Below are 264557 nucleotides of genomic sequence, written 5' to 3' on the forward strand. Positions count from 1 at the left end.
ACTCGTTCAGGGGCAGCGTGATTCCAAAACGTGACAGCTTTGCCGAGAAAGTCCGGGTGTATCCACTAGTACTTGTCGCCAACCCTCTTTCCTCGTTAACTCGTGGAGTGCTGATCAATACGAGGCATTGCGAGGACGAAAGCCTGCAAGCTCACCTCCATCCGTCAAAGCATACTTTCAGTTTATCGAAGGCAGCGTGGACATCATAGTAGAGATTCATGCCGTTGGAAGAATCGTCTGCGAGCCTTTCCATTCTTCCAATAATATTTACCGACATTCTTGAGTAGTGACGAATGATATCCCACGTTATAGCTGAAGCATGTGTCTGCGTAATCCAACTTGAGTAGTCATGCTGACCCGGCAAAGAAATCCGTATCCAGGACGACCCGTTTCAGGATGTACGCAGTATGCAAGGTTGTCAAACCTCGATGGGCATCATGTATAACACTCTGTATAACATGCCACTGGCAACATGCCTGACAGCTGTTATAGGCGCTGTCTCGCCGATTGACCCATTAGAAATTCAAATCACTCCACTTTTGTTTTTACCAATGAAAACAGTTTCAAACCCACTGTCGCGTCGTCGAAAAATGGCAGTTGTATCACTGATCAAGATGTCGTCAAAAGTCGGCCTGGCTTGGCTGGGGATTGGGTCTGATCATCTGATGATTGATAAGATCCAGCTGTGACTACAAAGGGGGATATCGTGTTGGTATACACAACAGATTTTGGCTTCGAAATTTCGGCTTACATGACCATAGCAGAAACACGAACAAAGTCCTGGCGAGGCCGGTTTGCGGGTAGATCTGCAGATATGCATGTGGAAATAGCGCAGGCGATATCGCGCTCGGAGCTTTCGCCACCCATTTCGGGGGTGTTCCTTAGCATCGTGTCTAGAACCCTTGACATGTCCATATCTTGCACGCTTTGTGGAGTTCTGATTCACTTCTTTCCTCGTTGCTGGTTGCTCTATCTTGTCGAGCCCGCATAAGTTGCAGTGAATATCTGAGCGTTTTGCATGGCTTCAAGTCGTGAAGTCACCTGTGTTTCATGAATGAGCCATTTGACATGATGTGAGGTAGCAAGCGAGTGCTCCGAAAAGTACTGTAAGGCGAGTATTAAATCGCAGGCTTTGTTGCCAGTTATAGTGGCTCTTGGGTGGCTCCGAACAAGTTGGCTCATTGTATTCAACAGTGTGGGGAAAAGAAGTACTTATGTAAATAAAAGCTTGATTGAATTTGGGACCCAAGTTACGTTCATAGTTTACTGCATAACAAGGCTCAAGCGCTCATGTCTTGCCACCGTTGTTCACAGTCCACCAGCACACCCGCCAACTTTCTTCTACGGTGCAGGAGCTGCAACAAATACTGGCATCATAGTAAGTGATCAGTTGCCTGTAAAGACGGAGCATCTAATAAGAAACACACCCATCATTTTGTTTGTCACTAGGATGTCACCCCCCTCCCCTCGAAAGCGATGAACTCCTTAAGCTCATCCGCTCCCAAAACGCAGGTGACCGCGAGAATGGCCTCGATAGCTGGAAATGCAAACGTTGTAAGAAGAATCAAGCGGCTCAAATCATTGGCAAAACTGCAGTTCAATCGCTGAAACCGAGACCGGACGACAACCAACAGCCACAGCCCTCCTTTCAGGCGCAAACATCGCTGGGACTTTCACTTCTAAAGGACAAGGGGAAAACAGACCCGAAGATTGTTACTCGCGTCGGTGGGCCAGCGGGACCTAGCATCGAGGCAACCACCCATATACTCCATACTGCCGAACGGACACAACACAACGACCGCGGTAGCCAGCACCAACAACAGGGTAATCATCCAGGTAGTCAGATGAGAAGTTTAGGTGCTGAAAAACTACGCTCCGTAATTTTGCGCCCTGATCGCCCATGTTTTCCAGATAAACTTCCGACAACTACAGTTAAAAGGCTCCAAGTGAAACGTGTGCTTCAAGTGGAGCACCTTGATGGTCCTAAAGCGGATTGTGACTATCCCAATAAGACGGAGCTCTGTCCAGATCAGCCTGCTGTGCCTCTCAAGTACGCCCGTGCTCCAGATGGAAAGAAGGTCGTCTCGTCCGGACATCCACCAAGATTGGAGCAGCTTGAAGATGTCAAATACGTAAATCCTTCACGCATAAAAAAACGTACAGCAAAAAAAGAAGATACGCCTCCCTCTCGTTCTGTTACTTTGTTCTCCGAAAGGGTTTATTCTCCATTTACTTCACTTCCTGTTCAAGACGAGGAACATATTCATTATGATTCGGTGGTGAAGAGTCCTCGGGGCAATGGACAAGAAGTCGGTATTCATACAGATGCTCCTCCAAGACTCCCCGTTGGACATGGCGACATCCAAATGAAGGATGTCAGTGATGATATCTACGAACCTCCTGTCCCACAGTTTAGTGGTTCCACTCTCGTTTCATCCAGTTCGAGAACGTCTAGCGAGCAGCAAGGAGGCGGTTCTGTGACGCAAGAAGGTCACCAGACCATCCAACAACAAGGAGTTGTTCAATTGCGTCATCAACTCGAAGGCCAGAGCAGCCTTAAGGTCGGACTTAAGTTTAGAGTGCAAACAGTTCTTTCCTGACGTGATTCAACAGCAAATACCGAAGGCAGAGGCAGAACCTTTGCTAGGCCCGGATTGGTTGAAAGCTCGATACTCGGTTGCCAATGATTCATGGCGCTCTTTTTGCGATCCACATCGCCAAATGTATGGTGTCAGCAGACGCAAGAAACTTACAACTAAATTTCTTGGTGATCCGGTACAATCGTTGGCGACAACAAATAGAGAACCACTCTGGTTTTTTTCCTGTCATGATTGGATTCAGCAGACACAAGCCCATTCATGTTTGGAAACCAGATAATTGACACATCTTCAGTACTAGTAACATGAGTAACTTAAAACAATTTCATATACGTTGTTCTTGTCTACAGTTATACTAATGATCCATAATAATTCACTTGGCTACCGCTGTAATGTCCCGCTGCTGCAAGATATTGTTTACTTCTTCCCATAGCTTGCGATAATACCGACCTTTAGGTAATGTGTCTAAAGGATACTGCCACGCACTGATTCTCCTCAGTCGGGGAAAGATATCAGACAGGGCACATGCGACATCTTGTGGATTGGCCAACCTCGAATCTCCCAAGCTAAGGCAAGTCACTGCCAAATTACGTGTCAGAGCTGCCTGCCGTGAGGACAGGGACGTTATGGGACAGGGTGAGAGGGCATTTAAGACTATCGCAATTTGATAGAGCCTCGGACACAGAGCGCACAACGATTGGAGACCGCGGACAGTGATCGATAATTTAGGTTCAGAAGCGGACGGATGCCAGCCACGCCTATCATTGAGACAAAAGACCTCAAGTTCTGGCCAGGAGCTTGCCATCACCGTAAGATCCGAGTCACTCAGAGAAAATGACAGGCACACGCCCAGATCAAAAACTCGTAGTTTGGTGAAAGCGAAAAGTGGCTTGAATACATCCACCGTGATGATCTTTGAGTTGGGAAGAAGCTGGGAGACTGCGAGTATAGCATTTGAAAGGCTGTCGCGCACTTCAATAGAACGCATCGTGCTGCATTCCTTGTCGCATTGACTGGAATAAAGTGTGCTAAAACACTCTGTTAAGGAAGTAGAAGTCGGTGCTTCAGAGATGTCGAAGATAACTGACTGCAGAGGCCTGCATCCAGGTTCTACAAAGGATGTGATAATTGGGATACTATATGCACGAAGATGTAGATCGCGCAGATTGCAGAACCACGAGCTAGCAGCACAATCCCTTGCTGTCCTGGAACTACGAGGCGCTAAGCTTCCGTGGTCGCTTGATACCCACGAAGGGATGCCCAAGCTTAAAGTCGTGAGTGACTTGAGTTGAGATAGGCGCAGAAGATCTGTTTCGCTGATGGTCGATGACTTGCATTCTAAGGCAGTGAGACGAGGTAGCTGACAAATGGTCTGAACGGCAGAGGGACCCTCGTCTTCCGATAAAGATATGACAGAATGCTTGCTTATTGATATGCTGTGAAGGTTGGGGCAGAGTTCGGGCAGTAAGGTTAGGAAGGGAAAGTCGGGAGGTTTGTGGAAAAAGAAATCCAGCTCGAGGGACTCTAGGGTAGGACTCAGGAATAGTCGGATATATACATAACGTGATTGATCAGTGTCAGTCCACGATAGTCGACGGAGGTTGGGGAACAACGAGGTCGTGATGCGCATCATGCTTAATAATCGCAGTCGTTCTGTAAGGGCGACTTGGGAATGGGTATCTGAAAATGCAAGAGGGGGACATGATAATTTACGGACACGAGACGCAGCTCCTTGGAAGGACGCGCATGGTACTGATGTCCGTGTGTCCTTGAAGGACTGAGTCAGTTATCACGGTGTCTATGATTCAATTGTTCACGCACATTGGATATCACTGGTTTCATATATTGGAGCAAGGGCCTTACGTCCGGCAAGTCTGACCATAAAAAGTCCAATGCCAGAGGTGATAGGAAATGACATGTCCGAGCGAGAGCGTTGAGCTGGCTGCATGATGTGTCTGCTTCTTGCACCGCAGCAAGTATGTTCAGCAAGATTTCGTTAACTAGTAATGCATGATGCATGGTAGATATGGGAGGGAAGGTGCGAGTATGGCTCCTGAGGCGCCGAGCGAGAGCGATAAATATGATAGATGAGAGATCAACCCCGATTAATTGCCTTACGCAAAGATAGGCACTTGTTTGTGGAGGCGATAATTTGTTACCGAGGGTGAAACAAAAAGCTTTTGTACTGAAAGGATTCTATGATTCATGCCATGAGACTGTTCGGCATGGGAAGTCGTGAGAAGTAGAAGGCTGGGGATGATGCTTCATTGGCGGAGCTACCGTGGAACTATTGTCTTGCCGTGCAAGACGTGCAGGGACATAAGCCGTGTGGCAAAGCTTGGAATTCAATGTTGCCGAAACCCGGTGCTATCATCCACTACATTTCCCTCATCCGAGGGACATCCGTGAATGACTCCTTATTAATTATTTCATACAGCCTAAGGCAGAAGATATCGTATGAGTGTTCTCAAATGAATGCGACGAAACCCTGACCTGAAACGGCTGACTTTTAAACACAAGTCTAGAAATGATCATAGCGCTGGCTGCCATCCTTTTGTGTTCTCCATTAATGTGAACCAAATATATCGCACCGCGAGAGTAGGAGATCGCGTTATCGCATACTAGTAGACATGGGGATATTTGTGTGACAGCGTTGAGATCCTAGCTGCAAGTGGGCCAATGCTCTCTGCAGAAGAAAGTTCCCAGAAAACTCTGTTGGTACGTGTTCGAGTCGGAACTTGGAGATTGTGACTCGAGTGAAGTATGAGGTCGGGAACTGGGCCTGATAGCATTCGACTAGATGAAAATGACTCGCTACTAGGTTTACCGCCGTAAGAAGTGCAGTGCAGCGCCCTGCCATAGGTGCGGATCATGAGCTATCTCCCCCTGATTCGGGAAGCGCATCAACGGCACAAGTACTAAATGGCAAATGGCGGTGATCCGAAAAGATTTTTTGAAGAATTTCTAGACCTGCATCTGAAGTCTAGGATGCAGCCGAGCAGAGTTTACATACAGCTGCATGATTTTGCCTTGGAAACAGAGACCGAGATCCCAAGCTGCGGCCATTGACTCAGATATGTACCGCCCTGCTGCGAAAGGTTGGCTATACCGCACAAAATGCTGTTGGGACCGAGCGGTGCGTGGCAATCAAGGCGGCTTGTGCTACCGAACTAGGACAGCATCAAAATTCTGATCCTATGAAAATATACGTGATTTAGATGGTGAATTGACAGTTGCTCACATACCAAACAGCACGGACCGTCAAATCTGAGTTTGAGGCTATTGCGGAGGCATCAAGTCACTTACAAGTTGAGCAAAGCCGAAATGAAGCGAAAACCAGCGCGGCACGGAGGCAATAATATTATGTTGATTTTCGAGTTGTTTCGGGTCCCATAACGTCAAGTAAGGTTAACATGTAATACTTATACACTAGCGGGGAATCCTTAAAGCAATGCACCAATCTAGATCCTAGTACGTCAAGAGCCTCATGAACAAAGGTTGATAACGGACTCGCCAGATAATTTGGAGGTACAGTTTATTTTTTTTTGAGCGTGCGGGGCTGTCAAGTAAGGTTCCGCGGAGAGTGAAACACGAGCAGCCGAATGACTTGCCGACACTCTGCCGTGAACTGCATCGACAACATTAGTGCCGACGGAGCAGCAAGAGCAACAGACCTCGATATCGACTCAGTTTGCCGACACTACCCCAGTTGGTTAGTCATGCCAGTGACTGGCCGAATTTACAGTCCGCTCGGTAGACGCACTACACATGTAAGAGTATGCGTTGAGAATTAGATAATAGGGCACGGAACAGGCCCATCAAATTCAATGTCCGACGTCGGCAGTGGCGGCAGTGATATCCGGTCACGCAGCAAACTAACGAATTTGCTTGGAATATGATAGTAGTATATGCATAGAATGTGCGCAGTCAAGTAGCTCAAGTGGTACAAAATTGAGTGCTGTAGACGAAAATCATGAAATGGTGGACACTCACGAATAAGTAGACCGATAGTAAACTAACTACCACTCAACTCTAATAGTTCATTTCTCATCGCTTATCATCAAATAAACCGAAGAAATAAACTGGGTTCCAAGTGCTAGCATTGAAGGTACTGTACTGACCTGTGACCCCTCACCGCGCCACGCGACCCCTCCACTTCTCCTTTGCCTTCATGACATGACGATCGTCGACGAGAATGATCTTATTCGCTTGCTCAACAGTATCCAGGAACTTTCTGACGAGATTACGCAGAGCCGCTCTGTATCATTTTCCCTCCATGCCTCAGCTGGTGCTATAAAGGTTTTGCCTCCTTTTAGTAAAGTCACAAACCCCCGATTGATATAGAACCTTAGACTCAAGCGGCACATGCACAGACAGGGTTCGTCCTTCGTAGGTGGGAGCATGAATGTTGAGCGGTATCTGTAGATTGGACTGACCATGCCGCAGGTTCAACCTCGACAAGGTTCAAGGTTTGTCCTACTCATTGCTGATATATTTTACTGGACTAATGGACACAGACGTGTACGATGGAGAACTAGAACGCATGAACGCCTCTCTTGCAGCTGAGAATCAGACGCTGCAACACGACAACAAACAACTTGGTGCGCTTATTCGAGAGTACGAGCAGACACTTGAAAGCGTAATGAGTGCATTCCGCACAAGAGCTGTACGTGTATATATTCACGTCATGGCAGTTCTTTGATAACCGACAAAATATGACCTCTTTCTTCCCTTGCCTCGATCCGCCGCCCTATGTACATGTGTTACCCGCGGTAATTAATCTGCAGCGTGACGTCCAAGATCACGAACTCGCTCTCATTCGCGAGTACGAATCCAAGCTTATTGCCAGGGAATCGGAAGACCTTCTCCGTGCACTGTCGACTAGCACTGCTCAATCCGCGGCCCTCGGGCGGATATCAAAGACGCTTCGCCATTTCATGCGCGTACTGAATGGCGAGGATGCCGAAGTTGCTGATACTCCTTCGCCTGAGGCAAAGCAAGGCGATACGGAGGAATTTGATTTCGAAGAAAAGAAGGATTGGTCTCTTGAGAGGGATTGTGAACTCGCACGGTTGGAACGAGAGAATTCTGTATTGCGGAGAATGTTGAGGATGGAGGTATATGAAGTCGAGGCTGATGCCAAATGGAATGTTACAGATTATGCAGTAGACAACTCACGCCTGCTCGGATCACGTCCTGGATCAAGCAAGCATCCTCCTCAGCCTCTGCAACCACCGAAGAAAACACTAGGTGGTCCGCCAGGCACAGTGGGACCGTACGGAACGTACAAGAAGGGCAAATCAGGCTGAACAGAGCGTGAGGCCTTTCTCTCATTAACTGGATATCTGTTGACTATCGCTTCTTCAGTCTATCCACTTTCTTCGTTTTATTATTTGTGGACTCTTATACATTCATACTGTGATGCAATGGCAGGATACTCTCAATTCTTCGATATGTCTTCACGCAAGAGCTATATCGAGCCGGATGACACGAACAATTCATCGTACGAGCAATGGGGTATTTGAAATTTTGTGTGCAGCTCAAACTTAGCCCGAACCTTACTAAATCTCACTCGGTGATATTCGTCAGAACTGGTTTCTCGCTATCATATTTCTGCTATGCAGCTCCAAAACAGAAGGGAGATCGAATCGGTTATGCCGTGATTACCAATAGGCTGGTCGTAATCGACTGAGTGCCATTAAATTTATGTGAGCGTAGAAGGCCAAATATAAAATACATCCATTCATTTGGTAAGACTCATGAGGCACGACCATGCTGACCAGTCTACATCCTTGAGGAGATTTTTATTGTGTCATTGATGTGTATCTGACTTGCAAGAGGAGAGCTTTGTTTTGATGATCAAGTGTCCAAGTGCCTCAATTTCCAAGTAGTTCTATTCAAGTGTATCTGCACTTAAGTTGACACTCAGGAGTATTAATACTACTTGGCTATTGTAGAAGGCTAGTGATGCATACTTGTCATTTATCCTCTCATGAACATTTATGACTTCAGTAGTAGTACTGTATGGTTTTGACACTAGCTTCAAGCCCATCTGCGCATGACCATGTCATGCTTAGCTTCATAGCTTCAAACCTTAGTGTGACCTGTGACCATGCCTAAATAGGTTTGTTACACTGGCTGTGATTGACAGTGGCAACTTATGCCGACTGGCACTGGTAGGGCAACTCTGGCGACCAGCATGGACTTCTATGCTCCTACATGTTGCTTCAGCTTAGTCGACATCATTTTGAGCTGCACATCTCATGAAGCATAGACAGATTGCAAACAAGATGTACAATGACTTCTGGACCCATTAGAGTAATATATATGTTTTTTTTTCCATTTTTACTACATGTCACAAATTAGCTTCACCTCCCAAAAATTTGCATGACGGTCACACCAAATAGGTTCTAGAGTTCTAAGGTGAGCAGACAAGTCAGGAGGGAGCTATGAGGACAAAAATATCTATGGCATGTTAGCTTTTGTAAATGATAGCTAGCCCTATGTACTCACATCTCAGTCTCTTGAAAACGGACTGAGATGTTATGATGAATCGTGAGCTCTTTTATATCTGGGTAGAATAGGAATGAAAAATGTAACATTATATTGAAAACATACGAGCTGACGTCAAGTGTCGCTTGTTCTGCTTGTTTCGGATGCGCTCACACTATCCTCCTTCCTCATCGTCTCATTCTCAGGTCCTTCGGACTCATCACATCGTTTTGCGTCCAATATAGGTTCGATTCAACAGAGCCTGTGACACGTGATGAACCTAGTGTCGAAACTATACAGTACACTCCTGCAATTGGATGACTTGCCATGGGCTTGAAAAATGTAGGATAGAATATCATATTTTGCATTAGGAAGGCAGCTGCAATGCCGCACTTCATATGTGCTTGATTTGCAATTCAACATTATTTTCTACCCTCTAATAAACCTTAATCTGAAAGGGGGGGTACTCCCCCTCCCTCTTGCAGGTTTTTCAGATTATAATAAACATGTTCTTAAAATTCCAGGCCACTAATGCCTGTGATATCAGCTGATATACTGTTGCTACTACTACCTAGTACTGTGCAGCTGCTCTGGTGTCCAAAAGAAATGATGAAATGAGATATGTGTGAGTTCATGGTTGATGTAAGCATCCTTGACTTGAGATACCGCAACCACAGTCATCTCCAACACATCCGATAACTGTTGTCTGGCAAGAAATCATAAGAGGTCTACTTCTGGCTCAATTGGGCAGCAGCTCGGAGTGATGAAGGTAAAGATGACTTGGCTGTTGACTTTTAATGTGGTCTTGCCTTGCTATCTCCACACCAACAACAACCATTGATACAAGCATTTGCAAGTCTTGATCCTCCTCTTGCTCTACCATTTGCTTATTGTTCATTGTTGCAAACTGTGGAGTTTCAGCATCCATAATAGCAAGTAAAGTGGATTTATTATATATTAATCAATGTGAAGTGACTACGGTTTAGAAAGCTGCATAGATTATCATAATATCAGTGATTTCCAATCATTTACAAACTACGGTATAATCTATTCTGCATTATTTTGCCCATGGAAAGTCATCCATTGCATCAGTAAATTTACACATTGCTTGAACTTCCTTTTTTGCAACTTGCCACCAGGTATTTCCCAAAAAGGAGTGGAAAAGTCACTCATCAGAATGGTGACACCAATTGCCATCAACTTGCCACAAGACAATTTGAGTTTAAAAAGCAGATACCTTCTCTTGACTTCAACTTTTTCCAAGCTTTTTGTTGGCTTTTTCTTTTGGCAATTATTTGTAAAATAGCCTGCATTGCAAGTAGTGCAAGTTGGGGCTACTTATTTTACACTTGTTTCAACAAAAAAGACAAGATATTGCATTCATGTGACAAGTAGATAATTACATGGTAGGACTACTAAGTACTAGTGGGGAAAAGACTACAACTACTTGTGGCAGCAGCAACTAGATGCAGAAACAAACTTAAAGAATGAGGAGCCAGCAGCAGCAAATTTTGAAGAGGGTGAAAGGTCATGTAGTGTCCGGTTCAGTCAGGTTCAGGCAGTTAGGATGAACTTTGGACCAAACTCCTATGAATGCATTCACAAAGGTTTAGTTTGAGCTCAGAACAGGTTTGGACCATTGAACACTAAATTTTCATTTGCAAACACATACTATAAGGTCACATTAATGCGGGCCAATGACTACTCTTCATGCACAATATGGTTGTCAATGGAGCAGAGCACTCGGCTTGAGCTGTCAGTGTCTTCTTAGATAGATGATCTATCAATAAACACCTATACAACCAAATATCTCCACTGTCAGCAATTCAGACAAATACCAATGACTAATAACGTGGTCATTCATAGGTGGCTTAAATATTCATAACTCTGGTTGATATAATGACTAGAGTGGGGCTGAACTTCATTGACAGGAACCTTGTTTACAATTCATGTACAGTATCAAATACAGGTTTTGTTCTGGTGAGGCTTTTGTACAGAATTACATAGTTATATACGGAGGTGTGAGATTGTGATCATTTAGTACTTCAGTTATGAATTTTGAATACATTGGTAGTATAGTTACAACAAGATTGGATAGTGAGTATGCTGTTAGTGGTAGTTCAATATGATTAGTAAAGTATAAACATCGATGATCAAAGTGAATATGTACTGCAATTCTTAAGGTGAAGATCCAGAGTCTCTGATTGGTTTTTTCCCTTTATATTGATGTTCTGTCCAAGGGCCAGTGTTAAGGCAGTGACATTTGAAAGGACTGCTTGGCATGGCCGATGGCAGTGATAGTACAATTAGTTCTTGTATTTCAGCATTAAAGACATCACACTTTGATTTGGTTATATGATGATGGAAAAAAGCCATATGGACTTCTACCAGTGCACCTTTGAGTTTGGATTCATATTGGAGTAGTGAAATAAGCTTGTGATTCTCATCATATGCTGGTAACGGCTACACATCATGAGTGGATATAAGGTCTTCTAAAGGACCTTTACACCAATCTGCCATGGGCCAAGTTGTGATGTTGAATTCAGAGCCAAGATCTGCAGTTATGAATGCAAATTGTTGAATTAGTAGGTTAACAAATGGAGGGTATTTATAACATACTGGTTGATTCATTGTCAGTCAGAGTCTTAGTAGGATCATCATTGTCTATTGTTTTTGTCTATCTTATCATATATTGAGTTATCAGGTAAGAAGATTGATGAGTAATTGAAAGTCCTCAGGTTGATGGATCTCTGCCCAAGAGAGTCATAGATTATGCTGAATGTCTCATAGTCTTTCTTGCTGGGAACTAGTTTTTAAAATGCATAGATATTGTCGAGAATGGCAGGGAAATCTTCTGACGAGAATTTGAATTTGTCACTGCAATCTGCTATGAATTGACAGTTCAATTTGACATCTGCGAAGCGGTGTAACAAGACAACAATTGCTGAACACTACACAAAGTAAGTAACTAGCAATATAAATTGTTGTGGTCTGCACAGCCTAGTCTGCTATACTTGCAAGACAAGTGTGTTCGATCCGAGGGGTTCGCTGTAAGGTATTAGAATAATCAGTTATATGAAAGGGAAACAAAGTCCGAAGGTATAATTACCAGTCCGAAGGTAAAAACATTGAGTCTGATGTTTGGGTTATGTCGGGTTAGTGTCAGGAATATAACAAATGTCAGGGATAGTGAATGTCAGGTTACTGTGAGATGTTTCGAAGTGTTTTGGATAAAGAAAGGATGATATTTGCGGAATTCAGCGAAGAACTACAAATATCTAATGACCTCCTCCTACTTAGAGGTAGAAAGGTAAAATAAGTAAGTAGGAGGTATGTAAAATATATAGTGTCTATGTAGAATTTCAGAGTGCTATAGGCGAAAGTAGTAGCGGAATATTTCGGGTCCGATGTCCTATGTAATAAGACATGTGGTACTGCGGACATGTAATAACGCGGTCTACAGTGTTAGTGATGTGAAAACAGATAACTGCGCACCTAGTGGGGATAGATACGACAGGACAGGACATAGGGAGGATAAGTGCATGGGAAAATATCAGGTCCGATGCGCGGAAAATGTCGGGTCCGTCAGACTACATCGGGTTAGCATTGGGTTAGCGGATAAACATTGGATTGAGCAGGTAAGTGTCAGATAACATTGGGAAGTGATTCGTGTGTTTGACATGCATTGGGAATTAGCTGAATATGTGCTCAGCACGAGGCTGAGTGCTACAGTGGCCATGAAAGATGTTTGCAGGATCAAAGTTGGCATCTGGTGTGAAGTAGAAATCATTGCGACTGATCTGGAATACACCACAGATGATGAATTCTTGGTCATCATCTTGACTCTTGGCAATGAAGATGTTGCCATTCCGTCCACCTGCAAAACATTCTGCACGATGCACAAGTTTTGGCATTGCAGCATAGAACCCTCCAGGAGAATTCTGCAGCTTGTCCAGTACTACAGATGCTGCATGTACTGAGGTTGAGACATAGGTACTAGTACTAGCTGATGAGTTGGAGGACTTAGCAGTTGTGTTTGGAGCCATGTGGAATGGTTTATGAGGATTGCAAGGTGACTGTTACGGTTCTTAGGCTTACCTTCACCTCTTCACCACTTCACATCTTCACATAGTCACTTATCACTCTTTCACTTATTCACAGAATATCACAGAATATTCTACCTAATTCCCATGCCACATTATCGTACAACTCTTACTATGATTATTCCCATTGGACGATTACCATTCAGACTCCTATTACATATTGGAGCTCCGCTTCAACACATGCTTATATACCTAGTAGTTACCATGTATGTTTCTCTAACTTGACCTTAGCAATCTACCTTGTAAACCTACAGCTAGTAGTAAAGGGGGTTCATTGTTAAAGCGTAACAGTGACGAGACCTGTAGCTTGACCAGTGGATGTTTATAGGGCAAGTAGATAATTATGATCCATGTCACAATACAAGTAGTTATGATGGAAGCATCAAAATAGTCTAAGCAAGATGTGTCATTGTCATATCCCATATTCCGGACCTACATCCGACAATATTCCCATGCCTCATCCGGATCTTCAGATGCCCTATCCATGTCTCCAGTCCTCTACCCATCCAGATCCCTGCACATCCGCACATCCACATCCAGATCCCTTTACCTCCATACATCAGACCTCCATACCTCCGCAGCTAGCCTGCATCATTCATCCTTTGTCCTATTGCCCTAATGTCATATCCCGCATTCTGGACCAACATCCGACGATGTTCCCACGCCTCATCTGGACCTCCTGTCCATGTCTCCAGACCCAATCCTCTATCCGTCCGGATCCCTGTACTCCTGCATCTGATATCCGGACACCAGATCTGATATCCACATCTCCGGATCTCCGGATCTGACCTATGCTTCATATCCGAACCCAAACCTTAAATCAGCGCTCATCCCCTTATGGTAATCACCTGTCTCCGGACTTCCGAACATCCGGATCCGACCTGCGTCTATCTTCCGTGCCTTTTCCCTTTGTACGTTCCTTCTCAAGTTAGACTATACTCATTTTCCATACCTCATTTCATTTCCGACTTTATTTTCCTATGTTCTCATCTCCGTCTTCATTTACTATTTTCTACATGCTCTGTCCACAGCCTCACATAGCTTTGGACTGCACTGACTGATTCTCCGTTAAGTCCTTAGTAGTATATAAACCCTGTAGAATCTTTGTACTTCCTTAGTCTGAATATTACACATATTAGTCCTCGCACTAGTCTTCACACTAAGTCCTCGTAACAGTTCTATTCCTCCGACTTAGTAATTATCCATCTCAGGCCTAGGGAGGAATTCCCTAGGCCGGAGCTCTGCTCCTCTGCTCCTCCACTCCTCCGATCCACCATTCCTCCGATCCTCCAAGTTTCCGGAAGTTCTTCCGGAACTTTCCCGCGGTCCTCCGGACCTATTCTGCTTCGGACTTTGTCCTTGCAGCCTTTCCTCTGTTTCCTTCTACTCAGGACTTGTCCTGAGTAGCCATTACACATATCCCCGTCAGGACGAAACTCCATCGTAATTTCCGGAAGTTCCTCCGGAACTTTCCTGCACTCATCCGGAAGTTTCTCGCACTCGTCCGGAAAGTCCTTCCAAAGTTTCCCACGCTTCTCCGGAAGTCCTTCGGACTTCCTTGGACTTTCTCCGGACGTCATTCCGAAGTTAAGGGCACATACTCGGGTAAGGGGCGCAGTGCACGAGCTGAAGCCAAGCCCCTTGGAATCAGTCCTACCCTTTGTGCATGGTCTTAACAGTCATCAACAAAGTTTGAAGCATGCAAGGTTTGGAGATTAGAATGGTGGTGAAATTTTGATGATGTGAATGGTCGCTGTTGGATATTGATTTGGTGATGTTACAAGTTTGCAGGGCATGTATAATGGTCATAAGATCAGATTTAAATTCAGGATGATGGGATTATAAAACCAACTTCTTTAATGAGGATCAAATCTGTGAATACATCAGCAACTAAGTTAAAACAGGTTTAGTTTGTATGACCTTTGAAGGTGGCAATAGAGTATTGGTTCTCTAATGACAGTGGTTGCCGTGTATTAGAGTTACTATGATTTTGTAAGTGTACAGTAAATGGAACTCAAGTTCAACTTGGATTGGATTACTGCTGGAGGCTGGACCTGTATCTTCCCATGTCAGCAATTGCAGTTCATCCATGAGCTGGTGTATAACAGTGTATTCTGGATAGGTCCAGGGAGATTCCAGGGTATGGGCACAACACACAGTAACAATCTTTCCAGGGTCCCCACAGATCTCATAGACATAGGGAATACCCATTTCCATTTTAACCATGCCAGGAATTGACTTTAGCATAGCCTTGCCATTGACAAATTGGGGCTGGGATATGTTAGGCAGTGTGGTGATTTTACAGTCTTGATCCTGGAGGTGCGGTGCATTGCAAGGATAGTAGTTGGCAGCATACCGATACTGGCGACGAGAACCGATCATCAGGAAGTGGGTTTAGCATGTAAGGAGGGGCTTGTGGATAACACCACAAGTCAGATTGTTTTGTGGCCTCAGGAGGTAGGGCAGTGTTGTTGGTAGGTTTGTATTGGGATGATAACAGTAACTCCAGAGGCCACTTTAATGCAATGTTGGAATCACAGGGTGGGTCAAGGGACAATGAGTTGCAGGAGATGCCATACATCAGTGTTAGTAGTTCATCGTCAGACAGAATGTGCAAGTCAGAGAATTTGATTATTTCTGCACATGGGGGAAGTGAGATTAGTACTTGATTCTTGAAAGGTAGGAAACAACACGCACCCTCAACTTCAGCAACTCTTTCACCTTCGGCTCCTCGAGTTTGGTCAGACATTGCTAGATATCTCCTGAAAGATGATTGCTCAGCACTCAGGAGTTGTTATGCACTCAAATAGATCTGTTATGCGGAGCCCTAAGAGGGGCGTCGTCCGCTAACATTCGTGACGTAACCGGAAGGGTCCGGTATAGCAAGTGAGACTGGCGACGTCGAGTCGGCAGATATCACAGACGCACGTGTCACGTGACTTCTAAGACAGCTGTCTGTGAAGTCACTGAAGTCAAAGGGAAGACAGTCTTGTCCTAACAATGACCGTTGATCGAGGTAGACTTAGATGCAACAAGCACCTAAGAAAGTCGTACTAGAGACAAGAGCTGAGAGGCTCTTGAAGGAAGTAGTTTCGAGGGAAGATTGAGTAGATTCAAGTTAGGGAATCTAATACAAGATGACCAACTACTTATACTAAGTGGAAAGAGTTGAGGGCTGGGTTACCGTACTGTAGGTAAGGGTAAAGGGGAAACAGAAAGGGTATAGGTATGTTGGCAACACAGCCTGATTAGTGATGAGAGGTCAAATGCAGAATGAGACTGATGAACGTTGGACCGGGCCAACGGTAGAGTTACAATGCACAGCAGGTGCGAGTCAAGGGAGATGAGAAGGGAAAGCCACATTGGTGGCACGAGTCTGGACGAGTCATGGTGCCAAGGCACGTGCGCACATTGGTGCGTTATCAGAGATAAGGTGGATGATGGGGTGGAGACGAGGGATGGGAACGGTCCCGAGGATCCGGTCAACGGATATCCGGTAGAGGAGGACGAGCCAGTAGATGGTGAGGGTGAGGATGAAGGGAAAATGATAGGGGGGCCACGTGACCAATGTTACTTGTAACAGGAGTCATACAGGAATAATAACAGAAAATCTAAACACACAGTTTTGAAATGTCCAGTTACTACCTATTTCTTCAGGAGAGATATTATGAGGTTCAGAATTTCAAGTTGCAGCTGGGATCAGATTAATTGGTTCAGCGCCAAGAAATTATGTGCAGAGTTTCACTGATGACATAAGCTCAGCCAGCAAGATCATATTGTCATCCAGGATACATCACTAAGCATCCTAAACAAGAATTTATCAGGCTCACTACCAGTTGGTATCTCATCTTTCCTGCACCATCGCCCCTCTACGTCCAGCCAAGGAATGAGCTGCAGGAGCTGAACCAGTCCACGGATGAGAACACAGGTGACCAAGCCAATTAATGCATTGTGAACCATCCATAAGTTCTTAGAATGAGGATGTCGTATTTGTGTACCAGGAGTTCAGAAGAGACATCAGTGCAGGCATAATGAACAAGCTGACACAGGCAACAGGTCAATGTTCACCTCAAAGGAGGGTGATTAAGTCTGAAGTACTGAGTGACAGGGATGCGAGCCTGAAATTGGATTGAGTCCTGGTGGAGTCGTGGTGGCAAGGTGCACACACATCCCCACTAGCCTGGAATGAATAGTCATCATGTCTGTTCCCTGTCCACAAACTTGGCGTAATATTTGTGAATGCTGAGAATCAGTTGCAGTCTACATTCTTCCCCACAAACCTCATGACAGTGTGAAGGCCACACAAGGGCTCCCTACCTAGTGATGAGAGTATTTTACCCTGATGAATAGCCGAAAGGTGAGACTTGATGTATGGCGATGAGATGTGTAAGTCTGATGGGTCCCTCAACTACTAAAAAGCTCTCTGAGATTGATCCTGATGAATAACAAGTTCTACAACAAATGTTACTGACACTTTGTTGCAGCACCCTTATTGGCATGACTGATGAGTCTGGCAAAGCTGTCACTGGCTTCTCAAATCTTGAGGAGGAGCAGGTTGACAGAGTGAAGGCGAGTATCGCTTAGCCAGCATTGGTCTTTTAAATGATCGCCTGTACCTTGCAGCATGAGTAGATGTATGAGAATATTAGTTGAAATTTTTGCAGGTATGACCTACAGCTGTATTAAATGTAGGCTACAGACATCTTCTAGCCCTTTGTTGGTGTGAAACCATCTAGGGAATGTTTTGTGGTTGATGTGTTGTAGGGACTGATTCCTGGCTAGGCTTGTAGAGACTGTTTTTACCTTTGTGTTATGTTTGCACTTTTGTAGCTTACATAATAAAGTAACCTTTTCACCAGTATCCAATATGAGTCTGAATCTTCAGCAGTTTTTATGACATTTCCTCTTCTCTGAGCCTTGAGCCTGGTCCAGAAACTCTTTAGGGTCGAATAGCAGCTAGGTTCTGCAAGACCCAACACATTGTTCTGAATTACCATCAGAATTGTTGTACTCACAGTGTGTATGGGGGAGTTGCTGGCAGCATTTGGAGTTTGGTGAGTTTTATTTGGAGTTGGTGATTGAGCGACATGTGTTAGAGAGTCCAGGGTAGGGATCAGCAGGAGTGTCATTGAAGCAAGTCGCCTGTCTAGCAATGACTGCGATCACTCTGTTGCTGGACACACGGACAACTCTGGATACCTCTGGATATGTGACTCACACCATGGAGTCCCACAAATTTGAAGAGTCTGAGTTACACCTCAAAGGCCCATCTCACCTTGATGCCGTGTTCACTTCTATGATAGGGATTCTTCCATCAGACAATCACTGTAAAGAGTTGATTCTGTGTGGGCACTACAAATTGTATTACCTTAGAACTAAATGTGCGAGTGTAATGCTCGTTCCAAAGAGACTGCCTATAGAACTACCTCTCAATATATAATGCAAGGGATGTCTTGTTAAGATCAAAGGATGAGAGAAGGAAAGATACCTAAGGTGTGTCCTGTGTCTCCGAAGGTGTGTCCAAAGTGTCCAAAGATGGTCCGACATTTAGAAAATGAAGGTCTGAGGTTGTGCAAAGCGTCCAAAGAGCTTCCAGTAAACAGCAAAGGTTCTGAGAGAGAGATAGAGTGGATGTGTCGAAGTATGTTGTAGTATAAGACTTGCAGAAGTACCGAAGTACAACTAGACAAAGTCTACTGGAAGAACTAAGAGATAGCAAAGTGCAAAATGGCAGCGGTCAGGCCAAACAATCATTCCGAATGAACAATAAGATTGATTGCGCGAAGTACGACTATCCGAAGTGACTCTACAAACTATGACTTGTAGCAAGGAAAGTGAAGTGAAGTGAAGTGTGAGTAGTTGAGTCAGATTATATCCTACAGCGTGAAAGTCCGGAATTGTGTAGGCGAAACCAGTAGCGAGATAAGCTATCCAAAATGTAATACAACTCATGGCGAGCTGCTACAGAGATATGCATGTAATAGTGCACGAGGTGCGCAGCTATACATATTAATCAGGCATTTCAATGTATGTGCCCCTAAGATATAATCAATAACAGATAAAACCAAGTGAAAATGCACCAGCAAAGTCAAGTGGATACAGAAAGGACATGGTACGGAGGATTGGACATGTATACAGGTCTCAGAAGGGGACAGATGATCTTCGGACGACTCGGATGAGTGCATGGAACTCTTGGAAGGTAAAAGGGAGTGTCAAGGAGTATAATGTGAGACGCATATGGGTTTGGCAGTATACTCGACCAACGCCAGTCTGAGTGCTACATTGCCCTGACGATGTAACGGGGCGTGCCGGTGGGATGTTCCAGTGGACTCAATCAGGCAGGAGCAGTAGCAGGGTGCTGGAGTTAGGAGCAGGGCGAGAGGTGGCAGAGGCCCGGCGGTGTCTGGGGTCACAGCAGTAGTCATTCGGCTTAGCGCATGTAGCAGACATCATCATCTCCTCCACACAGACACGACAGCAGGGTTTTCCCTCCTTCTCTCAAGTGCAGTGCTGGCCGATCCAATGAACACATGGAGGATATACCAACATCGCTTTTCCCCCCTCCCCCCTCCAATAAAGACCCCATTGGTAAAATTTGCGTGAGGGAGAAGATATACGACATCTTGCAAATCTTATTCTACAGCTGAGGGCTTACTGGTCAAGGAACCATTGGTTACCTGGTCAAGTTGGAAGATGAAGAGTTCATTGTCAAGGATCATTGGGTACAGGGACAGGAGACAGATGATATCCTCAATGAGGTGGAAATGTTGAAGTAGATGCAGGGTGTTGCTGGAGTCCCTTGGCTCATAGATTATTGGGTTGTTGAGTGAGGCGATAACACTCAAGACCAGACCAGCCACCTTCGCTTCACGGATTTCCAGAGCACATCTAAGTCACATCGCACCCATGTGCGCCTTGTCTTAACACCATGTGCCCACCTATTGCACGAATTCAGATCTAAGAGGGAATTGGTGACAGCGCTACACGATATTGTTTCCAGTACATATGCTTTTATCACCCAAAGCTAATCACTGATCATCCCACCCCCTACCTCAGTTATATGTGCAGCATCAAAGCGCAATGTCGTCCATCATGATTGTAGCCTCCACAACGCAATGATTGAAGATATCGAGGGCACTGTAGCACTCAGGCTCGCGCTGAGCATGTATTCAGCTAATTCCCAATGCATGTCAAACACTCAAATCACCTCCCAATGTTATTCAACACTTACCCACTCAATCCGATGTTTATCCGCTAATCCGACGTAGTCCGACGCTAATCCGACGGACCCGACATTTCCTGCGCATCGGACCCGATATTTTCCCGCGCACTTGTCCTCCCTATGTCCTGTCCTGTCGTATCTATCCCCACTAGGTGCGCAGTTATCTGTTTTCACATCGCTAACACAGTAGACCGCATTATTACATGTCCGCAGTACCACATGTCTTATTACATAGGACATCAGACCCGAAAATTACCGCTACTACTTTCGCCTATAGCACTCTGAAATTCTACATAGACACTATATATTTCGCATGCTTCCTACTTACTTATTTACCTTTCTACCTCCGAGTAGGAGGAGGTCATTAGATATTTGTAGTTCTTGGTTGAATTCCGCAAATATCATCCTTTCTTTATACGAAACACTCCGAAAATACTGACAGCAACCTGCCATTCACTATCCCTAACATTCATTACATTCCCGATGCTAATCTGATGTAACCTGACATAACCCGAAAACATCGGATCCGACATTTTTACCTTCGGACTCTGTTTCCCGCGCTTCGGACTATCTTCTTTTTAGTATCACTGATTATTCTAATACCTTACAGCGAACCCCTCGGGTCGAACGCACTTGTCTTGCAAGTATAGCAGACTAGGCTGTGTCAGACCACAACTTTTATATTGCTGATTACTTACTTTGTGTAGTGTTCAGCAATTGTTGTCTCGTTACAGCGCCATTCGAGGGTGCCTAATTGACTGGGAATTCACAATCCACACCACCAGCACTCCTCCCTCTGACAATAAAAGAATACTCACCAGGGGTGGTACAGGCACAATACCCTTCATGTTGCACAAGCTGCTCAGTCAATTGGCAGAGGCTGAGATTGCCAGTTGGCCACCACTTCGAATCACTCTCATAAGAGAGCATCTGGTACTGCTCCCAGAGCACTCCCTACTATAGAACAAGACTATTCAGACGACCTTGAGTCAGTGCTATGGGTATTTCTTTGGGTCCTCCTCAACTACTCAGGCCCTCTTGGGATAGAGTGGGGCGAAAAGGGGTTGATGACGGATGGATGGATTCACCCGGACATCACAACATGTATCAGGGCCAAATATGTTCTTTACCACTCGGGAAAGGTGACTGTCCTCAAGCAAATACCCCTACTTCAAAGACCTTACGACTCTCGCTGAAACTTGGTTGGAAATCATGCGACACAATGACAAGAAGCCAGTAAGTTGTGATGCAGTGCTGGAACTCCTGAAGTCTTTTCTGTTGGAGTATAAATCAGATGAATTTTCTCCAGAACGACACATCTCATCGCAGGCACTAGGCTTCCTCTTGGGCAAGATATTGAGATGAAGCGCAAGAGAATTGTGGTCCCTGAATCTGAGGGAACTTATCTTTCAATGAAACGCACGAAGGCTACCTAGACCAATATCTTGTATTATCTATTCAAGCATGATTTTTACTAGTGTGTACTAGTCGAACTTGTACTTGTATGCCAGTGATAGCATATATCAATGTTGCCAGTGTAATGAGACAACAATTGGTGGACACTACATGAAGTAAGTATTTGTGGTCTTGCGCGGCCTAGTCTGCTATACTTGTAAACAAGTGTGTTCTACCCAAGGGGTTAGCTATCTGGTGTTAGTCTGTAAGTAGTGAAATAATAAGTCATCAAAAGTCCGAGTGCGGGAAACAAAGTCTGAAGGTATAATCACGAGTCCGACGCCAAAGTATCGGGTCCAATGTTTTTGGGTTAGCGGACTAGCGGGTTTCAGGTGCGGGTTCAGCGGATTATGGGGAATAATGATAGCAAATGTCGGGAAAGCGAGCGGTATGCGGAGATATTGATAATGACGGGTATTTCAGATAGAAAGAGCAGTAATATTTGCAATGTCAACTAAGAACTATGAAATATCGGGTTTGACCACAAAGCGTCAGGGAACGGCTCCCCACTACTTGGATGATGTATAATGCTCAAGGTCAGTCCAATATATATGGAAGTACGTGGAAATGCGGAACCCATAGGTGAAAGTAGCTGCAGAATATTTTGGGTCCGAAGTACATGTAAATAGGCATGAGGTGCTACGGACTATGGGAAAACATGTAATAGTGCTTGCTGCAACGTGAGTAATGTGCGAAATAATCAACTATGCACCAAGTGGGGCTAGCAAGACAGGACAGGACATGGATAGGACAAGTGCACGGGAAAATATCAGGTCCGCTGCGGCCGAAATGTCGGGTCCGCTAGTCAAAGTGTCGGGTCCGCTGTCAAAGTGTCAGATTGAGTGGGAAGTGATTATCATGCAACAGGCATTTGACATGAATCGTGAATCAGCGGAATACGAGCATAGTGTGAGCTCAAGTGCTACACCAGTGGTAACTCGTAATTGTAAGTCTTGGTCTGTACTTCTTTCTCATCACAATGCTCACTGATATTCATCAACTGCCCTGATGAGTTCTTTTTGCGACTGTTCCATCTTTTCTTTGGCGAATGACAGAATTTTCACAACACTGGATGGGATTGGATCATGGTGCTATGATCATATTACATGTGCACCTTGAGGTGCATTGCTCAATTTGTCTGTCTTGCGCTGATTCTTATTTTAAAGGCAAAATACAGGATCAGATAGCACGACAACCTAATGGCAGCTGCTGCAATATTACATCAGATGCTTCAAAGTCCATCACAGGAGTATAAAGAATGGATCGAAGAAATAACGATGAGTCCAGGCGATTAATTCATGTTTCCTGTCTTACCTCGTCCTTCTACAGTCTTGCCTCATCCTTCTACAATCATGCCCAGCCCCAAGAAGTCTAGAGGCAAGAGAAAGGGTCAAGATTTTGATAATGGACCTCCAGCTGGACGAGTCAAGAACACACAGACTCCACGCACTGGCAGTGTAGAAGCTACTAACAGTCGTCCCACTCTTCCAGATGAACTCAGTGGTCCTCGATGCTCTGGTCGTCCAAATGCGGGGACAGGTGGACGAAACGCACAGCTAGAAAAACTTGAAACAGTTTTTGAAAGCTTGTCTCGCAAACGGTCCTTGAAAGGCTCTACATCCTTCAACCCTGATATTCCGAGGAACCCACAGGCTCCTGAACCTCGCAAGGCCTGCAAATCTAAAAAGGTATGTGTCACAATAAGGCGTTGATTGAGACTTATGTTTTTGGTTCTTAGAATATTGCTCCTCCTCCATATCCCACAGCTGAAATGAATTCCATGGATGTATGTGGGATAAGGTTTATCATCCTTGAGATTCATCTACGTTAATACTTTGATACAGGTATCTGAGTCACAACGTGATGTGTTGCAGCCTCCGTCAATCATGACACCTGGTACCAAACTAAATTTGCAGCCTCTGGATAACCCGTATGCAACTGCCATGGGTCAGATATCACACAGAAATGATGCAATCCCACATACTACTAGCTGAATCAATCCCCATGTAGTGGCACTCCCCCGCAGCACAGCACCATTACCTGTCATGAGTGCACAGTTGGAGCCAGGGTTTTCGAATGCATCACAGCGTACCTATCAGTCTGCTGCACTCACAACATTTCCAGAGCATTCCATCGATCCAGCACTACGGACTCAGGCGTCATCAATTGGTGCAAGTGTGCCGAGGTTTTCAAACAACCCCCAGTATGTCAATTAGACTCGGAGGACAGTGGGAGTGATGAGAGTTCAGCATGCGATGACACTGAAGAGGAGGATGAAGGTGTTGATAGAGATGCTGACATCGGTAACTGGGGAGCAGTTCATGGACACCACATGACTCATCCAGGTGACCTCTGTGTTCTACTCACAAACTTTCCTTGTTGGTTCTAACTCTATCTCCAGGAAACACCTCAACCACCTCCAAACCCACGTCCTTTGACGCCTGAGTTTGAGTTTGAGTACTCACAGGACGAAGACAAAAGCAATGCAGCTGCTGCTCTAGCCTCAGCACAGCCAAAGTGGAATGTTCAATATTCGCACAACTGCGAAGGAGTATGAACCGATCTACAAAGAAATGATGGAGATGATCCAGATCATTTTGATGGATGAATACCACGGCCCAAAGTTGATCAAACAGCTTGAAGAGTGGGCTGCATATGGCTGGTGAGTGATTTTCTTTCAAATCTTATCACACTAATTGTATAATACTGTTGAGAATAACAAGCTGAACATAGCGGAACTTCGGAGTGTCTGAGATTGTTGGAGAGTAAAGGATATATAATGATTCAGGAGATATCCGAAAAATATATTCTCTTCTATTTGACGTCTATCTATCAGTCTCCGAATCTAAACTATAACGCCAACCATAAGTCTTATAGCCTGTATCACAAAAAATACAGGTCACAAAGCTTCAAGGTTGATGGCCAGTGGCCATCAGTAAAACACCATGTTGCTTAAATTAACTTATTTAGAACTTACTCCACTTGGTTTGGCGCCCAAGTATGTCAAGATGTCCAAGGTCTCAATTTGACTTGGAGGGCGACTTGAATGTCTTAACATCAAGTCGACAAAGACACTCAGAGCTGAAAAGCATTTTCAAGACAATTTTTAAACTTAAGTATTACAAGAAAAATGAGTGTACTAAGATGCCAGCACAAAAGCATGGTGATCTATAAACCAATTTACGTAGAATCCTCGATAGACATCCAGAGAATCATAGAATTGAAGACCGTGTGGTACGAACTGCGTACCAAATATTGGGAGTAAGTGAGCACTACGAATGATACTGTCAATATGGATGATTGACAGATCATGAGAGCCATCTTTGTTGAAAGATGGTGCCACCATCCACATTCCTGTGAGCTCATCTCGTTCCTCGGTGATGTGATAGAACCAGTGAATGAGGGCACATGGATATGTGCGACCGTTAGTGAAAGTGAAAGAAAAAAAGCAGAATATTCGAACAACATCCATGCTTAACATTCCATCATGCCTATCATCTGTGTTGACAAAGGCGCAGTCAAAGTGGACTGGTCCATTGCACCATGAAGGTACAGCACAGATGTGCTGACGGCGCATGCCAGTGATTCCACTTGGATCACTGGGTGCAACAAAAGTTGCAGCGGCCGAGTGGAAAATCTTGATTGGTCCCATGTAGGATGGACAGTCGCAAAGTGGAACGTCGGCAGAGGAATGATGGTCATCTGCATGTATTTGGTCGTACAAGAAGAGGCGAATGAGGGTTGGGAACAATGAGATGTCAAGTTCGTCTGCAAGATCAGCAACGGTGCGGGCACGTTTTCATTCTGAATGTTGTGTTAAGAAAGGTCACCAAAAGGTTGAATACGCACGAAAAGTCCGTGCTAACTGCACATCAGCAATGACATCCATGTCATCCACGATGCCCTGATCCTCAACATCATCAAAGTCATCGCTCTCAATAGCAAAGGGGTTATTCCCTGCACGTGCTCGGCTCTGTTGGACCTCTGGATCTCCATTATCATTGCCAATATATGAGGGATTCTCAACTGGAAATTCAATGAGTAAAATTCAATTAAAATCATACAGACCACGTACAAAATGAATTGTAGTAGCTGAAGGTGCAAGACCCTTTGAGCATGCCGCGCATCGTAAAGTCAACTCTTGCTGCTGCAACTTTGTCCAGGCGCTGATTGGCAAGGAGCATCTGGCTGAGTGCATTGTACTTGCTTGAACGTCGCCATGGTTGCTTTACCGCCTTGATATGTTTTGATTCCATGATCGACGAGCAGAGGCCATTTGGAGCACCAAACATTTGGATGAGAAGCTCGTAGTGGACAAGAGAGTGTTGTTGGGGTAGGGAAATGTCAAAACGGACACCGGTAGTCTGGAAAATGGTACGGTAAGTATGAAAACGCCTAAGGGCATCTTTCAGCTCTGTGAGAGTGTCGTCCGTAACCACATCTGTGCGCACGATGTAGCAGAACTCTAGCAAGGCTCGAAATGCCCAAACCATATCGTCTGGTACATGGCCTTCAATTGCCGGTAGATAGACCTAGATAAACAGTTGTGTAAATTTAACAAACACAAGATAATTAAAGCACAAAAACATACCTTCATCAGTGCCTTGGAGTCATCGCCCGTCCATTGTGAGAATCCACGCCCTTGCAGAAAGTGTCGTAGGCCAGGGAAGGGCGGTGCAGCAGCAATTCTAGTGTATTGTCAGTCATCATGATAGACAGTGGCAGATTGAAAGTACCTTCGGTCAATATCATCTAAAATTGCCTTGGCACGTGTTTTTCCATGCATGAGTTCGAGGTATTGACCCACCCATTCAACAAGGTGATCCTTGAACATTCCTTTGATGAGCTGGTGCAGTATGTCGGGGGCGAGCAACTCATGAATGTCAGCACGAGGAAAGTCATTGGTGAAGGGCTATGGAGTGCGACAGTTAGTGTGATCACAACCATGCACAAATGATGTGGGGGAAACATACCACTAACTCACCAATAATACCATACTCATCCCAAAGTATACCAAAATCAACAGAATCCACAAGCGCATTGGTGTGTTCATGTGACCGAGAAACACCTCCTTCATCAAGATTTGAGGGAAATGCAAGGCATCTGCAAATGTAAATGAGACTCGGCATAAAATGAATGCGGACATGAATAGGCAGTGTCCTGAGGATCTCTGGTAGCCACTTACCTTCCACACCAATCTTTGACCATGCACGCCAATACCACCTGCTCTTTGTAGTCTGCAATGTAGGGTCCGAGTCCATATATAATGTGCCGGTAGTGTCCATCACCACATCGTGTGACTTCTGGAGTCGTCATTCCAGGTTTGAGATTGGCAAAGATCTTCGACAACGAGGAGTGAGACAACTGCTTCTTGAACTTGCGGTATTTTATGTCATCTGAATTCTTTTTTTCCGCTGCATACAACAGTGTAAACATCAAAGTAGATCGGGAGAGAAACTGGTACATACTCTTAGGGATTGCCAAGAATCCAACCAGAGCCAATGCATTGCGATGCGCCTGCTGAATATTATTGTGGATGTTTCCAATCAAAAGATACAAAGGATAGTAGTCATTTTGACCGGTAGCGACGGACACTGTTGTCTTGTCGCTGCCTATGATGATGGGAATGAAAGCTGCACCATGTGTTTGTGGGTCCTGTGCAATTTCGTCCTGTACATGACATCAACATAAGAATGTAGTACTACCAGACACAAAATATGTACTGCTTGCTGCCAGGCCCAGTCTCCTGACATGAAGTCCTTATAGTGGTGTTGCTCATCCTTCTCCTGAAATTCATGGTAGGGTGTATAATCTATTCCACCTTTGAAATCCAGATTCGCGAGCATGTTCTTGGCGACAGTATGAGGGTCCCGGAACCAAACCTCGTATGACTGTTCCATCCAGAGCGGACACTCTCCAGTGGGTTTATTGCTGTTGTACTTCAGGGAGAAGTTTTCCCATGCAACATCGCCTAGCAGTGTTGCGTCGATAGTATTGTATAAGTCCCTGTAGTCAGCAAATGATGGATTGTCATGATGAACAGCGAGAGTGATTCCCCACAAGTAGAGAATCTTGTTGATATCACCAGCGGACATCTGGTTTTCAGTGTATATAAAATCCGCACACTCAAACTCTAGTCGGTTGCGATACGGAGTCCAGTCGTCAGGACTTTTTGCCATGTATGGTGGAGGAGGAGTACCAGGATTGAGAAAGTTGCCATTCTCATCACAAATACAACCTGTGGGTATAGGTTTTCATCAGATACAAGCTGGTACTGCATCATGACTATCGACTTACCAGTCAGCATCTCATGATAATCCCGAATGAGTCCATGCTTTAACTCCCAGAGCTCATTGTTGGTGCGTCTTGGAGCTTCTTCGTCTTTGATTTCTTCAACAGAAGCACATTGCGTGCATTGCAAACCAGGATGGGTAAATGAGTGGCTATGGGCTGAGCTTTGATGACGCTTCAGCCCAGAGGCATTTTTCAACCAGTGTTCACAGCCTGGGTAGGAACATTGAATGCATCGGGCACTAAATGCCCATCATTTGAGTTGCACATGTGGGATCTCGTCCGGCATGATGGATGGGAAGAATCCTGGAAAACCAACTGAAAAGCCCGAACCATTAGCAAACACACTAGGTAGAATGTAATGTAATACATACAAAACAGGGTGTGCGACACGTAACTTAAAGTTTCAAAGGCCATCGCGACCACCCTGCCTTACACCAAACTAAATTTTCTCCTCCGCAAGCCCAACCTTTCAAACAATGATGCACCCAAACACTCGTCCTAAAAATGCAAACCAGCATCCTGGTGAGATTCTCCTCCAAAACAAAAGGAAAAGACGCACTGCTCGTCAAATCCAGGAAGACAACAAGCAAGTTGAGCATGAACGGCAGGAGAAGGAAGCTGCCACTCAGTGCACCACCAAGAAGATTGCCTCTATTGAAGACAAGAAGGCATTGAAGGACTTGAAGATCCTCATGCATGCACCAAAGCCTCAGCCTCGGGCACGTCCTGTTTTGAAGTCAAAGGTGAGCGAGCCAAACATCAAGTATGATGACGGGATTGTGGAAGGTGCGGCTGAGATGGAGGATGTTGAAATGAAGAATATAGCTGCAGATGATAATGATGGCAATGAGGACTTTCATCTAAGGTAAGTTTCCAGGGGACTCACCATGCACACTCGGGCTGACCATGTTGTATCCAGTGAGGAGGAGAATGCGGAGGTGCAGCCGAGGAACAAGCATTTACAAAAGACAGCATATCGTGAGGCTGTCCAAGCTGAGCGAAGTGTTAATAATACGGGCATCAAACATGATGGCATGAGCCATCAGAATGATGTTGTATCAGATGCTGATTGCACAAAGGCACATGGTGACCAGAAAGGCAAGAAAGGATTCATGTAAGTGATTCTAATTGTTCCCATCTACTACCATGTTGTTACTCACCGAAACAACACTTTTTCATCTCGATCACCTCAATTGATTCAGTGCGGTGTCTTACTAGGATGTGATTGGCAATAAAATCACCAGTTCTCACTATCCTCTACGGTCAACGGTTCAGACAAATACCAATGGTTGATAATGTGGTCGTTTGTGGGAGGAGGCGTAAATAGCAGGGTCGTTCTAAACAAACTTCTATTGACTTTAGGTGTGTTGAGACAGTGACCGTTAACTGGCTTGATACAGTGCTTAGGTACTATGAAAGAGTTGTTAGTCCGTTAACTGGCGCGATGCAGTGCTTAGGACGCTAAAGATGAAGATCGTAAGTGGTGTAGTCGAATCGATAACTGGCTTGATGCAGTACTACGATGCTATTAGAAGATGAGTGCAAAAGTATGCAATATGAAGATGCAGATATGGTTCACAATGGTATACAATGAATCAGAGTAATATCTTGCAAACACTCCCTATTCTCAAAAATTAGAGGAGATCAAACTAAGCCTCTAACACAATCGAATCAACCGAAATACGTGGCTTCGAAACTAACTTCTCTGCTGCTCAGGCACTCACGATGAGTATGACGCAGAATCAGAACAGAGTACACCCTCTTGATGTAGTCTTAAAGCAGCCAAGCTCTTAATATTGTTGAATAAAGTGCTAGTCTTATTTGTTGTCCTCCTAATCGTTAAAAAATACGTAAATTCTCCCCACAGAAAAGGTATCCTGTGCCGTAAAGAGAATGTGACGAAACTACAACTAGATGACTGATAACCGTGTACCAGCTAGTGTAATTCAAGGATTGGCTCAAGGTAGGCCTCAGAAAATCAGTATGTTGTGGGAAAAGATGACAAAAGAATGGAGGGAATAAACTTAATATTCACTCAGATGTTCACACAAATATAGGGTGAGAAATTCAGGAAGATACTCAAATCCTCCTCCCTCTCTCTTAAAGGGGGATTGTCTGTCCTTTCAAAGGAAGTTTGATTTCAAAAAGGGAGATTGTCATTATTCAGAGGGGAAATAGAGCCCCTTATATACTATTCTAAATGTGGCTGTGTACCTATCTAAATAAGGAAATATGACTCATAGCGACTCAGACAAGAAAATGACTCATAATGACTCAAACTGAGTCATCATAGAGATGTCCCATGATAACTTGTTTACTTCTTGAATATTCTCATCTATCAACTTTCTCCATTCAAATTCCTGACTAATTCATCTCATCTTACTAATCCATTTCATCTGACTAAGCCATTAGTCACCCATGAACTGTTAATATGTTGAAATGTTGAATTGAATATGTTTCAGAACATACAAAAGAAATGTGAAGAATGTGTGAGAAAATTATGATGTTGTGAGAAAAAGATGCTGAGTAATGTGTTATGGTATGTTTGGAACTTATCTTTGAATAGGATAAGTATTAATTGAATTATTATGTAGTGTTATGGGTTTGTTATGTCTGAAAACTGCTCAAATCAAGTCATAATGTATTATAGAAAATTCTTAATAACTTTGTAGGGTACGGTAGAGAATGTCAATGCTCTAAAGTAACCATGACCATGCACAAAACAAGTTTGGTGCGTGTCAGCGGATGTCTGCGCAGCCAAGGACGACTATGCAGGGATGGGGGAAACAAAGGACTGGGCTGAGAAACTTGCAACAAGCAAGTTGCTCCGGCCTCAACTTGAAAGCCTTCGAACCGCATCACACAGACAGGTGTTTTCGATTACCACCTCAACTGCCGTCTCAAAGATCTCAAAAGTGACTAGCGCCGATGCTGATCCCACTCACAGCCCACACCCCACAAACAATGTCCAAGGCAATCTTGAAGAACCTACCACAGCGTTTTTGGATGAGGACAATTCACTCGAGCGTCAGGCTGCCTTCAAGGCTACTAAAAAGCCTGGTGCCAGGCACACATCTTCTACGGTATTTCTTTTATCTTTTGCGCACTCATGTCACACTCACTCCCCACTCAGGATGTATTGGAGGTTAGTGATAGTAGTTCATTATCGCCGCCTCCATCATGACCAAAAAAATGCCCACCAATAATGGCAAGGACCGAGTCCTTATCCTCCCCCCCTCCTTGTGCCCCCCCTTCTACACAACCATCCAGAGCCACCACCAGGTTCATCCCAACTGAGTTCGTCAGTGACCTGTCAACACACATTGAGTTTGGCGAGAGCGAGGACACACCACCACCTCCTGCCCCTGTGTCAGCAAAAGGCACCAAACGCCTGACAACTTCAGTAAATCGGTACTTATTTTGTGATATCTGTCTGATTTTCTCTCCACTAAACATAGACCGGCATTGTCATATCCTGCATTCCGGACCAACATCCGACGACATTCCCACGCCTCATCCGGACCTCCGGACCTCCTGTCCATGTCTCCAGACCCAATCCTCTATCCGTCCGGATCCCTGTACTCCTGCATCTGATATCCGGATGCCAGATCTGATATCCACATCTCCGGATCTCTGGATCCGACCTATCTGTCATGTCCAAACCCAAACCTTAAATCAGCGCCCATCCCCTTATGGTAATCACCTGTCTCCGGACTTCCGAACATCTGGATCCCACCCACATCTATCTTCCTTGCCTTTTCCCTTTGTATGTTCCTTCTCAAGTTAGTGTCATATCCCGCGTTCCGGACCCGGACCTATCACACATTCATCTCCGGACATCCGGATCCGACCTGTGTCTATCTTCTGTGCCTTATCCCTTTGTATGTTCCTTCTTGAGTTAGACTTCCTCATTTTCCGTACCTCGTTTCATTTCCGGCTTTATTTTCCTATGTCTTCATCTCCGTCTTCATTTACTATTTTCCGATAGACTAGTGTTTGACTTTTCTACATCCTCCATCCACAGCCTCGCATAGCTTCGGACTGCGCTGACTGACTCTCTGTTAAGTCCTCTGTAGTATATAAACTCTGTAGAATCTTTGTACTTCCTCAGTCTGAATATTACACATATTAGTCCTCGCACTAGTCTTCACACTAAGTCCTCATAACAGTTCTATTCCTCCGACTTAGTAATCATCCATCTCAGGCCTAGGGAGGAATTCCCTAGGCCGGAGCTCCGCTCCTCCGCTCCTCCACTTCTCCAATCCACCATTCCTCTGATCCTCCAAGTTTCCAGAACTTTCCCACGGTCCTCCGGACCTATTCTGCTTCGGACTTTGTCCTTGCAGCCTTTCCTCTGTTTCCTTCTACTCAGGACTTGTCCTGAGTAGCCATTACACATATCCCCGTCAGGACGAAACTCCATCGTAATTTCCGGAAGTTCCTCCGGAACTTTCCCGCACTCATCCGGAAGTTTCTCGCACTCGTCCGGAAAGTCCTTCCGAAGTTTCCCACACTTCTCCAGAAGTCCTTTGGACTTCACTGGACTTTCTCCGGACTTCATTCTGAAGTTAAGGGCACATACTCGGGTAAGGGGCGCAGCGCACGAGCTGAAGCCAAGCCCCTTGGAATCAGTCCTACCCTTTGTGCATGATTTTAACAGGCATCAGCATCAATAGCCAAGCACCCTCTTCAAAACGAGCGAAGACTGAGCCGCAGACTAAGAACACCACATCACGCCGTGATGGCAGTGGCACCAATCACCGGTACCAGAATGACGATCTTCCCGAGGGATGCCAGGATGGTAACACCTGGCGTCAGGTGTTCATACCAACTGTCACACACTGGGCCGGTGGAGAAGCTGAGCCTTGGGGTCCTGAAGACGACGATTTAAGGGACACCATGCAAGAGATGTGGAACCATATATATTGGGGCAAGATTCAGCACGAGATCTCCAGATCTGGTGCCGTTATGAAAGTGGTAAGTCCATAGTTTTTGTTTCATTCAGAAGTTCACTGACATTTGTACTAGGCCAAACAACGCCTCATGGAATGGCGCGGAGGGTTCGGTATTGCAGCCTGCTCCATCCTTACCGCATTTTTCGCACAGGATGCCGATTTTTCAGATACTGCAGCTCGCGAGGACTTTTCAAGGGCCATGCTGAAACATAACCGGTTTATTTTCAGGGATAATTCAGGACTCATTTCCAAGGTAAGTACCCATAATTATTACTACGAAACCATCTCAATTGTCTGTTCAAAGGACTGGACCGGCATGTGGAGATCTCCCTTCATACTTCAGACATTCGCATCGCACCTCAATTTCACTTTTGGCTGTGTTGAAGTCCCTGACCTCGACACCGAGAGCATTAGTGCATGGGCTGCATTTGCCCTCACTGTTACTGCTGTAAGTGATTCAATTTCTGCTGTGTTTTTTCTAAAAATATTCTTTTCAGGTTTATTGTACTCTCCAGCTAATCGTCGATGGGAACATCACTTTCGAAGTCATTCAAGAATCTCGTGGCAAACGCAAAGGCATGAAGACCGATGGCAGTGATATCTGGACGCCCGTCATCACAAAGGGCGAGCAGTTTGCTTTCAGCAAACCTATCTGGGGGCATATGACCGTCAAGCTCATGGGGCCCATTGTAGCACTTTCCAACAATGTCTTCACAAGCATTGTTGCGGAGGCACAACAGTACGCCAAGCATGCAAAAAGTGTTGGGAACTCGGGGACTACCACCAGTGATGCGCCTGATGAGGATGATGTATTTGCTGACCTCTTTGCATTCTGTTGAAGGCGAGTAGTGTTCACCCCCACATGTAACTCATTGTTAATTGGCAAAGGGTTTTGTCTGTCTTGCAGGGGCTCATTCAGTGGTTATTTTTTTTGTTGCCGGTTATATACATATCTCAATGCACTCGCCCTCCTCAGAAGAAAATGATGTGCACGGGTGCGGTCCTGTTACGCTCGTGTTCTGCACTTTACCTGCCCAGGCTCATGCTCCCTGTCATATTTGCGCCTCCTCGGAAGAAAATGATGCGCATGGGTGTGGTCCTGTTGCACTCATGTTCTGTGTTTTACTTGCCCGGGCCCAGGCCCATGATGCTCCCTGTCGTATTTGTGCCCATTCCCCATCCATATCAGCCAATTAATCAATTAATCATTCCTATTTGTTGTTGATTTTTTACCATCTGCACAATTTGCATCTTGTTGGCCTTGCAAACTTAGAGCTTATTTGTTCTTACTGCGCAAAATTCAAGTTCTATTAAGTCATGTGTGAGTCTAAGATGCGAAGCTTATATTAAGATGAACGTCTTTGAGAAAGACCAACTTATTCTGACTTGGACACCAATTCAAGCCCATTAAGTTAATTTAAGCAATGTGGTGTTTTACTGATGTGTGGCTTGCAAGCAAGGCATGATCACTTGAAGGTAGTGCTCGACTAGTAGTGTTTGTTCTACATCATTTTTCATGTTGCTTGGTGCCGGATTCTGTACTAGTATTAGCTATATCGTGTTTGTCAGCGCAATATAATCACATTTATCGGTTATTTGTTTGTATTGTTAGCGCTCTATATTATTGGGAAGCACTGGGAAAAGTAATATACAGAGTCCCAAAAGTGCCTTCTGTGAGGCTCTGTCAGATACTGTACATAGCTGTCCAAAGGGGATCAGGTTGTAGGCCTGGCATTCTGTGTCACAGGCCCTGTACAGCTCTGTACAGAGCGTGTCAGTTTACTGATGTGAGATATTTACAGCATACTATGGAAAAATCTGTTCCACCAATCATGTGGCTCCATCACCAACACCATAAGCATCAAACTTCTTTTTGACAAGTGAAAATTATAGGTCTCTTGCTGATGCTTGTCACACCTGGTCAGTGGTGGGTGTTGTAATCTGTTCCATTGTGATGATAAGCTGACAAGGTGGCTGTGACAAGACTGTCACCAATGTGCATTTGGTGGGTTCTATCCAACTTTGTCCAGGTATTTAAAGCTTTCTCATTTGGAGTACAATTATGACAGATTTTATACAGACTTTACTTTAGATAATGCTTTGTCAATCTTTATCTTTTTCATGTCAGTTCCCTGATGATTCTTTGAGTCCTCATGTGCTACTTCTCCATTTTTTACCTAGCACTGCTTATGGATCATAGTTCTTGCTCAGAATTCCGTCTCTTATTCAAAGTTCACCTAGTAGCAGAATAATGCCTTGGGCATCCTTAAACATTTTTATGGTTGCTGAAGGCTCGTGATGATGAGTAATCACATTTTGAACCGCCGGAGTTTGAAATTAAAAGTTGAAGGAGAGTGGTAATTAGTCATCGACCAAACTTTCACCGTCGCCCTCAACATCGACGACCATGAGTTCGTTCATTCGTCCTCCTCCGGGCTTACCACCCCCACCACCAGGCATGCCTCCACCGCCAGGATTTCTACAGGCGTCCACTTCAAAGATGCCTCCCGAAGTTCTTGCACAAAAGTCGCAGAAATGGGTGTCTATGCAGAAGAAGCGCTACGGCGAAAAGCGCAAAGGAGGGTACGTCGATATGGGAAAACAGGTGCGTTCAGTTGGTATGTAATTTTACACGTATTAAACAATGATTGCCCAGGATTTGCCTCCGGAGCACGTCCGTAAAATTATCAAGGACCACGGTGATATGAGCAACCGCAAGTTTCGCAATGATAAACGTGTCCACCTTGGCGCCTTGAAATACGTCCCTCACGCTGTAATGAAGCTGCTCGAAAATATTCCATACCCCTGGGAGCAGGTTCGCGAGGTGCCCGTCCTTTATCATATCACTGGCGCAATCACTTTCGTCAATGAGATCCCCCGCATTATCGAACCTGTTTATCATGCTCAATGGAGTTCCATGTGGCTAGCGATGCGTCGAGAGAAGCGTGACCGCAGACATTTCAAGCGTATGCGTTTTCCACCTTTTGATGACGAAGAGCCACCGTTGGATTACGGTGATAACGTACTGGATGTTGAGCCTCTTGAAGCCATTCAACTGGAGCTCGATTCAGAGGAAGATTCTGCTATCATTGATTGGTTTTACGACCCAAAGCCGCTGGTGGACACATCTGCAGTCAACGGCCCCTCATATCGCTATTGGCAACTTTCACTACCCGTCATGGCGAACTTATATCGTCTTGGGAGAACCCTATTATCAGACCAACCTGATAACAACGCAAGCTATCTTTTCGACAAGAAATCCTTTTTCACTGCAAAAGCTCTGAACTTGGCAATTCCTGGAGGGCCGAAGTTTGAGCCATTGTACCGTGACATGGATGCTTTCGACGAAGATTGGAACGAATTCAATGATGTCAATAAAGTCATCATTCGTCAACAAATCCGTACCGAGTACAAGGTTGCCTTCCCGCATCTCTATAACTCTCTCCCGCGCTCTGTTCACCTCTCTCCATATCATGCACCCAAGAATGTCTACATTCGCACTGATGATCCTGACCTACCCGCCTTCTATTTCGACCCGCTCATCAATCCCATCTCCCTGCGCGGCGCTCATCCCAAGAACGCACCGCTTGTCTCTCACGAAGACTCTATATTCGGTCCGAATGGCGCCGACGACGACGATTTTGAGTTGCCAGATGAAGTGCAACCATTCCTTGAGGACAGGCCCCTCGAGAACGACCTCACTGCTGATGGTATTGCTCTGTGGTGGGCGCCTGAGCCTTATAATCGACGCTCTGGCCGCATGCGTCGTGCGCAGGACATACCTCTGGTGAAGAACTGGTATCTGGAGCATTGTCCTCCTAACCAGCCAGTCAAAGTTCGCGTATCGTACCAGAAATTGCTCAAGTGTTTCGTCCTCAACGAACTCAAGAGTCGACCTGAGAAGGCAATGACTAAAAAGAATCTCTTCCGGCAGTTGAAGGCGACGAAGTTCTTTCAGACGACAAAACTTGACTGGGTGGAAGCCGGTTTGCAAGTGTGCAGACAAGGATATAACATGCTTAATCTCCTCATCCACAGAAAGGTAAGCCTTCTTAGAGACCGCCGGGGTACATTGAAGCTAATTTCCATCATCAGAACTTGAACTACTTACATCTCGACTATAACATGAACTTGAAGCCAGTGAAGACGCTTACTACGAAGGAGCGCAAAAAGTCTCGCTTCGGAAACGCCTTCCACTTATGTCGCGAGATTCTGCGCCTTACAAAGCTTGTTGTTGATGCTCATGTTCAGTTCCGCCTTGGCAATGTCGATGCTTTCCAGCTTGCAGATGCACTGCAGTATATCTTTGCGCACATTGGGGCATTGACTGGTATGTACCGGTACAAGTACAAGGTTCGCATAATCTCGGTCATAGGGGAAATTTATTTTGTTGATTTTATTCATTCAGCTCATGAGACAAGTTCGCATGACAAAAGATCTCAAGCACTTGATCTACTACCGCTTTAATACTGGCCCTGTCGGCAAGGGTCCTGGAAATGGCTTCTGGGCTCCTGGCTGGCGTGTCTGGCTCTTCTTCATGCGAGGCATTGTACCGTTACTCGAGCGCTGGCTTGGTAACCTCCTCGCGCGTCAGTTCGAGGGACGCAACAGCAAGGGCATTGCGAAGACTGTGACAAAGCAACGTGTCGAGTCTCACTATGACCTTGAGTTACGTGCGGCTGTCATGCATGACATTCTCGACATGATGCCTGAGTCTATTAAGCAAAACAAGTCGAAAACGATTTTGCAGCATCTCTCGGAGGCGTGGCGTTGCTGGAAAGCGAACATTCCATGGAAAGTCCCTGGAATGCCCACTGCGATTGAGAACATTATCCTGCGGTATATCAAGAGCAAAGCTGATTGGTGGTGCTCGGTTGCACACTATAATCGGGAGCGTATCCGTCGAGGTGCTACGGTTGATAAGGCCGTAGTGAAGAAAAATCTGGGTCGGCTGACACGCCTGTACTTGAAAGCAGAGCAGGAAAGGCAGCATGGGTACTTGAAGGATGGGCCGTACATCAGTGCGGAGGAGGCCGTTGCAATTTACACAGCGACTGTTCACTGGCTTGAAAGCCGTAAATTTGCTCCTATACCATTCCCGTAAGCAAGCGAGGCATGGTTTGCACGTTTTGAACTTACCGTTTTCTCTAGCCCTCTGTCGTACAAGCACGATACGAAATTACTTGTACTTGCACTTGAAAAACTGAAGGAGGCTTACTCAGTCAAGGGTCGTCTTAACCAGTCGCAGCGTGAGGAGCTTGCCCTCATTGAACAGGCGTATGACAATCCGCACGAATGTCTGTCGCGCATCAAGCGACTGCTTCTTACCCAGCGCGCGTTCAAGGAGGCTGGTATTGAGTTCTTTGACACGTACGACAAACTCATTCCGTGCTACGACATCGAGCCCGTTGAGAAGATCACCGACGCCGTAGGTTTCAGCATCTACTCCGTTATATAACATGCTGACGTTGATACCTTACAGTATCTCGATCAATTCCTCTTCTTCGAGGCAGATAAAAGAGGGTTGTTCCCTGCCTGGATCAAACCTGCCGACACGGAGCCACCGCCGTTGCTTGTGTACAAGTGGTGCCAAGGCATTAACAACTTGACAGACATCTGGGAGACGAGCGAGGGCGAGTGCAACGTGATGATGGAGACCGTCTTCTCCAAGGTGTATGAGAAGATCGACCTGACCCTGCTGAACCGTCTCCTCCGTCTCATTCTTGATCACAACTTGGCAGACTACATCACCGCGAAGAACAACACAGTGCTGACCTACAAGGACATGGCACATACGAATGCATTCGGTCTCATCCGTGGTCTTCAGTTCTCTGCCTTCGTCTTCCAGTACTACGGTCTCGTCCTGGATCTCCTCATTCTTGGTTTGCAGCGAGCTAGCGAGATGGCGGGTCCTCCACAGATGCCTAACAACTTTTTGCAGTATCGCGACTCGGCAACAGAGACTCGTCACCCCATCCGCTTATACTCCCGTTATGTTGATCGCTTACACATTCTCTTCCGCTTTAGCGCGGATGAGGCAAGGGACTTGATACAACGCTATCTTAGCGCCAACCCTGACCCGACCAACAACAACGTCATCGGGTATAACAACAAGCGCTGCTGGCCTCGAGATTGTCGTATGCGTCTCATCAAACATGACGTTAACCTCGGAAGAGCAGTTTTCTGGAACGTTAAGAACAGCCTGCCGCGCTCACTCACCACCATCGAGTGGGAGGACACCTTTGTCAGCGTTTACTCGAAGGATAACCCACAGTTGTTGTTCTCGATGTGCGGGTTCGAGGTCCGTATCTTGCCCAAGATTAGGACGATGGGTGGCGAGCAGTTCTCGTTGAAGGACGCTGTGTGGAATCTCACCAACGAGCAAACCAAAGAGAGAACTGCGCAGGCGTTCCTCCGTGTCTCCGATGACGGTGTCCAGCAATTCAATAACCGTATTCGTCAGGTCCTTATGAGCTCCGGTTCCACCACTTTCTCGAAGATCGTCAACAAGTGGAACACTGCGTTGATCGGTTTGATGACCTACTACCGTGAGGCTGTCATCCACACAAACGAGCTTTTGGACTCTCTTGTCAAGGCAGAGAACAAGATTCAAACTCGTGTCAAGATCGGCTTAAACAGTAAGATGCCATCCCGTTTCCCCCCTGTTGTCTTCTACACACCGAAGGAGCTTGGTGGTCTTGGAATGCTTTCGATGGGTCACGTTCTTATCCCGCAGAGTGACTTGCGATGGTCCAAGCAAACTGACGTTGGAGGTTCGTTCACTCTCTTCTTTGATAATAATCTTCTGGCTTACAATTTGTTTGATCAGTGACGCATTTCCGTGCTGGTATGACCCACGAGGAGGACCAGTTGATTCCGAACTTGTACAGATATCTTCAGCCATGGGAGGCAGAATTCTTGGATTCGGCTCGTGTTTGGTCCGAATACTCCATGAAGCGGAAGGAGGCCAATGCCCAGAATCGGCGCCTCACCCTCGAAGATCTTGAAGATAGCTGGGACCGCGGTATTCCTCGTATCAACACCCTCTTCCAAAAGGATCGCCATACATTGGCATATGACCGAGGTTGGCGTGTGCGTACAGATTGGAAGCAGTACCAACTGCTGAAACAGCGAGTCCTCCACCTGCCTTGATTTATTGTTGACTAATGAAATGGCTATTTTAGCAACCCCTTCTGGTGGACATCTCAGCGCCATGACGGAAAGCTCTGGCAATTGAACAACTACCGTGTTGATGTCATTGCTGCACTAGGCGGTGTTGAGGGTATCTTGGAGCACACGCTCTTCAAAGGAACTTATTTCCCTACCTGGGAGGGTCTCTTCTGGGAGAAAGCGTCTGGATTCGAAGAGTCTATGCGATACAAGAAACTTACCAACGCCCAGAGGTCAGGTCTTAACCAGATCCCTAACCGTCGATTCACGCTTTGGTGGAGTCCGACCATCAACCGCGCCAACGTCTATGTCGGTTTCCAGGTCCAGCTTGATCTGACGGGTATTTTCATGCACGGCAAGATTCCCACCCTCAAGATCTCGCTGATTCAGATCTTCCGTGCGCACTTGTGGCAGAAGATTCACGAAAGTGTAGTCATGGACTTGTGTCAGGTCTTTGATCAGGAGCTAGAGCCTCTCCAGATCGAGACAGTACAGAAGGAGACTATTCACCCTCGTAAGAGTTACAAGATGAATTCGTCTTGCGCCGATATCTTGCTGTTCTCAGCCTACAAATGGAATATCTCTCGGCCTTCACTGGTCACAGATGTTGGTCACTTTCAATACCCCATTGGACTTTGATCTGATCTATCGGTTTCTTTAGAACAAGGACGTTTTGGATGGCACGACCAGCAACAAGTATTGGATTGACGTTCAGCTTCGGTGGGGTGACTTCGACACACATGATATCGAGCGGTATACTCGTGCCAAGTTCTTGGACTACGTGTCCGACTCCATGAGTATCTACCCCTCGCCAACTGGTGTTATGATCGGCATGGATCTGGCCTATAACCTGTGGTCTGCGTACGGCAACTGGTTCCCCGGTATGAAGCCTCTGATTCAGCAAGCCATGGCCAAGATCATGAAGGCCAATCCGGCATGCCACGTCTTGCGCGAGCGTATTCGCAAGGGTCTCCAGTTGTACTCTTCTGAGCCCACGGAGCCTTATCTCAACAGCCAGAACTATTCGGAACTATTTTCGAACCAGATCATTTGGTTCGTCGACGACACTAATGTGTATCGTGTCACTATCCACAAGACGTTCGAAGGTAACTTGACGACCAAACCGATTAACGGCGCCATCTTTATCTTCAACCCACGTTCTGGACAGTTGTTCCTGAAGATCATCCACACCAGTGTCTGGGCTGGCCAAAAGCGTCTCGGTCAACTCGCAAAGTGGAAGACTGCCGAAGAAGTGGCTGCATTGGTTCGTTCACTGCCTGTTGAAGAACAGCCGAAGCAGGTCATCGTCACTCGCAAGGGCATGTTGGACCCTCTCGAGGTTCACTTACTTGATTTCCCGAACATCGTTATCAAGGGAAGTGAGTTACAACTGCCCTTCCAGGCTTGCATGAAGATGGAGAAGTTCGGTGACTTGATCCTAGTAAGTGGGTCCACGCGTATTTACATCTTCATTACTGATACTATTTCTCACAGCGTGCTACACAACCTCAAATGGTGCTGTTCAGCTTGTACGACGACTGGCTCAAGTCGGTGTCCAGCTACACTGCCTTCTCTCGTCTTATCCTCCTTCTTCGTGGCTTGCACGTCAACAACGAGAAGGCGAAGATTATTTTGCACCCGGACAAGTCGACCATTACAGAGCCTCACTTCGTCTGGCCCACTCTTACAGATGATGAATGGATTAAGGTTGAGGTCGCAATGAAGGATCTTATACTGGCAGTAAGTAATATCGCACACTTTTTGAACTTTAACTCATCGAGTCCAAGGATTTCGGCAAGCGGAACAGCGTCAACATCGCGTCCTTGACTGCGAGTGAAATTCGTGACATCATTCTTGGTCAAGAGATTGCCGCTCCCTCCGTACAGCGCCAGCAGATGGCTGAGCTTGAGAAGAGTAATGAGGCGCAGGGTCAAGTCACCGCTGTGCAAACTCAGACCACCAACGTTCACGGTGATACGATTCAGACCGTTACGACAACCAACTACGAACAGCAGGTGTTTAGCAGCAAATCTGATTGGCGTGTCCGTGCCATCTCTGCTACGCATCTTCCTCTCCGTCTCCAACATATCTATGTCTCCAATGATGATGTCAAGGACGACGCTGCGTCGTACACCTATGTGTTGCCGAAGAACATCCTGCGGGCATTCATCACTGCGGCAGATCTTCGCACTCAAGTTGCGGCCTTCCTGTACGGTGTATCGCCTCCAGACAACAAGCAGGTCAAGGAGATCAAGGCAGTCGTATGGGTACCTCAACGTGGAAGCAACAATAGCGTTGAGCTGCCCAACCAGTTGCCGAAGGACGACTTCCTCCTCAAAGATCTCGAACCTCTTGGGTGGGTCAAGACGCAAGCGCTCGAGCTCAGCCATCTTTCTCCCACAGATGTCACCACCCAAGCCAAGTTAATGGCTGACCACCCAGAGTGGAGCTCCTCGTCAATTTGTATCGCTGCTTCCTTCACTCCTGGTTCAGTCTCGTTATCTGCCCATCAGTTGACGGTGCCTGGCTTCGAGTGGGGCCGCAAGAACGTGGATAATTCTGCCAACCCGCCTGGCTTCAACCCTAACATGTCAGAACGGGTGCAGCTCCTGTTGTCTGACCGTATTCTCGGCATGACACTCGTGCCCGAAGGCAAAGTCTGGAACTACGGCATTGGTCTTACCCAATTGTGGTCGGCCAACTTGTCATATGCTGTGACACTGGACACGCCATTGTTGTTCTGGGCAGAGGATCACCGCCCCGCGGCATTCTTGACCTTTGCAAACCTGGAGCACGGCGATGATAGTGCTGATGTTGAAAACAGTTTTGCTTGATTTATTACGGCTCTTCGTTTCACTTCCTGTTTTCATGTAGCTGCATACGAAAATCTCACTTGTACGAAATAGTTTATCCACACGATATTATGTTGTTTTCTTCGCGCTCATCCCTGTCATCGACTGTTTTTACCCCTAAGGTTGTCAAGATTGAGGTGATTGAAGCTCGCCCTCGAGCGATGATGGGTGTCGGCATAAGCACATGTGTACTGATGAGCAGGAAGAGATGGTCTTGAGACTAGTAGTTGACCCAGTTCAAGGCTACCGGTCAGCAGCTGTACAAATAACAGCGCAGCGCAGCACAGCGCCTCAAAGAAATGCTGGCAGAAATGTAATTTATGTCTACATATACATTGTACATTGAATTTGTAGATTGTTTGTATGGACTAGGTTAACGATATGCACCACCTGTATGAAAGAAAGAAAAAATGCAAAAAAGACATGAACTTGACGACTGCAAGAAAAGGTTTGGATAGCAAGTTCAGCACGTAAAGTTCAAAGCTCATGACTGAGGATTATCCTCCCCACCCTATACTCCGTCCGTGGCCCACTCGCTCCTAAGACGCATTCACTCGAATATCCGAAAAATCAGGAAGCTCATTCTCCACACACCCATCCACCTCCTTCTCCCTCTCATCTCCACCATCAGCAACATACTGCATAAGTTGCCTACTCCCCCGTCTCGGAGGTGGCGACAGCGCCTTTATCTCTGGAGCACTTGGGAGGCGTTGTGATGGACGGAGCGAATTACGTGGTGAAACCGTCGGAAGCAAGATGTGTGTGCTTTGCGATAAGAAACATGGATCGTTCTGCATCGTTGTTATGGGGGTACCTGGGAGGGGAGGCGTTGGGGGTCGGGAATAGGTGGTGCTGCTGGTGCTGGCCCTGCTGGTAGGGCTCCTGCTCCTGCTCCTGCTCCTACTCCTACTCCCCCGACCGGGCACAGGTGTAATAATTACGGGATGCGCAATTTGGTGCGGTGTGAGATCGGGATCAATATCGTGCGACGCGATGACAGGGGGCGGAGACGACGGAGTACTGAGAATCCGCAGACGCTGCTTGATAGACATACTCCGTACAGAAGCGGCGCTATCAGGACGAGGAGGAATTGATGTCGATATTGATGATTCTACGCTGTTGCGGTATGCAGGTTCATCTGGACGCGGTGGAAGGACACCCGAAGGTGGTGGACGAGGTACCGTCAGGCTTAGCCTCAACGCGCGCTGAGCTACAGACGTTCTGAACAGCGTTTTATGGGACTGTGGCTGGGATTGGGGCTGTTGTTGTTGCTCAGGCGCAGGAGGAGGCGCAAAGCTCGGAGCAGGACGCGGAGGAGGCATCGAGCGGCGTTTACTCCCCACACCAATACTTCCACCACTACCACCAAGACCTATACCAATCCCTGAACCAAGAGACCCAACCGTACTCGTCCGCTGCACAGACCCAGACCTCACACTTACACTACTCACAGTACTCGACCCACTCGTCCTCTTCCAAAATGCGGTACTAGGATTGTCAGAACCTGCACTAATAGGACTCACACCTTGCTCAGACTCGTGTGGAGTTTGTGGCGTCAGGGGTAGCGGGCCACTGGGGGGCGTTAACCGCTTCGGGAGGGTGCGAGACCACCGACGAGAAGGCGCGAGGGATGAAGCTGACGAGCCCGATCTTTCGATAGTGGAAGTTGTTGTGGAAGTTGTTTGCACGGATAGACGTGCTGGGTTGAGCATGGGGGTGATGGAATGTGGGGTGAATGAGGTACCTGAGCTGTCCTCGGTCACGGTGGAGGTCTGCACGCTAGGCGTAGTGCTTGTGTCCATTTGCTGGCATGGCGCGTCTGCGAGTGGCTGCACGGATGTCTGCTTCTTGCACCGCGGGGGCGGGTGGAGAGAATGCGAATGCGAATGCGAGTGTGAGTGTGAATGCGAGTGAAAAGGCGTGTGCGACAGAGGTGCAGTCGTAGACGACGGAGGAGCCCACCGTTCATCTTCTTTGACGATCTTTAGATCACAAGCGGGGATACCGTTGATGCTCGTGCAACACATGCTCGAGCAGCACATGCTCGAGGTCCCGCCTACACCATTAGACAAAGTCCCGTTGTGGATGCTCCCGTTTGGCTGGTGCACAAAGAATTCGTCGGGCCCTGACGATGCCATGCTAGGTACAGGCGACTCCCGGCGTATCGGTGAGCTGCTCCTCTTGGTGCTCATGCCCACGCCGGTGATACCCATTAAACTGCTCCCCACCGTCCCAAAGCTCTCTTCTGCATACTCGCTTTCGCGCTCATGTCCGTGTCCATTGAGAGACAAGGACGGCGAACGAGAGCGAGGCGTGAACATGCCTTTGATGGTTTTGGTAGTAGACGTCGAGGATTTGGAAGTAGACGTCGAGGATTTGGAAGAGTGCGTTTGGGAGAGCAGGGCTGGGGAGATGTTGCCTGAGCGCTTGGTTTGGAGGCGGATGGATGGCGTTGGGGAAGAGGAACCGGAGTTTGGGCCGGAGCGAGAGCCAGATCTATGAGCGTTAGGACTGTGGCTTTGGGATTTCTTAGTGGATCTGATGCTTGATGAGCGCGTGAAGGGATCGGTGGGTACAGGTGGGTTGGGTGTCGAGGACCTTGTGTGCGGTTGGGAACGCATGACCTCAAGCGATAAGGAGCCTCTAATTGGGGATGTAGGCTGTGATAGTGGGAGGGAACCTGCCAAGACGGGTGGAGAAGATGATGATGTACGGGGTGACGAAGCTGCGGGTGACATAGGATATGTGGCAGAAGATAATGATGCTTGGAGTCGCATGGAGAGCATGACATCCATATCCCCGCGGGGTTCATGCCCACTGAGGTGGGGTGATGCAGTGAGACCTGCGCGCATGGATCTGGAGAGGGGTATTAAAACCAGGACCCAGCGACGCGACACAACTCACCTTTGGCCCAAGACAATTGCCTTTATGGCACCAATCCACTTCTGTCTCTCACTCGGATCTTGCATCTCGAAATGCCAAATAATTTCGCCTTGCTCAATAGCAACGACTGAGCCATTTGACTTGCCTCCACTGCCTCTCGCTCCGCTCCTGCTTTCGCGTTTGCTGAGGGTGCCAGTCCGAGTGGAGTTCATACCAGGCCCGGATTGCTCTGTGACGTAGATGGCAGTGTCTTGGGTTATAGGTAAGCGCTGAAGCTCCGAGGATGACGGGATATTTGATTTGAAAAGATGGAGGTGTGTGACTGTCTGCGACGCGGCCGAGGTCGCAGTCGTGAGGACTATAGATCTTGTCTTCCATTGCTTTGCGAGGGCATAGACTAGGAGGGAGGATGAGGGACAGAATTTTGGGAATGTACCTGTGAGTGTGATTCGTGAACTGAGGGAGGCAAGGTTTGTGGGGAAAGGCGGGAGATGGGGTAAGAGTGTTGGAGTTGGTGAGGGTATGGGTGATGGAGGTACAAGAGGAGGTTCAGATATAGGTGAATCGATGGTTGCTGATGGGGGCACTTGGTCCTCCTCTCGGGTATCCTCTGGGTGTTCGCTGGTAGGATAGTCGACGAGACCGATACTCTGAGCAGCAGCATCTCTGAGTCTCTCTCGCTCCTCTTCCTCTTGGACATAGGAATATGGGCGGGATATTTCCATAACGCCTGGCATGACGATTGGATGAGTATATTGAGAAACATGACTAGAGTGACCAGGTTTTTTGCGAACGAGAGATAATAAGAGGGAAGTGCGCTGTTTTTTTGGAGATATGGGCTTTGGTATTGGCTTTGGTTGTTGAGGTGCAGGATACAAGTAAGGATATCTTGTAGATGATTCATTAGATGAAATACTAGTTGACCCATTGACAGTGAAATTGGGTAACAGCGCTGCAGCTGAGTCTTGGTCTAAAAAATGTAAGTTCAGGCTTGCGAGTCAGGTCGACGTAACATACCATAAGGAAATTCGACATGATCAACATATGATTCCTTTTCCTTCCCTTTTGGTTCTCGAGCTAGACTCGAACGCCTAGTATCCCCGAAACTGCGTGGTGACTCAGTGAAGAAATGAATTGGCATCGTGGCCCGCGATTCGAGCGTCGTCTGAGCGGAAAGCGACTGAGAAGGACGATGGCGACGACGTCGAGCGACAAGGAGTGACGGGCAAGTTTAACGTGGCAGTCAAATTCGAGTCAGGGCGGTGATTGACACAGGTCAGAAATCACACTTCCATCGCAATGTCAACACAAATCACAAACCTTGCTCCACGGATTCATCCATTCTATTGACGATGGCGACGGCGACGAGGACGACGACAAGGGTGGTGAGCTCATGAGTTCAACGATAAAATGCACTTGACATAAAATTGTATGCTACTTATGACATATCCTGTCATGTTTCACGTGCATATAAAACACCACCACGGCTGTCAGCAAATAATACGGCTTACACCCCGGCCATCTAGCAAAGTCGGAAGGAAACGGAACTCCTCTGAATCATGATCATCAACTTGGCGGTGCCGAAGCACCCATCTTGCACACCGCAATGCACAAAAGCCTACCCACTCTTAGCGCAACTCTAGTCTTCACTTGACTACATCCAGTTTAGTTCAGGTCGTAAGACCAGTACTAGTGCCAGTATCATGCCAATCAATCGTGTTGGTAGGCTCACCCAATGACAAGTGTCTGGACTCCAATTCTAACGCTTCAAATTGCACTGCATGCCCATTCGTACGTTATTAGTTCTTATCATCATTACGCCCTACTGATACACCTAGAATAGTCCGCTTCTACCACACCAGTTACTAAAGATATCACCTTATGATCATCTTCTGGCACGAGGACTACTGCCTTCAAGTCAACTTCTATGATGATCGGCTACATTGTAGCACAGCTTGTCGAGACTTTGTTAATATTTACACCATTTAACGTTAGCTGTCATGTGAGAGCCGTCCTGTCGCACCTGAGGCCTGAGGCCTGAGCGGTCAGCCGCCATACCTCCAAATCACCAGATTCTTGCCACCGAAAATCGTTATACAGATATCACCGTATCCAAGTCCAGCATGTATTACATCGTCGGCCTCGCTAGTATTCTTCCATCATCCGCCCAAACTGTGGAAGGACTCGCCGTATTTACCACCTTCCGACAATTCCAATATTCTTTATCTCGCACGCGTACAATTGCCACAGTCGCCAACGTGGAAGCAGGTCCCGTCCGTATCACCCCAACTTCTTTCATTGGCAAGATTATAACCCCAATACACGCTCTCTCCATCCTCCTCCCACCCGTGACATATATCCTATGCGTCGCCTTCAACCGCTTCGCGCAGCCTGCGTGGATGCAGTGCATGAGCCTTCCTGATACCTATTTCAAACACGAAAATGAAGTAGGGCTGAGAGTCGCAGCATGCGCAGCGACCTTTATGGTCATCAGGTTCAGCGCACGCGTACTTACGCACCTTGGCAGTCAGTGGCACCCGATTGGGGTACGTACTGTCTTCTTTCACACGTGAACAAGACATAAACTCGCTGGTTCTCGCCAGAGACGCGAGCAGTCCAGAATCGTGCAAACAGGCCCATACGCGGTAGTGCGTCATCCGCTGTACACGTGAGTCTCTTGCGTCATCTACATGGGTGAGATGGGATTGAGTTCTGACGTCCCCCTTATGACAGGAGCGCGCTCATCCAGGGATTACTTTTTACGCTGATGACCTGGTCTTATGCGCCGCTTGTAGGAATAGGTATCACTACTGGCGCGTCTGCTGTCAAGCTGCTTATCGAGGTGGGTATCTCGTCCGAGTCTTTATGTTACTATATACAGTTTGCTTTCAGGAAGATCTTATTATGCAAGACCCTGCTGTTGCTGAGGAATACCGTGCGTATATGCACAGAGTGCCTGCGCGACTTGTTCCGTTCCTTTGGTGATATGTCGTTAGAATCCGAGGAAACAAAATTATTGTGGTATGCTTGCGGTCTTGTACAAGTTATCGTGTGTCATCGTTTGACGTATTGATCTAGATATGCGCGTGATGATTCAAACTACTTGGAGTGGCACTAGGTCTTAGCATGTCAACGTTGTTCAACACTCGACTTCATACTCGTAAATCTACAGATGACTCGGATGATCCATCTCGTCGTAGTCGCTACTGGCAGTAGTAAGATCAGGAACTCCTAGAAAAGGATGCGCAAGCCAATCCAAAGCCTTTCGCGTACTAGTAGTAGAGCTTTTCAAGGCATCCATAGCTCAAAGATTATCGCAGATGGTATGAATTTTGATGATGTGTCATCTAAAAACCCTTATCATCCACAGTATTTTTGTTGTTGTGTTTTAGGAATTGAGAGTGATTTATAAAAGCTGGAGAATGGTTCAGTACTTGAGTGGTCACCGGGGATGTTCGAGTAACTTGGGGAGGCCGGTGACCGGTGGCCCCTCGGCCATTCGTGCGCTGAGTGGTCTGTCGCGAGCGTGTTGACTCCAGGGGCATCACCTCGTCGGGCCAACTTGAATGCACACCCGGCAGAGTGCAGCCAAGACATTCGAGGACTTTGGTGAAAGAGAAAACAACGAGCCACAGCTTCAACAGGTAAGTTTACTGGTTAAGGTGTCATGGATGAGTCTGGAGTAACGATCACAATTGATAGGAAATTTATTTTTTGCTGATCAATATAAAACGAACCTCGAATACTTTGTCCCAGTGAGAATCGACAAGAAAGTAGATATATCGAGATCGAAAAAAATAAGTCCTATAAGAATTATGAATGACTTTCGATCGATGTCTTGAGAAAGATAGAGATCGAGAGGAGCTTTTGGTTTATTGATAAGTTTTCGTTGATAATACTTGAGTTCATCCGGCGCAGTTACAGTAAACTGTTCCCTGCTCCGGACCCGTGGTTGTCGTGTTGTAGTCGGCGAGGGATATAGCCACGGGCTAACTTAAAACACATGGTAATGCTTGTATCGAAGCCGGGGTCGCAGCGGCATGGCGGGCGGATGGGAAGACGGGCGTGGTTCAAACGTGGGAAACTCGTTGTGATCTAGACGCCTAAATCCCTTTTCGGCTCGGAAATGACCGAGACAGGGTCCTCGACTCCTCGGTGTCTCAACGTGCCAAAGGCCACGAGATTCAACTCAACTATCATTACCATCCAGAATAAAATGTTCAATGACGCAGTACACCCTATCGAATGGTCTGTTAATCATCATCACAGAAGCCGGCACAAACACAACAGCCTGCAGAACTCAACTTTGACTGTCAGCGATGAATAGGCCTTAAACTTCAAGCTTCAAGTTGGTGTCCTGGCTTGCGATGGACAAGGAAGGGGCTGACAGCGGGGTATAGTCAGAAATTGCCAATGTGGGGGCAGTGACAGTGACGAAAGAGACTTAGCCTATCAGAGTTATGACTCTCATCTTGACGGTCCCCTTACGAGTGAGTGGCCCTACTACTTAGACCCATTGTCGAAACTCGTTTTTTGTTCTTTCGCTGTAAGGTTTCTACATTTTTGCACTGCCAGGATGGGACACAGCAATTCTACTGCCACGTCAGGCTTTTCTATTGTCCCGGCGGACTACTCTTTGCTCTCATGCTCGGAACCGATTGCAGCCGAAGCTATGTCAGGCGAGCCCCTGTGTCGCAGGAGTTACATACATAATTTGAATCCATAAATGAGTGGCATCCCTAAGGTGCTTCACCTCAACCATGAAGCATGCCATCGATACTCAGACGATCTCGTCGGCGTGAATTAATACTCACGAAGTCATTCAAGAACGCGATTCAGGAAAAGGTTCATCCTCTTCAGTAAGTTTTCCTTCACCATCACTGATATCTCCCTGACTATGTCCCAGGCGCTCTCCAGAGTCAATATACTGCAGTTCATCCGTCGTCGATCGCACCAATTTTCCTTCCTCGCCATCACCTTCAAAATCCCCAGACTTCGCTCGCCCTTCTCTAACATTATCTCTATACCGTAGTCCGATCTCCAACCTCCAACATCATCCCATTCACACCCTCCCTCCAGAGCTTCTCATTCGCGTATTTGAGCTGGGCTCGTTTGATGATGCCTTATTTCTTATCACGATTTCGCATGTCTGCCACCCATGGAGGATGCTTGCGATACACACGCATACCCTCTGGCGGCGCCTGTCGTTTGATTCTCATGGATTACGTCTGTGGAAGGAACGCATAGCCCGCGCCCGTGGGTGTTCCCTCGACATTACAATCACACCTCCGCAGCACCGTTTTCCCGATATAGACGCGTTAGCCCTGCAACTGCATCTTATTGTCCCACACATATCCAGAGCCCGCTCCTTTGAGCTGCGGTTCTCAAGTTACTCGCCGTTCCTATGGAACACTGCCCTCGGCCCTATATGCCATCAAGAGCAACGGGACAATGATAGCATGGGCGCACATACTTGTGCTCCGTTTGTGCACGCGCTGCGACTGGAGAAACTTACTCTCTGTTTTCCAGAGAATGATGACTCAAAGGAGTTTGGTCTTTTCGCAGGCGTTGCGCCTCGGTTGCATCACGTCACGCTTGATGGCATTCGCCTGACCTGGCTGCCAGGGCTTTATGGACGCCTCACACATCTCGACTATACTCATCACGGATTCACAACTGGATCAATCGCCGTAGGTGAAGTTTTAGGGATGATTCGAATTTCATGCGCACTGCGCGAGCTTCGCATATGCTTTAGGAGAAGAATGCTGGATGGAGAAGTTCTGTGCCTATCTCACGACGGTGTTCCTGCAGGACAGATTCACCTTCTGCAGCTCGAGCGGCTTGTTCTTGCTGTCGACAAATCGGATATCAACATACCTCCCGAACTTACATCACTCTTGTCCCGCCTTTCTGTACCCAACCTTCGCGAACTACATCTGGTTGACCTTCGCTGTCAACCCGCTAATAGACGCTGGTGGAAGTCAGCGCCATTTCCCGGACTCAGAGCCGCCCTGAGCCTTTTTGAAGTCACAATACCATCCAGCATCAAGGTTCTGGCGATGGCGGGTCGCTGGGCAGATCACTCCTCCATTCTTTCCCTCGCGAAACGTTTCAGAGAACTTCGCAATTTGGAAGTGGATGGTGTTGAAAAGGACCTTGTTCACATGTATTGCCTTAGTGGAGATTTGCCACTGCATGATGGAGCGTGGATATGATGAGCAATATACTTCCCCCCCCCCCTTCTCTGCCCCGTTCTTTTGCACCAGTGGATGGGATTTTCACTTTCCTTACAGGATCTACACGTGAGTCAAGTTTAGGGAACTAAATAACTATTTGCGGACTCCCGCCACCTGTCTTCCTGATGGGGATTTTCCGCACACTCTTGACCAATACACGCCTTTTGTCTTATCAGGATTACCTACATACTGAAACTGGAGACTGCCGTGGACCAACCGCAGGCCCGTTCATTTCGCCATTCTTTCAAGAAATCCCCGTGTCCATCGCTGCTGAAACTATGTTCGGCCAACCCGGCCTGTTCATTCTGTCTCTCCAACATGGTCCGAATGCATATCACCCTAATGTGGATTTCATCGGTAAGAAATGGGTGATCTACTACTACAGTGAACGATGGAAAAGGGATTGCTTTTCCTCATGACGAAGACGCGAGAATGTTGGTAGTCACAGTGGTTGCTGAAGTCGAGCTTGCTCAACTCGATGGTATCGAGACCCGGAACCCTGTTTGGGGTTGCACTGCATAACTGGTATCCTGGCTGGTCAGTTGTACGTGACTGCGCAGTCTGCGTCGATATGAATCTGAAATTGTTAAAGGAGATTTCACCAGCCTGAGGTAGCTCAGGGATTGGACCGCAGTCTGTGTATATCGGAATGAAGACGGAACGACTGTCTTCGTTAGGGCACCCGAGTTGAAGATTAGTCAGCGGATGGCTCTTGCCATAGTGGGGCCCCGGGATCGGGGCCGTCAAGACAAATTCAACTCCAATGAACCTAGTGGCATCGTGGCATGACTTCCTTGTAACTAATCTTTTTTATTCCGTTCCAGTATAGCTTTGACTAATTGTTTATTCAACTTGGGCCTCATGGTCACTCAAGCGGTTAATTATCTCACCATGTGCTGGCCTTGCATGATTCGACGTAACGTGCAGGTCTCGCTACGACAAATCATTAATGCATTTGTGACCACTTACAGCCGCACACGTACAATAACACACGTCTATTTTACATCACCGGGTGCAACCTTAGTATATAGTCCACGTACCCGTTACATTTCGATTCACTCATCCTTCTCGATCAGACTCAGGTGAGACTCTTACATCTGTTCCGTACTCGATCAAACTTACCAGCCCTCGTTGTTCTCTCGCAGGTACTTACTACGGTACTAGAATCCTCTCTCTCAAACTGAGTATCTTGTTAATCTCTTGCAGCCTCATTTCATTGCTTGTATCACCATGTTCTCTCCTGATAGTTATACGTTGAAGAAGCTCTACGATCTCACTGGCCTGATCGCACTAGTGACCGGTGGTGGTACAGGCATCGGCCTTAATATTGCACGTGGCCTCGCTGCTAATGGGGCCAAGGTGTATATCACCGGCCGAAGGAAGAATGTTCTTGATGGAGTAGTTGCGGAGTGGAATACAACCAAGAGTGACGACATGGGACTTATGATCGCGTGAGGTCTATTCCTTATTCTCGTTTCGTACGGGCTGATCAAGCACGACGTAGACAAGAGATGGATGTCACGAATAAGGACAGCATTAAAGCTGGTGTGACGAGAATATCCCAAACAGAGAGAAGGCTACACATTCTCGTGAACAAGTATGACATCTACTCTCCCTATTTTATCGTGACTTATGGTCGAACAAAGTGCTGGCCAATGTGGTCCTGTCTCTGATGAACTAAATCAGCCATCGACTACTGCTCAAAAGGAGGCCGGACCACTTAGTGAATACCTCTTCAACAATGAATCGTTCGAGGAGTGGGGCTCCCTTTTCGCCATTAACACATCTTCGATCTACTTTGTGACTATTGCGTTTTTGGATTTGCTCGACAAGGGCTCTAAGGATACCGGTAAAGAAGGGTTCTCTTCAAGCGTCATCAATATCACCAGTATCAGCGGGCTCATAAAGGTCGCACAGAGACATGTGAGTAAAGCCACGGTCGCGTTCGTTTATCAACACTGACTTTGATTGACAAGTTCTGCTACAACAGCTCAAAAGCTGCTGCATCTCACCTGACCAGGATGCTTTCGACAGAATTTGCCCTGAAAGGAATCAATGTTCGAGTGAACGCCATCGCGCCAGGCGTGTATGAAAGCGAGATGACATATGACAATATTACAGGGCAAGCTGCAACTGATTCGGTTGGTATGCCGGTGGTGCCGGTACCAGCAAAGAGGCCGGGGACGTGAGTGAAGCTTGATCCGCGGACTAGCGCCTTTACTGACAGGAAAAATGAACAGCGGAGCTGAAATGGCAGGCACTGCCGTGTATCTTGCATCGCCTGCTGCGGCATATATGAATGGGCAGGAATTGGTTATTGATGGTGGATACTTGGCTGTGAATCCTTCAAGGGTGTAGTATGCTGTTGGTCGGCGTTGCCTCATGAGTTGTTTTTTTTGGTTATCTTGTAGCAGATGAACAGGCATAGATGTAGCATATTTAGCATTCTCCAAGGTTTTGGTCGTCTACATTTTGAAAATTTGTGCATGCGCACCAAAATTAACTGGTTGGGGTTTCCCCCTTGGCCAGACCATAAAGAAGGAATACGTTCGTTCCTTCTTGATTTCGAATTGCAGTGATAAGTGACACACTCAACAGCCAACTACAGGCTTATCTGTGGAGTAAAGGGTCGTGTGAACAAGTATTGCACCGCTGTATCAATCCTGAACAAATCAAATGCAGTTATCCGATCTTGAAGGATCCCGGGCCCGTATTCGATGAAGTCCCATCATCATTGAAGCACGCGGGTCCCAGTCACCTGAATTGGTAGCACAAAGCAGTGTCAGATCTTGGCTCATCATTGCGGTAGACTGAGTCTAACCGTCGATCGTGAACGTAGAAGCAGGAGCAGGTGATTAATTGACCACACCCGGATTCCGGAAGGATGACTGATCCTGGTAACAAGCATTAAAAATACTTGCACTAGCATTGATCATTGTGATCACGGTAGTGCACTTGTCCCTGGCATTACCACCAGGACCTCTGCGTGCACCGGCGTTGGAGGCAAGTTGATAGTAAACGTCAGTGAACTGAAGTGACGTTGGTCGCCGGTCGGGGACCGTCCCGTGACGGTCATGGCCAGGCGCCATTATGATTACGTCAACAATTACATATGAGCGTCTGTTCATGTCTTCCTTTTCAACACGGTTGACAACTGACATTGACTTTGAATTGCTGAACACAGTGAGCGCTACGGTTGCAGCTGGTGATAATACCCAAGTTTTCAATACTAATCATCTCCGTATAGGCGTATCGTTTCTTGAGCTATTCGGAATTTCGCGTCAGCTCCGCAATTGCCAATCGCCGTGTCATCGTGATTGAGGAGTCGCACTGTGTAAAAAGCCATTCATCGTGAACTGCATATTGCGACTTTGCAATGTCATCTTTAAACTCGGTCAACGCTAGAATCAGCACCAGCCATACACAAGACGCAAAAGAGAACTCTGCCAATTCGTCTGGACATGATGATGAGACCAGGAACGTTGACTCGCGGTCTTCGATAGACCATGGCATGAGCCGCGTTGAATCACCAGCCCCAATCTCACCTCCCGGATCTCCACTCAGGACACCGAGGACTACCCTCCCTGACACACCATCAAGCCGTACAGGACCACCACGCTCCTTATCATTCACCTTCTCCCACCGCTCTTCATCTATGTCGCGTCAAATTATTGGCAATAGTCAGCAAGAATACAGTGATATCTTTGAAAATGATTTAGAACGTGGCAAAACCTCGTTTCAAATTAATTCAAGTTCGTCAAGTTTTCGCGGTGCGCTTGAGATTAGCCCTTCTCTGGGAAAAGCGACTACAGATAAGAAGGGAAAAGCAAGAGAAAGCAGAGTTTTGGATCAATCCCATGATTCACCATTAGATGATAGGTCGAATTCGATGTTCCCAGAACATTCTAACACAATAATTGAAGAGGAAGAAGAGAAGACAGAGAGGAAACCCATGTCTCGCCATAAAACAATAGGACCTGTTCGCAAGCCCACAGATCCTCCCCCTCTGGATCTCCAGCGTTCTCAATCTCACCCTCCCCAAATAGATCACAAGAAGCCAGGAACATCCGCAAAATGGAACAAATTACGTAGTCTCCTACCTTCTGTCATTCGTGCTGGGCAACCTGGCATTCCTGCACTACACTCCGTGGTCACCTCACACGAGGTGAATATCACGGATGAACTCATTACGGGCGGTTTGTCCACATTGATGCTGCGTTTGTGGTTTGAACACGACGAGAAGGGGCATCGGCGCATCCCTATCCTCCTCCATCGTCTGCGCATACGGATTAGTGACAGTCTACATCCCATGCAAGCGCATAAAGCTGTGTTTCGTATCGAGTGTGAATATGCCAACGGCGCAGTGCGTTGGGTGGTCTACAGGCAGCTTCGTGATTTCCTTTCCATGCATGCCCATTACACCGTATCCAATGCGTTCAAAAGTCGAAAGGATGTATTGCCAGAGTTTCCTCGAACTAGTAAGAGTTGTGCATTTGTCGATGTTTGGAGATACTCAGCTGTTGTACAGGTCTTCCTTACTTTAAATTTTTGAAGAAGGAATCCAGCGGGCGTCACGTCAGACAAACTGATTTTGCTCGTTTGCAACGAGAAGCGCTAGAGGACTACTTGCTTAAGCTTATACGCGCTGTTGTTCGTCTGTTCTCCTATGCCGTAATTACCCTTCACAAACACCGTTCTAGATGTTTCACCCAACTGCAAACCGACTTGCATGCTTCCTTGAGATAAGCGCATCATTCATCACTCTTGCTCAGTTTGGTGGCGCACAACTTAAAGCTGGATTCCTGCGCATTGACACAGAAGGTAATGGCCCCGGGTTTGGGCGAAAATCAGCACGGTGGCGAGAGCGGAAGGTGTCTCGGTGGTGTGCCGTTCGTGAGAGTTATATCGTGGCTGTGGAGGACCCAGGAGAGGCAAGCTGAGCGCCATTTCACTGACAATCCTGCTACTAATAAACATGGCTTAGATTGCAATTTGGGACGTCTTCCTCTTCGATTCGGAATTCAAGATCATTCGGCCCACGCGATACTATCGTAAGGGTCTGCACCTCTTGCACGCAGAACCCGAGGACCGTGAATTTCTTGTTGGCCTCAACAAGACACAGCAGGAGCCGCACCCACAGACTCAGATAGAGTACCCACAGGCCGAGGCCGAATGTCTCTCTGCGATAGATAGTATCAAAAGTCGCCTTTCGCGGGTCCTTCGAATTGCCAATAGGTCATCGCCAAATATTACAGCCACTACGGATGGTGAGGTGCCGATCAATCGGGATAATACCACGGGAACGGGGCACACGAGGACAGAGTCAGTCAGTTCTGGCAGCTCCGCAGTATCATCTCGTCCTGCGACACCGATGTTAGATCCGTCTACGCATGTGAATCCTCTGACCAGCAGTGGTCCCGCCGAGGGTAGGGAGACAGAAGGGGAGATAAATGAACAAGATAAGAGGAAGAAGAAAAAACGGTCGGATGATGTCTCAAAGCATACGTTTTATGTCCAGAATTCGCAAATGCGGTTGAAGTTATGGGCAAGAAATGAGGTTGGTTCCTCATGTCGAGTGACTATATATTACTGACGAAGGGTGCCCTGTACCTAGCGTCAAATGTTGCAATGGATTACTGCCCTAGAAAAAGCCGCTGCTGCCACCCCATTCATCGCAAAAAATCGCTTTGACAGCTTTGCTCCAGTGCGATTGAACGTCGCTGCTCAGTGGCTTGTTGATGGGGTTCGTGTCTCCTTTTCTCCATATCATCTGACATTGATCACAAGGAGTAGCGCGACTATATGTGGAATTTGTCCCGGGCTATCCTCATGGCACAATCGACCATCTATATTCACGACTGGTGGCTATCCCCTGGTACGTCCATGGCTCATCATGGTAGTCACTTATTTATGTAGTACAGAGCTGCAACTGAGGCGTCCTAATAAACCCAAGTATCGCTTGGATCATCTGCTTGAAAGAAAGGCCAAAGAAGGCGTCAAGATCCACATAATTCTATAGTAAGAACTTTTCGAATGTCGGTATCTAGTGTTATTGATCTGGTTCTAGCCAGGAAGTTTCGAATCGCACTACCCCCACGGATAGCAAGTAAGAACTGACAAGCGCATCATAAATTTGGTGGACTCACCGTATCATAAAGTTATGCGAAGCAACGCCTCATGTCGCTACACCCAAACATTATGGTTCAACGTTCACCTTCACACTTCCAAACTGGTACATTCTACTGGGCACACGTAAGGGTCCTTACGCAAGAACGCGGTTACCAATGACATATCCTTAATAGCACGAGAAGCTTTGCGTTATTGATGAGACTATAGCATTCATGGGAGGAATTGACCTATGTTTCGGAAGGTGTGCAGTTAATTCAGACGTCGACCAGTTTTCATCACTGAAGACCTTCAAAGATGGGATACGCCACAGCACGTCATCGTCGATGACTCGGAGCTATCGGCAGACAAGACCGAAATCTGGCCAGGTACGTTTTAGCTATACGGTAAACTTAGGAATTGGCTGACCATGCATCACAGGCAAAGACTACAGTAACCCGCGGGTTCTTGATTTTCATGCGCTAAATAAACCCTTTGAGGACATGTATGACAGGACGAAGGTGACCCGGATGGCTTGGTACGGTGGTTTGTGCTTCAGGAAATATTGATATTCACAACTCCTCCCGAAGGCATGATGTAGGTTTGCAAGTCGTAGGCCAGCCTGCTCGTGATCTCGCTCGACACTTTGTTGAAAGGTTTGTCTTCAAATTCATTCGCGCGAAGCATATCATTTAACTACCGAGCTACAGATGGAATTATTTGCTTCGGCTGAAGGTGTGTTTGTTGCCTGATAGATCTTTTGGCTTCGCTTAAATTTTATCAGAACCATTCCCGAACCATGCCTTTCCTGCTACCTCCGCCCGAGTTCAAACCTGAAGAGCTCGCTGCAATGGGCCTGACAGGCACATGCGAGATGCAAATATGCAGATCAGCCGGCCCTTGGTCGCTCGGTACTTCCAATCGAATTGAGCATTCAATTCAAAATGCATACCTAAAAGGTCGGCCATTATGGCTTACGCAGGAAATGTTACTGACATAGTCTTTTAGCCATCGAGATGTCGGAACACTTCGTGTACATTGAGAATCAATTCTTCATAACCTCGTGAGTACTCGCTGCTCTGCTACCACCGCTTGCTGATTTGTCTCGCAGGACCGTCGTGAATGATGTCAAGGTTGAGAACCGGATTGGCGATGCGTTGGTCGATCGGATCATCCGCGCACATCGTGAGGGCACTCCGTGGAAATGTTGCATCGTCATTCCCCTCCTCCCTGGCTTCCCCTTTTCCATTGATCACAGCGACGCTAGCGCAGTTAGTCGGGAAACACATTTTCCGAAATATTACTGAATAAATGTATCAGATTCGAATCATTGTCGAGTGTCAGAACCGCACTATCTGCCGTGGGCCCAATTCGATATTTACTCGACTTCGCAAAGAGGGTATAGAGGTGCGTGGTTGATTTTACGATTGGAACCGCTGTGCTTATCCTTTATCGTTAGCCTGAAGATTATATCTCTGTTTTTTCACTGAGAAACTGGGCTAAACTGCGGAACGGTGTATTGACTACTGAGATAGTAAGTGCCTATGCTGCTGTGCTTTCGAACCCCCTGACCAACCACGCTATAGTTATATATTCATGGCAAGGTATAAATACCAATTCAATCCTTGAAACTGAATACTCAGACCCACCGATCTCATTAGGTTTGTATTGTGGATGACCGTCTGGCAATTATTGGCAGTGCAAACATCAATGAGCGTTCTCAACGTGGCGATCGAGATTCCGAAATTGCTGCAGTCATCCGAGACACTGACCTAATTGACGGGTACGACTTTCTTGGTCTCGTCTGCTAATATTCTGATAGTTGTGGTGCATCAGCACGATGGCAGGAAAACCCTTCAAGGTCGGGCGATTTGCACACACCTTGCGAATGCGGTTGATGCGAGAGCATGTTGGTGTGGATGTTGACGCCATGATTGATTATGAGCCTACGCCCCAAGAAGAAATCGAGCCTGATCATGAACAAGAATGGGACCTAGAATTGGGGCAAGAGCGTGGTGATCGCAATGTTACTCAAGCCAAGCACATGACCCCCATGTCTAATATGCTCCACACTGCAGGCGAAGATATCAAACAAAGTTCGTGTTCACCACAGTCTCGAAGACTTGAAAGACTAAAATTCAATTAAGCTGACAACGAAGCTGCTTGGAATGCTTTGCACCACCTTAAGAAACCTATTGGGAAGGTGGAACTTTACAAACCAAACAATCCGGAGCAAGATGCATCTCTGGAGGAGCGTATGACGTACATTTGTGAAGGCAAGAAGGGACTAGGACTCCCTAGCGTAATAGTCCCAACTGTAGAAGAGGCAGTTGTTCAAGACCGCCTGCCTCCAGGTTCACAGGCTGAGCATCCTCCCTTGAAAGACAAGCTCGAACATCAACTGGGCGGAAACTCTGACCCCGTCGAGAAGCGCACAACTAATGGGAAAGCAAACGGTGCTCCGGCGCTTGCGTTAAAGAATCTACAGACCGGTGACGAACCACTCCATCTGGAGTCGGGCGCCAACGACCCGGACGCGCTTGAGAAGACTTCTCTGGGAACCAAGACCCTGCCCAGGAAGCATCTCACTAGCAAAGTCGGCAATAAAGCGTGGGCTGTATCGAGCCCAGCTCCCCATGTAGATCCAGAGGGTTTTGAAGACCCAATATCTGATGCATTTTGGAAGAATGTTTGGATTGCTTGCGCTACGTATAACGTATGTTATCTTTGCCTGGGAGTGGTGGATAGACTGATTCTTTTTCGCAGACCGATATTTATCGCAAAGTTTTCCATGCTATCCCCGACGACCACATTACGACGTGGAAGCATTACAAAGAATTTGTTATTCACCACGAACGCTTCTCTAAGCTGGTTTGTGGATCTTTTCTTTGTCATACCCCTCCTAAATACTTTTATCACATAGGCAACGAGTAGCCATCCGTCCTACCCAGCATCACGAGTACCCTCAGAGACAACGCACGAAGACGGACCATATCAAAAGGAAGGTTTGGCGGATGCCGCTCAGGAGAGTCGCGAAACCTTTTGCACCAACGATGGAAGCGACGGCGCCCCCTCCAGGGGATCCCAGCTCCTTGAGAAGGACACTCGTAGCCGAAAACCTGTGAATGGGATAGAGCCTTTTACCAAGCAGGAACGAGATGAAATGGAAGAGCTGTTGAAAAGTGTCCGTGGACACCTCGGTGAGTGCCATCCATCACCCCCATCCTCAACTTCTTCTCATATCCTCGAAGTTGTGTATCCCAACCGATTCTTGGAAGGAGAGGACATGGCAGGGAACTTTATGTTCAATGCAGACAGGTGTGTTGCATCACATACATATATTTCATGTTGTTCACAGTTGCTAGGATGCTACCTCTCCCGATCTATAACTGAACTTTCTCCGCACCATCAGTTTCACGGACCCATTTCGCATAAAGGATCGACAATGTATACGTATCACGCGCACTCCTAACATTTGCTTTCGAGGTTTTGCCATTTATTCTTTTCTTTTAAGCTGTTTCCATGTCGAAGACCATCTTGTCTGGGAGTTTTCCCGCTATGTGATCTAGTCTATTGGCAGCATTAATATACGCACCTTCAAGGTACGGGCTGGAGAGGGCCCGGTAATCAGTATGCGCCTGATGCGGGCGGAATTCATCCAATTTCTCCTTGTTCTCGAACAAAAAAATGGCCCCTAAAGCATGTCGGACAGCAAGTCACAAGCTTTTGTGAGATAGCGCACCCATGTCATAGCCGTGGTCGAGGGGGTGGAGGACCTTCTCTCCGGTGATAACGCTCTGAAGCGCGGATATTCTTGATGGAAGCTCTTTGATAAGTTCCTTCACATACTCTCTTTGCTCGGGGGTTGCCTCCGACTTGAACTTGTACAGGACTTTGCTGCGTTAATTCCAAGCAAGGCGAGGGGGTCTGATGGAAAGTTACCTATATTGTAGATGGTCATGATGGACTCAGATAGAACCGGGAAGTGAATGGTCGCTCAAAACCACGGAGGTGTGCCAGGATCACTTTGCAGTGTCAGCATTCTCTATTTAAGTGAGACAGGTGTATGGTGTATGACATGGACTGTGTGCATGTGACGATATGGCTTGTCAGGGTGCAATGACAGAAATACCTGTCTACATAAAAATCATAGTCGGAAGCCGAAGTTGAGGATTATCAATTTCCTCATCACGATAAGCGCAATAGATTTAGCCATCTACACGAGTACTTGGTACAGCACGATATCAAGCTAAGTAGTTTCCCCTCTAAGCTGTCTCGATATCAAAGATGAGTTTGTCTGCGCCCTGTTCAGATACAGCGGTCTTTGAACAACAAGAAAACCCACCTTCGATATAAGGTGCTGTGAACGCCTGGTAATCAATATGCGCCTTGTGCGGGCGATACTCGTCCAACTTGACCGCGCTCTCGAATAGAAAAATAACCCCTAAAGCACAGTCTTATTAACCATCCGGGTTATAGATACGATGAGAGATGCTGTACCAATATCAAAGCCATGTCCAAGGGGATTGTACACTGTTTCTCCAGCAACCATGCTCTGGATTGCAGGTATCTGGGATGCAAGGGCACGGGCAGAGTCTTCTACGCTCTGACGTTGTTCTGGGGTTGCCTCAGGCTTGAACCTGTATAAGACTGTGCCATGTGTTAGATCGCTTGAAGTCGGGCAGGAGAGAACGAGAAAACCTACTTATATGGTGAATCGTCATGGTGAACTAGAAGGGAGGAAGAAAGAATGGTCACATGGATGTTATATCCCCAACATATATATATGAGCACGGCGGCTCGGTGTTAATTTTGTCCACTCCGTCATCCTGTGCTGTGTATTTGCAATGCGTCCCCCTATAGACTGGTATAAGCAGCCCGCCTTTGAGGCAAGCTGACGATAGATGAGTCAGACTGGTGAAACTGCATGGTGGCACAAGGCTCGGTAAAGCTTTCCAAAGGGTCAACTTCCCAAAAAGGGGTGCTTTTCCGGGGGCCAGCAAATGTTCCTATTCGGGAGCAACGTCACGTGCAAACATCACCAGTTCGCGACGGCTTGCCTCGCGTCACTCGCAAGCCTACATCCGAGTATTCGGCTCTACTCTCAACTCTTGATCAAGTTTGTTTCCGACTTCGTCTCCACATTCGCATGGCATCTTTCATAGATCGAAAGCTATTGTAAATACGATGTCTGTGCCATTAATGGTCGCTTTTGTGATGAATGCAGTTTCATTCAAAGTCGCGCGTTGACAACGTTGACGACTTGTTTAAACAAAGTACGGTGCAAACGCTATTTATAGTGTGCAGCGGACTGATCAAGCCGGCGAGAGGCCGAAGGGTTGTGTATGCGAGGGCGGGAACAATTCGGCTGCAGAGGGTGACGATCATCTGAAAGCAAAAGTCGACTCGAGCTTGTACTAGGCCGGGGCGACAACCGACTGCTAGCACTGCAGAACGGCACTCACTCCGGGACATTATAAGGCCCTAAATGTTAGCTTTCAGTCGTTTTTGGACTCAGAGCCATCCGAAGCTGTATCATTCCGACTCACGGATGAGGTGAATGGATTGAAAGGTGATTCAGTTGATTCAGATACTTGCGAAATAGCATCGTATTAAAAATTTTCACTTCAAGGGCCGCGACCCGAAGGTAATTCATACACAGCAGCACCTTCAGCCATCACCTGCATGAGTAGTACAACATCCGATCAAACTAGTTTCCTCTCTAGGCGGATGACTCGATATCAAAAATGAGTAGACCTGCACCCAATCATTCAATGAAAGCGATCTTCAAACAAAAACAAGACATACCTTCGGTCAAAGGTTTCGCTAACCCCTGATAATCAATATGCGCCTTGTGTGAGCGATACTCGTTCAACTTGGCTTGACTCTCGAACAGGAAAATGACCCCTGAGGTACGATCTTAATGATCACTCTAAAACAAGACGAAAAATGGCATACCTTCGTCGAAGCCGTGTCCGAGATGGTTGTACACCGTTTCACCAGTGATAATGCTTTGGATTGCAGGTATCTGCGACAGAAGGGCGCTGACGCTGTCCCTCACGCCCTGTTTCTGTTCTGGGGTCACCTCGGGCTTAAACTTGTACAGGACTGTGCTGTGCATTAGCATCTGATTTCAACGCTTCGAAGGAGGGTTTACCTATGTGGTGAATGGTCATGATGGATTGAAAGGGTGAGGGGAAGTGATAGCTGAGTCCATTTGCTTGATGTCTATTTAAGCAAGGGTCGGACTAGAACTGAAACTAGAGAATCGTTTGTGAGGGCGGTGCAAGAGGTTCGCAATGATTATCGATCAATTGAGGGGCTACAACGGACTGCCACATCATGACACTGTGCACCGCAGCATCCTGATCCGAGCGGAGGCACTGCAACCATTACTAAGGTCATAGTTGAGCGCTGAATTATTCATCATGCATCAAGGCCTTAGCTCCGAGTGCTTCCGCCCTCTTTACCCGGCGTCCGGTTTGCAGCTACCCAGTATTCAGCTTTCTTAGAATTAATGATTAATGTTCCATCATGTCAGTTTTATACGCCAAGTCTACAGCACGCCGTGATAATCAGTAATCATTGATCCATTCCGACAGACGTTAATCATAAACGTCAAGCGGACCAATAACTAACTCTGCTGTGGACTACCGAGCGACACCTTGTGGTCCCAAACGAGAACAACATCTGCGTGACGGCTTGTTTAAACAAAGTACGTGGCGAATGCTATTTATGGTGAGCAGCGGACTGATCAATGCGGAGAAGCATCGTGACTCCCGGCGCTCACTCCAGCGTATGACATAAGGCCCTAAATGGTGGCCACCATCAGCTTTCGCAAAGAACTGCCGTTTTGGCGTCGACTAGTAGAGCCGCCATCCATCATGCATCAATCAGGTGTACGCATTCTGACTCACGAACGATGTGAATGCTCATAGTTACGACTCGAATGTGATCCAGTTGATTCAGCCACCTGCGTATCAAACATTACGTTTCATTTCAGGGGTCGCGATCCGAAGGTGAATTATACGCAGCACCTTGAGCCATCACTTGCGTGAGCAGCCCAACATCCTATCGAACTAGTCTCCTCTCTAGGCGGATGACTCGATATCAAAAATGAGTAGATCTGTGCTCAACCATTCAATCAAAGCGATCTTCTAACAAAACCAAGACATACCTTCGAGCAAAGGTTCAAAGAACGCCCGATAATCATCAAGCGCCTTGTGTGGGCGATACTCGTTCAACTTGGCTTGACTCTCGAACAGGAAAATGACCCCTGAGGTACGATCTTAATGACCACTCTGAAACAAGACGAAAAATGGCATACCTTCGTCGAAGCCGTGTCCGAGATGGTTGTACACCGTTTCACCAGTGATAAGGCTTTGGATTGCAGGTATCTGCGACGGAAGAGCGCTGGCGCTGTCCCTCACGCCCTGTTTCTGTTCTGGGGTCACCTCGGGCTTAAATTTGTACAGGACTGTGCTGTGCATTAGCATCTGATGTCAACGCTTCGAAGGAGGGTTTACCTATGTGGTGAATGGTCATGATGGATTGAAGGGGTGAGGGGAAGTGATAGCTGAGTCCATTTGCTTGATGTCTATTTAAGCAAGGGTCGGACTAAAAACTGAAACTGGAGAATTGTTTGCGAGGTCTCTGCAAGAGGTTCATAGTGATTATTGATCAATTGAGGAGCTACAACGGACTGCCACATCATGATACTGTGCACCGCAGCATCCTTATCTGAGCGGGGGCACTGCAACCATTACTAATAGTAAGATTGTAGTTGAACGTTGAACGTTGAGCGCTGAATCATGCATCATGCATCAAGGCTTTAGCTCGATGTGACAACATTTGAATCACAATTTTAGTCATACCAATGGCAACGTAAGTACTAGCATGGAAAAAATATTATGATGGAATTACCACCACCCCGCTCTTTGCCTGGTGTCCAGTTTGTGCAGTATTCGGCTTTTGTTTAGAATTAGTGGTACATAGTGATTGTTAATGTACAGTGCATTGGTTTGGCAGAACTATGACGGCGTGTGCATGTGACCAACGCCGTGAGTAAATATAAAAATTCAAATTCAAACCCGTGACCAACCTGTGACGATCAGTAATCGACCACTGGTCCCGAGCGGCGAGCAAGAGCGGGTATGACACCACTGTGCGACCTAGAAATACCAATCACTCCACTGTAGACCATCGAGCGATATCTCATGGTCCCAAGCAAGAGCACATTATGCGACCTAGAAAGAACAATAGCTCTGCTGTGGACTACCGAGTAACAGCTTTTGGTTTGCTTTTGGTCCACTGCACACAATGCGTTTCTACTTCTGTGGATGACGCCGTGGTGGACATTGTTGATGAGGTGAGTATTTAAGGACTCCTGCACAGTCCAAATCAATTTGACATTAGCTACTTCATCATGCAACCTTTTACCCAACTTTCATTTCCATTTGGCGACCTTCCGGTTGAGCTGGTCCTCCTTATCCTTAAACATGCGGCACAACCCAGTTTTTCTCAGATTGCACCATACAAGTTCAAAAACCCATACTCATTCGCCCTCGCTCTCTGTCTTGTCTCTAAAGAGGTCAGGAAAACGGTGTTGCCCGAAATTCTTCACACCGTGTTGCTCCCGCAATTGCGCAGCGTGACAGCGTTCGTGGACACCTTACGTATGCAGCAGGCATACGCTCAGCAAGATCATCAATTCAAATTTGACTACGCGAAGCATGTACGCAGGATGTGGATGGGACAGTTTCGTGGCTCCCTCCCAGGACTTTCGCTCAACGAATTCGGACAAATGCAATCTGGGCTAGACCTCAGTCCCCTGGCCCCTGTCCTGCTCGCTGCACCGTCCATCGCAGTCGACTTTGAGAATCTGGGCCTTGTGTCAGGTTGCCTTTTCCATGCCTGGAAATCACGCGTGGATAGCCACGAAGAATCTCCAGTTCTGTACAGCCCAAAAACCTTGATGGTAACGGGTACTGAATCCATGACTCGCCAATGGTCGTTCTACATCAAGACCGACCATGGAGCGGCTTTCCTTGCTTCTATATCTAATGTCATCTCCATCACACACACGATAACCGACAGCACTCGGCACCAGTGTGGCATCTGCCACCGCGATAGTGCATCGAAAATCTACAAGCTGCCTGAGTGGATGGCGCGGGCCCCACTCAGCAATCTCCAGACCTTTTCATTGCCCATTCCGCATAGCGCGCACACGCTTGCTGAATGTGAGCCTACCGGAACGGACATGAAAGTAGAACTTTTGACGTTCTCTGTTTCCAAGTTGTCGCCGCGCCGACGCACGCTCAAGGAACTAAGGATGATTCAGCAAATGGGGAGTTCTCCGTCTGATCATGGTCTTTTGGCGGCGTCCCATCTTCGATCATCCTTTTGTATCCTTTGTCAAGATTGGCTGAAAGCTTGGGCCTGTGGATTAGGAAGCTGACTGGTTATTGTATATGTATTGCTACCAGTTTCCTATTAGCGTTGGATATTACATTGGAATGATACCTGCAGGCACTCATTGCATGTACGCGCAGCATTAGGACCCTGCATAATAAAATTCTCTTACAGATAAAATATGTACTGCTGAATACACAAGAACAAGACACTCACCTCGATAGGTATATTGACAGTGAATGCACTAGCAACAATACGAAGACCCACAAGCAGCGCATCCCCGACTCTACTTTAGTGGAAGAGGGTTCTGTGGCAAGCAAGGTGTAAGAACGGCTATCCGACCCCAGCACACATGTCAGTGTCACCTCGGGATTTGGAATTTGACTTCGAACGGTCTCGTAGTACTGTTTATCATTCAATGCTACTTCTACTCTATCGGGTTAATTTCTCGTTTCCGCAGCGACTGGAAGGATCGACTCGTGACATCCTGTTTAACTGATGCATGGTGATTAGATGATGTACAATGCGGCAATTATGATCAAGAATAACGTAGGACTACAAATGCACACCGCTTTCTTCTTCATCCTCCCCAGTCGAATTCGATGATCCAAGACCCGAGTTGTCTCCCGGGAGAGGTGCGTCCAACGGCTCGAGTCCAATATCACCAGTCCCAAATCCACCACTGGCATGCCTACCATTTCTACTTTCAGGTGCCGGTTCAGGAGGAAGGTCATAATGAGCGCTAGTGGCATTCGACGCTCCACGCTGGGTGAGCGCCAATTTGAGCATGAATATTCGCTCATCTTGCGATGCTCTGTGTGAACGCGTGCGTCGATCTCAATAAGTGCAGTGAAATCCATGTACTGCCTTGTACTGACAACGTCTGGTTGTTTTCTTTGATTGCTTGTGCGATGTCTGGGTCGTCTGCATATTCCTGGAGTTCTTCTTGCGTGCGTTTTAGATGGGAAATTGAGTTTTGAAGACGACCGATCTCTGATATTTGATGTTCAAGTTTGTCCTTGGATATGCGTCTCTAAATCGTGATTACATACCATCGGCAGAAACTTCAGGATCAAAGGAGATAGCTTGCTGAAACGTGAATGGTTGAGGGTGACATGGAGTAAATTCCATCGTGCTCCTTCAAGTGTGTGGTAGTCATGAACGAACCACTGATCAGGCCCCGCTGACATACTTGACTGCCGATTCCCGCCAGATGATAGTTGGAGTCGCGGCGAATTATTGAATAATGAGTATTCGGGGTCCGCTCTACACCGTAGTCTGCAACAAGTTGTCGATCCATTCAATATTTCAATACTTGGCACAGTCGTAATTTGCCATCAAAACCCAATAAGTGGCTCTCAGTTGCTCGCTTTCTCGCGTCATGGACGAGTCTGTCGCTCTCGATGCTCTTGCTGACACACTCACAAGACTATCCACGAATTCGTACAGTGTTGACCTCCATGTGCAGCACATTCGCCTGGCAAAGTCTATGGAAGACAAGGATCAAATATTAGTTGCTCTCGAAATGGCAACAAACTATATAGCAACACCAGACGACGTTTGGCTACCTCTCATTGACGCGAAAACTGCCGCGAATGATATAAATACGCCAGAGGGTGCACTGGAGGTGTTGGGCGTATATTCGAAGGCAGAGCAGGACTACATGTGTATGTGAGCTGCAGTATACGTTCTGGGAGATATTGACAGGCTATATCTAGCCTTCTCCATTTTGCAAAAGCATCTGGAATTCCTAGCCGACCGTCACGAACACTTCTCTGGGTTGGAGGTTGAACCAGATAGCCTAGGAGAGCTGTTTTCTGATGACTGGACTCGGGAACTCATGTCGATTGTGGTTTCCAAAGGCGCTGGTGACATAGCACAAGTAAGTTCTTCAATGCAACACAATACTAAACGCTAACGACACGCAGAGTCATATACTTTGGGATCAGTATTACAACTGGGAACTTGAGATACTGGAGAAGGCCTCGATGGATAAGAAGTGCGTTGCAAAGTTTCGACGCTTCGACGACTCGTAGCAGCTCGCTTATGATATGTCAGGCCCCTATTGGTCAACGTGATTGAAAACATCCTGCTCGCTCGTCTCCAGCAACCGCATGCCAGTAAGATATCATCATTCATATACTTTTTCGATACTAAGGTCGCAACCATAGAGCATCAGGACACCTATCAATCATACTCCTCGTTTACAACTGCGCACAAGCCTCCTAGTGAATACGAATCGCTTCTCATATCTGCGTCAAAATTGCGCTCACGAGCTGTCAAAGAATATGAGAAACGAGAGGCGTCGGAGATGGTATTGGTAAGCAAACTACTTTTTCTTCGTAAATTTCTGACTGTTCCTCTGTTTAGGCAGCTGCTGGATACTCACTCGATGCATACGCAACCTACATCGCTGCAGAGCGACGTCGAAGAGATCCGGATTATTTCATTCTTTGTGGATTGTACGAACGCGGCCTTGCAGAGGCATCAAGACGCCAATTTGCTGGCGAGCTTGGCGCAGAACGGGCAACACAGATGTTTTGGGTTGGATACATTGATTTTGTGAATTCACAAGGTCAAAGTGCGGAGTTTTGGCAACGTGCGACACGCAGCGCACCAGGCTCGGGCGAAGTTTGGGCACGATACATTCGTTTCCTGGTAAGCTCAACAAACTTTGGCCCGCTCCCTCACCATGCCTATTCTCACGCCAGGAACGGGAACAAGAGTCCGAGGCCAGTACGGATGAGATGGATGCCAGTCAGAATGAAGATATTGAAGGTAAATAATGGTGTTGGACTCCATTCCTCGTTTTCTTATTCATTTTTTTTTCAGCTGCCTACGCTCGTGCACTCTCAACAACCCTGTTTAGTAGGGGCAGGAAGAGTGATCCTGAAGTTGACGCTGACCAAATTGTACCTTTGGTTCTCGCTCGTGCAGGCGCGGCAAAGCGCGCAGTTGAAGCCGGTCATGATGACGGGGATAGTCTGACCACCCTCATCAAGGTCGTGGAGGATGGGATCGCGATGGTTCGCCAAGGTAAGAATGTATGCTCTTTGACCCAATTATTGATAGCAACGATAAGTACCCTTCCTTCAGCATCGAGCAGTGGAGATCCCCGCTTCAGGCTAGAGAAGTTTTTGTCTGAATTCGTATGTCAATTCATGAGCGCCGCAAATAAACTTAGCGAACTTTCTATGTAGTATCTCAGTCTTGCGGACGTTCCGGATGCTGCCGTGCAATTATGGGCTTCCACAGCAGCTCACTATAAATCGAGCTGGGCAGCTTGGGTGGCTTACACTGATGTTCTCATGTGCGCTCCATTCATTTTCATTTACATGGATGTTCAGTTAACTGTTTCCAGCCGCACATATCATCATGATCTTGCTCGCAAAAACTTCCAAGATATGAGCACGAAGAACCTGGATTATCCAGAGGCCCTCTGGGATGCATGGCACAATTTTGAACATGCGCACGGGTCCCTTTCTTCTCTCGAGGAAGCCATATATAAAATCACTCAAGCAAGAGCCCAACTTGAAACGCGGAGAGCGCGGGTAAGTGCGCTCTCATAATAATTTGGTAACAACTCAACTGCATTTTAGGAGGCCGAGAAAGCATATGCAGCAGCGGCAGCACAGTATGCAGAGCAGCAATCTGCATCAATGCCAACTGTTCCCGCGACAGGTGCGACACAAGATTCAATACCGATTGCCAGTGAAACTATGGATGTCGACTTCCCAGCTCCAGCAGACACGAAAGGGAAGCGGAAAGCTGAGGAAGAACCCCTTGTTACTGAAACCAGTGGGGGCAAGAAGCCTCGCCTCGGTAAATCATTCATCGCCGTTATTGCATTGAGGTTTTAATGAGACTGCTTCCAGAAACTCCACCTGTTTCCCTGAAACGGTATGGATGCCTTTATACTCGAAAGGATATTCACTTCACACAAATTCATGATCAGTGATCGAGAGAACTGCACCGTTTTCGTTGCCGACCTACCATCTGAGGCGACTGAAGCCGATCTAAAGGCATTGTTCAAAGACGCGAGTGTTCTATCCTCCTAACTCTGTTCCTCCTATATTTCTTTCTCACTTCCGTGCACTCAGTGTGGCGATATCCGAGACATCAAATTCACCCGTATGCCGGAAACACTAGTCGCAACGGTGGAATTTCATGATAGGGTAGGTCACATCATTTTACGGACCATATCATGTGTACTGACACGTGTATTACTTCCTAAGGACAGTGTGCCAGCTGCTCTTACCAAGGACAAGAAGAGGATACATGAGACCGAGATCGGCGTGCATCTAGCCTGGCGCTCGACGTTGTATGTCACGAACTTCCCAGAAAAGTTCGATGACGCATCTATTCGTGATTTGTTCGGCCAAGTGAGTCATCTTTCTGCGCATTATATCCCAACCTGATTCAGTTCCAAAAGTATGGCCTTATCTTTGATGTACGATGGCCAAGCAAGAAATTCAAAGCTACACGACGTTTTTGCTACTTGCAGTACACATCTCCAGTTTGTGATACTCTTTTTGTGTGAACTGTTGACATCTGACTTTTGCACGGCAGCCGTCAGCTGAACGAGCACTCGAGCTCCATGGTCGCGAGCTGGAGCCCGATCGCGCTATCAGCGTGCTCATCTCAAATCCCGAGCGTAAGAAAGAGAGATCAGATGCAGATGCTAATGAGCGAGAACTCTATGTTGCTGGCCTAAGCAAATTTGCGACGAAAGAAGACCTAAGAAAAGTCTTTGAGACTGTGAGCCCGTTCTATGTGAAGTGGTTGGTTGCTAAGGGTTGTTTCCGTCAGTATGGACCCATCAAAGAAATCCGCCTTGCGGAGGATAAGAGCGGACAGTCCAAAGGGTTTGCTTTCGTCGATTTTGAATCAGAGGTATGGTTTCTACGAACATGCAACTAATTTGTTGTTCATCGTGTCGCTTTGTAGACGGATGCTCGTGCTGCGCTTGCTGCTAATAACTATGAACTGAAGAATCGACGTATCGCGGTCACTTTCACAGATTCTCGTGTGCGTGCGAAGAACAAGTTCAGTCATTCTCTCGCATTACTGTACAACAAATTTACCTTATCCACTTTTTAGAGAGCGCACAGCCGAAACAGGTCTGGGCCGCCGCGCTGACGCTCGAAACCGTTCTGTTCGAATTCGAAACATTCCCTCGGGAACACAAGAAGGACTACTTCATCAGCTCCTGGAGAAACATTTTCTCGTTAAACGAACAGAGGTCTTCACTGCTTTGAACGAGGCAGTGGTCGAACTTGAAAATCCTGCTGTTAGTATTGAGTTCACACGATCCGCAGAATCCTAGTGACACGTTTATAGGAGGCTGGGAAGCTACTGCTTAGGACTGAACCTATCATCTTGGGCGAGAATGTATTACAATTTTCTGAAGAGCAGGCAGGGCCTTCCCATGGCCAGCCTGCGGCACCGCCGCCAGCAACTGGGGGCATGTTTGTACCTCGGGCAACTGGGTCTCGGCCGAGAGCGGGCCTTGGTCGCGCCCGCAAACCTGGTCTTGGTGCCACGCAGGCGTCATCGAGTTCAAGCGCCCAGCCACCAGAGCAGAAGGGAAAGAAGGGGCAAGATGACTTCAGAAAGATGTTGGGTTAGATTATTGCACACGGCAGTATTACATCCCTGGTTCTAATACGTTGGACTCACTCATCAGTGAGCTCGGTATACTGATAGTCCATCTAACTCACGTGTTGTGGTCTCGGATCCTATTTACGATAGGTAACGACTATGAAGGAATGTCTCTACCACGAAATAATATGGACCTAGTAAAGTTCCATATATGTCCACGCGAAGTCAGTACGTGACCAGTCGTGGGCAGGACATCCTTTTATGGGAGGGAGCATAATAAGGGTTTAAGGAGGGGGATGAAGTGTCCAGCGCGCAATAGCTATGGTCGTATAATAATGCAAGCAGGGCGTATGGTTATAAAAGATCATGACTAACTACACAACAGCACAGCATGAACCAGGGGATGGCCACAGCTTAACACCCGGTGAGAGTATTTGTGGGAAAGTTATATCCACCTTGTGCCCAGGTTGTGATGTTGGGGTCGGTGTATGCGTTCAGGTGACTGCGCAATGTGAGATATTGACTGATAGCAAGAGGATATGATGGATACACACCTATTGATATAATCCGCAGTGGGGCGGTTTGGTGGATCGCAGGTCAGGCCATTTTGGATGCCTTCCCGCTGGTAGACGCGAACGTAGTCGATATACATTTCACTTGGAAATTGCATGTGCATGAAGTCTTGCTCCTGGAATGAAGCTACGGTGAAACGCGTTCAGTGATCAACGAAAAATATATCTCTGCTGGTTCCACTCACGAGCGAGACCCAGGTTCAGGATAATATACTGCAAATGACGTCAAACGTTGATACAAGTCATATAACAAATAACTTACCATGGGTTCCTCGGGAATTAAACGTGCCGAAATCTGAGCCGTGGTATCTGCCCCAATAGATGCAGATGTAACTTTCCATGTTTCTTGGCCTTCACTGTACCACTGAATGTATCCCTGTGGCCGATTGCTAGGGTTTGACCACCATTCATACCCATACGTCGCGAAGCCCTGCCCGTTGTAGTTCGAACTACTGATGTAGGAGACCGCAGACAAAGCCTGTTGGTAAACACCACCCTTGTAAGAGTTCAATTGAGTTTGGGAATTCTGGATAGTCGTAGCAGGTGTAGTCGAAGTGAACTCATACTGATAGTTGTACGGTGCGGTCTGGAAGGATTGCGAAACTTGGCCTTCGAGGACGCTGACGTCGACTTGGGTCTCGAAAATGTCGATTTCTGGAACTCCACGTCCCGTATCTACATTAGGCCCAGGATGTTCTTGACCGGTGCAAGTGCAACTCGGGAGTCGTTGACCTGGTTGATAGCTCAGAGGCCCGCCGCCGGCTCCACCTGTGGCCGCTGCAGCAGGAACTCCATTCTGGGTCTGATTAGGCAATATTCCTAGGTCACACGTGTCATAGCTGTATGGCCAAGTGCCTGCAAAAATATAAGACACAAGTGAGAGAACATACACATTCACACTCTAACCTTGGGTGGTGCCTCCATAACCAGCGCGTCCCTATCAGTATTAGTCATTACCGCTGAAAGTCTCGCAGATTATAATGGCTCACCAAGTTGCCCATGGTCCATGCACCTAAATAACGGTGTCAGTAAAATAGATAGCGCCCGATAGCTAACTTTGCCCACCAGGCCAGAAACCAGGAGCTAGAGGCGAGCCTGGCATGCTCACGTTGACCTCTATGTATCCCGTTGTAAAGCAGATCTTGTTCCATGTTGTGACCATGCCTATAAATGATGAGTCGACAGGGATCATCACATTGGCGGATTCCACACACCACTCATGAAGTTGAGGTTGTTTATGGGCTGTTCCGACATAGTGATTACCATGTTACCGCCCTGAGTCGTTATAGACTGTGATGGATGTCAGATCATGATGGATACAAATTCTGGATGCTGCCACACCTGCGGATCATACCACTCGAGGTCACCAGTAGCCCTGTATCAGGAAGTATTATATCGGCTGACAATCTCACGCGGTTCACGCTCACCAATAATGAAGGTTCTCTGCCTCCCAGAATGGGTCATCTCCAGGCCAGAATGTTCGACCATCCGTATTAAATTCATCGCTGAATACTAACTGGTATGTATCTCCATCACTGCCCGTTCGGTAGTGATATTGTGATGGGGTGGCGGCATCTATGAGGCTCGGCATGCCTGGGAGTAGCGGTATCTGACCCGAAGCGTTTATCCCACCCAAGTTGTATCCTGTTGTCGTGTCGGTTGGTAAGGTAAAATAATGTATGATTGGGTATCCAGCGAACAGCGTGATGAGTCCAACGACGAGGATGAAAAGTGCAGATGCGTTTGCCCATCCTCGAGCTGAGAAAATTGTAAAAGAACTATCGAGTGCGGCATCATTGACTGGATCTGGATTGTGTAGAGCGTCATCAAGATCTGGATCCTTGATGTCCCAGAGATATGGTGGAACGGTAGACGAGGTTCCTAGCGGACCGCCGGGCTTTTCGCCGGTCACAGAAGAGACCTCAGAGGCGGGGGCACTGAATCGTGAAGGGTTGTGAACGCCGTTGTTCTGGGATGTAGATGGGTTGTACTTGAAGCGCCAACAAGTTCACAGCAAGATCAACAGAGTGAAAAAGTAGAGTGCTCACAGAATAAGGACCATACCCCCCTCCAATTTGACCACTAGCTACTCCCTGTGCGATAGCACCCCTACCTGATTGCATCTGGCTGCCTGCGGAACCAGACCTAGCTGGGGGTCGCGACTGATTATACGGGGCCTGCATAGATGAACCTTGCGGACTCTGTGGTACGGCGTAATATTCCTGGGCGCTTGGAGGAGGCCGGCGTTGTTGCTGGGGGACCATGGAGTTAAGAGGAAGAGCGACGACTCGGGAACAGGAAGAGGAAGATATTCGCAGGGCGACCCTGACCCACGGTGGCTTCAACGCTGTAGTCTAAACCTGGACGAATTGACTTTCTCACGCTACACGCATGCCCAGCCTGCTTTGAAATTGTAACACCACGCTTCGACAATATTGCCGTGGTGATGATAATTAAACAAACATCACGTATGGTCCAACAGTATCAACTACATCTTCATCCTACATACCGATCCACCACCTGTGTTTCCATCGAACGTGAAAAAGTTTGCTATCGGCGCTTCTCGAGCGGCGAGAGCTTTCAAAATATCCTGCGCCAAGATCCCTCCAACAACTGCGCATGTCGGCGAAAACTCGTGCACAGCTGATGTGCTCATTGCACTGGAATACATACGTCATTTTTTATCCCCAAACAGGTAACTTTAATAATGCGTACTCAATCAAATCCGGAGGAACTGAAGTCAGAACTTGTCGGTTAACGTCCGACAAAGCGAGGATAGAATTGGCTATTTGCCCTAGCTCAGAGGTTGCGTCAATGTCATCTGGAAGTTTGCCTTCATGGATATGTTGATACTCCCAAAGGGCTAGCAGGTGGACATCAGGTCATGCGTGTTGGAACTAGAGCGTGAGATTGATTCATACCTAGAATGATGTGCACCACGGCGGGGTTGAGTTCCTTTGTCTGGCGTTTTGTCAGACCTGTCCACCGATGCTGCAAAGCCGTCGACAGCCGTGAGTAGGATGCAGTCGCTTTCACATTCTTTGGTGCTTCTTTGGGTGCCGATCGGTCACTTTCCTCAATAATGTTAGACGACAAATGGAGTAAGATTGACAGCCAATAGAGACGAGCTGTCATCCAGAACAATGGATAGAGGTCACTCACGGAGAAATATAATCATGCTTGAGCAGATCACAGAAGACGTAACCGAGCAAGCCAAATGTACCACCAGCATAGAACGGCTTCCCAAACTGCCGGCAGATGTCGTTGATCTTAATCTAAAAAGAGCAAATGGACTAACGAGTACACTGAGAATCGTTGAACTTACCAAGGCTTCGCGGTCCCAATCCGTCACGCAAACTAGATCAACGCTCATAATGAGGGCTTCTAAAGACCCCTGCTCTAGAAGCGTTGGATGTCTCAGGGCTTGCACTGTAACAAGTGGATTCAGTGCCTCTATTCGAGCCTTTGCGGCATCTACTCTCTATCAGAAAAAACCCGATAAATAGCCACAAAAAGTCTGCGAGGGTTGAAATTTGTAGTACCTTTTTCCCCACATCCTCATCTCTGAAAAAGAAGCCAGCTCCCAAGTCCTCCTCCTTAACTTCTTCTGAGTCGTAAATGACAAGTTTCCCTATCCCTGCCAAAACGATGTTTTTGATTGCTTCTGTCGCGGTGCCCCGCAGTCGGATAACCAAGATGGTGGCATTTCGCATTCTATCAATGGCCAGTTCAGTACTCGAGGTATGCGAGCAAGTCATGTCTGCTCATTGTGTAGCAGACGATCGTGCACTCACCGTTGCTGAGCTTCAAGGCCCCATAATCGTATCTGACGGTCATAAACAGCTGCTTCATCTGCGTAACCACCAAGGTTCAATCGTCAATGCACCAAAAGAAGACGCGTCTCCTGTCAGCGTATGGAGCCAATCTGCAGGGATTGTCCGACCTTCCGTAATCTGCACCGGGTCGCCTTTGCTCCCTCCTTCGTAGTGTGTGTCCATGACGAATTGGCACGACAACGTATAAGTAGGTCGATATGAATCACGTCCAATTGACTAGGAATTGAACGCGGGTCAATGATTTGGCCAAAACCACTTTGCGAGTCACAGGGTGGTCACGCCAGGCCAAACATGGAACTCCCCTGTTCTCAAGCAATCCGACAAAAATACAGTCAAGATTCAGTCAAATCAAAATAATACCTTGATATTCGAGGTCGGGTGTCAATATTATTCTGAAGATAGACCATTGACATCCGCGGTATGCCAATCACGAATGTGGTGGAATTGTTCTGAACTCTAATACTAAAGATATCAAGCTTGGGAGAGAGCTGACACAGTCTGACTGAACGAATATCGAATATCGATAAGTATAGAAAGGACATCGGTATGTATGAATAGACGAGTCCAGCAATACGATATACAAACCACAGATACAGGGACGACAAAAAGAAGCACATAGATCATGTACTATTTTGCTAGATCATGGACATGCCACCGTCGCCACTCGATGTGCCGTCACGATCATCGTCGAGACTGGGATACATAGCAATGAGCTCCAGACTTCACACGTATGAGATCTGATGGCCGCAACTCACAGATAATTTCTCTCGATTTCGGACAGAATAGATAGGAAGTCCCCTAAGAAGCGTGTCAGAGAGATAGTGGCACGGCGATAAGCGCGCGAAACGCACACAGGAAAGCATGGGCACGGGCAGCGGATACCGGAGCGGTCTCCGCCTTCCGAACAGCATCTAACAAGGTGGATGCGACAAATCGCACTTTGTGCACCTAGGTGGCACAGCGGTGTTACTTGATAAGTGCAAAATCAATACAGATGATTCTCACCAGCGAAGGACCATTAGTAGCGATTGACTGGATAGGAATACTGTGGGGAAAAACATTAACAGCGCCGTGTCAAATGAAAAAGTTCTTGCCTGCGAAGAATATTGAGCAGGTCACTTGCGACCGCTTCCCTATCCTCGGCGACCTGGTGTTCATCGATACTACCTTGCAAAGCCGTAATGAGTTCATCGCGGTATTGCTCCACCACGAATCGAACGAGTTGCTTGATCAACAGAGTTAACGGGATTTTAAGCGGCGCTGCTTTATAGTGACAACTCACTTGAGTCACATAAAGATTTGCCTGCATGACAAGGAACGGGTTCAGGGCGTTCGCACGTGAAGCTTTGGGGTTTTCGAAGAAGTCCTTGACCTCCGCGAACGTAGCTTGTCTGAACCCAGCGCCATCGCACTCCGCTGGAAGGCGGCTGTGCCGACGCGTTTGTTTCAGCCTCAGGGGCTCTGGTGTGTGGATGAGGGCCCCCATAATGCGTGAGTGTAAAGATTGGACCTCCTCCAGTCTCGCCGTTGCAAATTGGCCCTGTGGAGGCGACCGTTTATCCACTCTGATACGAACTAATATTTCACCGAGAAGTGCAAAAATCCTGGAGATGTAGTTTAATCCTGAGACCAGGGCTGTCTTGCCACGCGGCTGAGGCAGGTATGCACTGCGAATGATGCTCAAAAGAGAAGTCACAAAATGATAAGCTTGGTTGATTCTCGGGCGAAAAGAAAAGTGACCTACTACTCGTCATCGAGTTCCTTGGGGAAGTGGACAGTGCAATCTTCATCGCGAAGACATATGGGACGCCCCAAGAGAATCGACATCGACTTGTCAGCTGCAGATCATTTATTTTGTGCGTATTCAAACATGATCGATGAATGATACAGAATGAGATAATCCAACACGTACCATCAAAAAGTAACCAGAATGTTCGCCGTCTGACCTCGCATTCAATGGGGTCAAGCCCCTCGTAGGATGACTCCTCGTGCATGCGCAGAGTAACAGCAATATGAGCCGCTTCGCCGAAGGCCGCGTGCTGCGCGGCATCATTACCTTCGCAAAAATGGTAGATACAGTCGCTGGCAATAATGAATTGAGGTAGTCATGAAAAATAACCGAACCACGCACAAATATCGGATAATAACGTGCATAGACATGGGAGGGTCGTAGGCTGCAGTAGTGATATGTCGGCTGGCTTCATAACATCTCTGCGCAAGCTTTCGCACAACAGAGCGCTCCATGGGTACATAAGATCGTGGTACTTGTACCAAGGTTGATGCCACTGTGGACATGACAAGAGCAAAAAATAGCGGGTCGCGTTCCTCTCTCTTGGTGTGCAGGTCGGCCATGAACGATGGCTTGTGGATACATGGGGTTAGCGGATACACGAAATCGAAGAAAAGAGCGATAATGAGTGAAATACTGTCCCGGGGAGCGATATCTTCCAGGCGGTGATGTCGGTAATAATATGAAAGTGGGGGTATGACATTCGGAAGTAGAACCGGGAGGGACTGAGGTTGTTTATAAGACCAACTGTATGCGGGAAATCCGCCATATGTCTCGGAAAAGGGGTATGATTGATTATCGTCTGTCTTCTGAGGGAGTAGGGCGCTACTAGTTGATGTCGGGAGAATCGTATTAACAGGAGAGTAATGATTGTGATATGAGTCGGCCGCGATAGGGTATCGAGATGGCGAGATAATGGGAGCAGAAGTCTGTATTGGGGCCATGATGGGTTCCAGGGAAGGGGGCTGTATGTGCTGCTGCAATGGGGATAGACTTGGATGTATTGGGCTGGCAAGGGATTGGTGAGCAGAGATAGGCGATATTGATGCAACATCGTTTATTTGATTATTCTGCTCAGATTGAGCTGCAACAGCGGCAGCGGCAGCTTCTTGTAAACGACGGAGATATCTAAGGATCTAGCATTGGTATCAGGGGAAGGGTGTGGCCCTTGGGGGGCACTTACAAGTTGGGAGGTCCTCTCTTTTTTGGTCTGTAATCGTAAGTGCAGGGTATTCCAAGCGCTACGCAGTGTTTGCATGACTGCTTTGAATCTTCTAGATTCTCCCGGACGCATCGAACCTTTCTGGCTCTACAAGCATCACAGCCTGTTCGAAAGAAGCGAAGGAGTAACTCAATCTCGATCATCTTTGGAGAAATGAGCGCTAAAACGTACTCTGAGATTGCCGCCTGTTGAAAGCAGAAGGGGATTTGAAGTCAGAACATTGAATCTTTACCAAAGCAGAGAAAAAAATGACATGACAAGCTTGCTATTTGCACCGATAGTATTGGATCAGGCTGGACTCGGCTACGAAGTTTATATGAATCGGGTTCGACGCAAAGGAGGTAGGAATGAATGGGATGGGGAACAGTTTGAAGCTCAACGGAGAAACATCGGTCTTTATGAGGACTCGGACGCACTTTCTCTGGCCTCTGCTGTTTTCGGCGGTTGTAGATTCGTTTGGACTTGCGTCGCACGATGTAGGCGAGACAGATTTAGCGTCTTTTTTTGCTCGCACAGCAGGCATGCGTGACAATGAAACTCTGAGAGGTGCTGATGGAGACGGAACCGGAAACGAGTGAGTTCTCGTAGTTACGGTGATTAATGAGAGTACTTGGTTAGTAATTCTCGTGTGCTTTTCTTGGCAGTAGGGTAAGATATTATAGGCCCAGGTACGCCGGCTCCCAGCTAGACAAAATTAAGACAAGAGCTCGAGTGCACGACCAAAGATACACGGCCCGTTTACCCCGCACCCAATTTAGGAAGTATCAAAATACACACAAATAACCGCCCATTCGCGCCTCCACATGTGGCAGCCAACGATATGTACCACACTAAGGTAATTTCGCGATTTCAGATACTCGTTGTCATTATGTAGGGTGAATAGTTTATGTCTACAATTTGCGATCCGCATAACGATCTACAACAATACCCTCCTCTCTCTCAACTGAGCTAGCATCTGTCGACCACGACTCCGACTCAGCGCACCTTCTTGGCAATGTCGTTGAATCATATCGGCAATAAGCCGTCGTTGAAACACCTGTTTCCTGTCCCCCCATTCAGTCTTCTCCTTCACCAGCGTCTCCCAGAACTTGAACGCCATCACAGGGTCATCAAGGCGGAGTGATGCAAAAATGCAGTATTTCCCGGTGTTGGGCGTGTGCACGACGCTCGAGACGTCCCCTGATTGAATGATCTCCCAGGCGCGCTGTAGATTCTCCTTCAAAATAGACTTGGGAGCCCCGTCCGCATTGACACTCGCCCTTATAAGCGAAGCAGTGGTTTTGGCTGACAGCTCCTCGCAACCAAGCTCCTTGGCACGACCAATTAAGTAGCCTGCAAGCCTCATCTCGCCATGAAGGATGGCATGATGAATGATGGTTCCAAACGTCACTGCATCAGGGCGTATGCCTCGTTCAACCATCTTTTTCAGGATGCCCACTGCCTTCTTCGGATGAAGTTCAGCCATGGCGGATAGTGCGATGTTAATATCGTAGAGATCTGGAATTTCGTAGCGCTGAAGTAGAGCTTTGAGCATATCCAGACCTTCGGAAACACGCCCAAGTGCAATGTAGGCACGAGCCAATGAGCTCAAATCATAATGAGACGTTTCCTCTGGAGAGCCTTTCGACATGCGAAAAGCGCCAACGACCTGTTCGGCGAACTGGAGCAAGTGTTCCAATAGCTTCTGCCGCTCGTCGAGCGTCGAAGCTGTGCTTGGCCTACCCTCGTCTTGACTTGATGTTGGCTCCTCTATCTCGGCCTTGGTGTGATATATGAGTTTGGAAAAGATGCTGACCATTCGAAGCATCAAGGAAGCGTTGCCAAGGACCGCTTCGCGATCCCTTCCGACGGAATAACGCTCCCACAGTGTGCGTGCGGAGGAGGAGAAACCATGGGATGCAGTGAGGGCAATGAAATGAGCCCGGTCTTGCACTGGTATTGGCTCCATCTCGTCGATGACTTGCTTGGCTAATGTCCGAGCCAGGTGTATGTTGTGGCTGGTGATCGTAAGATGATTCATGAGCCACGTTAATGAATATCCTCGTGGAAGAGGGTACTTCATCCTCCGAATGACTCTTGGGGATTGTGTATTTTTGTAGAGAATCTCCGCGGATGGACCATCCAGCAAATGCATGGCTTTGTCGTAGAATAGGCGAACCATGCTATCTGGGACGATAACACTGTCGGCGGAATTAATGAGATGACACATAAGCCATGTACATTGCTTGAAATAATTGGTAGATGCGTTATGCAGAGCAAGGTGTAGCGTGCTAAGCGCCAGTTCAGTGAGTGCGATATCAGTAGAACCCTGAGTCCGGATTGCAGTGACCACGATGTCGAGTGCACGATGATACCAGCCCCAGTGAAGACAGGCTCTGACCAATGTCGACCTGACCACAAAGGCGAAATTGTTGTCCTTTGCAGACGTATGATACACTTCTGTGAAGGCTTCTGCTGGGATATGGCAAGTCTCGGTGAGAGTCTGGAAGAGGCGGAGCGCATGCCTGTCTCGGTCGAATATGATCAACTTATGAACCAGGCCGAAAGCTATGAAAACATCGCCCGGAGGGCGATAGGACATAGACTTCGCACCTTTGGGCGCGGATTGGTTTGTAAGAGATTGATGGAAGATAGGGAGGAGGATATCCACGGCCTTTACATCGTACGGATCTATGCCGGGGTTGTCGACAACACACTTGACTAATGCGGAGATAGTCACGGAACTTAATTCAGAAAGTGCGTGGAATTGATAAAGGAGATTGAGGAGGGAGTAAATTTTCTGCTTGTCAAGAATGGGCGGATTGTGGTATGTCCCTGACAGCAACGCCGTAGCGACTCGGAGCTGGCGGTTTGAGGTGGTGATAATCCCGTCCAGTAAGTCTGTAGCAATACCATCCACGATAGTCGATAGTCCATGCTTTGTGGCCTTCTCAGAGAGAGCGACAAGAATGGGGAGCGGTAAAGACGCGGCCAGCGTTTTATCTTGTGCTCGCAGTTCCGCGTAGGCCGCAAATGGGTCGGGTAGAGCTTCCACCATTTTCTCCACTTTTGCAGACCTCTTCTGCACCTGTGGAGGTAACCATGTTGAAATGCACGCAACTCTTTCCAACAGCTCTTTCTCAACACGGGAAGTACGGTGAAGCATAGGCGCCAAGTCCACAGCCTCCGGCAAGGCATTATGCACAGTGTCATTGGCAAGTCTCGAGTGAGATACAGCTTTGCCACGGATCTGGCTGCCAATTAATTGTTGCGCGTAAACACGGATCGGGGTGTGTACTCGAGGAAGTAAACGGCGACAAAGTAACATAAGTTAGCTGTCTCAGATGAATATCAGCTCAGACCATGATAAATTACAAAACAAGCGGACTGGCTCACCGCATGCCGCATGGAGTCAGTCGACGAAATAGTATCGACACCCCGAATGAACGCGACTCGCGCTTTGTAGAAGAAAATTTGGTGTAGGGTTCAAGGAGGGTTAAAAGCAAATAATGACAAACAATGTATTTAGTACTACTGTCTCGAACACCGTTGCAATTGATGTAGTAAGACTTAAAGTTTCTCTGTGGACTCTATGGGAGCAGGACAATCATCGGCATCTGCAGCACAGGCACAAAAATCCCATGCCTTGCATGTCTTACGAGTCACGCCTTCATCACCAGCCTCGCAGACGTCTATAGAGCCATTCTTCGACTTCATCGTTGGCTTCGATGGCAGTGACGCTTTCTACGCTGAGAGCGACATAGATGCTACAGAGCTCGAAAGGATAGTAGAAGAACACGAGGAGAAGACGCTTAATCTTTTAGTCTGGAATAGTAAAACGCGCACAACTCGAGGTGTGTCTAGTCTCAAACGATATGCTTATGGCGTTAGTAATGTGATTAAACTTAGTTGTACCAATTGTTCCCTCGCGGGCTTGGGCTTTGGCACAACAAGCATCGATCCCACAAGATGACGTTGAGAACTCTCCCCAGCCTTCCTTGTTGGGTTTGAGCATGCGGATGTGCGAATTCGAGAATGCGACGAACAATGTTTGGCACGTTCTTGAAGTCCTAGAAGGAAGTCCAGCAGAAAGTGCCGGTCTTGTCCCATACGGTGACTGGATAATAGGATGGTCCGGCGGCATATTGACCGCGGAGAACGATTTTTACGATGTCGTGGAAGCTGTATGACATTCTCTGGGTTTTGTACTATTTTGGGCCGCTAAACATTTTGTATTCACAGCATGTTGACAAGCCGTTGCGAGTTTATGTTTATTCATATGACTTCGAGTACGTTCAGGTGCTGTAGATTGTGTCTTGCATTTCTCTGACCTGTCACTTCTCAGTAATCTCAGAGAGGTTGTACTAGTGCCCAATCGCCATTGGGGTGGCGAAGGACTGTTAGGATGTGTTTTTGGGTCTGTTTATATATATAATATTCAAAGAGATCACTAGACTGACTATTTTTGATAGTTTTGGACTTCTCCACCGCATTCCGTCGCAGACGGCGGACGGCCTATCAAGCGCTGGCGCCCAGAATTCTCATAGCGACCTTGAGGATCAGCAGGTCTTTGTTCCTGCCGATGTTTCACAAGGTTCACGATGTTTCGAGTTAGGGGATCGGAGACATCCTTCTTTCGGAGTTCACCAGCGCCCAAGTGACATTGCACATCCTCGTCCCACCCGCTACAACGAAGCTACGCAAGGGCGACGATCCGCTGGCGACGTGCTCCGGCGTGACTCAGCATCAACTGCTTCACGTCCTGGGACACCGAGACGGTCCACAAACACGCCGAATCTCGTATCACAGACACCGAGCTCCAGCCGTTCATTTGGCTCCCTCCTCAATGGTGATTCGTCACCCCGCTCATAGTTTCGTTCTCACTCAAGGATCTACACACATCAAGGTACTGGAGTGACAGCAATATTTTCTGGTCCAAACCCAAGAGCCCTCCAGTTCAGTACTAGTATGTCTACGGTTACCGGAAAGTCACAAGACAATGAAGATGAGGGAGACAGTGATCACGATGGAACGGTCAGCGTATCTGGAACGGAAGCCACGGATTATGGTAGTCTGACCTCTGTTGAATGATGACCGAATGGCGCATAATCGAATACATCTGACTATTTAGAGCCACGTTACTATAACCAGGTGTACTACACTAGTACACCGAGCTCTAGGATTTCGTTCACATCTATCACTCATCGAACGTTGTACGACATATTATTCATTTACAGGTTCATTCTGCCTTCTGTGTCTGATCATCGAGCTTTCGAACTACCTTGAAAAAGCGGCACTTTCTGCGCGCTACATTCTGCGTGTTGATCTGTCAAATGTCTCAGCTGTGAAACAGGCGCTCACTCGCCGTCAAAAACAAGGGGAAAGTGTCATTAAATATATCAGCATTTTCTCTAACTTTGCCCTGCTGCAATTTGCAAAGACGACATCAGATTCGGAGAATCCAGGTTGATTGCCACCGAATAGAGGTCAATAACCTTCAATACTATACCTCACGGCAGAGTCGTCACCCCCACAAGTCGTCAGGTCACGCTTTTGTCACAGCAGGCCGCTGCTGCCGCTTTCAAAATCCGCTCGGCAATGCCTAAGAAATTCGACAGGTCAAAAATGATGATTATGATTGGTTGGTGCGATGTGGAATATAGTATGGGATGTGGTTGTAATTATAATGGCTGTTGTTGGAAGTTCAAACTAAGATACACGTCTCAGCGTTGCAGGAAGAAGCGCTATAACATTAATAGTACCTAAGATACTAGTGATGTAAAAGTTCGGTCCTGGACCGCGGTTCGAACCGGATTTTTAGTGGACCGAACCGCGGTCCAGTCCGACGTTCGACGGCCGGAAAGAACCGAACCGGGTGTTCAGTTCAACGTTCAGCAGTCCTTGGACTGTTTTGAACGTGTTCGAACACGTCCGAACGCATACTTATTTTTTGCATGATGACTCAGCAACTTCATCGATATCCACCATCGATAAGCGTTGCCATCATCACACTTCACACAGATCGGTCGTCGTCATTAAATAACCTTGCGAATAAACTCAGCATCCATCTATTTGATTTAACACTTAATAGAGAAGACCAATAGAGAAGACCTCAATGAGTCACGAGACGACCTACACTGTAAGTAAATCTTTCACACAATAATGTTTGATCAACTACTAATACTTGTGTTGCGAAGACCTCTGATCACAAAGCTCGATAAAGCAAGAACACGGACTGGGACCACAGTGAGTTCCCTGACTTTCTCCCCCTCAATATGTCAAATAACCAAAGCGCTGTAGGTGCCGATGGTGCTCTTCTTGATGCCGGTGATATCACCTGGTTTCACGATGCTGATGATGATACTCTGCTCCCTACTTCTCGTATGCCTTTGCCACCCCCTGCCATCATGATTGCTGGCTCACGTCGCTCTGCTCGTGTTCCACGCCCTGCCTCCAAGCTTATTGACCCCAACAATGCTGTCTTGGGCAAACGCAAAGCTACTGGACAGCGAGTGGTACTTACTGAGGATGAATCTGAAGATGCAGTTGCCGAAGACCCTGAGTGGGATGACGCCGACGAAGTACTAACTGATGCAGGTACTGCAACTGACATGGATACATGTACTGATGACGACACCCCATCAACATATCAACAAACTAAAGAGATGGGTGACGCAGACCGTGAGGTAAGTGAACTCTCCATTCAATTTTTCGTCCAACTTAACTTATTCTTTGTGCAGGGTGCCAAACGGCGTAAAAGTGACTTGACCGCCGACATTCGTACAATATTCACTCGTGAGTCGAACACTATCAACTTCGATACTGGAAAGGAAGAGGATGGGCACTGGTGTGAGGTCTGCAAGTAAGTTTTGAATGCTGTGTCGTTGTTGTTACTTATCTAACATCACTTTCAACAGGGCAAATGGTCTTGCTTGGAAGTTTAGTTTTTTGAAGGGCAGTGTCACTTCCCTTCGAGCTCATATTTGGAGGTAAGCTTTCAATTTGCTACTGATGTACCCTACCTCACATATCTCAGGCATAAGGACCACACAAAGCTCTACAAAGATCGATGCTGCAAGCGTGGAATCCAGCCACATATGCGTGCATTACCTGCGGATGATGTACCGTACACAATTCATTGTGTCCCACTACTCAATCTAAGATTCTAACGAAACTTTTTTTAACAGCTCTAATCAGAAGACATTGGACAGCGCAGTTGTAAGAGAGCATTGAGCACCGGCATTTACCACTGCTGGATTGCTGGACTACATAGTCGAACTGATTGTTGCTGAAGACGAAGCATTTCAACTCGTCGACAAAGGCGCTTTTCGGCGACTTCTCACATACACTCGCCCCAGCCTTTCTGACAAAGATATCCCTCGACGTCATAAGATACGGGAAGAGATTGTTCACCGTGCTCAAATGGTTGAGTCCCGGATCCGCGAGCATCTTAAGGACATTCCTGGGCGAGTGTCCTTCACATTTGATTCTTGGACTTCGGACAGCGGCAATCCATACTTGTCGGTCACAGGTCACTACATCGACGCACCCATGGACACCCCACATGAGTGGGAACTTAAGTGCGATCAGCTCGCTTTCACTTCCATTGAAGGGAATCACTCAGAAGAGAACATCGGCAACATTCTTGTTCGAATTGTGGACCGTTTTGGGTTGCAAAAGAAGGTAACGTACTCTATTGGTTGTATCATGATTGAACTAACGCAAAATCACATAGATCGGGTGGTTTACAGCTGACAATGCGACGAACAACGATTCAGCCATCAATGGTTCTTGAAGCCGGGATCGAAGACCATCATTAGCGTAGAGTTAGGTGTATGGAGCATGCGATCAATGTGGCCGCAGGTCATTTTTCACAGGCAATTGGACCTACGAGCAGCTCGAAACTTGGTGCTGGCAACGACAATGACAACGATGATGATGACGACAATTCCGACACATCTGATGCACTCGGGAAGGCTCTTGCGCTCATTGTGCAGGTGTGTGACGCTACTCATTGTTGAAGTGAACATCACTAATATTATTTGACTAGATCCGAAAGTCACCTCAAGCTCGTGCGTTTTTCCGCCAATCATGCGCTGAGGTCAATGTGCCTGTCCTTGAGCTTCTACAGTGGGTCCGGACTCGGTGGGCCTCACTCTTCACATGCCTCACTCGCCTTCTTCTGTTGCAGAAGGTGCGCTTTTTTTTCAATAACCAATATCATACTAATCATTTGCAGGGTGTCAACCGCTTCGTACGTCTTGCTGATGACAGCGATGATGTGCCGAACTTGCGAAAGAAGCAGTATGCTGACTTCAAGTTAAGTCAAAGTGATTGGGTCCAGCTTTCGCTTCTCCGAGAAGTCCTTCAGGTGCAGTGTTAACTTGTCTTCGAGTCTTCTATATCTAACTGTTGCACTGTCTTACAGGAGCCTGCCAACGCTACTCAAAGTTTTTCTAGCGCAAAGAATCCAACAGTCTGGCGAGCAATTCCAGTGTTGGAGTTCTTGCAGCAAAGCTGGCAAAATATGGCAGATGACGAGAAGTTCTCCAGCATTGCTGACGCATTACAAGCTGGCCTTGAGAATTTGGGGAAGTGGAGCCGGAAAACGGACGAGACGGACATGTACTTTATTTGCTTGGGTGCATCTCCATATACTCAATAATTCTATCATCGACTGATACATGCATTGAACAGCTCTAGATCCTAACTACAAACTCGAGTACGCACGAGCACAATGGGACGCAGACGCCTTTGATGAAGGGAAGAAAAAGCTTGAAGCTGCAGTAAGTCAGGCTACCATCGCAGTCAAACATTGTTACTAACTGTTCTACAGTTCGACTATTATCACGCGCCGGTTACACCTCAGCCCTCACCATCCGAACCCATTCCATCAGCGTCCAGTCAACCACCCACACAATATGGGCACTCGTGGATGCGATCAGCGATTCTAGCTCACCAATCATCTGAAAAAAGCATCGCCGATCCACGTCACGAACTCGCCCTATACTTAACTAGCCCATTGGAGGAGGTGGCTGATGTGGTTCGCTGGTGGGGGGTAAGTACATATTGTATTGACCGGCCTTTGTTGATGTGCTTGCTCTAGCATCATTCCACCATGTACCCCACCCTTTCACGCATGGCAAGAGATTACCTTGCTATTCAAGGCTCTTCAACGCCGTCAGAATGGGCCTTCTCAAGTGGTGGCATGACAGATGATAGTCGACGCAACCGGCTTACACCTCAGGTCTTCGAGGCACTGCAATTGTTGAAGAGTGCCTACCGTAATGGGCATCTACAGGCTGCAACTGATGCAACAGCGCATGTCGAGCCTGATGCTAGTGTAGGTGCTACTGACATGTATAGTACATGTTGTTTTGATATTGCTGCAATCCCAAGTCTCTTTCGCATGCATCGAGTCGGAGACGTTCAGCGTCCGAACGCCAAACTGAACGTGAACTGAATGTCCCGAACGCGTTTGACTACGTTCGGTCCAGCGTTCAGCAAAATTGCCGAACCGAACGCAACGTCCAGTTCAGCATTCACCAATTTTCCTGGTGAACCGGACTGAACCGGACTTTTCCATCACTATAAGATACATGTCTGCATCAGCAAACTACTATGTTCTGTGCAGTTCTGTACAAAACTGCACAGTGCCCCAGTGCCACAGCTTGGTCCCGACTTTACAGACCTGGACAGCGGCCTCTCGTTCTGTGGAGTTCTGTACAGAACTCCACAGTGTACCCTGCTGGACCCAGCAATCACCTATAATCTCAAAATACTAGAATAAATCTTCTGTGGGTTTCCGGTCTCACTGGGAACAGACGAAATTCCAATTCATGAATGGGATATATTGATTAGATAACAAAAAACAGTGCAGTACATCCAATAATACAATCGGTAGAAAAACTGCAAGCGAGCTACAAGCGGGAGAAATAAGCGACCTCAATCAAGCACGATCTCGATATCAACATTGTGGGGCGCTTCGTCGCCATCGACTTTGCAACACGCGGCCCTAAATGAATACAGTTAGCATGCTAAACTCATTGGACGAGAGTATATCCTTGCCATCCAGCCTCAGCCCACGATTGGAGCTGCTCGACCAGCTTGGGACCATGATAAGGGTCTCTCATGATATGTTCGAGTGACTTCAGTGCATATTTGTAGGTCAGGCCATATTCCTTGGCGGTGAATTTCGGGAACGATTGTCCACTGCCGTTTTTGATGAGGCCATCGAGAACACAAACGAACTATGAAAAAAGTCAGTCTGTCATCGAATGTAAAAATAAAATTGAGAAAATACCGCAGCACAGACTAAAGCCAAGCATGACAACGGCAACTGCTTGCTGAAAATGTCTGGATGTCTTCGAACAATTCTATATGGGCCAGTGTACATGAACGTGATGATGGTATCACGAAGCACAGGGTTGGCAAAGTTTCGCGTTTTTCCCTGCAGTGCCTTGTTATTTAGATGTTCATGAGATTGTACCTTAACAAACCTGTTCATCCACACCATCGCATAGAAACTTCGAGCCCGCCTTTAGCCCGGCAGCTGCACCTTCTACCCACGAAGCACGTTCTTGAGGTGGGATGTTTGACGGGGGCATGAGACCAGGTATGGTTGAGGCAATCACAACGACATTCTTCTTGAGCTCAGAGCGCCATGTCGAGAGATCTTCATATAACTGGATGCCAGGAAGTATGAGGAAATAACGAGAAAAAGCCAATGACAATACACTTATGAGCTTTGCCATATCGGGCTTGTGACCAGGCCAATAACCTGGTACTTGCGTCAGATACACGTGCCCTGGAGAATATCAAAGCTTACCAGGTTCAAATTGTTTACCGGCTTCATCCCACTGAACAAGAACAGCTAGAAGGGCCTCAGCGATAGAACCCGGTGAGTCCTTAACAAGAGCTGGGAACGGGTTCTCTAGTGCATGTTGTGCACGACACACTCCTTTGGCGTCCTCGAGGAAATTCTTCCAGTGGGCTGGGTAGAACGACAGCTGTGTGGGTTTCGGCCCATGTCTGCCTTTAGCTGGTTGCTGCTTGTCGTCCGGATCCTCATCGTTCGTCAGATCCTTTTTCCTGGCTACATGGCATAAGAGCTCTAGGGAAGCAGGGTCGGGAAGATGAGGTCACCCATTTGTCTTGTGATGCTGACCTAAGACGTCGTCAGCTACATCTTCAGGCTGGGAATGAGTTAGTTGTTGAGCGCTTGGGTATGTACTACCGGACGGATGCCATACCTGAGAGCCATCAGATTCCTGAATACCTTGAGATACGTCGACAGACTGATGCCGCACCTGAGAACCGAGCTCAGAGACTTCGGGGGCACATTGAGCACCCTCCGGGGCACCCTCATTACTCAATGGACTGTTGAAAGCTAATGCTTGCTTGGCATTCATGTCATCATCGTCGCGGGAGTATTGAAATTCGAAGTCGGGAGCAAGAATGGAGGTAGCATGGACCGGGGAAGGTTCTGGTTCCCGAGAAAAACCTGCAAAGCGATCAGGGTGACCACTGTGATCATCACATGTGAAGATGACATTTACCTGGGTGCGCACTATGGCGCCCGCCAACCTCAGCCCAACCAAACTCCCTTTCACCAGCATTATCAATATTAGCAGGATCATCACTATCTTCACCACTCGCACTACTTTCATCAGAGCTTGAAGTATTTGAATCTTCGGAATTGGGATGTTGCAAGGAGATGTTAGTCCTATGCTCATAACTGACCGTTCGTAGAGACGGATCCAAATGTTCCTCGGAAAAAGTCAGAAGGACCCGCGCACTGGACAAAGGACGTGAAGGTAAGCCTAAGGTAGCTACCGGTAAAGCTGACACTGATCGCAGAAGATTGGATGGCCCACTGGAAGAAGACTGATGGCCTCCAGTAAGGCTTTGCGCAGCGCTGCGGGCATGATTCTCAGCATCTTTCTTAGTCATTGTCATATAAGGATTGTTGATTGCTTGCAGATCTGGCTCTGTTCCAGGTGGTACGATTGGTGGGTTGCCTTGAGGTATTTGAAATCCAAAGTGTCCACCCATTTCGCGCAACGACAAACTCGGTTGCAATGATGCATGGCTTGGCTCGTGAGTGACACCCTCATGTATAAATGAATACTTGATTTAAATACAAAAATAATGTTTCTCACCGGTTCAACTTGTGAGTAGGGGGCAGAAGATGTCTATTTGATTGATCATTGCATCACCAGGTATGAACAAAGACAAAAATGCCTCACCTTGGCTTTCTTTCCTTTCCTACGGGAACTTGCGACAGCAGAGCCTGTACTGTCTGCGATACTATACGGCGGAGGAGGCTTCTAAATATTTGACATCAGCCCCAACTGTTCAGATAGAAACTTGAGCTTACTGGTGGATGGCCACGGCCTTTTCGACGTGGTTCAGGAGCAAGAGGGTTTGCTGAGATATTTGGTGTGAGGGTCGTGGAGCCCTTAGGTAGGTTTGTCCGTGTTGGGGCCTCCAGAACTGCACCAACTTTCTCTAGTTGAGCATTCCTTCCACCTGTACCTGCACCAGGGCGACCAGAACGACGAATTGGAGCGTTGATATCGGAAGTTAGCTGCAGCGACACCAAACCAGCTTTATCTGCTGCCCGCACCTTCTTTCCTTGCCCAGTGACTGCTGTGATATCAGATTCTGCGACTTTGCACTTTGCCTTCACTCTTTTGGGGCTAGACGTAGCTCGGGAGCGAGGGGGCATGATTGACACTAACAAAGGGTAGGAATGCCAGAAGGGAAATAAGCGACAAGACTCGGACAAAACTCACTCAACTCTTAAGGGACTTGACTGAACCGAGTAACTTATCATACTTATGACTCGACCGGCAGTGAGTGTCCGCATTTTTGGAGGAATATAGTCGAATGGGGGATCACATGAGGGGAATGAGGAGTTCAACGTTGCAACATTAGTAATATTACTAGTGATAATTTGCCAGGCCTTTCAAGTTTCCAAAGTCGTGGGAACAGCTGCGATAAGTCACTAGCTAGTAGTACTTTTGAGTTACATAGTACTGTAACGTATCACTAGTATTGCAATGTGAGAACATAAAAACTTCGTGATATACTGCTGCGTACACAAGTGAGATCAAAATTGATGACAAAATCAGCCTAGCTACTCTGAGTTCGATAACTTGCTCCTCTTCACAGATTCGACAGTCCACCCATCATTCAGACCGCGTTTCTTCACTGGGATCTGGTGGCTCATCTTTTCTATGATTGTTCCCAATGCATGTACGTCCTTCACATTCTTGTCTGTCAACCTCTTGCGCAACAATTGTTCGGGGGACAGCTCAGGCGCACCCTTGAGTCCAGCGATGTGTTTGTCCAAGATCTTGAGCAGTGCATCGAATTCGATGGGTCGGTGGAGAGCCTGGCTGTTGACACTGCCAACCTGAACCGGGAAATTGAGCCTTAGGAGGTCCATCCACTCCAGTGCAAGCGGAATAAGATCCTTGAAGTAGTCGTTGAACTGCATTGTGATTGCAGCTTTGCCATCGTCCGTTGTATAGAATGACACTTTGGTATCAAAGCATCCGGCGATACTCCGGTTGCTCCACGCATGTGGAAGCCATGCTTTCGAAGCGTTCAAATGGCGCTCCATGCCAAGTGGGCCGCTGTATCCAATGCAGACCCAAGAAAAGACGTAAAACAGTGATTCAAGATCATCTGAATAGTCTTGCTTGACGGATCCAATTGCCAAAGGTGACGATGATGACACCCCTTTTCTTGCAGTGCTGGGCACTATGATATTTTTCAGTTGCTGCAGGAGCCGCCACGACATGAACGGAACTGTGCCCTGCAAGTTAAGTCAGTAGATTTACTCCTGAATCAATCGTACACTCACTGTCCCACCGATGGCGTAGTTGTTCTCCGGGGTGACAAGTACAGCAAATTCCCAGTCAATTAACATTCCAAGGCTATCATCATCGGCATCCTCAATTATCGCATTGTTGAGGCTGCAATCACGATGCAAAATACCTCGTGCATGCGCTTCCTGTTGAACTGGGAGATCACTCCCTAGTTAGTATCAACATACTATATATTTGGAAGGAGATATGCTTACTGGCAATGATGTCACGTATAGCTCGAATAAATTCCAACTTTGTTCGAAATTTATGTAAAGGTCGCCCTTGGGGCTTCATGATGAGGCGAGAATGAGTGTGCCAAGTGTTGACTAAGCTGGGCAGCTCTCGATAGTGGTAAATCTTCGTATTGTCGACCTCACCGGTCGACAGCTTAACTTTGCTGAATTCTACGAGTTCTGGGACACCACGGACACCCTGCATCTTCTTCAACATAATGACCTCATTTAAGGTATCTTCATCGTCTGCATTTCCAAGGACCCAGTGGTCCTTGATGATGTACTCTTGGTCGTCCTTCCTGGCCAAGTAGCAAATGGTGCCATGACCAACCAGGCCATGACTCGAAAATATGACCTCTAGGATATCGTACCAGTTGTCGTTGACTTGAATTTTACCGATCGGCGACGAATTCGGAGGAACAGAAGTTTGGGCAATAAAAGGAACTAGTGGGGTAGAAATGGCCGAGGGAGGCAGCTCAGAGGGGAGTGCAGGAGGACCAGTCCTGATATCAGGCCGCTCATCTAGCTCGAGGGAGGAGAATATGCTTGATGGGGAATCGCCACCAGAAGTCTGTGGGGGCGAAGGTTTGTATGATGAAGCTGACTTGTATCCTGACTCCCGGCTGGAAGCTTCATCTGACTCGCCTGACTCCTCACCTGAGGCCGCATCTCCTGACTTGGCCAGTGTACCAGATGTACCCTGAGTGATGACCCTCTTTGTCAGAGCACGCAATCTCCTGGGAGGACGAGAACGATGTGATAGTACAGGGAGTTTAAGCTGTCGAATGTTCATCGTCGTATCGAAACCGATGCACTCATCATTGCCAAAGACGATAGACGAGAGGATTTGCAGAAATTTGTCCTTCTGTTGGTCGATATGGAATGGAGGTGATACAGCAGAACCAGAGTGGTCGTATACGTGAATACGAAGTTCACGATAGTGATTACATAGAGATAGCATGAGAGCGAAGCGCCTCCAGGGCTGGTCCTTCAAGATAATATATGCCTTGGTGTCGCGGGATTTCGCGGCACACTTCCCTGGCCGGTACTTGCTCTTTGTCACCTCAGCAACGACCTTGATGCCTGCCCATCCAGAATTAGGTTCATCTGACATAATGATGTCAGGTTTGCGGGGGATGTCTTCTCCCTTTATTGCTGTGGTTGAGTGCGCCCCACTCCATACACGATTAGCTTGATTAGCTTTGAGTCCGTGTCGAGAAAGTGCCACTGTAAGGGCGTTCCAAAGCCCCGCAACTACGTTTTCAAGGGTCGAGTTTGAATTAGAAGTGCTGCCTCTGCCAGGCGCCTCACTCTCCCCCCCGGCAGTCTCCCCTCACGTCTTTCACCCTTTTTACTCTTTTTGTGCTCTCATTTGGGTGGATCCGGTAGCCCCCAGTTCCAACTCTTCACCTTACTATCCCACAGTTCTACAAAGTCTGTGGGTTCATGCTGATGGAATTGATGGTTGATCCGCTCATTAGAATATCGAATTTGAGAGAGAGGGATCCGAAGGTCCTCTGCACAAGGCGCTTGAACTTTGAAGGATTGGAATATTACAGATAGAAGATGTCCGAGGGGGGTGCTTTGTTTTATGCAACTCGCAGGCTCCTCGAGAACCAGCTGATTCAGTTCTTGGGTGGTTAGCTTATCCATCATCGGCACATCATGAATGAGAGGAATTTTGACAAAAGATGATAGTTTTATTCCAAGTGCTATTGTTGAGAAGTACTGTTTCAACCCCGATTTTGATTTTGAGTTGGAGTTGGAGGGCATTGCATGCACTGACGAATGAGTATGACGACCGAGACGTCAAAGGTTGGCATGGAATATGCCATGCGGATCTCTTATCGACCGAACATGACGCACAAAGACTACCATAAGTGAAAAAACCCAAACTGTTCTAAAAATACTACATTGAAAGAGGAAAGTAAGAGTTTTTGTCCCAAAAACAATTTAGCCATAACTCTGACGCATGCTCGACACTATTATATGCGGTAAGGTGATTATCTGCAGCAGCACCGAACTGAGGAACAAGATTAACGGGCGCACGCACTTGTGAGATTGGTACGACATCTCCCATGCAAGTCCCATTAGACCATTTTGCCCTTTTGAGCACATACATCTGCATAGTTGGTTCACGGACACCAATGATATCGAAGCGATGAACATAGGTAAGAAACTGATCTTGCCATACCCATTGTGTGCCAGTCTTGCCGAGGGGACGAAAAATAAGTCTTATTTGGGTGACAGTGTGCCCTGAGAGATGAGGTTAATAACGAGCATCGGGGAAGGACAAATAAGTTGTGACGTGCCTTGAAGACCGCTAGTAGGCCACGAGTGTTCTGCTTCGGTGTTGACAATGATTGAATCATAATGTCCGTGTGTCCAAGGTTCACTTGATGGTGCGCAATTGATAGTCTGAGCTGGTCGAATATTGTGAACATCGTGGAACTCCGTGTCTTGCAAGCGAAGTTTGAACCATACTTGAACTTTCTCGAAAGGAAGCACAGCGTTAGGTCCAGCTCTCCTAGGGCCGCCTATTGCATGAATGTGGTCACGTTCGGAACTGGCCTCATGATGCAGAAAATCGGATAGTGCTGGTCGCAAATCTGGCAGGTTAAATTTGAGGGCGACATCATCAACACTGATGTTTCGGATGGAAGGATCATAGCCTAAATGAAAGGCAATGCGCCCAATGACAAAGGAACATAATGGTAGAGGTACGGAGCCCACAGGTTTGTGCTGCAGTACGTGGGCGATTGCGAAATAATTCGTGATTGGACGTGAACGATCATGTTGAATTGTAGATAAGAACTCAACAGGTACATTGTCGTCCACCTCAATGTCGTCAGCGTCCTCGTCATCCATATAACTCCTTGCTGCATCAGCTAATGCCTTGATATTCTGTTTCTCATCTAGAAGGATGGTGGTGAGCTCAAACCGAAGACATTTATCAAGTCGGTCGAGATGTCGACATATTTGAGGATTGTAGTTGTTGTTATTACTTGATCTTGCCGGGACCTTGATCTCGGTGATATGCGCGTGCTCGGTAGCATCTGCAGACCACTGAGCCGTGACTCCAGAGTTCCTAATGCTAGGTACGACACTCTGCATAAGCTCCAGTTACGGTATGTACCAATTGTCGATCACTTTGTTGGCCTTGCCACGACGAACCCCGGCATCAATGATTGCATCTTTGCTGGCGTGAAACTCATTCAACACTGCTGAGATGCGCACTAAGTCATTCTCGTCGATGGATTGTGACTGTACGAGATAGCGGAAATCCATGAGGGCGCGTACGGCAACGAGAACTCCATGGGGTGCTGCATCTGCACTAACTGCGACAATAGAACATTGGATGTCTCACTGACAGCGACCAGTCACCTGTTTGAGTTTTGAGATCCCTTCTGCGAAACGCCGAAAGCCAGTGACAGGTTGCAAAACAGAAAAACAGAAATCTATCTCCAACTCCCCAACAGCAAAGATTAGCCATTTTGCGTCGTGATCCCAAAATTCCTTATGAAGGACATGGAGTGTCTCAGGTGTGAAGAAGTGGGAGGGATCTGTAAGCACCCAGTCCTGCCAAAATGGCTCAAAGACACCGTTCAAGCGAAATTTTTGCACTTCATGAAAGAAGGCCTGTAGATCTGATGGATCGGCTCGTGTGCGAACAACAGATATTTGTGCAAGAGTGGTTGATGCCGTGCAAGGTTCATGGCGAAAGGAATCTCCAAATTGTTTGTACATGGCCATGGTGACCGGAGAGGTCTTTCCACCGACACAGGCTAACATCATGGCTTTGGGAGTATCGACGATATAACTTGCAAGTGGAGTGAAACAATAGCAGCTCTGTCCGACGGGATCCGAGAGCATCATGCCATGTAGAGCGGCCTCCTTAAGCGGTTTTAAGACAATATCTAGGCATTGATGAATGAGGCGATCCGCCAATACGCCACGCAGGCGCTTATTCTTATGAAGGAACTTCAGAACTGGCAGCAGGGCAGTGAGTGTTACAATAACATGCCGCCTTCACCCTATGCTCCCTCTTCCCGACTTACCGACATGGCGGAACACCGCCAGAAGCCTAGAGTGGCCTGGATGCCGCTGGATACCTAGAGCAGTCTAGAGCTGCTATGATGTCACCCCTGGCCTAGAAGGCCTCCCGATCCCATCATGATGGCTGTCCGCCTCATGTAGAACTAGACCGGCGCATGCCGCCTCATGCGCTGATGGACTCAGAGGCCGGAGTGCCTCATGTACTTATCTTGACATAGAAGAGGCGCCTCAATGCATCTTATCAGACAAGCATGGCTTGCCTCATGGATCTTATCTCTGACTAGGATAGATCCACAGATACAGACTCCTCCCGAACTATGTAGTTAGACACTATATAACAGTAGACACATATCATTGTATTCCCTACTTTGATATACTTGGTTTTCCCTTGAACATCCTCTCAGAGTGACTCCCAGTCCCTCTGTCTAGACCGCACTTCTAAGGCAAGCCGACGCTACCTTAGCCGTACATCCGTTAGCCCTACAGCTTGACGAGCCGCCACGCTTACCAAGCTTGTCGGAGGATACCTCGACCTTCGATCGAGCTTAGAAACCGTCCTTCTGTCTATGCGTGACCGCTAGACGATTAGTCATTCCGACTAGAGAAGGCTCAACCTATCCAAGTCGTAACAGTGAGCATGAAAGAGTTGGATGATGATTTAAGTCGGGTGTTCATGCGGATATTTGCAAGGCTGACAAGGAGTGGGTGTGCAACGCGATCGCCCGTCAGAACTGAGATATTCGTCTTGTCTGAAGATAGTATTGTCCCGAGCAATGTAGCACCTTGGGGGAGCAGTGACTATTTAAAATCAGTAAAAGATATACTACGTGAAGATGCCATACCTGCATGTTCCATGCATCATCACCTGTCATCCATTCGGTATACACACGACAGAGCTTTTGCACCGTAGAATAAACCTTGCGAGGTGTGAAGTCCAATTGATTGTGAAAGAGAGGATGGTTGAGAATGGCAGATATACACTCGAGTGGATCACGCCAGTACAGAATAACGGGTGATTTCGTTGGATGCGATGTATCAAGAACTCGTGACATCCAACGTGGGCCGCTAGGTAACATTTCTGCTCATCCTCGCAACTCTTTGGCAGAGTGGAACAACAAAGGAAGGTCCCTAATCTGAATGTTGGTTAGTCGATGAGATCAAGAGAAAGTTGCTGACTCGGATACCTCACCATCTCGAGCGATAAGAAGGAATCTATCTTCCCCATACTCAAACCAGAACGCAGTAACCATGATGCAGTCTCCCAGTCTTGCTTACAGCTGAACAGATAGTACAAGTTCATTTTGCGGTAGACACTATTTTCGTCGGTGTTGAACAGGCTCAGGAATGTATAGCCCATGCCGTACGTCTTTGCAGCGCCTGGAAAGTAGTCGGTGACCTCAGCAGGTGTTTCTTCTTCAACAGGAATCTCATCCCAACCACCGTCGTAAGTGTCTCCAAAATGGACATCATCTTCCTCTTCGTTCGACTCCATAGGGTCATCTTTCAAGGGCCCGGGTGGTAAGTGAGATCTCAGCCGAATCAACTCATCCAGCCAACTATTGCATCCAGAATGAGGTTGGCTCATATGACGGGCAACAGCGGTGTCAGTCTTGAATCCATCTTTGCCACAGGATGGACACTGGAGAGACATGAGTCGCGGAAGAAAGGTATGCAGCCAGCAGATGTTAGTATGCCGCATCGATAATTTTCATTGGCTGGGATCAGAACCCAGATTACATAAGTGACATGCACGATCTCCTTTGTTTATTGTTTATATATTGTTTTTCCTCTGTACCACTATGTGCTTATCAACGCTTTGAATCAGTCAGTTGTCGGTGAGTTATATCACAACAAAATTCAAGCTCTCATGCCTCCCTATGTCTGCTCATTCCCCAGTCCTATCTGAGCTGTCTCCCTTGGCTACTCCTGCCTTGCTAGTTCCTTTCATTTCCCGTTGCTATATTCCACCAAAGGTCCGGTCAATTCCTACCCAAAGATGTCTCTGTTGCTGAAAACCTCTTAGTTGTGCATGTCCAGTGTGATGGAGTCGGTAAACAATTTGAACCTGAAAGCTTTTGTCTCCAGGGCACGCGTATCTGATGCACTCAATCTTGACTCGAGCAGGCGCTGGAATTCAGCCACCGGAGTCTTTATACGGAAGTATATCGTCAACGATCGTGTTCAGTTTCATGGCTGAGGGACTAGGACTACTTTGAGCACTGGCTGGACATGCACGTCGATGATCTCATATTGTGCCAGATGGGACATAATTTTCGACCATGCCACACTGCTGATACCCACAGAGCGAGACTCTCTGCAGGGGGCAGATACATCATTTTATTATTCAAACGATACATGATAACATCTGCGGGGGCTGGGGACTGGCATCTTGTAGAGGTTCGCATGGCGAGTAATGACGAGCGCGCGGAAGAGATATCGTGCGGAATCAAAGGGGCATGGTTGTTGACCTTTTATAAGTGTCGATTGGGGCCTTTCGATAATCTGTCTGAACTAAGGCGAGATATTTCTGTTTCGATGAGTTGACACGCTACTTATATTTTACATCATACTCCCAGGTTGCTGCAGTCCATTTGCTTCGGCTATTGTACAGTATACATTGCATTCACTCAATCCCGGCCCCTTAGACTCTCCGATTCTCTTTCGTTCGTGTGGTCTGAACCAAATTTGCGTAAGTCCGTTCGTTATTTATAGTCTCGACTCACCTCGAAACGCGCTCGCGCTAATGTGCCCCCCTGAGCCCCAGCAAATATTTGAGCTCCACCATCTCCATCTCGAACACATGCCTCTCCCTCGCGATCCAAAGTATGAGCATTGCGCGCGCCTCCTCTGACCAGAATGGTGGCGGTGGGTGTGGTATCAACGGGAGGTCAGGGTGGTACAGCTGTTGGCGGACGTGCATTTGTGCGACAGCCCACTTGGCATATAACAAGTCCTTCGAGGTAAGATGTCAGTAACGGCTCGAAAACGCGGAAGATACTCACCAATTGCCTTTCTCACATCATAAATCTCACTTCCCTAGGTCTCTGTGCGTGTTGCAGGGCAGGGATCTCCACATCAAACGGTAAGTGATTGATATGAGAACAATCGATACACGACGCACCTCGCGATTGTGGCCCTCATCAGCTCCTCTGTTAACGTTTGGATTTGGGTAGTAGTTCATTCTGTACTTGTAGATGTAGTTGAATGTAATTGGGTACTTGAAATAAACGAATATGCTTACGTTCACCTCAAATGATCAAGCTCAAGTTGGACAATCGATGATTCCGGCATTTTCCGGATTCGCTTTTTCTAAATAACATCATTATATACGAAGTACATATGTTGACCTCGCCTGTCAGTCTCAATATTCACAGCAACATTCCAGCATCTATGTCAAATAAAACACTCCATTGGTGTTCTCTATGCTGTGCTCAGCAGCATCCATCTCACACTTGCCAAACAGTGAATCCTGGTGGTCACACCGCTGGTCTCTCTCACTTGTATGATATCACTGACACTATTGGTTCCATGGTACGTAGTAGGACTATATTAAGATTACTAACTAATAACATATATTTAATTTCATAGAACATCGATGATACAGAGGATCTCGAAGCAAACCTAGTTATGGAACTCGCCAGGGCTAGACGAGAGAAACTCCATGCCGAAAAGTCACTTGCCGATTGTGTGGTCCACGAACTCGAACTCATGGCGAGTTTATCGAAGTTCAAGTCAAGTCTTTCCGGGCAGAAACTTGACCGAGCGGATGTAGGATTGGGATATATGCGGATCGCATTCAAAACACATGGTCTATCTCACCGCGCGCACCATCTCCACGGTAAGTCTACGAACACGTTGAGTTTCATGGTGCAATACTAACAATTTACAGGCTCTGTCGTCGAGGTAGGGGACCATGATGGCCATGAAATCACTATTCAGTTAGATTGATCTAATGGTCGCGGAATTTCTGTAGTACTTTTAAAATTTAACAACACTAGCATTTTGTAAAATTGTACTGTGTATTAAATTCAAGTTTGTTTGTTTCGCTACTTGCTAAATTGTGAAGCAGTTCCTAGTACAACTGAGTCTCGTACTACTAGTAGTATTTGGCTTATTGCGCAAGGTACAACTATGTGTCTGTACTACATGTATATCTATTGTAGTGTCTTATCTGCTGTGAGCTATTGTGTGAAGTATGTGTCTGCACATGCATATCCATTGTGGCATCTGTCTGTACTGTGAGCCACTGTGCAAAGTATGTGTCTGTGCACGTATGTTCATTGTGGCGTCTGTCCACACTGTGAGCTCTGTGCGAAACTGTGTAAAATAACATTGTCTGTGGGAAGAATTTGTAGTTTGCTGATGTGAAGATGAAACGATATGAGTAAGAGACGGTGTGCATAGGAGAACGAGAACCATACCTCAGCATTGCAGGAAGAAGCGCTGAGGTATAAACAACGTGAAACAATGATGCTATATACTAGTACTGAGTCCGTGATGATGAATAAGGAAATGGAATACGGTGTCGTCGTTGCACATCCAACAGCTGTATGGTGCAGGATATGCTACATGAGAATAGCTTACACTATTAGCCAATGCAGCTTCTTTGATGCTCTTGTAGACCTTGTTTGTGATCCCCTGGATGGCAGTCTGGATCCGCTGCTCATATGTGGGATCACGCAACTCTCGTGATTTGCCTTTTGGGCGGCTATTTCATCGTCGAAGCCATGTCCAAATGGCGTCGGCTCACTGACAACTCGTCACAGCCAGTGGTAGTATCTGTTTAGAACTCCGCTACGGCAGCGCTCGGCTGGCTGTCACCAGCGTGACTTTGATGGCTTTCAATGAACTTCACCATTTCTTAATAAAATTTGGTCGTTCAACCTCGCAATGAAAGGTGCATGATAGAAACATTGATTTAAGTTGTGAATTGTGTGTGGAAGTAAGAATTGAGTGAGATATTTGTTAAAGCTAGACACAGTGTTAGCCCTCAGTCGTGATGGAACAGACTAAATTGAGTATGTACCTAGACACAGTGTTAGCCTACGAGCATCCGTTAGTATCTAGGTACAGATCAAGTAATACAAAGAACTCACCCTCAGTCGTGATGGAACAGACTGAGGGGAAAAGACAACGAAAGTAAACATATGTACGTAGGTTTGAATTCCTAAGTCCAATCTCTGCTCATCGCGTCGACAGCGTGCATTCCAGCACTAACAATATTTAGGTCGTGACGACTTGTGGGGGTGACGACTCTGCCGTGAGGTATAGTAACCCTACATTAGCAAAACTATGGAAAGCTGGACACTCCATTATTAAGCAAGCATGGCATAATATGGTAATCAGACCTCGAGCACCGTACTAGCATATTTACTATTAATTTTAGTTAGAGGTTGGGGGTTAAATCCCAGTGAGAACCGGACCTCACTGTATCGACGGAAAACAATGGATATATTTACAAAGATTGTCAAAGCTATGCAAATCATGAATTCAACGAAAGTTGACGTGTGTCATCTCGATCAAAAGAAGCAAACACACAATTTTGTCAATGTCTTGTGCATTTTTGCAGACATATATTCAATCAATCAATCAATCAATCAATCAATCAAGACCATGTGAATCTCTCATTCATGTGGTAAGTGTACGTGTCCTTAGGGCTCAGCAGGGGTATGGGTAACCCCTGGGGGTCGAGTAGGGGTACTTGAGGGTAGGGGTATGGGTCTGAATCTGGAGACCCTTGTACCCCTAGGCCTAGGCATAATATATCCCCAAATTGATTACCATAGGAGTGATGGATAAGTGTCATATCCCGTATTCCGGACCTACATCCGACAATATTCCCACGCCTCATCCGGACCTTCGGACACCCTATTCATGTCTCCAGTCCTCTATCCATCCGGATCCCTGCACCCCTGCACATCCACATCCACATACATTTACCTCCATACCTCAATCCACGCGTCTCATCCGGACGTCCGGTCCGGTCCGGTCCGATCCGATATACGATAAGCTTCCTAATTCAATTCCTGTGCATATAACGTTAACACAGCCTATTCCTCTATTCGGTATTCCTTGTCCTCGGTATCTCGGTTATACTTACTACCGGTATGCTTACTGATCCGTTAACCTATGCTTCATTTCCGACTCGCGCTTGATAACTTTGCTTATGCTTCATACATAGCCTCGGACGCTTGCTTACTGATCTTTCCGTTATTTCCTTAGTATATAAACTCTTGTATATGTCCTGTAGTTCCTCAGTCTGAATATCATATTAGTCCTCGCACTAGATCTCACTCTAAGTCCTCACATCAGTTCTAGTCTATCGACTTAGTCAATATCCATCTCGGGCCTAGGGAGAAATTCCCTAGGCCAGAGCTCCGCTTATCCGCTCATCCGATCCTCCGAAGTTTCCGGACGTTCGTCCGAAACTTTCCCGCGGTCCTCCAGACCTATTCTGCTTCGGACTTTGTCCTTGCAGCCTTTCCTCTGTTTGCTTCTACTTAGGACTTGTCCTAAGTAGCCATTACACGTATCCGTATCAGGACGAAACCTCATCGTAATTTCCGGAAGTTCCTCCGGAACTTTCCCGCACTCGTCCGGAAAGTCCTTCCGAACTTTCCCGCGCTTCGGACATCCTTCGGACGTCCTTGGACTTTCTTCGGACATCATTCTGAAATTAAGGGCACATACTCGGGTAAGGGGCGCAGCGCACGAGCTGAAGCCAAGCCCCTCGGAATCAGTCCTACCCTTTGTGCACGGTCTTAACATAAGAATAAAATTTGAAGTTGTCAACAGCACAATGGTTATTAGGCTTATTGTGATCTTATATTGCAATTTGGTTATTATTTGAGTAAGATACAACTAAAATACAATCAAAGGAGACATTCAAGTTAGTTGAGGTGGTTCATAATGCACAAGAGTTACCAGACTCCAAACCATCGGCGGTGTGTTAGAGTCTCGTGCTAGTGTACCAAATACATACAACTATATTCCAAATCCTGCACCTTGATTCAAACACTGCAACTCTTTGGAGGTTCATCATCCAGATCTCCGCCACCATCTCCCGGCGGGTTACCGCCTAGGGGAAGTTCATCATCGGAATCATTGTTCAGAAGATTTCCGGCGGGTGTGGGGGTGGGGGTAGACGGATGTGGGTGATTCATGAGTTGCGAGATGCTGGAGGCAGCGCCTTGCACACTAGTGTGGCGCTGCGAGAAGCTAGTGAAGGCATCGACTATGGGAGTAGAGTCGTGTCGGGCTGTTACTAAACCCGCCGTGTTAAGAGTGGTCTGCACTCGTGTAGGTGCCATGAAAACAGATGTAAGTATACTCGGTAAGGTGTGAGTTTGAATATACTGTTAAGAACGTGCTCAAGGGTCGGATCCGAAGGGCTTGGCTTCAGCTCGTGCGCTGCGCCCCTTACCTGAGTACGTGCCCCTAACTTCCGAAGGCTAATGGATGATGTCCGAAGGTTGTCGGACAATGTCTGATGCGCAGGAATTCCGGTAGATGTTTGGGAACAAGTGATAAGACTAATCCAGACAAAGTCTGAACTAGAAAGGAAACAGCAGAGGACTACCAGAGGTAGAGGCGGAGTGTTAAGACTGTGCACAAAGGGTAGGACTGATTCCAAGGGGCTTGGCTTCAGCTCGTGTGCTGCGCCCCTTACCTGAGTATGTGCCCTTAACTTCAGAATGAAGTCCGGAGAAAGTCCAGTGAAGTCCGAAGGACTTCCGGAGAAGCGTGGGAAAATTCGGAAGGACTTTCCGGACGAGTGCGAGAAACTTCTGGATGAGTGCGGGAAACTTCCGGAGGAACTCCCGGAAATTACAATGGAGTTTCGTCCTGACGGGGATATGTGTAATGGCTACTCAGGACAAGTCCTGAGTAGAAGCAAACAGAGGAAAGGCTGCAAGGACAAAGTCCGAAGCAGAATAGGTCCGGAGGACCGCGGGAAAGTTCCGGAGGAACTTCCGGAAACTTGGAGGAGCGGAGGAGCGGAGGATCGGAGCTCCGGCCTAGGGAATTCCTCCCTAGGCCTGAGATGGATAATTACTAAGTCGGAGGACTAGAACTGTTACGAGGACTTAGGGTGAAGGCTAGTGCGAGGACTAATATGTGTAATATTCAGACTAAGGAAGTACAAGAATTCTACAGGGTTTATATACTACTTGTCATATCCCGTATTCCGGACCTACATCCGACAATATTCCCACGCCTCATCCGGACCTTCGGACGCCCTATCCAGTCCTCTACCCATCCGGATCCCTGCACCTCTGCACATCCACATCCAGATCCCTATACCTCCGTACATTGGACCTCCATACCTCCACAGCTAGCCTGCATCATTCATCCTTTGTCCTATCGCCCTAATGTCATATCCCGTATATGCACGCTTCTCATCCGGACCTCCAATCCAATCCAATCCGGTCCGGTCCGATATACGATAAGCTTCCTAATTCAATTCCTGTGCATATAACGTTAACACAGCCTATTCCTCTATTCAGTATTCCTTGTCCTCGGTATCTCAGTTATACTTACTACCGGTATGCTTACTGATCCGTTAACCTATGCTTCATTTCCGACTCGCACTTGATAACTTTGCTTACGCTTCATACATAGCCTCGGACGCTTGCTTACTGATCTTTCCGTTATTTCCTTAGTATATAAACTCTTGTATATGTCCTGTAGTTCCTCAGTCTGAATATCATATTAGTCCTCGCACTAGATCTCACTCTAAGTCCTCATATCAGTTCTAGTCTTCCGACTTAAGTCAATATCCATCTCAGGCCTAGGGAGAAATTCCCTAGGCCAGAGCTCCACTTATCCGATCCTCCGAAGTTTCCGGATGTTCGTCCGAAACTTTCCCGCGGTCCTCCGGACCTATTCTGCTTCGGACTTTGTCCTTGCAGCCTTTCCTCTGTTTGCTTCTACTTAGGACATGTCCTAAGTAGCCATTACACGTATCCATATCAGGACGAAACCTCATCGTAATTTCCGGAAGTTCCTCCGGAACTTTCCCGCACTCGTCCGGAAGTTACTTACACTCATCCGGAAAGTCCTTCCGAACTTTCCTGCGCTTCGGATGTCCTTGGACTTTCTTCGGACATCATTCTGAAATTAAGGGCACATACTCGGGTAAGGGGCGCAGCGCATGAGCTGAAGCCAAGCCCCTCGGAATCAGTCCTACCCTTTGTGCACAGTCTTAACATGCCACCCTTACCTGACATGATGGTTCAGGTCCAAGAAGCCCCCCAGTGTGGGATATTCATACCCATGAGCACACCCTGACCCTCTACTGCAGGTTGGCGGTGTTTGGCAGGTATGACCTCGAGAAGCTGGTTCGTGAAGAGTTTGCTGATACATATGAGAAATCTGTTGAAACTACTAATGAGACTACAGCAGACATGGTCCATATGCAACATTTAATCATACACTGACGCTGATGCTGACAACTATACAGAATGATGATGTGACTTTGGTGACTACTCACTTGGTTCCATGTCTTGTAATACTAGTAGCAAGTGGCTGGAGGGATTCTGCAATCACGGCCTCAAAATTGAATTGTCATGAGAAGAAATGAAGATCAAGCTTTTGCAACATCTGCTGTCTGGAGTTTGTGTTCATGCGGGAGCTGTACCAAGTGGTCCCCAGGGATTTCTCAAGCATTTTTGGGTGTTCCTTCTCTGCTTGGTTATGTAGTTCGAGAGGTATTGGTTTCTCTATCATCGACATTATCTGTTGGGTCTCTTAAATATATTGTCTGTGCTGTGGGAGAAGAAACTCCTGTTTTCATGACAATTTGTTGCAATCATTGCCTTTTTCGCATTCATAATATTTAGTATTTGACAGACATGTTTTGAGAAAGGAAACTATAAAGGTAGTAGTGGGCTTTGTGTCACAACCCAATAATGAATTAACACTGGGCAGAGACTAGGACTCAAAGCACAAGATAAACAAACAAAAAAAGATAGTATTGAGCAGGTACGTCTGGGCTGGTACAAGTAATGTACAGACGAGAGGTTTGAACCAAAGAACTACTGACTACAAGCTAGCTACCTATATATATATATATATATATATATATTAAGTCGGTGTAGCACTCAGGCTCGCGCTGAGCACGTATTCAGCTAATTCCCAATGCATGTCAAACACTTGAATCACTTCCCAATGTTATCCGACACTTACCCGCTCAATCCAACATTTATCCACTAACCCAACATAGTCCGATGCTAACCCGACGGACCTGATGTTTCCCACGCATCGGACTCGATATTTTCCCGTGCACTTGTCCTCCCTATGTCCTGTCCTGTCGTATCTATCCCCACTAGGTGCGCAGTTATCAGTTTTCACACCGCTAACACTGTAGACCGCGTTATTACATGTCCGCAGTACCATATGTCTTATTACATAGGACATCAGATCCGAAAATTACTGCTACTACTTTCGCCTATAGTGCTCCGAAATGAAATTCTACATAGACACTATATATTTTGCATGCCTCCTACTTACTTATTTACCTTTCTACCTCCGAGTAGGAGGAGGTCATTAGATATTCGTAGTTCTTTGCTGAATTCCGCAAATATCATCCTTTCTTTATCTGAAACACTCCGAAAATACTGACAGTAACCCGCCATTCACTATCCCTGACATTCATTACATTCCCGATGCTAATCCGACGTAACCCGACGTAACCCGCTAACCCGAAACCCGAAAACATCGGACCTGACGTTTTACCTTCGGACTCTGTTTCCCGTGCTTTGGACTATCTTCCTTTTAGTATCACTGATTATTCTAATACCTTACAGCAAACCCCTCGGGTCGAACACACTTGTCTAGCAAGTATAGCAGACTAGGCTGTGCAGACCACAACATTATTATATTGCTGATTGCTTACTTCGTGTAGTTGATCAGCAATTGTTGTCTCATTACATCGGAGACTGAAACTGAGTTCAAACTAACTACCAATCAGAATAATAAAAGGTATAATTCTATACATGACTATGATGTCATGATGCATGCTGTAGCAACCAACAGGCTCTGGAACATTCCAAGAGGGTCATGTGGTGTGAGGTCATCAAGACCAGCATCTTCCAATAAGTCATGTGATTCAATCACGGGTAGTCCAGGTAATTCTACAATAGATGTGAATGGGCTGGGAACATCTTCAACCATAAATACATTATTAGGTACAGGTGCTTTGTCTGGGCACTTAAAGGACTTAGAGTTCAGAAAAGAATAGTGGTTCGTATGAGGTACTCATGACACTTTGCCATGCATGTGGCCTTAGGCGACTTATTTACATTTTGTAGCTGACTTGAGCTGACTTTGAGTTACTAACTGGAGCTATAATAATTCAGCTGAGCTGTATATGACATAAGCTGTAAATAAGTATCTGGCTTGGCTAACCTCAGTAGTGCTGCGGCCATGGTTCAAACCTGACCAATGGTCAGGTTCATCCATGGTTCAGTCCACAGTTCTCCATTTTGGCTGGACTGAACCAAAATGAGGTTCATGGTTCATTGTTCCTGGGATGGTTCAGTCATGGGTTCAGACCTTCCAGAACCGTTCTGAACCATGAACCGAAACTTCCTCAAGATATCAGCAAAGCTGGTAACTTCTCTTCTGCACTCATGGGTACTTCAACTTCTGGGATCCTCAACATCTGCATTAACTTTCAATTCTGTCCGGACACTCGCATTTCATGCTACCGGTTGTCCAATCAAGCTCACAAACTAACCAATATATTACTTTGATATATTTTCCAGGATTCTCCAATGCACATGGCAGAGACTGGTTGTGTTTGCACTGGTCTGAATCAATCTTGACACTATTTAGGTATGTTGTGCATGTAGACTCGACTCTGGATGGGGGACTTATATGTTCTTTGTTGGGCACTCAGCGCTGTCCTCAATCAGGTCCATCTGGTGATTGAGCTCCTCCTGCAAGCCCATCATGCCTCATTTGTTGGCGTTGTTTGCTCAGTTCCACACATTTCGGCACACGGCCTCTAAATGCATCCCAACCAATCAAACAACAGTCCCGACATTGGAATTTCAACCTCAAGTTGTTTCTGGAGGACATTCCACACGCACTGACGACCATTAACGTACCTCTTGCTCAAGATGAAAATGTGAGTCACTTGTTGTCCCTCCAATTTCATTCTATTAAAATAAGTACACTGCAGAGATATGGCATTGCCCGTTCTCTCGTGCTAACTCTCTCCCACCTGTTCTCTCATGCCACACCCCATCTTTCATGCCCTCCTACTTCTCGATGTTGCTTGGTATTGAGACCATCAACCGCAGCACCACAACAAGTGCCCGCCATGTCACCTGCATCTTTGTGCACTCCCAGCCACCTCCATTCACCACTTTCACAATGGTGCAAACACTTGCGGGTGGCGCTTTGGACCATATTTTCTTGCATGGACAGCTTATTTTCTCTCACTTCCAGGTGCGACATGCCCATCGAGGATTTGGAAGGCTAGGAAGCTCAATGGCCAGCAAAACATGCAAGGAAGCAAACATGCAGGAGGTAGATTGAGGAATTTTTGTGATGTATTAGACTAGTTACTCGACATGTAGACTACTTTGGATATGTAACTATAAGTACAAGTACTTCAACTATGTTTTTTTGCTAGCTATAAAAAAATTGGGTCTGGTTCATGTTCGAACCAAAAAAAAACCAAACCTGACCGCTGTGAACCGTCCGCAAAGGTTCAGTCCAAGGTTCATCGAGAAAGGTAGAACCAGACCAAGGTCCAGTTCTTGGTTCTCGTCAAACTACCTCTGAACCGGACCAAACTGGACCATGGCAGCACTAAACCTCAGTATCAGCCTCAGCTATAGCTGGCCATAAGTCAGAGCTATGGTAACACTACCCATACCCCTGCTGATCCCTACACACTATTATTTAAATTAGCCTACCCATGTACCCATTTTTAATCAAAGATTGGTCTTTTTGTGTAACACTGTCTGATATTGTTGGATCCCTCATCTAAAATAAAACACAATAGCAATAACTCTAAGATGAATAACTTCAAATTCTTTCTAATTCTCGTCTGTTTATCAGGGGGTAAAATAACTGAGCTAAACCTGCTAAAACTTGAATTTGGCTAATTTAGACATAATAATGGAGCGTTAGTGCTAATTAGTTCTAAAATCTTCTAATTAGCTTAGGAGGTTTTTCCTGATGAACTGCCATCATATCCCTCCAACCCACTTCTCTATGTCCAATTTTTCTGCTTCATTTCCAGTCCTGCTGAACATCCTGAACTCGCAATGTGGACTGTGGAGCATGCATACATGCAGGATCAAAATGGTGACCATCATACAGAGGGGGCTGTCATATGAGTGACAGATGTGATGCAGAAACCTGCAAGTTTTTCTTTTTGAATAACTTTGTGGACAAGGAGAGTCATCATACATTCAGTACCGAGTTTATATAGACAGTAGCTTGATCAGTATGTAGAAACATATATACATGATGTCATTGCAATGAAGCAAGCTTGTTGCTCCTACTTCTAACCCTCAATCGGTTCCGCATCTCCTGTTCCTCCCGTTTTCGGGTTAAACTCTAAATGCTGTGCAATCAAGGGCCATACTGGATGATACGTCACCCCCCATGTCGTGAAAATTGATAGTCCGAGCACATACCTTCCTCGAATCCAGGATGCCGTCCTATACGAATTTGTTGCCACACGCTGCGCATCGCGTCTGAAGAACGGATATCCCCCCAGTGCTCAAGGAAGAAACTGACTTGGACCTTGCGGACGTCCGAAAAGGTTGCAGAGAATGGAGAAAACACCTCGTATGGAATATTGTCGACAGTGAGCGACTTCTGAATGTGCTGTATCGTGTGTGTTAACACAAATCACATACGTACGAGAGTAGGAACTACCTGATATGCACGCTCTTTCAGATCAAGAAGGCCAAGTTCTTAGGTCAAGATTACAGTGAATAACGAAGACAATCAGGAAGGCGTATGATTGACTCACTGTCTGCTAATCGATAAGCAGCCTTCGCAGAACAAGGCGATGGTCGCCCTGGATGGTTTTGTTGCCACTTTCGGATCCACTCTCTCCTTGAAGTGGGAGTTTCTGTCGAGCTCCCTGCTTTTGGAATGTCGAGCAAATTAGACTGACTATCAGAGGGGGCTTGCGCTGTTGAAACTATTGTCGGCGGCTTCTTTCGAGCCGTTGAGTTAAACGACGAGGATATGGGGGCGAAGACAATGACATCAGTATAGATCTGTAATGCATAGGTCATAAATGTACCAAATATACCCTAAACCACGCTCACGTAGTAGAGAACAGCCCTGTAAGTTGCATACGCAACGTCCCGGATGAAGACACGCATTTTCTTGGGTCCCGCAATCTCCTTGCCTTTGGCAGGTGCTGTGGGTTTCATCCAATCGTGCGCATTCGTGTCAGGAGCTACGCTATTGCTCCTTGGGGATGACGGGTGGGATAACTTGGGTTGAACATTACGTGGCTGTCCGTCTTCTGGACCACTCGACATTTGTGCATCTGACTCTACGGAATGGGCATTTAGTTCGGTGTCGCCGGTACTTGCAACTGGGATCACGAAAGGTCCAGCCTCCTCTTCGATCTGCGACTCTACAGTGCCATCAAAACTTGGTTCATCGATTGTCTCTGTCGTAAATTCATCGTCTTCATCATCCGAATCATCATACTGACGACTAAGATAGGTGTCGTCTGAGGCGCCGTCGCCATCATCGACATCGTATTGGCCATGGTCTGAAGAAGCCTCGGAAAATCCTGAGCTGAACACTAAGGACAGTGCAATTGTAAGTATCATACAATATAGTGATCCAGTCGGCCTTACTAGTCTGAAAGTAATCTGCTCTTTGCAATATCTTCCTGTTGGCGTAGATACACCTAAAACCCTTCGACCTGCCTCGGCAAGGCAGTACGAACTCGACATCGGAGTATAGTGGGTCATCAAGCAGCGACCCTACGCGTTCCAGGAAATCCTTCGGTACAAGCTGAGCTGGTGCTGACGGTGGTTGTGTAGGTTCTGCCGGTGATGATGTGATAGTACAGATGATGAGGAAGGCGTCCTGTTCTTTGACGGCATTTGAATGATAGTATACATGATCTCGTCGCGCAAACTGAGCCCTGTCCAAAGATGTGGTAATATATCTCGTGAATAACGGGACTCGCGCACCATCCCCAATTGGCTGTCTGTATGAGCAAACTAAGCGTGAATCGAAAAGTTAACCGAACAGCATACCTTCGATGAAAATGAATGGTTGTGGGCTTCTTTGATATTGAATAATGCGGTCTTTCCGAGACTGCGTACGAAAAGAATCAGATGCAGACGAACCATAAACACGTTGGAGTCTGACCTTCGAAGCTCGAAATTGAATTTGTAGACGCCCTCTCGTACCCACCTATGCATTTGAGATTAGTGTGCGGGAGGGTGTATCCAAAGTAGGCCGAAGCCTCCCTGCGACGTACTTTCCGTCCACCGCATTGTCTTTTTCTTCGGCAGTGGGCTAGAGATACAGGCGTCAATAACGAGTTTGTGATACAAGGAAGGTTGGGGCGCACTTCACAAGACAAATATAAGCTCACGAACCCACCGCCCTCCGTGCCAGAGTTCGCATAGAAGAGAATCTGTATAGCGGTATTCGATGAAGCTAGCCGGGGAGGCAATACAGTGCGCATACCTGCCAGCGACCATGTCCGAATCTCACAGACTTGGTAACCTTTGACTTCGATTCGCCTTTGCTACAATTCTGGTCAGCGGTAGCTGGGAAGCATTGCGATGCGATTACCTCGATTCAAAGATATTCTTGAGACCACGAAGAGTCCATTCGAAGGTAACTGCCGTGCTTTCTTGGATATCTGTTTTTTCCATCACGACTCGGATGTTTAGTCCGAAGAATTAGTAGGAGGTGTGAGAATCAAGGCTTTTCATAGGGATGAGATATGTGGACGGTATTGGGATGGATGCTCTGTGCAATGTGGTAAACATGTGTGCGATGACTGACAAGTCCAAACAATGAGGTAGCCCCTGTCCGTCGCTAAATAGGTACAATATGTACACTAGACATGTGCGATCAAGCTGCGTAAAACCTAGTGCGACACAATTCGCTTTTAGTATATGTGGACATGTAACAATGTATCCAAGACTCCTCAAGCCGATTGAGCCAGGTCGGTGGTATTCGCCTTTCCTTCAATAGTCAATGCATCCATATCCTTAGTCATGAGCCTGAGAGTCTCCACAGGGTATGAATGATCAACAATGGTGAAAGAATGTCCCGCGCATGAATATAAGTGATCGAAAGTATCACCAGCGTCGGCGGGATCATGGTCCTGGCTCGGGTCATAACCGGGGATGATCCGTTTGATTGGGATGAGCTGCAATTTCACCTTCGGCGCAGACCCGCATGGAATGAAGGTACGAATCAAAAGCTTCTGCCCCGGTGTTTTGCTGTTCCGTGCCAGCTCCACCATAGTGTCCCACTTTTGTTGCATCAGTTGGTCGCACTTGCAGGTGTCTGGCACAGGGAGCGATTCCGTGCAACCAACACCGATGCGGAAAGGAATGCAGGTATAATCAATCTCAACAACTGCAGGCCCCGGAGCATGTATTGCTGCTGTCCTGGAGATTCGCTCGTTGTGACATGAGAGATCAGATGCAATGACGCGATCAAGAAAGCGGAGATCACGAGTAGAAATACGGGACATGACTCCTTCTGTAAGGAATAAATGAATGAAATTCGGTATCAGTTACAAATTTATGAAACACGTACTGGCACGGCGAGCTTGTATTCCGCGACAATATGTTTGATGGCCGCCTTGTTTCCAATCATAAATCTGGCATTCCCTACTGCAGTAATGCACGTGAAGGCAACCAGCACATCGCTTGAAGGTGCCTGCTGCCCCAGATTTATTGCACTGGACAACGATCACTACGAAGATCATAGAGGAATATGTGAGATGATACGCACCTTTGAACTTTGACAAGAGTCGACATGTGCCTCGTCGACATCATCAGTCTCTAACAACTTGAGTCGGGTCATCACTAGTGCCTCCAATGTGGACCAGTGTTTGTGCATTGAGCCATCCGGCTTTGGCCTGTCCACCGCCTTAACGGCGTTAAGGGCCTTGATGGACCGACCCATCACTTTAAGCACGGAACGAAAAATTGCATACTTGGGGAAAATGCTCGAGAGAAGAAGCCAGAGTGGTTCCCAGTCTTCGTCATTATTGTCCTTGAGGTGTTTTACCCACGGCTCGACCGCTAGCAACGAGGGCAGCAGGCCTGCCTCGAGGACCTCAGAGATCCAGGGTAGCCCATCCGTGTCTTCTATATATGCCCTTATATACCAACATGCGTACGAAATGGCCTTGGCCACTAAGTGACGTTGTTTGATGGAGTGGGGCCGCTGAGATACCATGGTAGCAATAACGCCTGCAGTTTTCTGCATGGAGTGTTGCATAAGTAACGGAATGCGGATCGTGTTGTTTACGGAAAGGGATGTCAGAAGGTGGATGTCCCAGATAATTAAGTCGTAATCGACGGGCTGCTGTGCGAGGTCGTGCTCCAGATGATCAAGAGCTGTTGCAGCGATCCTCGTTCCGTCATTATTGAACGGGCGCATGATTTCATGCCAATTCCAGGTCTCCGTCTCAGAAAATGTGCACATCCAGGAGTCTAGAATGGCTGGAGTGCGGATAATCGGAGGGGGACCAGGGATGTCATCGTCTTCCACGCAGGAGCTGAAATGACGATCTTTTGTTTCTAAATCCCACAGACTGAACAACAAAGACACGATTCCTGGGCTAGACAGGACGATAGGAAGCGAGTCCCCGAGGGTATCATGCCTGCAGATGCCTAAGAAGTCGACGATTGCTCGCTTAGCGAGAATACGCATGGTTCTATCAATGCTGTCTTTGAACACGTAGTCTGCCCCGAGGAAAAGCAGCCATTCGCGAATGATGGGCCAGCGGGAAGTCAGTGTGTTGAGCATTCTGGCAGTGTAGACAGAGCGGCCAAGCCAAAATGGCATGAACGATGCTAGGCCTCGAAAAGCCAATGCTTGTTGCATGGGCTCAGGGATGAGGCCACGCTTGACTTGTTGGAGATGAACTGAGTCTATGATGCCGTACAGCGCGACGGTGATTTGATACACATCGGGGAATGTGCAGTCGTCCCTCAGAGCAAAGAGAGTGGCTGAGGCGACAGAGTCAAAAGATCCTTGGCTCAAGCCGTCCAAAATATTCTAGATATCGGGAGAAATGGTTAATGGAATGTCTGACGATGGGTAGAAGTAGTACGGCAAACCTTGAGCTCGTTGGAAGACCGTGACATGACGAGATGGTCTGGTTAACAAAACTGGTTTTTCTGAGTGGCAACTCGGCTTATATATCATGGTGCCCCTCCACATGGTTAACAAAGAGAATTGGTCAATCACAACCTAGGTAGTGAACGTGCCGGACCATTGGCAATTTACCATATGGAACTCAAGCACAGCACAGCACTGTAGATCTGCAGATGGGGAGGAGACAGATGGGGACCTTCTGCAAGCGTCAACTACTTGCCGGATATATACGCATAAATTTTTGAGAGTCTAGGTTCCATAGGTCCTATACTTGTGCCACCACATCCGAGTTCGATACGATGCATGTTGGAGCCGTATCGCCGGTTCTTGCCGATTTTTACGTCTGACCATGTCGATTAAACTTTCATTGGAGCGTATTCGGCTCCTTGCACAACATCTTCCTTCATATTCACGGCCCACTGTTCATGTCGCCGGCACAAATGGCAAAGGAAGTGTCACCTGCATGCTATCATCCATCTTCCTTGCGTCGGGTCTTACTGTTGGTCGATTCAACAGCCCTCATCTAGTGTCCGTCCACGACTCCATTTTGATCAATGAACAGAGCATATCACTAGAACAATACAATCTTTCACGTGCAGCTGTCGAGAGCGCAGACCAAGCCCATGGCACAGAAGTTACCAGTTTTGAAAAGCTGACGCTTGTTGCACTGCAGGTCTTCGAGAAACTTGGGGTGGATGTTGTGGTCATTGAGGTGGGCATGGGTGGTCGTCTGGACGCGACCAATTACATACCAGACGAGTCCATACTCCTCTCTGCTCTCACGACAGTCGACCTTGATCATCAATTATTCCTTGGAAATACCGTCGAACTCATTGCCAAGGAGAAAGCCAGCATTGCGAGAAAAAACAAACCTTTTGTCTTAGGCATTCAGAAATACGCTGCTGTCGAGAATGTTGTGCGGTCTGTCGTTGAACAGACCGGCGCTCACTTCATAGCAACTCACTCTGCGCAGCGACGAGCGTGGGATGATACCATAGACGGTCCATTGCCGCCTACATTCTCGCTGGATGCAGAATCATTCAGGCCTCCCCCTCCTCAGCCTATTACATTCACCAGTTCGGCTTTCCCAAACAGCTTATCCGCACTTTTATATTTGAACGGAAGCCATCAAGTGGAGAACTTGAGTCTCGTATTAACTGTCATATCCACACTTATGACTCACCCATCGTGTGCATCGAGGATGCCAAGCGGTTTTAGCGAGCGTGTCTTGCAAAACATAAATACAGGCATTAGAAATGCCACTTGGCGAGGTCGCTTGTCATTCCATAGTCTCATGGTGTCCTCACCTTATCCACGGGCGATCACTGTCCTTGTCGATGGTGCACACAATCGTGCGTCATCAGAAACCCTCGCTTCGTATGTTTCCAACCTCGTTACGATGTTGGACGGAAATCCAAAAGTGCGGACATTACGATTAACTTATATCCTCGCCCTATCGCGTTCTCCCCCTAAAACGCCGAAGGATACCTTATCCCCGCTCTTCGACTCTCAAAGTAGCACACGGCTTTCGATACAGACGAAAGTTGCCGCGGTACGATTCACCTCGCCGGAAGGCATGCCTTGGGTAAACTCTGTGCCACCGTCTGTGATCGCCGCTACCGTGCGTGAGTCTGTATCAGGTATAGGGCTGTGGGTTGCATCCGACGAAGGTGATATTCAGGGGCAACTTGAGAGTGCGTTGGAATGGGTGACGACGGAGGGAACGGAGGAAGAAGATGGGGTACAAGAGCTGGTGATTGTCGCGGGGAGTCTATACCTCGTGGCGGATTTCTATCGTCTTCTTGCGAAACAAGAGGTGAACCCCAGTTGACAAGGGGGAACTAGTCGGACCGAAATTAGTACAATTGTTTCGAATATCATTGTTTTTCTGGTTCAATGATTGGAAGTGTCTACAGAGATCTTGTCATAAATGGGGCTGTGGCACCACGTGGGGTCTTTTGTTGTGAGGGAGTCCCGGCCCGGACGGGTGAAGCTTTGAATGATTGAATGATCAACGTGTATACACACCTCAAACAGCACTTGGTCTGAAATGTGCATGAAATGTGCAACTCATGCTTACCGATATGAGCATATCTGATCAACGATCAACGTTCGCTCTGAGGCCCCTCTAAATATTCTAGCTATAACAAGACAGGTTACGGCTGCCACTTCTACCCACCTCTACCTCGTGGGGCTGTTCGCAAGTACGATGCTACTAGGAAGGTGAAATTGTTATCTGCTGTGACGCTGTGATTGGCCGTTCTGATCATCCACTGACAGCTGTCAATCAAACACTGGTAGCAGCCACTAGTAACCCAAGTATCCTCGAGGTGCGAAACACGGGTCTGAAAATCAAGGGACTCCGCCACTTGTCAAGTGCACTTATCGACATGTTCATGGGCGCTGGGTCGAAGTCTCCACTCCCTTGGGGGTGATGGAAGTGATCAATTCTGGTGGGTGAAACGGTGGATGCTGCTAATTTGTCGATAAACAGCTTGTATGGCGCATGATTCCATTGTTACGACACAGGCCCATCAAGATAAGGTGGATTTGAATTGATGTTCTGGAGTCATAATGTACGTTCAGACATAAGATCTGGCTCTGGCCATGGAATGGAGGACTTGCATCGAAAACAGGGACTATATGCCATCTTAGTCACTGAATCGTCAATTCACAGGCTAGATGGTTTCTGAGAATCCATACGTACCTGCTCTTGTCGAGAGCTACCGCCCGTATGTAGGATGAGAACCTTATGGTGTGGCGGCCAATGCGCAATGCGTTTGTCGCAGGCTATTATTGTGTCACCTTGTCAACAGGGCGGATCGCCATAATATCGATGAATCCCCCATTGGCAGATTACCTACCCAGTAATGGTAAGAAACATTGATCGAGTTGTTTCATTGCGAACCATTATGAGTGGTAGAGTAATACGAGCCTGCGTTCGAGGAGCAACACTATATAAATTAATGTCGCCGTCGATTTGGAAGCAAGTTCATATTAGATGAAAACGTTAACCAACTGATGTGACTGTGTGATATGTGAGGAGTAGTCCCACGACACTTTAGTTCAAGTGGTTACCAGTCGAGCTGGATCATCAGTACGCCTTCTTTCATCTCTTTTCTCTCTTCCCTTTTTTTCAGAGCTCGCGCGCTGCCAGCTTAGCCAGTCTCCATCAAGAGAGGCGTCCATTCGCTTTTTCGTATTTATTTTTCTAGTCAGCCGCCTCACATCGCATATTCGAATCAAGTAATCACTGAATGTCCGGTGTAGAGCCATCCAGAAGACCCCCTCTTGCTGGCAAACCACCATTTGCAACAGACGATCCAGACGAACTTTTCGACCAACCATCGCTTTCTAAGCGCCGTGTCCGTAAGCCAGCAGAACCTAATCCCAACGACCGCACTTCTGCCTATAACATGTACGTTCACACGCTTCGGTTTTTCAACTTGAGAAGAGTAGGCAGATAAACTGACTTACTCTGCAGGTACGATCAATATCTTGACGGTGAAGATTCCTCCAACCGTCAGTCTGGTTTCGGTGCAGTCGGCCTCGGTTTCATGACTGGGGACTTGAGTGACGATGAGGACGAGGAAGTCCTTATGCATAAGCCTCCTATGGTAACCGAGTCTAAGCATGGTGCTATGAACGCATCCCCGATACCCCTCGCTGCTCCACGTCCCGGTTATCCAGCACCCATCTCAGCACTCAATATACCATCTCCCGCTGCAACACCCGAAATGAGACAAACTGTCCAACACCCCCCCGTGCACCAGCCTCCACAGCCCATGCCAAATGCACTGCAAGTCAACCGCCCCCCAGCTGACATAAATATTCAACCACCACGTATGCCTGTCCCAATCTACGAGACTCCTTCCCCTCGTCCATCAGTTCCAAACACTCCGCATCCTCTCCAGCCTCCAATGACCCCAATCACTCCCGTCTTTGCTCGTCCCGCCAAGTTGCCCGCCCCAAGAAATATACAGTATGCAGGCGACACAATCATTCGTGGAGGCTCAGAGGACAACTTGGTGCCGAGACGTGGCCAGAAGGGAGATGACTTCTGGAGGAGGTTTAGCATCGTTGCGAAGGACGAGAAGAAGACGAGTTCTTGGTTGATAAAGACACAGAATGGGTCTTCAAAGTTGTCACGCTGGGTTTGGTTCATTGGGATAATGTTTCTAGTTGTATGTGCCTTCTTTATCTCTCCTGCCTCCTAACTCATCTATTGTTGTAGCTCATTGCTGCTGGTATCGGAATCGGCTGGTACATCTCTCATAAGTCAACATCGAATACGGTTCCAAAGGCTATCGGAGGCAGCGCCAATGAAACCATGAATCCCACCAGTACTCGTGCATCGATCGGGGTTTCTTCATCTTCATCATTGCACGTGTCGCCTACAAACACGGTTGCACGCCGTAACGAGGCCGAGCCCACACCTACTATCCGCGAGGCAGTGCAGGAGTTCTTGGAGGAGGTTGGCCAAGCTCCAGCGGCAAAATTAAACGTGCCTGCCGGACGGAGCTGGAAACATCGGCGCCGTGTCGAGATCCAGTTCTAAGCTGCGTCTCTCGCACTTCATTACATTCCAGGAACTCTCCATGATTTAGGGTTCATGCTCGGATCTTCATCTCGACAGTCTTTGCTTCTGGTTACTTACAAGCCTTAACCCGTGCTCCATTGTGAGGGTGCATCCGTAGGCGTGAGCGCCTGTTCGTTCGTTTAATCAATCTCATCACGGTACCAGCGTGATTCGGACCTGTACTTATCAGGTATCGCAGCTCGGTCTCGATCGCATTTTTAAAAACTCAAATATACATTCTTCACGTTCATCCAACGACTTTTTCTATTCAATCCACCTTTCATAACCTTTGATACCAGATAGATACATTGGCACATGACGATTGCTCGAGTACGAGAATCGAGGTTACCAGCCTGTATCATTCAGCCATGCTTGGGACTTCGGAAATAAATTTATTATACAATGGTTGTTTGTGTGTATTCTGATGCCCAGCATTGACATTATTATAGGGCACCCGCGTCAATGGGACTCAGTATGCAGGATGTAAAGAGTATGCTTCAAAAATAATCAAATTCGTAAGTAGCTTCCTTGTCACTGAGGCTGCTGAGAGGCCCTTCAACCACGCAACCTCTTCAATGGTCGATCCTCCTTGGACTTGAGCATGGATTGTGAAACCTTCATATCCTCGAGGATGTCCACCTCCACATCCGAATCGTTATCAGCTTGCCCGAGCTCTTCGCTCTCGCGTTTACGTTTCGCGTCCTCTTCCTTCGCCGCCCTTGAAGCCTTCCACTCTTTGGAAAGGATTTGAATCCGTTCAATGAGATCTTTCCGAGAGTGCTGTACCACATGCTCGTTCCAGTCGAGTTTGCGCTGTTCAGCAGGATATATTTTCTTACTCTTCAGAACACAGCCAATGTCAGAGTCAAAAAGCGAGAACTAGGCAAGATACGCACTTGATGGATGAGATTAAAGTAGTGAACAGGATTTGAAAGGAAGGTTTTAGCGAAATGTAGTAGGTAGACGCCGCAGTCGGCAAAATTGGGCTGGGATGGGACCTGTAATGGAGCGTTGAAAAGGGTCCTTTTTTGAAAAATGGGACTCCACACCTGCGCAAGCTTGACTTCAGCCAGTCTCACCTCGTCCAATTGTTGCTTGTCTTTTGCTTCAGCCTTTAGCCAATATCGCAATACCTTCTGTGCTTGAGGATGCCGTGAACCTAGGGAATCCAGCGTGAAGATCCAAGTACTGCAACGCATTATAAGCCGGTTACTAAAATGCAGATGCCGTAGGCTTACGTAAGAGGATCATTGGAAGTGGCGAGACTGGGTTGGACGTCCAACATAGCGTCTACTTCCCTTTCGTGCTTCTCGTCCTCATTACGTTCATCCTCCTCTTCGGAGTCCGGCACAACAACTGGCTCAACAGCCTTCTGCTTCCCCTTTGTCCTGGTAGAGGCTCCATAGAAGTGAGCCGCAGGGATACCCATACGAGATGGAGGTTTCGATGACGGAACGCTTAGTGGCTCAGAAACATGTGTTGAAGTTGACGCATTGGAAGATGGAAGATTATCCTTTGGCCCGGTCCCCTCTGGGATCGTGTCGATGTCGATAACAGTGACGTCAACATCCATCGGTTCCAGACATGGAGAAGACGTCGATAAGTGTAAGTCTACATGTGCTTCGACAGATATCGATCTCCCTGAGGCCTTGCCAACAGAGGCAGACCTGCCTTGTGTAGATATAGAATTGGATGGTGAAACCCTGAGTAGTTTCGGAGGAAGGTGGCTAGATATTGAACATGACTGTGTGAATTCCACAGGTGAGATGTCATCCATGTCTTCATCTTGCGTAATACTTGGCGTGGACGCGCAAGTAGCGTGCAGTGAGGCCGATTCAGCGTCTGGCTCTGATCGTGTTCCTAGTGCTGGTAGGTCCTGGGGTGGTACAGCCTCAGGCTCAGTTGCAGGAATTACGTCTGGCTCGGCAGCAGTCTTTCGCCGCAGCTTTGCTCGTTGTGAAAGAGAAGGTTCTTTCTGAGGAAGGGGTGGGAGAAGAGTGTACTCGGGTTCATAGATAATGGCAAGGTACCAGTGAAGACTTTTAGAACGGTGTCAGGAAGGGTCGACCCCGTTAAGGACATACTCACTTCTCGTTAATCGGGACAATTATGTATTTCTTTGAGAATATATTAACCCTGGACGTCCATTTCTTCACGCTTTGGTATCCTTCATCCAAGCTTCAGGCAAGGTGTGTAATTTCGGAACTTTACAATGAAACCGATGAAACTTGCCTTTTCTTGTTGTTGAGCTTCTTATAGAAGAACGAACTGAAGACGTGAATTTGTTCCGCAAGATCCGGATTTTGCTCCTTAAGATCAGCGAGCCAAAGCCTGCATATATATTAGCATCACGCTCAATAAATGGCAGGTGACCGTACTTTAAGCCAAACTCTATCAATGTATCATTGAGGAACTCGTGCGGTCTGAGCCTGTTCAAATCGCTGCCCATGACATTCAATGCGCCAGGACCAGATGGGGGATATACGAGAATTCTAGTAAAACAAATAAGAAATGAAACAAAGTACTAATGATAAAAGAGTCGCACAGTTCTTCAGGATCTGCTATGGGAGGTGATTCTGACGGAGTTTGGGGTACTGCAGCAGCAGAGCGCCGCGATGAACGGCGCCGCGATGTACCGGCCTCGGCGTTTGCTGATTTACTATGAAGATTGTGGGGTCACCGACTAAATTTGAAGCAGTCACAAAGTAACCTACATATCAGGTGCCAGGCACGATCCAGAATTGATTGTGGAGCTAAACACATCTGGCACAGAGGATGCATTCTTGATGGTGGAGGCCATCGGCTCGTAGCGAGAATTAGACGAACGACGACTTTGCTGTTGAAACATCTCTGCAGACTGCTGGACTTGCCCCCATAGTGCGCCCGTTGGTCTGTTTTCAATCAGGCAAGTTCTCCTTAGGTGGTCAATGGCTTCGTACCTCGCAGTGCTTTGTGCAGATGCTGCTTTAGCCAGGCGAAAGCGTAGGTTCTGATATATCGTTTGCGTCCATCCTTTGGCTTCGTCCGTACTAAACCAGAACGTCAGGCTCCCGCGTCCGCGACTCAGTCCTGGGCGCAGCGGTTCAGCGCATAGCACACCCATCATAATGGTACACGCACCAGGTTCAAACTCATCCATTGCATTTCCGTTTTCACAGATTTCGCAGTCTTTCGCCGTCTGTAGCTGTATGACTACGTTGTCTTTCAAGGATTTCTCTTCGTCAACTGTGACCTAATCAATATTAGCACAAGTGCCACATAATTTATGTTGGGGACGTACTGTTACGCTTTCAAACACATTGGTTTGTTGAAACCAGAAAGATGGAGACTGTCCAGGTACAGCCACATTGAGACGTCTGGTCTTTGGATCATACTCAAAGACAGGGGGCTCGGAACCATTTTCGGCACTGAAGATTTTGAAACCGATTGCCCATGCTTGCAAAGGGAGCTTCAGGGGAGGGTCCTTTGTGCGAGGAAGTTCCTTAGATGTGAATTGCGTGGATGACGTCGTAATATGATCAAGCTGTGATCGAGACGTTGGGACAGACTGATTGAAGGTGTGAGTCATTACAAAGAAAACACAATGATGTTGAACCTTAGTTGTTTTTTTCGGTTTCATTTGCTTCACAACTCCAGCGCCGCCACTGAGTGCATTCTGTATCCGTAAATCCACGAGTGGAAATTTATGTTCGAATACTTTTCGAGTATCGCGGACAATAAATTCCGGTATGGGCGTAACTATTGCAGCTCGCTGTGATTGAGGTTTCGGAGGAAGCGAAGGCTGGCTGTTGCCTGCCTCTGACGAAAATTCTTCAATATCATCAGCTTCATCAGACACAACCGTAGTGCAGGGTCGTGTGGTCGGAGAGGAATCCTTTCCTTTGCCCTTCCTGGAGTCAGCATATTGTGGGTCACCTGGAAAGGTCTGGAAAGGATGAAGATTCATGGGGTCTGGTGAAGATGATAAAGGATGAGGACGAGGTACAGGTACACCAAGATCTTCTCCATCTGAAATTACTTGAGCCTCTCGACCAAAGGGATGCCTGTGGTGCGCAGGCGTACTTTTCATTCCATGAGGTCGGTCGATGATTTGTACCTCGGGATCTGATTGCCCTGTATGTCTTATGGAAGCGCGGGTGTTGTTCGTGGAACTCGAATTGGTGATCCGTTTAGCAAGGGTACTGGAGGGTGTGTGATCAAGTTTGGAGTGCTTGGATTCTTGTGGCAATGATGGTCGTGCGGGGGTATCAAGAAGCGTTCGACGCGCATTCGGATTTGTTCGGAGACTGTTGCCGTTGGAGATTTGATCGTAGGGGCTCGCTGCTGGCCCGAGGCGTGTGTTACGCTACATGACAGTGAGAGGATTACCACCAAAGTTGGATCTGATGGGTATCAGCTAACTCACTGTATTTGATGGGGCGGTTATTGGAGTAGGTGAATTTTTCCATGTACCTCTTCTACATAGCTTCATTCAGAATGATCTAGCGAAGTTAAGAATCAGACGTACGAATTACTTAGACCAGATGCATCTCGGTAGTGGGACGGCCCTGCAGTGCCATGCAAACTGTTGGCCTTTTGTCTTTGAGAAGCTGAAAACTCCATTTGCGCCCCTTACAGCGCAGCGGATAGCACTTCGTCGCGTGCCGGGGAGAACAAGAAGACGACTAGCTCGCGGTGGCTGCAAGACCCTTCGCTTACCCAGATTGAGCTCAATGTTCGATTGTTCACTTGCTCGTGTAGTCCTAGTTAGGCAATTTACTCAGACCTTGACACACGAAGCAAACACGGAGGAACCTGGAGGGAATCCTTTTTATTTTGGCTCATCGCGAGTGCCTACTTACCTGCCACACTAATCCTTCTGTTTCTACTTGAACGATATACCTACTAAGCAGAACAAAATATACGCCTTTACTTAGAACTAGATGACTTTCCGCACTCAAGTCATGCTTTCGTAAAAGTGTCGATGAGAAATTTCTCCCGTAGAAATTTTGACACGTTTTTAATGGAGGAACTCGGTAACCAAATCCCAGTGGGCACCTGATAATATTTTGTAGGTGGATTGCGGATTGCTAAATTCTCTTCTGCTACCTAGCGGTAGTCTCCCGTAGGCAGACCAATAAAAGGAAAACAGTTACAACTGGTCCCGTCTACGAAGATCCGGTGGTAACCTCGCAGCAGCCACCAGCCCAATAATGTCGTGAATATGCATAGGTCCGAACGTCCGAGTCAAGGTCCTGCGGCGGTGTCCCGTAATTTCCGATATCTGGCAGTACGGATTAGACCTCAGGCCCTGAGTACAAGCCCGAGACTGGGAAGCACTAGCGTGGCTAGAGCCAGTGCGTGTTACACTCTACGGTTTCTGGAGATCACCCGTGAGATCATTCAGAACTTATCATAAGAATGAAAAGTCTGCAAACTCGAAATCAGAAAGATCTAGTCAAGTGACCATACAGGTAACTTAGACCCTTCTCCGAGTCATAGGTGCTTTTCTCTTGAATCAGACACCGGCAACGTTTATGGCTGCAAGAGAGATGAAAGAGACATCATTCAGTCATAATTAAGAGGGAACGAAGTCGAGGTACTTACGGAGTATGCCTCTACTACAAATGATTAACTTTAACAGCTTCCAGATATCAATAGGCCACATTGTGTCCCAGAAAAGTAGGCATCATCGACGAGCTCCAGGTACATAATCATTGATCCGACTGAGCTTGTGATCATTTCCAAAGAGCCTAGAAAGTCTGTGAGAGGATGCATCTAGATACTGAGATACTGAGGACTCGGCAAGGGTAAGCTAGGATTGGCGATGGTTGACTTGACGGTTTTGAAAAACTTCGTCTGTGACGTATGCTTCGTCCGGGCTGGATACTTTTATAAGTGTCTGGTGTCTCCTGGGAATAATAAGCTATCAGTCAATCAAACCTTCATATATTTGAATTGCGTGACTCACCATCGGGCCCAACTAGATCCTAAGATTGACGTACGAGGTATGCAAGTCCCATCTCGTAGTAAGAACGTATTCGAGGCGATGGATTTGATGGCCCTGGTGTTCTTGATGAAACACTGTAACCGAAAAGTTGAAGATTGCCCATGCAGACAAAGCGTTTGCAGTCTGGATTGCATTGAAAAAAATCTTAGATCGTGCCTTCGTATCATCTTCCAGTCAGAAGATATGAGCCAACTGGCTCTCACACACCCCATTAGTATTACCTCTCTCAATAGGGTTGGAGTCCTTCACGAAATTCTTGACAAAATAGTCTACGTCGTAGTGGTTGGTAATGAGACAACGATGGCCGTTGCGGATGAGGCCTGAGGGCCTGATTGAAATAAGATTCAAAATCGATGACAACATGCGGCGCACCCGCTTGTGTGCGTTGGTCACTTGGACTTTTGCAAATGCAGCCTATTAAGGAGCCTATCAATGCCTCGTCGGATAACGGCCTGAAAGGTTGAGCCGAAGGTGAAGGGGTTCGAGTCCATTCGACCTTTCTGTGATCTGACTGCAATTTTGGAACGTCAGGTCACGCACGATGTGTCTCCCACCGGCTGTAACAGGGCACTCACAAAAAACTGAAATGAAAGCTGGCGAGATCGAGGGGCCCACAGTCACTGTCAGAGCCATTGATATGCTTAGACAACTAATGACACTTGATGCATGAATCATCCTGCATCCCATAAATATAGCGGACATGAGCGGTGGCGGCGTGGACTCAAGCAAGTGAGCCTGAGGTCGATGCTAATTGACAGTATGTGTCATTAAGTATGAGGTTGTGTGAAGCTGCTGAAGCACGCCAGGGAGATTTGGATTAGAGCGGAGTAATTATGCAAAAGCAACTAAGCCACTTAGTAGTACTGCTGGGATTAGTAATGGAGTCCATGCTTGGTTTCAATCGTACACATATCAAGCAAATTATACAGGAGGGAGCATTAAAGAGGGATGGTAAGACCGAGAGTGACGAGAGACCTGCTCGAGTTTACCGTCTCGCTCAAGTATGTATGTAGAATACATATACGAAGGCTGAAGCGCTGAAGCTTGAAGATGAAGGAGTCGAATTAGGTTGAGTTGGTTTCATTATTTGTTCTTATTGATAGCGTGGCAACCTTCCAATTGCAACGCGTCGCGGCGCGCTTCACGTACGGTGGCACACATAGTACTGTCTTCCATATTACCTTCAGCAGTAATGGCAAAACGCAAAGTCGCTGTTGATGACGATGACGACGAGGCTCTAAATGCTTTGTCTCAACAATCCAAGCGTGCCAGAACTTTTGATAGCGATGATGAGGTCGTTGTTGACCGGTCGCGACACCGTGATAGGAAGCCTGGCAATGGCAATGGTAAGGCGCGTCAGGAGGATAGCGACGACGAAGAAGACGAAGAAGATTTAACCCAGGAGGAGCACAACGAGGAAGAGGAACAACGCTTCGAAGAACTCAATGGCGAGGCCATTCGCCAGCGCCTCGAGCAGAAGCGCAATACCTTTGGTGTTAGTAGAATGCCGGCTACCTCTGCATATGGCTCAAGCTGATTTATGTGCCGTAGGGTATTGCAGAGCATGGAATAATTGAGTCCATTGAGATGCACCATTTCATGTGCCACAAACGACTTACTTTCACGTTTGGACCTCAGATCAATTTCATTATCGGTGAGTGTCACTTCAAGTGTGTTAAGCAGATGCTGAAATAGCTCTATAGGTCACAATGGAAGTGAGTACTATATCTTCAATAGCTGACAACTCTTGTGTTTCGTTTCATTGACTTGACCTGTCAGGTGGAAAGAGTGCCGTCCTGTCTGCGATCACCATTGCACTTGGAGGAAAAGCAAACTCGACAGGACGCGGCAGCGGCCTGAAATCTTTTATTCGTGAAGGCCAACAGTAAGATTGACACACTCACCGAGGTTTGTGTTACTGACCTTGAGATATCACACAAGGATTTCAGAAATCACCATTTCGCTCAAGAACCAGGGCGAAGAAGCATATAAACCCAAAGAATATGGAAAGAGCATTGTCATCACGCGTAAATTTACTAAGGATGGATCTTCTTCATGGAAAATCAAGAGTAAGGACGGCAAGGTTGTATCCACAAAGAGAGACGAGCTTTCAGCCATCTGTGATCACATGAACATACAAGTTGATAATCCCATGAATGTCCTCAGTCAAGGTGAGTACTACGTGCATGTATGCGTCTTCGATTCCATGTTAAAGTTTACGTAGATGCTGCTAGGCAATTTCTAAGTGCTTCCCATCCCTCCGATAAATACAAGGTTGGTTTGCTTCCACATTCTAGTGTACTTCGTTCACATATATGCATCGCAGTTCTTCCTGCGAGGCACCCAACTATCGCAGCTTTCTGAGGAATATGACGCTTGCCTTGATAATATCAACCAGACCAAGAAGGTGTTACACCAGAAAAAGCAAGTTCTCCCTGACCTACGCGCTGCATTCAAAGAGGCCAGCGTGCGCTTTGAAGAAGCAAGCAAGGCAAGAGAGCAGCGCTGCAAGGTTGATGAGCTCAAGAAGGAGCTTGCCTGGGCTCACGTTGCAGCGAAGCAAGCGGTAAGAACAGATCTCCTCAATATCCCCTTTGATCCGCATGACATGGTTGATTGTATATATCGTGAATAACGGACTGATGCAGCTATAATTTCTAGGAAATGGAGGCAAAGCTTGAGGAAGTTGCGAAGGCGGAACGCCGCTTGCCCAAGATCGAGGCTGAGATGAAGACAGCCGAGGTGTGCTCCTAGAAAGTCATGGGCACCGATATTCATATGCTCACATATTCTCGTTAGTCCCAATTCCAGCTTGCCTCCGATGCTGTAGAACAATTCGATAAAGAGTATTCCGCACTTGGTGATATTGATCACCTCACCAAGCAGCGCGACGATCTACAGGAGAAAATGCGCAGCAACCGAGTGAAGATAGGAAACTTCAAGGTCTATATACCTATTCTTCTGCTTTACTTCTTGTCTGACATGATTGTCTTTTCATAGAATGACGAGAAACAAATGAACACATCTCTTAACTCTCTCAATGATGCCATTAAGAACTACACGAGAAATATCGCTGAAGAAGAGCATCGTCTCGCTGCAGACACACAAGTAAAACGAGACGAGCTTAACCGAAAACTAGAGTCCGCCAGAACGGATGTCACGAACGCCGATCAAGCGCACAAGGACTTCCTTGAAGCCAAGCGTCAAAAAATGGCTGATCAGGAAAGCATCAAGCACAGGGGGCTCGCCGCCGAAGCCAAGAAGAACAGCGCACAGGAGCGTGTTGTTGCGGCCCAGAGTATGATCTCTCAGTGCAAGGAGAAAGGACGGAATGCACTTGCTCCGTACGGCCGAGACATCAAAGGTGTCCTCGACCAGATTGCGAAGACGAGATGGCATGGGGACGTGCCTGTTGGTCCGCTTGGGATACATGTCAAACTGAAGGACATGGCGTGGGCAGATTTGATGAGAATTCAGCTCGGAGGCCTGATGAGTGCGTTTGCAGTCACTGATGCCAGGGACAGACCACAACTCAAGAAGTTACTTGACCAGACGAAGAAGTGTGTTAGTCAATCCTCGTGTTACCTCGTCAGGCTGACCATGATACAGCTTTCATATTAATATTATCATATCCGAGCGTGACATGTTTGACTTCAGCGCAGGGGAGCCACCCGATCACATTCCCACTGTTCTTCGTGTCCTGGAGGCAAGTCTGTACTGTTTTCATTACTACATATCTAACGCTGCTATCCAGATCACAGACCCTTACGTCCTCCGCCTGTTAATCAACCAAGCAAATATTGAGCGTACGGTCGTTGCGCCCAAGCGTCTCGATGCTGACAACATCCTGAAACGCATGAATGGAGGAGGCGTCGCGTGGGCAGCTGATTACATGCGTGTCCATCGATATGCTGAGGGAGGCGGTCAGTCGATCAAATTGCAAAGGCTTCCTCCAAATGACCCCCGCAACATGATGTTCACATCGAGTGACTCTGCCTCTGTGCTTAGGTTCGTCTATATTGTACGATCTCACAATCATGCTGAATCATTTTGCAGCACTTGGCAAGAGAACTTGCAGAATGCAGAAGGTGAATGTAAGGCTGCACAAGACGAGGCTGGTCAGCTCAGACAGCAGTTTCAAGCCCTGGCACGCGAAATCAATGGGATGAATGTTAGTCTCACCCATTCCTCTCCGTTATACCATTCCTGAACACGCATGGTTTGCTAGGCACAAGAACGCTCTTTATTCGAAACTCACCGTGCTGCTAAACAAGAGCTTGCTTCGCTTCAAGAGGAGGCAAAAGAAGAGATGCCGGCTGATATCATGGGATTGCAGAGCGCGAAAGATGTATGTTTACGTGAATTTCATCTATCTCGGCTGACAATCCTCTCCGTACAGGAAGCCGAAGCGGAAAAGGCCTCGATCATGCAACAATTCGAGGATGCTGTCGGTAGGAGAACCGCTATCGATCAAGAACAGGCTACTTTACTTGTGGAGTTGAACAAAATCAAAGGCCAGATTCATAACTTTGAAGAAGCACGTCAGGGAGTTCAGGTAATTGTTACTTCCACGTCCTGTCTGCTGTCGCCTAACGCCGGAATATAGAAAAAGATCGAGGACGCTGCTACGAGTCGTCTTGAAGCCCAAAGCAACAAAAATCACTACACAAAGAAGCTCGAGGACGAAACTAAAAAGGTTGAAGCTATTGATGTCATTGCGAAACAGCTACAGGAGGAGTTCATAGTCAGTATTTCAGCATTCATAACAGAGCTTGAGCGCTAACTTTCTATCAGAACTGGACCTCGAGTGCTGAGGAGTACTGCGAACGGGTTGAAAATCCCCGCAAAGTCGATATAGTGGAGCGCACTCTTGAATCCGTTCAGAAAGCACTCAAAGAACGAGAGCGCAGGCATGGCGCAACGGTCGAGGAAATGACGATTGAGGTGAACAATGCGAAAGCTGTCCTAGACAGCGTAGAAAAGGAACTCAGAAGTCTCGCTGCGCTGAATAATGTAAGGCTGGCTCGCGCTAATGGATTAATTCACTGACACTATTCTTTAGGCTCTGAAGAGGTCACTTGTTATTCGCTTAAACCGCTGGCAAGAATTCCGGCGTCACATTGCTTTACGATGCAAGGTTGTATTCCAGTACCATCTTTCCAATCGTGGGTACTTTGGAAAGATTCTGTTTGACCATGCCAACCAAACGCTCCAGCTGAAGGTATGTCTCTTTGTATACGAATGACCTACGGCTTACGTTCTGTAATCAGGTTCAAACCGATGATCAGATGGCTACGCAAGGGAGGGACAAAGATCCCCGGTCACTGAGTGGCGGGGAGAAATCATTCTCGACGATCTGTTTATTACTCTCACTTTGGGATGCGATCGGCTGCCCTCTTCGCTGCCTAGGTCAGTGCACACATGGAGATACACTCCTCTTTCTGACCGTCTTTAGATGAGTTCGACGTTTTCATGGATGCTGTCAATCGCCGCATCAGTATGAAGATGATGATCGACACCGCCAATGCTTCGGACAAGAAACAGTATATCCTGATCACGCCCCAAGATATGGGCAACATCCACGTCGGCCAGACAGTCCGTGTCCATCGGATGAGCGATCCTGAGCGTGGGCAGGGAATTCTGGCATTTACTTAACCCTGTTGGCTCGTGTTTTATCTGTTCTCGACAGGTCGTAGATGTATTCAGATGATACATTATTCCTCACCATTTTTGGTCGTGCTTTTCGAGTACTACACTAACGCTCCAGCACCTAAATATTATGATAAGACGCAGTGGTAGTGCCAGTGCTAATATATACGAGCAGCCATTGTTTGGCTGTCACTCATTTAGCCTTGCGATGGAGCGCTGAGCAGTGACTATCCCATGTTGTCCTCTGGGCATCAAGCGCTAAGCATTGATCCCGCGGAACCAATTCGTGTCTACCCCACGTGCACCTGAGCGTCTCCTTTTCAATCTCAGCTGCTCATATCACGTACATTCGCTCGATATTTGCACCGTGATCACTCACTCCCGCCCATTCAGGTACTCAGGCCTCAGGCCTCAGGTCCAAGTAGTGCTCATAATCTTATTCCGAGTCAGACACAGGTTCCGGCCCTTCTGCTGACGAAACACAACGCCGCCGGCTCCGAGCGCAGTTGGGCATAGTCCTGTGTCTGTACTACAAGCCGTTCAACTTCGTAGCCCACAGCATCCATAGAAACGGTAACCTATAAATGATTCTCCCAATAGATCTCACTTCGAACCAAACATAACGATGAACTTATTTGCCATCCCCTCTCCATCCAGTCTCTGGACAACTGTACGTCCGGGTGGCGCATTTAACGTTGCTTGTAACTTATGAGATCCGATTGACGCCGGGGCATTTTTGGGCCCGCCACGATTGCGGCAGACACGGCGGCATCAAAATAGCTACGTCCAATTTGGTGACGTAGTCCAAGCACTGCAACTCGATACCAAACGGCGGTCTGAGTGAACTGACCTGTCGTCGACGAGAGATGTAACAATATATCGCATTTATGAAGACTGCAGATGTTCCTCCCAAGTTCAGTGCGCTTCTTTAATCTTAGAGGCCCAGAACGCTGGCGGCTGTGCGATAACGGGAATCATTTAAAAGAAGCAACACCGACAATTCATTTGATTGGGCTACTAATTGTATGCCGGGAGTAGCAATTGGCAGTCCACCCATAGCGTACACCGTATTCACATTCTGACATGTTGCACCCACACTTTAAAGCCACTCGCCAAACAAAATTACCAGGGCTTGGGTATAAATCTGGGTCATCGGCGAACTTAAACCCCGCACTCCTCCGACCTTGCTCAGTCAATCCCGGTGAGCACAATCCAGCGCCGTTCCAACTGCAACTTACCAAATCCCGCAGCCATATTGTAATATGCCTGTCCCAGTCATGTACTATAATGTCGAAGTCGTCCAATTCTGGCAAGGGCAGAAAGAACCCCTACAGCCCTACCCACTTCACTGGGTGATTTACATCCCAACCGCTCCCGGTATCGGGAACACATACCACATACTAGGAAACATGGATACCTACACCATAGATTTCAGACGCAACCAACCATACCCAAACCCAGATGCATGGCGCGGAAGCTTCGCCGTTGGAAAAGTAGCTGCGCATCAGCTAACATTGATGGAGCGACACCTGGCAAGCATTCCTATCGCGCGTCACGACCCCAGATGGAACTGCCAAAGCTGGGTGTGGGAGGGTCTCAGGCATCTTCGACACCAAGGTTTCAATATTAGCTGGGAGATCAGGCTTTCAGATCTTCAAACGCAGATGTACTGCTTGCTGGAGGATTGGGAATACGGTCGAATTTGAAGAGGGCGGGGATCTGGGGTGAGAGGGGTTTGTGGATGGTTGATCAAAATGTTTGATGTCGTTGCTCGGAGTGGCAACGCTCACCATAAAGTTAAGATTTCAGCATCTGCATTCTACGTCTGTATTAACACCGGCATCATAGACATCGCGAGTGAACTTTATTGTCTTGATCGAAAGAGAGAGTATCCTCACCGATCAAGTTCTGTGGCGCTGACAGACCGACGCGGAGTCTTGTGCCATACCACGAGACGTGCTATGACTTTCAATCCCTCGCATTAGGAGAGATGCGACTTGCATCGCCCATGTGGAACAGGAGATGCTGTACTAAGTAGTGAGTAGTGCTTCAGGATCTGATGTACGCTTTGCAGAAGGGACGGCCGTCTGCCATCTATTGGTCTGACTATGGGGGACTAAGTTGAGCCTTGCCAACTAGATGCGACAAAAATAACGGCTGCACATGAGTGAAACACGAGGGCGCTTTGGACTCATGAATCAGAAGCACTGTAAATCCAAAAAAATCTCAAACATCCTTGTGTCTTCGGAAACGACTAATTATAAATGACAAGTACACTCACCTTTGAAGCTGAACATTGTAAGACTTCCATGACCGCACAAGTTCCCACCTCGGCCACTGCTCAAGTGTGTGCGACACTGTACGGATTCTGGTACTTTCAACACGGCAACCAGCCTCATATAATTCTTCACCCCTCACTGTTGTACCATCTCCCACCATACTACCTTGCCCTTACCCTTGCCTTTTCTCACCATCTACCTTTTCCTCAGCCCATACTTTTGCATCCCCCACAGCAATCCGCATCCCCGCCCAACATGCATCCACAAGCCCCGCACCACCCGCCATACCCATAACGAGACTCGCAGCATAGTAAAAATTCGCGTTCCCACGACCCTCGCTCACCCAGAGTACATGTTGAAGCGGGAGGAGGAGCGCAGCGTGTAGGTGGAGGAGTGTAGTAATAATGGGATGTCGGAGGTCTGGAAGAATGCGAGTGAAGTGAGTACGAGACGGGGTATGGTTGTAGGAGAGGAGGGGACTTACAGCCATGTACTTCAGGGAAGATGGATATCATGCTGAGGAACAAGCCTGGGTCTGCGAGAGTTAAGTACGCTTTGAACGTCCCCAGGACGCCTATGAGGAGGAACGCGGCATAGAGGGGATCGTGTCTACGGATGGGGTGTATCAGAACCCATGAAAACTAGCACGTATATATTATCAAGAATGTCTTACTGAAATTTTATGCAGATAGGTAATATGTATATGACAAGGTGAACCTAACTATGCAGTTAGATGGCATGCGTGTACGATGAAATGAGAACGCACGGAAAAGACCATGAGGAAGAATGGTCTGAAATGATCGAACATCTCAGTGAAAAAGTACCACCAAAGACCAGGGTTAGGCGTGAGGTCTGGTAGCGTGAGGCTGGGACGCTGTGTTTATGAACCATCTGTCAGGAATTAAAAGTCGGCTTACGTTGCGTCCCACGACGCCCTGACCCAACTCCAGCTTCCTCCCGCAATAATGCATGCCGCGCCTACAAGGACGCACCAGCATAGTGTGAACTCACCAAAGAGGAACGGTATATGCTTGAGGTTGCCATAAAAAGGACGTGGGGAAGCGAGGTGAGACACAGGAGAGGAGACGAGGACCATGAAGATTGGAAGAAGTAGAAGGATAGAGGAGGGGGTAAGGTGAACTGCGAATGCGATAGCGAGAAGTGCAGAAGATACCTTGCCTAGCATTGGGGAATGCGTGTGAGCCGACTTGGACAGACGCGTTGGGACGTACCTTGAGATGCAAACATGAGAGCAAGGAGGGTAAGGGTATTTTCGAATGTAGATGTGGATAGCGCAAGTGATGGCAGGAGGAGGTAGGGATTCAGCAAGTAGCTGCGCAGTGCCGCAGTGCGTTAGGTGCGTACTCGAAATACGGTGATGGATCGTACACGCTTATGATAAAGTTTTCTACACTGGATCTCGTACCAGTTTGAGATGATAAACCCTGGCGTGCGCGCCATATACGGAGAAGCGCCCATGCTCTCACAGCATCAGATATAGCCCATATAATTGGGAGTGAAGGTACTATGGTTGAAAATAAGGAGAGTAGGAGAGGGGACTATGGCGCAGATGGTCAGCCCATGACATTTGGTCCACTGAAATGTCATACATGGTGAAAAGATCCTCCTGTGTATGGATCGATATTGTTATCGAGAAGCCAAAGACCTTCTTTCACTGGAATTGACATGTATTAGCGATAGAATCACTTGGCTGGCAGTACTTTGGCACATACAGCGAAGGTAGGAGGTCAATGGCGAACTAAGTTGATGGTCATGTTTGAGGAGATTTTGACCTGAAAGAGGTAGAACTGCGAACAGAAGGCGAAGACATACCAGAAATGAAAACGCTGGTGGTATGTTCATCGCACCGCTAAACATAAAACTTAAAAGGCAAGTGTCGTTTATCGGGGTGGCAGTGTGGCAGTGCTGGCTAACTTCTTTCACAGCACTGTACAGCAGGCCAGTTAATGGATGCTGTAGTAAAGCAGGCAAGGCTTCGCCATACTATTATCTGATGGTATATAATCTCCTCTTCACCATGATTCCGCCTCTTCCAGCTTCCCAAGTCATCGCACACTAACATCGCATCCCCCATGTATTATTCAACTCGTCCTCGATGGGATATCCCTGATCCCAACAACTTCCCTCTAGCTTTGCACAATACTCGCTACAATGGGTGGCCCAAACCTCCAATACAGCTTCCTCATGTCGCTGCGCCTTCGTTCAAGAAGCCCGCTGAACAGCACGTCACATTTGCCCTCAACACCCCGTCAAACCGTCGTCCCGTTGACGGTAACGCCATTCATACCCGTAAGCAACTATTCATGTTCTATATCTGGCTGTCTGTCTCAACCGTTATCAGAACCATACTCGATGCATCTTCAACTTGACACTCACCCACGCGCGAATTCTGGGGCGCAAGGTATTTCCCCCCTCCTTCGTTTTGCTCTAAACCCATTTTTTTCTGTAGGTATCATGTGGCCAGTTGAATACCAATCCCATGACGTTTCCGACTCGTGCACGTGGAACGGTAGGTTCCTGTCGTTGATTCCAGTTATCATACAATCTGACTCGATGATAAAGGTGGCCAGAATCCATCTCTCCAAGGTGTTTTTGAGACGCGTACTGCAGCTCGACACCACAAAGAGAATGCAGCGATTAAACGCAAGTGTCCCCGTTCGTTTAGTTACGACTGCCAAGATGTTGAGTTGCGTGCTTTCTTAGATGACCCTGCACGACGAACAAAGATTTCAATCCCACTGATCGATAAGGACACACAAATCGGTGCGGTCCAGACCCAGCTTGTAATCATGATTGCATTGATCTTGATGCCTTCCATCAGCCTACCTCCTCGCAGCACCATGCGCGCAACTGGTAAACCATTGGCGATACCCACCGAACTCGCTCTATTTTCCACCATCATCTTCATATGCAGGGTGGGGATCTGAGTTCCTTCGAGTACTCACGCTAGCACGGCACAACCGAATACGACTGATCAGCCAAGACTTTCCCTGGGCATTCAACATCAGCCCTGAACCCAGTGCTGCAGAACAAGGTGTGACGTGTCTCGATGTCCTCAATGCGCTGCATGCTGCATTGCAACGTCCATTCTCGGATACAGAGTGGGGAGCCGCTGCGCAGGACAAACAAGCGAGCCTCATCAGAGCGCGCGATCGTCAGCTAAATATGAAACCTGCTTTGTGGCTCTGATCTGGATATGATGCAGATGCACAACCTGCGACAATAGCCTCTAATACTGTGTGTACTGGCTTGGGTCTCGTGTTGCGTTTTTGGGGCTTGTCAAGGATGAGCCATTTGTGAGGAGGCTCATTCCGGGTGCGGGAAAGCCTAGCGTATAATTCGTCTGATAAATTCGTGCCACATTCAATACAACTACACTAGTTCTGTGTATTGAAATTGCAATATTTATACAGTTCCACATATGCTGGGTTTGCGAAAATAGTCATCTTGGAAGAGTGCATTGATCAACCGAATGCCAATTGTGAAATGGGTATCGAGGGAATCATCAATCCGCCAGCTTCTTCCCTTCATCCTTGAAGATCTTGAGGTCATTCTGCCACGGCTCCCACACTTGTCCATATTTCTCGAGCAGTCCCGCCAACTCCTTTCGTTGCTCCCTCTGTAACCAGAATGAATAAGTACGCGTCACTGATGAATCCAGCTATGCTCACTATATTCCAAGGCTCTTCTGCGTATACATCACTGAACAACTCTGCCAGGTCGGGCTTCTTAAGAGTCTCTGCGCGTTTGAACGATGCGAGCACATCCTGTTTCAAACGAGACTTGAGCTCTTCTTCTTCTGTCTTATCCCACCATCCCCGGGATTCCATGAATAAGCGGAAACGCGTGATGGGGTTGTCGATCTTCTTTCTGTCCTCGACTTCCTGGCGTCCCCTATACGCAAACGAGTCGTCTGACGTCGAGTGATGGCCAACCCTATAGGTCATCATCTCGACCAGGACTGCCCGACCACCTTCTAAGCATCGCCTTCGTCCTTCCTTAACAGCGCTCATTACCGCAAGCACGTCGTTTCCATCTACACGAACAGTATCGATACCATAACCTGCGAAGAAAATTCAATCACTGATACAAACACGCAACTTGTGAGGGGGTTACCTGGACCTCTTGCGCTCAAAGAATCGCCATAATATTGTTGCGAGCTTGGGGTGCTGATAGCGAAGCCGTTGTTGCGTGCCAGGAACAATGTTGGTGAAGGTAGTGTGGAAGCAAGGAGCATTCCAGCGTGGAAGTCCCCCTCGGACGCTGCCCCTTCCCCAAAAAATACGCAGGCCACATTTTTGGAGCGTCTCTCTGGGTCGCGTTTCAGTGCATAACCAACCCCAGCAGCTTGTGGTATTTGAGTTGCGAGTGGAGATGATATCTGGTGGAAATGATGCTGTGTGGAGCCGAAATGCTAACGGAGTGTTAGTGAATTCTGGTAAAGGAAAGGACAATGAGGCAAGGTAACATACTACGGGCATCTGGCGACCTTTGCCGGAATCTTCGTGGGTTCCGAAACACTGGGCCATGACACGGTCAAGACTGAAGCCACGCCATAGGAGCACCCCAACTTCACGGTACTGTGCTGCACTTGGAATTAGCAAAGATATAAATAATGAATGAATTCATCCGACCCAACACTCTGGAAACGTAGCTTGTGGTTAACTCGACCGAGATAACGGTTCTCAGGGAAACTTACTCGTCATCATCAGCCAGTGCAGCAGCAGAGCCAATCACAGCCGCCTCTTCTCCATACTTGATAAGGGTCAGCAATTGTAATTCATACTGCGTGGCCATTTATCTTACAGAAGTCATCTAAAGATTTGTCAGAGGATATTCGAGATGCATCATTCGCTTGTGCACGTACATAGAAGGATATCTTGCCCTGACGTTGGACATTGTAAAGTATATTATCCAGCGTCGGAAGCAACTGCATATTTTCATATCTAATTCAAGGCTGTGTAAGCTCCGATACTGAATTACTGCGAAGTCAACCTACAATCGTCGCGCGAACTGTTCGCTGATCTGAATGAACTTGAAGGTCAATTGGTCTGTTTGGTACGGAAGAGGGCACACATGCCTCGGGCACTTCAGCACCTTCTATTGGAATACCAAACCCATCGAGGACTCTATAGCTTGGTATCTTGCTACCGTCTCCAGTTACAGAATTGAAGAATCCAAGCTTCGACACGACTGGTGAGTCCGTCGTGGGGAGACAGCCTAATGAAGAGGTAGGTTGGGATGAGAGCGCTCGACCTCCTGGGCGAATCCTTGTCAGTAGAGGAGAATATTTGACTGACAATGAACGCAGCATTTCTAGAGACGCGCGGATGGCAGTAGTTCCGGAACAAGTGAGTGAAGAACCCGTGACACGGTCCACGGAGCTTGAGGTAAAGTTAAAGTAGTATTTGATCTAATAATAGCTACACGTCCGTTATGATGATGACACACTTCCTGGATTGGACGCTCAGATCAACAACGGAGAACTGAACAGCACGCCGGTCATACAGGGAGTTGAGCCTTGCATGCACGAGTTGAGGTACTCAAAGACAACATTCTCAGAGACAAGGTGCACTGCTGCTATGATCAACGTGGCGCGAGTTTAGAGGGAAGGTGCGTTAAGAAACACCGCATGAGCACTTCGTCAGATGAACTCACAAGCTTCATCTGCAGGACTTCAAAATGGCGCAAGATTGTGAAGATGAGGATGCCGGCCGGTTGCCTTTATTCTGGATGGCTTACATTCAATGCACTGAGAAGCATTGCGCAGCAGTCAGACAATTCTGGTTATTTTCATAGCACATAGACGATGCAGAGAGCCATGGGAAATTGCATTTGGGACAGGACTGCGTGTGAGGCGCAAGCGCAGGGGCAGTCGCAAAAACGGTGGGATAGGTATGAGGGTAATACAGCGGGTCATGAAACAATGGGTATGTAAGTATTTCGTGTTCGACATCAAATACTAAACCGAACCCAAGACGCACAAGTGGAATGCGAGATATCGCAGGTGAAGATGACAGTAATTGCAGAATAATTAAGCACTACGAAACGAAAAGAAGGGAACAGAAAGTTATACTCAAATGTGACCCGAACCGTAAGCGAAAAACAATTTGATGCGAAATACCTAGTGTGCCTGGCCATGGACTCAACTGATAATACTATCGAAAAGTGTTCGAGGTGAGTTTGCATGGAAAGGTTTTGCTGATGCCCTAGAGGTGCGGAAGGCCCCGTCTATCACACAGTACTCATGTGGGAGTCCGAGTCATGGCAGGTGGCCCCATGATGCATCATGGGCTGGTAAGTACAAGGTTATTTTTCTCCACCTCGACCATTTTATGAAGCGTACCATATGCATGATAACATCTTTATAATAGTCACACCCTTGTTGGCGCGCACCTGCTTTCTCTTGGGAGTATAAATCGACCATCCTGCTGTTTCTGCGAGTGCTGACTTACTAGGTGAATGCTCCAGGATTCAGTACTCAGTCGTTACATTCGCGCTGCATTTCCGTCCAAATCGCGAAACAAAATTTGCAGGTCAATCGCATACGGTAGTGCCTATTGTTAGAATAGCATCTTACGCCATTTATTGACATCATCGCACAATTCTGCCTGGGGATAGATAGTGGGACGGTCGTGCCTGTCTTATTCGAGTGCTTTTATACGGGGGTGTTCCTTCCTCCACACTCATTTCTTTCGATGACGACCTCTGTGAGTGTCCCGGAGAAGCACGCCCTGACAACGGACAGCCTGATTAGGCCCGTCTCTTTACTGTCTTCTGTTGAAAAAAGAAGTGCTTCTTTGCCCACTGATGACCTGGTAGATGAGACGGAGGAACAGTTCTCGTGGACAAAGTCCATCTTTCGTCCAAACCACACGGTCTCTCATGACCCTGATGCAATCGCGACAAGACGCTCTGTTTTTGATGATCCTGGCCTTGCGCAATACTATTGGCCCAATAAGGACTACGAGAATCTTCACAGATTCGATCCAACCGCTCGTTGGACGTACAGGGAGGAAAGGGTCAGGTTTTATACCTATCGCGTTTTAAAGCGAGGTTGCTCATGTTAAATCCGAGGAAAGGCCCTGGTCCGCAAGTTGGATTGGAGGATTATGCTTACGGCAGCTATAGGATTTTCCGCCTTGAACTTGGACAGGAGCAATATCAGCCAGGCAAACTCGGACAATTTCTTGCAGGATCTTGAATTGACTACAGACGGCAAGTTTGTTCGTTTGCTATCCGAGTAATATTTTGATTTCAGTCATCCAGACTTCAACCTCGGAAATACTGTGTTCTTGTTGGCATTTTTATGCGCAGAACTACCGTCACAGCTTGTCTCGAAGCGGGTATGTGGATTTACTGTACACTGTTTCGTCTGGCTTATGGTCGTATTCAAGATTGGACCGGATCGCTGGATACCAACGCAAATCTGTCTCTGGAGTATGTAACAGAACAACTGTATCAAAACATTTCTCATCGATAGCTCATAGGTTTTGTGTCTCTGTCACAATTCTGGCTGACTGGTAGGACCTCATTCCTGGTTTGCCGAGCGCTTCTTGGGTAATGTCATGTAATTACTGTCCCAAACCTTCTTTTCACTGACTAGTGAATTCAGCGTCTTACAAGGCGGGTAAGTCCAAATCCTGCACGCGCTCGAGTACCCTTTTTCACATTCTACAGCTTTATCCCTGACCTGATATTATATCTATCTTGCATGTCAATTACCTGCTACGTCATGTTATATTGCTGACTTTTCGGGCAGATTTTTACACGAAGACGGAGCTACCCACGCGCCTTGCCCTGTTTTGGATGACTGAGAACTTCGTCGCCATCCTCGCTAGTTTTATAGCCTATGGCGTGCTTCACATGGATGGTGTGGCTGGCATTGCTGGATGGCGGTCAGTAGAAATTTAATGCTCATTTCGCAAAAACCTGATTTGATCTAAGGTGGCTATTCATAATTGAGTGCGTCCATTTCTTTTCAATGACATAAGACACGCGAACTTGACCCTCCCACAGGGGAATCCTCACTCTGCTTATAGGAATTTTCTGTTTTTTCAACATGCCCCCATCTCCAACGCAGACCAAAGCATGGTTCAGGCCAAAGGGTTGGTTCACGGAAAGAGAAGAAATCGTCATCGTCAACCGAGTACTTCGGGATGATCCCACTAAGGTAAGTAATTATGTCCCAGTTTCCTTAGACTTTGTAATCACCCCCTTAGGGTGACATGCACAACCGCGAGGGTCTTACATTGCGTCGTCTCTGGACAGCAGTGTGTGATTATGATCTTTGGCCAATTTACATCCTGTACGCTGTTCCCTTGATCTTTGCAAGAGTGAGACACTTATGAAACGTAGCGGCCTCATGTTTGGCATCCCGAACAGTCCCCCCTCGACGTATCTCACTTTACTACTTACGAACATCGGGTGTGTATTACAAGTATCCCTTCGTTCGACACACTGAAGACCAGGAACCCAGATTCAATACATTTGATACCAACCTCCTTACGATACCCTCTCTGGCTATCGGAATTGTCACTATGTTTTGGATCACGCTTGTCTCAGAGTCCGTCAATGAACGTACGATTGTATCGATGATGATGGACCTCTGGACATTACCTTTCCTCGTTGCACTCTATGCATTGCCTAGCAATCCTAATCCTTGGATATTTTTCGTAAGTGACGCATTTTACGCAGTGCATCATACGCGGTTTATTCAACTGTTCAGGTTGTGGCGACTGGTCTACTGTCATATCCGTAAGTCCGAACTTGTCAGCATTAATATTCTTAAAGACCATTCTTGACATCCTCGTGTTACCAGTTATACCCATCCAATCCAGGTACTACTTAAAACAATCGTTGAGCGAAACAAATACTCATCTCTTGTTACAGGTGGGGTGGTGCTCTCGTAACGCCGGGGCAGTGGCAAGTCGAACAGTCAACGCGTCGTTGTACAACATGTGTGGAATTCTCTATTTTCAAACCTGAGACATACTCATCTTCCGCTAGGTTCGTACAAGTCAGCGGAATCGTATCCGCACAGATCTACGTAGCCAGCGATGCTCCCAGATGTATGTCACTCTTCTTTTCTTTTCCAGGCAACATAATCGTCACACTCATCTCCGCGCGCAGATCAACGCGGCAACAGGACCCTCATCATTATCTGCTGCGTCAACATCTGTATTCTGTACCCAGCTACGAAGGTATATTACATCTGGCGCAACCGACAACGAGCTAAGATTTGGGATGCGATGACGACAGAGGTGAGTTCATCGTGAACTTTCTGAAGAGCTAGGGCTCTGGCGCTAAAGACTTGTTAAATGATAGGAACGTGCCCACTATCTGAGCACGACCAAGGATGTTGGAAACAGAAGACTCGATTTCCGTTTTGCGCATTGATGACTTGTTCAATTATGTAGATTTGATCAATGCCACCTTGGGGTGCTGATAGAGAAGCCATTGTTGCGTGCCAGGAACCACGTTGGTGAAGGCAGCGTGGAAGTCCCCCTCAGACACTGCCCCTTCCCGAAAAATACGCAGGCCTTCATATTGATAAAAAAAGAAGTCTGGTCAATCGAATTCGATATAAAAATAGCTGTAAGAGCCTAGGCCCGGGTTGTACTTCTTGATCAAAATCGAGAATCATCGGTGGCATGAGGCTCTAGTTTTGGTTCGACTTTCAAGTTGATTCAATCGTAAATGTGCAATGGTATGCAAATTATGTATGGAGTTTGCGTACTGTGGTTAAAGCTCCCGTCGTTGAAGTCCATACATTGATGGACGAAATGGTGGTTATCACCACGACATCTAGGTCCACTTGGGTGAGATGCCAACAATGGGTCACAAGCATTACAGCGACCCAATAGGACCCGCTCATCTCCCAAAGGTACCCCATGAAAGCATAGAGAGTTGCCATGCAAACAATACAGTTCGGAGATCGTAACATGTATGACTGGGTAGTATTTCCATGAGGCTTACTAATCAATAATAGACTCAAAAGCCTCGTACAGGACTCTATAAAATGGTTGAGAACTGTGCACTGCGGGATGGAATAGTTGCAAACACACTGCATACAATTCGATCGAAAGACTGCGGCTACTATGAGAGCGCAAGCACGTCTCTGATAAAATTAATTGTCAGTACCTGCTCTTGCGAATCAGCAGCAACATTCGAGTTCCACCCAGTCAGCTTGTCAGCACATCGTTCAGTCGGACGACCGTGAATTCAGGCTCAGTGCTAGGTATAAAACTGGCAAGGAATCAAAGAATCAAATGGTACAGTAAAATCTTTGCTACGTGGAACTAGCAGGAGTGATGTTAGCAACTGCGAGGACGGATGTTGAAGACAAGGAACTCACACATCTCGGCAACTCGACCAGCGCGTTCCATACGCCATGCGGCTCAAATCAAGCTGCGGATATCCTCTGGGTATCACCAATGAAGTCCAAGGAGTATAAAATGCATGTCGGGAAGCGGGGGGTACCCAGAAAAGGAGCTGATGATCGGGTCCCATCACCCATCCATCACCCTGCAGCAAGAAAGGGGTTGAATTAGAATCATGGTGAGAGGCGGGTTCAAGCAGGTCAGCGGGGTTGGGCAAAGCGTGTTTCAGGCTGGATGAGAAGGAAATGAGGCGATTATTCCAAGTGTTGGTTGGCATGATACGGCTTTCTTGGGTGGAAGGTGTGGTGCTTCGATGCAGCGAAAATGCGGAGGAATCTGGTTCTCTGGACTCGGAGGATGGCTTCACATTCACTGCACTCCACAGCCGCACAGTCTGATCCTCAGAACCAGATGCGATGCGAGTACCATTCGGTGAGAACGAGACTGACATAACTGCTCCAGTGTGCCCCTCCAAGGGCTCACCCAATGGTTGTCCCGTCCCTACATCCCACAGTCGCACAGTCTTATCCTCCGAACCAGACGCGATGCGAGTACTATCCGGTGAGAACGAAACTGATATCACTGCTCCAGTGTGCCTCTCCAAGGGCTCACCGAATAGCTTTCCCGTCCCTACATCCCACAGCCGCACAGTCTTATCCCTAGAACTTGACGCGATGCGAGTACCATCTGGTGAGAAAGCGACTGATATAACTGCTCCAGTATGCCCCTCCAAGGGCTCACCCAATGGTTGTCCCGTCCCTACATCCCACAGTTGCACAGTTTCATCCTCCGAACCAGACGCGATGCGAGTGCCATCCGGTGTAAACGAGACTGACAAAACCGCTCCAGTGTGCCCCTCCAAGGGCTCACCCAATAGTTTTCCCGTCCCTACTACATCCCACAGCCGCACAGTCTTATCCTCCGAGCCAGACGCGATGCGAGTTCCGTCCGGTGAGAACGAGACCGATATAACTGCTCCAGTGTGGCCCGTCAAGGGCTGACCCAATGGCTGTCCCGTTCTTGCATCCCACAGCCACACCGTGTTATCGTACGAACCAGACGCGATGCAAGTACAATCCGGTGAGAACAAGACTGACAAAACCGCTGCAGTATGCCCCTGCAAGGGTTGACCCAATCGCTGTCCCGTCCACACATCCCACAGCCGCACAGTCTTATCCTCCGAACCAGACGCGATACGAGTACCATCCGGTGAAAACGAGACTGAAAAAACCGCTCCAGTGTGCCCCTCCAAGGGATCATCCAATAGCTGTCCCGTCCCTGCATCCCACAGCCGCACAGTCTGATCCTCCGAAGCAGACGCGATGCGAGTACCATCCGGTGAAAATGAGACTAAGAAAACCACTCCAGTGTGCCCCTCCAAGGGCTCACCCAATGGTTTTCCCGTCCCTACATCCCACAGCCGCACAGTCTTATCCCCAGAACTTGACGCGATGCGAATACCATCCGGTGAGAATGAGATTGAGTAAACCGCTCCAGTGTGGCCCTCCAAGGGCTCACCTAATGGCTGCCCCGTTACCGCATCCCACAGCCGCATAGTGTTATCCTCTGAACCAGACGTGATGCGAGTACCATCTGGTGAGAACGAGACTGACAAAACCGCTCCAGTGTGCCCCTGCAAGTGCTCGCCCAATGGCTGTCCCGTCACTGCATCCCACAGCCGCACAGTCTTATCCTCCGAACCAGACACCATGTGAGTACCATCCGGTGAAAACGAGACCGACGAGACTGCTCCAGTGTGCCCCTCCAAGGGCTCTCCTAATGGCTGTCCCGTCACAGCATCCCACAGCCTCACAGTCTTATCTTTCGAACCAGATGCCATGCGAGTACCATCCGGTGAGAACGAGACTGATATAACTGCTTCAGTGTGGCCCTCCAAGGGCTCACCTAATGGCCGTCCCGTCGCAGCATCCCACAGCCTCACAGTCTTATCCTCCGAACCAGATGCGATGCAAGTACCATCCGGCGAGAACGAGACTGATATAACTGCTTCAGTGTGGCCCTTCAAGGGCTCACCCAATGGTTGTCCCGTCCGTGCATCCCACAGCCGCACAGTCTTATCCTCTGAACCAGACGCGATGCGAGTACCATCCGGTGAGAAAGAGACTGAGTGAACCGCTCCGGTGTGTCCATTGATTACGGCCTGAATAACCGTCCAGTTCAAATCACGGCCAGATGTCAGACGAATGGTATTCAGAAACCTTGCCGTAAATTTCGTAGCCATGGTGGAGTTGATGGGCGAGAATGGCAGCGCTGATACATACAGATGTGGCGTGCTGTGCAAAATCATGCCGCCAAACACTTGAATGAATCTTTGTACATCCATCGTGCTGGACCGCAGTGCTTCGTATCCAGAATGGCCCTGTATTTATTTATGAGCGGTTCGTCCGACGCTGCCTCGTAGGTATGTGCTCACCTTCAGCCACTTGGCAACGAGCGCAAGCACAGTAACGGCACCGCTGATTGCATTGAGAAGTCCGAGTGATTCAATCCAGAACATTAGTCGTTCGTCGTCGAAGAGTGGTTTTATTTCCTTTGCTAGCTTATCGTCAAAGTCTGCTATTTGAACATGCGTGGCCCAATATCGACAGGAATAGGAGAGATGTGGGGGAATGGATGTTTTGACTCGTTGAGGTAGTTCTGTGTCCTGGGAATTAGGGAGGTACGACGATTTCAAATCACAGATGTTGAAGCGAAGGCCATCTTTTCGGGCCATCATCACTCGCAGTGACGCAAATGCAAGGTCACGCTGTTGCGCCTTCGTTCTCTCGACGAAGAAGTCTCCGCTGGATGATTTGTCCGTGAGGAATTCTTGAAAGGTCGCATGAAGGGGTCGGATGGGGGTATGTGAGTCGGTAGTGCCGCTGAGGAGGGATCCCATACGTTTTATCACTACTTCTATGTCGTAATGGTCGTGCTCATCTGGGAAATGATGTCGCATAGCTTGCAGCGAATCCAGAGGGAGGGGTTCGGCTGCGGCAAATATTTGTCCCATCACGGAACGAAATCTCGCTATTACTTGCTGGTACTGGAATTTTGTATACTTATGCCTTGGGGTCATTTCTTCTAAAATGAGCCGATACATATCATACAACAAGTTTTTCCGCTCCCCAGGATTGTGGTTCACGATATCATTGAAGCATTCCATGGGCGATCTGTCGAAATGGGATTCCTTGATGTATCCGCACGCGAGACGCGCCCACTCGAAGAGTCCACCAGATTTTGCAGCCAGCAATACAAGGTGTGTGTCCTGAAATTCTGGTAGGTTTTTCAGCTCCTTAGATACATAAACACGGATGTCGCCCTCCTCTACTTCTTTTGAAGTCATGATGGACACCCGCAGAATATGATCAGCACCTTCAAACTCCTTTTCGATGTCATGAAGTGGGCGAGAGGTAACGAGAATACGAAAGTTGGAAGGGAGTTCGGTGATTTGGGGAAGCCCTTTGTCCTGAAGTCTACCAGAAAGTATGCGGAGGAGGTTACGCCGCGTCTCCACTCCACCACTCTCATCTAGTGCTTCGATCACAATCAAGATGGGCCCCACACTTGACGCAGAGAACTTCTTTAGCGGTTCCATGAGAAGCTTGCGCCACTGCTGGATAATGTCCGTCGTATTCTTGAGTGAGTTTGCATTCTTGACTGCATCCGCTAACGCTCGTTTCATTCCCGGATCACGATCAGCAAGATCGCGCGCGATGGTGGAGAAAATCTTTTCATGACGACGGTCTCCTTCTCTATGCCGATCGAAACAAAAACATGAACCAAGGCCTCCCGTTTCGCTGAACCAGTTTGCAATCGTGTGCGCGATGGCTGATTTGCCCGTGCCTGCAGGGCCTGATAGCCACATTACACGCGGAACAGAATCTCCGCTGCTGGTGATCCACTCGGTGATATGAGAGAGAATGTTTGTGCGAGTACCTGGCAGACATTGTTTTGCAGTATCTCGTCCCGCGCCCGCAGCATAAGTCATGCCGCTGAGATCGAGTGTTTCATCTTCAAGGGTATGAGTAGATCTAAAGTGGGAAACATGCATGAATCCTCACCCGCAAACTGGATAAATATAGCTACGTCCCGATGAGCTTGATCCCGAAATTGTTGCATAAGTTCATCCAGGACGTTGTTGTACCGTGTGATGATATCATCCGTTTCCGCAAGGATGTCTTTACCGACTCTCTTCCCTATTATCATAGTAAGCATAAGATTCATGTGCGAATGCAATAGTCCGGCGACTCACAGAAGCTCTTCGTCTCCGAGTATTCCCTGATGAAACGGGCACACTCAAGAGTCTGCTGAGCCATCTTTCCGATGACATCATGCATCGATTCAATCTTGGAAAGATTATCGTCTTGGGTAATGAAGCGATAAACTTCTTCTAATTTCTGGAGAAGGAGTTGCACTGATTGTTCGCGCTCCGTTTGAGCAAGAACGATCTGCAAAAAACCATAACTTCTGAGTGTGACAGATCTCCGGGAAACATAGAACGTACTTTAGCTGCAGCAGAAAACATGCCCAACACCATCTTTGCGTATGGATTTACCTATAACCTGATTAGTTCACTACCAACTAAGGAGGGCAGCCCATACATTTGCGAGATTCTCAATGACAGCTTCAAAATTTTTCAGGGGTTGGAGGTAAGTGGTCTGGAAATCATCTGCGGCAGCGAGACCTCCTGGGACATTCAAGTCGTTACCGGTGGATGTTGGCCCAGGGTCTTCTGAATCACTCATCACGAGTGGTCGATTACTGCGAGTGAAGTGGGGGTGCAAGAAGTAGGTGGGATAAAGGAGAGGACCTGAGGCTCTGGCATGAGCCGAATTACCCTTGACCAAAGCATGGACAACACGTTGACAAGCGCTAATCATGATTATTGGCCATATCCCCATTGCCGAAGGAGCCACGAAGCCTTGAACCTTGAAGGGGCATGGCCATAAATCCAGACAAACCTATCACAGAACCGACGGATGTTGATCAAAATGAAGGAATTAGCATCATCATGATAGGACACGATTGATTCACGAACTTCACACTGTGCACGAGGTAAATACATACAGGCAACAGCAACTACAAGAATCTGATGTTCGGCTCATGTTGAACAGTTCAGAATGTTCAGAGCGGGTAATAAGTTGCAAAGTTGCAAGTAGTACTAATATCAATTATTCCGTGCAGGAACATAATTTTATCGAGTCCATCAAACTGCAAACATTTAATATTTAATTGTTTAGCTAAAGTATTTCGCAAAACATTGAAAAAAAACCCAATCAAAGGTTTTCTGTAAGTGGGATGTACAGGATCCGAAAACCAGCTCAAGGAAAATGATTTAGTTGATACATGCGTAGCTACAATTTCTCAGATCTTGCATTATGATAATTCTACTGAAATGACAAACAACCTTTCAAGAGATGACCATGCCTCATAATCGTCATTATTCGTGGACTGCTGAATCTCTTTATTCCGCAAATTTGAGAAGTCGTTGATGTCCCGACCGCTGCTCAGCACGAGGACTTCGATTGTGTTGGTGAGCTGTTGCATAAATCGCGTGTTGCAGCCGTATGTGAAGGAGAGTCGATGAAGACGTATCCCCGAGACAGATGGTGTAGCGGGGCGCTCTGGCAGGACAGGACGGGAGTGGCAGGGGTCCTGGCGCGGTGGCAGGAGTCCTGGCTCGTAGTCGGTAGTCCTCGCGTGTGTCGTAGTCTGTCCTCGATAGACAGAGCCGTAGCCTCCCGCCATAGAGGTCTGGCCTTGGTTCCCTTGCAGTCCGTGCCCGTTCCAATGGGCGCAGCAATTAGGACAAAGACAATGTGATACATACAGTCTTGTTGTCCACGTCATTTTGACTTGATGTTGTCCTTCCAAAAATGCTGAAGCGTCTCTACGATTTTGTTTACGTTCGAGGCTCATCCAACAAGTCGCAGGAATTCGTATCGCATTGTTCTATTCCTGCATAGCATAAGCGTCATCGTCATCGTCTTGTCTGAGCAAGGATTGGAGAATTGATACGTACCTATGAGATGGCCTTTGCAAACGAAATACCCAAATTTGCAGCACCTGTATATAGAATAGCATTTCCGCGAGACAAGTTCTACATGATACGACGGTAAATTCGATGGATCGTATCGACGTCCCTCAAACACGGTATCGACACTTAGGTCATGCGATACGGCATCCGAGAATTTGAGTAGGATGTAGATGTCTGATGGAGATTTGTGTTTGAGAGGTGGTAGCACCCATGATACGTTCTGTCAATTGATCAATGTGAACAGGGACCTTTTTAGCAAACAAATAAGTTCACCTGGATATAGGTGCTGTTCCATATCATACAAACGTGCTGCAAGAGTTGATGTCATCGAGTTAAAAATAGACCAGACCAGACGTGCAGAGTGGGGAGGGAGTGCAGCACCTTGTCGAATGTGTGCCACAACCATCGATGTAGTCCTTACGTGTAGGAAGATGGACTTAGCACCGGTTGCAGACGAGAGCGCTTGATCTACACAGCAATAAGCTGTGAAGCGAACACGAGGATGATGCATGTGACGCACCTTAAAAGACGCTTGAATGAACGAGTGCCAACTTCCTCAACTCCCAACCAGACCCCCTCTGATTGCTGGTGATTGAGCGCTGGGTTCGCCTAGACAATGCTTCTCGTGAGTGATGCTCTCGGCTCTTCGACTGACGGCATGCTTACCGCCAACTTCGGAAGATCTCTTGCATATTCTAATTTCACAAATAACGACGCAACACCTCCTCCATAGACAGTCCCGAAATTAGAGTTCTGGATGAGAAGTGGATCCTGTAGTAAGTGGGCTGTTTTATTAGCAATGGGTGCTCTAAATTAAGGTGAAAAAGACAGGTTCCTAAACTCACCAGCAATTACTGCTGTTGCCAGATAACTTGACCTGATCCCAATATCCTGCCTCTCTCGCATATATAGTCCCCAATCGACCGAGCGCCAACCAACCATGTTTTCCTCCACCAGTGAGGTGCCCGCGATCACGCCACGTCAGATGTTGCAAGGTCATACCGATTGGGTGAATGGTGTTGTACATCTGCATGCGAAACGACAGGTCATCACATGTTCCGGGGACCGCTCACTCCGACTATGGGACCTAGAGAACGGCACACAGATAGGAGAGGACTGGCGAGATGAGGAGGATAAGGCGAAAGTGCGGTCCATGGCATTGTCTCCAGATGGCAAGACAATTGCCAGTGGATGCTATGACAAAAAAGTAAGGTTATGGAACGTCGAGACGAAGAAGGTTATTGCCAAATGGTTAGGACACACCGATCTTGTGTATGCATTGTGCTGGAGTGGAGATGGCAAACGAGTGCTGAGCGGGTCCTGGGACGGGACGGCAAGAGTCTGGGATGTCGAGAGCGGCGAAACTGTCCTGGTCATTAAAACCGGGCACCAGTGGGTGAACGCGGTGATATACTCGCCCCATGCAACGAAAATTGCAACGGGCGGACTCGACGAGGATGCGGTCAAAATCTGGGATGCCAAGACAGGCGACCTGCTTAACACGCTCAAACACGATTATCAAGTTTTGAGCTTGGCATGGACATTGGACGGGAAGAGACTTATCTCCGGTTCATATGGCTCGATTAGGATATTCGACACAGCCACCTGGCACGTGGCCACAGTCCTTGACGGTCACCAATACTGGGTCTACTCCATCTCCTTGTCCGTCAATGATCGTTTCTTTGCAAGTGCATCCGATGATAAGACAGCACGTCTGTGGAATCTCGACACCAACCTCCCGATCGGTCCACCCCTTCAGCATGAAGATGAAGTAGACTGTGCAGCCCTTTCAACTGATGGAAAGCTGCTAGTCACTGGTTGCGAAAACACAAACGCGTACACATGGGACATTCGAGTCATCCTCAAAGAAGCTGGCCTTGAAGACCTCCTCCCACCTTTATCTGATGTAAAGCTCATGGTTATTCAGTGAGAATTTTGCTCATATCTCCCTTGCAGGTGGCAGCTCAAGAGCCATTAATGGATGTACGCGCTACACAGGCCGTGGATGATGAACTTTCACCAGACTTTTTCAATGACGTGACACATGGCGTTAATGTGTGTCATCAGCGTTTTTAATCGGTTCATGTTCTGACCTCTTGATCTCAGTCATCTGGAACGTACGGTAACTATCACCGTTCCTCTTCCCGCCACCCTCGCCCTGTCGCACCCTCTTTTGGGAGTGCGAGTGTACTCTTCGGTCACCTTTCGTCGCCTTTCCGCCGCTCTCACTCCAACATCAATAGATCAACTGAACTCCAGCAACGCCCAAGGCGGTCCATATTGTCTCGTGGTCCTCGTGTTGTCGAAGTGGCTGCAGTAAAGGACAGAGAGGTATGTATTTCTTCGCATGCATTTCCTATCATCGTGGTTTGATAATTTCGGTCCAGGTTATATTTACTCTTCCACCGCCGCCAGAAAAAAAGCAGCAGGAAACCCAACCACAAGCATCCGCGTCACAGCCTGCTCCAAGCACTAATCCTACTACATCACCAAAATATAAGCATTCATTACCCGTCCGATTATCGCTTCGTCTCGCACTTCTTCTTTTTTGTTGCGCATCACCTCAGCACGCTAATGCAAATGCACAACCAACGCAGCAGCAGAAAGGCCAAGTCCAGCCCCAGGCGTCACCATCACAGACTCAGCTTACTGCCCCCTCGGAGCCCGTGACACTTGTTGCTCTTGATAGTACTCATACTGCCGCGCCAGACGTAGCAAGCGTGCAGCTATGACACCTTCCATTACGGATTCGTTCGTTCTTTTTTCTGCCGTGCATTGACACTGTAGTATATGGACAGTTATTTCATCCTCTGGTTCATTTCTAATCTGTGTTATCTCAATGTTCACGCCGAAAATGTATGTATTTGATTTTTACGACCTCAATTTCAGGTTGCTTTCAACGCTATACCGTGAAGCCTCGATTTCAATCTCAAGCAGTTGCTAGATACATGTCCTGGCTGCAAATCCTGGTGCTGCACATCTCGTGCACCAGTCATCCTGTCCGTATCTAATCCTTGGGTACCCCATGGTAAGTATTCGCAGTATTCCGCCTCGGACTGAATTTTTTCCTCCCCCAATTGCCCGTGCACACCCCAACCGCATTTCCCGCAATTCACGCATGTTACCCAGTCAGTTTCAACATGCTATGCTGATCTCATAGCAATTTCCCGTTATATATGATGATATATCGGAACTGGTTTCAGTACAATCTACGGGAGGACTGGTCAAAAGCTTGAGTTCGCTCATTCATAGATATTCACAATACCTTCCGCCGCTCCCACTCCAATACCGATGGATAGAGCAACCGAAATCCCGAAGACGGACCATCTTTACTCGCAGTCCTCGTATTGTCGGGCTTGCTACAGTACAATACAAACAGGTGTGTGCTCCTTCACTGTCGCCGTGGTATAATGATTTTGTTCCAGTTAATGTTCGTTGCACTACAGCCAGCGAACGCAGCAACAATGGCAAAGCAGGCTTACAAGCAAGCCTCGTCATTGCAATTTCAGCGTAGCGCCACCTCGATTCCACCACACCTCGTGGTGGAGCATCCGAGCAGTCACTACCCGTCGCATTGTGAGCTCGTCTTGTGCTTGTTCTTTACTGTGCATCTCCCCCACATGACTGGTGAAGCATTTTTCTTTCATGTTTCCACTTACTCTTACATTTGTTCATGTTTTTCGCTCTTTGTTTCCTCATCATGGGACTCTTGTAGTGTATCGGACTTTGCAATGCTAACTATTGTGAGCGAAGGACAGTTCGATCGCTCGTGTTCTTATGTTCTTTTCCTTTAGATCAGAAGGGAGTTTCTGCTACAACGACCTCAATCATCTCGACTGGATCAGAGAACGGCATCACAATCATGAAACAGACTGTCTGCATTCTATGCTAATTCACTATCGATGATCTGTTAAGTGCCATCCCGTAAGTTTGTATGTATCTTTAGATGGATCTTGAGGGCAGACACTTATTTCTGCTCATTTCTTCCGGCGTTCGATACCCCAACTATTCAGTGTTGCGGTTATCACCATACATTTAGGCCGTTACTCCGCTAAGATGGACGCTTTTCGTGTGTAAAACCTGGTGGTTATCTCGGGTTTCTACAAGCCCAAAACGTATCTCGACACTTTCATCAGGTGATCTCTCACGAACACGTTCCTCTCCCTCATCCTTTTCTCTATTCCTGGTTTCTCTGTCTAGGAGAAAGCAACTACACAGATACCTGTCAGACCACAGTGGATGATACAGCACTAGGGCATGCGCCTTCCGCAGATCAGCCATAGTACCTGTGGTTGTTGTCCTCGACGGTGATTAGGATGGTGACGGTCAATCAATAGAAGCCGGCGTTGCTCCGAATCAACCAGACATACTCGCAGTGCGAGGGCAGGATGAATGAATGATTTCGGATCCATGTGGTTTGTTCTCGGAGAATATTGCCGTGACGACAAGTAGTGGTAGGAGGGATTAATTTGTGGCTGAAAGAAACATGTACTGCTATGGAGACTAGATGAAGTATCAGCGCAAAAAAAGAAAAACAGCTGAACTCCCAATCTAGAAGCGAAAAAGCGAAGGCAGTATGCTACACACTGGATGTCCGGATTCATCTCCAGGAGGCATGCCAACACGAAAAGATGTGTAGTAGACGGTTTGACAATTAAAAAAACTCGCCAGCGACCATCAAGATGATGTACAAGACACTCAGCAAGAAGGCCGCAAGAAGAGTAGCAGAGCGTGTGGTGCATCGAAGTTCATATATACAGATGGACGAAATGGTAATTATCACCACGACATCTAGATCCACTTGGGGTGAGACGCCCGCGATGGGCCACAAACGTTACAGCGACCCAATGGGACCTGATTATCTCCCGAGGTACCCCATGAAGGCACAGAGAGCTGCCATGCAAACGATACAGTTCGGAGATCCTAACACGTATGACTGGGTATTTCCACCGGGCTTAATCGATAGTAGACTTAAAAGCCTCATGTAGGTCTCTATAAAATGGTTGAAAACTGTGCACTGCGGGATGGAATAGTTGCAAACACACTGTTGATCAGTCTTTTGGTAACTTTAAAGCTTCCTCTGCAGCTTTCTTGCGTCCGCCCATAAGTAATGTCACATAGTCCGCACCTCCGAGAACACGTTCTCCCGTGACCTTGCTTGATGACGGTTTTGACTTTGACTTTGACTTTGACTTGAGATCTGCGCGTCTGTTTGCGGCTTGTACGTGCGATGATACTACAGGTGCATTCGGTGTATTAGCAGCGCTGAGAGATCTGGATGAAGGGTGTGACGTAGATGATGTAGTTGTCTTCTTTTTCTAAGAGGACTTCATTATTACTAGAAGACGGGAATAAAAATTGATCGTCGACGACTCACGATGCGTTTGTGCAGCTTTGCGTTCCGCCCCATCTTGAAGCTTGACTCGGATGGTCTTCGGAAGGAGACAGCGCCCAGTGGCAGTGCTCACACAATTTTCGGCAACTAGTCACACGGCATATGCATGACCTCTCGTTCGTTTTCTCGGTCTTTCTTGGTTGTACATTTCACTTTCTACATCCACCAGTGGACGCAGGTAGCACAATTCCGCGAGCGATCAAGATCTCTTGAACACAACAACTGTCTTTTATCCAACCGTTGGCTCTGTACGCATTGCGGCATTGGACATGATGTTTTTGGTTTTTGGTTTTTGAATTGGACTATGTCACGCTCATATCAAATCATCTCACATTTTTGACCAACTCGCACTGGGCCTCCGGGACCGCAGTGCATACGACACGCACAATATTTATTGGTGCTATCTGCTCTACCTGCTCAAAAGAGACTGCAATGAAAGTTACCGGTGCCTGCCTTCGTCTTGATACCCTCTTCACCGTGGCCAACAATCGTATATCGTCCAACAATTACAAGGAGCCTCATTGGGTGTATCGTTCAGCTTCCTGTGTGCTCCTACTCCTACTGTTGAGTCTTGACCCTCTTCTCCCTCTCCGTATATTTCGCAACATTCATCGGTTCTTCTCTGAAGATCTGGTGTTTGGATCAAATGATGACTCGACACGCTGTCCTCAATCCTACTATGATACCCGATAGCAGCTTCCCGGCCATGACTCAAGTGATCGGCAGCGTTGGTAATCATATCTTGAGCACCAGTGAACAGCACTGAGTACCCTCTGACCAGACTTTGCATATCTGCACGACCTTATGGCTCCGGGTGTTTTGCACTGACTCCGTAGTTTCTATGATGGGAGCTCCAGCAAGGTAATGCAAATCGAGAGTCGATTGCTAGTATAGCAGCTTCGATTTTATTGTGGAGGTGAGCTTGAAAGTTTTGTAATCGGAATGGTGACTGTGCCCTCTTACAGCAGTGGGAGCGTCGTTTTGTTCACAGTTGATTAGTTTCGGCGCGCGAAGAAATTTTACGCCGGATGCTGGTGCGCAATACATTTGGCTAAACACATCAATTACAATTATGCGGCAGCAAGTGGGATTGGTATTGCTGTCCATTGGAGGTACGGTGCGTAGTACATACGTACATCCGTCTTGACAGCTGTTCTCCCCCCAGGATCCGTCCATAATTATCTACGGCCGTTGGTACTGGTTGCAGTGTTGTTTGAACGCTGACCCCGTTACCATATCTTCTGAAATGCAAGGACAACACTCCTTATTATTGGTTTTACCTGAGTGCGCGTGGGGCTCGATTTAGACCCGTGTGATCACCACGGTTGACACACGATTATACCGGAAGCTTGATTATCATCATTGAAAAGCACATGGTCTCAGGAGTTCACCAGTGCAGTGGAGATTCAGCGGAGATAAGTACATTGATGCTTTGTCCGGTACAATGGTCTTCGGGGTACCCGTTTCACTTGCTGTCACTCTCACAACTCAAACCACTTGCTTTTCGTTCTATCCGGATCCTCCCAGCATCACGCCTTCGTGATTGCTATCATTATCTGTTTACTGTATGGTTAGATCGACAGCGCTTGGCGCTTCGCTGGAGATTGATCACACGCAAGCCAACTTTATGCCTCCCGAAACAGCAATGATCCAACATTGGCCAACCAACTGCATTGGGGACAATCGTCTCCGATGTGGTCCTTCTAAAATCCATCACTGTCTTCGTGGTCGATATGTAGATGAGTTGTGTACGATATTTCTAGACCGTTGAATTCAGGTTTCTCCTGTGCTCTTAGTTTGAATGTCGCAAATGTATGCTGGGTTGACTGAGTTGTTGTGACATCACACATTGCAACTAAGTACATGCAGTAACAGATCGTGGTCCGTGTGGTACAGGGTAACAAAATACTTGTCCGGTTGATGTTGATATTCCTCGAACTGCACATAGGGCTTTGAAACACGCATGACAATAACCAATCTAACATCAAGCAGTTGGGAGGACATATGTAGATTGGGGTCGAGACCCAAGTCCACTCTGCATGTCCAATTAGACAGACCATCGCCGAGATGTGACACTCACTCACCTCTTCATAAATTTTCTCTATCCATTCCATATTTGCAATGGAGTCCTCAGGGCTCACCCAGGTTTGTGGTGTTCGGCCCTTAATCTTGTCTACGAAAGCTTCCAGCTGGTACCTGTAGGTGGACCACCACTCCTCTCCTTTACCACCCTCGAACGTGTATACCCTCTCGGTCCTCGGAACGTCACCGTCAGGTCTCACAGTGATAGAATGGTAGATCACGGGCATCACGAAGTTGAACACATCGATAGAGCCACGTTCACAAACTGCGTGTACGGAAATTTCTGGCCAGTGAGGGATAAAGCCCCATCGGGGAGGGACGGCGAAGTCGCATCTGATAGTGGACCTCACTGGCTCCTCGCCAGGCTTCGAGGAAGCAAAAGTGAGATTGGCAGTGGTGCCTGTATCAATACGTGGATCTCTTGGGTACCGTACCGCGGTTGCGGACATCACCGCAGTAGGGTTGCTTGATGCAAGATAACGAACACAGCTTAAAGGATAACCTTGTAAGATCATGTTAGAAGGGTTCATCGTAGGAGAAAGGGGAAGCTGACATCCGCAATCCATCATCGCACCACCACCAAGATCGTATTTCATCCGAATACCATCATCGTTGCCAGCCATACCCTTCGGGAGCGTAAGAGTTGCATTTACCTCCTTGATAGCACCCAGTTCGCCGTTGTCAATGATGGCCCTGACACGTTGAATAGCAGGGTGAAACCTGATATACGTCAAGACAGTGCTTTGTTACGATCAGAAAGACATTTACCTATAGTGGAATGCCTCAAGAAGAACGAGCCCCTTCTGGTCCGCGAGAGAAAACATGCGCCTCGTTTCTTCGGCGGTATTACCACTGGGCTTCTCCAAGAGCACATGCTTTCCGGCAGCAAGAGCCTTCATTGTCCATTCGTAATGTAAACCATTGGGCAGCTAACGGGCCCTCAGTCACAGAAACTTCGCACGCAGCGGCATTCAATTGGAACGCACGGGGTTGTAGACCATGTCTACTGCAGGGTCATCGAGAAGGTCTGTCATGCAGCAGTAAACAAAAAGGGTGCCACTCTATCAACATATTGTCTAGCTTACCTTGGTATCCATCTTTCCCTCCATACCACTTCTTGAAACCATGCTTCTTCGCGAAATTCTCGGCACGACTGATGTCTCGCGCTGCAACAGCATAAAGCTCTACCTCCGGATGGCTTTTCGCAGGCAGAATAAGAGCATGAGGAGCAATTGCGGCCGCGCCTAGAATACCAATTTTCAGGGGAGGAGAAGCATCGTTATCTTCCACGTTGGGTGGGTGAGGTGGACTAATGAAAGCCTGCGATAAAAACAGTGAGATAGTACGGCTAGTCCTAGGATGATCTGTACTGGAAACTGACTTACCGCATAAACGCGCTTGAACACACCGAAGATGAAGAACATGATAGGCAAGTGTTGCAATTGGCAATGTAAGGTCACGGTGAGAGAGTCCGGTCACCTACTGTTTCCGGCGAGTCTGGTCAAGGCTGTGACAGAATCAAAATTCACATCTGATTAGTACCAGTCTTCAAGCTTCAAGCTTCAATGATAACTGATGATTAAAACTTCAGAGCGAAAGCGGACTTGTGAGAAGGTCGGCGGTACAACAAAAGTTTACCTAGAATAATCAATGTTTCATGGTTGATTATATAGGGGCTATTGATGGCTGTTTGTAACCGAACTAGTACGCTAGTAGCTAGGACTTGCCAAGGCAAGGTCAAGACTGTTGTGCACTTTAGGGTTGCACTAGTTGAACTAGTACGTGGAACATTGGTGTTCTATGATGCCCTAGTGACGTGTCCTGTGATGCTCCGAGTCGATAGCATACCCGAAGCCGGAGGAACGAGGGCAATGCGTGGTTTCGGGTGCAGTACGTACGTCGTGACGCAGAAATCCTTCACCACACCACGACGTAGTACGAACCTTGTCTCTCTTAGCTCGCCGTGGCTAGTGACGTGTCCTTTGATGCTCCGAGTCCCCAGTGTCGGTTGTCTTGTACTCATTCTAGTACGCAGTACATCTGTCTTATATAGTACCTTCAAGAAGTAATGCACTCCTCCTAAATTTTGAATACTACACTAAAAGTACAGTTGTACATTGCGTAACGATTTGACAGTGATGACATCATTGACATTGTTTAAATTCACTGGAAGAGTGCGGTAAGGAGAGAACAGGTGAAAGCACTCCAACGGAGCAAGAGACATCAAGTTAGGGGCAATAGCTGGGAAACGCCACAAGCTACTAACGAACAACTCATCGTCAGTGTGGGGGTCCCTATAGGGTCGCCGATCTGCAATTTGCCAATTGATATTTGCTTAGGCCCGTATACCGCATGTTACGGGGATACATTGATGACGTCGCCGTTTGATTTGCAGTTAGATCTATGCATTGATCAGATGACGAGCTAACCGAGACTCCATCACTAGCACTTACGCCTATTCGTGAAACCTAATAACTTAACTGCTAAGGCCTCAGGCCTTAAGCAGTAACTGCGAGCTACCGTCTGCGGGATTCTATCGAATAGGATAGCCTGAATGGGTTCATTCGACAAGTGCATCATAGATTGCGATGCACTAGCGTAGAACCCTGTTATTAAGCCCGGTGGTATGGTAAGCATGTCAATATTGGTTAGTGCGTCGGTTGTTCTGGTCAGCGGTGGGACCTTGAGCGTCATGACCTTCAGATTCTACAGTACTTGTACGTATCTCACTACGGGCCAAAGTTCATCGGTGGTGATCGGCAGGCCGTTCCTTGATACCGAAAGATATCAATAGACACGAGGCTTTTTGAGCGCAACCTCCGTACAGGTCTTGAGTGGGAGTGTCTTTGAATTGTGGTCGGTATTACTCTCTGAAGGCCGTAGCGAAAGATCACATACCGATATCACAATTAAGCCGTGAGCCGACGTAGATGTGATCTGAGAGATGATATCAAGCACCGACAAACGGGAGGCCGTGTGATTTGGGGGCCGGGTTGGTGCAAGGTTCGTCCGAGCTTGGACCAGTTCATGGTGGTTTGTGCCATCAGGCTCGATCCCTATTGAGGGAGCTTGCACCGAAGCCAGCGGTGGAATGCAGTCAGCATCTCCACGGGCCAACACTCCATGACCAATAGCAGGAACCGCATTTAAGATGAATCCCCGATGCCGAAGAGTCATCCTGCTCGCATGTGATGACGTTTAATGACGCCTGCCAATGCCGAATTGTCCGGGTTATTGATATTGACTTGTTCTAAAGTTGGTGGGATAAGTTAAGTATACAAGATCAGTGCTAATTTTGAAAACATCTCATTTAGCACTAGCGTGTCAAACATGCCGCCTCGAGGATAACAAACAGGCTTACAAATACAGAGTGCCTTTTCTAACGTGGTCAGATCAGAATGAAAAACCATCGAGAACGTCTATTCAAAGACGTTCCGTGCCGTACCCCTTGCAAATCCGTACTCACGATCTAATACTACTACTAGTGAAAGGAGCGGTAAAGCTAAAACAGCTTTATTAATACAACCAATCATACGCGTCGCATTGCTCACCATGGGATTTAATGCCCAATGCCCATCAAACTTGTCACCCCAATATTAAGCAGAAGCAAACGCGTAGCTCATTATCAACTGTCACCGGCCGGATGTTCCTCCGAGACGTCCACGCACTTGTTCTACTGCGCGATACATGTCTGCTGCTGACGATTGTGGAAGACCAAAAAGCTGCAAGATCTGCGGAATGGCTTTGCGAGTGAGTAATAATCGTTGGGAGGTCTTGTGTACGTTAGATGCATCAGGCTGTGATGAAGAAGCTGTCGGATCATGAGACGGGTGGCCGTCATTCATGTTTGGAGTATTTGCTTGTAATGAAGCCGCGGATCGGAGAGGGGGAGCCGTCGGTGAACGCAAACTTTCAATGTTCGATAAGGATGGGACGTAAGAAGTGTAGAGTTGATCAAGTGCTGCGCTTGGCTCTGGCGTGATCAACCCCTGATCTAAAAGGGACGATAGGTATTGCGAAGTTCTATATGCTGTATAGGGTGGTCAGAGTTGTCCATAAGAAGAAACAAAGAAAGGTCATCCCGTCTCAAAAAAAGACTGCACTGACCTCTGTAATGTGACCAAGATCTCCATACACAGAAGAAGAATGGCAGGTTGGGTATGACAGCTATGACCACATATAGATTCAAAAGAAGGTCGGAGGTGTGAGTAAATGTTGAAAACACGTTACTCAATAACGCGTCACGACCGGAAGACTCACGGACAATCATGAAGGGGGCCGTAAGTGGTGCAATTGCCATCCACATCCAAAATCCTCTGCGATGCCGGGGCTCCCGACTGGTTAGAAGCGTGCGGAGGTGTACAATCGAGGGATGCGACACTTCATTCACACCCGTGGGTGGTAGCGAAGCGTAAATGGATGGTGGATAAATGAGGGGTATCTGTCAGGCAAGATCAATACACGCTCGGATAGAGCGTCATTCATCTTACTCGCAAGGCCTCCGTCGGACTTTGCTTCTCCGAAAGATTTACCTCATTTGCTTTGTGTGTTACATCTGCATCAGTAATCGATGGCCCTAAAGAAGGGTCAACGCCTTTCAGGGCTAGCTCCTCGAAGTCTATGCGATCGATGATGCGTTCGCCAAACTCATAAGTTTGCAACTACATAACCGAGACATTAAAAAAATGACGACCGGATGCAATATTTCAGGGAGAAAGACCTGCCTTCCAACTGCCTTCGGGTGCCTTTCCAAAACCAGCCCAAAGGTCGGCAGCCTTTATCGACGCCCATTTCACCGCTCGCTTTATACTAGACTGATCTTGGGTTTTAACACTGTTGCCTTGAGAGAGGTCAAAGTGGTAGAAAATAAGCATCCGGTTGGGGTTAAAAATTGCGTGTGGCTTTAGGCCATGATCAGGTGGAATATTTGGGCGAGAAAGAGGCAAAGCAATGATGCGCATTGTACGCATCGCTTTAGGAAGAGCAGACATGATCCTGAAAGCAAGAATACTCAGAACTAGTAGTGAGGTCTGGGACAGCAGCAACTAGTACCTCCGATTCTCGAAGGTTGGTAGTGGACCACGTGACATGTGGCAGCCAGGACTGAACGCGACTTGCATCGTGACCAGCGCTGTCCACCATGAACTCTCCTGATCCAGATTCTCCGATCTCAACTGATTCATCTGATTCACCTCCACCTGATGACTTCCAGTTCGTAGCAAGTGGCCCGAGCGCCCGCGATTCTCATACATCGTTCCTCCATTCCGCTACGACTCAAATATTGGGAAACATCTCATCGGTGATGCCTAGCCCTGGATCTAAGCGCCGCCTGCCTGGCGGCTCTTCCTTCGATGGTCCTTCACGGAGAGATCCAAAGACGAGGAGACGAGAGGATGCAATGAGCATGGGGGGAAATTCCCGCAGAATGACTGAAAGCCAAAATCACAATGCAGGAGGAAGTAACATTGGAATAACTGCGAATAATGCCTGGGGAGTGAAGAGCGAGCACGGGAACAGACGTGATAAGGAAGATCTTGTTGATGTTTTAATGGCAGAACAACTTAGAAAAGGTCAGTCAGCCATAATTGCACGTTTGCTGATACTCAATCTAACTATTGTCGTATACTGTTACTTATAGAATTTGGAGATCCGTTCTTGGAGACAGCCATTAAAAGCCTGAGCTGATTGATGCACTACACTATCTAAGACGTTCTCCCTAGTTGGTGAGGGATAATTCTTGCCTGAAGTTTCCACTGTTAACCTCTATGATTACGTGAAATAGCCACTTGTATCACTGTCGTTCTCGTATTGGACTAACGGGGACGTCTTTTGAGCGCACGAAGTGACATCCCTGAGTTGTTCTCGTTCTTTGATAGCGCGGAACTTGCATGATTCTCTTCCATATCAGCCCGCGGTAACGAATGTAAGAATAACTCCCTATGTTGTAAATCTTCCGACCAGGGTAGACTGTATATCACATCGGACCGACAATTCAATCTCGAGTATTCAAATTCATGTATGAAGAACCTCGTTCCAATAGATCATCCGGTGCTCGTGCCGCCATACAATACGCATTGGTTAACACTCCCTGAAGTGGGGCTAGTACTCCCGGAATCTCTGGCTATACGCCGACGGGCAAACCAGCTCAATTTTCCCTCTTCGGTCAACAAAAACAAGAAGTTCGCGTGTTTGTTAGTAAAAAAACAAATTCAAATATATGTCCTTCGAAGCTTCGGGTTCGTAGGCACTATGTTGGATCCTAGAGTTCCATTAGAGTGCGGGGGGACTTCTTATTGCAGGAGTTTGCGCCAACGTTGCTTGCGAAGTAGATCATTGGATTCATCGTCAAGAAAGGGGCCCTGGGACCGTCTGTCGAGGCACACCCATCTTCTTTGGCTCGGGACTTTCACCCTCAGGCGCCAGCGTCAATGTATATACTAATTAGAGGTCCTGCGGCTGGTTAACTGGCATGGTTCGGTTCTGACGTTAGTCATAGAAGAAGTGTCAATAACTCAATATTCAATAACAAACCGAATTGTTTTTAGAAAATGTCGACAGTAGGGTCCAAGTGCTAATTTAAGACCATAAGTTCTATGAGACTGCAAAGTGTTTCCAGAGTGAAGCGGCCGGTCTCGTCCGCGGTATAAGCTGGGCTGGTTCGATACTAATGTACACATCACGGTCGTATGGCGTATATGGTCGCAGATTGCGCAACTGAACGTGAACCTCCGCCACATATGCGATAGGGTTACGATAGCATAGATCTCAACATTCGGGATCGAGAGAACAGACGCTCCGAACAAGCTTTCATTTGAACGGTAAATGAAACCAGACATTCTAGATGAATGAGAGAATTAAAGGTTAGCGTAAATGACTCTGGGATGCAAAGATGGTTAGATCAAGACCATTCAGATGTTAAATCAGATCTATCCATGGAGTCGGCAAACACGCACAAATTTGTCAGGTCTGTCGACTATTCCTCGTCACATATCCCAAAGTTCAACATCTTGCTAGCATTCGAACCTTGCTGTAGGGGATCCAGATGGACCACTGCCAGTCACTGGCTGGTCTATCTGAACCAGATCGTCGCGAGTGGTGATGGTCGGCCGGCTTATTCGAAGCAATATCAGATGGGTCTCTCTTCAAACAAAATCGCCGTCTTCCATAATTTGCACACTTGTTGGACAAATCGTTCGCAAGTGACCTGAGGGCTCCAAGTTTTTAAGTGTCTTGTACATCGCACCGCACGGAAGCAAAGTTGAGATGAGAGCATTCAAACTCCGCGAATCGTTAAAACAGTGTTACAGGTATGTTAAGGTCACACTCCATCCTGGTTACTTTGCAAAGACATACACCAATCGTACTAATTCTGATCTTACGAGCGGAATGGCATCCAGTGGTTTCCTGCGCATCACATCTATGTCCCTAGTCATGGGAGCTGCGTCCTTTGGGGCTGGCCTCGTACCGCTGTCGTTGTCAATGACTAGTATGCACTACGCTGAACTTCAGTTGCACTTGGATTAAGCGTCATTATAATTCGCAGAAAGTCACTTGGCGAAGTTATCTACCTTGAGCACTGGATTACTCATTGGTGCTGCACTTGGTGTTATTATTCCCGAGTGCGTCTTGGTATCTTTTCCTTCACAGTTCCTGCCTCTCTAAGTTAAAGTATTAACAGAGGAGTAGCAAGGACGATTGCTGGAGACCCTGAACCAGAATCGTACTCTCGCAAGATCGCGTTATGCATACTTTTGGGGTTTGCATTCATGTTCCTCGTGGAGGAGTATATATCCCCACATGCTCGACCGCTGCCTCTGGAGATTCGCCACGAAGTAGAAGATGTCCACTTTGATATCGCGCTTGATGAGCTTGAGCGTGAGGAGGGTATGACACTACCCGGTTCACACGCGTCTACTTGGCAAATGTTGCGACGTGCCCCTTCCTCGAGCTTACAACGCGCATACCCACTGTCGTTAGGACTTACAGTGCATGCTTTAGTCGATGGATACGCATTAGGCGTGTCGTCTCTTGAGACACGATCGGGTGCTCTATCTTTCGTTGTTTTCTTGGCTATCATAATACACAAGGGTACGCCTGATGGCTTTCTATTACTCACCAATCCTGCTGACCACAAACAACAGCACCCACAGCGTTAGCTCTGACATCCTCTCTCTTGGAAACATCCCTTTCTCCTTCAGAGTGCAAGAGACACTTGCTAATTTTCAGTCTCGCGACGCCAGTTAGCGCCATCCTCTCTTACATATTGTACACCCACACCGGTGATGGAAATAACCTGTCGGTTGGAACGCCCTTACTATTTAGCGTAAGATCCATTAGTTTCTTACCTTCAATTAGTACTGATGACTTGATGCGCCACAGGGAGGTACCTTTCTCTATGTAGCGACAGTAGTGAAGTCGCCTTCAGAACCCACACTTTCGCCCACTCAAGAAACCATCACCAAAACGTCACGAACGCTTCTCCTGTTGCTGGGAATGTTTTTCCCATTTATAATTAGTGCAATGCTGGGCCATGGTCATTAATGCCGTTGCAGGTCTGAGATAAATTTAAAGAATACACGTTAATGGTCACTAGGACTAGATGCTGCCTAGACGCGGAATTTATAGGGTTTAGTTACATCCCAGGTTGATCTCAATCATCCCAGGCCTCAGGGTAGAAAGGCCAACATGTGTTTGAATTGCCTGAGCGGCCAGCTTCATTGTTCACTTCTCTCATGTCGGACGACAGTCACTCTCAGTCTGATGATAAAGAATCACCGCCACTAAAACGAGCCCGCCATGATGACCAGTCTTTCGAAGCCACAAAAGTCAATCAATCATCTGTTCCTTCCACCATGAACACTAGCTTGCCTCCATTGTCACTATCAATTCTCGGTGTCGAGCCTCTCGATGAATTCATTCGAGAGATCGCTGATTTCGTTCACCATATGATCGTGACGAGACCTGTTTATCCAGATGCAAAGATTGAGGTAGAAGCAAAGCTTGGTGTCCTGAGGGACCGCACAAGTGGGCAGCGGATGGTATTGCCAGTTCTTGTGGAGACAAGTATGTTCACCAAGTCGTTCGTGATCCTTGCCTGACAATCGGTAGTCTTGATCCCGAACTTGAACGAGGTTGACGTTCGATTCGAATCCAATATGTCTCTTGTCAGCTCTGTTTCATGTAGTCCTTCAACTATAGCTCACGCGATCATTTGGAACGGCAGAACCAGCACAGGCACTTCAACAACATGCTCAACGATCTGAAACGAATATCATCTCAACCGTCTCACCCGACGTCTCCCCTGGAGTATACCCATGTCAAAGTGGTCGACTCCTTCTATCTATCCGAGGATAGAGAAAAAATACGCGTTACTCGCGAAGAGAAGAGTAACACCGTTCTTGAAATAACACGCAAAATAAGGCTTGGGAACCTCAACATATTTAGTCCCAAGAGGGCGGCGGATTGGAGGGTCAGCGTGTCGCTTGAAGTTCCAGGTATGCTTGTATGCATCCCATCAGATAGTCGATAATGACGACTACTCGATAGTTCCCCATCCCGTTGGATCTCCAACCCACATACGACGGAAAGATAGGATATGCTACTCTCATGAGGAGTTCAACATCGACCTGACCCAAGTTCATTCCAGTAACAATACGACATCTAATCCACCGGTACCGGTATGATGTCCTTTTAATTGTCGTGAATATGATACTAAAATATCTCCATGAAGCCTCAAATTTTTCATGAGTTGGAGGTGGAGATCGCTCGCTCAGCATTGCTGCTTTCGACTGCTTCCAAGCGTGGGGATCCAAATGCGTCAGAAATTGACCGCAACGCGTTTGATGAGCTTATTCGATCGTTTGTCAATAACGCCAGAATATTGGTGAAGAACGCGAATGATGGCTGGCACACGTAACTACATTTGAGTTACTCTTCAGAAGCTATAAATAAGTAATATTCGAGCATTCCGAATTACGAGCTCTAGTAACTACTACACAGTAGTGGGTTGCCAATGCCGCTCACGCTTCGACTCCCCGACTCCCATTTTCACACCAAAATGAACACAATGTCAAGACAAGCCGTACCTATACCACATACATTATTTGCAAACGTCCAACTTCCATTTGATCAGTATCACATGGTGCGCAGTCGAGAACAGATATTCCGCTCTACCGTCATCGTCTGTTATGAGTTTCTTTGAGTACTCAGCGGGGTGAATCTGCAACATACTGATCCGTACTGTCCCAGGACGGGTTAGGGTTTGAACCAACTTACATTCACGATGCGAGATGTCATGAGTTGCTGCAACAGATTGAATAACAACAAAATGCAATCAGCAATACTCAGAGCTTGAGGGTGGGCGGGGCGGCGGTAGTGCACAAAATGTCGCAGTTATTGCGGCAAGTGAACACGAAGATCCCACAGGCACTCTCCAAAGCTCAGCAAAGCAAAGCTGTCGAGCAGTTTAGGAGACTCTCGTGGATATCACGTGCAGTGCATTTAAGGAACGGATCAATTGAGGCGGTTAGAGGTTGATTCAGGCAAACGGGACAGTTTGACAGCATTATGCGACGAGAAGGACAAAACTATTTGAGGCATCGGTCGAATACCCGAGATGTTGAGTAGGTGCGAAAGCAAGCACAGCGTTCTCGTAGACAGTTTGACAGATGGTAACTTTTTTGTGGTCGACAAAACCCTCCTCCCAGGCCTACTAGCGTGAGAGTACAACAGTAAGATGATAATGTCCCAGACTAACTGAAAAAATTCAAACCAGTGCAATCACAATCCGACAACTTCGACCAGATCTCCATCATCTAGATCTGCCTCTCCGATTTCCATGTCATCTGCCATCTTGTCACCGTCAACCATTAGCTGAGGTATCGCTTGTGCTGTCTGCTTGTCCTTTGAAGAAGAAATAGGATATTGATCGGATAGACCGGCTGCCTTGAGAAACGCTTTCACGATGGCTCCACACGTTGTTGTAGGTCGGACTGTAAGATTAACATTTTCCTCGGTAGCCGCGGATCTGAGTACCAGTTTGATTTTGTCACCGCCAGTGGACTCGGCTTCCGACTCTGGGTCTGATTCTCTTTCCGGAGACGGTGAATTCTTTGACGACTGAGCGGCCTTTGGAGCCTGTTGATGGCGTTGAGCACGTACGTAATCCCAAGTTGTTTGATCACATGCTTCTATTAAAGGTTTTCAGTTTCACGTCCCCCGCGCACCGAGAATAACGCACCGAGCTCTCCTTCTGCCCAAATTCGAAGACTGTGAGGTGTGCCTGAAGCAAACAAACGCTTTCCATCATGACTGACGACAAGATGGTCTACCAAGACGGCGGCCAAGTCTGCTAACTCCTCAAACAAGTACTGGAATGTGTCATGCTAACAAAGAGTTAGTACCATTAGTGGTGCTACTCATTGCCAAAGGCACCCACTCTTTTCATTTTAAAGTTCCAAACATCCTTTGCGCCAGCTGTATTCAGTGGATGAGGCTGCCATCGAACCTTGATGATAACTAGCTCAGGGCCGCCGCCTTGTTCTGGCATGTTCTTGGTTGTTACAGCCCTTCTACGAACTTCCTCGGCAATTTTTGCGAGTTCTGGATTCAAGTCAGAGGTGTCCGTTGGGTCATCGGGAATTTCAATTGGTGACGGGGCCCGAGGTGGTGCAACAGCAAGCGCTTGTCTGGTAAATATTAATCTTCGTGAGTGATACAAGTTTCGCCCAATGTGGTTTTAACACAACCTGACCAATGCCCTTGCATTATTGAGTTGGTGTATGGGAAGTTGCGGGGGTGGCGTAATAGATTTCGAGCGGCTACGGTCTCTTTTTCGTTTTCGGGGGGGCGAATCGTTAGAAGAGATCCTTGGTGTGTTTTCCGTAATTTCAAAATCGTCTTCTTCGTTATCTGAAGAAAGGCTACGGAGGAGCTATCAATACAACCGATCCGCCGACCATGATGGTATTCGTGTACTATGCCGAGGTACTCTGACAGCACGAGATATAGCAACGAACTAGAGAGACACACGCACAGAGTAACTATGTCCACCGTTTGCCACCGAGGCAATTCATGCTGTTTATTTGATTTCTTCTTGCGATGCCTCGGGGTAGATTCCGGTTCAGTTTGTTCACCCCAATCGAGGTCGTCCTCATCAGCTTTGTCGGACGGAGTGTCTAAGCATCGGATTTTGGGGTGAGATCAATGTGATAACCTATGAGAGCGGGCACACCCTTTGTCATTGCCCGAAGCTTGTTCCAGCATTGAGAGGTTCTTCCGCGATTACGCAAGAATATAGAATCTTCGTCATCTAACTTGTTCCCTGCAATAGGATTTTGCGTTGTGCTCGTAGAAGAGGAGGGTTGCACTGGAGATGGTGTTGAATTTGGGTCGACTGTTGTCGACGATGCAGTCTTAGGCTTTGCCACTGGACGTGGCCTTGGACGCGGACGTGCAGTAGACATGATGAAAGTAGATAGCGTGGGAAAATTCTGCTGGCTTGCCCAAGTTGTCCTGTGGTCACTCTTCCATTCAATTCGCAAACTCCTTGTCAATAATGTTCAAAAAACCCAAGTCAAAGCTGACTCCAAGGGGTAGGGAGAAGTCACCTGAAGATACATCACAAACAACATCTGGGAATGGAGAGACCGTCGAAGAGTCGCCAATAGCTCTCGCGTCTAGACTCAAGAACAAAGCCAAACGCACTAAGCCTAAATCTACGCTTAGTTTCGGTGGTGACGAGGAGGTTCGTGTTTTCACTTCATATACTGTCAAATTCTTGCTTACCACTTAAGGTGTCAGGCAGGAGATGGGGAAGTCTTTCAATTGAAGAAATCGAGTCTTAGTCAAAAGTTGTCCCTGAGCGCTCATCCTGCGTATGTTCATATCTGTACTGCTGTAGAATTTGGTTTGCTAATGAGATCTATTAGGAATGTGTTGCCTGTCTCGCTTGACCAAGCCACTATCACTCCCCATTCTAATGGGGCACCCGTATATGACCAGGCGTACCTCTCACAGCTGAAAGCAAGCACGCCTTCGTCGCGACGTGCCACAGTCGCTGAAGGTTATGACGCAGACGTTTCGATGGATCCGGGTGAAACTAGTATAGAGGTCACTGAGATCGCTGGTAAGATCTTGCTTAGGTGCCTTGTTCACTGTCTAATGACGTGTAGACGATGTTGACACAGTGATTCCTTCGGAATCGTCTATACTATCAGCTAAACAAAAACGAGAACGTATGCGGACTCATGGTACAGAAGATGATTTTATATCTCTTTCTGTCACGAAACGTGATACCGTACCGCAGGGTCCACATCCAGAAAGTCGATTGATGCGTGAAGAGGATGAGCTTGGAGAAGGAGACGACGGTATGTCATTTATCAGCTTTTTTGCACCAGCCTGACGAAGGATAGAGTACGCGGAGTATACCAGCGCTCAAGAGCGCATTGCACTTGGCAAGAAGTCGAAAAAAATTGAAGCTTCGAAGCGCAAGGATGCTATGCAAGAGATGATCGCAGATGCGTATGTATAAGCATTTTGCTGTGGATTTGATTTGACTAACATTGTAAAAACAGCGATGAGGAAGACGAGGAGACCATGGAGTGGGAAAGGGAACAGTTACGGAGAGGTGGTCCATTCCCAACTTCTCATGAGGTATCTCCCGCAAGACAGGTCTACAAGCCTGCCGCAAGTGAGACTTGTGTCCTTCTGGAATTGCCGTTGACTAACTGGAGCCTTGGATAAGTTCCTACATCGACTGCGATACCATCTCTTGGACCGGCAATGGACCGCCTGTCTCAGTCTTTGACCGCGATGACTACGTCGCACACAACAAATGTGAAGGCAGCATCATCATTGGTCGATGAACGAGAACAATTGGATGTCCGTGAATCAGAGCTACGCGAGATGATTGCCAAAGCTGAAGCAAAAAGGTCGTGGTTCGCTGCATTCAAGGAATGGGTCGAAAGTGTGGCCACATTTCTCGATGAGAAGGTTAGTATCATCCCTATCTTACATCAAGCAAAATCTCACGGATGCTTAGTTTCCGAAGCTGGAGAAGCTTGAGGATGAATTTGTTTCAATACTCAAAGAACGCTCTGGAATGATTGCTCAGCGACGCCAAGCGGATAACCAAGATGATCTATCTTTGATTTTCGGTTCTCTTTTGGCGGCCACAGATCAATCTGAAGAGGTGGATGATTTAGGACGCGTTCTACCTCGAGCAAACCCTGTTACTGTACGCCGTGAGCGAAGGGCCGCGCGAATAGCCCGTCGACTTCATCGTGGGCGTGGACGTGCAGCCAGGGCCATCATAACGCAACTGGACCGAGAGGAGGGCTACTCAACGGACTCCTCTTTACCCCCATCAGACGCCATAGATTATCAAAGTGCTATGGAAAGAATAGCCAATGATGGGCATAGTTTGTTATCTGATGTGCATGCAGCAGAGTTCAGAGATCCGAGTTTGGGGTTGGCTAAGTGGTTTGGTGGATGGCGTAGACGCTTTAGTGATAGCTATACTGGTGCATGGGGTGGGCTTGGACTCGTCGGTGCTTGGGAGTTCTGGGTGCGGCTAGACCTTCTTGGATGGAACCCCTTTGAGGTGTGTTGATTTTTCTATGCCATGAGGCGCTAATCTACCATAAGTGTCAGAATTCGCACACCTTGGATGAATTTTCGTGGTGTGCTTCACTACACGAGTACTGTGGAGATAATGATGATCCAGGGTCGGATACAGGCCCGAATGATGACTTGGTTTCCGCTATGATTTCCACAGCAGTCGTGCCCCTCATCTGCAAGGTAGTCGAGGCAGGCGCGCTTGACTCGTACTCGGCATTGGATACCCGCAATATGATAAACTTGGCAGAACAAGTGGAAGCTTCCATCGGACACGACAACCCCAAATTCCAGGTGACTGGATACTCATGGTCACCACGAACGAGTTGCTATTCTGACGCAATTATCTAGATGATATTAAAATCGGTGTTTTCCGTTTTCGAACGCTCTGTATCAGCATCGGAGTCCCTGATAGCTCCCTTTGTTGCACTCAACTGCCCCGTTTTCGATCCAGATGCCATTGCCGCCCGTCGGCGTCTACTTTGCCACGCGTCAAAGTTTTTGGATACCCTCATTCAATGGCGCAAGTATACTGGCGGAAAGTTGGCCATTGACGATCTTTGCATCCGACATATGAACAATGTAGTTTTACCAATTGCCGAAAGCGGATGGGAGGTTGGAGGAGAGGAAATAACTCGAGAGGTAATTGACGGGAATGTCGGATATTTGCGTGGCTAACTCTACATCTTCTAGATGATTGCCATAATGCCATACGAAGTAATACGCGCACTGAAAGCGCCATTAAATTCTTTGGCGTCTTGAGTTGACAGTTTGTTCTTATGGTGATATTCAAGCGGGGTATGTAATTGCCTCAAGTTATCCCTTTGTTTCTCTCCGAGTAGTCCCCGTTGTATGGCGAGGATAGTGCAGGGTACCTCCCACGTAATCACACTATCACCGCTCGGCGCTCGGAAGACCAATATGAAGCCAAATGACTGTCGTGCAAAGCCTCTGCGGCTTCTATACGCATGAACGGTTCGTTCCGCTGTCAGACACTTGCGCCGTTGTAGCATTTCCCACTGTCATGCGCCTCCATGATCGCGCCATTGTTTTTGTCCCATATCACATTTCTAGACGCTGACTGCAGATCTGCCACAGATTCGACAGAATGAATATTTTTTCTGCTTGATACGTCTTGTGTTACGTGCTTTACCTCGTCGGAATACCTAATATTTGAATTGTGTGCGGTAACCGTCGGGTAACTGCCGTAGAATTCGTGAGTTTTACTCAAATTAATTGAAGCCGACAAATGAATGCACGAGTCCGGCTCTGTTTTATGCGATATGAATGTTGTATCTTTTGCGCTGTGGAATCTTTTCTGGTTGGTTTCGATGCAGGATCAGTCGCTATCTCTCATCGGGGTCCTCTGGGAGAGTGCGGTACGCGTGGCCTCCTCGGTGACTGTTTTGGACGTTTTTGGTTGTCTGCTTTCACTGAATCATGTTATTCGCAATTCACGAACCACACTGAGAGCGACAACTCCATGGCAGTGGAGGCTTCTGTCCAGGAATTTGCCGTCTCCCCTTGTACGTGACCATCCTATTCAAACCTATTTTAACCGATACGGAACTCTCGAAGAAGTTGCAACGTGACTCAGTGCGTTCGAGCCTTTTCGAAGATTGATGAGATCATCATGAGATTCTTGATGAAAATCAAATTGGGATTTAAACTGATGGACGAACTTAGACCGGCTCGATTTGTTTCCACTTCGAATTGGTTCAGTTGATGCGAAGGCCCCGGAACGATGTTCACGCTGTTGCGATAATAATAGCAGACCCTGTTTGTTCATCTCCCTGCATGGTATAGTGCGGTATGAATGCTTTTTGCCGACCGTTTTGTCGATGCAAAGCACACACGGTTGTGCTAGTCCGAGATGTACGTTACGTTGCCTTACACTAATTCGTGCGTTCTGATTGGCTGACAGGTCCGAGACTCCGAGTATGTATTAAGCAAAATAATATGCATAGATAATATGTGTATAATCTTTCCGCAGGTGGGTTCATCCATTACGCTCACATCCGGAGCCCGGTTGGGCCATGTACGTGATGCTCATCATAGATGATAACAACAGGCAACTATAAAATAGGCAGTTGCCAGACCCTGTTCCACAGGAGCTTTAGCACTCTGTCCTTCCTTTTTCTCAGCACAAGATGACCGGTATCATCGAAAAGCCTCGTCATTCCGAGACGTCGAACAACTCTTATTCAACTCGACCCAACGATATGACCGTCCTAGGAGTCGTTGACTTCGCTGACTGCGATCAATGTTCTCCGTACCCCAACCGATGGTCAAGCATCAGGTAGTACCTACCTGTCCGCAAAATATTGACAATAGCTGACTGGACCTGTTGCAGGGAGCACATCTCCGCACCAGCAGCCGAGTTCATGGGTGCCTTCATTCTATGCTTGCTTGGCTGTGGTGGCAATTGCCAGGCAAATCTCTCTGCCAATAAAAGTGTATCTGCAAGCCCGGCAGGGGTGAGTTCAAGGGATCGAAAGTGATGGATGGACTGAAACTCATTGGTGTTTGTTCACAGAATGCTGTCACATCCAACCTCGCTTGGGCCATTGGTGAGCGAACCTTCATCTTTGTATGTCGACGTCTTCCTTACAAGCTGGTCAGGACTGTCCCTTGGTGTATGGATCTCTGCAAACTACTCAGGTGGTCATGTGAACCCTGCGGTGGGTACCTCTGAATATTTTGCATGTGACTATTTGTGCTGACTCCTAGTAAGGTCACCATAGCATTTGCTACTGTCCGCGGTTTCCCCTGGAAAAAGGTTCCAATCTACATCCTTGCGCAAGTCCTGGGCGCCCTATGTGGGGCAGGTGTAGTCTACGCTACTTACTTCAATGCGATCGACATCGTCGAAGGGGGCTCCGATATTCGTACAATTGCGGTATCTGGTAATCTTTTTGGGACCTACGCGGTAGGTTTAGATCTTTGACATGATTTCCTTCGGCTCAAATCTATCTAGGCCGATTATCTTCCTTCAGTCTCCGCCTTCTTCGCTGAAGTGAGTAACTAGCGGTCTTCAATTGAACACACACTGACAACCCAATGTAGTTTATAGGGTCTGCCATGCTCCTTACCGGAATTTTCATGTTCACGGATAAAAGAAATGGTCCTTTGCCTGCTGGTGTTCTTCCTGTTGGAATATTTTTTGTAATCCTTGGCATCAGTTCGGCTCTTGGCATGGATACTGGAGCAGCCCTTAATCCTGCCCGTGACCTGGGGCCCCGTATCCTTACCGCCATGGTTGGGTACGGTAGCGCAGTCTTCAACTTCAGGAACCAGTATTGGCTCTGGTGCCCTATCCTTGGTCCAATTTTTGGCATGATTGTGGCTGCGTTCTTCTATGATTCTATGCTCTACAGGGGTTTAGAAAGTGTTACGAACAGGCCGTACGTTTTAATGTTTCTGTATGACGCCAATACTAACTTGTTGATATGTAGGAGTGAACAGGCTGAAAGACATCACCTGCACTCGTGCGCTCGCACCAAACGTAATGGGGTTGCAGAAATAGTTTGATGATATTGATGATTGACAACGCTCGTAATGACACTAGTAGCTCGGACATGTTTTTTGATACACTATACGTATGATGCCCATCACTCAATGTGTGTTTTTTTGTATTTTTAAGTAAAGTCCCACCGATAAGTTGGAATTTACGTAGACGGGACGTACTAGAATGAAGTTCGCTTAGGCACGCGACACCCAAGTTTTGAGTTGAAGGCTTTTCGTTTATTCGTTGTTTCTCGCACAATGTCATTACTTGGTCTTTTCGTTCCCATCGTTTGACACAAAGCACCGTCCAACGTACTGGAAAGAGCTGTCTGCTTGGCTACGACTCTGGTATTGTTTCGAGCCGAATTAATAACCCCTGTGACGTTGATCTGTGTACTCTCGAAAGATCCGGGCCTTCCGAGATGACTACGTGTTCTACTAGTTACTTTCCTCTATGTTAGATGAAGGAAAATATTATGTCAATAACGTCATCCCAGGTCGCAAACCTTCAGATTTTAGCAAACTGACAGGGAAATCGAAGCCCATGTCAGAAACGTCCAGCAGAGCGCCATCGAGTCTGACGGTTGACCACCTCCTTAGCGCCTGCTGCAGACACCCGTCTACCAAGATAAGGGTCTGTTAGCTGGGCCAGAGGGAGGCTAGTAGAGCGAGGTGAGGCTAGCGGTTTCGAGCCTGCGAAAGCTCTTGTCAGGGGCTGTCGCTAGCTAGCCCTACCTCTCGTTCCGTTTAGGATTACTACTACTGAGTCTAGGCCCTATGTACCTAGTGGGAGTACAGCCTGAGGTCCTGTCGCACGACTGCAACCACGAAACGAATTGGCCAGCTGCGTCCAGTAACGATGTCACCGGCAGGGTAGTTTACGGTTGGGCTGACAGAACGGCTTTGTCGCAAGGCTGGAGTCTTCTAAATGACAGTCGGGTAGCAAATGAATTTTCTCCTCAGGCTGTGTATGTCGCCCTGTTACCCGAGGCTCAAAAGCTCCCGAAAACAAGTTACGTGCGTTACCTCACTTACAGCAGAAATCAAGACCTCCAGCACCCCTCGGTAAGGTATTTTCTGCTCGGGTCCAAACTTTGCCATCGCGCGTCTACTACCACCCTCAGTAGTCTTCCTCTGCCTACAACCGATACCTTCCGCATCACGTGCCAACTACAACCTCTGATACTACCTACACCTCGAAACCTCCTCCCAAGGCCCTCCTGCCTACTTTCGCCAAGCCATCAGAAAAATGTCGGAATGCTTATTGAAGTGTTTTCGCTAAGTGTTTTTTCCAAGGATTTCATCAACTTAAGAACCGCTGATTTGACACATCATTGTAAGTAGTCGACAGATCATGATGATAACCGCCACCATTCGGCTGCCAAGCCATGGCGAAAGCAAGGTACCAGCAGTCTAGGCCCTCAGAAAACTTTTCATCGATATCTCATCGATCATCTCCGGTAGCTAGTAAGGAGCACCTTTGGAAAATACTCACTCCAAGTAACTCTACTAACGATAAATAATTTTCAGTGGCCGAGAGTCGAGACCTTGCGGGCAAACATCGAAAGTTGCCCAAAGCGGTAATTCCTGAGCACTACCGCCCAAAACATGTCCTAATTTGGTATTCCAAATATTGTCATTTTCTAGCCCAAGTCATACTAGTGGGCTTGCGCAATCATTAATAGCTAGGTTACATCCAACAGAATATACTGAACTGCTATCAATGCATGGGAGCGCATACTAGCTATAATGCTCTCAGGCTGTACCTCGTCCACAAGAAACACAGTGAAAATATTAATGGACTTGCACAGGTCACACATCACCGGATAGTCCTTCGTCTTCCTCATCTTCCTCACGCTGTCTCATGATGAGCGCTGTGCAAGCCAAGGACACTAGATCAGAGCCGTTCTGTGATATTGTCGTGATGGGAACTGTGACAATTCGGTGAAATGGATTTAAAGAGTGGTTGAACGAGTTGTTGCCGTCAGTCGTTCAAGAACTCGCCAAAGTTCATCAAGACAGAACAGTCAGTCATGATGTTCCTTAACTTAATTTGATATCTTCGACTCACTTCCACGATAATCACAGCGGCGCTTACCTTGACAGTAGCGCGTGACATGAATATATACATTAGGAAATGAAGTCTGGACAACGTGAGTGCTCACCGGTGCACCACTATGCCGCAATGCGATTCTGAAAAACCAGTCACGACGTCAAACTCGCACTGGTTGTCAAGCTTCAAGCTTCATGAATAGAGCGTGTTCTCTCTCTCTCGAACAGATACTCGACTGTGTCGACTTCTCAGAAAGTACATTTTAGCGGATGATCAAACTTGGGCGTAAAACAGGGGACAATGAGTTCGACACAACCTAGTGTCCTCCTGGTCGTCCCTGAGTACTGAGTATTCACCTTTGGTGAAGTGAACCATCTGGTACTTCGACTCGTGAACCACTGTCCTGACTCTGGTTCCTCGATGCACTGCCAATCTTATCCAGCGATAACAGATTCATCTCCGTTCACTATACCGGGAGCTTCCATGCGCAGGGATTTCCCGCAAAAAGTCGAAGAAGATCGCTGAAGAAACAAGAATAAATAAGCGAATTTCATCAGGAGAACGGCACAATATGATCTCGTTTCTTCGCAAGCTCTTTTGGTGAATTTAGCTCTGCTTCATTGTCTGGGTTCGTGCCTGTCGGAACGGTTGGAGTTGTTCAAGTTCATCGAAAATGGAAGGGTGAGGATATGATAATGATAAGCTAGGGGGAAGACACAACACACGCGATGCGGTTGTACATCCTAATATACTCATGTCTCATGCGCTACTGTCAAGATTTTTGCGCACAGCTGCTAAGTGTAAAACGGAAGACCTGCAAGAAAAGTTGATCACTCTAACTAAAGAAGGCCACACATGACAAGGAAAAATTTGTTTCCAAGTAAGAGGGAGACATATCTCCATGTGTTTTAAAGCTCGTCAAACTTCAACGGAGGATCCCGAAGCGAACAACATGTCTAAGTTATTGTTGCCATTCGCGGTGCGAGTGCGAGGATGATGTTTGATAGCAGTGATACCCGTACAGGCTCGCCCAGGCAATGATGATGTCGATAAGATTCGAGCAGTACAGTCCTCCATACCCGGGGGACATCATGTTAGATAACTCGGTGACGGCGAGTCCGGTGTTGTCGACGGGATAGGTTTAGCAGAGGGAAGGTGGGCTTGGGCGGAAAAGGACGATGGTGGTCATGTGAGGACATGGACGCCAAAAGCGCACCTTCAATCACCAGAGAAGGGCAGAGGCAGCGAAAGGGATGGACGAATTGTGTTTGGTGCTGTGAGGGCGCATGCACCAGTGAAACTTGACTTGGGAGTTAGATGAGCGCAGATGGCAGGTATTCTGGACATACAAAGAGATGGGTAAAGGACAACCCGAGTTGTAGATCAAGTCGATTGAGGTTTAGGTGGTGCCTTTCATGTAGATGAATCGTCGTTGGCATTGGAAAGCGCCGGAAAGAAAGGTGGTTGAACGTGGTTCACCCTCGGCACAACACAACCGTCCAGCACGGCGTTTCTAACAATATGTTGCATGATGTAGAAAGGTTTGTTTTGTGGTAGCGCTGGTCATTTTCACTGCCTGGCCCGTCTTCGAATAATGCTGGGGCATATACTTCTAGAATCACGACTTCAAGAACTGATTAGTAGAGGGTGACTACTAGCATCATGTGATGTGAACTCGGAACTCAAGTTGAAGGTGGGACTTAAGCTGGCTCTATGTTGCTATCATATTTTCACGTTGGCAGAACTACCTCTCCCCACAACACTACTGCCGATGCCGATGCGGACTCAGAACCCTCCATTCGCACTTTTTATTTCAAGACATGTCCTGAAGAAAACCCGAGTCACGCTACCATCAAAGAACTTATCTAGGATTGTGCTGCGGCAGCGTTCGGTGTGCTGCTAAGTCTGTTGTCCTCTAAAGAAGGCAAGCAGTCCGTAAATAAGTGATTTTGTTTGACGTAGCAGTCTAGCAGAGCTCGACTTGTTCGTCTGGTCACTGGACCTACTACTCTCTAGAAAGGACTACGTAGCTCCTGCCCATTATCTTAAGGTACAGAGATATGGCCCATGACCTCGGTAATATATATCTTGATTCCATTTCTGAACGAGCAACTTTCAGCACCCTAAATCGTATTTTGGGTGGTGATTCTGTACACGACCCAGTCCCCGTGTGGTACATCAATTACAATGAGTCCGACTCCTCGTGAGTATCTGTTAGTAGAATTTCTCATCACGAGCATGCTTACCAGGCCACAAACGAGAATTTATGACGCGGATTTCTTCTCTAAGCCGAAATCACGAGAACCTCACATGTGGCTGGCTCCCTGGATCATCATCGCCATCATCAAAACCTATTACCTAAGTCAGCCGGCTCCACTGTGCTTCCACCTAGGAAAAACCATGTAGGCATAGCTGCGGGAGATCAACTTGTTTCATCCGCAGGCCATGTGATGTTTGCGATCTTGTGCTCTTGTGCTCTTTGCCGTCTCATTGGAATTAACACACCACCGAGGCTAGATACGTGACTAAACCATTTCGACGTATAAATATGATTCTTCAGGTGCCTCTCCTCTCCCTGCTGGCTCCCCGAATCGTATCCCTTGCGAATCATGTCGATAATCACTGAGAAGCCAGAAGAAGTATACATAGAGAATGTTGGCTCTTGCGACGACCAAGGATGCACTTCCTCGGTTAGCATGGTATTTCCTAACAGGTGGTCGAGGTTCAGGTGAAGAATATTTCTCGGTTATCTACGTACGAGCTTCCTCATTACACTGTCCAGGTATGCTATCCGTGAACCAGCGGCCGAGTTTCTAGGTACAATGATCTTCGTGATCTTCGGTACCGGTGTCAACTGTCAAATGTTTCTATCCATAAACCCGAATGTTGAAGCGGTCCCAAGAGGGGTAAGTGGATGATACAAATATTCGATATCTACCATTCAAGTCGAAGTTCTATATAGGATTTCCTTTCGCTCAACTTCGGCTGGGCTGCAGGTGGGTTGATATGTTGATCTCGCTCCTCACACTCACAAAACACGTCTTTGACAATACCTTTAGGCGTGGCACTCGGGGTGTGGATCGCAGGAGGTATATCTGGGGGGCACTTAAACCCTGCGGTAAATTAGACTTTTGCTCTTAGCGTATCATTTTCTGAGTAGTAATTCCGCAGATCACGTTTACTCTGGCAGTTTTCCGGGGGTTTCCTTGGAAAAAGGTGCCATACTACATCTTCGCTCAGCTACTGGGCGCATTTTGTGGTGCTGGTGTTGTCTATGCCAACAACTTCCATGCTATAGACATAGTAGAAGGCGGACCTGGCATCCGAACTATTAGTGGTTCGGGAGATCTTCTTGCTACATATGCCGTGCGAACTGTGCTTATTCATACCACCCTTTACTGATAATTCCGCAGGCAAGCTTCCTGACCCCTGTCTCATGCTTCTTTTCCGAGGTTAGAATGGTCCCTTCCATTTTTCCGTAGGAATACTGATTTATTTATGAGATAGTTTTTGGGCTCTGCAATATTAATCATTGCTGTACTCTGCATCACTGACAAGAGAAATGGACCGCCCCCACAGGGTCTCGTCCCTCTTGCCCTATTCATTGTGATACTCGGCATTGGGACTTCTCTCGGCATGAACACGAGCTATTCCCTGAATCCCGCTCGAGATTTGGGGCCAAGAATCTTCACGGCGGCCGTAGGCTATGGAACTGCAGGTAAGTCGAGGATATCGCTGATGTAGATTGGACGATGGCTTGAAACTATCATCAGTGTTCACCTACCGCAATCAATATTGGTTATGGTGCATTGTGCTTGGTCCAGTCACAGGGATGTTGTGCGGTGCATTCGTTTATGATACCTTAATTTTCGAAGGCGGCGAAAGCATTATAAATAAACCGTAAGTCCATCTGGACTGGCGTAGGTCCCTGCTGATTTTACTTGACGCTAGTAACACCCAAGCCATAGATCGCTATCTTCGGAACTCAGGACAGAGAGAACAGCTCCCTATGAGGATCGAGGATGCTCGGATGAACATTGACAACACATGATCTTTGACAAGAACGTGTTTTCTCCAGCTTCGGCAAATGTCGCCCACCATGTCTGATCTCCATTTCCCCAATGGTAATTGGGATACATGTAATGATAGATAGTGGTCTGATTGTGCGGCTGAATTTTTCATTCTAAATACAAACTGAACCATCGGATGAACACAAGTCCACGCAGCATATGATCTATTTAGTTGTCCGGTCAGGTGCGGGGAACACGGAATGTCCAGTAGTTTGACGTCCGTAGATATTTGGGGTAACGCTCAGTTCTGGAAACACGCGAAGGCTATTCTGCGGGATCGTACACTGCCGCGGAACTTACCATTTTCCAATTAGTCGGCCACCCGCCCAAACCATCCCAAATACACTGATGGGCATCAATAACAACCAAACGCCAACATCCCATAACACTCGTCTTCCAAGCCGCCTTCGCTGCAGCAGCCTCTCTTTGCGCTGCAGAAGGGCGTCTGCACTGTGTAGCGGAGATGGTGGATGCATCGTTTGTGGTGTGCTCGGGACCGAATGAGGTATCACAATGGATATAGGCCGCCTGAAATAATGGATCGTAATGTGCGCCCATGCTATAAAAGAAGAGATGTAAGAATAGCCGCGCCGAGAGAGAGCCCGCTGAACACGCGTACCTGGAAGGAAATAGCTTCTACAGAGAGCCAAAAATATAGTGAGATCATTAAGGAATGCCGCCATTGATGGAGGGGCTAAGCTGAGCAATACAACAACGGATATGATAATGGCCTTGCCGAGGTCCAATTTACAAAATCTCCGGATGGCTAGCGGAACTGGTAGAGGAGGTGTAGAGACTAGCACGGAAGGGATGGACAATAAGAGAGAAGATGCCCCAAGGAGGTGGACTACAGTATTACGTGTATCGCTGCTAAGTGCTCCCTTATCTTGACGTTAGCAGCAGTAAATTAAAAAGACGGAAAATCATACTGGAATGTTGGGCGAGGAGGCTGTCAAAATTAATGGCAATATAAGGAGGGTCGCTATGACTGTCGATAAGATGCTCAGCATCTGGAAATATGTCCATCCGCCCGTCTTGTTTGATGGAGTAGAAGGTCGCCCGGCCAAAGAAGCGGATAGGGGAACTGTTAGCGAAGTTGCGAACGAAAACGCGATAGACGCTACGGCATATAGTTAATAATTGACGGCGAACAAAGAAGTATTACCATATACTTACTGGTGCCATTCCAGAGCACGCCAAGTTGCACCAGAATGGGGCTTGGCATCGTGGTGCCAGTCATGTGGTTATACAGCGCAGCGACTAACCATGCGGTATACAAGAACACTGATAGCCATGTGGTGCAGATCACTTGCTTCGCCGCTAGAGATTTGGGAAAAGATACAACAAATAGGAGCAGGCCCAATGCTAAAGTGGCGATAAGTCGAGTTTGCACAGGAAGGGCCTCAATTAGAAGTGGATAAACGGAGTCCACAGATGCTTTTATTTGATGCTAAAGTCAGACAGTGAAGACGGCAAAATAGCTATGGTACGACTGACCGCGTAAATACATAGATGTCATCAAGATTCTCAACGACCCAGTGACGCAAAAAAGTAGTCGTCGGATCTTTTCACGTCGTCTGCGCTTGGCCGTACTAATACCTTTCGCAATCACCTCAAGAAAAATATCCTCCGCGGTACTCTTCCGTAGGTACCTTGCCAGAAGGAACCATAGGTTGCGAGAGAAAACTGATAACGCTGCAGCAACAAAGAGATTTACAAGACCGAATTTCAGCGAGGTAATACCGTTTGGCACGAGAATGGCACCAAGCCTGAGGTATGGCGCTAGAAGGTACAAAAAGACTGTGGCAGCCGGAAGAGGAGGTATGGCGAGCTTCGCAATCTCCAGCTGAGAGTCATGTTCTTCATGTTCTTCATCGCTGCTGAACTCAAAAGAATCCTCTTCATCTTGGCTGGGAAGGATCACAAGCGCTGAAGTTGAATCAAGGACGGATATACTCTCAGTTGGTGAATACGGTGACGCCGATGACGTTGGCGATGCTAATGGTGAGCCTGCTGGGGAGTCCAAGCTTGACTGACGACTAGACGAAATGGCCTGTGGCATGAAGGACAAAAGAGTGGAAGAAGGACAAGCTTGTCCTGGAAGAATACCTGACAGAATACAATTATCTTCTCGACCTGATTGCTCGCAATCCGAGTAGGTACCAAGCGGAATTAATCCCACAATAGCCGTGGGAATATTATTATGTAATTCACTGTGTCACGACGTGGCTCGCGTCTGGTCTCCTAGTACTCTCACTGTCATTCAAGTACTTTCTTGGTCAACATTTTCTTCTTCAAACCGTACAGCCTCCGCCATGAGTAAAAAACCGATCGTTCGCGCAAAACAATGGCAACTAGACATCCTAAAGAAAATGCACGCAGAGGAGGCTCGGCCGTCAACTTCTCAAAGACATAAACTGGCTATGGAGACTGGCCTGTAGGTTCAACTTCAATACCACTTACCCTTCCGGCGAACATATAAGTATTACAGGGATGAAGCGTGGATCAGGAACTGGTTTATGAGAAAAAACAGGGTGCCTCGTCCTCCGGTTCAGACGCGCCCTGAGGCACGGCTAGTGCATATAATCAAGCTGAATCCGCCTCAACCCGACACCCCGACCTACTCTGACGCGTCAAGGTCCCGAGGTCCCTCTCCTCCGCATCCTGTCGCGACCCAGAAAATGTCGATTCTTCCTCCAACATCAGAATCACTTCTCGCTTCGGTCGGCAGAGCGGACAGCGCTAAGTCGACGTGGAGGCTGGCTTCCGGATACAATCTCCCACACTCGGTCGAACCCCGTTCTGTCGGCTACACTTCAGACGCGACACCTGTCTTGGGATCCAGTTCAAGGTCATCCTACTCGTCCTTGGGAAAGGAAAAGGCATTACAGCAGAATACGAGAGCGTGGCGATACTCCAGGGACCCGCTTCACAACCGATACCCGGATTTTTCAAAGTTCTTCCTTCCCGCATATTCCGACACCATCGGCGACGCTGCCAAAATGCCCGAGCTTTCATCAATCGCCATGCCGTCCTTGACACACAATCCTTCGAGCATCGATACTGCACTGTCTCTGGATTCCACCTTTTCTACCATGCAGCTGTATTCATCAATTACAACCCCCGTATTTTTTTCCACAAGCTCATCCCTATTGCACAACATGCAGACGCAAGATGCACAAGACTCGCCATCTCCCGGTCATTGAGGCTGCACCCAAGGTACGCCCGGTGACAATTTAGCCATCTCTGTAATTTTTATGTCCTTGCAGCATGAATGGTTCTTCCGAGCGGGTTTGTAGGAGACCATTTGTTCGAGTTCCTCGGGCAGGTTCCGTAGGAAGAGTGATCCACTAAGTACATTCACCTTTCCTCTGTACTGTAACAAACTGCGGTATCTTAGTAATCCACTAGTCCGTTCACAATGAGCTTTCTTACCTGGCCCTTCTTGGGAACACGACACGTAAAGACAGTGCATTGTGAGCAAAAAATGGACCGCCGCCTGTAATCAGCACTGCATTGCCTCAGACTCTTCTTCCATCCTTTGACCTAGGTTATATTTGTAGAGTGCTGCACCCGATGTGGCCCACAAGCCCAAAACGCCTTCTTGCTCCTCAACAACTTGGAGCGCACGGATCGGATCTTCAAATGGTTTCTGAAACACGCTAGCAGGCGAAACAAGCGGTGCACCTCCTGTACGGAGCGACCATAGACGAATGCGGCGGTCTTGACCGGCTGCAAAGAGGAATTGTTCATGAGGATCGACGGCAATAGGCTGTGTAATGTTATGAAAATGGAAAATTGCGACTAACGCGTGGTCTTACAGTCTTTGTAGTGTAGGTATTGATATTGCCTGTAAACGAGATTACAGGCGTTCGGTTACCAGGGAAGCGGAGGTCAAACATAGCCAGCTGATGTCAGGTTCAGTAAATTTAGTACAGGTCCTACATTTCGTGAACTCACGCTTCCGTCTATGTTACTTGTGAGAAGTTGCCAATCGTAAAAAATCTTGAGGTTGGTCACTGAATTATGCTGGGTCGTACATGGGTCGCTAAAAATGCGATCACCCTTGGTGCTAGCTATACGGCTATCAAAACGTTGGACAATGCCAGCACGAGACCCTGTATAAATAATATTCTGTGGAAACCATTAGAGTAACGCGGGTACTGTGACGCCCTGAAACGTACATCGTCTTGGGCAACAGCAAATACGTCGCTACCCGTTTTCATAAAACGAATAGTCGCTCGATCAGTAGCGTCATCGATGACTACAGCTTGATCATTTGTGCCTGATATTCTTTGAGCATCGAAAGACAATAGGCATACGTCGAACATACCCAGCACCAAACGGGAACCTTGAAAATCAGCTGTCCATATGTCACGAACAGACCGATTATTTACACGAGACACACGGATGCTGCACCACGCGAACGAAATAAGATACCGTGAAGCAGGTAATGGCAAAATTTTTTACTCTTCTGAGTCCAAGTCGAGGGGGAATTGCAATATTTTGCTCTCTGGACCAAACGAGGTTGCACTAGATCACACAGATAAGTAGATGAACGGAATCATAGGTAAGGTCATACTGACATGCAGCGGGAACCAGATATACATATGGAAGAGATCTGACAGATCAGATGTGTGATGTATTTTTCGTGTTGAACAGCCAGGTACTTGCCTCTGAGGAGAGACTGAACTCTGGGCGCCAGTCATGCGAGGTGTGATACCCCGTGACTGGCTCGTCTCTACCAATGACTGACGAGTAAAACCATCCTCCAGTATCCCCTGCGAAACTGTGGACATTGTTATTGTAGGATACGGCCTTACCACGAATCCAGCCATTATGAATATGACTGCAAACAAGGTTGATGATGATGGTCGTACCTGGAAGGCGGTGATAGCGCAGGGTGCAAATGATAGAATGGACGATAATGCAACATGGGACGTCTGCGCTACTTGGAAGCATGATATCTGGCTGTGCGCCACAATGATGGAATTCACGAGCAGTAGTCATTTTAGGTATTGGTGAGCCCGAGACCTATACCAGAAAGAGGGACGTACTGCATCAACTTGTTTTTATGAGCAGTGCGGAAGCTGAACCTGGCATCTTCCCTTGCTCGCAAGAGAGAACGAGTTCGATGCCTTTTTAAGTTATAGGATTCCCCTGTAGCCTGAGGTGCTGCCAAAGATTGCGGCTTGGTTGGTGGATGTAAGGTGCTGGGGCCTACAACCTGAGGCCTCCGTGACGAAGCTAGGGGAAAGTAACGTTGTTTTTCTTCATCCCAGTATAATCCAGGTAGCTCTCGAGGCATATGTAGAACCGTTGAAGTCCGAAGCAGGCGTCAAAAAAAAACGCCAAAAGTTAAGCTGCGTCAATGATCGTAGAGCGCCTTACATAATACTCACTCTGGTTCAAAGACTAGCTATTATTAAGTCGGGCCTTGTTGTCGGCTCACTCCAACTCTCTTACCTTCTCTGACTACTTGTTCTGTTGTACAACTCGTAATATCTCCAAGCAGCAAAGCCACTAAACACCTCAGATCACGCTTAGGCAGCCTAGCTCATTTATTTGTGATCCGAGGACAAAACATGCTCTTATCCACCTTTCCCACCGTCGCCATTTTCCAGAACACTTTCGCAGGCTACCAAAACGAGACGCATATTGCTGCGGTTAGGTACGACCTGCCGCGCTTAGCGCCCACAGCTGCTGAAACTTGTTTTACTAGTAGCTGGGCGATAAAGTGTCAATGTGATAACACGGCAAATGATATCCCATGCTCTGCGCCAGAGGAGTCTCCGTTTCAGGTATGTGCAGTTCTCTTACACCAAAGAATTTCCTGTTATTGCTTTAGTGCTGCGGCTATGGGCGGTCTTTGAGGGCATTTATCACATGCGGCGCAGCTCCATGATGCATGTGCTGAACTATAATATGATTGCCTCGCTGCGACCTGATCACGTGCTTCTGCTAGCAACCAGCGCTGTCATGGAAGGTGACAGTTTCACGTCTTTATCATACTATAGTTCCTCCGTGGCATGGCATAGGAAAGTGCTCATCTGCATTTGTTCCCTCAGATCAACGAACCCTTTCCTTTCTCTCTGGATTTGTCTGCATCAATGACAGAAGACTCTTTGGACCTGCTCTCGTCTGAGCCCAAAATATCTTCGCCTTCGAAGAAGATCAGCTTGCTTCACGTCAACTTTCCTGCGAAACGACCTTCACTACAGTCGCTACTTACTCCACCGTTTTTCCAAACACCCACTTCTCCCTCAAGTAGCGCGTCTCGAGCTCGCTCCCTCTCAGCAGTCACGCTCACCCATAATGCCGCTTTCGGGGAAGATTCAAACATCCCTATCCCTGCTACGTCGTCTCCTTTACTGGATGAGGACCCCTTTGCCAACTTGCACTCGTCCTCTTCTGTAATTGCATCTTCAGAATGTCCGAGTGCATATCCCAACCCTTCTGTTGCATTGCATCCTCCGAGATCATCTACTGTACTACTTCCGTCGCAAGCATACCGTCAACATCATAATCCCAAACGTCCGAAGTCATCCAGTCACGGTCAAGTCCGTCCCGCTCACACTAGACCGGCAATCGCTTCTCGACCGTCATTACCCTCTTTGAAGACATTATCTCAAATGAATATTGGTATCCCACGCAAAGTACGTGTTTTGTAGTGTTGATGACGCTCGCATTAATGATTACCATCAGCCTCGTAAGGGAACCCCTGGCGCTCGATTACCACATGAACCATGGAATATGGAACCCACTCCCCATCTGGGTGCCACATCTGCTTCTTCTGCGGAACCACTTACGGGACCCTCCAAGCGGCAGCGTGCAGCTACTGTCCCGCAAACGCCAGCGCCTTTGGATACCAGACAGGACTTCACTCTCAGTTTAGAAGGCACCGCCTCACCGGCGAGTTCATCAACATCAGAGAAAATTGTTACAGATCCGGGTGACTCCGAGAGTAGCTTTCATTCCACCAATGGAAGACCAGCCTCAGTTCATCTTGATGATGCCGATATTGATTCCCTTCCGTCGCTTTCATTTACGGGGTCAGAGCCTCAGGCTTCTTCATCTTCACTCTCACGTTCCTCATCCACATCATCTTTACCGTGGTCCACATCTGCGACTGACCAAAATAGTATTTGTGTCAGCCACGCTCAGGGTTCGGAAATGTCTTTCGCCCACGAGGTCGATGGCATAGATGAAGATCATCCTCTCAGTTATCACTCTGATTTTGACTACTACACACAAGTGCACTCTGATCATTCGGAGTCAGAGTGGGACTTATCTTCGAAGGTCACATCTGCAACCCCTTACCCAGAAGTTACACCCACACCATACACCTCTTTTTACTCTCCTGAAACATCTTCGGACACACAGTCTTTTCACGCTATGCCTGGCATCCTGCACGACCAGCCCCAGAACAAGAAGAAGTCACATCCCTTACCAAGACTTGAAGATGCTCCACGTGACGGTGATAGCACACCTGAACAACGAGGCCCGCCCCCAGGGCGAGACCGTGATGAGGACAGACGGGGCCGTAAATACGGAGGAAGAGAGGAGGGGGGTCATTCTGGAAACCATGGTTCTGGAGGGTACGGTCACGAGGGTGGTGGGGATGGTGGGGACGGAGGGCGTAGACCAAGCACACGTTCACCAGCATGGAGTGACTCGGATTACAGTTCTTCTTCAGATGAGGGAGACAACGGTACCGTTTACTATAGTGTGGATGGACACTCCTCTCGGCCGCCATCCCGCACACGTTCCATCCACTCAAGGATGGTTTCATGTTCTGATGACGATGTACCACTCGCTCAAAGCATGCCCACGGCACTCACTGCCCAAAAGTCTATTCGAAGGCAATTGCGTGATGAGCGCCACCAACGGAAGATGCAGCGTGCGAAGGGCACTCGCGCAGTAATGCCGTCCGAACGACCTCCTGTTCCTGCCCTTCCTCCTACTGTCATACATGGTCGACAACGTTCTGCGTCCGTCACGCCCTCGCTTGCTCCATCAAGAGGCGAAAGGATTCGCGGCAAACCAGCTCCCCTCGAACCTTTCCCCGTCGATGATTTGGCGATGAAATTAGCAAACCTTCAAATGGCAACAGCTCCATCGACCGCGCCGCCTTCCTATAATGGTATTGCTTCTGCATCACTATCCACAAGGATACCTATTTCTGGTTCTGGTTCTGGTCCACGGATTCACGGTCCGCAAGCTGTGGACGAAATAGCGTTCCTCCAACATGTTCCAGCTCATACCACCGACAAACTTCCACAAGATCGGCAATTGAGATCCACACGATCGTTCCATCGTCCAGAGGGGCGAACGGTGGATACAGCTCAGCCACATCTAGAATCATCCTTATCGCAACGCCTCGGACGTAGACCGACGGCTACCTCGCGCAGACCAGAAGACCCGCTTGTGCGCCGGGGCAAGTCCGTTACCCGTCCATCCAGAGATGGTTTTGAGATTCGCAATGCCTCAGACCCGCTATTGAGGTCTGCCCGTCCAAGCGAGGATATTAGAAGACCAATACCAACAGTCCCTCGCGTTTCCGTAGATCAGGATGTCGAGCAGCGTGTTCTTCAACGCCCTCCCGTCGAGCCGATACATTTACGGTCTCAGCCCGTCCCTGTGCCAAAAGTACAGGTCACCCAGCAACGAGTCTTTATCGGAGATATGCAAAGATTCAACACGGTGGAGATCACTCCCAACACCAATGCTGGTGATGTCGTTGCCTTGATTGCAAATCAAGGATCGTTGGATGATACGGCAGTCTGGATGCTGTTCGAGCTTGCGAATGACTTTGGCATGGGTAGGCAGATCTTACATCTTCTGTGGACATCAAACGACTCACGCAATTGCAGAACGCCCTATCCGAAGTTACGAGCTACTATCAAATGTCACTGCTTCTTGGAACAAAGACAAACTTTTGAATGCCTTTGTGGTCAAACGCACCTACCTGGCTCCCTTCCTGAGCCGCTCCGTTAGTTTCTCGTTTGTTACCACCCGAAACCTATTGAACTGGTGGCATAGAACATACCCACAAGCTCACCCACCAACCGCGGATATATCGAATATGAGAGCAAGAAGGGCAAGTGGAGCAAACGTTGGATGGAGTTGCGAGAGCACAGCTTGTGGTTGGCCAAGCGCGACACGGTACGCTATCCTCTTCGGCCTCTCAAACCCGACTCAAAGCTTCTTTCAGGGAAAGGATGAGACTTTCCTGTGCTCACTCTCCAATTTCGACGCGTACTATATCACCAGAAAACGCAAGTCTCCTAAACCGTTTGTTTTTGCCATCAAATCTACTGACAACATCTCACTATTTGAGAATGTGTCGGACTATGTTCATATTTTGTCATGCAACCAAAAGGATGGCGAGAGATGGATGGAAGCCATTCTTGTAGCGCGAGTAAGCCTTTGTACCCGATTCCTCAAACCTGTTGTTCACCGCAGTTCTAGTCCTATGTTCTTTTCCAGGAACGACATGTCCTATTCGCAAAACCAGGGGAATCTACCTCGATCTCTAACAACCTATCTCGGTCTCAAACCAGAAAACAGTCCATCTCTACGCGCCCTAGTCAACCTCTCGTTAGTGTCTCAGCTCCATTCAGCGCATCAGCTACCGCCGTCACATTCGAACCTGGCTCTCTCCTGGCCAAACACAGAGGAGATGCCATGTCATGATGTGCTTTTATGTGTACTGAATATACCCACGCATCTATTATCCGTGTCATTGCATATTGTATATTGCAAGCTGTAACTACATACTTCTGTAGTCGTATTCAAAACAAATTTTGAAGTCATGATGATTAGCAAGAAGAGTAATAAGGAGCAAGTAAAAGTACACGAGTGTTTCAATCCGAAGATACCTTGGGTTTCTTCTTGGCGGGTTCATCCTCCTCACCTTCCTTAGGACCAGAAGCTTTGGGTTTCGGTTTCGGTTTTGGTTTCGGCTTGGGTTTCGGCTCCTCGTCCTGGTCAATATCCATGGCATCATCGTCCTGTTTCTTGGCTTTAGGCTTGGGCTTAGGTTTGGACGCTGTTTTCTTGGGTTTATCTTCATCGCCTGCGTCACTACCAGCTGCCTTGGCCTTGACCTTCTTCTTGGGTTTATTTTCATCATCGCCAGCATCACTACCGGCCGCTTTGGCCTTCGCTTTCTTCTTTGTTGGTTTGTCTTCGTCATCCCCTGCATCACTGCCAGTTGCCTTGCCCTTCGCCTTCTTCTTGGTCAACTTCTTCTTCTTTCCTTTCGCGGCATTCGCCAGCTCGCGATCTCCGCTAGCATCAGAGGCAGTAACACCGCCGTCAGAATCTGAGTCGCTTTCACTCGGTGAACCCTCGTCTGTGGACGAGGCCTGGAAGTCTTCATCTACAACACAAGAATGAGAGCTATCACATGACATAGAGAAAAATCCGCACCTTCTTCGCTATCCTCATCATCACCACCCAACCTTGGCTTGGGCATTTCGTCCCCACTACTCGCAACACTCTGCATTTCTTCATCAGAGGAGTCACCTACAGCAGCCAGCATGTCGACATCGGGCACCATCTCATTCTTCAACTTCACTTTCTTTTCCTTGAGGTAAGCCTCGACTGGCTCGTGTTCCTCTTTGTTGATCGACGTGAACGTGTACTCTGGGCCGCTCTTGGTCACAATCTTCAGATCGAATGTGCGGGCCGCAGTGGCACCCATGCTTGCACCAACTCGAGAGAAGACACATTGATGAATGTCAGATATTTCGATGAGAGTCGGCTGTTTGGAAACGAAGAAGATGTATTTCTCCAGCATGAACAAGTCGCCTTGCACGGCCTTGAGATTCGCTTTGATGCCTGGGTGACCATCGCGACTAAGACAGGAGTCAGCCATACTCTAAGCGCAAAATGACTTGCTCACCTTTTGAATGACCCTAGGCTGATGATCTTTTTCTTGGATAGAGCACGGAAAACACCCGAGACAACCTCAAAAGTGGGGTCTTCATAGTTCTTTTTCAGTCTGTCGTACTTCTCGATGTCTTCCCTGATTTGCATATGAGTCATGATCATGTTGTGAATATCGATGATTGGCTTACTCCGACATATTGAGCTCCGCTGTAGTCTCCTCTTCCCGAGCAAATTGCATAACAAGATAAGAATATCTCGTCTGTCCTTGCCGAATGGGCGTGCTCAATCCCAGCTATAATGATTTTAGTCAAAGGTCAAAATGAAGTAGATGTGACTTACAATGAAGAGTACGTGTTGATCATCTTTGGGTAGGAGAAATAATCGAGCAATGCTGGAATATAAAATTTTGTAGTCGTACGTCTTGCCACGAAGACGCAGGAAGTCAAGGAACATGTCAACGTCGTATCGTCCACGAGGGGTCAAGACGAGAACTTCTTCGAAACTCAGGACCAAGTCCCCAGAAACTTGACCAATGTCTGCTTTGTCTTTGATGGCGTCATGGAATGCCTGTGCTGCGCTCATTTCCTCTCCCTCTCCCTCCCTCTCTCCCTCCTCGTCATCGGATTTCTGCGAGCCAGCGTCCGACCCTCGGGCGCGAGCTTGCGTACCAGGGACATAGAAGCGAATCTCTACCATCTCATCTGGTGCGCTGCGAGAAGGTTTCTTTCCAGACGGTGTTGATGGGGCAAATTCTAGTGAAACTTCAGTGCGACCAGCGATGTTGGAGTTTGCTACTTGGCTCAGAGGGAGTTCAAAAGCCGTCTTGTTTGACACGAGGAATGCCAGATCTTGCCCTGGAATAGATGTTTGAGATTAAATAAAAAAGACTTGAAGCACGCCGCACCTTGGATGTCCGTTACACCCCAATTCCAGCCTTTGAATGTGACATCTCTGACTTCTAAGGTCACCCCAAAGTGCTGTTTGAGTAGCCCTGCGAGCTTGTCGTGATCCTGCAAGACTCCTTAATAGCAGTTCATTGCTGAAATCCTGCACCAACCTCCCGTAAGAAGCCATCAAAAGTTTCTCGCCGTCTGTCCTTCAAGCCTATTCGCAGCTGAAAGTTCCTTGCAACGCGACACCATTGCGCCCATTTGACTTCTGCAGACGGTATCGCAGTTACTGTATCATTCTCTTCGCCCTTCCAGGCCATTCCACTTGCTGCAACACGAAATTCTGGCAGGCACCATCAATACAGGATGTGAGATCAAGGGGAAGTCTCCTTACTCCCAACTTCAGATGAGAGGCCATAATAAATTTTATCGAACTGCGTCGTCGCCATAGCGGACAACAGAAGGTGCCAGAAAAGAAGGATAGTACTTGGATGGAATTATGCAACGTTGAGACTCGACGCGTTCAATATGACAAATCATCGAGATCGCGTCTTGAAGTGTGTTTCCATATATATAAGCGAACGCCCGAGTCGATATTATCATCATACTACTACTTTGGTCTACCCAGGCTGTTGTTCTCCACTAAGCATCTCTAGGAGTACGCCTTCACGTCGAGCAAATCAGCTGGCAACGCGATCTCTTTACATTTCAAGTGCTACTCACCAATACACAGTGAACTAGCTGTCCAGTGTCAACTGCAATGGATTCAACTCAAGAAAGAACCTTCTGCAAGTGGTGAGCTACCTGGCAGTACACTGCTGTTGATGGAATAGTTCATGTTGTTATCTAGGCTTAATACCAAACTTGAAGCAAATGGTTATCCACCCATGCACTCGCTCGTCCAAGACCTTTCGGACGGTGTGCGCTTAATCCAGCTCATGGTAAGAGGGACAATCGTCTTCTAGCTCGAGCAATCATGATTGATGCCTTGTCTTGCATAGGAAATAATGGGTAAGGTTGTATGTCATTTTAATTCTATATGGTGTGGATAGCTCGCGTGTTGTACAGGTGATACATCCCTCGGAAGATACAATAAGAACCCCCGGATGCGCGTCCAGAAGGCAGAGAATGTCAACAAAGCACTGGAATTCATACGACAACGCGGTATCAAGTTAACAAATATTGGCCCTGAAGGCACGTTGCACAGTTGGGTCTGAAGGAACTCAACCAAACCATTGGACTCTAGACATTATCGACGGCAACTTGAAACTGATCTTGGGTATGATCTGGACCTTGGTTTTGCGTTTTACCATCGCAGACATCAGGTAAGGCAACTCGTACAAGAAGATGCTTCGTTGAATGTGACTATTTCAGTGAGGAAGGCCTTTCGGCGAAGGAAGGCTTGCTACTTTGGGCTCAACGCAAAACTGCGCCGTACAAAGAAGTTGATGTACAAGACTTCTCCATAAGTTGGTCGGATGGGCTGGCGCTGTTAGTACACTCCCTGACTGCAATCTGCCTCTGACTTACTCTTACTCGTTCAGCTGTGCATTAATTCATTGCCATCGCCCCGAGCTCCTGGATTACGACAAACTTGACAAGGCATGTAGCAGTAGAAGCATTCGTAAATATCGTAGCTAACTGCGTTGTTCAGTCCGATCGACACGGTAACACTCGCCTGGCATTCCAAGTGGCCGCAGACCATCTTGATGTTCCAGTAAGCTCACATTAGGCAACACTTGCGGAGGTGCTTACTTTGCCTATGCAGCAACTTCTTGAGGTAGAGGACCTGTGTGATTCGATGCGTCCAGACGAACGCAGTGTCATGACCTATATTGCAAGCTATTTCCACGCCTTCTCAACGATGGGTACGTTAGAAATTAAAATTGCTGTCACATCATATACAACTAACTGCCTGGCTAGATCAAGCCGAAACTGTTTCCAGACGCGTCGAAAAATTTGCTGAACTGATGCAATCCGTTTGGATGAGCAAAAACGACTACGAGCGTCGAGCTCGCGCTGTGCGTCTACTTACATCGCTTACTTCTCATAGCTCACGCCTTCTTTGATTTCAATAGCTCCTACATGCACTTTCTGAGGTCCAAAAAACATGGTCAACTAGCCGTTTCACCGGCTCATATACGGATGCGAAAGAACAATCTGCTACTTTTACAACTTACAAACACACAACCAAACGTACATGGGTCATAGAGCGACAGGATGTCACTACACTCCTTGGCAACATACAAACGAAGCTTCGGACTTACGGGTTGAGAGAATACATTCCTCCTCTCGGTCTCGCGCTTTCGGTGGGTATTCGAGATGCAGTGTATTAATTTTGTGCCTGATTATATACATCGAGTTCTAGGACCTCGACGATGCTTGGAATGACCTGCTTCAATCTGAAGCGAAAAGGTCACGATTAATCAATGCACAGATACGACAGTCAGTCACACGTTTTACATCGCTCGTTATTGATGTTCAATGAGTTCAGGATAAAAGAGTCGTTGCGGAAAGAATTTGCGGATCTAGCTAATGATTTCTCGCAACGTCTACACACCATATCATTGGAACTCTCGGGTGTCGCGGGGCCGCTAGAGGTCTGTATCCAACTTGTACATAGACAAAGGCTTACGTATGATGATATAGACCCAGCAAGACCAGGTTAAAGAAATTCAAACCCGCCTGCCGACGTTATCGGAAGCCCTGACGCGCGTGGCAAAGGCAGAGCAAGACTGCGTCGTAGCAAACGTAGAAGAGAACGACTACACAGTGTTCACATGTCAAGACCTTGAGTTTGAACTAGGACTTGTGGCGCAAAGCCTTACGAAGAAGATATCTTTTATTGACAATCAGGTCAGCATCTCTTTGAGCACATCCTACTTGACTAAATGCAGTGCAGATTGTCTCCCGAAACATGACTAACCTAACACCTGCACAACTGGAGCAATTTGAGAGCACTTTCCGGTATTTCGACCGCGACGAGACCAACACGTTGAGCTTGACAGAGACGAGCGCAGCTCTCGCTAGCCAGGGTCTTGTGTACTCGGTGAGTGGATCATACACTGCATAGCTACGCTGCTCATCAAGCCATTGAACGATTAGGATGAAGACATGACTTATATTTACGACCAGCTGTTACAAGACTATGGCGCGGTCACTTTTGAAGCCTTCATCAATCTCTTGGTGAGCTGATTCTCCTTCGACATCAATGGCATTCTGACAGATGACTTGTAAAAGGTCGACATAACAGAGGATCAAACGTCACCAGAGCAACTGCGCGAATCATTCCGTGGAATCGCGGGTGACAAAGTGCGTGACTTTCACTTGGTGACTTGTGCGCTGATGAGATTCCTTTCTGCAGCCTTTTGTGACTGAACTCGATTTGCGCCTGGCTCAGTTACCCGTAAGTGCAGTCGACTACTTGAGTCAGGTGATACCGTCGACAAACAATGAGGTGGGAGAACCTGAGTATGACTATGAGACTTGGCTCCAGGACGTCTTTGCATAGTGTGAAACAATCCACCCCCGACTCTAGGGAGTGGAGAGAGCTTTGTGGAGTCACGAGGTTGGGCGGTGTTGGGCGTTTGAACTTTGAGCTTCCCTAACATTGTAGTTACTGTCAGCACACGAATTTAGAATCACGCAATACATCTGAACTCCACAGCATTGTAATCGTAGATCATTCCTGCTACTGACGTGCTGACGTGTCTTGTCTGGGTTAAGATGGCAGCTGAATCCTGAAATGCACAAGCCGTTCGCTGTTTTCACCATGTAGCCAAGGCAGTAGGACCCATATTAACCCGGTTTGATGTAGATCCAACGAAGAAAAGACAGCATTGTCAGTTAAAAGGAGACAGCGCATGCATTGCGTTACAGTGATATTGTATGCATTCAACGCAGTAGCGTAGGCCAAAAATGTTCATCTCGAACCAGTCACGGTCCGATTCGTTGGCTCAACTATTGACAGGGATTTATCTGTGACCAAAGACAGACTTTGGTTGATAAGGTTCCTCAAATACTTGCGCTCTTCCGGGGTCAGAGTGATACTGATGGCACCTTAATAAGACTCAGTTCAGACGTCTGCTCTTTGCTTACGAGACACATACCAAGGAGATCCTGCAGGTGCTTCAAAGACGTGGTCCCGACGATCGGCGCCGTGGCGATGTCTTGTGCCATCGACCAAGCAACGCATCCAACGCCGAACATCTACCATAATAATCAGGAGACATGAAGTGACAAAGACATAAATCAAACCTCGAGTGTCGGAAATATCTCTCGTTCCTCTTCGCGATAAACCAAATTGTGGTGGTTCTGCATAGAAATGAAAGTTGTGAGAGGGTTTGTGATCGCGTAGTCTAAACAGATCCGTGCAGTTAGATTTCGACTCGCTCACGCCAAAGATATGGATATGGTGTTACTTTGCATTGCCTGGACTGGAGCTGCATCAAGATCAGAAACATGACAGAATGGCTGTCAGAACGATCTTTAATCGAACACCGGGTCGGGACAAACACGACAGCATCAACATAATCAAGTTGCAAACGCTCTTGATGGATGCGAAAATATGCTATTTGTTGTGTCAGATCAGATAGTGCAACAAACCCACAGGAGCCAACATCCTCACCTTGCGACTCAAACCCCTTTGATTAACTTATCAGGACGTACACCTAGCTTGAAGAGCTTTCACTCGGGGTACGTCCGACGACTCTATAGACCTGAAAGATTATTTATCAAGACCTGCGAACTACCGATACGTCAGAGATATGACCTTTGTCATGACTACAATCTCATCCCGAGGTAAGCTGAGCTTTTTGATCGCATTTCCGAGTATGACATCAGAAAGTCCATTGGAGTATATCTAATCCTATAGATTAATAAATGCCTGAGGCGAAGAGGGGTTTCATCTCACGTCTGCGGCGTCAAAGGTATTGATGCCCACGTCATAACTTCAATATCGACGGTAAAGACACGGTTTGGCATTGAAGTCATGTTACAACAGTACTCACAAAGCTTTGATGTGGATGATGACTTCTTCCTCTCCAAGAACCCAATATTGCCACTCGCTAGTACCTATGTTGAAGACTCAGGTGACTTTAGTCATTCGCGCGAGTAAACGCTCTACACACCGCACTACATTGTTCCCATAAACGAACGACTGATAGTACCATACCATAAGGCATTCCCTTCTGTGTGGTCGACATACTGGCTGGGTTGGGGCAGTGAGGTTGTTCTGAGAGCTTAGAATAGGCTATAAAGACATTAGAACATTATCATCGAGGCGCAAAGGTCCGTTCACGGGATCTGACAGATATGATCGTCTTCAGCCAGTTTGCGGGATATTAAGTTCCATTAAAGTTACTTTGTCTGTGGATCGAATACAGCATCAGATCAATAAAATAATAGAGCATACTGGTCAGGCGATCGGATGCCAGCACAGAGTCTGTGTAGTCGCTGATGAGGCCTAGGAACCACATGCACTGTCAAGTCTGAATCTGTCGGGTCGTGTTGACGTTGAAATGTCACGGTAAGATGTAGCCTCGCCATCTTCCATGAATGATAATATAGTGCTTGATCTATGTATAATTCGATGTGACAAGCAAGGAACAAAATGATTCAACAAAGCCACCACCATAATTACTATTAGCGGAGTGTCAATTAGGTCACGACTGTTTGTTGGACTTGGTAAACAAGATAACCCAAAGGCCTTAAGCTTGTCATGGCACCTCATGCCTCCCCTTCTGTTGCCCCTCCAGATAGCCGACCTCCAAAACGACCTCGTTTATCCAAATCTACTCATCGCGTTCTTAATGTTTGGGCTCAGCTCGCCGAACGCTACAACAAACGTCTTGACGAAGATGATATTGTCGACCTCTACAGCGGCACCATAATCAGCGACAGAGGAGTACTAAAGAATGGAAAGGACTATGATTTTGGTCATTTTGCTTCCGATGATAGTCAGGATGACCCAGATCAGGAGCAGGAGCAGGAGCCCGGCGAGCAGGACCAGGATGATGACGTCGATGAATTGGACACTCTACCCGTTCGGCGCGCGCCCGACGGTACTATGGCATCAACTTCTGAGTTGCTTCGTGCCGTGCCACCTCTTTCAGCAACAACAGACGCTGACGATCTCAATGACTTTTTGGAGGCTGAAAAGAGACGGAGAGAGCTGTTGGGGGATGAGGACGGTGATGATGACTTGTCTGTGGAAGAACTAGCTGCGCTACGAGAGGCTTTACACGAGTCAGAGGAAGATGAAGAACAGCCGAAGACCGTTGATACAGCAGCCATAGAAGACGAGTCCGAGGATGAACTTAATAGCATATGGCAGCACGACGAGGCTAGTGCTGTGTACCACATCCCCCGCAATGAATCTAAACAGGATTCTGCGGAAGGTGAGCAAAAAGTCTTAGAGTTCGCTGATTCTGACGAGGAGTTTGCCGCGCTCCTCGAGCGACCCCCGCAAGCTGGAAAGCGAAAGCGAAACTCTTCACCACCATTTTCTCTACGAGGATCTTCTCCATCTTCACATCGTTATACATCATCTGAAAGCACTCTAGGTAATGTAGCTACCTTCATAGTCTGCACAATCGCTTACCAACGGTCTACTCTGCAGTACCTGATACACCTTCGACTACAGCAAGCACCCGTTTTGCGTCTCGTACGCCGCAGACTCAAGTCTACCCCTTTGCCACCCCCTCCATTGATCTCACCCAACCATCACTGCGGACTCAAATCTACCCTTTCGCCATCCCCTCCATTGATCCCACTCAACCATCACCGCGGACTCAAGTTTATCCTTTTACCACCCCCTCCATCGCTCCCACTCAACCATCACCGCGGACTCAAGTTTACCCTTTTGCCACTCCCTCCATCGATCCCACTCAACCACCACAACTCCTTCTCTACCAGGCGATGCACCAACTATCATATGCTTTGTCCGCCACGATGTCGACATATGGCTCACCTCGAATGCCTCCGCCATCGACAGGTCCGTGGGGTGCGTACCCCCTAGGTTTTGCGCATCCTTGGGGGCCACAAGGGACGTCTGAAGCATCGCACTCTTTTAAGCTGGACGATAATGTACATGACGATGAACGGCCAGACGATGAAAGTACACTCGTGAACCATGATGGTGGTGCACTAGAGAATGGCAGAAGGCGGAGGCGGTCCACAAGTCCTATAGGTTCAAGGAGGGATGCGAGGAAGATTGAGCGCCGGAAGTCTACCCGATTTTATGACGAAAAATATCAGGAACAGCGTATCGTGTCGAAGGGACCAACACCTGGTACTCCATCTCCTACCCGTAGTCTTACGGGGTCCACTAGCACGAACAAGAAGAAGGGGAAGGCAAAACGCAAGTCGTAAGCTGTATGATCTTCATCCCGTTGTGTATTTAAGCAGTATGTATTGGACATCTTGGGTATGAAGAAAAACTATTAAAATCTGTTGTACTATTGGTATCTATTTTTGCTACCTTCATCATATACCCTCATAGATGGTGATCAAGATTGATACAGACTCATGTAGTAGTAGGAGAACCGATGAGGTCTTTAGCGTATCAATACCCACACTTGTCTGTCAAGTGGCATCTAATAGATAGGCGTACACACGTGCGTATGATATGTTTGGCTTACATTGTTTTTGCATTGTTTAGACTTTGGCTTCAAGACAAGATCAGCCTTATCCAACTTCCAATTTTATTCCTTACTCTTACGCCAGATTCCCGGTGTACGATGGTGCAAGGTATAATAGGAAGTGTAAGGGCGCTGAGTTCTTGCCACTATCCGGGGGTGACTTCTGACGAATGAAATTGATCTTTGCAGGAGCTTGTTAAGCTTATCAAGAGCGGCAAAGTCCCAGACAAAGGTGTCGCTGGTTCCAACTACAAGATCAGGGTCATCGTTGACCTGATAGTAACATAGATTACCTTATCGTAGACGTTAGAGACGATGATTGGAAGGGAGGAAATATCAAAGGCTCCCGGAATCATCCATCTCAAAGATTCTTGTTGGAGGTCGATGACCTTATCGAGCGGACGAAGGATGTACCGATTACGATCTTCCATTGTGCACTGAGTCAGGAGCGGTATGGATAGTCCACCTGATCTTCCCAATACTTATTCACCGCCTCTTGGACAGTGGGCCAAAGGCAGCCAGAGTACGTTCATTCCTCGAAGCGATCGCGTCATAAAAATTGAGAACAGAACAGATTTACGAAGAAACTCGCAACGCTTTGCATGATACGGATCACACTGTGTACGTCCTTCAAGGGGGGTTCGTCCAATTCGGGCAGTCGTACAAGGTAACGTTGCATCGTTGATTTCAATCAGAACCCACCACCAATCAGATATTTAAGGACGATCCAGAGTTGGTGGAAAACTGGAGAGAGATCATTTGGTAGAATCAGCTAGGGTCCTGTGTCGAGGAATTCTGTTCCAAAAGGGTTAGTGCTTCCCTTTATTATGCTTCTCAGCTTCCACCGCTTTCGTCTATCGTGTTGTCTTTCTGCTTGATGAAGCGTTTTGGCATCTCTTCAACAACCTTTTGGAGCTTACGTCGCTCTGCTTCAATATTCCTCTGGCAGACAGTCCTTTGCAAGTCGATCAGTGGGAATATTTGGTGCGAATTTACTCAGAGAACATACCACGTGCCCAAGGAGACAACCATAAAAGTCCCTACTGCCCAGTGTGATCCGACGAGAAACCCTGGACGAATGACGTTGATAACAGTCAGTATAAACTAGCAGATAACGCACCAGCACTCATTATACGAATGACTCCTACTCCAACACCACTGGCGATACCACTCATAAGACTGTTCCGAGCACATGGCATCTCTCCAAGACGTTGAAAATCATCAGCTATTGATATGCGCTAGCTTCGCAAAGTGTTCAGTTGCATAAGGGTTGATACCTGGCGAAGGCGCACCTTGAAAGCTTCTCGCGCATCATGCCAAAAGTTACCAGTTGATTCAACCCTGTAGACGGGTCTGCGGGATTCGGAAGGTTGACTTGATGCAACTTGCGTTCCCTCTACAGAGTCAGAAGACATGACGAACGCTAAATATTACTAGGTTATAGGCTTACTATAGCTGCAACTTCGGCTTACAGCCGATTCAGAAGCCGCTGGACTTCTCACGGCTAGTTCCGCCCAGAAAAGCCAGTTCGTTCCGCCTTCTCCCTTTTCCTTCAGTTCACGTCTACATCATGTCTCTCCCTCAACCAGTTCCCCCCTCATGGAAGGTATGATGCATGTCGCGACTGCCTGCGGTATTTTGGAACTTAAAGTGTTTGAATACAGGACCTCGGAAAGTCCTCTAACGACTTGTTGGGGAAGGACTATCCTTTCCATGGCACATCTCTGGAGGTCAAGACCAAAACGCCATCCAATGTCGCGTTTAAAGTTGGTGGAAACAGGGACTCGAAATCTGGCGCCATTGCCGGGGACATCGAGGCCAAGTACACCGACAAGAAGAATGGCCTGGTTTTCACCGAGACGTGGACCACTTCTAACGCTCTCAAATCTCAGCTCGAGCTCGAGAACTACCTTGCCAAAGGCCTCAAGCTTGATATCGCTACGTCATTGACGCCCGACAAGGGCCAAAAATCAGCCTTGCTTAACGTGATCTACAAACAGTCTGGCGTCCACACCCGTGGCGCATTCGACGTGTTCAAGGTTCGGCGACGTTGAATTCCGTTGTTCTCCGTCTAATGTCAAGGAAATATTAGGGCCCCACCTTCACCACTGACACTGTCTTCGGTCGCGACGGCTTCTTGTTTGGCGCTGAGACTGCGTACAACGTCACCGAGGGTAAGATTACTCGGTATGCCGCTGCCATCGGTTATAACGCTCCCGAATACGCTGTGACTGTTCACGGTCTCAACAACCTCAAAACTTTCACTGCGAGCTACTACCACCGTGTCAGCGCTGATGTCGAGGCTGGTGCTAAGGCTGTTTACGACACCAAGGCAACGACTTCAGGTGTTGCTCTTGAGGTGGGCACTAAGGCGTAAGTTTAGGACCACATGGTGTTGGCATGGTTGGTTGGAAATTCGCTGAACCCATTACGTATAGGTACCTTGATTCAGCTGCTTTCGTCAAGGCAAAGATCAACAACTCCGGTGTTCTCGCCCTTGGTAAGCCACTGCAGCTCTAATGATTGAGCGTTCTCTGACGACATTGGCAGGCTACACACAGGCCCTCCGTCCTGGTGTTAAGGCTTCCTTCGGTCTTGCCCTGGACACTCAACGCTTGAACGAAATCAGCCCCACTGGCCCAACTCACAAGGTACGCCCTTCATCATGCTCTAGTCTGAGTATTGATCATGACTGTCCATCTAGGTCGGAGCTAACATCGTGTTTGAGTCGTAAAACTACGGCAATTCTATAGCTAGTTGTGCCATTCCGCATCATTAATGACATTATCGCACTACGTATTGCCAAGTAATGCAATGTATTGCTTAGCCTATACTTACACTCGAACAAAATGATGGTTGCTATTAAATCGAACTTTGCAACCAAGAGTTGATGATGCACCCTGTGCTGGTACCTGGGTGCATAATGTTATGAATTGATGCGAGGGGGTGCTCCTGAAACGGCTGGTCTTAGGATAAGTCTGCAGATGTGCAGATTTCAGGTCTACATCTGGGTATAAGTTACATTTAATAGTGGGACTCAAAGTAGATTTTGAAACTCACTAAAGCTTCAAAAAAACTTGCTAAAGTTTCAGAATACTCAGCCAGAAAGCCACCAAAACACATGGCACACAGCAGCATCAGAGTGAACTTGGAAATGACACTTGTTATTTTTTGAGGCATCTACAACAAAAATATGTAGATATAGCTATGTATTTAATGAGCAAGGGAAATTACATGAGACACAACAAAACAGAAATCCACAGACATGCACATATGTGAAGTGGTTTGTTGTAGGCAACTGCATGGGTATACCCCCAGGTACCAGCAGTCAAACCCGTACCTGTACCCCAACTGTGGGTATGGGTTTTGCAATGGGTATCTGCAAAATGGACCCGGGGTATGACCTGTGGAGGGTATACCTGCAGGTATCAATCAATTATGTACCTACGAGATAACAAAAGTAGTAGTTAGTCAGTCTGCACTATTGATATACTGTCCCATCCATCATCCATAGCTTCGTCTTCTCCCACAACGTCTGGAAGTTTTGATACCTTAATCACATCCTCAGACTCAACAAGGCCCAACTCGCTTCATTGGCCGAGAGTCCTAGGGATCAGCAGGGGTATGGGTAACCCCTGGGGGTCATGGGTAGGGGTACCTAGGGGTATGGGTATGGGTAGGGATCTTGGGACCCATGAACCCGTGGACCAAACATGGTACCCTTGGACCAAATACAGGACCCTCGGACCATGGGTCCATAGATTGTATATATAACTGTACAGTACCACATGATCAATACACATTACAAATTAACAAAGGCTGATAACGAGTCTAATTCAACTATATCCACTCAGTGCCCGCCTATCAACAAATGTTACCTAAACAAACCACCAAGCCCACTGAGAAGGCACTTGCTATGGCCGCAGAAGGCAATCAAGCAAAATGAAAAACTACAGATAAGGCTCCTGCTTCCACGGTCACATCGAAATGGCCTAAGGTGATGGCATCCATGGAGATAGAGCCTAGCAATAGTACATCATCAACACGGAGTTATCGAGCTAGTGTATAGACAGAAGAAGAAGACGAGGCAGCTCACCATGTTGCAGACACCATTGTAATTGAATCTGATGCTGATAATGAAGATGCAGAGAGTTCTAAAGAGGATCCATCAGAATCATCAGACACTGAGCTAGGTATGTACTTATGAAACATGTCATGCAAAATCTAATGATAGATGAATGCAGAGAGACTTATGCAAGATTGGACATCACCAATCTATGCCTTTTTCGAGCCAATACCAGCAATTGAGTACCACGACAGGTGCCGATGCCATGTCTTTAAATGTGCTGCGCATGGCTGCAAACACAAAGTCTGATGATACCTTGATAAAAAAGATGCAAAATCAACTGGCAATATGTGAAAGCATGTCAAGAGTTGTTGGGGAGAACCTGCCTTACAATCAGCAATGGCTTCAGGAAACACCGAGGCTGCATGTGAAGGGCCTATCAAGAGCCTACTTGAAACTGGATCAATCAGAACTTCCTTCACACGAAAAGGAAAGGGAAAGGTTACCTATTCACACCGTCAGCATACATGTGCTGAGACCAGGTACGTCTCGAGCAAGCACAGTAGACACCTCTGATACCATATAACCAGGGCAGAGGTTGTGCGTTGGGTGTCCAAGAGCCTGCGACCGTTCAAAATTGTCAATGATCGTGGTTTCAATGCCCTAATGAAGACTGGGCGTCCAGAGTATTACTTACCATCACCTTCAACTGTCTCACGCGACATCAAACAAGTGTTCATAAAAACACGCAAACATATAGCAAACATGTTACAAGTAAGTTAAACTTAGCACAGGATAAGACAAACTAAAATGCTCACCAGAACTATGATGGCAAGCTTAATTTCGCAACTGATGCCTGGACCTCCCCGAATCATCGTGCATTTGTGGCTATATCAGTCCATCTGGAGCATGAAGGTCAGCCTCTAGCTATGATTCTTGACATTGTTGAAGTTTCAAAGGTAAAAAAACTTACTGTTAATTGAAATCATGCTGACAGGCACACGCAGTCGCACACTGGTGCTAATTTGGCGGAGGCATTCGCAAATGTCCTAGAACAGTTCGGAATCTCAGACAAGGTAAAAAAAAATTCATTATCAGTTCAAGGAATAACTCACCAGTGGCATGGCACACAGATACTCAGTGTGACAGCAGACAACGCATCATCAAATGATACTCTTGTGACAGAACTTGTAGATCTGGTGCCCCACTTTGCGGGTCAGGCAAGTCGCACACAATGTTTCTTGCATATCATCAATCTTGTTGCTAAGTCCCTGTTACGTGAGTTTGACACCTCAAAAAATAAGGCTGGAGAGGGTGGAGAGAGAGACGAAGATTTGGATGGACTTACTAGGAATATTGAACTTGAGGACTTGCAGACACAGGTCGAAGACCCCAACAAAGACACTGAGAATGACGATAATGACAATGGGTGGGTAAATGAAGAGACACTGCTGAATCACAATGAGCGCTTGGAGTTGGCAGCCAATATTTGGCCAATTAGACTGCTACTCGTAAAGGTAACAACAAAATACTCACCTGTGGTGTATACTAATACTCATTGCAGCTCTGAAAACTCGCCTTCAAGATCGTTCACTCAACAACAATCCTCCTTCCTGCGTGGAAAGGCATTCTTGAAGACTTGAAGCTTGCACAGCGAATCATGCCAAGGGATGTTTCAACACATTGGAATTCAACATTTGATATGTTGAACTTTGCGTTGGAGTACCGAAATGCGATCGACGTCATCGTTGACAAGCAAAAGTTGGGTCTCAAGGAATATGCGTTGGAAGATGATGAGTGGATGCTTGTGAAACAACTGCATGATGTGTTGAAGGTATGTGGTCACATGACACTAGTAACACATGCTGACATAACAGTCACAGATACTCAAGGATGCGACACTTTACTTCTCACGAGCGACCCCAAACCTTGCGATGGTCATCCCAGCCATGGATCATATCGACAACGTTTTCACCAACTGCATCGTTCAGAACGACCACCTTGATCCCGCCATCAGCACAGCTCTTGGACTTGCAAAGCGAACTCTAAACCGCTATTACTCATGTTCTGACTCCTCTGAAGTGTATCACATTGCTATGGGTATGTCTTTTGTTTTTATGTTGTTTTCTAGTCTAAATCTAATTATTTTGTAGTCCTCCATCCCTGGCACAAGCTGTCATATTTTCGGTCTGCCGGCTGGCAGCAGGACTGGATCGACACAGCTGAAAACATTGTTCACACAGAATTCAAGCGTTATGCGTCTCACTTGCCGGTCCCTACTAATAACAATGCTAATCCACCACCGGCGGTATCAGAGGTTGATGAGGTGCGTGCTACTAACATAATTTCCATTATCACAACTAACATCAACCCTCAGGACGCAAATATCTTCGACCGTTTACCCACACTTGCCCATCCCAAGTCCACTAGTACATCTGCTGAGGAACTCAATGGTTACCTCAATGCAGACATTGAGGATGTTTCGGATCCGATAGCATGGTGGCGTGGGCACCGAAAGACTTACCCGCGACTCTCTCGAATGGCATTAGACTACCTCACTATCCCTGGTATGTTTTTATTTTAGCACTAGTATATTCTCTGACATTAATGATTCTAGCAACCTCCGTTGACGTCGAGCGTATTTTCAGCCGTGGGCGCTTACTTCTCTCCCATGTCCGAAGCCATCTCTCTGCACAGACTACACATGCGCTCCTTTGCGTTGGGCTATGGAGCCAACTAGGATTGGTGAAGGATCATGACATCCAGTCAACTGCTAGCTTGCCTGATATCGAAGCCGAGGAGGAGCTGCAGGATGGGTGGGATAGTATTATACTAGGGTAATTTACATGATGTATTCTCGTTGCATACAATTTAGTTCCGCGGGTACATGTGTACCCACCATACCCTTGACCCACGCTGTATCCTTCCAGCTACCCATACCCCACGAGAGCCATGGGTATAAGGGTATGGGTATCTTGCAGGTATGGGTATGGGTTGGTGGCTGCACACCTGCGGGTTTACCCCTGCTGATCCCTAGCCGAGACAAAGAAGTGCGCATGATGACTGTGCCGAAGACGACTTCTGACATGCGTCAGGATGAGGCGGCCATGACTGAACAGTTGTTTGACATCCACAGATGTTGCTGTGGCCAAATATAAGCCTACAGCGTGTCAAAAAAATTAGTTACATACCAGGGATGGTTAGGTAGTCAATAGCCATGCATGAAAGCCAGGGGAAAGACTTCTGACGTTCAAGCCACCAACCAATAGGGTCAGTGATGTGTTCAATGTCCATGAGTCTATACTGTCATAATCATACATTAAATATACTGTAGTTATCAGTAAATTGCCATACATCAATCATTGTTGTCACTACTGACAAGCAAGTAATGTATGATGACGTGGATCCCTACTTTGATGACCAGCTGGTGATATATCACTGATGTATTACTCTTCTTAGGACATGGGCAGTAATGTATCACTCTCATTACCCTCAAAAATAGGACAGGGTTATATTTGGTAATTGTTGTTATGATTGTTGTTACCACTGACAAGCAAGTAATGTATGATGATGTGGATCCCTACTTTGATGACCAGCTGGTGTTATATCACTAATATATTACTCTTCTTAGGACATGGGCAGTAATGTATCACTCTCATTACCCTCAAAAATAGGACAGGGTTATATTTGGTACCCTTTGATGCTTGTCACATAGCTTCCTCGTGCCTACATTGCCTTCCTGTGCCTTTTGTTACCTTCTATTACCTACTTTGAAAGAAGCAGAAAGCATGGAAGTGTCATGCTTGGGCTAAATATATAAACTTAAAGTAAATTAATGACTAAGTCCAACCAACCATCACGTGACAATCAATAGTCCCGCCACCAAGTTCTGAATCCAACCAGCCATCACGTGACATACAATCATTTTTTACCAAGTCCCATTATCTGTCACTCCTCGAGCTCATCTGTTTCCGAGTCATGCGACCGATTGCACCATTGGATAGTTCTCAAGTATCACTATCCTCTTAATTTTCACAAGATTTTAGTATTAAGTAATTAGCACGTATTATGACATTCTATCAATTTAAATTGAGAGTGATAGGGCTGCAACAAGAGATGAGGGAAATGATGTTAACAAGACTCACAAGGATAGAAACAGTGGGAATGGTAAGGATCAAGACTCAAGAGGTAGTGTATTGCAAGAATGGGGTCACAAGGATAGAAACAATGGGAATGGTAAGGATCATGAGGTACATGTATCGCAAGAATGGGCTCAGAGAGTGGCAGGGACAAGTCAAACACATTGCTTTCTAATGGTTGTTATTAAGTACAGCACTGATATATCACTCACTTTGCAGGTGCTCCATGTGCGAGAGACTTTGGCTGCTTCTTCGATGTTGAGTTCTCTTTCCCAATGTTCCTGCTGCCGATGGAGTTGGCAACCTCATTGTGGGTTGACTCCTTGTGCTCTCATTTTGATCGTCCGAGTACAAGGGACTTGTGTTGTTGACAGTTTACCTGTGGGCCTTCCACAGCTCCCTTGGAGGCAGCATGTTCTTCTGAAGGCTGCATAAGATTTTGAGGTGGCTGGACACTAGGAAGTACAGGCATGGGGTGTGGGAGAAGTAGAGGCTGATTGACAGTAGGAAGTGCAGATGGCGTAGATGTAGCATCAACCAGCTCGACAATAGGAAGTGCAGGTGTCTTGGATGTGACAGGTTCTGCTGTTGCCACGGAAATGGGAGTTACTGCTGGTGTCTTGACGACAGGAAGTGCAGACGTCTCGGACATGGTATGTTGAATGGGAGTTAATGCTGGTGTATTGATGACAGGAAGCACAGACAATGTAGATGTTGCATTACCCAGCACAACAATAGCAAGTGCAGGAGTCTTGGATGTGATATGTAATGCTGGTGCCACAGAAGTGGGAAGTGGCGCTGGTGTCTCGGATGCAAGAGTTCCTGCTGGTGTGATGGATGGGTGAAGTGAGACGCTGCTGGTAGGTATGACTGGCTGGTTAGAAGGCAGACCTGGCCAATTTGGATATAATGGCGCATCCAACAAGTCTGTTAACCCCAAAGTGGATGAGGAATTTGCTGTGGGAGTATATCCCTGTGACAAGGGAAGGATGAGTCTGTTATGGAACAACACAGAGTCGAATAACTCCAAGCTTGGTGAATTTGCTGTGGGAGGTGTATATCCCTCTGGCATAGGAAGGATGGGTCCATTATTCTTGAACAACGGTGCTGGACCAGAGGTTTCAAGAGTAGAGAAGACATCATATGGCTGGTCATTGAATAGTCTCGGCAGAGGGAGTGATGTATCATTGGTTGTGATGAAGTCAATTGGCGTTAAGGTGGTGATAGTGGTGTCTTTGAAAGATTGATGAGCGGGCTTGGACAGTGAGGGTCCTGGACTTGGAGTTCCCTTCCATGCTGCATCAGCTGCACAGAACAATCAATTGTCATGTGTTACAAGTTGTGAACTCGGTACTCACAAAAGGCATGCTTTGTGAATTCTGCATATGTGTCATATCCCGTAGTTCCGGACCTACATCCGACAATATTCCCATGCCTCATCCAGACCTTCGGATGCCCTATCCATGTCTCCAGTCCTCTATCCATCCGGATCCCTGCACCTCTGCACATCCACATCCAGATCCCTTTACCTCTGTACATCAGACCTCCATACCTCCGCAGCTAGCCTGCATCATTCATCCTTTGTCCTATCGCCCTAATGTCATATCCCGTATATGCACACTTCTTGTCCGGACCTCCGATCTGATCCGGTCCGATCTGATATCCGATAAGCTTCGTAATTCATTTCCTGTTCATATAACGTTAAACACAGCCTATTCGGTATTTCCTCTTCCCGGTGTCTTGGTTATACTTATTACCGGTATGATTACTGATCCATTAACCTATGCTTCATTTCCGACTCGCGCTTGATAACTTTGCTTATGCTTCATACATAGCCTCGGACTCTTGCTTACTGATCTTTCTGTTATTTCCTTAGTATATAAACTCTTGTATATGCCCTGTAGTTCCTCAGTCTGAATATCATATTAGTCCTCGCACTAGATCTCACTCTAAGTCCTCATATCAGTTCTAGTCTTCCGACTTAGCCAATATCCATCTCAGGCCTAGGGAGAAATTCCCTAGGCCAGAGCTCCGCTTATCTGATCCTCCGAAGTTTCTGGACATTCGTCCAAAACTTTCCCATGGTCCTCCGGACCTATTCTGCTTCGGACTTTGTCCTTGCAGCCTTTCCTCTGTTTGCTTCTACTTAGGACTTGTCCTAAGTAGCCATTACACATATCTGTATCAGGACAAAACCTCATTGTAATTTCCGGAAGTTCCTCCGGAACTTTCCTGCACTCGTCTGGAAGTTACTTGCACTCGTCCGGAAAGTCCTTCCAAACTTTCCCACGCTTCGGATGTCCTTCAGACGTCCTTGGACTTTCTTCAGACATCATTCTGAAATTAAGGGCACATACTCGGGTAAGGGGCGCAGCGCACGAGCTGAAGCCAAGCCCCTCAGAATCAGTCCTACCCTTTGTGCACGGTCTTAACAATATGGCTTCATAATGCATTCATTAAAATCCGAGTAAGCAAGATTGAATGTGTTTCCCATCGCTGTTTGCCCCACATGAAAACTCTCAACCTGAATTTTCCCACCCATACCTGGAGAAGGCCTGCCCATCAACACAGAAAAGGCCCAGCCTGTCTGTTTTGCCAGTTCCGAAAATATATCAGCTAGAACATTGGGTAATTTTTCAATATTCCTGGAAGACAGTAAGTTCTGCAATCAACTAACAACACATAGATGAGACTTACTTGGAGAAAGAAATATCATCATCCTCGCTCAAAGTCTTCTTGTGATTTTCGCGCATTTTGCTCCACTGCTTGACAAAATCAGCTACCTCAGCCTTGATCTTGGGGGTCTCATTTGCAAATAGAGCACGAGTGTGCTTCTTGACAAGAAATAGCCTGGTTTTCTTAGGCAACACCTGTTTCATATCACTTCCAACAGTGCTAGTTTTGTTGTCCTCTTCGTCTGATGTCATTGGACTCAGGCCAGCTTCCTGTTTGAGGACCTTCATCTCTGCATCAATGACAGGTTTGATATGTGTTTTGTAGTATAACTTGGAGTAAGCCTCAGCAGGCTGTAAGGTGTGTGTTCCTTTGAGGCTTGATTGACTTGTTAACATTTTTTCAACAGCACTCGTAGTCTGCACTTTCAGCTTGCACTTGACAGTGTAATTGCCATACACATTATGGAAGCGATGCATTAGTTGCTAAAGGTCAGACAGTTAGTATTTCAATCCATGCTCATGCTTATGGTACATACTTTTTTGCGTGCATCCACCATACTGGCATTGATGACTTTTTGTTCCGGTGTGAGATCTACATTGAGGGGGACATCAAGGAAAAGGTGCTCCCTCTCTGGCCATCTGGCATGATAATCTTCGAAAAAGGAGCCCAGAACAGAGTATAATCTCCTACTGCCTGGCACTCGAGGTATTTTTCTCGATACTCCTGCATCATTTCAACTTGCTTGGCCATGAACTTGGAGCGAGGAGCCATTCTAAATTGTATTCATATTTTCAAAAACAATAGATGCAACAAATTTGTCTCGTACCTTGGTTATCTATCGACTGTTCATGCAGGACAAATAAGTGCAAGGTGTCTTGCAATGTATGAGCCTGACAAGAGATGCGTCTAGCAATGTATGGCCCTTGCAAGAGATGTAGATGGTCATCCACACACAAAAAGGAAGTATAAATCTCACTAGATTGAATCCTAAGGTTAGAGATCTGAGATCACATATTGATGGGCATGAAGGCTAACTACTGCAAAAAGATGGTCAATGTCAATATTAGCCTGCATCATGACAGAAATGGTATGGGCAAATCATGAAGACAGCAGAAGCAGCAATCCCGGCATGTACTTATGTGTCCCAATGCAGCAATCACTTGCGCCAAGGGTCAACATCGACTCAGCAACTCGGAAAAGCAAAGGCTGGCCCACATAATGATTGAGCAAGATGGTGGAGTAAGAAGGGGACAGACAAAGCGACATTCAGACTATGCATGTGTATAATTTTGGAGTTCAACACCGTCACAGTAAATTCAAATCAGTCACATGCTATCACCATGACTGAAATAACAAATCCATCTGATCATACATCACTGCCAGTTCAGCAATACCAGAGAGACTGTAAATGTAAACTTCCTCCAATCCACTCAGGAGATTACTAATGTCCCTGCTTGTGACCTCAGCTTGCACCAGCTTTGGTCCCACACCATGGTACTGCAGGATTCCACCTTCCTCGATACGAGCATCTTTCTCGAGTCTTTGGAGTTTACTGATGGAAGAGCGAATGTCCTCGATATCGGTCGTATTGTCAGTGCGCCCCAGTAATGTGAGGCAGACAGTATCAAGGTAGTCATATATCACTACATCTGGCCCACCAATAAAAGTAGTAAGCTGACTCTTGATACGTGAGGTTGGTGAGATATATCTAGAACAAAATTCAAGCAATTGTCAGTGGAAGACAAGAGAAAACAAGCTACCGTTGTCTCTTTTGGGAGCCATTTGGTAGCCCTGTGTTGGTGTCATTCCCAACAGGAGATTTGGAGATCAATATCTCCGAAGCATTGGTGCCTTCTGAATCACCGTTGAGCAGGTCTTGTGACCTGCTGCATGATATTAAACTCGAAAAAATGATTATTGAGAGCATTTGACTTACCTGCATTTATGTTGAAGATAACACTCTTTGTTTTTGAGGCAGAACTCTTCATGGTTCCTGGAACAGTGGAAGCATGGCAAAAGCAACATAATGAGATGGCATGCATAGACTTGGATGCTGTAGATATCACGTACCTTTGATAATAATTGCATCAGTATGCACGAGCAGCCTCTGCTCCTTGAGACTGTGATACAAATGAGGTCACCCCATGACATTGTGTTTTAGGTGCTAAGTGAGTTATGTGGGGTTAGTCTAACTCGATCGATACATGTGGCATACTTCATTTGGCATGCACACCTTGAAGTAATGCGAGTTTTATGCACCGGTTACCATTAACTATCCATAATCCCTGCAACTACCCACTTGCTATTTGGTCTTATTCTGTCAAGTACCTCTTAAGCACTTTCCCTGAAATATAGTTGATTGTGTTCAATGACTATCACCCTCGCAAATGTGCCAAAGTCAATATTAATATGAGTTTTATATGGTGCTGGATCAGTTCAAATATTATACACACATAAAACTCTCACACACATACATATGACACACACACAGATGCTGAACACACACAAAGGTCTTGTATTGCAGAAAATTCAGTAATCTTTAAGTCTACTATGTTCTAGCTAAGGCATCTTGAATCATTAGGCTGCTGCAGCCCTGGCAAATATCGCACCCTCGATGAGTTTGTAATAGGCAACAGAACTGACAACAGAATTTATATGATTATGTAATATGATGTAGCTACATTACATCATATTACATAATCATATAAATTCTGTTGTCAGTTCTGTGCGATATGTGTCATATGTATGTGTGTGTGAGAGTTGGTGAGAGTTTCGTGTGTGTATAATATTTGAACTGATCCAGCACCATAGTTTTATGTAACGCCACATACACACTTTCAACTACGAAATAGACAACTAACCATTCGCAATGACAATGGACACTCACACTTAGCTATCCTCAAGATCAGTGCGAGATCTCTGCTTGTGTTCAACTTACAGCCTGGCGCGCATGACTTAGGCAATGATTATCATAAACACAGCATCAAGATAATTTCAATGGCTCAGTTCACAACACAACACTACATTGACGTGAGATACTATGGATGCTGAGCAGATACAATACACCCATTTACATCCACATAGCAGTGCCAGCATCAATTGCAGCTATGAGAGCCTCAATGCCCTGATTAATATTCTCTACCTTACCAACAATAGCATGGCTCACACCCAAGACCTTGGGACCAACATTACCCCTGCCGGAGAGCACATAAGTCAAGGTCATTACCCAAACAAAAAACCATACCATCCTGAGAACACACCAATTTTACGGCCCCTTGTGATGTAGTACAGATGGTTCACAGCGTCACTGGAAACAGTGACATTGAAGTATACATGCTTATATGTGTTGAGCATACAACCTTCTGCGATTGCATCATACACCTCATTATTCTCATTCATAACAGTCACAACAGAAGCCACCGTGGGAGGAGCCGCCGCAAGAGTGATAGGCACCATGGGAGGAGCCTCAAGAGTGATAGGTGAGGTTGTGTTGGGAACAGCTGACATGGTGGTGGATAAGCTTAGGTCAGACTCGGACTTAGCATCTGCCGGGTCAGGATCATCGCCCAATGAAGAACAGGTTGGCAAATTGACAGTGTTTGGAGCACAGCCTCCTCCATGAGGTTCTACATATGCACATTAGCAGTCTTCACAAGGTAAATGATTCTAAGGGAGCTTACCGGCGATATCATTGAGAAGGCTAGTCACTAGCACTGCACGATCATCGTCAGTGAGATTGAGTGCCGACAGCAACTTGATGATGGCATCTGGGAGGCAAATAATGAGTGTGATACACGTTGAAAATATAGACCATACTCACCCAAAGCAGGGCTAGTGTCTTTTCTTTCAGTGATAACGCAGGTCATCATGTAGGGTAGCTGAGCAAAAGAGAAAAGTAATGTATGAGTAATGTATGAGACGGACAGATAAACAAAAACTCACCTTTTATCGCATCAAGGGCAGACTTTAATGTTTGTTCCCTGTGTGGTCATCGGTAAACAAGAGGAGGATCAAAAATTGAAAATGTTGTCTTTCATTGAGAATCTTGGTAACGGTGATGCGTAAGATGGTGGACTAAGTGGATCAAATTTCGAAATCCGAGAATCATTGTTGATGGTTGTTTATTCCCAATGGAACAAGCTGTTTGTGGAAACAATCTTGTAGCATTCCAGTTTGTGTACTGTAGTACTAGCAAATACAGGCAACTCCAAGTCTATTTGAAGCTTTTGGGCATACTCATGACTTCTTTGCTCTTCAATCGTGTGTTTCATGGGGTGAGCAACATGAATCCACACAACGTCTATTTGATAACTGGCCTATCATGGTGGGCTGACCAAGCAAGAAAGCCAAATTCTCAAGCTATGTTGACATGAATGAGGCTTGTCCAGTACCTGTGTACGACCGTTTTCATTCCTATGGTATACAGCACAATGGTGACATGTCTGTTAACACTACATTCATGCTTTCTTAACCTACTGATGAAGTACCAACCCCCTCGTCTCCTATTTTACCGAGTGATGATGATTGGAATGAACCTGAATATCAACACCCTGAGCCTCAGGGACAGGAATCAGAACCCATACCCAAGAAAAAAAGGACTGCTGCAGTATGTGTTTTGATACTTAGGCTGATGAAGCACTCACTCCAATGTTTTGAAGGATAATCCGTTGTTACAATGGTTGCCCGAACGCTCTTCTTTCTTGGATGAGCTTATCCATCTTGAAGGCCATGGTAGCGAGGGGACACTTTTGAATTGCTGTTGTGGTACCGACAATGCCATCCATCTTTACTGCTGTAGAGATTGTTTTGGGGTCAAAATTGTCTGCCAGATGTGTGTTGTTCACTGTCACCTCAGCAATCCACTTCACCATATAGACATATGTATTCCTTGTTGTTATTCTCCTTATTTGTTTATCGCAATATTACCAGATGTGGAATGGGAAATTCTTTGAGAGTGTAGCATTAAAAACTCTCGGATTGCGCGTGCAGCTAGGCCATACACCTGGTGAGTGTTGCTACAATGCTCAGCCAGTGTCTTGCGACAAATTCATGGTGATTGATGTGCATGGCATCCACGATGTTGCAGTAGACTTCTGTGGATGCAAAACTGCACAGATTCACTACAAGCAGCTTTTACGAGTTTGGTGGTTTCTGGCTACCACAACTGACCCTTGAATGGCAGCGACCTTCAGCATCCTGGAATTATTTCATTTGCTTTCCTTTGAATCAAAAGTATCTGCATACAAATTTTACCATAGTTTAGCAAGGCGCTCAGACAACACAGGAACTTCACCAATCAAGGTACAGTGATGTAAAACTCCCTCCATTAAATTTAATTGATATGCCCTTTTAGGATCATTATTCGGCATTCTTGTGAATGATGCAAGAATGGCGTCATATAACGCAACTTATGCGTGCTGGCCGTGGCCACGATCCCAATGGTATTGAAGCAACACCAGATGGGGGGTGTGTTGTACATGCCCAGCATGTCCGCATCCAGGAATCAACATTCCTGATGGATGGGAGGATTCGCCACCCAACATTAGGTAAGAAGTGCTTCTTCCTACGTGTGCTTGTCATGGTGCTCAGTTTAAACAGGTGGCAGTATGCATTATTTCTCGCCATCAATTCCAACTTCTGGCTCAAACGCAAGGCTATATCTAGCGATGATCGCGACCCAAGTCTCAATTCAGGATGGGCTTATTTCATGGAAGGGCATGCTTACAAGAAGTTTTTGTTTGAACAAAGTACAGAATGGCAAGAGGTATGTATCCTAGATATTTGTCCTGTTTGGTAGCATGATCTGATGGTTCGGGGGTAGAGAAGCACCTGTGTCAGTCACAACACAGTGAATACTGCTGATACGAAGGCGTCCCGAGGACTTGCAGCGACGGGTGTTGGGTCTGTTGTCTGTGTGCGCCATGAGATGAAACTTCCCAATAGTGTCGGTGACCTGCAGAAGGGAGAAAAGTAGGAGGTCATATATTTTCAAGACTCTATGATACTACGTACTGCACAGGTATATCAACATGGATTACTTTGTCTTTTCGGTCCACATCAGCTTCCACCTTGCTGCATTCAACTTGTCCTATGACATCGCCTATCAGTGGCATAAGAAACTCTGGTCTCACAATAGCACAATGCCACAGCGACTGCAGTTTAACTGTGAAAACAAGACCATCCGCTATTTTGTTCCCAAATTCCACCTCAAAGCTCACATCCAGTCTTGCCAAACAACATTCTTGTTGAATTTCTCCAAAGGGGTGGGTCGGATGGATGGAGAGGCACCTGAATGTGGTTGGGCGGATATTAATTGTGTGGCGATGAGCATGAGGGAGATGGGGCCTGGTAACCATCGTGACATGCTCGACGACCACTTCAGCAATTGGAATTGGAAGAAAACCACAATGTTGGGTATGTTGATTCATTATCATCTGTTGTATTTCATTGAGGTATTTTTAATAGGGCGGACTTTACTGCACAAACTCAAGGAAGCTTCTGCAGCTGCTCGAGCCCATTATGAAGAACTTGCCGAACTCGAGGGTGCGATCAACCCATCAACATTAGCATTGTGGCATGCGGATGTAGAGGCATGGGAGAAAGACAATACCCAGCCAAACCCTTTCGAAAGTCGAGTCGTTCGTGCATCGCCTTCTTGTTTTCTATCTTTCAATACTGATGAACTGGTTGCCATGGTTCTAGCAATGACACAAGCTATGGTTCACTTGGAATTTGCAGAATGTGAAAGACGTGATCTGCAAGATGGTATTGACTCGTCCCTACATGCCAAGATTTCACCCAGTGTGCTCATAGCAAATGGACTCGAACTTGAAGATCAGCAGTATGTCTTTGGGACTCATTCATGTTTGTCTGTTGCTTAACAATCTATTACAGGCATCGCCTATGTTCTGACAGGAAAACATCAAGCCAAAATCCTACTGACAACCAAAAAGCCAAAAATCAAATGCATTCAAATGCGCTGCAGCGCAAACTTGATGCCTGGGTTCAAATTCAAACACTGTATATGCCTGCAGTTGCTTCACTTCACCTTTGTGCCCAGCATGATGACAGCCCGCACAATGAAGTGCCTGAGGACTTCATTCTTTTCCTTCCATCACAGCTTGATGCTGCAACTCCCTGCAATCCCTTACTACATCAAATCGTGTGGCGGCTTAGATATGCACAGGTCGATGATGCTCTGAATGACATTTGGCAGAATGTCCGCCTGCACACCTATCTCAATACCTTCAAGACTCTGCACATCCATGGTTAGTGAGCGAGTACACGTGCACGCAGTGCTCTTGACCTTGCAGAGGCCAAAAAATGTGCCAGTCGCCTCAAATATGAGGCTGCTCATATGGCACTTGATAACCTTGGGGATCATCTGGGTATGGTAGGCTGGTGAGATATATTTCAGCCGCTAAACGTGTTGGATATGAGACCTATGGGTGATGCAGGGTCTGTGGGGCAATCAGAGGGGAGACACGACATCCCGTGGATATGGAAGGCACCTGGTGTTTTGCACAACAATGATGTGGGTCTTCAAGATTGTAAGTTGCTCCTTGTGCGATCCTTGGAGTTATTCTCATTATGGCACTGTCAGGCTTATGTGTCAAATGATGTAAGGCCAGAGCGCGAGCATCCCGATGGTCTGAAGAGTTTTCTTTGCTTATCAGGGAGATGCAAAGAGTACTGGCTTTTTTCCACTGGGAAATGACTCAATGGAATGAACGGGGTACTGTGCGGACATTTACTAAAGATGCTGACCATGAGGGGAGCGTTGCTTATGCACAGCGCCAAGTATCTGTTCGGGAGGGTCTGGTGATGCATTTCTCCATGCTTTGGGGCGGCACTCTCTCCGCTGTGATCTCCAAGCTTGACCCGGTCCCTGAAATCAACACTGAAATGGCCGATGATCGAATGCCATCATTGGAAGGTCCTCCATTACAGGGTGATGATGAGTAATCAAATGATCTGTGCCTTCTGATGTCTTCAAAAAAGTTAGTGAGAGCCTATGTGATAAGAGGGAGGTTAATTGATAATGTATGACTGGAGGGATAAGGGCTTTAATGTATGACTCAAGGTATGGGGGGACAAGGGCCCTAATGTATGACCAAAAGTACTGGGAGGGAGAATGGTCTTAATGTATGACTCGAAGTACTAGGCCTTGTTATGACAATGTTTCATGTATGAGAATTTTCATTGTGCTACAGTATATAATATATCAGTACTACAAGAACAGGTGTGTCCATATGGAGGTACCGGTCGAGCTCAGAGCCTTGGTTAGCAGGTTTGGGGGGTGCGAGCACTGGGAGATTGTCAAAAATATTATCACTCTAAGAATTGTTCAGTACAGATCGGAAACAAAACAAATAAAACTCACCATCTGCACATCATTGTCTGACTCAAAGACATCATCCTTGCACCCAGCATCAGAGTCATCGTTGATTGATAAGTATGAATGTTCAAATTCCTTGCGGACAAGTTGCTCTGCAGTTTTGATCCAGCCATCTTCCCATTGTGTGGCCTGAAAGTAGGCTAGTTTGTGCTGTGGATGTAGGACTAGAAGTATACAAATGTTGGTTTATAAAAATCAGTAAAGATTCAAGACATACCCATTGATATGTGATACATCTGAGATCTGTCTGTGAGCTGGTAATAGCAGTTGAGAGTGTTATTGGCCAGCCAGACTGCAGAACGAATTGAGGGTAGGTATTTCTTGTTGTAGGAGTATGATACAAGCATCTTGTCAACATGATCCATTGCTGGGATCACTGTTGCAAAGTTGGGTGTTGCGCGTGAAAAGTACAATGTTGTGTCCTTGAGAATCTAACAGATACAAACAATGTGAGCGCAGGTTGTGACAAACAAGGAATACACGGACCTTAAGTACATCATGCAGCTGTTCCAGTATTACCTACTCATGATCCTCCAACTTGAACTTCCGCAAACCCAAGTCCTGCCGTTGGGTAATGGCATCTATAGCATCTTGATGTTCAACAGCGTAACTCAACATATCAAAGGTCGAATTCCATCGAGTTGCCACATCTCATGGCATCAGTGTTTGCAGCCGAGCCAAGTCTTGGAGGATGCTGTGCCATGCAGGAAGGATGATGGTGGTCGAATGGATGATTTTGTATGCAAGCTTTCGCAACTGGGATGTAGATTAGGATCAATGATGGTGAGTTTTATTAGTTTGATTGGACTTACTTTTGCAAGCGCTAATTTGACTGGTCAAATGTCTTTGTCTAGTGTTACTCGTTCCTCAACATCCAACAGCTCGGCCTCATCAATAAATCTGTCATCGTTATCTACTTCACACCCAATGCTCTCAATTTCTCCATCTTCCTCAATATCAGCACTCAAGTCTTGAAGCTCATGGTTGATGTCTTGTTTCTTCACGTCAAACTCTCAGATCAGCGATTTTGCCACAAGATTTATGGTGTGGAGGAAACACCTGGTGTGAGTCGCTGCTCCACCAAATCCAGGTACCTTACGACTCAGTTCATGGATCATCATGTCGTTGTTGGATGCATTATCACAAGTCACACTCAGGATCTGTGCATGATACATTTAGCTGCAGGTACATTTTTTTTTGTTTAAACATTACCTTTTCTGATATGTCAAATTTTTCTAGCAGTTTTGCAAATGTCTCTGCAAGTTCTTGGCCAGTGTGGGACTGTTGTCTCATTAGTTCATATGTACATGTTCGATCGGTAAGTTTTACCTTCCTGACTTCAATCACATCTAACAGAATATGTAGCGGCTCCCCTTTGTGCTCAAAGTGGGCCAAAAATGCAATCAGTGCACAATGGTTGGATGATGTCCAACCATTGGTGGTGAAGTTAATTTTGCCTTTGTGTTCCTGGTACATTTTTAATACTTGATTGTTCTCTGACAAAATAACACTAACATGCAACATTCTAGCAACCTGTTTTTGAGTCCGCGCAAAGACGAGTCGCACATCACGAGAAACTGTGGATGGGGAAAGTATGTAGTATTCGGGTCTCCCTGTTTTCATCAGCAACTGAAATGCACGGTCCTTGACAATATCGAATGGGCGTAGGCTCTCGGACACCCAACACACAATTTCTGCCCTGAATGCATTGTTAGACTTAGACTCCCAGGACCATCAGAATACTTGGACCATACCTTGTTTCTGCGCAAGTATGTTGACGGTGCAAGTACGTGATTTTCCCTTTGCCCTTGCATTCAAAGGATGCAGTAATGGATCCATTTTGCAGAATGCTACTGACAATCTTGAGGCGCACTTCATCTGCATCCTTCGCACTATCTGCAGCTTTCAAGACTTCGTCTCCCCAGCACAAGTGCACATGCTTCCACATATTACCTGTGGATCGTGCATCACCCTTATCAAGGAACCATCACACTTTGACCTTGCAACCCCTTGCTTGGCACTTGAACTCATGCGCACGGCAGTCAGCAATCTCAATGATGTGTGGTGTTGGATCAAAAAATGCATAAACAGGTGAGTTCCATTCTTTCATTAGCTGCTCTGTGTATAATCAATTAATCTGATATTAATGTATAGGTTGCTGGACTCACTCAGCTCATCTTCAGGATCCTCATCAGCATCATTGACCTCATCAGCATTTGTGGGCTCGTTATTGTCCAGGTCGATATATTCATGCAATGCTTCCTCCTCCTTCTCTGTGCGCACAATGGCGCGCCTACTCACGACTGGTGGTGGAGTTGGAGTCATGCTCCCCACTGGTACATTTTTTTTGGCTTTCTTGGGTAGTGGTGGATTCACACTATCTCCACCATCAGGTTTATGCTTCTTTGAAGAAGCTTTATCTTCCAGCATGGCTTTTGCTTTACCAGTCATCTTGATGACGTGTTTTGCTGGAGCTGCAAGAGCTTTATTGAGCTGCATGGTGGGCAGTGGTTGGGTGATAAAAATTTGCAAGGCTGGAGCCATCACACTGGTAATGTATTATAGCAGCATATATTTGATTGTTTAAAGTTTGACTATTTGTAGTTAGGTTGATATGATATTATTTGTTGCAAGGCACTCTGTTTTGATTGAAACCTGGCGCAAGGGTATGGGTACGGGTATGGGTATTGCAATACCAAACCCATACCCATACCCCAGAGGTACCCGCACCCCGCTGTAGAGACTCATGCCTCTCATGGTGTGATATGGCACTTTTCACTAGAGAGTTCATTGCACGAACTTGCAGCACCATTCTGTGTGCTATCTGCAGCTATCCCTATATGAGGCGCAGCTTTCCCGCGCAACGCGCGCCATGCGCGCACCATTCCCGCGCTTTGCGATGTATATACGCGCGCTTTCCCGCGCTTGAGTGCCCTATAGCGCCAGCCATCCGGAAGCATCCATCCACTGTCCACCAAGTTCTCTAGTGCGTATGTTTCTATTTCTCTTATCTGTGTATCGTTCCACCTTTATTTTTATCATGGACCCTTACTTACATACATATATCTTTGCATACCTTACTCGGTAGCGATTCGGCTCCGCATGACAGCGCTTAGGCGCCATATAAGCACCAGCATTACATACTGAACTCACTTTCCAACAATTACTTTACCTCCCACTTACCCACTTACTACCTAGCAGAATATAGTTAAAATCTATTCCTTGACACCTCGCGCTCGTATCTCTTGTCTAGTATCTAATCACCACTTAAGCAAACTCACACTTACTCTCTCTCATTACCGCTCACGTGCGCGCACGCTTCCCGTGCCTCCCGCGCACCTGCGCGCTTTCTCGCGCTTCGCATTGGCCGACCAGTAGCGCCTTCAGCGCCTACTACCAGATCCTTGCTGCACTTGCTTCCCCTTTAGGGTCGAACGCACTTGTCGTCTCAGGTATAGCAGACTAGGCAACGCGCGACCTCACAACATTACAGATACAGTCAGGAGCATCATTTGTTCCTCTCAGTATTGTTGTTTCTACACTACACCTGCACGGGCATACCCATACCCGTGCAGTTTCCTAGTTTGTTGGTGATTTTGCTGCACATGTGACAGTGAGGGAGGGGGGATTCTGAAGCATCAAGCAAGAGTCAGTGGACTGTGGGGTCATGCATATAACAGTCCATGTCCGCATCTGTGTCATTATTGGTATTACTAGTGTCGTTATGAGGAAAGGAGGGAGAAGCTTACAGAAGATGCAGATAAATAGGAGGATCATTGTTAGGAGAGCTGTTAGAGGGTTGGGGCTGGGGGGAGAATGTACTGTGGGGCTGCAGGCTGCAGCTGAGCAGAGGATGTGCTGTGTGATGGCAGATGGGGCTGCGGTTGGGAGAAGGACATCAGGAAATCGGCCCTAACTTGATATGACCAGATAGAATTGGTAAAATCATCCACTAAATTATATAAGATTATATACAAAGATAAAGCTTGATATAAGCACAAAAAATAGCTATTGAATGAACAAGGATTGTAAGAAAACTGACATTCTAGTGTAGATATATCATGTCTTACAATTGATTGCAAGAAAACCAACATTCTGATATATATACCCCAATACCAATCAAAATTTGATTTAATTTATGAAATGATAAAATGAGTGTCAATATTGAGACTTTTTAGTAAATTCTTGTCAATTTTATTTGAAGTTGTCTGGCATTATAAAACTTTGTCAAGGATGGCAGATATTTGCAATATGTGTCATAATTGTGTCATTGGTGGGTTTCCCCAGTGTAGTCTAACTATTTAAAGCTTTGTAAAACTGAGTGCCATTATGATGGATATTATATCAATTTATGCTAGATAAAGCTTTATAATGCTATATCATTCTCAGGTCAATTGCCTGATGGATGTGCTGTGAGATAGCCAATATTACAAACTAGGATGATTTTAACAACAGATGTGTAAGTCGACTGTCACAGCCAATCAAGCTCATCCAGTGTAATGCAAATATGAAAGAGGAGGATGTGATTGATGCATCAATTATAGTAACAACTTTTGGGAATGTCTCACTAGTCAATGAAAGCAGCGACACTGATTGTCCATGTCAATCAGATGTGTTGATAAGAAGAAAAAAATGCACTAGAGTTCATATTGAATACAAAGAAATCAGCAAGCAGATCCTCTGATGCTAACCTCAGTTCTTTCAAGTTAAGCTTCTTGCTGAGCACTAATGAGCTTGTCTCGGTCTTTTCATGGGCAATAATAATGACAGGGATGTTATAAATTAGCATGGGGGTGTGGTTGGTTGAGTGCAGCCACCATCAGGATGTTATGAGTTGGTGTAGAGGCATGATTGAGTGCAGCCGCCATCAGAGTTGGTGTGGGGGTATAGTTGAGTGCAGTTGCCATCAATAAGCTTGCTAGAGGTCGACAATATCAGCAATGCTAATGGTGGCAGAAATTTAAACTCTGATTTAAACTCTGCTGAATTAATTGGAGATCAGATAGCTGATAAGATAATACCCCTCCCCACTGTGATCATTCCTCATCTAGCCCTACATGAAGACCTCCTCAATTCTATTGATAAAGCTACTTTATTATTAGCCAATTTGCAATACCAGAATGCACTCCTGTCATATTCCATTCTGGACCCTTCACTCTGAACCTGCTTCTTTAGCACTCCGGATCCAAGATCTGGATCTCTTGATTTCAAAGTCTGATCCACTTATCATTTCGAGAATCCAAACCTTAAATCAGTGCCCAAATCCATTTAGGAATCCTCTGACTCTAGACTCTGGTTATTTATGTTTTCATCTTGATTACTGATCTATTACCTATGTTTCATTTCTGATATGGATTCTTTGTGATCTATTATACTTACTAATAGGCTTTCCATATGCTTCATACATAGCCTTGTATTCTGCTGACTGATACCTATAGTATATAAACCCCTATAACTTGTAGAGACACCTCAGTTTAAATATCATCTTAGTTTCTGCTCGTTTCTCTGTCTTCCAGACTCAAGCTAGTTTTCTTGTCATCTCTGAGTCTTAAGATCCTATCCTAGACTATATATCTAACTCTACCTTAGGATAGTCTTACCTCTGTTAGTTTCTAGCTCAGACTTCATCTAGATTAGCCTTATCTGCTTACATATCTAACTTTCAGACATCCGCTGGATTTATCTCATGTTTCACATCCAGGCATCTGAATTTCCGCCTTGTCCTATTTCAAAAACTCTAGATAACATTTCTAGCACTCAGAAATGAAGGGCACTTACTTGGGAAAGGAGCACAGTGCATGAACTGAGGCAAAGCCCTTCTGATCTAATTCTCTTGAGCATGCAACCTTAATAACTCTTAGATGACTGGTCTGACTCCAAGTCTGATATGAACTGGGACACAGATTTAGACTTGGATGATGATGAAGATAGTATTAATATGTCTTTAGCTCAATGTCCCCCCTATTTCTACTGTCTCCACTGTTCCCATTGTCACCTTTTGCCAGCACTGCAACTTTTTATGTTTCCTCCGAGTCCAGTGATTACTAATGAATCCAGTGCTGATGTTGCTGTATATTATAATAGGCTCTAAGACACCACCACTGCACTTCATGATGAAATTGAAAGAACATGGGTACTCCACAAGCCAAATAAACTCTTTTCATGAGCACCTCAGCTTTATATACTGGTTCATCATGAGGAACACCACTCTCATTTGTTTGAGCAGAAACTTTGTGTGAATTCAGAGATTTTTGATGATATCCTTAATTAGATCTCTAATCACCCTATCTTCCACAACCAGTCCAATAATCCTCAGCTTTCTGTTTCCATCCAGCTTGCCATTTTTCTCAATCATGCAGGCCACTATAGAAATGCCATCACTTTTAAGGATGTCGCTCAATGGGCAGGTGTAAGCATTGGGTCAGTTGTCAATTACTCTTATCGTATAATGGTTGTAGTACTTAATGTACATGATCAGTTTATCAGCTTCCCAGCAGCTGACTCTGAGAATGCTCACTTGGCTTAGGCATTTGCTGAGTCTTAAACCTGTCTAGAGTGGTGTGGAGGCTTTCTAGCTATTGATGGCTCAACTATAGATCTTTATGTTAAACCTAGCTTTTATGGTGAGGCATTTTATGATAGGAAATCAAAGTATTACCTTGATTGTCAAGTAATATATTTTTCTCTATTATCATCAATAAAAAAATTAATTTAATTCTAGGCAGTCATTCTGCCCCACAACCTTTTGATTGTTGATTATTTCCTTGGTTAATCTGGGAGTGTTTATGATACCTTTGCTTTTTGATCCACTCACCTATATAAAGAGTATACTGATCTTCTGTCTGATGATCACTGGGTTTGGGAAGACAGTGCATATCCATCGGAGCCATGGTGTATAGCCTTTTTCAAGAAGCTCTACAATGAATGATTGACAAAGAACCAGAAGACATTCAATTATTACCTTTCTAAAGTATAATTTTTGCTTAGATGGTTTTTCAGTGAATTTAAATTTATTTAGGTCTATGTGTATGTTGAACACACATTTGCTGTGCAGTGGATTAAGTGTTGTATCATCCTGCACAACATGATTATCCACTTTGAAACCCATCATCTCCAGCAGGATGGATTATACAAGAATTCTCTGAAGTGGGCTTGTATAGAGGGTGAAGATTTCATACTTCAAGAGCATGAAGATGCAGATGGTGATAAAATAATTGGTGACAGATCTTATGAGGAAACTCTAGGCCAGGCTACTTGTTTAAAGCTGATGGATCAGCTCTTTGATAGTCCCCATTCAAGGGCTCAACATAGGAGGGGATGAGGACTAAGAAAGCTCATATTGACCATGAATGTGTCCTACTAGTAAAATACTTGTACAACATGTTACTGCAGGCATTTTCACATTTTCCTTCACCAAACATCCAAAAAACATTGAATGAGAAGGTAGAAATTTCCCCTCATTTTTCCTGTCAAAATATTAAAAAAAGTGATTTATGTTTCAATAATGTTCAGTGTATGGAACATGATATAAAAATTAGACATGTTCCTTTAAGGATACTATGTGAGGCAGGTGGTTTGCTACTCTGCATCATCTGATGGAACTGGATCTTGAGGCACAAGGTTTCTTTTTCCTTGTCAAGGACTAAGAAATGTGCCTTGTGCACTCAAATATTTATCTTATGAAGGCAGATTTCAGCATCCTTACTCTTTTGATGGCATTGGTGATTGATAGTAGCTTGTGAGGACTCATGCACATGTATATCACAAAGCCACTCATACTTCATTACAATGATAGTCAGTCTTTGCATTAAGCTTTGCAAGGAAGCATTGATGCTTCACCTCATGGTGCAATATGGCACTGGACTGGATGCTCTTGATCTTGTCATTTACCTTGGCAACCTGTTCCTGAACGTCCGACTTGGCTTTCTTCTTTTTTGAGCCTTTGGTGCTGGTCGGCAATGATGTCTAGGAATGGGACTTATCAAACTATTGGATAATGTGTTATAAGTTGTTGAGGAAGAGGTTGATATGCTATAGAATATTCCTAATAATGCAATAGAGAGTGTTTTTTGTGTCACCCCCTATAACTGGAGGGTTGCTGCGTACTGAATGCCACATGCCTATTATAAAAGGGTGTCGGTGATTTTTGTGGCACTTCAAAAGTATTGGGAATGTTGGAAGAAAAAAAGGATGATGCTACAAGTTGATTCTTTTCCCCAGTGGCTCTAGCATGGCTGTTGAGAGTCATGGGGTCATCTTTCAAGTGGTGTAGTGTATCCCTAAGAAGGGCAGACAAAGGATCACACAGATCCTAGGTCATTATTATCGTTATTAGGGTCATACATATTACAGTCTGCCTACATCCGCATTATTATTGATATTGCTTACTTGAGAGTTAGAAGAGGAAGGAGGGTACTCTGGACAAGTTTAAAAGAGATAGGTAATGTCAATGAACCGTTATTACTAATGTAACTGTAGTGAATGTACAGTACGAAGAAACATGTCAGTATCCACAGTATCCACAAGAAAATAATCTCCATCATGAGCAAAATCTGGAACAAGAAGAGCACCACGAATGATGGAATGAAGCGTAATAAACTCAGATGAAGAAGCGGGCCGTGCGCGAAGTCGAGTTAGTCGCAGTTCTCGATCCATACGCCGACGTGGGCCAATTAAGGCATCCATAGGTAGAACGAGTGCGAGATCTAAGGTACAGCTGCCAACAGTGTGCTTAAACATGCATAATATCTTCACAAATATATTTTTGTCGCGGCCGTCCTTGTCCAGTGTGCGTATTAGAGCGCAGTCACGCCGTTCTTTGCCATGGAAGCTTGGGTTGCATCGCAGGTAGTCAGTAGCTAGCTTCCAGTCAGCGGTAGACTCATAATGCACTCTCAAGTATCGATATTCATGGATCTTTCGACATACAAAGTCAGATTCGAGTAAAAGCGAGGAAAGTCAATTTACCTGGTCTTGTGCTGAAAGTTTCAACCACATTGTTCCTTCCGGCAGCGGTATGTTGTGAGAGGGAAGGAAATGGTTGAGAAATGTTGCGAGTTTCTTCCGGAACTGGTGAAATGCACAAATGGACTTGTTTTCTTCCTCCACTTGCGAAAGGGTTGTTTGATTCTTGAGGGGTGAACCGATATGAAAATGTTCTTCAAATTTCTCATCATCCAAGTCCGTGTCCTCCAGTTCTTCCTGCGAAAGCATGAGTTTGCATCGTTCCTCATCAAGGCACTCAATACGACTGCGAATAAATTCAGAGACGACACTCTTATGGTCGAGCTCAAGGATCTATGTTACACGAAATGAGTGGTATGGAGCGACTCATTGAGAGTTAGAATTAAAAAGCATGAACGTACCTGATCAGCAATATCCTTACGATTGGTCTGCCGTAGATACCACTGTTTGATCGGTCCATGTTGCTTCTCATTTGGTCGAGTGCTGAAGTTCTGAGCGGCACCTTTCGCCATGATGTCATCGAATATATGCTTTCCAGAGTGAATCTTTGGAAAGTTCCAGTTCTTGATCGTGTCCGGATCAGTCTCCTCGACGATTTTGATGTAGTCCTGAGATATCAATGATAAGTGAATTAATACTAACGACAATTTGCAGAACTGCTATGACGTACCTCTAAGCGCTTCTGAAACTCTAACACCTCTGCCCTTCCCGCAGCAATCGTGCTTTCAGTCTGCACGTCAAGTGAAATATACATGTCGATATGTAGGTAGCTCGCTATACACCGTAGTAGTGCATAGCCAGCTTCATCCGCTGCGCGTGTGAGTATGTTCTGTGTGGCATACAAAACTTGCTATGAGAAGAGTAATTCGTTAACATGAGAACTGGTAGCCGCGAAGTCATATCATACCCTGGAGATATCCCGAAGTTTGTTACCGTCGCTGTAAGTAATATTAGTAACCCGATCAAAGTGATTAAGATTGCGCCATCGCGGGAAGGTATCGAACCTGCGAGCAATTAAATAGGGTTGCTAACATGTAGTCTGAACAATTACAACTCACTGATCATCCAGTTTCTTCTCATTGCTGCGTCCAAGGGCTGCAATGCGTTGTTTGAGCTTGCCGAAGAGATGTTTCCACTGACCCATATGATATACATGCAAATGGTCCTGCGAAATCGTGTCATGAGGATCAGAATTTGGGACTTTCCAGAAGACGTTCTGTAAGACATGATTAATGGGGGACAATAATTGGTACATTTGATTGCAAGTGCTGACCTTAATAGGCCGTAGGCCCTGTTTTTTGAGTGCGCTTTCTCCAGCTACACGGTCCCTAGTCCATAGCTCCACCAAAGCTTTCGTGTCATCAGATGATCGAGTCGGATAAGTGGAAGCGTTATCGTAGAGCTTGTCTGAAGGGACGAGGCAGATAGGACAGGGACAGTGACAATTGGTTCCCCGTATCAGTGCCATCACGCACCTAAGATTAGATTAGAAAACCATCAGAAAAAAGTATGAAACGACATTACTGCTCCTCATAATCAGCCGATAAGAGCAAGATGAATGCATACAACCATCTCATGACGCCGTCATAGCATGTATATGCATACCCTGCCTTGGCATAGATGATGATGGTTTCGAGCAGCTTGAAGAATGCCTTGTGCCATACGACACGTTTGAGATTGACATATGAGAGCTTTCCGTCTTCCTCAGAATCGTCAGGAACCTGCGCAAAAGAACTGTTTCGCGCAAAACTCAGAACTAACACTAATTTCACTTACTATTGGTAGCCAGCCAACCATTCGCCCACCGCCAAGTCCATCTGTGTTCCTGATATTGACAGGCAAGTTTCCGCATCGCACGAAGACAGGGTAGGCTTTGACTGTACCGGCAGAAGATAGATGAGTTTTGTCCGCATACAATATAAATGCGAATGGGACACCATTTTCAGGTAAAGACGACTGTGAATTCAATATATAAAGGGTATCACTTAGTAGAATCACAAATGAACAATAATACAAAAAATATAGCATACTTGAATGTTCCACCAACGGTCTCCAGTCCAAGGTTCATGTACAAAGTGCTCGTAACGCATCCCATTGTGCTTGTACAATCGCTGTGCATCCCAAACAAAATGGGGTGCCAGTAGCGGGTCCTGTAGCAAGTCCAAGGCCCAGTCCCACAATGGCCGTGTGTATACGTTGTACTTGAGGTCCTCCCGCTTGTGCTCAACAGTAATGGTATGCTTCTCGAACTATCAAAGGAATGTCTAATACGACTGTAAAAAAAGAAAATCGGGTTCTTCTCTCACAGGTGACATTTGACTGGCAGCCCTGTCCCAGGCTTTTGAAACATCACCATGGGACTTGAACGTGAATTTCACTTGGCCGTCAGCAATTCTCCAGATGAGCCGCAACAGCTCGTCTGTTTGATTCTTGTTCAAGGCAGCCTGGTGTGCGAGTTTGGCGAACTCAAAGTCCGCACGACAAGCAAAAGGCTGCCAGGGTTCGTTGTCGACGATAGGCGGCAGCTGATGCTCCTTGCATCCAAAAGTGGAGAACGACTCTACAGAAGTCGCACGGCCGCTGTGTGGGTGGTATTCCATCTTGAAAGTATCGAGATTAGGAGGAGCTGAAGGCATGATTGGGAGCGATGATAGGGTGGTACACGCGGGGATGCCCATGCTTGTATCTGATTCTGAACCTGTAATTAAGATTTCAGAAAGGGAGCGCATCACGAGCCAAAATAATACATACGTTGACGTGCATCTGAATCTCTACTGATGCTCATTGCATTGGCAACATCTGAATTCCCTTCAAACAATGGACCTGCAGTGAAGTCGTCAGGCTGTTGATCTTGCTCAGGCGACGAGTTCTTTGTGCCATCCGGGACCATTCTCAAAGGGACCGACGGCGCTGCAGCAGCGACAACAGCAGAAGCCATTGTTTGCTCCTTACGATGCTGTCTTTTCTCTCGACGTGCTTCTAAAAATGATGCAAAAAGTATTATTAATTAGTACACTGATATCAACAAGATGATATGTCAATGAAGACAGAATTTAATCGACACTTACCTTTCCTTTGCAGCTCCTCCTCTACTGCACGCGCTGCAAGTGCTGCGAAATCCTTGTCATCATTCTTCTTATCCCGTCTTCTCAGACACCCTTGTTCGTGAGATTTGATCCCGCACGCCGAGTATGACTTGTTACAGTACTGACAATCCACTTGGTTGTTGGATGATGTTGAAGCAATATATTTACGTCCCCGGTTCGTCATGTTTTGGTTGGGGGCCATGCCACAAGAGTAGTACAAATTAAAGATATACAGCCTAAGAGACACAGCTAAAGATTCAAACACGATGATGGGAGGAGTCGGATCAATGAGAAGCAACGACGTCGACGAAAGATTATCATAATAATCTGACATAATGAATTGCGGTTGCAATTATCAATAATCACCCGGCACCATTAGAATCGCTTGTAAGTACTAAGAGCATGCTTGCAAGTGAGTAAAATAAGTCACGCTCCCTGGGAATTTAGTTCCAATGTGGTCCAAATAGCGTCCCAATATGGAACGCTTGCAAGGCACCCCTGGAAATTTCCGACATCAGTCCAATATATATGTAAGTACATAGAAATTTAGAACCTGTAGGCAAAAGTAGTGGCAGAATATTTCAGGTCCAAAGTACATGTAAACAAACATGAGGCGCTGCAGATGATGGGAAAACATGTAATAACGCTGGCTGCAATGTGAGTAATGTGCAAAATAATCAACTGCACATCTGGTGGGGCTAGCAAGACAGGATGGGACATGGAGAGGACAAGTACATGGGAAAATATTGGGTCTAATGTGGCCAAAATGTTGGGTCCACTAGTCAAAGTGATGGGTCTGATGTCAAAGCATCAGGTTACGTCAGGAAGTAATTATCATGCAATAGGCATTTGACACAAATCATGAAATAACTGAATACGAGCCTAGCACAAGCTCGAGTGCTACACTGTCCTGTTCAAAGTCAATGTGAAGACACACATGCTCTCGAAGCCAGATGGCTCAGTAGCTACGAAAATGGAGATAGAAGAGCTAGATAAAAAGATCAATGAGTACTTCCAGAAAGACTCACTCACAGCAGATGTTCAGCATAATCAGTGATCAGGTGTTACTGCGTGTGCAGAAGCTTGAGGGCTCTGCTGCAATGTAGAAGGAGATCCATGATATACATGAAGGCAAGACAGAACTTATCCAAATTAACCTCCATAGGCATCTACAGGACCTCAGATGTAAAGAGAATGGCAATTCTAAAACTCACTCAGGAGAACTACTCCATCTACAGGAGTCTCTAGCAGGCATGAGCACTGATGTCAAGAACTGTGACAGCAATACTGCACTCATAGCATCCAAGGGCAGATCTTTAAGGGGTTGTATGTTGAATATACTGAGTATAATAAACCCAGATATTACTTACTTTAACTGCCAGTGAAAGGGCCACTATAAAAGTGACTACTGGAGGCTAGGGGAAGGGAAAGAAAAATAGGGTTCCAATTAGAAACAGAAGCAAGAAGCCAATAAGAAACAGACAGCTAACACTACAACTGAGACTAAGGTACAAGATTAGTATGCCTTTATCACCTCAGACTTGGCCTCTATCACAAAAGATCTGAATGTACCAGCAGAGTGCAAAGGCACTATCATGGACTCTAGTGTGACATCCCACTTCTGCTCCGATAAAGCAAAATTTACCAACTTTGTCCCAATTGATCTTCAAGATGTCCACACTGCTGATGGTTCTACCTTAAGTGCTATAGGAAGGGAAGATGTTAAGATAGACTTATCCCTAGGTCTAGGAGAGAAAAGGACCAGTGTTACCCTAAAGAACACATTATATGCTTCTAAGATGGTGTTTATATTCATCTCAACCAACTGAATCACAGTGTCCAGCCTTGCTGTCTTTTTCAAAAGACAAATATACAAAATCCTTTTGAAGGGTCCAAAACACCATATTATTGTAGAGATCCTTCAGCTTGAAGGACTACATGCTGTCAATCAGCATTAGAAGCACTATGTCAATATAGTCAGGACAAAACTCATTATTTGCCAACTTTACTGGGTCCTGGGACATATCTCCCAGTCTGCCATCAAGCATATGGTAGAGAATAGGCTGGTCAGAGGAGTTGAGCTTAATACCTCCTCCCCCCTGGAATTCTGTGGAGCCTACACAAAAGCAAAGGCAACATGTCAGTCTTTCCCTATCAAGAGGTTTAATAAGAAAGATTTCCTGGTGGATATTTTTTAGTTAGATATTAAGTATGCAAAGAATCTTTTGTTTTATTCATTCTTTATTAGAAAATTCTTCAATTTCTTGATCTCTTTAGTTAGCTTAACTTACTTATCTACATATAACTTCATACTAGTTGCCTCATTGATATAGTGCTATATATTGAATCAATAAGACACTAAGCAAAGTGCAATAAATTTATTTGACTTGGACTATGCAAGTTCAAAATCTGCAAAATGATATTTTTTGTTTAATTGAAATATTGAATGTTTGCTTATGAATAAGTCTCTCAAAAGCTAATTACAAGTAGTCTTAGTTAAGTGGTTATTACAACAGAATAAAAATCTGTATCTCTTCTATTGTATAGGTTTGAAATCTGCTAAATAATATATGTTTTGTTTTTCTATTAGAATATATCTTAACATTGAGTTATGCATGCTTTTCTTAGACATTCATATCACTGGTTTGGTCAAATAGTTATCATAATAGACTCAAAATCTGCTGACAAGATTTTTGCAGTATATGAATTCTCAAGACCTCAGAAAAGAGAGAATCATATAACAAAAAACACTAGTGACTCAGACTAATGCTGATAACTTTATTATATAAACATAAGACTAAGTTCTAGTAGCTCCGATAAGGCTATAGCAAGTAAAATTCCTATAGCATACTTGCAAGACTAGAGTGCAGTAATTTATAGTTGATCTAAGGTGAGATTGATAAGTTTTAGTGGTTTTTTTTTTCTTTCACATGTGCACACACGCACATAGATGGAAATATGTGATGGCAACAGATCAGTGCTTACCTTGATCATAAACAATCACACCCCATTGTCTGATGTTCTTGAGAGTCCACCGTAAGTCTTCCTGCAATGCATGGTACTCATTGTGCTGCTGAACGTAATTAAGCAATGGTTTGGACATCCTGATGATCTTCATTTGCTTCTTGTCAAGCGAATTGTATTCGTCTTGCAAGGACCGCACATATTGTCTCAAGGCCAAAAGATGATGCTGACCAGACACCACCACGATAGGATTGCTATCCTTCATTTTCAGTTCGCATACCTCTTTCAGCTCATCAAACATTTTCAACAGTGAGTCCTTGTTCGCAACACGTTTGAGATCGACAATGATTGGTATTGCAGATGTGTCCTTCATCGGGGTGATACCAGACTTGAATGATCCTACCAGTTTGTTCGTTTCCCCGTCATTTTCAGCTCGATCGTTGTACACCCCGAATGTCAGGGTGTCTCCGATCTCTAACAAATTGATCCACACAATGCCAGCCCTACATTTTGCAACTTGTGAGTCTAACTTTTGTGTCTCCTTTCCAAGGTCTATCTTCAGAGGTGCCGGTTCTATCGGCCATTGATTCAGCAGTAGGTGCGATCCACCTTCATCCTGATTCATGTTAGTATCTTATTGGTGAGTCTGTCCTTCCTCTTTTTCAATTTTGAATATTCACTCCTCCTGATGCTCCCTTCTTTCCTCCTCCTTGGGCTTTCTTGGGGAACATTTAGATTAACAAAATGGTGATGTTGTAGGGCAACACAATGGTAGGTAACTAACAGTTAAATTTTATGCTATCCGGCTCCTGTATTTTGTTTACTCTAGACCTCTGCCCTCTGCCTCTGCCTCATGTTCTCTAGAGGTCCGTAAGCATCACGTGACATAGAAAACATATAAGTACTGAAAATATAAACATAAGACTAAGTTATAGTAGCTCCCATAAGGCTATAGCAAGTAAAATTCCTATAGCATACTTGCAAGACTAGAGTGCAGTAATTTATAGTTGATCTAAGGTGAGATTGATAAGTTTTAGTGGTTAAGTACAAAGTTAAAATGCAAATTTTGCTAATTTAAATGCTAAATATAAATGTGCACTATATAGTGAGATGGTAGTAGAATTTTGAGTTATAAAAACCAACATAATATCATGTAATTAAACTCTTAGAGTATATATGTATAAGTATATTATAATAAAGCTAGTATAGACAGCATATTTTATATTAGCTAGATGAGGGTGATGTATTATAGTGTATAGATGTCATCAGCTAGTACTAGCTTTCATTTATTATATTGCAAAGGGGGTGGAGAACTAAAAGATAAATCAGAATGTCTAAAAGAATCTATAGAACTAGAAATTAGATCATGTCCTATTTTAGTATTAGGATTGTCTGATTCATTACTATTTGAAGGGTCACCTATCATGAAGTTAAATAATTCTGACTACTCTTAGATATCAGGTGATAAAACTATTTGATGTTTTTTGGTAGTAGTTATTGTATTTGAACTTGTCTGTCTGTTAGCTAAATAAAAAACAAGTGAATATTGGTTAATATACTATTTTTCATGTTTTGAGGAAGGTTTAGCCTAAGGAACAGGGGCCTGCTAAATAATATATGTTTTTTTATTAGAACATATCTTGACATTAAATTATACATGTTTTTCTCAAATGTTTATACTAATAGTCTTAGTCAAGTGTTTATTAAAGTATGGTATATGTAGCTGTGCCACTGTCATCCTATGAACTATCTAACAAAGATTATTCTAAGCTAGACTTACTGTTTTCTGATTTTTTATCTATCATTATGTATAGACAATGACTCCAGCAGAAGTGATGCAAAGGGTTATTAATCTCTACACTATAAAAATCAGCTTAAATAAATGAAGGTGAGGTATGTGAGGACTCCTGGCTCCAGAAGCTTCTTATATTATAATCTGCAAGCACTAGCATAGGATGTACTCTGAGGTGTATCATACTACACTTCACTCATTCACTGGCCTATATAATAGTTTGTTTTCCCTTAAAACTAGCATTGGCACTATTCTACAGAATCTTCATATAGTTTTCACACCATATGAGTTTACATGCTATATTTATCATTGTATACTAATTCTTCCCTCCTTATTACACTGTCATATTATATGTCACATGATCTCTTAGAATCATTCTACCTAAAAGGAACTTATAGCCCACTTCCTCAGCAGCCACTATATCACAGCAGCAATGAATTCTTATGAACCTGTTGGTAATCTTGTTAAATTAATTTTTAGACTAAAGACACAGGAGGCAGTCAAATGCCCTACTAAAGACTGTTCAGGATGATGTACTACTTGAGTATCACTATCATACTACTTCAATAAGAATCATCCTAGTATAGAAGCCTAGCATTTCAAATTCCTAACAAAACACTATATTATGCATTCATATTACTATATCATTAATTAGAATAATAGTCTAAGTCATCAAGTCATTCTCTTACACCTATAGTAGATATCCAGTGTGTCCTCTGCAGGTCTATCTGACCTATCTCCTACAGATCCATTCACTCTATCATTCACCAGTTCAACTCCACAGGCTGTCTATCATTAGAGTACTATAGCTGTACTTTTCTTATTGAGCTAGACTGGCTTTTAATACATGTCAAAATTTAACCAGCTCAGCTACTTGCCCTTTTGCCAACTTGTCCAAGTATGTTCATTAGCTGAGGTTAATGTCATGCTGCCAGGAGATCAAAAGCATATAGAGAAGGGTTTACCAATTCTCAGAAAACTTTTTATGTAGTATATGCTAGACTGTTATAGCTGGTGGTGCAATTGAAACTAACTCTGAATAATAGAATCTGGACTTACTTTAACTCTTTTACTCATGTATTCTTATATAGGGCCTATATAATTCTGGTAATACAGTGTCTTTCAATGATAATATTATATACACATAAAGCCCATACTGGTATATTAATTAATTAATATATACCTTTATAATGTAATTTCTCATTTGAATTTGATCAGATAAAGGCAAGATTCTATTATCTGCCATTCCATCTACCAGAGGGGAAGTAGCTGCAGCTACTGTGCTGTATGATTATGTTATTGTGAAAAAAGACATAATCATAGAATCCTAATTCAGCTGCTTTATAACTTTGTTGTACTTCTAGTGTGACACAAAATTACAAGTATTAAGGTTATGATCTGTTCCTTAGATATATCACTCTATTTGGAGTCTCTAGTAGATAATGATCACTTCTGGTTAGGGAATATTATCATAGTGAGATACACTATGCTTCAACACAGTTAGTTTGCAATTATGCTCCAGTGAGGCTGCATCAAAGCCTCCAGTAAGACTTTTTCCCTTGTAGCCTTAACTATTTTAAGCAAACACCTTCTGATGTCACCCTTCCATAAAGAAATAGTATGCCTGCTGTGGCATCCTCTCCTGATAGTGATGTCATAATGAGTTTGGATGCAATGAGAGATAAAGTGGGAGAGAATATAGTAGAAAATAGAGTGAATAGGAAAGAACAAGAGAATAAGGAGGAGATCAAAGAGGATAAGGAAGAAGAGTATGCAATGCAAAATATATAGTTTCAGGAGAGTCTTCTAGGATTAGTGAGCCATGATCTGAATGATGGTCATGTAGAAGAACTTATTTCAGATAGTTTCTTTGCTATAGAGAATGCAGAATAGTGCCTTAATAAAGATATGTCAGTTTTAGGGTATGTTTTTTTTCTGAACTTTTGAACATCTGTTTAGAATCTAATGCCATGATTTACTCTGTCACTAGTTTGCTATCAGAAAACAGAGCATTTGTTCATCCTCCTGACAACACCAACTTGGGTTTTATAATACTGTTAAGACCATGCACAAAGGGTAGGACTGATTCCAAGGGGCTTGGCTTCAGCTCGTGCGCTGCGCCCCTTACCCGAGTATGTGCCCTTAACTTCAGAATGAAGTCCGGAGAAAGTCCAGTGAAGTCCGAAGGACTTCCGGAGGAGCGTGGGAAACTTCGGAAGGACTTTCCGGACGAGTGCGAGAAACTTCCGGATGAGTGCGGGAAAGTTCCGGAGGAACTTCCGGAAATTACGATGGAGTTTCGTCCTGACGGGGATATGTATAATGGCTACTCAGGACTCGTCCTGAGTAGAAGGAAACAGAGGAAAGGCTGCAAGGACAAAGTCCGAAGCAGAATAGGTCCGGAGGACCGCGGGAAAGTTCCGGAGGAACTTCCGGAAACTCGGAGGAATGGAGGATCGGATGAGTGGATGAGTGGATGAGTGGATGAGTGGAGGATCGGAGGAGCGGAGGAGCGGAGGAGCGGAGGAGCGGAGGAGCGGAGCTCCGGCCTAGGGAATTCCTCCCTAGGCCTGAGATGGATGATTACTAAGTCGGAGGAATAGAACTGTTACGAGGACTTAGTGTGAAGACTAGTGCGAGGACTAATATGTGTATGATATTCAGACTGAGGAAATACAGGAGTATCTACTGGGGTTTATATACTAGAGGCAAGTCTGTGCAGATCAGTAAGCAGAGGGGTAAGGCTATGTACGAGCATGTGGAAATGTATTAGAAAATAAGACGGATCATAGGAAATGAACTCGGAGATGAAATGAGGTACGGAAAATGAGGAAGTCTAACTCAAGAAGGAACATACAAAGGGATAAGGCACGGAAGATAGACGTGGGTCGGATCCGGATGTCCGGAGATGAATGCGTGATAGGTCTGGGTCCGGAACGCAAGGAAGATAGACGTGGGTCGGGTCCGGATGTTCGGAAGTCCGGAGACAGGTGATTACCATAAGGGGATGGGCGCTGATTTAAGGTTTGGGTTCGGACATGACAGATAGGTCGGATCCGGAGATCCGGAGATGTGGATATCAGATCTGGCGTCCGGATATCAGATGCAGGAGTACAGGGATCCGGACGGATAGAGGATTGGGTCTGGAGACATGGACAGGAGGTCCGGAGGTCCGGATGAGGCGTGGGAACGTCGTCAGATGTTGGTCCGGAATGCGGGATATGACAGTATCCCCCCTTTAAGGCCGAGCCCTCGAGGCTGAAGACTCAGGATGTCTGGAACGGAGATTGCTGGTATATGGCAGAGGACAATGATGGATGGATTCCGGAGGATTGGTTCCTATGAGCTGAAAATCTCCGGAGGTTTCGGAAATGTTCCTGACACACACATGGTTCATTATGATGCCTAGTACTTCATCTGGAAACTGGACATCATAGACGGTGGTGAAGAATGGTGATGTGATGTGAGGACAAATAGGTTTCCGGAGTGGAAGTCTGGAACACTTTGAGGATAATTCCGAAGGTGACTGGAAGTCCGGAAAATGCGTGGGAAAATCGGAGGAAGCTTTCAGAGCGGAGGAGGTTGTATCAGGGCAGTGGAAATGCAGCGAGTGCAGGACAAGAGGGCAAGAGTGGATGCGATGCAGGCCTCTTTCTGATGTGACGGAGGAGTCCTGTGAGACATATCTTTCTCCATGAAGCAGAGCTTGTACTGAGGTACAGCTAAGGATAAGTGCATCATCAGAAATCCGGAAATTAGCCCCTATGACCGGAAAATGATCGGAGATGTAATCGCATGATGACTGATGAACTTCTGGAGTGCAGGAAGTGAGAAAGGAGTGCTATGAGGCGTGATTTCCTTTGTACGGAGGTCTGAGGTTGAATGGATTTCGATCAGCGATGTGTGCTATCACTCGAGCCGGAAGTGCGTCAGAGGAATCTGCTGGATATGACTGTGAGCTTCCGGAAATTAGCCCCTAAGACCGGAAATGTTCCGGAGCTTTGGTTGCACACTGCGAGAGGTCATGGGCGGAGTTTCCAGGTGCACTGAAAGTTAATGCAAATAGCAGGATTTTGCACCCGGTGCGAGGCTTTTTGATAAACACGCATGGTGGATGGAAATCCTGATGATGGGGCGGATGGATCCAAATGGTCCGGAGTAGGGCTATGGCGTGGGAACCAACAGGAGTCGGACGGAAGGATGATGATAGCGGAGGAATGGGTCGGAAACATGGAGATCAGAAACACAAAGGGTCAAAAACACGGAGGGTCGGAAATGCAGAGGAAGGATGGGAGTACAGAGAGGATGTCTTTCCGGAATATTCGATATCCATTGGTACAGCTGCTAGAGCAAAAGGATAGCTAGTGTATAGGCTCATAAAGGACGGAGCAAGCTGTTTGATGGGCTGGAGATTGCGTGGATTGACAACATCTGCAAAGACACGATTTTCCGATGGAACTCCGGAAATGCTTTCCAGGAGGTTTCGGAAGGGATGCAACAGACTGGAAATCAATGGTCCGGAGGTCAACACTGGTCAGGTGGAGGTGGATATTGAAATGGACCGGCTTCTTCTAGCTCGCAAGTCCTGCAACAGGCGACTGCGTTAACTAGGGATATATAGTCGGTTTTATCAATGGAGGTGACACAGTGGACTTGGAAGTGGGTTTGTCAGATTAGGGTTGGATGTGGTCGGAAAACATGATAGGAGGTCCGGACGTAAGTGTTTGGCAATGCCAGGGTCTATGGTGAAATATCCGATGGGAGTCAGAACGGATATTGAGTCGGAAAAGCGGATCATCGGACAAGACATATGCGATAGGACAGAGGTGTTTGCAAGTGGTTCGGAATTCCGGAGTTCCGGATGATAGGGGCTATGGCGTGGAAACCCATAGGAGGTGGATCGGAACATAGAGGAAGTGAGGTGGAAGTGCAGTCAAACACGATGGAACACTAGGCAGTGAAGTCAAATGCATCGGATGACTATCAATGGCCTAGAAAGATCATGGATGAATAGTTCCGGATGTTTTCGAATGATATGCAATGTAATGTGCGCTTTTCCCGCGGTTTTCCGGAGCTGATCCGGCCGGAAATACAACTGAATGGTCCGGATAGGTTATGGGTCGGATAGGGAAGCTGCACATGCATGAATGACTGTGCAGGACAGTGGAAATTGTTCTTTTATGGGACGGAGCAAGTAAATTCCGGATGGAATACAAGCTGAAGAGGGTGAAGTGAATACTCAAGCGGAGTCCCTATCCCCCCTTTTGGAAGATGTTTCCAAACATCAATGGAGGAAAAATGGGCACAGGGTTCCGGCAGGAGCTTCGGATTTTCGGAGGAAACTGGACGTGAGTCACAAGAGGGAACAGAATGGAACGGAAGATACAATGCAACGCAGGACTGTAGTGCTAAAAACTTCGGAGGTATCACCAGTGCTTTTCCGGATCCGAAACAGATTCCAGAGAAGACACTTTTGAATGGTGAGGGATTTTAAGACAGGAGCGGAAGCGGGTCCGAAGCAACTCCAAGCTATTGCAAAGTATATCCATTCCAAATGGAGGCGGTCCAGAGACAAGGGGTGCATTGGAGGTAGGAGTAGGAGCTTCCATGAAGAAAGCCACCGGAAATCCGGAGTATTGAGCTCCGGAAATAGGGGTAAAGGTCGGACATTGGTATCCGGAGAAAAAAGGACGGGAGGACGGATGGAAGGATTGCAGAGTGGAAAAGTGAGGACGGAGGATGGACAATTATATAAAACATGTCCGGGCTATGGCATGGAATACCCATAGGAGTGTTTCGGATCCGGAGCAGGTGTAACTTGTCCTGGAGTGGAGGAGTGAACAGATCTTTCGGAAACATGGAGATTTGACAACGGAATGGACGGATGAGCTATAATGCGAAGAAATACTTTGGTACTGAAAGGTCCGGATGTCCGAAGCTATCCGAAGCTATTCGAAGCTATCCGGAGCTATAACACAAAGGAATTCTTTGGTACTGAAGAAGTCTGGACATCCAAAGCTATCCGAAGTTATCCGAAGCTATCCAGAGCTATAATGCAAAAGAATACTTTGGTACTGAAAAGTCCGGACATCCGAAGATATCCGAAGATATCCGGAGCTTATCCGAAGCTATCCGATGCTTATCCGAAGCTATCTGGAGCTATCTTCAACAATTTCCTGGACCCGGAGGAAAATGGGCAGGAACTGGAGTGGACGTGGTACCAGTAACAGTAAAGATCAATCGCAAAGCATGTTCATTCTGATCCGGAAAAGTTCAGAGATGACAAGGAGGAAACCAGAGGTATGGATCCGAGGGGTGGGGACCTTCACCAAGAAAGCCAATAGAAATCCAGAGTTACAAACTCCGGAAAATAGGGGTAAAACGCGAAGACGTTCGGAAAGTTGTTGATTCGGACGGGATGTCGGATGTAAGAACTGACAGGCTTCTGGAGAGGAACAGATGGTTTTCCAGGACCTACTTCTGGAGAATGAATCGGAGGAGCTCCGGAGTTTTGGTTCGAAGGTCCAGAGGTGGATAATGAAGCCAGGAAATGGTCAGGAATTTGCATAGGATGTAACGGAAGCAAAATTCCTATTTTCCCTTTCAGGAGACATTCCCAATGTCGGAGGAGAATCAACAAAGAATTTCCGGGCGGTGGAAGGGAAAATAGGGGCTAGAGCGGAGGAAAGAGTGCCATCCGGATTCGGAGGCAGGAACCCGAGCGGGCCTTTGTCAGAGGAATCAAAACCCGAACACTTGGCAGGAAAATCATCATGAAAGACGGAGTTCCTCTACAAGGAGGGTAGTGGAGACCAATACAAGGTGAATGCTAATCAGGTTGCGGATAGGAATGGTAGATAGGGGTCCGGACTTTGACCGGAGGAGGTGCCATCCAACATGGAGGCAGACTGGAAATAAACCAGTGGAAGGAACATGGCTAGTCCGAAGATAGGGGTTCCGCAAAAAAGCGGATTTGATGTCGGAGGTCTAAGGCATTTCCTGTAGTACCAATCGGAAAGGAGGTCTGCAAAATACCCTATTGATCAACGGATCATGGTGGGTGAGCAAGTATATTCTAGGTGGTACAAGGAGAATCCAAATGAGTTGAATGTTTGAGACATTCCGGAGTTGACTTTTGCCAGTTCATGAAATAGTTCGGAAACGGAAAACGTCGGAGTTACAGGGAACTGTGGGGCGTCGGAAAGATAGGATCGGATCAGGGAATTACAGGACATCAAGTCCGAAAACCTATTTGTTCTGCCACAGAGGTGGCAATCCTGTTTGGCTTCAGGACCGGAGTTTCATGATAATGAGGTGGAAACGACAGCAGAGCATGAAGGATGGAAATTGAGCATTCCGGCGGAAGTGTTACAGATGTAGGGAATGGAGAAATGAGCTCCGGAAAATCCGGAGGTTTCATCGGAAATAGGAAACAGGGAAATGGAGGGTTCGGAGGAGGAATACACAGTTTCCAAGGGACGGTGTCGGATCCGATTTCAGGTATGATCTAAGGATTCAGTATACTCGGTAAGGTGTGAGTCTGAATATACTGTTAAGACCATGCACAAAGGGTAGGACTGATTCCAAGGGGCTTGGCTTCAGCTCGTGCGCTGCGCCCCTTACCCGAGTATGTGCCCTTAACTTCAGAATGAAGTCCGGAGAAAGTCCAGTGAAGTCCGAAGGACTTCCGGAGGAGCGTGGGAAACTTCGGAAGGACTTTCCGGACGAGTGCGAGAAACTTCCGGATGAGTGCGGGAAAGTTCCGGAGGAACTTCCGGAAATTACGATGGAGTTTCGTCCTGACGGGGATATGTATAATGGCTACTCAGGACTCGTCCTGAGTAGAAGGAAACAGAGGAAAGGCTGCAAGGACAAAGTCCGAAGCAGAATAGGTCCGGAGGACCGCGGGAAAGTTCCGGAGGAACTTCCGGAAACTCGGAGGAATGGAGGATCGGATGAGTGGATGAGTGGATGAGTGGATGAGTGGAGGATCGGAGGAGCGGAGGAGCGGAGGAGCGGAGGAGCGGAGGAGCGGAGCTCCGGCCTAGGGAATTCCTCCCTAGGCCTGAGATGGATGATTACTAAGTCGGAGGAATAGAACTGTTACGAGGACTTAGTGTGAAGACTAGTGCGAGGACTAATATGTGTATGATATTCAGACTGAGGAAATACAGGAGTATCTACTGGGGTTTATATACTAGAGGCAAGTCTGTGCAGATCAGTAAGCAGAGGGGTAAGGCTATGTACGAGCATGTGGAAATGTATTAGAAAATAAGACGGATCATAGGAAATGAACTCGGAGATGAAATGAGGTACGGAAAATGAGGAAGTCTAACTCAAGAAGGAACATACAAAGGGATAAGGCACGGAAGATAGACGTGGGTCGGATCCGGATGTCCGGAGATGAATGCGTGATAGGTCTGGGTCCGGAACGCAAGGAAGATAGACGTGGGTCGGGTCCGGATGTTCGGAAGTCCGGAGACAGGTGATTACCATAAGGGGATGGGCGCTGATTTAAGGTTTGGGTTCGGACATGACAGATAGGTCGGATCCGGAGATCCGGAGATGTGGATATCAGATCTGGCGTCCGGATATCAGATGCAGGAGTACAGGGATCCGGACGGATAGAGGATTGGGTCTGGAGACATGGACAGGAGGTCCGGAGGTCCGGATGAGGCGTGGGAACGTCGTCAGATGTTGGTCCGGAATGCGGGATATGACAAATACCATACATCTATTTTAAAACTGTATGGGCCAAGGTTGCACTAGCAGCAAGAATTAAGTGTACCAAATATGGTTTCAACTTTTCTGACCTTAGCCAGGTAGTAAATATTTCAGACACCCATGATGTCTTTCATCCTGTTGAATTCTCTCAGTTAGAGTCACTTACTAGGATGCTTATTTATAAATTCTCCATTGCTATCCAAGATATTTTCCCTAAAATGTATCGGTCACTATATTAAGACTTTTCCTAGCACTAACTCACCAATAATCTTGGCTGCTAGGAATCTATCTTTACCAACCAGTTAATAAGCTCTGGCAACTTCCTACTGATCTTTGCAACTTAGTTCTCAATAGAAAGAGATCAGTCAATTTGGGACTCTATTATGTAACAAGGCACGAGTGAAAGATTAGAGTAAAGTCTTCAAGCGAACAAGAGATGTGGCATCAAACCTCTTGTTTCCATGCTGCAGTCATCATTTGTCTTTGCACAGCTCCCGCTGCTCAATTTGTTTTTCTCTCAGAACATTCATATAACAAACACCTCTGACCAAAACTATACAAGTATATTCTATTAACAAGCCAAGAATGCCACCAGGCACAGACCCAACACTTGAGGTGATGCCAGACTTTGTTGGTGCATTAGACACAGGCATCCGCGCTGTAACAATATAACAATTGCTGGACACTACATGAAGTAAGTAACCAGCAATATAAAATGTTGTGGTCTTGCACGGCCTAGTCTGCTATACTTGAAAGACAAGTGCATTCGGCCCAAGGGGTTTGGTGTAAGGTATTAGAATAATCAGTTATACGAAAAGAAAGATAGTCCGAGCACAGGAAACAAAGTCCGAAAGTATAATTACAAGTCTGAAGGCAAAAACATTGGGTCCGATGTTTTCGGGTTTCGTCGGGTTACATTGGATTAGCATTGGGAATGTAGTGAATGTCGGGGATAGTGAATGTCGAGTTACTGTCAGGTGTTTCAGAGTGTTTCAGATAATGAAAGGATGATATTTGTGGAATTCAGCAAAGAACTACAAATATCAGATGACCTCCTCCTACTTGGAGGTAGAAAGGTAGATAAGTAAGTAGGAGGTATGCGAAATATATAGTGTCTATGTAGAATTTTGGAGTGCTATAGGTGAAAGTAGTAGCAGTAATTTTTGGGTCCAATGTCCTATGTAATAAGATAAGTGGTACTGTGGACATGTAATAACACGGTGTAGAGACTGACATCTCTGTGGCCTCATAGAGGTCTAATTTCCAATGCATGTAACAATGCTAATCATGATCCGAATCATCCCCTATCATATCTGACTCAATATGCATTGAATCCAAAAACATCAGACATCGGACTTTGCACTTTGCACTTCGGACATCGGACATCAGACATCGGACATTGGACATCGGACTTCACATCAGACTATTGGATATCACGTGTACTCATCCTACCTATGTCCTGTCTCATTGCGCTAGCCCCACTAGGTGCATAGTTACTTGTTTTTACATCGCTAACATTGTAGACCGCATTATTACATGTCCGCAGCACCTCATGTCTTATTACATAGGAAAGCGGACCCGAAAATATTGCGCTACTACTTTCGCCTATAGGGTTCTTGATTTCTACATATCTACATAAATATTGGACTCCCCATATCATCATCATCATCCAAGTAGAGGAGAGATGTTCTCTGATGCTTAGGGGTCAAACCTGATATTTCATAGTTCTTAGTTGACATTGCGAATATCATCGTTCCTTCACTGCCCATTATTATTGTGCATACCACTCGCTTTCCCGATGCACACTACCGCGTCACTATTAGTTTCTGATACCCCAAACCTGAACCTGATAACCTGAAACCCCAAAACATCGGACCCGATGCTTTTGCATCGGACATCGTAATTATACCTTCAGACATTGTTTCCTGTGCTCAGACTATTGACCCCACATCACTCACTGACCCCCAAAACTATTCCCAGACCGCAGACCCCTGGGTCGAGCGCACTTGTCACCAAGTATAGCAGACTAGGCAGTGCAAGACCACAACATAAAGATATCAGTTTGGAGCCATCTTTGTATAGCCCCTGTTAAGACCGTGCACAAAGGGTAGGACTGATTCCAAGGGGCTTGGCTTCAGCTCGTGCGCTGCGCCCCTTACCCGAGTATGTGCCCTTAACTTCAGAATGAAGTCCGGAGAAAGTCCAGTGAAGTCCGAAGGACTTCCGGAGAAGCGTGGGAAACTTCGGAAGGACTTTCCGGACGAGTGCGAGAAACTTCCGGATGAGTGCGGGAAAGTTCCGGAGGAACTTCCGGAAATTATGATGGAGTTTCGTCCTGATGGGGATATGTGTAATGGCTACTCAGGACAAGTCCTGAGTAGAAGCAAACAGAGGAAAGGCTGCAAGGACAAAGTCCAAAGCAGAATAGGTCCAGAGGACCGCGGGAAAGTTCCAGAGGAACTTCCGGAAACTCGGAGGAATGGAGGATCGGATGAGTGGAGGATCGGAAGAGCGGAGGAGCGGGGGAGCGGAGCTCCGGCCTAGGGAATTTCTCCCTAGGCCTGAGATGGATAATGACTAAGTCGGAGGACTAGAACTGTTACGAGGACTTAGGGTGAAGGCTAGTGCGAGGACTAATATGTGTATGATATTCAGACTGAGGAAGTACAAAGATTCTACAGAGTTTTATATACTACAGAGGACTTAACGGAGAGTCAGTCAGCGCAGTCCGAAGCTATGCGAGGCTGTGGATGGAGGATGTAGAAAAGTCAAACACTAGTCTATCGGAAAATAGTAAATGAAGACGGAGATGAAGACATAGGAAAATAAAGCCGGAAATGAAACGAGGTACGGAAAATGAGGAAGTCTAACTCAAGAAGGAACATACAAAGGGATAAGGCACGGAAGATAGACGCAGGTCGGATCCGGAAGATAGATGTGGGTCGGATCCGGATGTTTGGAAGTCCGGAGACAGGTGATTACCATAAGGGGATGGGCGCTGATTTAAGGTTTGGGTTCGGACATGACAGATAGGTCGGATCCGGAGATCCGGAGATGTGGATATCAGATCTGGTGTCTGGATATCAGATGCAGGAGTACAGGGATCCGGACGGATAGAGGATTGGGTCTGGAGACATGGACAGGAGGTCCGGAGGTCCGGATGAGGCGTGGGAACGTCGTCGGATGTTGGTCCGGAATGCGGGATATGACAGCCCCACTCTGTATTGTATTCCTACAATGGTCTACAGTGTTAGTGATGTGAAAACAGATAACTGCGCACCTAGTGGGGATAGATATGACAGGACAGGACATAGAGAGGACAAGTGAACGGGAAAATATCGGGTCCGATGCATGGAAAACATCGGGTTCGTCGGATTAGCATTGGATTACATCGGGTTAGCGGATAAACATTGGATTGAGTGGGTAAGTGTTGGATAACATTGGGAAGTGATTTGTGTGTGATGGGTGTTTAACATGCATTGGGAATTAGCTGAATACGTGCTCCACATGAGGCTGAGTGCTACAGCGTGGACCTCTCTGCAGCAGCAAACCAGACTGAAGAGCAAGTCATAGCACACCTCAAGCAGGCATGGACAGAAGGAAACAATGTGAGAGTAGCCAAATAGAACCAAATCCAGGATCATGAAGCCCATGCTGTAGTGGAGATGGCAAGAGCACAAGCTGCCCAAGACGAAGCTGAACATGCACAATACAAAGCCAAGGTTGAGAAAGAGAGGCTGGAAGTGGAAAAGAAGAAGCCCAAGATGAACGGTGTCATGCATGGTATGTGATTCATACCATGTCAGATATATAGAGAGTGATAAGGAAGATATGAGAGACTGTCTAGCCCTCTGTCACTGAGTTACCTTTCTATTTTTCCTTTATTTCATTGTCTTGTATTTTATTTCTCACTTTTCAGATTTATTTTACCTTGTATTTTTATGAGCATGTGACCTTCTGTTTATTTCTCATTATTTATTTTTATTTGGCTACTTTCAGCCACAGATTTGTTTGTCAAAGTTTTGTATCTCTATTTATTTCTGACTGTTTATTTTTATTTGGCTTCTTTCAGCCACCAGATTTTATTTGTCAGCACATCATGTGACTGGGGAATATTCTGGTTTGTAACATTATTTAAGCTGACTCAACATGTTTAGTCATGATTGGTCATGCTTTGTAACAATATTTAAACATGACTCAACATGTTCAGTCATGGTTGATCATGCTTTGTAAGTTCTTTGTAAGACACTGAACTTTGTTTGTAATGTACTTAGTAAGAAGGATGATTCAGCTCACCCAAAGGCTTGGTTTGTCAGCTTCTGCATGACCAATCCCTGAGAAGAGTCAGCACCTTTCTGTCATGCTTTGTAATTTCTTTGTAAGATTACACAGTATTTATAATGTATATTAGTAAAAGCTGATTCATCACCTGGTTTGTAAGCCACATTCTTACCAATCCATCTGACAGAATCATGCTTAGTAAGGGGATTCCAAAAGGTATAAAAGGACCCCATTTTCACCCATGAAATATAACTTCTCATTTTTCATTCTTCTCTCAAACCGTGTGAGAGTACGTAAGAATAAAAGTGCAGGCAACGTGCCTTGAAGTAAGACTAAGACACATCGTTATTCTATTCTAAAGTTATATACTACCTTACAGGGGTTGACTATATAACTTTCGTTATCGTTATTCTACTCTAGGTTATACACTGCCTTACAGGGGTTGACTATATAACCATCGAACAGCTCTCATTCTAAGCTTTATGTGTATACATAAGACTCTCTCTTTCAACGGAAAGTGAGACACATATCTAAGGACAACAAAGTTGAAACAGACTTTCATAGGTTGAAACACGACCTACTAGGCTGAAACAAACCTAACGAATTTATCCAGAACACAGAACATTCCACAACACTTCATATCAGACTACACAAGAAGAGGACAACAAACTAAATCCTCCCAAGAACTCACCACGTTACCTCCCACGAAGTAGAAAAGTCAGAGACTGTGGACTTAAGGACTGGCAAGAAGTCTTCCCTGTGTATAATTGTGTTGTCATTATACACAACTTTTATATAAGACCCTTAAGTAACAAGACAACGGGTTTGATGAAGCATCATCTGTAGGAGACTTCTTAACCCCACACCTTGCCCAATACGCAATACAGAAGCTCACCAATTTTGAATGCATAGAAACTATGGTACTTCTCCCCAGACAGATGCAAGGAAGCTCTCAAGTTGTTACAATAACATGCCACCTTCACTCTATGTTCCCTCTTCACGACTTACTGACATGGCAGAACACCGCCAGAAGCCTAGAGCGGCCTGGATGCCATTAGATACCTAGAGCAGCCTGGGCTGCTATGACATCACCCATGGCCCGGAAGGCCTCCTGATCTCATCATGATGGCTGACCGCCTCATGTAGAACTAGACCGACGCATACCACCTCATGCGTTGATGGACTCAGAGGCCGGAGCACCTCATGTACTTATCTTAACACAGAAGACCTGCTTCATGGCATCTTATCTCTGACTCAGATAGATCCATAGATACAGACTCCTCCTGAACCTTATAGGATAGACCTATATAGCTTAGACATATATCATTGTATTCCTTACTTTGATATACTTGGTAAATCCCTAGAACTAGTACAATCCCAGTACTTGGTTTTCCCTTGAACTCCTTTCTGTGTGACTCCTAGTCCCACTGTCTTGACTGCACTTCTAAGGTAAGCCAACACTACCTTAGCCGTACATCTGTTAACCCTACAGCTTGATGAGCCACTGTGCTTACCAAGCTTGTCGGAGGATACCTCAGGCTTCATCCAAGCTTAGAACCTATCCTTCTGTCTGCTAGACGATTGGCCATTTGGCCAGAGAAGGCTTGACCTATCCAAGTTGTAACATAAGTCCTCCCACTCCATAGTAGAGAATGACTTAAGCATCATGAGGATAGACGACCAACTCACTCTACACCCATCCTCAGCATTCAAAGCTTCCAAGGCAGCATTAGTGGACCATAAACTATCATTCTCAATTTTCCTGCGAGCAAAGGATCTGTTCCTCATTCAAATCAGCAAGGCCAAATGGCCCCAGTCACACATCGACACACTGTCTCTGTTTTTCTGGCACCTCAAAAACCATTCAATCCAGAACAATAGCAACATCGGAGACATAGTCATTCTAACATACATATCACAAGTACGCCAAGACTAATATGATCAACTCAAGCATGATGAAGGTTTCAACATAGGCAACATCAATGAGAACCTCCTTCGGACAATCAATGAAGAGATGTGGGACAAAGTTCAGTCTTGTACTTGGAACAGTGTGCATCTCCAAACTTCCAACTAACATGAAGCAGATGATGACAATCCCATGGATGTATGTGATTCATCACACGGATGCCTGTGGTACTCTCTCCATGGATGCCTATGCTAAAACATTGCATGGTTGCCCATGACACATATCCCACAGATGCCCATGTCCATGTCCACATGGATGCCTGCAAACACAACATGGACACCCACAACAACCATGCACAATTCCGCTGAACCAACACACCATAATGCAGTCCACAAGCAGAGACACCATGGTAAACCAATACCAACAATCTAGCTACTGCAATTCACAAGGAGACTCCCATGATTACCCAAGCTGAAACTCCTGTTCTCGTTCTCCTGCATGTGGAGCAAAGACCCCAAAGGAAAAGAAAAATGCATTGCCTGACAAGAATTGCAATCACCACCAATGGCAAAGGGGTTTTTCTTGGGGCACAGGCTCACACAGCCTATCTGCCTGCGCCCTCTGTCTCAGCTGATTCTCTCATGATATCCACCATTGTGGATCTCGCTGTGAAGACAATAACCTTGCTGGGTGGCAAGAAAATGTCGAGTCAAGCTATGCCTAGCTGCTATGTCTAAATAGACATGTTCAACCCTAAAGGGAATTGCTACTAGAATGATGATGGATATGTACGACCCAAGAGTGCACTAAGTGCGGGAAAGTAGTGGACAGGTATGCACGAGGTATAGGAATGTATCCAAGGCTATCCAAAGCGCAGGAACGTGCGGCCAAAGGTGCGGAAAGTGTGGGAAAGTGCAGACAAGGTATTGGGAAGTCAAGGAATGAGGTTTTAAGAGAGCGAGGGCAAAGGTATATTGTGAAGTAAGGAATGTCTAGATATAGAGAAGTATAAGGAACCTAATAGGGGCTAAAAAGTGTGCACTACAAGGGACTACTTCGAAGGTAAACCTAAAGGGTGAGGTATACAGTACGAGGAAAGTGTGGTAAGTAGTCCAAAGTATAGGCAACTTATACTGTCTAGAACCCCACTCGGAATAGGAAGGGATAGGAAATATAGTAAATATGTAAGGACATGCAATAAGGCTGCAACACATTTTACAAGCCTTGAGGTAAGGAAATTCACATACCAATGGGGTTTGGACAGACTATGGATGGATGAGGGACTTTCCTAATGCATTTCCAAGGTATCTGAAGTGTGGGAATGCGCGTCCAATGCGGCCGATGTGCGGGAAAGTGCAGGTTCAGCTTCACACAAAGGTTACTTGCTGGACAAATGATGGACAATGATAAGGAAACCTATACTCCACTATACTCCTTAACACATATATGAAAATACCCTATTTGCTGCCCAGTGCAGGTCCAAGTGTCACATCACAACCTTTGGGATGGCTCCAAGACTCACTGCCGCAGGGTGGAAGATGGACATCTTATCAACCCACAAGGTCTACTCATCTGCCACAAATGGCAATGACCAGGAAGCTGCCAAGAGTCAAACTATGAATCCTCACACGAGTGTTCTGGCTGTGGAAGCAAAGAGCATGGAGCTCAATTGTGTCCTCACAGCAAGAAGGCTTAAGAGCCTCACACTGTACAAACCAGAGGCATGGCTCCACCTATTAAAAAAATCAAACCTTTTCTCCAGGTACCCATCCATTCCAGATGGGCTCTCACAGGGCTTCTCTAGGGGAATACCCCCAATCACATGCACATATTTGCCTCCTAACAGTAACACCATCACTGAGCATAGAGAAGTGTTTCAGAACATTGTCAAGAGCGAGTACTCGAAAGGTTGTTTTGTCGGACCTTTCACAGCAAAAGAACTCAAATGCACCATCGGCGACTTCCAAACAGCCTCACTGTCCCTCATACTGAAACCTGGCAAACCAGGAGAATTCAGGATGGTACAAAACCTATCTCATCCCCCGCACCCTCCCATCAGCTCCATCAATTTTCAAGTCCATTCTGACCTCTTCCCGTGCACATACAGAACCTTCACCACCATCTGCAAAACAATATGGCACATTTCCCCTGGATCACAAGGTGCCATGTGTGATGTTGCAGAGGCATACAGAACAATCAAGCAACACTACATCATTCACAGTGGCCAAGCTTGGCAATATGTCTTGATGGAGATGTGTTCACTATTGACACCTCATTCTGTTTCGGCTTCGGCCCATCAGCAGGAATTTATGGTAATGTGGCTGATACAGGTGTGGACATTTTTAGATCCAAAGGAATCAGACCTCTATTGAAATGGGTCGACGACCACCTATTCTTTCGCATCAAGAAAGTGTACATGGAGGAATACAACAGACAATGTCAAAAGTCAGCTGACAGGATCACAGAGAATGGAGGAGTCATCACAGACAGAGCTGCAAATGGTACAAAGGAGAGACCCTATCAGACAGATCAGTCAAAGAATTCGACAAAGATGCTAAATTCTCCATCCAAGACCTATCAGCACAATCCCCACGCTCTACAGAAGACACTCAGTTCGTATACTTTATGGAGGACATCGATGCCACATCAACCAGCATAAGCATTGTATGGGAGACATCAAAAGACAAGCTCTTTAGCAACAAGCCCCTATACAGTGACTTCAACTGGGACATCGCCGAATGGACAGTTGCATTATTCAAAGAGAAGTGGTGTGGGTCCAACAATTCCGATGATGGTGATTCAGAACAATATGTTGGGTCTTGTAGAAGCTAGCTGCTATTCGACTCTAAAGGGTTTCTGGACCAGGCTTAAGGCTCAGAGAAGAGGAAATATAATAGAAACTTGCTGAAGACTCAGACTCATAGTGGATACTGGTGAAAAGGTTGCTTGATTATGTAAGCTACAAAAGTGCAAACATAACACTAAGGTAAAAACAGTCTCTGCAAGGCTAGCCAGGAATCATTCCCTACAGCGGGTTAAGTACCTCAAAGCTGTCAGGTCATAGCAGTCAAGCAGAACTCACATGTTACAGGAGGTCCAGAAACTTTATGGCAAGCTCCTTCACACATGCCATATCAAACCAACTGGACGCGCTTACCTCACGATCCTAGAAAAGATGCTGGGCATTTTTGAAGACCACCCACACATGGCCAGGACTCCCCCCCCCCCCATGAAGTACCACAAGTGACATTAAATGGTGGGAGGAGCTTCTTACCTTCCCCCATGTTGTCTCCCAGATACCTGGCCCTTGCATCATCTACAACTTTCTTGCCTGCTTGGACACTAGTTCTGGTCATGGGATTAGAATCATCATCAATGGCAAATGGCGCACATGAAAGCTCTCACCTGAATGGAAGAAAGATGGGCAGAAAGCATTGGATTCAAGCTCCTTGTGTGAACTATCACGAGTGCATGCCCCTCCAGAACTTACTTCAAGGTATACGGCAATAACTGCAGTATCATTGAAGGATGGTGGAAGGGATGCAGCAAGAACCAAGCCTGCAACAAAGTATTCAAGCAAGTTCATCTGATTGCAGCTGATACTAAATGCCGAATTCTTACTAGGTACATACCAAGCAAGGAGAACCCCACAGATGGCCCATCTTGCGGAATATACCCCGGCATCTGACTAGCTCCCTCTCATCCCAATCCCACCAGAGCTCAAGCCCTTCCTCACAGGAGCCTCTGAGCATCAAGTTCATTGCTCAAACAACCCAGCCACGCATCCTGTCAAATGCACCATTACCCCAGATGCTACCTCCAACAAACCACTTCACTGAGTGGGCCAAAAGTACAGAGAAGAAGAGTTCAAGTGACACGCCCACATCAACCGCAGATTTGAAGTCAGAGGACCAAGGCTCTTCGAAGTGGTGGAAAGCTAGTAAGTACCACAATATCAAGCATGGACAGGTAACCTTATGACAGAACACAGCATATTGCATCAGTCTGACCCCCATCTCATCTCACCTGTGTCCATGCTGCCCAGCGAAAGACAGACTCTACCTATGGTACCCAATAGCAGCACAATCCATGAGAGATGCCCAAGGCAAACCTCTCCCACTGACAGTCACAGACATCCAATGCATCCGGGATGTGATGGTCCACACATACTCAGAGAGCACGCGCAAAATGTATGAATCAGGTTTGCTTATATTCCATGTCTTCTGTGATAGCAAAGCCATACCCAAAGTCCAAAGAGCGCCAGCAAGCAACATGCTCATCAAAACCTTCATATCATGCATGTCCAGTCATTTACTTGGGGAAGACAGTATCCAACTACCTTAATGGAGTGTGCACTTGGCACATAGTCCACAGCATACCATGGTCACTCAATGACATTGAAATAGAAGCCATGCTCAAAGCGGCTATGTTGCTCACGCCCACCTCCACAAAATGTGATAAATGGGACCCTTACACCATCGACCTCATCATCACCAATTGCAAGAAGCTCAATCTCGAAGAGCCATTAGATGTGGCAGTTTTTGCTTGCTTAACAACCATCTTCTATGTGACAGCTAGAGTAGGAGAATTCATCATCCCACGTCTAAATGCTTTCGACCCGAACACTCACATTCCACCAACTTCCTAATTCTTTTCTTGACCAGCAGACACAGCATCATCAGCAAACTGGTGATACTCATTATAGACAAGACTTTGATTTTCCATAGTCCCTTTCAATGACTATAGATTGTACTTGTAGTTATATTGTAACCAGCCAGACACTCTAAGCCATATATGGTCTTAGTACACTGGTGAGGTGAGCCACCATACACTATCTAACTCCCACTTTTTCATGTCTTGAGTGTATAAGCTGGTTGCTTTTAAAGAGGCTAAGTTTTAGGTTCTGTCTGTCTACTTAGGCAAGGTGGATCATTGTTCTCTAGTCCAAGATACATTGAATAAGACACTATATATAGCATTTATAGAGGTAAGAGTTGTACTATTGTTAAGACCGTGCACAAAGGGTAGGACTGATTCCAAGGGGCTTGGCTTCAGCTCGTGCGCTGCGCCCCTTACCCGAGTATGTGCCCTTAACTTCAGAATGAAGTCCGGAGAAAGTCCAGTGAAGTCCGAAGGACTTCCAGAGGAGTGTGGGAAACTTTGGAAGGACTTTCCGGACGAGTGCGAGAAACTTCCGGATGAGTGCGGGAAAGTTCCGGAAATTATGATGGAGTTTCGTCCTGATGGGGATATGTGTAATGGCTACTCAGGACAAGTCCTGAGTAGAAGGAAACAGAGGAAAGGCTGCAAGGACAAAGTCCAAAGCAGAATAGGTCCGGAGGACCGCGGGAAAGTTCCGGAGGAACTTCCGGAAACTCGGAGGAATGGAGGATCGGATGAGTGGATGAGTGGATGAGCGGAGGATCGGAGCGGAGGAGCGGAGCTCCGGCCCAGGGAATTCCTCCCTAGGCCTGAGATGGATAATTACTAAGTTGGAGGACTAGAACTGTTACGAGGACTTAGGGTGAAGGCTAGTGCGAGGACTAATATGTGTATGATATTCAGACTGAGGAAGTACAAAGATTCTACAGAGTTTATATACTACAGAGGACTTAACGGAGAGTCAGTCAGCGCAGTCCGAAGCTATGTGAGGCTGTGGACGGAGGATGTAGAAAAGTCAAACACTAGTCTATCGGAAAATAGTAAATGAAGACGGAGATGAAGACATAGGAAAATAAAGCCAGAAATGAAACGAGGTACGGAAAATGAGGAAGTCTAACTCAAGGAGGAACATATAAAGGGATAAGGCACGGAAGATAGACGCGGTGAAGGTACAACAATTCAGAGAGTGAGTCTGAACAATGTTGGGTCTTGCAGAACCTAGCTGCTATTCGACCCTAAAGGGTTTCTGGACCAGGCTCAAGGCTCAGAGGAGAGGAAATATCATGAAAAACTGCTTAGTACTCTGACTCCTACTGGTAACTGGTGAAAAGATAACTTCTTATGTAAGCTACAAAAGTGCCAACATAAGGTAAGGTAAAAACAGTCTCTACAAGCCCAGCCAGAAATGAATCCCTACAGCGGGTCAGATCCGGATGTCCGGAGATGAATGCGTGATAGGTCCGGGTCCGGAACGCGGGATATGACACTAACTTGAGAAGGAACATACAAAGGGAAAAGGCAAGGAAGATAGACGTGGGTTGGATCCGGATGTTCGGAAGTCCGGAGACAGGTGATTACCATAAGGGGATGGGCACTGATTCAAGGTTTGGGTTCGGACATGACAGATAGGTCGGATCCGGAGATCCGGAGATGTGGATATCAGATCTGGCATCCGGATATCAGATGCAGGAGTACAGGGATCCGGACGGATAGAGGATTGGGTCTGGAGACATGGACAGGAGGTCCGGAGGTCCGGATGAGGCGTGGGAACGTCGTCGGATGTTGGTCCGGAATGTGGGATATGACAACTATTCAATATTATATATGCTAACTCTGGAAATTTTAGGGGGTAATTGAAGATGATGTATTATGCATGTTGTACTATTGAAACATTATCACTCTCTGTTGGTAGTATCCTACCTCCTGTAGGATATCTAGCTGAAGTAGCTGGCTATACTATAGCACTAGTGAGTTACTTCATGCTCAAAACCTTACATTATCATTGACCCTCAGGTAGACAACACAAGTAATCCATGGATATTCCAGCCTATATGCATACACATACTTGTACCATACTATATCAGTTATGTAGAGAGAGTGATAAGAAAGATATAAGAGACTATCTAGTTCTCTGTCACTGAGTTATCTCTCTATTTTGTTGAGTTCTGAGAGTTCCAAGCTGTCGAAGGCCAATGGATCTGAGATGTGAGGTATAAGCACTGTAGGTTTACAACTCAGAGTGGTGCTATAGGCTCCAAACTGATATCTTTATGTTGTAGGTCATCCAACACCTAGTCTGCTATACTTGTAGGACAAATGTGTTCGATCCTAAAGGAGAAGCTAGTGCAGCAAAGGTCTAGAAATGAGCACAGAAGGTGCCACTTAGTGGCCGATGCGAAGCGTGGGAAAGCGCACTGCGGGTGATTCAGATGATAATAGAGATAATAGATAATAGAAATAGACGTAAAGCAGAAAAATAACGGATGCAGTGTGGGTTGTAAACGGATATGGATTGCCAATAGCTACCAACTGTAGGCTAATGGGAGTTGCTACTGGAATGTCCAGAAAACAAGCTACTGAATGATATGCACTGCTAGTACTTAAGTATTGCACTAAGTGCTGTCATGCGGAACCAAGCTGACACATGACTGAGTTAGGTATGTAAAGCTATATGTAAATAAGGGTCTATGATGAAATAAAGGTCGTGCGATGCAGAAATGGTCTGATATGTAAATATAATCATGGAATAATGTACTATTGGGTTGGTTTTGGACTATGAATGGATGTGAAATGTTGGCCAATGAAGCGTGAGAACAGTGTGGCTCACAGTAAAGCTGCGCTTCATATAGTAAAGCAATAGGATGCTGAGGGACACTGCAAAAATAGCCTCTACGAGGCTGTAAGGACTTCCAGTCCTACAGCGCACACTAAAATGGAAACGAACAAGTGTGCATTGACAGTGGCTTGTGTCCTCCTTTATGTTTCCTGTCTTTGATTAATATACCAGTCTCTGTGTTCCTATTCCATTTACCTTATGGTTACAGGCAGACCCATAGAGGTATCTCAGTTAGGGATCAGCAGGGGTAAACCCGCAGGTGTGCAGCCACCAACCCATACCCGTACCTGCAAGATACCCGTACCCTTATACCCATGGCTCTCGTGGGGTATGGGTAGCTGGAAGGGTACAGCGTGGGTCAAGGGTATGGTGGGTACACATGTACCCGCGGAACTAAATTGTATGCAACGAGAATACATCATGTAAATTACCCTAGTATAATACTATCCCACCCATCCTGCAGCTCCTCGGCTTCGATATCAGGCAAGCTAGCAGTTGACTGGATGTCATGATCCTTCACCAATCCTAGTTGGCTCCATAGCCCAACGCAAAGGAGCGCATGTGTAGTCTGTGCAGAGAGATGGCTTCGGACATGGGAGAGAAGTAAGCGCCCACGGCTGAAAATACGCTCGACGTCAACGGAGGTTGCTAGAATCATTAATGTCAGAGAATATACTAGTGCTAAAATAAAAACATACCAGGGATAGTGAGGTAGTCTAATGCCATTCGAGAGAGTCGCGGGTAAGTCTTTCGGTGCCCACGCCACCATGCTATCGGATCCGAAACATCCTCAATGTCTGCATTGAGGTAACCATTGAGTTCCTCAGCAGATGTACTAGTGGACTTGGGATGGGCAAGTGTGGGTAAACGGTCGAAGATATTTGCGTCCTGAGGGTTGATGTTAGTTGTGATAATGGAAATTATGTTAGTAGCACGCACCTCATCAACCTCTGATACCGCCGGTGGTGGATTAGCATTGTTATTAGTAGGGACCGGCAAGTGAGACGCATAACGCTTGAATTCTGTGTGAACAATGTTTTCAGCTGTGTCGATCCAGTCCTGCTGCCAGCCGGCAGACCGAAAATATGACAGCTTGTGCCAGGGATGGAGGACTACAAAATAATTAGATTTAGACTAGAAAACAACATAAAAACAAAAGACATACCCATAGCAATGTGATACACTTCAGAGGAGTCAGAACATGAGTAATAGCGGTTTAGAGTTCGCTTTGCAAGTCCAAGAGCTGTGCTGATGGCGGGATCAAGGTGGTCGTTCTGAACGATGCAGTTGGTGAAAACGTTGTCGATATGATCCATGGCTGGGATGACCATCGCAAGGTTTGGGGTCGCTCGTGAGAAGTAAAGTGTCGCATCCTTGAGTATCTGTGACTGTTATGTCAGCATGTGTTACTAGTGTCATGTGACCACATACCTTCAACACATCATGCAGTTGTTTCACAAGCATCCACTCATCATCTTCCAACGCATATTCCTTGAGACCCAACTTTTGCTTGTCAACGATGACGTCGATCGCATTTCGGTACTCCAACGCAAAGTTCAACATATCAAATGTTGAATTCCAATGTGTTGAAACATCCCTTGGCATGATTCGCTGTGCAAGCTTCAAGTCTTCAAGAATGCCTTTCCACGCAGGAAGGAGGATTGTTGTTGAGTGAACGATCTTGAAGGCGAGTTTTCAGAGCTGCAATGAGTATTAGTATACACCACAGGTGAGTATTTTGTTGTTACCTTTACGAGTAGCAGTCTAATTGGCCAAATATTGGCTGCCAACTCCAAGCGCTCATTGTGATTCAGCAGTGTCTCTTCATTTACCCACCCATTGTCATTATCGTCATTCTCAGTGTCTTTGTTGGGGTCTTCGACCTGTGTCTGCAAGTCCTCAAGTTCAATATTCCTAGTAAGTCCATCCAAATCTTCGTCTCTCTCTCCACCCTCTCCAGCCTTATTTTTTGAGGTGTCAAACTCACGTAACAGGGACTTAGCAACAAGATTGATGATATGCAAGAAACATTGTGTGCGACTTGCCTGACCCGCAAAGTGGGGCACCAGATCTACAAGTTCTGTCACAAGAGTATCATTTGATGATGCGTTGTCTGCTGTCACACTGAGTATCTGTGTGCCATGCCACTGGTGAGTTATTCCTTGAACTGATAATGAATTTTTTTTTACCTTGTCTGAGATTCCGAACTGTTCTAGGACATTTGCGAATGCCTCCGCCAAATTAGCACCAGTGTGCGACTGCGTGTGCCTGTCAGCATGATTTCAATTAACAGTAAGTTTTTTTACCTTTGAAACTTCAACAATGTCAAGAATCATAGCTAGAGGCTGACCTTCATGCTCCAGATGGACTGATATAGCCACAAATGCACGATGATTCGGGGAGGTCCAGGCATCAGTTGCGAAATTAAGCTTGCCATCATAGTTCTGGTGAGCATTTTAGTTTGTCTTATCCTGTGCTAAGTTTAACTTACTTGTAACATGTTTGCTATATGTTTGCGTGTTTTTATGAACACTTGTTTGATGTCGCGTGAGACAGTTGAAGGTGATGGTAAGTAATACTCTGGACGCCCAGTCTTCATTAGGGCATTGAAACCACGATCATTGACAATTTTGAACGGTCGCAGGCTCTTGGACACCCAACGCACAACCTCTGCCCTG

The 264557-nt window shown here is 46.6% G+C and overlaps 74 protein-coding genes across 74 annotated transcripts; 36 read left to right on the top strand and 38 right to left on the bottom strand.

Annotated features, from left to right (window-relative positions):
- The first annotated feature begins 1205 nt into the window (after positions 1–1205).
- Positions 1206–2924, top strand: HD556DRAFT_527086 (uncharacterized protein). Its single transcript, XM_041310875.1, has 4 exons — positions 1206–1378; positions 1450–1857; positions 1912–2561; positions 2614–2924. The coding sequence occupies exons 1-4, from the start codon at positions 1291–1293 to the stop codon at positions 2875–2877; spliced, it is 1410 nt and encodes a 469-aa protein (XP_041159438.1). The 5' UTR covers positions 1206–1290; the 3' UTR covers positions 2878–2924.
- On the bottom strand, positions 2786–5082 carry HD556DRAFT_527105 (uncharacterized protein). The gene is made up of 2 exons (XM_041310876.1): positions 4419–5082; positions 2786–4365 (listed from the first exon to the last, which is right to left on the bottom strand). Exons 1-2 carry the CDS (start codon positions 4614–4616, stop codon positions 2971–2973), a joined length of 1593 nt encoding a protein of 530 aa, XP_041159439.1. The 5' UTR covers positions 4617–5082; the 3' UTR covers positions 2786–2970.
- A 1460-nt stretch (positions 5083–6542) lies between these two features.
- Positions 6543–8239, top strand: HD556DRAFT_1376600 (uncharacterized protein). Its single transcript, XM_041303105.1, has 5 exons — positions 6543–6896; positions 6950–6990; positions 7044–7066; positions 7115–7263; positions 7385–8239. The coding sequence occupies exons 1-5, from the start codon at positions 6774–6776 to the stop codon at positions 7904–7906; spliced, it is 858 nt and encodes a 285-aa protein (XP_041159440.1). The 5' UTR covers positions 6543–6773; the 3' UTR covers positions 7907–8239.
- Positions 8240–14271: 6032 nt separating this feature from the next.
- HD556DRAFT_1527703 (uncharacterized protein) lies at positions 14272–15941 on the bottom strand (the record flags this gene model as incomplete). Its single annotated transcript, XM_041309356.1, has 4 exons — positions 14272–14850; positions 15350–15463; positions 15549–15829; positions 15890–15941. The coding sequence occupies 4 exons, from the start codon at positions 15939–15941 to the stop codon at positions 14371–14373; spliced, it is 927 nt and encodes a 308-aa protein (XP_041159441.1). The 3' UTR covers positions 14272–14370.
- A 6615-nt stretch (positions 15942–22556) lies between these two features.
- HD556DRAFT_1308940 (uncharacterized protein) lies at positions 22557–24535 on the top strand (the record flags this gene model as incomplete). Its single annotated transcript, XM_041300212.1, has 7 exons — positions 22557–22815; positions 23199–23557; positions 23608–23655; positions 23714–23816; positions 23880–24044; positions 24086–24186; positions 24371–24535. The coding sequence occupies 7 exons, from the start codon at positions 22557–22559 to the stop codon at positions 24533–24535; spliced, it is 1200 nt and encodes a 399-aa protein (XP_041159442.1).
- Positions 24536–25008: 473 nt separating this feature from the next.
- Positions 25009–28048, bottom strand: HD556DRAFT_1432393 (uncharacterized protein; the record flags this gene model as incomplete). The annotated part of the gene is made up of 9 exons (XM_041305118.1): positions 25009–25637; positions 25719–25895; positions 25945–26401; positions 26461–26557; positions 26606–26781; positions 26843–26972; positions 27055–27283; positions 27338–27539; positions 27593–28048. 9 exons carry the CDS (start codon positions 28046–28048, stop codon positions 25009–25011), a joined length of 2553 nt encoding a protein of 850 aa, XP_041159443.1.
- Positions 28049–33062: 5014 nt separating this feature from the next.
- Positions 33063–33957, top strand: HD556DRAFT_1308944 (uncharacterized protein; the record flags this gene model as incomplete). Its single annotated transcript, XM_041300213.1, has 4 exons — positions 33063–33140; positions 33192–33371; positions 33423–33566; positions 33616–33957. The coding sequence occupies 4 exons, from the start codon at positions 33063–33065 to the stop codon at positions 33955–33957; spliced, it is 744 nt and encodes a 247-aa protein (XP_041159444.1).
- Positions 33958–35491: 1534 nt separating this feature from the next.
- Positions 35492–43418, top strand: HD556DRAFT_527640 (NUC071 domain-containing protein). Its single transcript, XM_041310878.1, has 11 exons — positions 35492–35723; positions 35775–37160; positions 37214–37471; positions 37527–38218; positions 38270–38546; positions 38601–39891; positions 39948–40248; positions 40303–40894; positions 40950–41729; positions 41783–42028; positions 42076–43418. Exons 1-11 carry the CDS (start codon positions 35526–35528, stop codon positions 43120–43122), a joined length of 7068 nt encoding a protein of 2355 aa, XP_041159445.1. The 5' UTR covers positions 35492–35525; the 3' UTR covers positions 43123–43418.
- A 261-nt stretch (positions 43419–43679) lies between these two features.
- On the bottom strand, positions 43680–47164 carry HD556DRAFT_1443990 (uncharacterized protein; the record flags this gene model as incomplete). The annotated part of the gene is made up of 3 exons (XM_041306711.1): positions 43680–45996; positions 46045–46993; positions 47041–47164. The coding sequence occupies 3 exons, from the start codon at positions 47162–47164 to the stop codon at positions 43680–43682; spliced, it is 3390 nt and encodes a 1129-aa protein (XP_041159446.1).
- Positions 47165–48146: 982 nt separating this feature from the next.
- HD556DRAFT_1238482 (uncharacterized protein) lies at positions 48147–49008 on the top strand (the record flags this gene model as incomplete). Its single annotated transcript, XM_041297977.1, has 4 exons — positions 48147–48569; positions 48627–48691; positions 48757–48865; positions 48916–49008. The coding sequence occupies 4 exons, from the start codon at positions 48147–48149 to the stop codon at positions 49006–49008; spliced, it is 690 nt and encodes a 229-aa protein (XP_041159447.1).
- Positions 49009–50790: 1782 nt separating this feature from the next.
- HD556DRAFT_1238552 (uncharacterized protein) lies at positions 50791–52238 on the top strand (the record flags this gene model as incomplete). The annotated part of the gene is made up of 2 exons (XM_041297981.1): positions 50791–50868; positions 50943–52238. 2 exons carry the CDS (start codon positions 50791–50793, stop codon positions 52236–52238), a joined length of 1374 nt encoding a protein of 457 aa, XP_041159448.1.
- A 1251-nt stretch (positions 52239–53489) lies between these two features.
- HD556DRAFT_1480051 (uncharacterized protein) lies at positions 53490–54976 on the top strand (the record flags this gene model as incomplete). Its single annotated transcript, XM_041308616.1, has 5 exons — positions 53490–53685; positions 53754–53856; positions 53906–54182; positions 54236–54444; positions 54500–54976. 5 exons carry the CDS (start codon positions 53490–53492, stop codon positions 54615–54617), a joined length of 903 nt encoding a protein of 300 aa, XP_041159449.1. The 3' UTR covers positions 54618–54976.
- Positions 54977–55364: 388 nt separating this feature from the next.
- HD556DRAFT_527594 (phospholipase D) lies at positions 55365–62099 on the top strand. Its single transcript, XM_041310877.1, has 28 exons — positions 55365–55442; positions 55507–56737; positions 56788–56909; positions 56960–57190; positions 57244–57816; positions 57874–58002; positions 58053–58134; positions 58181–58277; positions 58327–58365; positions 58418–58511; positions 58562–58629; positions 58683–58753; positions 58806–58902; positions 58955–59020; positions 59075–59099; positions 59149–59323; positions 59373–59427; positions 59476–59635; positions 59685–59771; positions 59824–59898; positions 59951–59968; positions 60026–60147; positions 60201–60460; positions 60512–61080; positions 61131–61235; positions 61288–61564; positions 61616–61682; positions 61730–62099. The coding sequence occupies exons 2-28, from the start codon at positions 55636–55638 to the stop codon at positions 61755–61757; spliced, it is 4794 nt and encodes a 1597-aa protein (XP_041159450.1). The 5' UTR covers positions 55365–55442; positions 55507–55635; the 3' UTR covers positions 61758–62099.
- HD556DRAFT_1443995 (uncharacterized protein) lies at positions 61874–62325 on the bottom strand (the record flags this gene model as incomplete). Its single annotated transcript, XM_041306712.1, has 3 exons — positions 61874–62058; positions 62107–62256; positions 62307–62325. The coding sequence occupies 3 exons, from the start codon at positions 62323–62325 to the stop codon at positions 61874–61876; spliced, it is 354 nt and encodes a 117-aa protein (XP_041159451.1).
- A 143-nt stretch (positions 62326–62468) lies between these two features.
- HD556DRAFT_1376631 (uncharacterized protein) lies at positions 62469–63283 on the bottom strand. Its single transcript, XM_041303106.1, has 4 exons — positions 63070–63283; positions 62865–63014; positions 62710–62808; positions 62469–62661 (listed from the first exon to the last, which is right to left on the bottom strand). The coding sequence occupies exons 1-4, from the start codon at positions 63086–63088 to the stop codon at positions 62630–62632; spliced, it is 300 nt and encodes a 99-aa protein (XP_041159452.1). The 5' UTR covers positions 63089–63283; the 3' UTR covers positions 62469–62629.
- Positions 63284–64025: 742 nt separating this feature from the next.
- On the bottom strand, positions 64026–64763 carry HD556DRAFT_1376636 (stress responsive A/B barrel domain-containing protein). The gene is made up of 4 exons (XM_041303107.1): positions 64522–64763; positions 64323–64472; positions 64173–64271; positions 64026–64121 (listed from the first exon to the last, which is right to left on the bottom strand). The coding sequence occupies exons 1-4, from the start codon at positions 64538–64540 to the stop codon at positions 64087–64089; spliced, it is 303 nt and encodes a 100-aa protein (XP_041159453.1). The 5' UTR covers positions 64541–64763; the 3' UTR covers positions 64026–64086.
- Positions 64764–65204: 441 nt separating this feature from the next.
- On the bottom strand, positions 65205–66168 carry HD556DRAFT_1376642 (stress responsive A/B barrel domain-containing protein). The gene is made up of 5 exons (XM_041303108.1): positions 65891–66168; positions 65692–65841; positions 65542–65640; positions 65282–65490; positions 65205–65227 (listed from the first exon to the last, which is right to left on the bottom strand). The coding sequence occupies exons 1-4, from the start codon at positions 65907–65909 to the stop codon at positions 65456–65458; spliced, it is 303 nt and encodes a 100-aa protein (XP_041159454.1). The 5' UTR covers positions 65910–66168; the 3' UTR covers positions 65205–65227; positions 65282–65455.
- Positions 66169–66414: 246 nt separating this feature from the next.
- On the top strand, positions 66415–67991 carry HD556DRAFT_1376643 (uncharacterized protein). Its single transcript, XM_041303109.1, has one exon. The coding sequence runs from the start codon at positions 66790–66792 to the stop codon at positions 67819–67821; it is 1032 nt and encodes a 343-aa protein (XP_041159455.1). The 5' UTR covers positions 66415–66789; the 3' UTR covers positions 67822–67991.
- Positions 67992–68335: 344 nt separating this feature from the next.
- On the bottom strand, positions 68336–69034 carry HD556DRAFT_1376648 (uncharacterized protein). Its single transcript, XM_041303110.1, has 2 exons — positions 68828–69034; positions 68336–68768 (listed from the first exon to the last, which is right to left on the bottom strand). The coding sequence occupies exons 1-2, from the start codon at positions 68904–68906 to the stop codon at positions 68575–68577; spliced, it is 273 nt and encodes a 90-aa protein (XP_041159456.1). The 5' UTR covers positions 68907–69034; the 3' UTR covers positions 68336–68574.
- A 122-nt stretch (positions 69035–69156) lies between these two features.
- Positions 69157–73403, top strand: HD556DRAFT_1238518 (uncharacterized protein; the record flags this gene model as incomplete). Its single annotated transcript, XM_041297979.1, has 22 exons — positions 69157–69442; positions 69494–69657; positions 69704–69774; positions 69834–69895; positions 69947–70095; positions 70146–70433; positions 70487–70553; positions 70608–70811; positions 70872–70924; positions 70976–71085; positions 71137–71326; positions 71375–71597; positions 71651–71675; positions 71731–71818; positions 71876–71950; positions 72011–72157; positions 72208–72291; positions 72345–72533; positions 72585–72668; positions 72723–72820; positions 72876–73065; positions 73116–73403. The coding sequence occupies 22 exons, from the start codon at positions 69157–69159 to the stop codon at positions 73401–73403; spliced, it is 3135 nt and encodes a 1044-aa protein (XP_041159457.1).
- A 387-nt stretch (positions 73404–73790) lies between these two features.
- HD556DRAFT_1238588 (glycoside hydrolase family 16 protein) lies at positions 73791–76212 on the bottom strand (the record flags this gene model as incomplete). The annotated part of the gene is made up of 11 exons (XM_041297986.1): positions 73791–73878; positions 73931–74075; positions 74134–74161; positions 74211–74803; positions 74855–74885; positions 74938–74960; positions 75014–75112; positions 75163–75238; positions 75290–75323; positions 75376–75938; positions 75997–76212. 11 exons carry the CDS (start codon positions 76210–76212, stop codon positions 73791–73793), a joined length of 1896 nt encoding a protein of 631 aa, XP_041159458.1.
- Positions 76213–76327: 115 nt separating this feature from the next.
- Positions 76328–77946, bottom strand: HD556DRAFT_1480117 (uncharacterized protein; the record flags this gene model as incomplete). Its single annotated transcript, XM_041308617.1, has 8 exons — positions 76328–76608; positions 76664–76811; positions 76870–77018; positions 77111–77223; positions 77274–77429; positions 77491–77662; positions 77743–77800; positions 77892–77946. The coding sequence occupies 8 exons, from the start codon at positions 77944–77946 to the stop codon at positions 76437–76439; spliced, it is 1023 nt and encodes a 340-aa protein (XP_041159459.1). The 3' UTR covers positions 76328–76436.
- A 204-nt stretch (positions 77947–78150) lies between these two features.
- On the bottom strand, positions 78151–81490 carry HD556DRAFT_1519730 (fungal-specific transcription factor domain-containing protein). Its single transcript, XM_041309136.1, has 11 exons — positions 81212–81490; positions 80967–80980; positions 80757–80898; positions 79916–80701; positions 79697–79866; positions 79529–79622; positions 78879–79463; positions 78790–78829; positions 78636–78732; positions 78540–78582; positions 78151–78477 (listed from the first exon to the last, which is right to left on the bottom strand). Exons 1-11 carry the CDS (start codon positions 81316–81318, stop codon positions 78420–78422), a joined length of 2136 nt encoding a protein of 711 aa, XP_041159460.1. The 5' UTR covers positions 81319–81490; the 3' UTR covers positions 78151–78419.
- Positions 81491–81600: 110 nt separating this feature from the next.
- On the bottom strand, positions 81601–84268 carry HD556DRAFT_1271323 (uncharacterized protein). The gene is made up of 2 exons (XM_041299179.1): positions 84171–84268; positions 81601–84113 (listed from the first exon to the last, which is right to left on the bottom strand). The coding sequence occupies exon 2, from the start codon at positions 84100–84102 to the stop codon at positions 81712–81714; it is 2391 nt and encodes a 796-aa protein (XP_041159461.1). The 5' UTR covers positions 84103–84113; positions 84171–84268; the 3' UTR covers positions 81601–81711.
- A 39-nt stretch (positions 84269–84307) lies between these two features.
- Positions 84308–86216, top strand: HD556DRAFT_1519731 (GRASP55/65 PDZ-like domain-containing protein). Its single transcript, XM_041309137.1, has 6 exons — positions 84308–84628; positions 84684–84958; positions 85017–85063; positions 85120–85191; positions 85247–85623; positions 85681–86216. The coding sequence occupies exons 1-6, from the start codon at positions 84367–84369 to the stop codon at positions 85863–85865; spliced, it is 1218 nt and encodes a 405-aa protein (XP_041159462.1). The 5' UTR covers positions 84308–84366; the 3' UTR covers positions 85866–86216.
- A 673-nt stretch (positions 86217–86889) lies between these two features.
- On the top strand, positions 86890–90335 carry HD556DRAFT_1480119 (ribonuclease H-like domain-containing protein; the record flags this gene model as incomplete). The annotated part of the gene is made up of 15 exons (XM_041308618.1): positions 86890–86913; positions 87002–87020; positions 87075–87460; positions 87515–87636; positions 87692–87763; positions 87811–87900; positions 87962–87992; positions 88510–88561; positions 88638–88771; positions 88825–88968; positions 89014–89145; positions 89203–89416; positions 89472–89560; positions 89611–89832; positions 90174–90335. The coding sequence occupies 15 exons, from the start codon at positions 86890–86892 to the stop codon at positions 90333–90335; spliced, it is 1893 nt and encodes a 630-aa protein (XP_041159463.1).
- Positions 90336–90817: 482 nt separating this feature from the next.
- Positions 90818–93504, bottom strand: HD556DRAFT_1444006 (uncharacterized protein; the record flags this gene model as incomplete). Its single annotated transcript, XM_041306713.1, has 10 exons — positions 90818–91024; positions 91078–91233; positions 91274–91554; positions 91603–91887; positions 91942–91969; positions 92027–92277; positions 92333–92885; positions 92936–92968; positions 93023–93103; positions 93154–93504. The coding sequence occupies 10 exons, from the start codon at positions 93502–93504 to the stop codon at positions 90818–90820; spliced, it is 2226 nt and encodes a 741-aa protein (XP_041159464.1).
- Positions 93505–93915: 411 nt separating this feature from the next.
- HD556DRAFT_1444007 (uncharacterized protein) lies at positions 93916–95998 on the bottom strand (the record flags this gene model as incomplete). Its single annotated transcript, XM_041306714.1, has 3 exons — positions 93916–94599; positions 94648–94820; positions 94867–95998. The coding sequence occupies 3 exons, from the start codon at positions 95996–95998 to the stop codon at positions 93916–93918; spliced, it is 1989 nt and encodes a 662-aa protein (XP_041159465.1).
- Positions 95999–97119: 1121 nt separating this feature from the next.
- On the bottom strand, positions 97120–100591 carry HD556DRAFT_1444008 (uncharacterized protein; the record flags this gene model as incomplete). The annotated part of the gene is made up of 7 exons (XM_041306715.1): positions 97120–97992; positions 98059–98222; positions 98256–98873; positions 99555–99738; positions 99783–100005; positions 100057–100073; positions 100130–100591. The coding sequence occupies 7 exons, from the start codon at positions 100589–100591 to the stop codon at positions 97120–97122; spliced, it is 2541 nt and encodes an 846-aa protein (XP_041159466.1).
- Positions 100592–101765: 1174 nt separating this feature from the next.
- On the top strand, positions 101766–102888 carry HD556DRAFT_1308963 (uncharacterized protein; the record flags this gene model as incomplete). Its single annotated transcript, XM_041300214.1, has 6 exons — positions 101766–101900; positions 102000–102022; positions 102275–102294; positions 102404–102471; positions 102529–102778; positions 102830–102888. The coding sequence occupies 6 exons, from the start codon at positions 101766–101768 to the stop codon at positions 102886–102888; spliced, it is 555 nt and encodes a 184-aa protein (XP_041159467.1).
- Positions 102889–112301: 9413 nt separating this feature from the next.
- HD556DRAFT_1480161 (uncharacterized protein) lies at positions 112302–114827 on the bottom strand (the record flags this gene model as incomplete). The annotated part of the gene is made up of 13 exons (XM_041308619.1): positions 112302–112545; positions 112599–112791; positions 112843–112880; positions 112940–113192; positions 113244–113734; positions 113790–114082; positions 114132–114148; positions 114198–114258; positions 114313–114357; positions 114425–114462; positions 114518–114583; positions 114637–114697; positions 114745–114827. The coding sequence occupies 13 exons, from the start codon at positions 114825–114827 to the stop codon at positions 112466–112468; spliced, it is 1719 nt and encodes a 572-aa protein (XP_041159468.1). The 3' UTR covers positions 112302–112465.
- Positions 114828–115105: 278 nt separating this feature from the next.
- Positions 115106–116985, bottom strand: HD556DRAFT_1444012 (uncharacterized protein; the record flags this gene model as incomplete). The annotated part of the gene is made up of 3 exons (XM_041306716.1): positions 115106–115668; positions 115726–115870; positions 115924–116985. The coding sequence occupies 3 exons, from the start codon at positions 116983–116985 to the stop codon at positions 115106–115108; spliced, it is 1770 nt and encodes a 589-aa protein (XP_041159469.1).
- Positions 116986–117362: 377 nt separating this feature from the next.
- HD556DRAFT_529171 (Mur ligase) lies at positions 117363–119159 on the top strand. Its single transcript, XM_041310879.1, has one exon. It carries the CDS (start codon positions 117647–117649, stop codon positions 119126–119128), a length of 1482 nt encoding a protein of 493 aa, XP_041159470.1. The 5' UTR covers positions 117363–117646; the 3' UTR covers positions 119129–119159.
- Positions 119160–120554: 1395 nt separating this feature from the next.
- On the top strand, positions 120555–121855 carry HD556DRAFT_1308967 (uncharacterized protein; the record flags this gene model as incomplete). The annotated part of the gene is made up of 3 exons (XM_041300215.1): positions 120555–120715; positions 120782–121481; positions 121532–121855. The coding sequence occupies 3 exons, from the start codon at positions 120555–120557 to the stop codon at positions 121853–121855; spliced, it is 1185 nt and encodes a 394-aa protein (XP_041159471.1).
- Positions 121856–122284: 429 nt separating this feature from the next.
- On the bottom strand, positions 122285–126572 carry HD556DRAFT_1376770 (uncharacterized protein). The gene is made up of 15 exons (XM_041303111.1): positions 126384–126572; positions 126282–126333; positions 125939–126221; positions 125472–125884; positions 125157–125423; positions 124997–125108; positions 124816–124945; positions 124591–124767; positions 124422–124535; positions 124255–124368; positions 124109–124207; positions 123965–124054; positions 123115–123915; positions 122773–123064; positions 122285–122716 (listed from the first exon to the last, which is right to left on the bottom strand). The coding sequence occupies exons 1-15, from the start codon at positions 126476–126478 to the stop codon at positions 122432–122434; spliced, it is 3324 nt and encodes a 1107-aa protein (XP_041159472.1). The 5' UTR covers positions 126479–126572; the 3' UTR covers positions 122285–122431.
- A 2403-nt stretch (positions 126573–128975) lies between these two features.
- Positions 128976–133836, top strand: HD556DRAFT_1376781 (P-loop containing nucleoside triphosphate hydrolase protein). Its single transcript, XM_041303112.1, has 20 exons — positions 128976–129360; positions 129417–129519; positions 129569–129580; positions 129645–129750; positions 129807–130036; positions 130090–130139; positions 130192–130431; positions 130527–130607; positions 130665–130808; positions 130866–131425; positions 131475–131571; positions 131620–131873; positions 131922–132036; positions 132094–132213; positions 132265–132420; positions 132472–132609; positions 132660–132878; positions 132928–133086; positions 133136–133274; positions 133321–133836. The coding sequence occupies exons 1-20, from the start codon at positions 129058–129060 to the stop codon at positions 133518–133520; spliced, it is 3426 nt and encodes a 1141-aa protein (XP_041159473.1). The 5' UTR covers positions 128976–129057; the 3' UTR covers positions 133521–133836.
- Positions 133837–134791: 955 nt separating this feature from the next.
- Positions 134792–135220, top strand: HD556DRAFT_1238509 (uncharacterized protein; the record flags this gene model as incomplete). Its single annotated transcript, XM_041297978.1, has 1 exon — positions 134792–135220. The coding sequence occupies one exon, from the start codon at positions 134792–134794 to the stop codon at positions 135218–135220; it is 429 nt and encodes a 142-aa protein (XP_041159474.1).
- Positions 135221–135782: 562 nt separating this feature from the next.
- Positions 135783–137702, bottom strand: HD556DRAFT_529565 (PIG-U-domain-containing protein). Its single transcript, XM_041310880.1, has 9 exons — positions 137527–137702; positions 137404–137468; positions 137183–137352; positions 137026–137126; positions 136711–136972; positions 136560–136659; positions 136467–136510; positions 136278–136402; positions 135783–136213 (listed from the first exon to the last, which is right to left on the bottom strand). The coding sequence occupies exons 1-9, from the start codon at positions 137669–137671 to the stop codon at positions 135966–135968; spliced, it is 1260 nt and encodes a 419-aa protein (XP_041159475.1). The 5' UTR covers positions 137672–137702; the 3' UTR covers positions 135783–135965.
- A 184-nt stretch (positions 137703–137886) lies between these two features.
- HD556DRAFT_1444019 (uncharacterized protein) lies at positions 137887–139003 on the top strand (the record flags this gene model as incomplete). The annotated part of the gene is made up of 4 exons (XM_041306717.1): positions 137887–138103; positions 138156–138323; positions 138377–138577; positions 138636–139003. The coding sequence occupies 4 exons, from the start codon at positions 137887–137889 to the stop codon at positions 139001–139003; spliced, it is 954 nt and encodes a 317-aa protein (XP_041159476.1).
- A 133-nt stretch (positions 139004–139136) lies between these two features.
- HD556DRAFT_529642 (thiamine diphosphate-binding protein) lies at positions 139137–141225 on the bottom strand. The gene is made up of 10 exons (XM_041310881.1): positions 140895–141225; positions 140814–140839; positions 140682–140760; positions 140621–140629; positions 140514–140569; positions 140449–140456; positions 140287–140399; positions 139931–140228; positions 139486–139877; positions 139137–139433 (listed from the first exon to the last, which is right to left on the bottom strand). The coding sequence occupies exons 1-10, from the start codon at positions 141126–141128 to the stop codon at positions 139320–139322; spliced, it is 1329 nt and encodes a 442-aa protein (XP_041159477.1). The 5' UTR covers positions 141129–141225; the 3' UTR covers positions 139137–139319.
- A 1287-nt stretch (positions 141226–142512) lies between these two features.
- HD556DRAFT_1536690 (allantoate permease) lies at positions 142513–145430 on the top strand (the record flags this gene model as incomplete). Its single annotated transcript, XM_041309637.1, has 17 exons — positions 142513–142836; positions 142897–143036; positions 143076–143160; positions 143212–143254; positions 143305–143374; positions 143430–143444; positions 143495–143526; positions 143577–143712; positions 143762–143779; positions 143834–143987; positions 144037–144122; positions 144173–144241; positions 144294–144489; positions 144543–144571; positions 144707–144885; positions 144947–145077; positions 145142–145430. The coding sequence occupies 17 exons, from the start codon at positions 142513–142515 to the stop codon at positions 145211–145213; spliced, it is 1779 nt and encodes a 592-aa protein (XP_041159478.1). The 3' UTR covers positions 145214–145430.
- A 54-nt stretch (positions 145431–145484) lies between these two features.
- Positions 145485–145868, bottom strand: HD556DRAFT_1376840 (uncharacterized protein). The gene has a single exon (XM_041303113.1). The coding sequence runs from the start codon at positions 145758–145760 to the stop codon at positions 145533–145535; it is 228 nt and encodes a 75-aa protein (XP_041159479.1). The 5' UTR covers positions 145761–145868; the 3' UTR covers positions 145485–145532.
- Positions 145869–145987: 119 nt separating this feature from the next.
- On the bottom strand, positions 145988–146750 carry HD556DRAFT_530515 (uncharacterized protein). Its single transcript, XM_041310883.1, has 2 exons — positions 146172–146750; positions 145988–146115 (listed from the first exon to the last, which is right to left on the bottom strand). The coding sequence occupies exons 1-2, from the start codon at positions 146645–146647 to the stop codon at positions 146106–146108; spliced, it is 486 nt and encodes a 161-aa protein (XP_041159480.1). The 5' UTR covers positions 146648–146750; the 3' UTR covers positions 145988–146105.
- A 5153-nt stretch (positions 146751–151903) lies between these two features.
- HD556DRAFT_1376863 (uncharacterized protein) lies at positions 151904–152706 on the bottom strand. Its single transcript, XM_041303114.1, has 3 exons — positions 152510–152706; positions 152222–152456; positions 151904–152157 (listed from the first exon to the last, which is right to left on the bottom strand). Exons 1-3 carry the CDS (start codon positions 152534–152536, stop codon positions 152102–152104), a joined length of 318 nt encoding a protein of 105 aa, XP_041159481.1. The 5' UTR covers positions 152537–152706; the 3' UTR covers positions 151904–152101.
- A 2795-nt stretch (positions 152707–155501) lies between these two features.
- Positions 155502–156335, top strand: HD556DRAFT_529901 (uncharacterized protein). The gene is made up of 3 exons (XM_041310882.1): positions 155502–155979; positions 156031–156168; positions 156250–156335. Exons 1-2 carry the CDS (start codon positions 155647–155649, stop codon positions 156100–156102), a joined length of 405 nt encoding a protein of 134 aa, XP_041159482.1. The 5' UTR covers positions 155502–155646; the 3' UTR covers positions 156103–156168; positions 156250–156335.
- Positions 156336–157287: 952 nt separating this feature from the next.
- On the bottom strand, positions 157288–157646 carry HD556DRAFT_1444025 (uncharacterized protein; the record flags this gene model as incomplete). The annotated part of the gene is made up of 2 exons (XM_041306718.1): positions 157288–157554; positions 157614–157646. 2 exons carry the CDS (start codon positions 157644–157646, stop codon positions 157288–157290), a joined length of 300 nt encoding a protein of 99 aa, XP_041159483.1.
- Positions 157647–159433: 1787 nt separating this feature from the next.
- Positions 159434–161334, bottom strand: HD556DRAFT_1376893 (NAD(P)-binding protein). Its single transcript, XM_041303115.1, has 7 exons — positions 161099–161334; positions 160799–161033; positions 160700–160740; positions 160482–160642; positions 160267–160433; positions 159716–160215; positions 159434–159666 (listed from the first exon to the last, which is right to left on the bottom strand). The coding sequence occupies exons 1-7, from the start codon at positions 161135–161137 to the stop codon at positions 159616–159618; spliced, it is 1194 nt and encodes a 397-aa protein (XP_041159484.1). The 5' UTR covers positions 161138–161334; the 3' UTR covers positions 159434–159615.
- Positions 161335–162500: 1166 nt separating this feature from the next.
- On the bottom strand, positions 162501–162890 carry HD556DRAFT_1444027 (uncharacterized protein; the record flags this gene model as incomplete). Its single annotated transcript, XM_041306719.1, has 1 exon — positions 162501–162890. One exon carries the CDS (start codon positions 162888–162890, stop codon positions 162501–162503), a length of 390 nt encoding a protein of 129 aa, XP_041159485.1.
- A 455-nt stretch (positions 162891–163345) lies between these two features.
- HD556DRAFT_1432412 (mitochondrial K+-H+ exchange-related-domain-containing protein) lies at positions 163346–164704 on the bottom strand (the record flags this gene model as incomplete). The annotated part of the gene is made up of 5 exons (XM_041305119.1): positions 163346–163743; positions 163821–163880; positions 163974–164154; positions 164204–164374; positions 164438–164704. The coding sequence occupies 5 exons, from the start codon at positions 164702–164704 to the stop codon at positions 163346–163348; spliced, it is 1077 nt and encodes a 358-aa protein (XP_041159486.1).
- A 33-nt stretch (positions 164705–164737) lies between these two features.
- HD556DRAFT_530982 (uncharacterized protein) lies at positions 164738–165565 on the top strand. Its single transcript, XM_041310885.1, has 2 exons — positions 164738–165283; positions 165352–165565. The coding sequence occupies exons 1-2, from the start codon at positions 164854–164856 to the stop codon at positions 165396–165398; spliced, it is 477 nt and encodes a 158-aa protein (XP_041159487.1). The 5' UTR covers positions 164738–164853; the 3' UTR covers positions 165399–165565.
- Positions 165566–166984: 1419 nt separating this feature from the next.
- On the top strand, positions 166985–168357 carry HD556DRAFT_1376912 (Zinc/iron permease). The gene is made up of 5 exons (XM_041303116.1): positions 166985–167199; positions 167257–167332; positions 167392–167801; positions 167855–168036; positions 168093–168357. Exons 1-5 carry the CDS (start codon positions 167100–167102, stop codon positions 168252–168254), a joined length of 930 nt encoding a protein of 309 aa, XP_041159488.1. The 5' UTR covers positions 166985–167099; the 3' UTR covers positions 168255–168357.
- On the top strand, positions 168358–169932 carry HD556DRAFT_1376914 (CYTH-like domain-containing protein). Its single transcript, XM_041303117.1, has 6 exons — positions 168358–168776; positions 168822–168877; positions 168937–169207; positions 169260–169390; positions 169444–169664; positions 169716–169932. Exons 1-5 carry the CDS (start codon positions 168446–168448, stop codon positions 169627–169629), a joined length of 975 nt encoding a protein of 324 aa, XP_041159489.1. The 5' UTR covers positions 168358–168445; the 3' UTR covers positions 169630–169664; positions 169716–169932.
- Positions 169933–170492: 560 nt separating this feature from the next.
- On the bottom strand, positions 170493–172177 carry HD556DRAFT_1444032 (uncharacterized protein; the record flags this gene model as incomplete). The annotated part of the gene is made up of 6 exons (XM_041306720.1): positions 170493–170902; positions 170953–171097; positions 171151–171400; positions 171461–171634; positions 171748–171889; positions 171946–172177. 6 exons carry the CDS (start codon positions 172175–172177, stop codon positions 170493–170495), a joined length of 1353 nt encoding a protein of 450 aa, XP_041159490.1.
- Positions 172178–172266: 89 nt separating this feature from the next.
- On the top strand, positions 172267–175462 carry HD556DRAFT_1480305 (GCFC-domain-containing protein; the record flags this gene model as incomplete). Its single annotated transcript, XM_041308620.1, has 10 exons — positions 172267–172458; positions 172515–172588; positions 172643–172839; positions 172886–173080; positions 173126–173234; positions 173288–173403; positions 173458–173705; positions 173755–174315; positions 174366–174623; positions 174681–175462. 10 exons carry the CDS (start codon positions 172270–172272, stop codon positions 175005–175007), a joined length of 2274 nt encoding a protein of 757 aa, XP_041159491.1. The 3' UTR covers positions 175008–175462.
- A 25-nt stretch (positions 175463–175487) lies between these two features.
- HD556DRAFT_530833 (uncharacterized protein) lies at positions 175488–176152 on the top strand. Its single transcript, XM_041310884.1, has 2 exons — positions 175488–175855; positions 175911–176152. The coding sequence occupies exons 1-2, from the start codon at positions 175583–175585 to the stop codon at positions 175950–175952; spliced, it is 315 nt and encodes a 104-aa protein (XP_041159492.1). The 5' UTR covers positions 175488–175582; the 3' UTR covers positions 175953–176152.
- A 327-nt stretch (positions 176153–176479) lies between these two features.
- On the top strand, positions 176480–177860 carry HD556DRAFT_1308982 (major intrinsic protein superfamily membrane channel protein; the record flags this gene model as incomplete). Its single annotated transcript, XM_041300216.1, has 8 exons — positions 176480–176628; positions 176683–176806; positions 176866–176899; positions 176952–177010; positions 177064–177258; positions 177307–177345; positions 177396–177733; positions 177785–177860. 8 exons carry the CDS (start codon positions 176480–176482, stop codon positions 177858–177860), a joined length of 1014 nt encoding a protein of 337 aa, XP_041159493.1.
- A 4537-nt stretch (positions 177861–182397) lies between these two features.
- On the top strand, positions 182398–184098 carry HD556DRAFT_531983 (aquaporin). The gene is made up of 9 exons (XM_041310886.1): positions 182398–182617; positions 182672–182795; positions 182852–182885; positions 182949–183007; positions 183061–183255; positions 183303–183341; positions 183397–183607; positions 183663–183789; positions 183841–184098. Exons 1-9 carry the CDS (start codon positions 182499–182501, stop codon positions 183938–183940), a joined length of 1008 nt encoding a protein of 335 aa, XP_041159494.1. The 5' UTR covers positions 182398–182498; the 3' UTR covers positions 183941–184098.
- A 4-nt stretch (positions 184099–184102) lies between these two features.
- On the bottom strand, positions 184103–186217 carry HD556DRAFT_1376995 (uncharacterized protein). The gene is made up of 5 exons (XM_041303118.1): positions 185457–186217; positions 185136–185396; positions 184889–185079; positions 184579–184840; positions 184103–184518 (listed from the first exon to the last, which is right to left on the bottom strand). The coding sequence occupies exons 1-5, from the start codon at positions 186019–186021 to the stop codon at positions 184256–184258; spliced, it is 1542 nt and encodes a 513-aa protein (XP_041159495.1). The 5' UTR covers positions 186022–186217; the 3' UTR covers positions 184103–184255.
- HD556DRAFT_1527741 (uncharacterized protein) lies at positions 186204–187165 on the top strand (the record flags this gene model as incomplete). Its single annotated transcript, XM_041309357.1, has 2 exons — positions 186204–186396; positions 186451–187165. Exons 1-2 carry the CDS (start codon positions 186275–186277, stop codon positions 187163–187165), a joined length of 837 nt encoding a protein of 278 aa, XP_041159496.1. The 5' UTR covers positions 186204–186274.
- A 299-nt stretch (positions 187166–187464) lies between these two features.
- Positions 187465–189267, bottom strand: HD556DRAFT_1238476 (uncharacterized protein; the record flags this gene model as incomplete). Its single annotated transcript, XM_041297976.1, is given in 9 exon segments — positions 187465–187731; positions 187781–187867; positions 187920–188093; positions 188144–188244; positions 188293–188372; positions 188430–188492; positions 188546–188633; positions 188648–188910; positions 189026–189267. 9 exon segments carry the CDS (start codon positions 189265–189267, stop codon positions 187465–187467), a joined length of 1365 nt encoding a protein of 454 aa, XP_041159497.1.
- A 470-nt stretch (positions 189268–189737) lies between these two features.
- Positions 189738–193736, top strand: HD556DRAFT_1377027 (uncharacterized protein). The gene is made up of 6 exons (XM_041303119.1): positions 189738–190615; positions 190665–192780; positions 192833–192951; positions 193002–193124; positions 193174–193380; positions 193431–193736. Exons 1-6 carry the CDS (start codon positions 190070–190072, stop codon positions 193653–193655), a joined length of 3336 nt encoding a protein of 1111 aa, XP_041159498.1. The 5' UTR covers positions 189738–190069; the 3' UTR covers positions 193656–193736.
- HD556DRAFT_1293012 (structure-specific recognition protein-domain-containing protein) lies at positions 193737–196290 on the bottom strand. Its single transcript, XM_041299398.1, has 9 exons — positions 196140–196290; positions 195913–196088; positions 195760–195865; positions 195195–195709; positions 195044–195147; positions 194869–194991; positions 194394–194821; positions 194069–194343; positions 193737–194017 (listed from the first exon to the last, which is right to left on the bottom strand). The coding sequence occupies exons 1-9, from the start codon at positions 196192–196194 to the stop codon at positions 193826–193828; spliced, it is 1974 nt and encodes a 657-aa protein (XP_041159499.1). The 5' UTR covers positions 196195–196290; the 3' UTR covers positions 193737–193825.
- HD556DRAFT_1377042 (uncharacterized protein) lies at positions 196291–199601 on the top strand. The gene is made up of 19 exons (XM_041303120.1): positions 196291–196432; positions 196487–196540; positions 196596–196686; positions 196747–196756; positions 196814–196939; positions 196992–197070; positions 197120–197236; positions 197290–197347; positions 197400–197462; positions 197514–197613; positions 197669–197766; positions 197824–198054; positions 198114–198190; positions 198240–198345; positions 198395–198601; positions 198648–198794; positions 198851–198931; positions 198986–199057; positions 199110–199601. The coding sequence occupies exons 2-19, from the start codon at positions 196506–196508 to the stop codon at positions 199254–199256; spliced, it is 1845 nt and encodes a 614-aa protein (XP_041159500.1). The 5' UTR covers positions 196291–196432; positions 196487–196505; the 3' UTR covers positions 199257–199601.
- A 182-nt stretch (positions 199602–199783) lies between these two features.
- Positions 199784–200819, bottom strand: HD556DRAFT_1238457 (NADP-dependent oxidoreductase domain-containing protein; the record flags this gene model as incomplete). The annotated part of the gene is made up of 7 exons (XM_041297974.1): positions 199784–199954; positions 200003–200103; positions 200142–200372; positions 200436–200463; positions 200517–200606; positions 200658–200694; positions 200755–200819. Coding segments are annotated over 7 exons (723 nt in total), but the record flags the coding sequence as incomplete, so codon positions are not given.
- A 590-nt stretch (positions 200820–201409) lies between these two features.
- On the top strand, positions 201410–203204 carry HD556DRAFT_532998 (uncharacterized protein). The gene is made up of 2 exons (XM_041310888.1): positions 201410–202308; positions 202365–203204. The coding sequence occupies exons 1-2, from the start codon at positions 201465–201467 to the stop codon at positions 203114–203116; spliced, it is 1596 nt and encodes a 531-aa protein (XP_041159502.1). The 5' UTR covers positions 201410–201464; the 3' UTR covers positions 203117–203204.
- Positions 203205–203571: 367 nt separating this feature from the next.
- On the top strand, positions 203572–204151 carry HD556DRAFT_1238622 (Rhodanese-like domain-containing protein; the record flags this gene model as incomplete). The annotated part of the gene is made up of 5 exons (XM_041297987.1): positions 203572–203617; positions 203674–203836; positions 203890–203908; positions 203960–204052; positions 204107–204151. Coding segments are annotated over 5 exons (366 nt in total), but the record flags the coding sequence as incomplete, so codon positions are not given.
- A 68-nt stretch (positions 204152–204219) lies between these two features.
- Positions 204220–204800, bottom strand: HD556DRAFT_1444044 (uncharacterized protein; the record flags this gene model as incomplete). The annotated part of the gene is made up of 4 exons (XM_041306721.1): positions 204220–204340; positions 204395–204455; positions 204506–204623; positions 204678–204800. 4 exons carry the CDS (start codon positions 204798–204800, stop codon positions 204220–204222), a joined length of 423 nt encoding a protein of 140 aa, XP_041159504.1.
- Positions 204801–204851: 51 nt separating this feature from the next.
- On the top strand, positions 204852–206349 carry HD556DRAFT_1377068 (eukaryotic porin/Tom40). Its single transcript, XM_041303121.1, has 6 exons — positions 204852–204991; positions 205050–205424; positions 205478–205758; positions 205824–205885; positions 205936–206036; positions 206090–206349. The coding sequence occupies exons 1-6, from the start codon at positions 204956–204958 to the stop codon at positions 206117–206119; spliced, it is 885 nt and encodes a 294-aa protein (XP_041159505.1). The 5' UTR covers positions 204852–204955; the 3' UTR covers positions 206120–206349.
- A 5283-nt stretch (positions 206350–211632) lies between these two features.
- HD556DRAFT_1308993 (uncharacterized protein) lies at positions 211633–218132 on the bottom strand (the record flags this gene model as incomplete). Its single annotated transcript, XM_041300217.1, has 18 exons — positions 211633–211761; positions 211803–211871; positions 211970–212895; positions 214135–214235; positions 214288–214748; positions 214802–214904; positions 214940–215038; positions 215639–215974; positions 216027–216141; positions 216203–216259; positions 216337–216386; positions 216595–216610; positions 216876–216943; positions 217205–217207; positions 217341–217460; positions 217511–217892; positions 217947–218033; positions 218087–218132. 18 exons carry the CDS (start codon positions 218130–218132, stop codon positions 211633–211635), a joined length of 3168 nt encoding a protein of 1055 aa, XP_041159506.1.
- A 1063-nt stretch (positions 218133–219195) lies between these two features.
- Positions 219196–222231, top strand: HD556DRAFT_1432424 (uncharacterized protein; the record flags this gene model as incomplete). The annotated part of the gene is made up of 14 exons (XM_041305120.1): positions 219196–219413; positions 219459–219567; positions 219620–219639; positions 219726–219812; positions 219865–220030; positions 220088–220236; positions 220286–220680; positions 220732–220908; positions 220969–221107; positions 221182–221452; positions 221483–221538; positions 221563–221659; positions 221684–221800; positions 221893–222231. 14 exons carry the CDS (start codon positions 219196–219198, stop codon positions 222229–222231), a joined length of 2340 nt encoding a protein of 779 aa, XP_041159507.1.
- Positions 222232–231059: 8828 nt separating this feature from the next.
- HD556DRAFT_1432425 (uncharacterized protein) lies at positions 231060–234898 on the bottom strand (the record flags this gene model as incomplete). Its single annotated transcript, XM_041305121.1, has 14 exons — positions 231060–231081; positions 231165–231580; positions 231632–231961; positions 232030–232236; positions 232299–232478; positions 232536–232632; positions 232687–232844; positions 232902–233103; positions 233153–233349; positions 233405–233584; positions 233659–233877; positions 233935–234254; positions 234452–234607; positions 234697–234898. The coding sequence occupies 14 exons, from the start codon at positions 234896–234898 to the stop codon at positions 231060–231062; spliced, it is 2886 nt and encodes a 961-aa protein (XP_041159508.1).
- A 2613-nt stretch (positions 234899–237511) lies between these two features.
- HD556DRAFT_1308996 (uncharacterized protein) lies at positions 237512–238303 on the bottom strand (the record flags this gene model as incomplete). The annotated part of the gene is made up of 3 exons (XM_041300218.1): positions 237512–237573; positions 237700–237937; positions 237959–238303. The coding sequence occupies 3 exons, from the start codon at positions 238301–238303 to the stop codon at positions 237512–237514; spliced, it is 645 nt and encodes a 214-aa protein (XP_041159509.1).
- A 15745-nt stretch (positions 238304–254048) lies between these two features.
- On the bottom strand, positions 254049–254789 carry HD556DRAFT_1308998 (uncharacterized protein; the record flags this gene model as incomplete). The annotated part of the gene is made up of 5 exons (XM_041300219.1): positions 254049–254084; positions 254165–254237; positions 254308–254327; positions 254551–254700; positions 254760–254789. 5 exons carry the CDS (start codon positions 254787–254789, stop codon positions 254049–254051), a joined length of 309 nt encoding a protein of 102 aa, XP_041159510.1.
- Positions 254790–258597: 3808 nt separating this feature from the next.
- On the top strand, positions 258598–259029 carry HD556DRAFT_1444056 (uncharacterized protein; the record flags this gene model as incomplete). Its single annotated transcript, XM_041306722.1, has 1 exon — positions 258598–259029. One exon carries the CDS (start codon positions 258598–258600, stop codon positions 259027–259029), a length of 432 nt encoding a protein of 143 aa, XP_041159511.1.
- Between the last annotated feature and the right edge of the window lie 5528 nt (positions 259030–264557).

This window comes from Suillus plorans, assembly GCF_016647745.1.
Source record: "Suillus plorans strain S12 chromosome Unknown HD556scaffold_33, whole genome shotgun sequence".
Taxonomy (NCBI): Eukaryota; Fungi; Basidiomycota; class Agaricomycetes; order Boletales; family Suillaceae; genus Suillus; species Suillus plorans.

What these genes read in the sequence shown, in the direction of transcription:
- HD556DRAFT_527086 (XM_041310875.1), top strand. Translation starts at nt 1,291, where the DNA reads ATGTCTTGCCACCGTTGTTCACAGTCCACCAGCACACCCGCCAACTTT. An exon ending in TAGTCAGATGAGAAGTTTAG is followed by an intron (nt 1,858 to 1,911) that starts GTGCTGAAAAAC and finishes CATGTTTTCCAG; the next exon opens with ATAAACTTCCGACAACTACA. An exon ending in AAGGCCAGAGCAGCCTTAAG is followed by an intron (nt 2,562 to 2,613) that starts GTCGGACTTAAG and finishes GTGATTCAACAG; the next exon opens with CAAATACCGAAGGCAGAGGC.
- HD556DRAFT_527105 (XM_041310876.1), bottom strand. Translation starts at nt 4,616, where the DNA reads ATGCATCATGCATTACTAGTTAACGAAATCTTGCTGAACATACTTGCT. An exon ending in TGAAACCAGTGATATCCAAT is followed by an intron (nt 4,366 to 4,418) that starts GTGCGTGAACAA and finishes CAGTCCTTCAAG; the next exon opens with GACACACGGACATCAGTACC.
- HD556DRAFT_1376600 (XM_041303105.1), top strand. Translation starts at nt 6,774, where the DNA reads ATGACGATCGTCGACGAGAATGATCTTATTCGCTTGCTCAACAGTATC. An exon ending in CCTCAGCTGGTGCTATAAAG is followed by an intron (nt 6,897 to 6,949) that starts GTTTTGCCTCCT and finishes ATAGAACCTTAG; the next exon opens with ACTCAAGCGGCACATGCACA. An exon ending in CAACCTCGACAAGGTTCAAG is followed by an intron (nt 7,067 to 7,114) that starts GTTTGTCCTACT and finishes TAATGGACACAG; the next exon opens with ACGTGTACGATGGAGAACTA.
- HD556DRAFT_527640 (XM_041310878.1), top strand. Translation starts at nt 35,526, where the DNA reads ATGAGTTCGTTCATTCGTCCTCCTCCGGGCTTACCACCCCCACCACCA. An exon ending in ACGTCGATATGGGAAAACAG is followed by an intron (nt 35,724 to 35,774) that starts GTGCGTTCAGTT and finishes ATGATTGCCCAG; the next exon opens with GATTTGCCTCCGGAGCACGT. An exon ending in CAAGCAAACTGACGTTGGAG is followed by an intron (nt 39,892 to 39,947) that starts GTTCGTTCACTC and finishes TTGTTTGATCAG; the next exon opens with TGACGCATTTCCGTGCTGGT.
- HD556DRAFT_527594 (XM_041310877.1), top strand. Translation starts at nt 55,636, where the DNA reads ATGTCATCTTTAAACTCGGTCAACGCTAGAATCAGCACCAGCCATACA. An exon ending in AGTTATGGGCAAGAAATGAG is followed by an intron (nt 57,817 to 57,873) that starts GTTGGTTCCTCA and finishes CCCTGTACCTAG; the next exon opens with CGTCAAATGTTGCAATGGAT. An exon ending in CGACTGGTGGCTATCCCCTG is followed by an intron (nt 58,135 to 58,180) that starts GTACGTCCATGG and finishes TATGTAGTACAG; the next exon opens with AGCTGCAACTGAGGCGTCCT.
- HD556DRAFT_1376631 (XM_041303106.1), bottom strand. An exon ending in TGGACATGGCTTTGATATTG is followed by an intron (nt 62,809 to 62,864) that starts GTACAGCATCTC and finishes ACTGTGCTTTAG; the next exon opens with GGGTTATTTTTCTATTCGAG. An exon ending in CACAGCACCTTATATCGAAG is followed by an intron (nt 62,662 to 62,709) that starts GTGGGTTTTCTT and finishes AACAGGGCGCAG; the next exon opens with ACAAACTCATCTTTGATATC.
- HD556DRAFT_1376636 (XM_041303107.1), bottom strand. An exon ending in CGGACACGGCTTCGACGAAG is followed by an intron (nt 64,272 to 64,322) that starts GTATGCCATTTT and finishes ATCGTACCTCAG; the next exon opens with GGGTCATTTTCCTGTTCGAG. An exon ending in AGCGAAACCTTTGACCGAAG is followed by an intron (nt 64,122 to 64,172) that starts GTATGTCTTGTT and finishes GATTGGGTGCAG; the next exon opens with GTCTACTCATTTTTGATATC.
- HD556DRAFT_1376642 (XM_041303108.1), bottom strand. An exon ending in CGGACACGGCTTCGACGAAG is followed by an intron (nt 65,641 to 65,691) that starts GTATGCCATTTT and finishes ATCGTACCTCAG; the next exon opens with GGGTCATTTTCCTGTTCGAG. An exon ending in CTTTGAACCTTTGCTCGAAG is followed by an intron (nt 65,491 to 65,541) that starts GTATGTCTTGGT and finishes GGTTGAGCACAG; the next exon opens with ATCTACTCATTTTTGATATC.
- HD556DRAFT_1376643 (XM_041303109.1), top strand. Translation starts at nt 66,790, where the DNA reads ATGCAACCTTTTACCCAACTTTCATTTCCATTTGGCGACCTTCCGGTT.
- HD556DRAFT_1376648 (XM_041303110.1), bottom strand. Translation starts at nt 68,906, where the DNA reads ATGGAATTTACTCCATGTCACCCTCAACCATTCACGTTTCAGCAAGCT. An exon ending in TCCTGAAGTTTCTGCCGATG is followed by an intron (nt 68,769 to 68,827) that starts GTATGTAATCAC and finishes ATCAAATATCAG; the next exon opens with AGATCGGTCGTCTTCAAAAC.
- HD556DRAFT_1519730 (XM_041309136.1), bottom strand. Translation starts at nt 81,318, where the DNA reads ATGCCTGCTGTGCGAGCAAAAAAAGACGCTAAATCTGTCTCGCCTACA. An exon ending in CTACTAATGGTCCTTCGCTG is followed by an intron (nt 78,733 to 78,789) that starts GTGAGAATCATC and finishes TGTGCCACCTAG; the next exon opens with GTGCACAAAGTGCGATTTGT. An exon ending in GAAATCGAGAGAAATTATCT is followed by an intron (nt 78,478 to 78,539) that starts GTGAGTTGCGGC and finishes TATGTATCCCAG; the next exon opens with TCTCGACGATGATCGTGACG.
- HD556DRAFT_1271323 (XM_041299179.1), bottom strand. Translation starts at nt 84,102, where the DNA reads ATGTTACTTTGTCGCCGTTTACTTCCTCGAGTACACACCCCGATCCGT.
- HD556DRAFT_1519731 (XM_041309137.1), top strand. Translation starts at nt 84,367, where the DNA reads ATGGGAGCAGGACAATCATCGGCATCTGCAGCACAGGCACAAAAATCC. An exon ending in TTTACGATGTCGTGGAAGCT is followed by an intron (nt 84,959 to 85,016) that starts GTATGACATTCT and finishes TTGTATTCACAG; the next exon opens with CATGTTGACAAGCCGTTGCG. An exon ending in CTGTTAGGATGTGTTTTTGG is followed by an intron (nt 85,192 to 85,246) that starts GTCTGTTTATAT and finishes TATTTTTGATAG; the next exon opens with TTTTGGACTTCTCCACCGCA.
- HD556DRAFT_529171 (XM_041310879.1), top strand. Translation starts at nt 117,647, where the DNA reads ATGTCGATTAAACTTTCATTGGAGCGTATTCGGCTCCTTGCACAACAT.
- HD556DRAFT_1376770 (XM_041303111.1), bottom strand. Translation starts at nt 126,478, where the DNA reads ATGGAGTTTTCAGCTTCTCAAAGACAAAAGGCCAACAGTTTGCATGGC. An exon ending in AACCGAAAAAAACAACTAAG is followed by an intron (nt 125,424 to 125,471) that starts GTTCAACATCAT and finishes ACCTTCAATCAG; the next exon opens with TCTGTCCCAACGTCTCGATC. An exon ending in ATAGCAGATCCTGAAGAACT is followed by an intron (nt 124,369 to 124,421) that starts GTGCGACTCTTT and finishes TTGTTTTACTAG; the next exon opens with AATTCTCGTATATCCCCCAT.
- HD556DRAFT_1376781 (XM_041303112.1), top strand. Translation starts at nt 129,058, where the DNA reads ATGGCAAAACGCAAAGTCGCTGTTGATGACGATGACGACGAGGCTCTA. An exon ending in TGAAGATAGGAAACTTCAAG is followed by an intron (nt 130,809 to 130,865) that starts GTCTATATACCT and finishes GTCTTTTCATAG; the next exon opens with AATGACGAGAAACAAATGAA. An exon ending in GATTGCAGAGCGCGAAAGAT is followed by an intron (nt 132,214 to 132,264) that starts GTATGTTTACGT and finishes CTCTCCGTACAG; the next exon opens with GAAGCCGAAGCGGAAAAGGC.
- HD556DRAFT_529565 (XM_041310880.1), bottom strand. Translation starts at nt 137,671, where the DNA reads ATGTTTAGCGGTGCGATGAACATACCACCAGCGTTTTCATTTCTGGTA. An exon ending in CAGGAGGATCTTTTCACCAT is followed by an intron (nt 137,353 to 137,403) that starts GTATGACATTTC and finishes TCTGCGCCATAG; the next exon opens with TCCCCTCTCCTACTCTCCTT. An exon ending in TCTCATGTTTGCATCTCAAG is followed by an intron (nt 136,973 to 137,025) that starts GTACGTCCCAAC and finishes CCCCAATGCTAG; the next exon opens with GCAAGGTATCTTCTGCACTT.
- HD556DRAFT_529642 (XM_041310881.1), bottom strand. Translation starts at nt 141,128, where the DNA reads ATGCTGCGTTCATTGTCAGTCAAATATTCTCCTCTACTGACAAGGATT. An exon ending in AAGGTGCTGAAGTGCCCGAG is followed by an intron (nt 140,840 to 140,894) that starts GCATGTGTGCCC and finishes AAGTTCATTCAG; the next exon opens with ATCAGCGAACAGTTCGCGCG. An exon ending in TTTGAGCGCAAGAGGTCCAG is followed by an intron (nt 139,878 to 139,930) that starts GTAACCCCCTCA and finishes TTTTCTTCGCAG; the next exon opens with GTTATGGTATCGATACTGTT.
- HD556DRAFT_1376840 (XM_041303113.1), bottom strand. Translation starts at nt 145,760, where the DNA reads ATGTTACGATCTCCGAACTGTATTGTTTGCATGGCAACTCTCTATGCT.
- HD556DRAFT_530515 (XM_041310883.1), bottom strand. Translation starts at nt 146,647, where the DNA reads ATGTCAGTCTCGTTCTCACCGAATGGTACTCGCATCGCATCTGGTTCT.
- HD556DRAFT_1376863 (XM_041303114.1), bottom strand. Translation starts at nt 152,536, where the DNA reads ATGATATGGAACAGCACCTATATCCAG. An exon ending in GGAACAGCACCTATATCCAG is followed by an intron (nt 152,457 to 152,509) that starts GTGAACTTATTT and finishes ATCAATTGACAG; the next exon opens with AACGTATCATGGGTGCTACC. An exon ending in TTGCAAAGGCCATCTCATAG is followed by an intron (nt 152,158 to 152,221) that starts GTACGTATCAAT and finishes TATGCTATGCAG; the next exon opens with GAATAGAACAATGCGATACG.
- HD556DRAFT_529901 (XM_041310882.1), top strand. Translation starts at nt 155,647, where the DNA reads ATGATTTTGTTCCAGTTAATGTTCGTTGCACTACAGCCAGCGAACGCA. An exon ending in ACTTTGCAATGCTAACTATT is followed by an intron (nt 155,980 to 156,030) that starts GTGAGCGAAGGA and finishes CTTTTCCTTTAG; the next exon opens with ATCAGAAGGGAGTTTCTGCT.
- HD556DRAFT_1376893 (XM_041303115.1), bottom strand. Translation starts at nt 161,137, where the DNA reads ATGTTCTTCATCTTCGGTGTGTTCAAGCGCGTTTATGCG. An exon ending in TGTTCAAGCGCGTTTATGCG is followed by an intron (nt 161,034 to 161,098) that starts GTAAGTCAGTTT and finishes TTTTTATCGCAG; the next exon opens with GCTTTCATTAGTCCACCTCA. An exon ending in TAGACATGGTCTACAACCCC is followed by an intron (nt 160,643 to 160,699) that starts GTGCGTTCCAAT and finishes AGGGCCCGTTAG; the next exon opens with CTGCCCAATGGTTTACATTA.
- HD556DRAFT_530982 (XM_041310885.1), top strand. Translation starts at nt 164,854, where the DNA reads ATGAACTCTCCTGATCCAGATTCTCCGATCTCAACTGATTCATCTGAT. An exon ending in GGCAGAACAACTTAGAAAAG is followed by an intron (nt 165,284 to 165,351) that starts GTCAGTCAGCCA and finishes TGTTACTTATAG; the next exon opens with AATTTGGAGATCCGTTCTTG.
- HD556DRAFT_1376912 (XM_041303116.1), top strand. Translation starts at nt 167,100, where the DNA reads ATGGCATCCAGTGGTTTCCTGCGCATCACATCTATGTCCCTAGTCATG. An exon ending in CTTGGTGTTATTATTCCCGA is followed by an intron (nt 167,333 to 167,391) that starts GTGCGTCTTGGT and finishes AAGTATTAACAG; the next exon opens with AGGAGTAGCAAGGACGATTG. An exon ending in GAACGCCCTTACTATTTAGC is followed by an intron (nt 168,037 to 168,092) that starts GTAAGATCCATT and finishes GATGCGCCACAG; the next exon opens with GGAGGTACCTTTCTCTATGT.
- HD556DRAFT_1376914 (XM_041303117.1), top strand. Translation starts at nt 168,446, where the DNA reads ATGTCGGACGACAGTCACTCTCAGTCTGATGATAAAGAATCACCGCCA. An exon ending in TCGAATCCAATATGTCTCTT is followed by an intron (nt 168,878 to 168,936) that starts GTCAGCTCTGTT and finishes TTGGAACGGCAG; the next exon opens with AACCAGCACAGGCACTTCAA. An exon ending in CGTGTCGCTTGAAGTTCCAG is followed by an intron (nt 169,208 to 169,259) that starts GTATGCTTGTAT and finishes ACTACTCGATAG; the next exon opens with TTCCCCATCCCGTTGGATCT.
- HD556DRAFT_530833 (XM_041310884.1), top strand. Translation starts at nt 175,583, where the DNA reads ATGCACGAGTCCGGCTCTGTTTTATGCGATATGAATGTTGTATCTTTT. An exon ending in GGAATTTGCCGTCTCCCCTT is followed by an intron (nt 175,856 to 175,910) that starts GTACGTGACCAT and finishes CTCTCGAAGAAG; the next exon opens with TTGCAACGTGACTCAGTGCG.
- HD556DRAFT_531983 (XM_041310886.1), top strand. Translation starts at nt 182,499, where the DNA reads ATGTCGATAATCACTGAGAAGCCAGAAGAAGTATACATAGAGAATGTT. An exon ending in GGGGGCACTTAAACCCTGCG is followed by an intron (nt 183,008 to 183,060) that starts GTAAATTAGACT and finishes GTAATTCCGCAG; the next exon opens with ATCACGTTTACTCTGGCAGT. An exon ending in ATCTTCTTGCTACATATGCC is followed by an intron (nt 183,256 to 183,302) that starts GTGCGAACTGTG and finishes ATAATTCCGCAG; the next exon opens with GCAAGCTTCCTGACCCCTGT.
- HD556DRAFT_1376995 (XM_041303118.1), bottom strand. Translation starts at nt 186,021, where the DNA reads ATGCCACAGGCCATTTCGTCTAGTCGTCAGTCAAGCTTGGACTCCCCA. An exon ending in CCTCCTCGCCCAACATTCCA is followed by an intron (nt 184,841 to 184,888) that starts GTATGATTTTCC and finishes CGTCAAGATAAG; the next exon opens with GGAGCACTTAGCAGCGATAC. An exon ending in TAGAAGCTATTTCCTTCCAG is followed by an intron (nt 184,519 to 184,578) that starts GTACGCGTGTTC and finishes CTTCTTTTATAG; the next exon opens with CATGGGCGCACATTACGATC.
- HD556DRAFT_1377027 (XM_041303119.1), top strand. Translation starts at nt 190,070, where the DNA reads ATGACAGAAGACTCTTTGGACCTGCTCTCGTCTGAGCCCAAAATATCT. An exon ending in ATATTGGTATCCCACGCAAA is followed by an intron (nt 190,616 to 190,664) that starts GTACGTGTTTTG and finishes GATTACCATCAG; the next exon opens with CCTCGTAAGGGAACCCCTGG. An exon ending in TGCGAATGACTTTGGCATGG is followed by an intron (nt 192,781 to 192,832) that starts GTAGGCAGATCT and finishes ACGCAATTGCAG; the next exon opens with AACGCCCTATCCGAAGTTAC.
- HD556DRAFT_1293012 (XM_041299398.1), bottom strand. Translation starts at nt 196,194, where the DNA reads ATGGCGACGACGCAGTTCGATAAAATTTATTATGGCCTCTCATCTGAA. An exon ending in CCTCTCATCTGAAGTTGGGA is followed by an intron (nt 196,089 to 196,139) that starts GTAAGGAGACTT and finishes GGTGCCTGCCAG; the next exon opens with AATTTCGTGTTGCAGCAAGT. An exon ending in TTGATGGCTTCTTACGGGAG is followed by an intron (nt 195,866 to 195,912) that starts GTTGGTGCAGGA and finishes GGAGTCTTGCAG; the next exon opens with GATCACGACAAGCTCGCAGG.
- HD556DRAFT_1377042 (XM_041303120.1), top strand. Translation starts at nt 196,506, where the DNA reads ATGGATTCAACTCAAGAAAGAACCTTCTGCAAGTG. An exon ending in TATCTTTTATTGACAATCAG is followed by an intron (nt 198,602 to 198,647) that starts GTCAGCATCTCT and finishes AATGCAGTGCAG; the next exon opens with ATTGTCTCCCGAAACATGAC. An exon ending in GCCAGGGTCTTGTGTACTCG is followed by an intron (nt 198,795 to 198,850) that starts GTGAGTGGATCA and finishes TTGAACGATTAG; the next exon opens with GATGAAGACATGACTTATAT.
- HD556DRAFT_532998 (XM_041310888.1), top strand. Translation starts at nt 201,465, where the DNA reads ATGGCACCTCATGCCTCCCCTTCTGTTGCCCCTCCAGATAGCCGACCT. An exon ending in ATCATCTGAAAGCACTCTAG is followed by an intron (nt 202,309 to 202,364) that starts GTAATGTAGCTA and finishes TCTACTCTGCAG; the next exon opens with TACCTGATACACCTTCGACT.
- HD556DRAFT_1377068 (XM_041303121.1), top strand. Translation starts at nt 204,956, where the DNA reads ATGTCTCTCCCTCAACCAGTTCCCCCCTCATGGAAG. An exon ending in CAGTTCCCCCCTCATGGAAG is followed by an intron (nt 204,992 to 205,049) that starts GTATGATGCATG and finishes GTTTGAATACAG; the next exon opens with GACCTCGGAAAGTCCTCTAA. An exon ending in CTTGAGGTGGGCACTAAGGC is followed by an intron (nt 205,759 to 205,823) that starts GTAAGTTTAGGA and finishes CATTACGTATAG; the next exon opens with GTACCTTGATTCAGCTGCTT.